Source organism: Labrus bergylta, chromosome 11 (assembly GCF_963930695.1).
Source record: "Labrus bergylta chromosome 11, fLabBer1.1, whole genome shotgun sequence".
Classification (NCBI taxonomy): Eukaryota; Metazoa; Chordata; class Actinopteri; order Labriformes; family Labridae; genus Labrus; species Labrus bergylta.
This window is the reverse complement of record NC_089205.1, coordinates 12,821,860-13,110,217: the sequence shown is the minus strand read 5'-3', so window position 1 is coordinate 13,110,217 and position 288,358 is coordinate 12,821,860. Positions and strand designations below refer to the sequence as shown.

General features: G+C 40.3%; 11 protein-coding genes and 1 long non-coding RNA gene across 27 annotated transcripts in view; 6 read left to right on the top strand and 6 right to left on the bottom strand.

Annotated features, from left to right (window-relative positions):
- baz1b (bromodomain adjacent to zinc finger domain, 1B) overlaps positions 1-6,114 on the top strand; it is a 15,236-nt gene extending 9,122 nt beyond the window's left edge. The window contains exons 15-21 of the mRNA XM_020641735.3: positions 1-129; positions 293-440; positions 1,011-1,158; positions 1,427-1,542; positions 2,217-2,356; positions 2,519-2,625; positions 3,220-6,114. The exon at positions 1-129 is cut by the window's left edge and continues 57 nt beyond it. Of these exons, the coding sequence (XP_020497391.2) occupies positions 1-129; positions 293-440; positions 1,011-1,158; positions 1,427-1,542; positions 2,217-2,356; positions 2,519-2,625; positions 3,220-3,892 (1,461 nt within the window). The 3' untranslated portion in view covers positions 3,893-6,114. The remainder of the gene's footprint in view (positions 130-292; positions 441-1,010; positions 1,159-1,426; positions 1,543-2,216; positions 2,357-2,518; positions 2,626-3,219) is intronic.
- Positions 6,115-26,032: 19,918 nt separating this feature from the next.
- fzd9b (frizzled class receptor 9b) lies at positions 26,033-29,654 on the bottom strand. The gene has a single exon (XM_020641725.3). The coding sequence runs from the start codon at positions 29,183-29,185 to the stop codon at positions 27,428-27,430; it is 1,758 nt and encodes a 585-aa protein (XP_020497381.1). The 5' UTR covers positions 29,186-29,654; the 3' UTR covers positions 26,033-27,427.
- Positions 29,655-69,457: 39,803 nt separating this feature from the next.
- Positions 69,458-76,996, bottom strand: grk7b (G protein-coupled receptor kinase 7b). The gene is made up of 4 exons (XM_020641742.2): positions 76,258-76,996; positions 75,431-75,868; positions 73,655-73,926; positions 69,458-72,524 (listed from the first exon to the last, which is right to left on the bottom strand). The coding sequence occupies exons 1-4, from the start codon at positions 76,897-76,899 to the stop codon at positions 72,194-72,196; spliced, it is 1,683 nt and encodes a 560-aa protein (XP_020497398.2). The 5' UTR covers positions 76,900-76,996; the 3' UTR covers positions 69,458-72,193.
- Positions 76,997-78,811: 1,815 nt separating this feature from the next.
- rnf7 (ring finger protein 7) lies at positions 78,812-81,049 on the bottom strand. The gene is made up of 3 exons (XM_020641719.3): positions 80,806-81,049; positions 80,612-80,659; positions 78,812-79,300 (listed from the first exon to the last, which is right to left on the bottom strand). The coding sequence occupies exons 1-3, from the start codon at positions 80,972-80,974 to the stop codon at positions 79,182-79,184; spliced, it is 336 nt and encodes a 111-aa protein (XP_020497375.1). The 5' UTR covers positions 80,975-81,049; the 3' UTR covers positions 78,812-79,181.
- Positions 81,050-84,683: 3,634 nt separating this feature from the next.
- On the top strand, positions 84,684-99,149 carry LOC109989867 (transmembrane protein 255B). 2 transcript variants are annotated; one of them, XM_020641771.3, is made up of 9 exons: positions 84,688-84,941; positions 85,882-86,021; positions 86,642-86,704; positions 90,155-90,244; positions 93,121-93,201; positions 93,381-93,466; positions 93,655-93,814; positions 96,750-96,854; positions 97,856-99,149. In XM_020641771.3, the coding sequence occupies exons 1-9, from the start codon at positions 84,878-84,880 to the stop codon at positions 98,003-98,005; spliced, it is 939 nt and encodes a 312-aa protein (XP_020497427.1). In that variant the 5' UTR covers positions 84,688-84,877; the 3' UTR covers positions 98,006-99,149. The 2 variants fall into 2 exon arrangements, with proteins under 2 accessions (XP_065816772.1, XP_020497427.1); XM_065960700.1 differs by lacking the exon at positions 96,750-96,854 and having other exon boundaries at positions 84,684-84,941.
- Positions 99,150-105,363: 6,214 nt separating this feature from the next.
- rasa2 (RAS p21 protein activator 2) lies at positions 105,364-136,338 on the bottom strand. The gene is made up of 24 exons (XM_020641739.3): positions 136,134-136,338; positions 133,477-133,600; positions 127,370-127,473; positions 127,179-127,273; positions 124,968-125,044; positions 120,693-120,776; positions 119,954-120,026; positions 119,756-119,832; positions 119,166-119,267; positions 116,994-117,147; positions 116,580-116,728; positions 115,864-115,978; positions 115,417-115,491; positions 115,141-115,264; positions 114,837-114,943; positions 114,649-114,732; positions 114,397-114,474; positions 114,235-114,308; positions 113,634-113,740; positions 112,728-112,810; positions 112,286-112,494; positions 111,071-111,174; positions 108,701-108,881; positions 105,364-108,616 (listed from the first exon to the last, which is right to left on the bottom strand). The coding sequence occupies exons 1-24, from the start codon at positions 136,189-136,191 to the stop codon at positions 108,586-108,588; spliced, it is 2,469 nt and encodes an 822-aa protein (XP_020497395.1). The 5' UTR covers positions 136,192-136,338; the 3' UTR covers positions 105,364-108,585.
- Positions 136,339-136,352: 14 nt separating this feature from the next.
- Positions 136,353-147,772, top strand: LOC109989840 (uncharacterized). Its single transcript, XR_002278212.3, has 3 exons — positions 136,353-136,487; positions 137,142-137,207; positions 145,617-147,772. It is a non-coding gene; the product is annotated as an uncharacterized lncRNA (long non-coding RNA).
- On the bottom strand, positions 138,129-148,955 carry zbtb38 (zinc finger and BTB domain containing 38). 5 transcript variants are annotated; one of them, XM_020641738.3, is made up of 2 exons: positions 148,932-148,955; positions 138,129-142,478 (listed from the first exon to the last, which is right to left on the bottom strand). In XM_020641738.3, exons 1-2 carry the CDS (start codon positions 148,938-148,940, stop codon positions 138,834-138,836), a joined length of 3,654 nt encoding a protein of 1,217 aa, XP_020497394.2. In that variant the 5' UTR covers positions 148,941-148,955; the 3' UTR covers positions 138,129-138,833. The 5 variants fall into 5 exon arrangements, with proteins under 5 accessions (XP_020497394.2, XP_065816392.1, XP_065816390.1 ...); XM_065960320.1 differs by lacking the exon at positions 148,932-148,955 and adding an exon at positions 148,083-148,513; XM_065960318.1 differs by lacking the exon at positions 148,932-148,955 and adding an exon at positions 148,099-148,513.
- Positions 148,956-149,770: 815 nt separating this feature from the next.
- Positions 149,771-151,274, bottom strand: fbxo36a (F-box protein 36a). The gene is made up of 4 exons (XM_029278859.2): positions 150,910-151,274; positions 150,451-150,559; positions 150,069-150,241; positions 149,771-149,917 (listed from the first exon to the last, which is right to left on the bottom strand). Exons 1-4 carry the CDS (start codon positions 151,045-151,047, stop codon positions 149,771-149,773), a joined length of 567 nt encoding a protein of 188 aa, XP_029134692.2. The 5' UTR covers positions 151,048-151,274.
- Positions 151,275-151,418: 144 nt separating this feature from the next.
- Positions 151,419-181,027, top strand: trip12 (thyroid hormone receptor interactor 12). 10 transcript variants are annotated; one of them, XM_020641777.3, is made up of 42 exons: positions 151,419-151,495; positions 154,694-154,840; positions 155,199-155,324; positions 155,547-156,334; positions 160,356-160,461; positions 163,809-163,945; positions 164,647-164,730; positions 164,897-164,992; positions 165,068-165,219; positions 165,392-165,427; positions 165,530-165,625; positions 165,715-165,807; positions 165,909-166,070; positions 166,953-167,021; positions 167,156-167,321; positions 169,051-169,168; positions 169,479-169,635; positions 169,910-170,063; positions 170,273-170,501; positions 170,644-170,762; positions 171,170-171,377; positions 171,666-171,766; positions 172,004-172,178; positions 172,298-172,439; positions 172,682-172,873; positions 172,995-173,146; positions 173,242-173,399; positions 173,543-173,616; positions 173,746-173,945; positions 175,223-175,350; positions 175,531-175,682; positions 175,948-176,090; positions 176,229-176,385; positions 176,579-176,677; positions 176,816-176,930; positions 177,117-177,271; positions 177,418-177,618; positions 178,108-178,272; positions 178,363-178,476; positions 178,754-178,848; positions 179,147-179,250; positions 179,520-181,027. In XM_020641777.3, exons 2-42 carry the CDS (start codon positions 154,743-154,745, stop codon positions 179,714-179,716), a joined length of 6,213 nt encoding a protein of 2,070 aa, XP_020497433.2. In that variant the 5' UTR covers positions 151,419-151,495; positions 154,694-154,742; the 3' UTR covers positions 179,717-181,027. The 10 variants fall into 10 exon arrangements, with proteins under 10 accessions (XP_020497433.2, XP_065816384.1, XP_020497444.2 ...); XM_065960312.1 differs by lacking the exon at positions 151,419-151,495 and adding an exon at positions 151,519-151,659 and having other exon boundaries at positions 169,994-170,063; XM_020641788.3 differs by lacking the exon at positions 151,419-151,495 and adding an exon at positions 151,519-151,659 and having other exon boundaries at positions 169,991-170,063; positions 177,418-177,582.
- Positions 181,028-183,128: 2,101 nt separating this feature from the next.
- dner (delta/notch-like EGF repeat containing) lies at positions 183,129-240,653 on the top strand. Its single transcript, XM_020641773.2, has 13 exons — positions 183,129-183,644; positions 214,652-214,996; positions 215,092-215,189; positions 219,493-219,656; positions 223,949-224,097; positions 224,838-224,991; positions 225,655-225,768; positions 232,957-233,190; positions 237,930-238,052; positions 238,218-238,331; positions 238,557-238,688; positions 238,846-239,092; positions 239,273-240,653. Exons 1-13 carry the CDS (start codon positions 183,312-183,314, stop codon positions 239,382-239,384), a joined length of 2,319 nt encoding a protein of 772 aa, XP_020497429.2. The 5' UTR covers positions 183,129-183,311; the 3' UTR covers positions 239,385-240,653.
- A 4,951-nt stretch (positions 240,654-245,604) lies between these two features.
- Positions 245,605-275,708, top strand: pid1 (phosphotyrosine interaction domain containing 1). 2 transcript variants are annotated; one of them, XM_065960405.1, is made up of 4 exons: positions 245,628-245,783; positions 256,924-257,050; positions 257,488-257,634; positions 273,064-275,708. In XM_065960405.1, the coding sequence occupies exons 3-4, from the start codon at positions 257,500-257,502 to the stop codon at positions 273,562-273,564; spliced, it is 636 nt and encodes a 211-aa protein (XP_065816477.1). In that variant the 5' UTR covers positions 245,628-245,783; positions 256,924-257,050; positions 257,488-257,499; the 3' UTR covers positions 273,565-275,708. The 2 variants fall into 2 exon arrangements, with proteins under 2 accessions (XP_020497445.1, XP_065816477.1); XM_020641789.3 differs by lacking the exon at positions 256,924-257,050 and having other exon boundaries at positions 245,605-245,783.
- Positions 275,709-288,358: the final 12,650 nt, after the last annotated feature.

Below are 288,358 nucleotides of genomic sequence, written 5' to 3'. Positions count from 1 at the left end.
TGCGTGATCAAAAAGTTCCTTCAGGGATTCATGGCCCCAAAGCAGAAAAAGAAGAGAAAGCAAGGAGGGGAAGAAAGCAGCAAGGCCGAGGAGGTCGACGAGGAGAAGAGACTTGCAGAGGAGGCCAGAGTAAGAGTCAATGTGTTTGTTTTATCTCTAAGGTCAAAACTGAACCGATTACAATGTCACTCTGTTCTGTACTGTAACATTTTACTTACAAAACATGAGCTATGTTGAAAAAAAACAATTTAGTGTTGTTTAGTCTTAAACAAATCTGACTGTTCCTCTCTAGGTAGCGACAGCAGTGGAGAAGTGGAAGACAGCTATCCGCGAGGCCCAGACCTTTTCCCGCATGCACGTGCTGCTGGGAATGCTGGATGCTTGCATAAAGTGGGACATGTCTGCCGAGAACGCTCGCTGCAAAGTCTGCCGCAGGAAAGGTAAGCACTGCTTGCACTACTGCCATTATGTTTCAAATAAATAAGTTGGCTGTAAATTTGTGCATCAATTGACGCTTTTATGAGCATTACACTTACAATTATAAATCTATAACAGGACAATTTACCTTAGTTCAACATTCAGCCCTGAATAAAAGGTGTGCTGGATTGCTCAAACAGTGATGTATCAGTTTGAGTGCAGCAGTGCTGCAATTCTTATAAACAGTGTTTGCTCCCTGTCCAGCGCTCAGACAGAGCCCATGTGTGTTGAAGCTGATGGAGTCTAGGACCAGACCCACACAGGGCAGCAGGGCCAGGCTCAGGGCAGAACAGACTAGTAGTGTCAGGCAGGTCTACATACAGAGATCGCAGACCTGCAGGCCAACAGGTGAACCTGTAGTTATAAGCTGACTGTGTAAGATACAGTAAAAGATAAGGAAAATGTGCACAAAGTTTGTTGGTTTTTATAGAGTGAAGCACAGAAAATGTAAGACTGGAAGAAAAACAGAATAGAGTTTGAGTTTATTTTTGCTTTTAAAGAAACTCAGTTTTATATATGTTAATCTTTCTTAGGTGATGATGAGAAACTTATCCTCTGTGATGAGTGCAACAAGGCCTTCCACTTGTTCTGTCTGCGACCGGCTCTGTACCGCATCCCTGCAGGGGAGTGGCTGTGCCCGGCCTGCCAACCCACTGTGGCCAGACGAGGATCCCGCTCAAGGTAACAGTCTGCCTCATGCTGTTTAGTGAACCACTGTTTCAACTGGCTTACTTTTAATGATACTTCTAAATATCTGAGAAAGCTCACACTAACTTTTTTATAAAGTTTAGTTATAAACTAACTTCACCTTCCTCCTTCACTGACTCGTTATTCCAAATAGTGTGTGATGTGAAATTATTTTCCCTAACTAAACCAAACCTCTACAGTAAATCCTGCCTGTGTTAAGAAAGACTGTGTTCTGTTTTTATCATCAACCTTTCTATTGTAGAAACTACAACCAAGACACTGATGAAGAAGAGGATGAGGAGGACTCTGAAGAGGAGGACTCAGAGGAAGAGGAAGAGGATGAAGAAGAGAATGACTACAAAGCCATGGGCCACAGTTGTAAGTGCCAGAAAGAGAACTTTAACTCCCCTTAAGGACAGTCACCACGGTTGCTTTAGCACATCAACCGATGGTGATAACAATGAGCATATCCAGGTTATTAAGCTTTTGTGTGTTACAACTCAAAGTTGGAGACTTTTTGTTGTCAGTAGCTTCCCCACATTTTGCCTAAAAATGGGAATGAGAGGAATGCTTACGGGTACTGTCGTCTCCTTTGTCTGAGTGTTGTCATGTTGTGAGTATAGTGAGCTCAGGACTGGACCTTAAGCTTTGAAGCCAGGTCTCACTCTGGTTTCACTCGGAGTATGTGGCAGGATGATCCCCCTCTGTCAGTTCAAGCTGCATGCCAAGGATAACAATCTAACAAGTTTTCTGCATCAACACTGCACAGCTCCAGAGGAGAACACGGTTCACAAAGTCAACTTCCCTCAGGGGACACATAGTGCAGTTTTTCAATCAGTGCACTTCTTTTCACAAAGTGCAATCATCACAACAGGTTCAAGCAATAACTTCAATACGATGATTTTCTAACCGCAGGTTTTGTGACATGAAAAATGATAAGATATTTTTATGTGCCTTTTTAGTGCTGGCACTGCTTTTTACCGGGGCTACCTTTTAGACTTGCCTTCTTTGACATCTTGTATTCCTTATCACCTCTCATTATTTCTTTACAGTGAGACCAAGGAAGAAAAACAAGCAGTCTTCATCCCGACAGAAAAGTTCAAAAAGCAAATCCAAGAAGCGCTCATCCTCGAGTAGTCAGAGCAGCAAACTGAGGAGCGGCCCCAACAGCCCTGCAGACATCGATGAACTGGTAGGAAATCACTGTAACACTCAGGGCCTCTCGTTTCTCAGAAGAGTCAATCTCAAAAAGTAACAGTTTAGAAAAGTTCAGACTTTCTCTGCAGCAAAAACGACATCATCTCTGACTTTGTGTTTGTTGTTGTTATCCTGCTTGTGTGCGGGATTTCTGCAGGTCCGACAGAGTTCACAAACAGGAGTGCGCAGGCAAGTGCTGGAGCTGGAAAGGTGTGAGGAAATCCTCAAGAAACTGATGAAATTCCGCTTCAGCTGGCCTTTCAGGTAAGAATGGACATGGACATGCACTTTTTATTGGATTTAAAAGAGGGAATTACAAAGTCTTAACATGTATATCGTTTTAAGTATGGATACAAGGTAAGAGAAATGGGAATCAACAAACTAAAGTTAAACTATGATAATGATAATGCACACACTGTTTGTTCCCAGGTGAAAGAGTGTCCAATATTAAAATAAATCAAATTACTAAATGATCCTCTTAAGTTACAGACACTGATAGTTTAGCACTAGAAGGGCTCCGTGTAAGCATGTATTGATCTAGCTCGTCCAATATATATAGAATATATTGCTCTCTCATTAGCAGCTACCTAACGCTGGTTTAGCCCCAGTTTTGGCCCATTCTTCTTGAACTATTCATGAAAGTGTTTCCTTGAACAAACACCATGTTTGCATTTTTCTGTTTTTATCTGTACATGATTACCATCTAAACTTGATAAACAAGTGGATGATCTGCATCACTCTCTACCATTCCAGTTTAGTGGCTTCTGACACATGCTCTGTCCTGTTTTTTTTTTTTTTTTTTGCTGATACATCCCTGTTTAATGCATGTGGGTCTCCTCTGCTCTGCTCCCTCTACAGGGAGCCTGTGTCCGTGGACGAGGCCGAGGACTACCTGGACATCATTTCCCAGCCTATGGATTTCCAGACAATGCTGGGAAAGTTCAGTCAGAGCTCGTATCGTAATGCTCAGGATTTTCTGGAAGACATAAAACTTGTTTTCGCCAACGCAGAGGAGTACAACCAGCAGGGCAGCTCAGTGCTCTCCTGCATGGTCAAGACGGAGCAGACGTTCACCGAGCTGCTCCAGAAGCTGCTGCCCAGCCTCAGCTACCTCCGCCGGCGTTCACGCAAACGCATCAGCCAGCAACCTGTAACATCTGAGGAGGAGGAGGATGACGACGAAGAAGCAGAGGAAGAGGAGGAGGAGGAGGAGGAGGAAGAAGAGGAACCGAAGAAGAAAATGCAGAATGGGAAATCAAACAGGAAATCCAGAAACAGTCGGGGGCGGAGGGAAGAGGAAAGCGAGAGTGAGGAGGCGGAAGAGGATGACGAGGAGGATGATGGCAGGAGGAGAAGTAAGCGCGCCACCGCCACCTCAGGAAAAAAGGATTACAGGGAGCAGAATAGCGATGGCGAGCGGGACACACGCAGAACTCGTCAACGGGGGGGCAGGGGCGAAGCCGGAGGGACGAGCAGCGACGAGGAGCGGTCCAACCAGCAGCGACATTCCAAGAGACAGAAACGCTCATAAAGTCCAGGATGCTTTTTTTGTTTTGTTTTGTCGTTTCTCTTGCTTTAAAACTTCTGTCCTGCTCTTCAAAATGATCAAGGGGCCTCCTCCTCCTCCTCCTTCAGCCAGCAGGAATGAATCCTTAGAAGGACTCTTTTGTGTTATTGAACTTTTCTGTTCATATTTTGAAAAATGACAAAAGAAAACTGATTTATATTTGTAACATGTTTAATATTGATGGGGTTTTTTTTTCAACCACAAAAAAAATAGAGAATGGAGAGGTCCTCGTAGCTCTTAAGACTCTTCAATTTGAATTTAATTTCCAAGTTGACAACCGCACATTCTTACACACACACACACACACCTACACACACAACTGTAATTTGACTTAAAATGTCCTGTGACCTGCTTTGTACTCTTAAAACACCAGTGCTGTGTAGTCAGAGGCATGTCCTCGCCCTTGAAACACAGCCGTGTGTGTCAGGATCAGGAAGTCTAAAGAGGTTTTCAAAATGTAAAGGTTCCAAACCTCTGTTTCTTGTCATGGTGTTTTAACACACTTGAAGTACTTCTGGTGTCCATATAGCCAATCCCCCTTGGAAGTCTGTCTTGGCATAAAAACAGCACTGTTAGCTGAACGTTTCTGTCTTACTTCTACATATCTTGACACCAAAATGATCTCAAATGCAAGTTTATAGATAAATATGATAGGATTTGACTAGTCTTAGTTGTTTTTTTCTGTGTCATTTTTACAGTGCAGGATCAGATTTACTGTGAAAATCTGTGTGTGACTAAAGGATCACAAGTGTAGTCTTCTGACTTTAGTCCTGAAACACAAGTTTCATCTCAGCTCTTAGTGCCAAGATGTTTTTAAAAACTGGGACCCTGACATTGGAGTCTGCTTCTTGGCATGAGGAGCTGACCAGCCTTTCCTCCTCTGTAGTGCCCAGCCACTCAAAAGAACCGGTACCTCAATGCTCCGTCAGTTTGCACTCCTCCAGTGTAAGGTGCACCTATTATGCCAGCAGCTACAGGACCATACTTTATAAAAAAAAAAAAATTATGTGCATTTGTAAACAGTGTTTAAAACAACAGATGTGACGTTTGTTAACAAAATGGGCATTTTTGAATATTTGATATTTTTTGCACATTTTATTTGGTTATTGTAAATGACAACTTGTTAGTCGCATCCAATAAATTGATAAGGTTCAACCAGGGCTCTCTCTTCTAATCACTGCAGAAAAAAAAGTTTAAAATTTTGTCACAGTTGAAATAATTGAAGTAGCCACCTGTACATTTTATAACAAACACCAAAAAGCCTCTGTCATTCATCAAATCATTTGAAGGTCGGCCCTGCATTTCCTGGTTCAGACACCAGGTGGTGCTGTCCTCCTGCACTTCTTTCCTGTCAGCAGTTGCCAAGTAATTCATTCACAGCGCTGTTAGCGGGACCGATCTGCATCAAGAAGAACAGGGGAGCTTAATAGAGGAGCTTTTTGGGGTCTTTTGTAAGAAGGTTGTGTTAGAAAACTTCTGCAAGAAATTGACATTTTTGGATTCAGGGGCTTTCCACATTCAACCAAAAGTTTTTGTACGAGCAGAGAAATGTCTTGTAGTGTGTGGCAGGTTGCTATCAGTGTATATCTGTCTTTATATTCTAAAGATGCAGTGGTTGTTCCCCCCCTGTTGTCTGTACTGTCCTTGTCTGCTTCTCCAGTGCTTTTGTCATCAAACCTTTAACTGACTTGATTTTTCCGCTGATTAATTTCATCCCTTTTCTTCTTTCTGTTTGAATTCGGCTTCGTTCCTGACATGATTACCAATTGATTAAAAAAACATTTGAATAATTGTTTGACATTTCGACGAACAAACAAAAAGTGACTGCCCTAATTCTCGAGTTGAGATCTGACTGTAAATGCTTTCTTTGTTCATGAAGGAACTGCAAAAGTCTTTTACACTTCCTTTTTTTTATATATATATACATATATATTTATAGTCTAAAAATGGGTTTGGGCAGGTTCAGAGGATTCCCATGTAAAGAATTTCAAATAAAGGTTATGGACAAAGACTGTAGTTGTCCATATTCTGTTGTTGAGATGATGAGTGTCCCCAGGTCGGACAGACAGACATCACTGCCATCTGTAAAACTTTGTGACAAGACAATGAACGAGGAGGAAAACGGGTCAGCCGTGACCACCAGCTGATGTCCTATTCTGCTTTTTTTAATAAAATATCAAACAGTTTTCTTACTCTCTTGTGTTTACTTTTTCCCCCCTGAAAAACCTGCATCTCCAAATGGAGGCCAAGTAAACATCAAATGTGTTTATTTTGAAGACAAAGATGACATTGCAGAGGTTTAATAGATTCATAAATATCTAAGAAGGATAAGCATAGTGGACATCTATTCCATTCAAAAAAAAATTAGAGCTGATTGGGTTGATGTTGAAGTTAGTTACACAGCTTTGACATGTGAGGTTAAGTATTTCTTTTAATGGCTGACAAAATCTATAAAACCAAAGAACTATTCCTTTTCAGTCAGAAGAAAGCGACAGACAAGAAACATGAAGTGTGAACTCGTCAGTTTATGTGTCTAGACTTCCACTTCATTTGACGTCTCAGGTTATAAAAGAAAAATCCTTCAGTCAGCACAGACCCAGGCAGCTCTCCACAACAATCTGTCCATTCAAGAACCAGCGGAGGAGTCTCACAGTCCGATATATCCAAACTGAGGAGTTTATCCGAGAGAGGACAGCAGGCTCTAATGAAATATCTGGTGTGGCGCTGACAGCCTCTGAGCCATCTGTAAGTTGGCGACAGGTGTAAGGGTTAGACGGATCAGAGGAAAGGTCAGAGATGTGAAAAGTCAGTGGAAACGTAGCACTTGATTAGAGGCTGTTTGGAGCTCGGTGACAGCTGCACCAAGCTCTAGTCAACCAAAGTTATGTTTCACTTTGGTACGTTTTATTGACATTTACTAAATTTAAGGTTTCCCCTTTGACAAAAAGATCCAGGTCCATGATCTGTACCAGATGAAAAGAAGTCAATGGCAGATTGAGGACATTATGAGCTACAAGCCCCGAGGCGTTGGAGGGAAATTGCAGCTTTTTGTCTGTTTTTATTTTTTCTTCTTGGGACTTGATGCTGACTGAATCTTTGTGACAGCCAGATTTGGTGACTGACTGTTTTGGGAAATGGAGCCAAAAGCAACTGAACCTTGCTTTACCTACCAATATGATCTGTGCATGATTTGAGTGAACTTCTTATGAACCTGTTCCTGGGAGGATTAGCCTCTTCAGCATTCAAGAATTTGTTTTTAACCCAAAATAAAACACAATACAGTCATGATGTATTACTTTTCCAGACTCATGACATGTGAAGTATTGTTCATTCCTCGAACGGTGCATCCTACGCAGGGAAACACAGCAGAGACATACATTCATCAAGCAGCTTTTACTCCCCGTTCAGGTAAAGGAACTCGTTGGCTGTTCATGCTGCTCACGGGAGCTCCTGAGTTTTTGCAGGTAGCCAGACAAAGAGGTTCATAAAAACACAAGGTTAGAATCCAGACTGTGAAGAATCCTGTATGATGAATTATTATGCTATATATTATTTATTTCCTTGGCTCCTTATACATTTCTAGATGTGCAGCGCTGTGATTTTAGGGTATAATGTTTGTTTGATCTGTTGAATCGTCTGTTTCAGAAAACAAAAACTAGCTTAGGCTATCGGTGCTTTTTTTTTGGCATTAGTTCACTTGTGTCAATTCAATTCAATTCAATTCAATTTATTTGTATAGCGTCAACTCATAACAAGTGTTATCTCAAGACACTTTACAAAAAGCAGGTAAAATACCTTACTCTTTGTCTGTTAACATTACAAAAGAGCAGGTAAAAAGACCTTACTCATTGTTATGTTACAAAAAGCAGGTAAAAGACCTTACTTATTGCTATGTTACAAAGACCCGGCCTATCCATCATGAGCACTTTAGCAAAGCAGCAAAAGTTACAGTGGTAAGAAAAAAACTGCCTTATTAAAAGGCAGAAATCTTCGGCCGGATCCCCGGCTCATGACGAAACAGCCTTCACAGGCCTAGACTGCGCCGGGCTTGGAAAGGGATAGGGGGAGAGATGGGATAAGATGCAGGAAGAGGGATATGGAGCAAGGGGGTGGGGGGAGGCAGACTGTCCATCAACAATCCGGTGGGGAGGGGGGGGGGGGGTTGTTCTGGCAGGCCGTCATAGGGTCCGTCATACATACATTTTATACAACATGTATACTGAACAGATGATGAGTCTTCTGACTACTCAAAGCATTTTTACACTGCACATCCACACCTAGCCATTCACAAACTGATGACAGAAACTGCTATGTAAAGTCACCATCAGAAAAAAAACAAATCCCATTCATACGCTGCCGACGAAGCAGCAGGAGCAATTCAGGGTTAAGTGTCTTGCCCAAGGACACATCGGACATGTGGCTGCAGGAGCCGGGAATCGAACCCTCGACTTTCAGGTGAGAGACGATGCCGACTCTACCAACTGAGCCACAGTATGTATCTGTCTGACTCTGGTTAACACTTGACTTTTAGTGGAACAGTATCAGGAGTAAATGTCCTAACAATCACTGGCAATGTTGTCATAAAATGTGGTATGAACATTCATGTGCCTGTTAACTTTCCTCTAACTCCATCATCAGGGAAAAACATGTCCATGCAGGACAAAGTTATCTATCAGCCCCATCTGTAAATTGCAGATGGAAAAAAGCACACTGTAAATAAAAGGACTTTATTGGGGGGCTGACTCCATAAAAAGCTTTAGCTTTTTGATTTCTAAATGTGTTGCTATTGAAGTGTATGAATCAGCTCAAATGATAGCTGAGCTCAAAAGGAAAGCAGATACCATAGTTGTACACTCTTTGTTGAATTATGTCATTTGGGTCGTCCTTGTTTGTGGTGTTTTATTTTTCCATTTAGGTTGCTGTGCTCAAGGATGAGAATGATTTCACATGATCTACAAATAAATGTGAGAAGAGCACTATTAACATATCACACACAAGTTATGTTTGTACATTTTGTATTCTATAAAAAAAACATGTATTGTGTAATGTGAAATAAGTATTTAGTTTGGGCTGATGTGGATGGATGGTCTTGACCTGAAGTTCCCCTTGACTTTCAGAAAGTTTTTAGTGATTTTTAACTCATTGTTTAGCTGTCAAAGTCTGTAATTTATTGTTTTGGTTCCCTGTAATCTTTCTCATGACTTCATTTCAGCTACAGCAGGCAGATTTTTTTTCACAGATAAAGCTCTCAAAACCGACCTACATTTAGTGTGTGAATAGGTGCTGAGGAGTCAGATATTTCCTGCAGATGTAGGTGTAGACCAAACACAGAACTAAAAGGGAGTGAGGAGATTCAGCTGCTGAACACAAATAAACGATAAGTTTTCACTGTAACTGCTGGATGTGTAAATAAGCAAGTGTTTTCTCACACATTCACATAAAAGGTGATAATATGCTAATGTTGTCTTCATAACGTGTCTCAGCTGATCATTAGGGTTTGACACAAAATTCAGCTCATGTCATTTCATGTGTCACCATACATTAACCTGAAGCGAATTATGGAGAAATATGACACAGTTATTACAGGTCTCAAGCTGCATCCACAAATCTGACCTGACAGGCTAAAACAACAGCAGGTGCTCTCTCTCTAACAAGCAAACAGCAAACACTGTCCATGCGCACACTAATCTTTGAACCCAGGACAAACTGACAGCAGCAGAGGATGACCAGGCCATCTCCTCAGTGCGTGCATGTGTATAAGCAGAGCAGAGAAACCCATCCAGCAAATATTGACCTCAGGTCCAAGGCTGTGCACAGAGCTAGTGCAAAAAAAAGTGAGTTTGAACTCTCATTCCAGCAGACGTGATGTACTACATGTGAGGGGAATCTGTCAGTACTGTGACACAATAAAGGATTTTAAAGCGGTGTAATCATAGAAGCTTTGGTTTGAAACATCTGAAAAATGTGCACTTAGAAAAACTACGTTTTTCTCGCATCCTTATTGTGGAGTGCTTATGTGCTTTACACCTACGGACCTGTGATCAACGTGCTGATCCCATGTTTCTTTCCTTCCCGTAAGAAGAATGCAAAAAGAGGAGGTGTTCTTGGAAATACACAGTGCCAGTTGCTTTGTGCAACTCAGGTTGAAATGCTTCATGGCTGATTTTGTCATGTTTCCTGCATTTGTTTACAACTTATCGATATTGAAATTAAATTTCGGGACGTGAGTGAGGGGGGGGGGGGGCACATGTCGGGCTGCCAGTTGCTCACCTCTGCCCTAGGGTATTACTGTAAGAAAGTATGACTACTTCTACCTCCAGTGACTGTTTAGGACTAAGTTAATTGGTATTAAATGAACATCACAATATAAATGGTGCCAGTATGGTAAATGTATGGGTAGATGTATACTGCTTACCTTTGTCTTTATAAAGTTGCTTTAATAGTTGTTGTTGCAGCTGAATATCCCTTTTGCTGATCTCCATTGGTTTTACTTCTTATCTTGATACAGTGATGTAGAGGTGCACAGAAAGGGTTCCCAAGCTTTGCCACGCCAAGGACCCCCATAGCGTTAGCCATCTTAATATATGTCCTTATTTCATTTTATGAACTCTGGATAATCTTACTTATCCATTTCAATGAATGTCCTCTTTTGCAAACAGTCATTTATCATTTCTGTCTTAACAATAAACATTAAATATTCTGTAGAAAATTTGACATATGAAGAGGAGGCAGGGAGCTAGTTTTTAGTGGTAAAGCAACTTTCTTATAAATCAGTGTCACTCATAACCAGTGCTCAATTCTGATTGGCTAGAGTGGTGCAATATTTTTTATAAATTGAAAGATTTGCGTGGAAAAATAACTTATAGATTTTGATGTGTAGTCATTAATAACATCTATAAAAAGACATACAGTCTATTCAAATGTCACTGAGATAAGGTAAACCAAAAAAACCTCAAAGGATAGATTGGAGAGGTGGGAAAAAGACAAATAAATTGTATAGAGACAAAACAACCTTCTAAACCAGTGATACTCAACCCGAGGCTCTCGAACCACATGTTGCTCTTTTGGGACTAGTTGTGGCTCTTTTAGGTCCTACTTGAAAAAAGAAAATCCAAAATAATTCTTTAAAAAAGGGAAACATTATCAGCAGAAGTTATTCTTTGCAAGTCATGTGACTGTGTTTCCCAAACATATTTTAGGAAAGAAAGAGGTTTTTTGATTGTGGATCTTGAAGAAATATTTTTTAGTCAATGTGGCTCTTAAGTCTAACAAGGCTGAGTACCACTGCTCTAAACTACATAATGCATCAAAAATGATGAACTAAACCACTGCTGCCAAGCAGCTGACTCAAAACCAAATTGTCCAGGAGACCCAGAAAACACTTAGGAAAAACAAAGACTGCCAGGGAGACCTTCACAGTCCAAACTACCCAGCACCTGAACTTCTTCACTGAGAGACTAGCAATGGAAAACAAATACACAGAAAGTTCTTTGTTTGTTTGTTTATGTACACACAGACAACAAGCAAAGACAGCCAAAGAAGAACCTCTGAAGGTGAGATAATGAGTCAGCACAGATCACTAGAGTCCAAGTGTATATATCAGCTCACCACACCTGCTCTTAATCAAGGCCAATCAGCCACAAACACACCTGACTCTGAACTGAGTTGATTCCTTCACCAACCTCCGTGAGAAGCTAGAGACAGTGCCCTCACACAGCGTGTGTCAGTACTCTGGGACATCAGAATTAGGTTTGTTTATGGGTGCAAAAAAGAACCCTGCTATACTGGCTAGATAGGGGTGAAACAAAATAATCACCAAAAGAGGTAGCTGAAAATCTATGGACCTTGACATTAATAAGTTTTAACACATCATTATTTGTTTTAAATGTAGTTAGGGTAACATATAAAGATATAATCTAAGTCATTAAGAGGATCACTTTAAAAGGAGCAGATTCATGAATACATGGCAGAGAGGTTACAAAAGCTTTGATGATATAAAAAGGAATCATGTGCTGTTGATAATAGGCTTTTATTGTGGTTATGTAAGAGATGGGATTAAATCTCACCTGACATCCTCTAAGATGGTCTTCAAAGTCACCTGATCTTAAACTGGACCAGCAGTGCTCCCTCACCGTCATCAAAACACCAACTGAGAGGATAACTTTTCAGAGACAAGAACAGTTTAAGTCCAAACACACTAAGTCTGCTCTGTAAGCTTGTTGAGGTCTGACACCTTACAGAGACAACCCCTCTGTACCTTTAATAGCTTCACCTTTGAATGACTCCAGAGATCAAACATTTATAAATATCTTCCTACATGTTGAGCAGGTCTTTATCTTGAGATGCGGTTAAACCGAGACTCTCTTGCTGTGTTTTTGACACCTGTCCCACGGCTGCCTTCACACAGAATGACACAGCGAGTCAAACTCTCCTGCTGGAGTCGGTATTAGGATGCATGAAGGAGGTTTTGAGCTGTTAGCGTAAACTGGATTTGTGTCATATCATGGCACACTTCAGAATGAGCTCAGTCAATAGTCTATCAGGCTGGCAGCTGTAGGAACACACAGAGAAATGAGGACAAGAGGGAGAGAGACTGAAAATCCCTGACAGTCTGCCAGAACAGAGAGAAGTGAAGTAACACAATCATTCACTGAGCATAAAGGTGTCCTGAAAATGGAGTGCCAAAACCAACTTATATGGCCGCAGTGATGACATGCCCTCAATTTCTCTTTCCCATCTGCTTTAAGTGCAAAGTACAAATGATTATTAATGCATTATTCACAAAACAGAACCTTCTCCCCCAATTTTCTCCACTCATGTGCATCCTCTGCCTTTGATGATATAACCAAAGTAAGAGTGGGGAAAAGCGAGGGAGTGCTGAAACGGAGGAGTTCAGAGGATGGCTTTTCTCTTGGGAACACAGAGCTCTCATCCCAGAGGGGATCCTGCTCTCTTCTGAAATCTTCCTGTAGACCAGGCTCCAAACAGCAGCATTAACATATCAGTCATATATCCTCTCTGCCTTGACTGCAACCAGACACATTCAGTGCCAAGTTACACACTTGGCCTGCTTACTCAGCCTGGCTTTTCATCAAACAGGTACATGTAGGTTATACCTATACCAGTTGTTTCGTCTTCATGAATAACATTTTCATTTGAGATTTACATGATGGAACAAATCTTAGAAATGTTAAAGGCAATCTGAAAAACGACAAGAGAAAAATAACCTCAGAATCACCCGGGGATTTCTTTGAACTCCGGGATCCAGATATGGCAGCAGCAACAATTGGATGAGCACGCTGCGGGGAAGATGAAAGGCAGTCAAACTTGTAGTCGTAATAAGTGGGCTGAGGCCTTTCATGATTCATATGGAGGCTTCATTTTACCGTTCAGTCAAGCTAGTGATCCTAAATGTTGAATAGGCTTGCATATATTTGGATTCTTTGTTAAAGCTCAGCTGTGGATGATAGAAAGCCATTTAACTTCCTCCTACAGGTCTATGCACAAACAGGGATGGTTCTCACGCACTAAACACAACACTGTTGTGTTAAAAGAGTATTTCAGCAAATTAATAATTAGGCCCATTAATTATCTCGCTGACCATTACAAGATTGGCCATGCTCTCATTTCTGTGTGCAATAAACTCCAGTAAGGAGACTTTTTTTATTTTTTTCAATTGGAAATAATGGGTCACAGCTCACAAAAAAGATAAAATGTTGCCTAAATTCAGTAAAGAGGACATATTATACCTCGTTTCCACCTTTTACTATAGTCCCCTGTGGTCTAAATGAAACATCTGTGCTGTGCTTTGGTCAAAATATAACATGAATCAAGCACCAGAGGAGGTTTGTGACCCTGTATAAACCAGCTCTCTCAGAACGCTCTGTTTTGGTGTGTGTGTCTCTTTAAATGCAATGAGCCCCCGCTAGACATCACTCCTACACTAGCAAGAATAAAAATGGCAGACCTGTGCTAAAGTTTTGCTCTAGTCTGGGGGTGGAGTCCATGGGTGGAGATACCCGGGGAGGGGAGGGTATTTCTTATCCAGAATCCCACTGTGACGTCACAAAGAGAGCAAATTTGAAACTGAGAATTTGTCTCTGTGTTATAAGACTTATGCAGACCACAAACAAAGGACTGGATGGTTTATTTCACATTTGGTGGGTCGGTAGACACTCAGGTTACCCAAATATATGTTCAAAAACACTGTAAAAGTGGATTTTTCATAATATGTCCCCTTTAAGATTTTCTATGCGTTCCATGGATTAGGACAGAGTCAAGCTTAGCTAACTGTCTGCAGGCTGTAGTTTGTTATCCTACTTACTTTCCTACTCACAGTTACATGAGAAGTTTGATTCAACTCTTACGTGTGTGTTATGAAGCTAAAGCCAGAAGGCCGCTATGTCAAAGGAAACTATTCAGCTATTCTCTCACAAAAAATGACAAACCATGGCCTTCATGAGTCAAGGTTTTTCTGTTTTTCTATGGAAAGTAAACTAAAATAATTTGTTATTCACAAGAGCTTGCATGTAATTTAAGTTGTGACTTTGGACATGCATCTTCTTTTGAGTTCGTGAAGAATTAAGATACAATTTATTTGTCGCCATTATCTTGTGTCTTTAAAAGCAGATAAGATTAGTGGAGATAGAAACAGTAAATACATGACATTCATACCTGTGTATGTGTGTGTGTGTGTGTGTGTGTGTGTGCACAGACTTAATGCCACCCATGCATTAGTCAGTGCCCCAGTTGTGCCACCCCAGTCAAAACAGTCTGGACACGCCCCTATGGATACTGCAATTTTCAACAAAGCAAAACTGGTGACCATCTACATTTCATTACTTTCTGTGAAGAAGTACGAGTATAATAGTATGGACCTAGCTAGAATGGATTCTATTTTACAGAAACTTACGAACACAGCGCACTAATTAAGGTTCATGTCATAAATATTTGGCCTTTTCCCTCCAAAGTTACATGACGGCCTTGCTGTGTCCTTGCTCTTGTTTCAGAGTGTGCATATGCCAAGTGAGGGGGATGTGAGCAATAAATAGATTAAAGTGTGTAATGGTCCAATAACTACCCCTGCACTGCCCCATGATGCACGGGTGATTCACTTAAAAGAATGGAGAAGGTTGCAGCTGTTAGGTATGACTTAAGTTCAGCTTTTTCGTTTAGTCATAAACTCTAGGTGAGTGTGTACATATGTATGAGTGTGTGGGTGTTTATATGTGCAATAATGTGATTATAAAGTCAATGACTAATAGCAGAGAAGGAGTAAGAGAGTCAGAGAAGAACAAAACAACACTTTCAGAAATACCTTTGCAAATGTAGGCATGAGAGTAAATGTGTGCAAAAGGACAAACCTGTGTGCACTTTTTGTGTCTGTGTGTGTATGTTTGCCAAGGTGTGCTTGTGTCTTAATAGGAAGCAGTCACTGGGCTGCTGACGGCTCCATAAAGGAGCCTTTGAATGGCTTGGCTCTGGTAAATTCATAGCAGATGTGAGGAAAGAATATCCACCCAGGTTGAGTGGCCCTTCACTGCGAAGGCGACAGGAGTCCAATCCAGGGGAGGCAGACGGACGTCAGACAGGAGCCAGGAGGGACACACACACCCACACACACACCCACACACACACGCACACGCACACACACACACACACACACGCACACGCTTTCACGTTGGGTGAACTCCAATTAGCCAGGAGGGGAACTCTGCATGGCACTAAACAGGGGACAGGAGTTTTTCTTTAAAAGAGAAACTTGGAGTTCCCTGTGTTTCTCTGTGTGCAGGTTTTCCATTCAAGTGTACAAGTTCAGGCCAGGTGTACGCTTCAGGGATGGCCTCCACATACTGGATCTTGCGTTCTGGTTCCCTCTGGACCCACGGAGTTTGGAGGGCTCAGAGGCCAGGCTTTATGCCACCTTTCCTGGCTGAGGGGTGGGGAGAGACTGGCGCCTCACTGCCAATTAACATCCTCTCACACTGAGAGCACGGCCAGGTAACACATGATAGGCCTGTCTCTCTCTAGCAAAAGGGTCTGGCTGACAGTCACGTTGGGGGAGACACATTAACTTATCCATGCGCTGGACATCTGTCAGTGATACTACAGAGGCAAGAGATTTTTTTTAAGGGTGAGAACAAATAGTAGAGTTAGCCTGGAGACAAAGGGAGACAGTTAGAGTGGCTTCGTCCAAAGGAAATAAAATCTGGCCACCAGCATCTCTAAAGGGCGATTACTTAACGTGTTCTATGTCAATTGTCTTTTCAGTACAATAACAGCAATGACATCAGGACTCAAGGGAGTCAATGCACATTATAGGCTTGTTTTTATTGTTTGATTTCATAGGGACTTAACAAACAAGTTTGTGTTACAAGTGAGGAAATCTGCTGCTAGAGACAGAACAGGTGGCTGTTTCTCTCCCCCATTTTATGCAAAGCTATACTTAAGTTAACCTTTAGTATTACTTTGGAATAAGGAACGCTTACAAGTTCGGATAAGTTCACAATGTTCAGACAGGAGTGTGGTCTGAAATAAACAATATGACATGAGACATCAAGTCTGAGGATTCTGACAGAGTATAAGAAGAGGAAACAATAAGCTAGTTATTGAAAGTCAAAAATTACTCAAAGATAAGAAAAGAAAACATGTTCTTCAATAATGAGCTATAAGGTTAGTGCAAAAGTTTTATGTTCATTGTGTGGTAAGAACTGAGTGTAGCAGAAAAGAGGATTGCACAGCATTTAGTCACACTGTCTTCAAACATGTGGATTAGCATTATCCCTACGTAACATTTGAACTCATGTACTGACTGTAAACGGGCTAGGTGTTTGTGTTTCCAGTCACTAAGCTAAGCTAAGCTAAGTTAAACTCTGCAAAGCTAATCAGCTGCATGTAGCTTCATATTTAATATCCTGGTTCCAATGTAGTATCCATCTTTTCATCTAAACAACAAGACAGAGAATAAGGATTTTCCCGAGATATCCATCCTGTCCTTTTAGTTCAGAAAAGAAAGCCATAAAATAGAAGTCAAATTTCATCTGGACTACATGTAGACATTAGTGTTTGTTGTAAAAACTGTCTCTGCCTTTTTGTTAAAAGTGTCTGGCTTTTTTTTTTTTTTTTAACAATTGGGCCCCAGGGCTCATTCACACACTCCCTGCCCCCTCAAGGCAATTACAACTGATAGATGGAGTTTAGCTTTATTACCTGTGTTGCTATAAACAAGGTGTAGATACAATGAGAGCTTTTTTTAGTTTTAAAGTGATGAGGGACTTCATGTGCCAGCTCATAAATGAGGCCCCAGCACTTTGTATCCGGAGGCGATTGGTAAACACAACATGAGCTCAGTCTCACTCGTAAACTTGCTGCTCCTACTGTGACCATAATGCAAGAGCTGCAGCAGTGTCAGGATTTTACTTCAGTAACAATGTCTTGCAAAAATCTTTTGCAATCTGACAAAAACCTGAAAACCACATAATAAGAATAAGATGGATGAATTTAGTTGAATGTCGTTATCCGGGTTCTCGGACTTAAATTTGTGCTCTGAGCCAGTTGACAGAGGTGATCTTGCATGCAAGGGTGCTTCTGGAAAACCAGACTCTGGAGAGTAAGCTGAATTTTCTGTAAGCAATATGCCCTGCTCTCTGTGTGTGTGTGTGTGTGTGTGTGTGTGTGTGTGTGTGTGTGTGTGTGTGTGTGTATGTGTGTGTGTGTGTTTGGGGGGGTACGGGCCCTTTGTCTGTAACTCAGGCTGTTCCATCTGACTGCAACTGAAAACAAACAGGAAGAAGGGAAATTTCACACCCTGGGCACCTCCTGAGCAGATAAATCGCTCAGTCTGTATCTCCTATCCTACATCTCGCTGCATGTTTAGTCGATTTGTTTGGGTGCTTTTTTTCTGCCATCAGTCTGTCTTGTCTCTCCTCCTGCCTTTCTCCTTTCATTCCATATAAGCTCAGGGGATAGACAAAGCCTGGGGGGTTGTCCAGCGGGCATCGCTTTCACTTTTAATTAAAACTTCACACCCAAATAAATGTTGCTTAGTATCACACCCACTCATATCGCCCTATGAAAAGAGCCCGCCGGGGCCAGATGTTTGCCTTAGCAAGGATAAATATCTAAGTGGCAGCTTTCTCTGTAAGGGAATCTGCTCCCTCTGTCGTTTCGTCGGATTAGCCAGGGTAAGGAAAACATGGGGATCGTGTTCTGCGCGTATCCAACTCTCTGGCTGTTCAGCATAAACACTATGAGTTCTTGGCCTCCCTCACATCCGCAGCCTCAGCTCCTCTACCACATCTCCTCGGCTCCTGGGGTTCCCGCGCAAGGTTTGTTTTAGTAGCATAGCCCCCAGAAGAGTGTTTGGTTGTGTTGTGTGTCACACTCAGTGACTGTTTGATTATGTTGAGTGTTACATGGTGCGAGTGTGCATGAGCAGAAAGGCGGGGGACGCTAATCCCTCTCTGCTTTTTCCTCTGCTGCATGGCTTTTGTCTTCGCAGGACACTTCACACTGGAGCTGTGGAGCAATTCATTGAGCTGCTGCTGAGAGGGGTGGGCCGATAGGATGTGAGGGTCTGCACACACCAAAAATACACAAGGAAGGGCTATTTGTACATGCACAGCTAGAAAGAAAGGATGATTCAAGGACACTTCAGTTCAGCTCGGTTATATATCTGGCTTGGTCTGCATTTGTAAGTGTTCAGATTCGAATTTGATTTATAAAAACTGCAGGTATTTGCATTGAAACAACTTTGTTGTGCAAGAAAGAAACATATGTTGACTAATCTGGACTGGGGTGTTTCTGATCGCAAGTTAAAAGGTCCAGGTTGTAACAGCACTGAATTTGTTTGCAAAGATTTTGTTGTCAGTTGTCAACAAAGGACGAAACAAACCCTGACTCAAAAGAGTCTTTTTATGAATTTGCAGCCTCTGTAGGTTCTCTTATACATGCTTGGCAAGTGATGGTGGGGGGGAGTTGTTCTTATTTGGAGCGGTTAATGAAGCAATCTACGACTCCTGTGAATCTAAACGAAAATAAGCATTCTAATGTGGCAGAATGCAATTGGACTGTTTGATTGATATTCAGCTTATAATGAATCTAAGCACTGTAGTTTGAATCATCTTTATAGATGTTTTGTGCAAAATTAGACAGACTGTGTTCTCATCAAAACTAATATAATTTGACCTTTGGGCCTCAAACACATAAATCTGTCTCAGAGGTTTAAAGGGTAAACATCTCTTTGGTGGACCTACTGAAAGGTCAGATTTTTGTTTAGTGTAAGACAAGGAGCTTGATCAACACTACTATATTTAGTAAAGGTTCACAAACCAAAAAAAGCTGAGGAGCAAAAGGCTTTCTCTTGGACAATAAACTGTAACAATATAATCAAAAGCAAACTTTAAGTTTCAGTACTTCAGTCAGATTATTACATTGGCAAATTACAATATATCCTCTGAACTGGATAGAGCAGAGGTATAATGCTACATAGAATTCAAGTAAAGGTGAATTCATATGATTTGCTACTTTGTTTGATTTGGGTATTTGTATTGCATGTGCTGACATTCATCTTGCACATATTATCCACTCTGAGAAACCCTCATTGATGAATAAGCATGTGGCGTCTGCGAGGAGGAGTATCTGGGGAAACTTAACGATGCACACTTTTATCATGAGTAAGCTCTGTTTAGCCCTGCTTGGCTGTGTTTTGGAAATCAGCCTGTAGCATGGCGCACCTGGCCCAGTTGGGTTCTGGTTTGGGGCTACAGGCCGGCCCCACTAATAGGCACTTGAGCCCCCCCCCCCCGCACACACATCCGCCCAATACCATGTTCTACTTAATGAGGCTCTACACTGGCCTGTAAACAAGCCCAGATGCAACCCCAAAACACACACAGGAAATGTCTCATGACCATAACAACACCGGGCTCCTGCCAGCTCATGCATGATGGGGTGTGAACAGGAAGGCTGATCCTTGCAGGTTTTCTCCCTCTCTGCTCCACCAGCACTTATTATCCTCAAGCTAAGAGAGTGCATGTGGTACCGCTGCTCCAGCTCTCGCTCTCCATGCCAAATCCCCACTGGCCGCCAAGATCATCACAAACCGCTGCCTAGCTCCTTTTCCACAGCCTACAGTTACAGTATGTACACAAACCACAGTTTATTCAGCACCGTGTTGGACCTGACATGTCAGCCTTGACACGCCACAATAGGAACAATGTCTGCTTCTGCACAAAGAATATCTCTCATGCAACAAGGTTTTTATTTTACTTGTAGGGGGGCTAAGGGCCTTGACAAAAGGTCCAGTGTTAGAGTGAGTGTGGCCCCAGCTGGTTCCCTTTACTACATAGACCTATACAGTGATCAGCCTGAGTCAACAGTCCTGGCCGGAAAAAGGGTTTAATTGATGATAGGAAACTTTTTGGCCAAATGGGTTCGAACTGCCCCTAAATGTCCCAGTGAATTTTACCTTTGATTTTGGTCACAAAATACACAGAGCACTGGAAAGCATCAGCAAAGATTAAGACACTGTATAAAGAACAGACCCCCCCCCCCCACACACACACACACACCCCTAACTGCTTCACCTTAATTAGCCAATTGCATTCCTCCATACAAACCTCTGAGCTGGTTCACAAAGGACTTTTATACCTTTAGACAGTCTGGTTGTGTAAAAACAGTCCTCTGTTTCAGACATGGGTCACTCCCTCTGCCACTTGTCTATTAAACGTCTGCTAATTTTACAAGAATAGTTGGACATTATGGGGAAATATCCTTAATGGAGTTGGATACAAAGATTTATACCAGTATACAATTGTTAGTTTAGCAAGTAGTGAAATTAAGAAACTGTTAGTCTGGCGCTGTTAAAAGGTAACAAAAGTCAAATCAATCAATCTTTGATTGTATTCACTAATAAACAGAAACGGCCTGCAGAGTTGTTCTTACCAAAAGACTTTTGTGAGAAATTATTCAATAAGTGTTTTATCTTGATTTTAGTTAATGTGCAAATTAAATTTGGACAACTTCTGAGCAGAGAAAGCCTCAAACCCCCCCCCCCCCCCCCCCCCCCTGACATCTTTGGCGCCCCCCATCCCCCTGGGGTCTTGGGCCCCAGGTTAACAAAATGCATATACGACCCAAAATCACATAGTCTGAGTCAAAATTGACTTTCAGTGGCTATAATTCTAATAAAGGCTAACCAGCTGCTAGCTGTGGCTTCACATTTACTGACCAGACATGACAGTGGTATTAAACTTTTAAGTAGGAAAGAACATTTTCTTACAGTTCAAACTCGTTTCTCTGTCAACATTGGCAAAGACACATACGTACTAATTTCATCAAATTGTATAAGCTTATTCTGTCTTTGTAAAAGCAAGTTTGTGAGAAGTGATTAAGGCATCTTTAGAGCCAGCAGGTCCACAGTGCCAAGTCTACAGAGCTCACATCATCTAAAAACTTTGAGAATCAAGACAGTCAATATGAAACACAAGCGAGTCTTAAAAAGAGGAGAGAAAAAAGGCTAGACAAGAACAAACTTCAAAACTCCAAATCAAAGAGTGTGAAATGCAACAGAGAATAGCAGATCCTTACCGAGCCTGGGGCTGGGGTGGGAGGGGTGTGTGTGTGTGTGTGTGTGTGTGTGTGTGTGTGTGTGTGTGTGTGTGTGTGGGGGGGGGATCATTGAGTGTGTGTGTGGGGGTGTGTGCCTCGTCTCTCAGAACACAGAGCCAAGGGGTGAGCCTTTGATGGCGGAGCGTGACATGAGCACATTTAGGATGAGGGTGAAGCGGCGGTGTGACAGCAGACACACTTGCCAGACGACCCAGACATGAATCCGAGCTGTTCTGATCCATTTTTGGTTCCTGTTCACAAACAACCTGTCTCATATCAATTTCTCCTTGTTTCTTGAAAGCTGGACTGAAGACCTGTCAAGTTTTGTACCATAACGCTGGAATCATTTCTCTTCAAAGTGGCACAGATTTAAGTTGCATCTTTTGGAGTTCTGTGATTAGTTGTTGGTTCTTTGGTCGTTCAGTCAACGGCACAACCAAAACACAGGGGGTTCAAGATGTTCAGGAGGGCCGGAGTAAGTTTCAGGGCCAAGCTTAGACTCCCACATCCTGTCCTTTTACACCCCCTCCCTTTGGAGTGCTTCTAAAAGCAGTCATTGCATGGGTTTGTGTTCTTTGTTGATGCTGTTTTCACATTTTTTTTGGTCCTTTGTAACTCCTGCTCCCTCTCTCTTTCTCTGGGGAGAGACTCTTTGGTACAAGAGATTAGAGCGGGTGCTGCCTAGCAACTGAATAAAAATGGCAGCTACAAAGGGGGCTCTCTCACTCTCCAACGTCTGACCTACATAATCCCAAGCCTCTGATCGTGCAACATAACAACATGATGAAAGGCCTGCTGTGATTTAACGCTCAAACAAATACTTGCCATCACTGACCCCTTGGCTCAAAGAGCAATCTCGCCTGCCGCAGAGCACCAAAGGGTGACTTCGGAAATCTTGACGGTGCCTAATTAGAAAGGAAGAAGAGGCTGTGAACACTACTGGAAATGAGATGAATGTGTTTGAGGAGATGGTTGCAGAGTGGCAAAGGAGATTAACAGTGATCACAGCAATGCTGTTGGCTTCAGAGAGCGAGCGCGAGCGGCGGAACCTCCCTCTGTTCACTGATTCATCTCTCCTTCAGCCACAGGCAGACGCAGCGCAGGAATGAGTACAGAGGGATGAGAGAGCTTTACTTCTCTGTCTTCTGCTTATTGATCAAAGAACATGAAAACAAAACACTGGAAAAAAGAAGATACAGCTAAAAGCAGGAAACTTTTTTCTGGAAACTTTCTCCTCCTGCGCTGTGTTCTTAATATAGTCTGGCCATAACTCTTCCATGATACCTCTATGTTCTTTAGCATTCACTGATTCATTTGATCTGCATGGTTCACAGCAGATTGCATTCATTTGACAGGTGTGTTTTCTGAAGCCCTGCGAGAACGACAGGTGAATGACATCAAACATTCTGAGTGCATCTATTCTTGATAAACAACCAACAAAGGTGACAGGAGGACGTATCCATTTATTCTGATATATGGGTTGTGTGGCGCTGATGTCCTGATATGATGATGATGTAATGAAATCTGAAATCTTTGCTACAACTATATGAACATTATAACTCGTTCACTTTTACTATCTTTGTTGTGGAAACATCAGCCTCCTGAGCTCGTTTCTTATGCATTCTAATCTGAAGTATATGCATCATTTTTCATAGCAAGGCCTTTGTTGTTGTTTGGGAAGAGATATCCCTGCACTTTCATCTTCCTTTAACCCCATAAAAGGTATCTGATTTCCCAGAAGGAGTCCTTATTCAGCATTTGGCTTGTGGAGGGTCCACAGTTATATCTATGTAAATACTGTATGGCTATATCTCAAATTCATTCAATTTAATTTGTTAATTTAAGTTCAAATTGTGCTTTGGGTCCTGTATTTTGAAATTAAAAGTTGAATTGAAACCTAAAAGTACGGTCCTTCAGGTCAGATGAAGTAACCTCAAGTAGACCCTTAATTTCCGTATGCAGCAGTTTGCCTTTATCATCCAGTCTGGCTTAAAACTGTAGAAAAAATGGATGTTTTCTTCCTTTAACAGTTGGAATAATTCAAACCCAAGAAAGAACTTTAACAACATCCAGAGAGAACATGAAGTGAGATCGGATTGATTTCAATTGTAGATAGACTTCTGTTGATTAGATAACAACATAATGTATTGAATAGAATAAACTGAATGTATGTCTCCCTCTGCAGTTCTTCTGAAATGAAAAAAAAAAGACACTGAACAACACAGAGATCCTCTGTGCTCTCAAACAGACTTCTAATCTCTCTCTGCTTGCGTGCTTTCATTTCACAGGCGTGTTAGATGCTGCAGAAATATCTCAGCTGCTGCTTCTCCTCACGCACTTAACAAACTGAATCCTCATTTCAACCAAAAAAAAACTCACCAAATACTCAAACTGGCCTGTGCAGGTTTTTTTTTACCTCCCCATGTAAATGTTTATGTCTGCGTAGCGATGTGAGTCAGCATGCGTCTGTGCTATTGTGTGTGTGTGTGTGTGTGTGTGTGTGTGTGTGTGTGTGTGATCTTGTATGTGTTTGAGGAGCAGCAGCAGCGTACTGTGTGTCTGATTGGGGTCTGGTTGCGAGGAGTGGCGAGCTGTGTGAACTCTGGTGCTCTCTGACTGCCGCATTTTCATGGAAAGCATCTCTTTGGGGGCCCTGCAGGTTTTCAATGCGCTCATTTACACATCAAAACAGCACAGGAAAGGGATAGTGCTCAAGGGGGAGAGGGACTGCAGAAGGGAGGGAGGGCAGCGTAATGAAGGATGCTTTATTTTCTCTTTTCCCCCCTCAGGGGTGGGCAGAGGTTTAGGTCTATGAGGGAGGCACATTGATGCCATAATGATCGCCTTTAATCAGAGCCACAACCAGATGGAGGGATTTCTCCTCAGCAGACAAAAACATGGAGTCAGCAGCTAAAGCGGGATAACCTCTGAGGTGTTTTTACACCTTTTCATAGAAAACAAATTGTGCAAATCCTGAGTAAACAGACCGGCTTTGTGTTGAATAAGAGTCAATGAATACACTTTAAGGCGCACAGTCCACACAATGAAATATTGCTGAGAAGCCAAAAGAAAAAAGTGTTGCCTTTAGAGGGAGTAGGCTCACTTTTGGCCTAGACAAAGTCAGTCAGCGACTAACTCTGACACTATTTAACCTCCTGAGCCAGCGGAGAAGAAAAACAGAGTGGAGACCCAGCCAAGCTAAATCTTTCGAGCGAGGTCGAGCTTACTAACTCCTGAAACTGCAACTTACTGGAAGACGGGGTGGGGTCTTCTTCAGAGAAAGCCCGGTGTCAATTGGCTGCTTCTTCAGACCTCAGGTGTGTGTGCGTGTATGTGTGAAGGGAAGGTGTTCCCGCCAGCCACATCTCTGGCGCCAAAGGAACCACAGCTCAAACAAACTCTGATTTTTGGAATGAGTCTTTCTTTCTGCCTCTATATCTGAAGCTGTGTGAGCTGTGTGTTATTCCTTTCCTCTGCAAAAAAGAGAGGAGCTAAAAATAGCTGCCAGTGACCTGGAAATGTAGTGATAGAATTCTTACTTTTGGAAAAAAAAGAAGCAGAGCAAAAGACGCCCTGTTGCTGCTATAATAAGTCATTTCTGTACACCTTCATATTTTTAAAACCTGTCTTAGCCACATTTGGCAATACATGGAAAAAAACAAGAAATGCATAAAGGGCAGGAAAATGGAAAACATAACTGCTGAGAAGGGAAATTAAAGTTTAAACAAAGCATTGCCCTCTATATAACCTCCATGTATTTTACCCTATGTGGCTCCCTCCTTCCTATCTAATCAGCTCAGGTGGGACAGGCTGGTCTGTGTCTCACACAGCAAGTGTTTGGCCTCACTGGGTCATGTCACTGGTGTGTAAACTGGGGAGGAAGCACGCGCCCCTGATCAGATCAGACCCATGAACTGGAACATGTGGCAGAAACACCAGCGGCCAGCGCGCTCCAAGAAAAACAGCCCTATTTAATAGTTAAATGCGATCCACACAGTGTCAGAGTCCAGGAGTCGCTGCGCTCGCCTGCCAAGCCATGGACAAGGTCTACAATGGCTGTATAATGAAAACAAAAAGGGGAGGATGTTGGTAGTTAACACACATCTCGTTCTGCGGGAGGAAGGAATCTGTAATTGAAGTTAACTGAAGCGTTGCACAGATCCCCACATGCACAGGGTAGAAATGTGGTTAATCCACTACATGTTTGATTACTGCTGTTACGTGTTTAGTAAATGAACACCAGAATCATGTGAAACAAGCCGGAGAACATTATCGTATTACATCTGTAGCTGGGATTACAAATGGGGGGAAAAAATAAAGAAAACAAAACAACTTTTAACATCTGGAGATGTCTGCGAGCACACGCCTGCCTCACTGCCGAGACTTCAGTAATGTAATGAAAACAAGCTCCTGGTCATCACATTTTTTCCATGCTATCACTCCCATGTGCTGCTGCTGCTGCAGAAGGTGACCCAGCACACAATAACACAAGCATACACAATCAATCCTACTGCTGTCAAACACTCATTTCCACCATGTTGGGCTTCAATGTGCGAGTGCACTTTAATTGCAAAGTCCTGTAACATCCAAGATATTTATTTTCACATTTTTATGAACCACCTTGTGCATCATGAAATGGACTTTATTAGTGAAATTTTAGTTGCATAATAGTAATTTTGTTTTTTATATGGCAGTGCAATCAAATTCAAACATTTAACCATGTAAAGTGGTTCTTTTGCTTATCCTGTCATTTATATCAGAAATGCAGCTTCCAGCATCAACAAACCACAAATTTAAATAAGAAGATAATAATCCTTCTACTCAATGAACAACCACAGCTTTGAGTGCCTGTGCTTAACTTAAATCTGCCAATGAAGCCATGCAATAAGGCTGAAATCCACTTCAGATTTCGTCCTCTCAGATCAAAGTGCTGAGTGTTTGCCCAGGGATCAAATGGAGCTGCGAGAGAGGGCAACAACAGTGATTCTGCAGAGGGATTAAAACGGTCATTAATTAAATATATTCCTCCGCAAACTGCTCCTGCATTTTTAAGACGATGATGCAAACATTAAGGCTTGCTAGGATCGTCACTCTATTCATCAGCTATTCTCTTTGAGGATTATTGTCAGGGACGCCTCTGGGATGTGAAGCATGCTCTTGGAAGACAACACATTTGGAGGGGAGTCCCACTTAAAAAAAAACCCGCCTGATATCCTAGGAGAAGAATGACAGGAAAAATCAGGGGAACAAAAACAAAATGAGAACTAGTTTGGATTTGAAACTGTTTAAGGTCAATTATTCATCATGAGCTTCTCTGAGACAGACAACAAAATGACGACATTAACACAAGATTGCTGAACATGAATTCCACAAATTTATTTTCCTCAAAAAAAAAAAAAAAAAAAAGCCAGAACCAGAATTCTTATAAAAGGCACTTAAATTTCCCTTTACCTTCAATAAATGCATCTAAACAACAAATCTGATAAGGTGACCTTTAAATTAAATATATTTACAATAAATAAAACATTTATACACATTTTTACAAATCCATGCCACTTTATAGCAGGAGAAAAAACTCAAATTTCCCAAAGATACCACCCATAACAGTCTTTTTTTTTTGCTTTGAAACACTGGGCACTTCTACTGCACAGACGACTATGTAACAGACAAAATATAGGTTACAATACTGAGCATTTCCCTTTATGCATTGAATACTGTTTATAGATAGTTTCTCATAGTTACGCGTCCCTTGGCAGCAGCACAGCAGTACCTGATAGTTCATTTCATCTGCTCATTTTCTCACAAAGTCTTCAGCAGCTCCTTTCTCAGGTCGTGTGTGTGTTTGCATTTGGCAGTGTGTATGTTTATGTCCGTGTGTCACGCTCTGTCTCAGACATGTGTGGGGTTGTCTGAGTGCAGGTCAGTCTTGGCCATGTGCAGAACCACAGCGGGGGATTTGTAGTGGCAGTGTGTGCTGCCGCAGCTGACGCCACTGCATGGCTTTCTGCTCCTAGTCCTGTCTGCGAGCTTCCTGCTGCACAGGCCCTGCCAGGTCTGCAGGGTCTTAGAGCTCCACACCCACACCCCACTGGTGATGCCCACTACCAGCGACATGAAGATCTTCAGCATGAAAACGGCCACGGTCGGCACGGAAGCCTGCAGCGAGCAGTCCCCGCTGAGGCCGTTGAACGAGCCGCACTTCATCTGCAGCCCCCTCAGCTTCCAGTAGTCCATGTTGAGCCGCTCGTAGAAGTAGCAGACGATGACACAGGTGGCTGGCACCGTGTAGAGGATGGAGTAGATGCCGATTTTCACCATGAGCTTCTCCAGCTTCTCTGTGTTGGTGCCCTCGGTCTTCATCACTTTGCGGATGTGGAAGAGAGCCACAAAGCCGGTGAGGATGAAGGAGGTGCCGATGATCAGGTAGCAGGACAGAGGGATGAGGACAAAGCCGGTGAGCGCCCCAGAGTCCATGCTGCCCACATAGCATAGCCCCGTCAGCTCATCCCCTGCCACCTTCCTCATCGTGAGGATGACAATGGTCTTCAGAGCGGGGATGCCCCAAGCCGCCATGTGGAAGTAGTTGCTGTGGGCTTCGATAGCCTCATGGCCCCATTTCTTCCCCGCAGCCAGGAACCAGGTGAGGGTGAGGATGACCCACCAGATAGAAGAGGCCATGCCGAAGTAGTAGAGGATGAGGAAGACGATGGTGCAGCCAGTTGACTCCAGTCCCTCCTGGATGATGTAGAGCTCGCCATGCTCCCTGTCACAGGCGATGTTCTCAGCTCCAGCCACGGAGCGGATGACAAAGGCCACAGAATACACATTGTAGCACATAGAGAGGAAGATGATGGGGCGTTCAGGGTACTGGAAGCGGTGAGGCTCCAGGAGGAAGGTGAGGACAGTGAAGGCAGTGGAGATGAAGCACAGGATCGACCATACAGTCATCCATATGAAGGCGAAGTCTTTGTCTTGCCTGGACCAGAACACGTCGACAGCAGGGGAGCACCGAGGCGCACAGGACTGGCTCTTCTCCACAAACTGGAACTTGTCTGGGTTCTCGCAGGTGCCCACACTTCCCGGGGAGCGCCCGCTACTGGTGCCTGGCTGCCTGGGCCGAGGGGGCACAGGAAGCATGCCCTCACCTTTCTTGCCCTCCGTCCTGGTTTCATTCTCGGGGGCCTCCATGCACAGAGCGTTGGGGTCGTTCCTCGTGGGCAGCTTGGAGCAGTCAAGCGAGTCGGGCCAGGTGTAGCTGAACTTCTTCATGATGGGGGCACACCTCTCCCTGGCCTGCTCACACATGGGTCTGCATGCGGGGATGGAGGTCGACACTTTGTCCGTGCACATGGGGGCGTAGAGGGAGCAGAGGAAGAAGCGGAGGTGCACATCACAGCCGTAAGCCACCAGAGGAGCAAACTCGTTCAGCTTGATAGCGGCTTCCTTCTGGTCGTCGTGGTCCATGAAGTTGGGCATCCGGGTCAGGTTGTAGCCGATCCCCTGGCACATGGGGATCACGATGGCCTCGCACTTCGCTGGTCTGCCTCGCTCCAGGTCGTAGGAGCCTATCTCAAAGCTGGAGCCAGAAATCACTAGTGTGCACCACAGAAAAATCGCCACCTTCAGCGGACAACCATCCATGCTCATAGCTGAAGTAAAAAACTGAGCCGAGTCTTTTAAAAAGGCGCATGAAAGAGTCGCAATACGGGGGTCGGTTTGAGAGAGCCCCGCTATTTCCCCATGGCGAAAGCAGGTCTAGTGGCTGCCAATACCGATAGCTGCGGGCTACGTTATAATAACAGTCTAAAAACAGCCCAACACCAAGTGTAGCTCAGTGTTTAATTGTAAAGTCTTACATGAAAACGATAAATCCCACATATGTGACAGAAAAGTGTCCGTAACTAAGACGTGACAGTCGAAAACTTCGACCAACAGTGGAGGGAAAAAAAAATCATCAAAATCACACACCGAGAGCTGAGCTTAAATCCTCAAAGCGACCGTCAGCAGCTGCGCGTAAAAAGAAGATAATTCAAAACGCCGTTTAGCTGCGACTCTTGTCTGTCTGTCGGCTCTTGCTCTTCGTCCTCCGCTTTCAGGCTCGACACTGACTTGAAGTTTGAGAGCCGCTCAGTGGGACTCCAGTCAGGGGGGGGGGGGGGGGGGGGGAGAGATGGGGGGGGGGGGGAGGAGGAGGAGGAGGGGGTGGGCGCTCCGTGACGCTCACGTTTCAGCCAGCAGCACCACACAAGGAAAATTATCAGACAGATGCTGGGGGACGGTCAAATACCGCTGACATTATGGCTTTGAAGGGCATTAAGACTATTAGCAAGAGTAAATCAATACGAAATACAAATCTACAAGTAAAAGTGCTGCATTCAATCATACAATCTTTTAAAACCTGACGAAAAACGGAAATTTGGCCGTCATCCTAAACTTTTTCTCATTTTTTTTTTCTTTTCAGTGTAGGCTTACATATAGCCTAGTATATATAGCCTACTTGGGCTTTACTCTAATACTACAAAAAGATAAAATATAGCCCAAGTTACTTTATTATAGGCTTCCCAATAAACATGGCTTTAAATAGGGTGCAGAACAGATCGGTAGGACAATATTAAATGAGCTTTGTGTAGTACTTTGATAACAAGACTCCTTCCTTTATTAAGCCTATTTGAAGTTTCTTCAAGCGCACCTCCAGTGCAGTAGGTTTTTTCATTTTCACACTTCGCTCTTAAAAAATTGATTAATAAATATTTGATATTGGTGCATTAGTCTCACAGCTGCATTAACATAAGCAACATTTGAGACTTGTATCTAACTAGTTAAGATGTAATGTTTTATACTTAAGAGGGAAAATAGTAACGAAGTAAAGTATTCTGCTAATGAGTTAACATTTAAGCAGCATTTTTTACCGGTATAGTATGCAAATAAGTAGTTTGATTTAATGACTTGTAATCCATATAGACTCAGTACATTTTAAACAAGTCAAGTACATAAAAAGCACTATTATTGTCACTGAAATGCAGCAAAAAGTGGTACATCAACATCTGCAGAATGAAATTATTATAATCCCCAGAATTATGGAAACTGCTGAAGAAATTTAAAAATGTCCCCTCTGAATTCCTATTAAGAAATCTGCCTCCACTGCTGTGAGTCAAACACTCAATAGTTTATTTTCCCAGAGCATTAGAAAAAGCCCGCTCCTCTTGTAAAATGATAGTCCCTGTGGCGTTTTACTGTTGCTGACTCATAATTACTCTGTCACCATTTTCTGCTAATGTTTTCATGTAGTATAATGTGAAACTTTATTGAGCCCGGCAGGTCAGTTCTCGTCTGTTAAACAAAGCTGGTGTGCGGTTCGCTGTTTTGCTTATAGCAGTTCAGTGAGGGTGATTGCTTCAAGGGTGGACTGGTTTAAAGGATGGCTTTTGTTAAAACAAAAATATGCATGTACAGTCAAAGCAGGAGGATTTGAATGGATATGATGGAGAAAGACAAACAAAATCAGACATAACATGCTGCAAATGAGATTGTGTGGAGTAGAGGGCTATTGTTTCCATCTAGTGGCTGAATGGGGAGAGTCTGCAGCTCCACAGCTGTTGCACTGAGCATTTGATCTTTTCTCAAACAGGGGAGGAACTCAAGGATTTTGGCCTCTCGCCCTGCAGGACTGAATTGACTGTCAACTGCATACTGTCTCTATTAGCCCCTGTGATGAAACACTATTGAAGGCAGTTTTACACTTAGGCCCTTCTGCTGCTGACTGAGAAATAAAGCATGATGCTATCTTCCACTTTTAAAAGCTAGCCAATAGGCTGCTAAATCAAGCTGTACATACATAGTGTACATGTATGAATCTGGTATCAACAAAAAATATTTTTATTCGAATAGGTTAAGACTTCTTAAGAAGTCGGTATCCTGCAATATTTTCATCTTGTCCAATGAGGTGTAAAATACTTATGCCTAAATACTGCACTTTGTGTTATCGGGCTATACATTTACCTCAGCCTTATGAAAGGAAATCTTTCCTAGCTCTTTCTTGATGACAAATTGAGCCAGATGAAGGTGGAGTATGCTGCAGTGCTTTATCAGATTTGGCTTCAGGTAGAAAAAAAAAATCCTTAAACTTCAAATTAAGCCTGATCGAGCAGGGGAGGAAATACATTCCAGACTCTAAGATGATATCTTAATGTACGTCAATGCTCCAGCTTTTGCTGAATAAAATAGAAATGCTTTGACTGAAGTTCCATTACTGCTAAGCAGCCTTTCCACTAAAACGTTTTCTTGTTCTCACTTCAAAGACGAGGGGTCATTGGAGAGGGTCTGGTGAAGACTGAGTGTGCCCTTAGAAGGCCAAAGATTAGAATCACACAGGCATCGTTCCCCAAGGCAAGCAGCACATATCAGAAAGCATAAGTACCCAAGTCAAAAGCAACGCTTGATCAAGTATTGACCCACACAGCAGCTTGGTTTGTCTTCGAACTTGACCCTCATTTTGTATCAGTGAGGGTTGAACCAAAATCAGTGGCCATCATACAGCAAACATATTGATGGTTATATTAAGATTTGTATTGTTTTTTAAACCTCAGTATCAAAACAAAAATTAAGTTACACAATGATTTATCTTGTGAACCGCTGATGATGCATCATTCCAAGGTAAAATCACAAGCAGCATGCCTTTAAGTGTCACTTTTGCATTTACCAATACCTATTTGTAACGGTGAAAGGTAACAGGTGCTGTTAACGTTGCCTTTATGTTCAATAATAAAGTAAAATGATAAGAAAATTAAGCCCAATGAAACTTTTATAAATATCAATATTTATTCAGTAAGTCTTGTACAGACCATCCTGGCAGTAAGCTATCCCTGATTTCTTTCTTGGTATCCTGGTGACCTCTTGTTGATGGCATGGCACTGGTGTAAACTAGGCCTATAACTAACTGATTTCACATTATGCAACACTTACTGCCTATTGCCATAGATACAGCTAGATAAAACTGAGAGATCTTAGATTTAGTTAGTTCCTATATCTCCATAGCAACCAGCATCACTTTTGTTGCGTTTTTACTATAATGTAATGTGTTGTTCTGTCAGACAGAGCAATGCTTGCCTTTTCTAGACTGTCTGTTTTTGATATGCTTAGCTAAGCTAACTACATGACTAATATATGGACTTTTTAAGTAAAAAATGTATCAATCTTCTCATCCCTTCCCCTTTCAGAGAGGAAATACATGCATTTCAAAAGATACATTTACATACATCATTTGAATAAGGCTATAGTATCTTTTGAAATTGCAGCATAGGGTCAAGAAAGCCTAACTCATTAAAACTGTACATTTTGTAAATTTGTCTACCTTTGTCAGAACTAGCCCAGCTCTTTTCCCTTGTTTCCACATGCTAACTTAAGCTAAGCCTTGCTTAGCTATAGACACGGTTGGTATGGATTTTGTCATCTCTTGGTAAAAAAATGAAATCAGCATAGCTTCCAAACTATTCTTAAAATATTTTAATATCACAACAGTAACCGTCTCTAATTACTGGTTACGTTGAATTTGGTGATTTCAGATTCTCCAACCAGTTAAGGAGACACACTGTCTGACCACACAACCGATCTGTGTCCTGGGCCCTACATTAGGTTACTATTGTGCTTTCTGTGTGTTTTTATTTCTCCTAATTGTGTTATTTCTTCTGGACTTGAGTGGAAAGTGAGGAAATAATAGAAAATATGTGCAGCTGCATTTAGATTCTTAACATTTGCTGGTTTGCAGCGGATTTGTTTTAAGAGGGTCAATGGTATTTACTTTGCCATTTGGAGGAGGAAATGGATAGGCTAAATGCTATTTATTTCTCCCCCTGCTAGCTTTCCCCCGCTCATGACACTGCTGTATGTCAAACCTCTGCATGTCTTTGTAATAACTAGCCTCCGCAAAGAACCCCCCCATCTTTTATTTCACACATTCTTCAGGCGATCCGCTGGAGTGTGGGCCTTGTAATTACTACCTCTTTCTTATTGGTTATCATATATCAGGCACAAAGCTATAAACATCCCGTGGAGAACAATGGGAGAGCCTTGCCACAGCCCGGCATGACATTACTATCCTGTCTGAGATTGTTATGGCTGTAATAAGAGACACCTCAAATTTAAAGCAGTACATCTGGACCAGTGTTCTGCCTTTGACAGCGAGTATAATGGCAAACTGTTGAGGCTTGGATCATGTAATTATCTCTTTGTTCATATTGTGTAGTAATTTGTACCAGAGGAGTGAGCAGACACCGGAGACGAGTGAAAGTTAACATCAGTTTGGATTTGTAGTTTTCTTGTTTTATCATCATGACTAAAGAGTTATGATGTCTCTTCAAGCGACATTTTTCATGATTCAAAGTTGTTATTTTTCTGTAATGAGAGGACAGTGTGCACAAAATGTCTAAGTTTCACTGTTATGCAATTTTATGTAGCGCTATTAGGTGACTGAGTGAAAGGGTCTGATTCACCGCCTTTTATACATCTGTGTTCCTCATACTTCCCTGTTTTGAACAAGGTAATGTCCTTTGCAGCCGGTGGCAGGTAGCGGGAATAATGCTGCTGTCATATCCTGAAAATGTCACCAGATCTGTAGCTAAATAATTTAATCATTTGGTTGTTTTTAACACCTGAAGGTTTCAACATGTTTCTTTTGAAACATTTACAAACATCCTTTCAAACCTGCAGCCATAATCACACAGACCTTTTTTAGTTGTTAGATAAAGTACACTTTAAAATGCTGTTATAATTATATGATCACTTGATTTATAATGGCGCTGGTCATGACTTCATATTGCAATACAAGCGGAAATGAAGGAGCCACACACAGCTGGAAAATAAATCTACGCAATTGTGAATGGTGCTGAGATGGGGTATAAAGACAAAACAAACTGAACTTTTTTACTGCTTTTTGAGAAGTTGTCAGATTTTAAACTGGTGGTGGTCTTCATTGCAAAATATTAGTTTGGTGCAGTTATAACTGGTTTCTGAAGCTCCAAACAGTGCAGTGTAAACCTGCCATTAATGTATACAGCGTATGGTGAATTGCATAAACACGTTATACAAATAGGGTAATTTAAGTTACTGCTTCCTGCAGCTGTGTGAACTTAACATCCATCCTATAATGGTATATTTAGAAAACTGGCATTCAACACTTCAGTGTGGAATACATACAATATAAACGTATAGTGGAGGCAAAGCTGGTTGAATTCAGAAGTTATCTGCTACCAGATGGCTAAGGCAACATTTTAGCAGCTCTCTTTAAGGACAGTAGTTACTTGATAATCAAAAGGTTTCAACATTTTCCCAGATGACATATGAATATGATATAATCATGTTTTAGTATCCCCTGTTCAGAGTGTTAGCAATAGAATGTGAAGTGGTTAGCAATTTCGTTCCTATACCTTAGGAACCGTAAAGGTATGATATCATTAGTCAAGATATTATGTTTTGGCTTAAAGCTCCTGTATGGGGTTTTAAGCTAGTTATGAAACAGACTGAAATTAATAGTAAAGCCTCTCTATGACCTAAAAAAGCAAAAGAGATAATAAGCAAGATGATTTCTAATTTTGAAAACTGAGTTGTAATGCCTGTAAGTGCTGCAGCAGGGTGTCAGACGCAACCTGCCAAAAAAAACCTTTTTATTAAAACTTTCCAGGGCAAAGATGCACACTGAGTGAAATATGTGACAGAAGGCAGGATGAGATTTTATTGTCAGGGAACAGTTCTGCATGAACAGGACATGATGGGCAAAGAGATACAATGTACCGTTTGGCCACAGGAGGTGCCAAAATCTACACAAACCAAAAGTTCCTCCCAGGAGCTTTAAGTTGAGAGATTTGAATCTGTAGTCCATAATGAAAGTATTTGTTAATAGTTGTTTGTACAATGTGCAGCAGCAGGCCTTTACCACAGGTATTTGGACTTTTTATAGCAGCATAAACAATAGGTAAACTTTGTCCTTTTCAAAGTCTCAGTGAGCCACAACAGGGTGACAGTGAGCCAACACGCTCTACAGCAGAACCCTGAAACTAAAGCCGCAAAATATTAGTTCTGATAGTATTTATGGACATCCAAGTGTGACTGTTCTCGCTGGTTGTAATCTTATTTTTCTAACAAAATCTTATTTTTACTTTAAAAAGAAAATATAGTTACAAATAATCCCTTCTACATGGATTCACCATGGATAAAAAAAAACTATTATAGGATAATTATAATAGTTTATCCAGAACTGATGGTTCAACAGTTGGTACACAACAGCTGGCTTTACTCTGAACTATCCCACCACGACTGTGACATAAGTTTAAAATTGCTCTTGTGGGAAAGAAGTCTGCAGTGTTTCAATCCTGCAGCTGAATCATCAACTAAAAACAAACAGAGAAATACAAAAATAGAGTTACTGATGTTTACACTGAATTGTACTCAATGGGAAGAAGAAGAAAGATTTTGTGTTGAAGTTTTCTCAAAATTCCCTCGGACCAACGTGATGTGTCCATGTTTAATTTCTTTGAGTGTAACTGTGTGAACTTCAGGATGTTTATTCATACTTTTCATTAAGTCAACACACTTTGTGGTGCTGATGTGCACACCCAGTGACTCTAAGTATGTCCAGAATGTGAGGTACCATCAAGAGGAAACATTTTTGAAGGATTTCCTATAATACATTGTTCCTGTAAGAGGGATTTATGAGGGATCAACAGTGTACAAAGTGTTTGTATAAAGAGATAATTCTGTGGAAAACGAAGAGTTCAGCAAATATGAAATATTTTGAGGAACATTATAATCTTAAGACCTTCAACTGTGTAAAAGAAAATGAAACAAACTAATGATGTGTGTCTGTTTATGTATGTCTTGCGTGCGATATGTGGGTATTTGCACTGGAAGGGGTGATGCTGAATGGCTCAGATTGGAACAGTAAAATGTCTCTGCTTTGTTTTTAAAGGCTGAAGTTTCTGGGCACGCTCAGGTCCACTCTCGGATTGTCCTTGGGGAGCAATGCAGTTGAAAGCAATACTACTGCGGGGTCATACAGCCAGAGCAAAGAGGGGTGGGAGTGTTTTAAATGGCTGAGGCTTTGCACAGAGGGAAAGTGGGGTCAGAGGATTTAGAAATATTTAGAGATAACGTTTTTTCAGGAGGGAACGCCAAAACAATGATATTTTATTGTTTGAATAGTTTAAATTTCTGTGGGAGGATTTAAGAAGGATCAATGCCTGTTCAAGCCAAGGTTGTATAACTAGAGAAGAGTTTATGTTCTTATTTCCATGAATATGGTTTGTCTGTGTTTTGAATCTGAAGTGCTAGGACTGATTTTATTTCCCTTTGAGTCAGAGTGCAACCAGTAAATGACTTCAGAGTGTCGGCCAGGCAGGACTGGAAGGACTAAAAATGGACTGAGGGGGGTTGGTTCAGCGAGCAAGGTTAAAGGAACAAGTAGCATATCTGACTTGAAATAACACTTGCAGTTGCCGTTTATTTTGCCAAGGCCTGTCAATCAGCTTTAGAGTCTGCACTTACAGAATGGAAAAACATACAAAGGTTTACTTTTATGTCAAATATGCACAGTAAATGCTTTGCATTCTTGGTATTTGAAATCATACAGCTAAGGGGGTGAAGATTTGGACTTTTGAGACTCAGTTTAACAGTTCAACATTTTTGACAAGAGTTAGATGAGGAGATCGATACCACTGTAATGGCTCGATACTAAATGTAAAGCTGGAGACAGCGGCCAATTAGTTAAGCTTAAAAACTTGAACCAATGAGAACTAGCCAGTCGGGTTCTCTTCAAAAGTAACAAAATATGTTCAAAGATGTCTTTGAAGATGCTTCACTTTGGTTTCTGAACTAATCAGACATCTCTGTATAACAAGTTAGTTCAACAGCATCAGAGGTGCTCAAAGGCAAATTTGTTTTGCCACCCTAAAAGTGGTTTTAGGATTTAGTTACTCTTTAAGACAGTTTCCAGTCCTGAAGCTAAGCTAAACTAACAGAGGTCTTTCTTACCACACAGCTTAACACACTCATAAAATATAACATGTTGATAAAAGAGTTTTGGAGCTGCTCATAGGTCGATTCCATTATACTTTGGACAGAAGCACGATGTGTCCTGTCCTAATGCTAAGCTAAAGGTATACTTGCCAGCTAAAAAATTAAGGTTGATCTTATTAAGCCCATAAAATACAAGAATTTAACTTGGAAGCTTTGGAGATGCTTGTACTTGGATTAAGTTTCACTTTGGACATACTCAGAATGTTTCCAGTCTTTAAGATAAGCTAACTGACTGGCTGCTTGCTAGCTGAATCTTTAAGCTACTTTCTTCTCAGTCTCCAAAGATCTTTTATTTTCCTTTGTCTCCATGAACAGAAATCGAATAGAAAACTGAAGGAAGGCAAATTGCCTCTTCCTTGAAAGAAGCAGGAGGGAGAGGATTATTCCGCACAGCTGTGCAGTACTGAAGCCATATCTAAGGAGCCGCCACCAGAGAGGTCATCCCTGTCGCAGTCTCACACTAGCCTTTAAATCAATCACATGTCAAGGCTGTGAATAGCAGGCCAATAAGCTCAATTAACACCAAAATACTCTGAATCCATGCCCTTCTGCCGCCCGTCACCACCTCCTGGGAGAGGCCTCTCAGATCTCAGGACATGAGAAGACACCGACAGTCCGACCCACCATAGCTGCCCGTTGCGGCCTTGCAGCTACGAACAGCCCCCTATCAAGCTATAGTCACATAACTTGAGCACACACAAACAGCTCTGTGCCTATTTATACATCACATCCTGGCAACGCACATGGGAAAACAAGACCCCCGCACTATCAGTGTATCCAGTGTTGTCTGCCTTTCACCGTTCTGTCCTCGTCTGATGTCGGAGGGGACAGAGACATAAGATAGCTGCTTGGGATTGCTAAAAGATGGCTGCTTTAGATACCTGGAGATACCAAAACAACTTGATAATGCATTTGGCAGCAGGGAGCAGTTGTTGATATTCCAGACGTTGCGTTCCCTTCTGACATTCCTGCGCGTGTAATTGTCTGCAGTGTCGTGTTATCAAGTCATTATCAACATGAGTTAGCTGCAATAAAACAGCAAGACGGCATCATTTAACTGTGCCAGCGGTGCTTTGTACTGCACTGTGAAATAAAAAGACACAAATGACTCTTTAACCGCCGTTCTTTATTTGATTAGAGATTCAAATGATACCTTGATCGGAAAAAGACTCCACGGCACGAATAGGTAGAGCAATGTGATAAACATCATGTATTCAAATATTAGAACCAACTCAAAGAAAAAGCAATACAAAATAAATTAATAAATATATATAATAAGCTCATTTTTAGATGGTTTTGCATTTATTTGTTTTGACAAAATTGTGTTTGAGGTTGATCTTCACCTTAAAAGCCATGAAAGTCAAGGGAAGTTTGACATATCACAATCACGTTCAAAAAACTTTGTTGAAAACTAACATAACAAGATAGAAATACTCAGAAATCAATCAAAAACAAGCCAATGCAACACTGACTGGAATGCACACGCGGTTACAAATCAAATGACAAAATACTACAGTTGCAACACAGAAACTATGGCTTGTTCAGAAATCAGATCTTCGATTGCATGTTATTTATTCGGTTTTGGATCCCGACAGAAATAATAACACATGAAGATTGCACAAGTGGTTTAGCAGTGGCACCAGAAACATCTAAAATTCAAAGTTGAACATCAAGGTTCACTCTTCTCCTTTGAAGTAACATTTAATTACAGGGATATTGAAGAAATAGTTGGGAAATTAAGCAAATGCATGTTCACTTTCTTGTCTTTAGTAAGATAAGAAGATTGACATTGCTCCCAGTAAGTTTAACCAACAAAGACTGGAACAAGCCTGACTGTTTCTGAGGCAACATAATTATTGAGCATGTCTTAAGCACACTTACCAAAATGTATAACAAATTCTTCTTACTTAACCCCAAATAACTAACTTAACTATCTTAACGCTGATGCAGACTGTGTAGTCTGTTAAAGGTTTGATGTTTCATATATAGTAAGAACAACACATGAGATAAGAGTGACTTGTAATCGATAAAGGAATCTATTTTTAGTCATTTCCGCTTATCTCCTCTGTAAATAAACATCATGTCCAAAAGGTTTGTGGCTCTTAGTGACACCAAGTGACCCAACCAACCAGACAATCAGTGTGTTGTGTTAACTGTAAGGAGTGACAGTTGATGATCAAATGCAGGCCCGCACCCCAGCATGGTTCTTCCTGTCTTATCTTGATTACGGGTTTATCTCTGTTTTCTTACTAAAAGAAAGCCTCCGACATGGCACCAGGAAGTCCTCCAGGCTTGTTTAGTTTCAGAGGTGGATCAGCAGCGATCACACAATGAAAGCCAAAAATTACACACTCTGACTTAAGACGGGGATTATAATCAATTTGTTGTTCTCCACTAACTTAGACTCCGCACTGAATGCAGTTGATCTTCTTTGATCTTGTTAATCTGTGTATCCCGTTTCTCAGGGACTCTCTGTTGGGAAATATGTCAGCCAAAGAATCATAATTCATATATTAACACGTGTTGACTCTTCTTTGCAGCAGCCAAGTACGTATATAAGTCGGGGGGGGGGGGGAGTTGAGGTTCGTAATAATTATGATGATGAAGCACAAATATCTCGTACCATATGCCATGTGTCGAAGCAGTTCGATTTCAAGCTGTCAACCGAGCTCCAGCTGAAGGGAGGGGGGAGGGGGGAGAGATGGAGAGAGACTCTGCAATGATGATGATGAAGCGCAAATACCTCTTGCCATTTGTCATGTTTTCATGTGTTTGACCATTTCAATTACATGCTGTCAGCTGGAGAGAGAGCGAGATAGAGGGTGAGAGAGTCCATGAGAGAGAGAGAGAGAGAGTGCATGCCGGAGGGAGTGCGAGTGACACATGTTGCACAGAGTGAGTGAGGGGAGACACATGGTAGGCCGACACAAAAAGAAAGAAAGAAGAAAGCGAGGGCAGAATTTCATGCGAGAGAAAGCTGGCAGCAGAGAGACAGAGGGGTTTATAGAGAGTGAGAGCAGTTAGGGGACAAGCACAGGGGTATCAACTATCTTTGACCCTCCATCGCCTCCTAAAAACCCACCCTGCCCCCAAACAGCCCACCCTGTGAGCCTCAGCACTGGCGCGTCAAACAAGTCCTATTTATAACCTGTGGATGGATGAGGGAATCAGGTGGACTCCTCTCTAGAAACAGACAACACCAGACGTGTGTGTGTATGTGTCAATGTAGAGATGTGTTGGGAGGGGTGGGATGGTACTATTAGTGCAACTGCAACCATGGGAACGCGGCGCTTTCACTGATCTGCTGTGTTAATGTGTAAATGTGAGTAAAGAGTCTGGCATTTTACTTTACAGTCGTTTCTCTTTCATGTCTAAATTGAAAACCCCCTTAAAGGATATTAATCTTATCTAAATAAGACTGCTTTAACTTTTTGTTCTATATACTTTCTATCATTGGAAGTACACAGACACAATGGACAAGTCTGTAAATAAAATGCAAAGACGTTTAGAGTTGGGTTTCATTTCTTTTTTCTTTTTTTTTGTTAACAACATTAACACTGATCTATAGCATGACATGTTCCCTGATGATAAGAGAGATCATTTAAAGTACAATTGGTTTAGGCATCAAACCTCATGGGACTCTGTGGCTAACTTTAGCATGCAGAAAGGACTTTTTGTTTGATTTTATTTGGTAACATGCATAATATAAAACTGCCTCCTTTTTTCCCCAGCATGCAATTGTATTTCTCTTTGTCAAAACCTATTCCAATGCTGTATAAATGCACTCTCAGAAACCATACAGCATTACATGAAAATATTTATTCAAAAATATTTGGAAACATTCACATGCAAAATCAAATGGATGTACAGTACACTTGCATTTTCTTCTTTTTTTAAATGCAACAAACATATATTTGAAAAAGTAGGAAATCCAGATACTTTACGTATAGGCTATACAAAGGTAGACTATGATCTATGTGAGTAGAAATCTTTAATTGAAGAAACCATCTAAGTGGTATAGAGTTTTACCTAACTGTGTCAAAATCAGATTCCATATAGAGTAATAATTGTCAGTACAAAAAACTCAGAGAGACAGAACATCAGTGGGTGAAAAACACATTTACAATCAAATACCTTAAACGTCTTCTTTGGAATCAAACTTGATGATATGATCCAGATACTGATGGTAAAAAATCTTCAGGTTTATATATTTGGTTGTCTTCATAAGGTCATTAAGCGCCAACAGTATTTGAGACTGGAGGGATTTATTCAGTGGAGTGACATGTGCTGTTTGGGGTTGGTTGAAGACCAGTGTTGCTGCGTTTTTGATCATCTGCAGAGGTTTGAGTGTGCATGCAGGAAGACCTGCTAGTAAGAAGTTTCAGTAATCAATGTGTGATATGACAAGAGCTACACGATCAGGCAATAGCGAAAATTTAGCTGGTCATCAGTGACACCAGGGTTTCAGGCAGACTTGGTTTCATTGATGGTCCAAGCTGGATATTGATCTGTAGTTGCATAGATAATATGTAAACAGACTTTCTAGTCCTCTGAATACTCAACACGTTTTTTACACCACAGGTCACACTTACTTATTCATACACTATGGCAGAGGCTGCGATGTTAAGCATTTATTAATCATTCATACTCTTTCACATGCTGCTTACACAGCAGCGAGAGCAATTGGAGGTTAAGTGTCTTGCCCAAGGACACTTAGACATGTTGCTGCAGGAGCTGGGGATTGAAACCCCAAACTTCTAGAAGAGAGTCGATCGACTCTACCACTCAGACACAGCCACTCCATGACAAGGAGATTAGTCTTCATTGATAGGTTGAGTTGGCAAACATTAATCCGTTCATATTTTAAAACTGATCACATCATCTCCAGTTCCTCTTTCCCTGTCTCCTTGGTTTCCATAATTATCAGTGTGTGTGTGTGTGTGTGTCTGTGTGTGTGTCAAGGGGCCGAGGTGAAAGGCTAAACCTGTGCTAACACTGGACGGCTAATAGGCTCATCCATCATGCAGGAAATGAGACAGGCTGTGCCCCGCTCCCTCTCTCCTTCCTATGCTATGTCTCCCTCAGCCAACTTTTTAGCCCAGACAGTCACACACTTACTGGCAAAATAACTGCAAAGTTCTCCACCAGGGTATCCTTTCTTTATTATTCTAAGTGAACAAGGGACCCCTTCATAGTCAACGTAATTTATCCAGCATCTCATTTCGGATAAAAAAGTTCAGAAATGAAGCAATAAGAAGTGAGAAGGTCGTTGTGGTTAGAAACCTCCAAACCTCAGACCTTCCTGAGTGTCCTGAACGTGTAAGAGAGGCCAGAGGGTCATGAGGAGGCCCATTCAGTTCTGGCTTTATTTTGACATGGGTAAAAACATAGATCCATCAGTAAGACCATTCACAAACTCTTGTATTCTTACATTTTGTTCCCTTCTTAATATGCTGGCTTGTAGGTTTAGAAAATGTTATGATCTGAAGAAGTTGTGGCACAAAAAACATCTTAACAAACATCGTTTTTGTTCCAAGAGATACCAGATGTTTTCAATCATATGAAGAGCTTATCAATGTTCAGAAATATAGCGTTTATTTCATATACTTCATATATAAGCTGTATAACATAATTTACATTTGATACATATTAACTTTTTAAAGCTCCAGTAGTCTTCAGCTGGTTATGATACAGACTAAAATAAATACACATGTTGCAGAGAAGATTTACCTTTTCTATAAGATTATATTTATATTTAGTTTTGGTTTGATCTCTGTACACGCTGAGGCAGGGTAGCTGTCAGGCTAGGCAATAAACAGATTGCAGCCAAAACACCTTGTGTTGTACTGGACAAAGCAAGTAGACCCACAGTGCCCTCTTTTCCCCAGGAAGCGCCAAAATTGACACAAACCAAAGGTTCCTCAGGAGCTTTGATGCTGCTCTTTTATGTTGTTATGTCCTACAGGTAGCTCAGTATCATGGTTTGACCTACGTTAAAGTGTCTATGTTGTTCCACTTTTCGACCAGGACGGTGCTTAACATCTACTGTATGTAAAAGCCTACACTGTGTATTGTAGAGAAGGGTACCTCATACTAGCCACCCAAAAAAATAAAAATATATAAATATACAACATATTCTTAGGATGGCATCTTAACGTTTGTTTTCAAATCACATTTTGATTGATGACCTTGACTCAGCGAGTGTTGAAACGCTGCAAAGGAAAAGTTGTAAATAGTGGCGAGCATTAGCAAGCTGTCATGTCCAGCTCTGTGTCTTAGGTTATGTTTTAATTTCTACTTGTATTACTTCCTATTTTGGGTCACTAACCTCTCATTTCAGATCCTTCACTTCCTGCCCTCATGTGTTTCCCACCTGTGTGATTGTCTGCCCCGCCCTGATTGTTCCCAGCTGCATCTTGTTGTCTCTCCCTCCCTCATGATTTATTAGTGGACTCTGGGGCTGATGGGAATTTCATGGACTTTCATTTGGCTAAGAGACTGGGTTTAATTCCTATTCCCCTTTCTGCTGGAATAATCCGCCCTTCCTCTTCCCCTGCTGGTGCCGGATTGTTCTTTGTTGACAAGAAGGACAAGACCCTCCATCCTTGCATTGATTATCGTGGCCTCAACGACATAACCATCAAAAACAGGTACCCCCTTCCTCTTAGTTCATCTGCATTTGAACTATTACAAGGAGATCTTTTTTTTTATTACAAAGATCTTTTCCAAGCTAGATCTAAGAAATGCCTACCATTTGATAAGAATAATGGAATACGAATATTTGGTAATGCCTTTTGGACTTACAAATGCCCCAGCTGTGTTCCAGGCACTGGTCAATGATGTCCTCCGAGACATGTTCAACGACTATGTCTTCGTCTATCTGGACGATATCCTCATCTTCTCTCCAGATGAGGAGACTCACATTCAGCACGTACGTTAGGTCCTACAGCGCCTACTAGACAACTGGCTCTTCGTGAAAGCTGAAAAGTGTGAGCTCCATGTTTCCTCTGTGCCGTTCCTGGGGTTTGTGGTCTCACAAGACAACATCCAAATGGACCCTTCCAAGGTCAGTGCAGTCTCAGAATGGCCCACACCCACTAATCGCAAACAAGTGCAACGTTTTCTGGGATTTGCAAACTTTTATAGAAGATTCATCAGAAATTTCAGTTCTATTGCTGCACCTCTGCACACCCTAACCTCCCCCCTTGTGAAGTTTCAGTGGTCCCCTCAAGCTGACGAGTCCTTCAAGAAGCTGAGAGTTAGTTTTGTGTCTGCCCCAATCCTGAGACTCCCCGATCCCCACCTTTAGTTCATTGTTGAGGTGGCTGCTTCTGAAGTGGGCATTGGGGCTGTGCTCTCCCAGCGGTCTCCTACGGACAACAAACTCCACCCCTGTGCTTACCTGTCGCGGAAATTGTCCTCAGCCGAGGTCAACTACGATGTTGGTAACAGAGAGTTGTTGGCTGTCAAAGTGGCTCTGGAGGAGTGGCGTCATTGGTTGGAAGGGGCGGAACATCCTTTCCTCGTCTGGACAGATCACAAGAACTTGCAGTACCTCAGGAGTGCTAAACGACTCAACGCAAGACAAGCCAGGTGGGCTCTCTTTTTTTAATAGATTTCACTTTTGTCTCACTTACTGCCCTGGTTCAAAGAACAAGAAGCCTGATGCTCTGTCCCGCCTGTTTGACCAAAACACTGCCACAAAACATCCCTATAACATCCTGCCTTCTTCATGTGTAGTGGAAGCAGTTACCTGGGGCATTGAAGAGAGGGTTAAACAGGCCAATGCTAACACCCAAGTGCCTAACAACTGCCTTTCTAACAGGTTGTTTGTCCCAGTGTCACTCCGTTCTCAGGTTATTCATTGGGCTCACACCTCCCGTTTCTCCTGCCATCCTAGGATTCTACGGACATCATTCATCGTTAGACAACGATTCTGGTGGCCCTGTTTGGAGAAGGATATCAAGGAGTATGTGGCAGCTTGTCCTGTGTGTTCCCAGTGTAAATCATCTCGGCGTCCTCCTCCTGGTCTCCTGCTACCTCTGCCTATGCCCCATCGTTCATGGTCCGATATCTCACCAGACTTTGTCACAGGACTGCCACCTTCAGAAGGTAAGACCACTGTTCTAACAGTGGTTGACAGGTTTTCCAAAATGGTGCATTTCATTCCCTTACCGAAATTGCCATCTGCCAAAGAAACTGCAGATGTGTTTCGTCTCCATGGTTTCCCTAAAGATGTTGTTTCAGACCGAGGTCCCCAGTTCATCGCAAAGTTTTGGTAAGCTTTCTGCTCCCTGCTGGGTGCCACTGTCAGCCTCTCTTTTGGTTATCACCCTGAGTCGAATGGTCAAACCGAATGGATGAATCAGGAGTTGGAGACCTGCCTTCGCTGCCTGGTCTCCCATAACCCATCTTCCTGGAGCAAACACCTGATATGGGCTGAGTATGCGCATAATACCTTACCATGCTCTTCTACTGGTTTTAGCCCTTTTCAGTGTGCCTATGGCTACCAGCCACCTCTGTTCCCTGAGCTAGAGTCGGAAGTCAGTGTCCCATCAGCTCATTCGACGTTGTTGGCGGATATGGAGACAGGCCTGGCTGGTGCTCCTCAGGACATCTGCAAGGTATAAAAGGGGAGCAGATTGTCGTCGAGTTCCAGCTCCCTCGTACCAGCCGGGGCAGAGAGTCTGGTTGTCCACCAAGGATCTCCCTCTGGAATCTCGTAAGTTGGTCCCTGGATTCGTTGGACCATTCCCAGTGTCAAAAGTTGTCAATCCTGTTGCTGTTCGTTTAAAGCTCCCAAGACCCTGGCGGAGCACACTCGAGAGCCCCCCCCCCCCCCCCCCGGATTATTGATGGCGGACCGGCTTACTCCGTTAAGCGCCTCATGGCTGTTCGACGTCGAGGTCGTCAATATCTGGTTGACTGGAAAGTGTATGGTCCAGAAGAGAGATCTTGGGTGCCGTCAAGCAACATACTGGACCCTAGTCTCATTCGGGGCTCATTTCAGATCCTTCACTTCCTGCCCGCATGTGTTTCCCACATGATTGTCTGCCCCGCCCTGATTGTTCCCAGCTGCATCTCGTTGTCTTCCCCCTCCCCTTAGTATTTAGTCTGTGGCTTCCCTTCCTTCTATGCCAGTTCGTCTTTGACCCCTGTGTGAAGCGTACAAGCCTTTTGTTTCCTCTTGGATCACTTTTTTGGATTCTGTCTGCTTGTAAGAAGTAAAGTGTTTTTTTTTTTTTCCCCCTAACTAAAGACTGTGTTTTGAGTCATGCTTTTGAGTTCAATTACCTGTGGTTTTGTCACACAAGCTAGTTAACACTTTTGGAACATTAGCCAGCTAGCCTAGCTTACACTTGTCCTGTGCTGCTAATGTGCCGAGTAGGCTATAACCGATGCCTAATTGGCAAAAACTGAAGTCAACATGGCTTAGAATTACTCGAAGTCAGTCACGCCATATGGAATTTAACATAAAGTCTATTAGCCACAATCAGCATTCAAATGTAAGTCAATAGTGTTTAGGAAACACTCAGTGGGCCTCATTCACCAAAATCGTCTTTAGAAGAGACGTTCTTCTTAAGAAGACTCTCCATCAGATTCATCAACGTGTTCTTAAAGGTCCCATATTATACTTTTTCTGGTTTTATATGCTCTTTCGTGTGTTTTCCAAGTGTCCTGTGCATGTTTAGGCACATCTATGTGCAAAAATTCAAAGTCCGCGGAAACGCGCCTTCTCCTATGTCCTTCTCTTAGCTGTAGCATTAGCCACATGTAACGCTCGGTTCTAGCCCCCCTCAATAAAAAATTTGTCAGTCCGACGTCATTGTCAGTGTGAGATCACTGATCTAAGCCCATTGGCTTGTTGTGGCAAGCCCTGCAGCTCATGTCGCACACCTGTTAACTTCTATAGCACGCCCACGATATGCCGTAGCCTGCGGTAGCATAGTAGTGCTAAGCTGCTAATGTTTGTGCTCCCCTCGGACGGAGCCAGTGGCTGCATTCCCAATATGGTAAAAGAGGCGGGACATTTCCGAGAACCGAGCTGAGCAACTGACCAATAACGACAGAGTGGATCGGCAGACCAATCAGAGCAGACTTGGCCCACGTGGGGTCTAACAGTGTGGGCACAGCAGAGCGTAGCTGACAGACTCAGAGCGGAGAGGGAGCAAGGAGGAGCAGTACATGAAAACAGACACTTTTTTCGGACTTTACTTATTGTGAACATACAAAAGTAGGAACATTAAATTAAACATTAAATATACAAACCCCAAAAAGGGCATAATATGGGCTCTTTAAATGACCAAATTACTCGCAGCTGTGTTTTTATCTCCTTGTGTTCGTAAATTGAAAGAGCATGCATGTTGTTCCTAATTGGCATAGGTAACTCCCCACTAATGCCCATAAAAGGGCATGAGTGCAGGGCCTTGCAGACACACATGCTGGCAGCAAAAAAAACCAAGGTTTTGGAGATGCCTGACGGAGCACTGAAAACGACGTTGGCAGAGCACCGAACACCTAACGGAGAAGAAACTTTATCAGTTGTGAAATGCAGGTAACAAAATAGTGTAATGTAACCCTATTCTATTATACAACTGTGGTGTTAAATGAAATGCAATAACCAGTCATTCTGCTCGGGTAGGTCAGCACTCAAATGTTCTTTCAAAGAGTTTTCTTGAGTGTTTGTAAATTCTGTTCTAAGAACAAATCACACATAAGAAAACATTGGTGAATCCCAGAATCTTCTTAAAAAGTTTGTAGTAGGATTTAAGAACAAAATTGTTCTTAAGAACGGTTGGTGAATGAGGCCCAGTGTCCCAAAGCTACAACAGCTAACCAAGTTTTTATCCACCTGCTGAGGGAACAAGTTTGCATATTGAAAAGGAATGGAGAGGAAATTAAGAAAAAGAGCTAAAGTTTGTAACCCGTGACTCAGAAAGTTATGTATCCATAAAAGATAAATGCACTGAAACTGATTTGGCGGATTAAAACATCATATACACTCAAGAGACAGCAACATTAGATCTAACTGGATTCATGAGGAAACAGTAACCTTTTTTTAGAGCCTCTTACTGGGCTCTCTTTCTCTGCTATATGAAACTCTACTGGACAATATATGCCATCCCTTTCTGAATTTAACTGAACATGAACACTGATCCACTTTGACATGGGAGAAAATGTAAACAGACTTTAATACCACTTTAAAACTGTATTTACACATACAATAAGGAGAATTTACTGCTTACATTAAGCTTGATTAGTCACTAGTCTAATTTATATTTGTGTTTCACAAGCAAACATGTGCAGGAAACCTAGTTTACAGATAGACAGACATGCAAACAAAATATCACACACTCTCAAACACATACTCACACACACACATTAACACACCTTTTGATGGTAAAAGGCGTCTTTGATTTTGTCCCAAGTGCTTTACTCAGAAGTCTGTATGTTTTCCTAAAAGCAGGAAAATCATAAAAAGTCTCAGTTCCTAAATTACTGTCACTCAAAGACTTTCTTTCTCCTTCTCTCTCTCTCTCCTCCCGTCTCCGTTCACCTCTCCTCCTCCTTGCCAGCCCCACAGTCTCCGACCCTTTCCTGCTTCCACCAGCAGCAATGGGGGCTTTCTCTTGTTTCCTGGTGCTGGCGCTGCTGGATAAACACACAACCTCCCCCTTGTATAAAGGCTCAATTCTTCTCCATCATGTTTAAATATGGATACAAAGAGAAACTTGTATGATAATTTTTGGCATATGGTGGTGGTTGGGGTCAGGGGTGGTGGTGTGTGTGAGTGTGTGTGGTAGTGCGTGTGTGTGTGTGTGTGTATAAGAAGGGTGGAGGGGAGGGGGTGCAGGCTAGACAGAGTTCTGCCTTGTTCTGATACTTGTCTAAGATTTCAAGGTTTTTTGTTTTGTTTTATGCAAGACCAGACCGATGCCATCTGATGGAGTGGGTGAGTCTGTGTTCGAGCGTGCCTGAAAATGTGAGCTTCAACAAACGGCTGGCTCCCTCCAGTCGAACACGCTGATATGATAAGTGTTGGCGGGGTGTGTTGCAGCATAAAGCAGCACTGTTATGGAATTTGGGTGGCATGTGGAAACACACAGAGAGGCCACAGATAAAACAAAGGCTTAATTGCAAAAAGCTCGAATGAAGGAGATCTCCTCTCCGATGGTGGGCTGTCTGGTCCCTTGAGCACGCAGCCATCTTTCATCTTTGATTCTGCGATGCAGTAATGGAAATGGAGACAGATTCTGGCTCCTGGGTTGGAACATGCCGGAGATGACAGAGATACCCTGGATGATACTGATGGCCTGCTGATAGCCTGTAGATCACCTTACTGCCCCGTTGCCAGCAGCAGTGCAGCCGGTTAATACAGGCCCCTGAGGAGCGTGATGTTACCCTCTGTGGATGCTTCAGAGGCCACAGCTTACAAAAAAGTAGCTTAAAAATACAGTTGTATGCAGGAGATGTTTGCTATAAAATGTTCTTTCTTTAAAGTATAAAAAGCATTACTTTAACAAGACATATTTATAAAGAATATATAGGGAAAGTTATAACTAGCCCTTAATTGGACAGCTTTTGCAATGCTGTGAATACATAGTAAGATTTTAGATAATAAATCCACTTCCCCGTCTCTCGTTGTTGTTTTATTATAGTTTAAAAACGGTGCGCGTCCTGTTTGACTACGGGGAGGACCATCGGCTACATGGTGCCGGGTTTCTCCAGGGGTACCGGGGCTGCTCTCATTGAATCCCCGCTGAGGTCGGGATGCGGGGAGAGAGACGGGGAGGTGGATTTAATTAAACACCACCGGAGCAGCGTTTCGCCGGGGCTCTGCCCCACTTTCTATTGTGCACAAACACAACTTTATAACATGTAGTGGGGAAAAAACACACAACTTTGTGAAATGAGGTCTCATTGACCGGTAGCTTTGTTAAGTTGATTGCCCAGCTACCGACACCTTTGCCCGGCTTTAGTACGGGACCTCCGTTCACCAGGATTTTGAACTTGTCAGGCCCGGGGCAGAGGGCTCTTTATGGGTGAAGTGTCAGTGTTTGATGACAGGGAATAATGTTAAACTGTAGCAAAGAGATGAGTAGCGAGTTCAACACAGACTCCGGGGATGGTGAAAGCACGAGTGTCAGTCTGGGAAAGATGGTGCAGAGGGATGAGTAGGAGCTGGAGCTCATAGCCCCATAGCTAGCACTAGCGCTCCGGGCATCCCGGGGCTGCAGCCACAGACCCACACTCGGCTCTCGTCCCCGACATCAAAATCCTGTTCGGACTCACTTTATCTCCGCGTTTCAGTAACAACACTAATCAACACTAATCTATTCATACACTGCCACCGAAGCAGTGGGAGCAATGAGGGGTTAAGTGTCTTGCCCAAGGACACATCGGACATGTTGCTCAGCTGGGGATCGAACCCTCGACCTGTCGGTTGAAAGGCGATAACCAACTGAGCCACAGCCGGCCAGTAGTCTGGCTAATGAAAGTAATGAAACGATATGCTTTATGTTGAGGGAACTATATCGTTTTTTAAGTTAAGAAATGCTAAGTTTAGCATCTCTAGAGCATGTTACACTGCAGTTGTGTCATTGGTCAAAAGTTGGTGGGCTGAGTGAATGTAGGCCGAAGGATCAGCAAATCAAGGGGGTGTGCGCCCTGACAGCTGTCACTCATTTACTCTTTGGAAGTGAATCTAAGGGGATGCTGCAGTGCTTTGGCTGCTACCAAAATTTACAACCTGTTGAAAGTAATTTGAAGATTAATTTTTTCATCTTTTTAAGAAATGGAGGGCTTAGCCCTGCTAGCCCGTTTATACCAGCCATCCCTGTTAGACTTTATTCATGACTAACACAAATACCGTGTAATGTGATAATATGTGATAATATGGTTCTAGTATGTCAGCAAATCTATTTTGCTTCAAAGGTTTAAGGACAATATATAATTTGATGCGTATGACCTCTGGGAATGCAACCAATCATCCACCAGATAGGAGTCAGCTCCAGGATTCCTCCGGTGCGCTTCTAGTGATGAACGGGATGAGGTGTGATTTAAGTTGGATTTGAAGAGTGACACTGGGAGTAGGTGGAGTGTTTAGGTAGCTGAAAATAAACGGTCTGATGTGGATTATTCTTTAGAGTCATAATGACGGCAATGCACGGTGAAAACGGTGGAGAAAACAAAGTCCTCTTTGTGAGAAGAGGGACTATTTGAATCATCACAGCGTCACTTTATGATTTGTACATTATTATATTAGGGGGATAATGAATATTTGTGCACATGGAATTATATATCTGAACTGGTTCGGGGTGTTTTTGCACCACTGTGAGGTATACCTGTGATGATTGGCAGACCTGCACCGCGGTAATAAAGCAGCTCATTCTTCTGTCCGTCAGAACATAGAGGGTACATTCACCAGCCGCCAACCGACACAGCTTACTCTGAGGAGGACATATAAAAGTTCTGTTTCTTTTGTAATTGCCCCAAAAGCCTGTTTGATCTTTTAATCCAATCACCTTGTACCCCCTGTCTCTTTAAATGAAAACCACATATTTCAGGTAGGCCTTATTCCAATGAGAAAGTTTATGTTTCTGTGGAATAAGAAAGAAGTCCAAATCAAATCGAGGATAGTTACTCTTGTTGGTTTCAAGGGGAACTATTGACCATCACAGCTACACTTGGATCATTTTACAAGATTTCCAACCAGATAAAACTTTCCAAACTCAACAAAGCAGACTTTATTCATGCATTTACAGAGCATGGATTGTTGATTTTTTTCCCCCCACACAAACTATAATCTACCTGCTAGCGGCCTTGCTACGTTAATCTTTGTGCTTGTTTAATAAATAACACCCAGCAATTCTCCTCTCTCCACTTGTCTTTCTCTTGGGTGGCTTGTCTGAGCAATGACCTTTTATAACATTTTGAACTCATTCACATTTAATCAGGTGTAATTACATCCATACAGCACAATGCAGAGACAGGATGTATTTTTCACTTCTATATGTGTTGTGCACAGTATGTGTTGGGTCACCTCATGCCCTCATCTAACACAAAGGCAGGGGGGATTAACAGACGTACTGCAGGGAGGATGATGTGAGATAAAGCGCCCCCATGCCAAAATGTACACCACAAACTGATCTCAGAGATAATAAAGATCTTACACTCTGATGGTCAGGTTTCCAGTCGGTAACTCTGACTCATAACAAACTCCTCGGTGCAGCGGGCATGAAAGAAATACTCTGAATGATTCTGACATGTGGAGGAGTGAGAGATATGGTCGGAGTAAAAAGGCAGGAAGAAAACAGACAAGGCTCGTAGTGTTTCCAGCAAGGCGCATTTGACATTTTTTGTTGATTGTTCGGTATGGCGGGATGTGTACATAAACACAAGTCATGACTCTGTAACTTGATTCACCCCTTCCCTGTCTTCCCCTGCACATTATACTAGGAGAGCTGCAAAAAAAAAGAAAGATCAAAAAGTAAAATAAACACACTTTACAAACATCAGTTTGATTTTCTTTTGCTAATATTACTTAATTATTTCAATATGTGTGGTTAAAAACTAAATCATTGTAACCTGGAAAGTATCATCTTTCAATCATTAATTTGTTTAGAAGAAAAGATGTTTGAATTTTAATGGTGATGCACTTTTAAATATGATGCTGTGTGTGGAGATAAACTATCAATAAAAACTTTGAAAAACAAAATACATAACTAAAAAATGTGTCCTTTTGAACAACAGGCAGGCTGTTACAGATCTATGGCCTAAATGAATAATACAATAAGTGTGTCTGCAAGGCTCTGTCTGCTCTGAAGTTGTCAAACTGTATTGCACATGTTAGCTAAAAATAATGATCACACATTGACAGTATAGTTTATTTAAATGTATGTGGATAAAACAAAATAAAATAAAAATGTTTCCTCACTTGAATATATCAGGCTACTTCTGTTGATTCAGTTTATAATGAAATCCCTTAAAAGAGAGATTGTTTTTTGTGTTGCCTGTTATTTCACCCTCTACACATGAAATAAAGCTACGTGAAACTTCACCGGAATATGACTGCTTTTTAAGGCATCCTTACTGATATCCTTAGTGATATCTGATGCTGGCTCTTCCAACTCGTTTCCAGTTAAAAGTCAGTGCAACCTTTCTTATTTTAGAAGAAGTGTTGCATCAGAAATTGTATTTAGTTACAGAAGCTAGTAGACCTGCATCTGGCTTGGATGTGACAATTTAACTTTGGCTATTGTTCAAGTCAGGCCTCAGACTCTTGAACTGCAAGTTTGTCATTTGCAATAAGTTCATTATCAGCACTGTAACGGGCATCTATACTTTATGTTACTAACTTGGGAAGAGGCATGCGAAATCACTCATAAGTTAACATTAACAGTTAGCATTACATCATAAAACCAGTAATCGTATCATTCATGCAGAACCCAACTTCACCCATGAACATGACTTAGTCTGCTGTCCTGTTGCATGCTTGGAGGCCTCTCTACTTGGCTTGTTGCTACATTTCATTGTATCCTCCTCATCTATATTGTATGTATTTTATAGATTTTCTGACTTTTGACTTTAAAAGGAAGTTAATATTCATTAAACCTGGTTTAACTGAGGTCAAAGCAGTACACTTTATACACTGCATGAGATCTCCTTTTTTAAGCATATGGATGAACACATTCTGCTCCCTCACAGTGCACATGTTGTCTCAGCATGTCAGTGCAGTGATATGATTTTGGGAAAGCAGCCACTGCGTAGCACATAAATCAGCCAGAGCTTAGCCTGTCAACATTTAATAATGTACTTTACTGTGTTCTTGATCCTGTAAATCTGCAGCCAGCATTGCACACTCTCCCAGCCTGAATGAGGATGAGCTGAAATATTGATTGCTCGTACTTCTCTACATAAATCCTGTTAACAAGAATGCTTCATCTGTCACAGCTGTTGGAGAACTTTGGGTCTGCAGGAATGAGAAAAACATTAATATTGTATGTGAATCTCTAAAAGCCATGTTCTCTGAAAGAGATATTTTCTACATTGAGAGATGGAGGGGAATGAAAGACAGTTAGTGCATATAAGGCATTATAACTTTTCGGCTTGGCTTCAGATTTGAGTTAAAAGTTGAGAGCGCTCACTCCCCTTCAGATTAAAGAGTCTTTCTCTCCAGGTTAAGCAGACGTGAGCTATGATACGTGTTCACCAACCAGAGAGTTTAAGCTTCCTTGGGTGTCATTGTTCTGGCCTGTTGATTTACAGCACGTGTCTGAACCGTTTCCTGTGGCCTGAAGAGCCCAGACTACGTGGTTTAGGGGTGCTTTTGACCAATCAGAACCCAGAGCAGTCCAGGTCAAGCTGGCGACGTGGTTCCAAAGGGAGGCATACTGAAGTCTAATAAAGATTGCGCGTGTTGGAGAGCAGAGAGGCCCCGATCCATTGGGGGGACTCAATCTGTCATGACCCATCAGTGAAGCCTTAAAGCACAGCAATAGCTCTATTCGTCACTGGAGAAGTGTTTGTTGCTGAACAGGCCTGAGCTGCTGCTTCCTGTATACTGCAAAAACACTACATGCATGCAATGAGCCAACACGCCTGTTCTGTTCTGACAAGTGAAGTTGACTGACAAACGCGGTGCATTACAGATTGTATGTTTCACTCTACTTCACCTGGTGAAGAACATCCCTTAGCCTGCATTTATGTAAAAATGTTTTAAAAGATAAAGCTGGAAGTATATTCACAACTATCACTACTATAACTGTAAGTAATTATATTTGAAAAAAATTATAAAATAGTCCAAAGAAATTGATTTATTGAGTCATTCATGAAACAATAACTGTGGTCACATCTGAAGGAGATGGCTCACTATTCTTTCCCTCCACACTAAAATATCAATGATCAATTAAAAGTTTGTCAGCAAATTGCTTCCTCACCTAAGCTGTTAATATTTTAAATGTTACAAAACAGTGAACATATCATCACAACTAATCAAGAGTAACTAGTAATCGGGCACCACTTGAGATTCTTGTGGTGTAAAGGGGACTCAATAGCAGAGCCTCTGGTAATCCCAGACAACTTTTTGGGGGTTTCTAGTGTAGCCAACGATTCACACTCATTTTTGTTTCCAGGCTGAACAGCAAACTGAGAGGGGAAAAATGGATGTGGAATTAAGAGAGGATGTAAGACAGAATTGTTCTTTGCACTTGTTTGCAAATATCATTGCTTAAGTTGCCTGTTGTAAGATCATTGCTGACAGGACTTGGGTCTGCATTACAACTGATGCGATCGGCCTCTTTTGAGTTCCACACAGTCTGTTTTCTTCTGTGTACAACCCAACTGTACTAAGGGAACATGGGCACCCCGTCATGCATGACGAATACCTCTGAGTCGAGAAAAAAGGCAACCACACACGGCAGTATCCACAAACTGAACCAACCCAATGCAAACTGCTATTAAACAACAATAGAAGAAGCAGACACAACAAAACATGTGAAGAATAACAGTAATCTACGATAGCAAGATGACATGTCGGAGGAAGAAGACCTGCCTTCTTTAAATCAGTTGTGTGTGGGGAAACCTTTGGTACACATTGGCCATGTCCCAAATAAAGGGCTGCATCCTTTCTAGTGCGCATTTGAAGGCTGATTTCGTCACAGTGGTGTGGTGGAGACTGTCACATTGCGCAGGCTCCTTCAAATGTGGCCGACAAATGCAACAAAATCAAACTTCTTTCCTTGATCAAAGAAGACTCCAACCGATGCATCCTCTCGTTCTTGAAGTTGACAACAGTGGTCTGGTCTTCATAAATCTATATTTATGGATGAATCGTTTAGTGATAGTAATCAGGGCATTTTGCTTAAGTCCATTCAGGTGCTGCTGTTGAAGTTGCTAGGCGACATGGGGTGGTGCTTAACAGGGTAAGGGGGACAGTTGGTGAAGCAAATGGGAAATCCTCCATAGACAAGACTTGACCCGACTCATTTCAGTTCGGCCTGAGTGGTCTACACAGCCTACGAATGCCACCATTCGTCTGTGTAGACCTTCGTGTCCTTCTTGGGTTGGGTCCTTAGAAGGATGCTACCTCCGAAATGAGACATCGCTACTGTGGTTTTTCATTGGAAACACGTCAAACATGCTAATTGATATTCTACAGCCTCACCCAGATGTGTCAATCAACGGAGCTCAGCAAAAGAAAACAGGAGTCCCAAAAACGAATACTAGCTCTTTACAAAAAAACCTGTGGACTTGAGAGCAGAGAGGGTTGAAGACATGAAGCTAATACATTTTTAAGGTTAAGCAGACATTAGCAGTGGAGGACCCCAGTGTGTGTGTATTAAAAGTGCTATGCCAGTGTGTGGTCCTTCACAGGCGCGCAGATTGAAAAAAAAAAAAAACGTTGCATCCGCTGTTCACCAGTATACTGGTTTTACTGTTTAGGACTTTTTACAGACAGCTGTTTATCAGCTGCCTGGCAAAGAATCACCAGCCATTAAATTCTTAAGGACCTCAATAGATAACGCCACTCCAACAAATCCCTGAACTATATCCTGAACTACATATATATATATCCCTCTTAGTTAATTTGTTGTTATGAATCAGTTTATTTCATTTACACTCGACCAAGATAGTGTTTGTCTATGTTTACCTTAAAGAGCTCATGGTTCAGTTGGGTTTAATTTATTGTAAAATAGGTTATTGTGTTTGTATTGTTTGTCATTTAATTATATGTATTGAATTTCTTTTAATTTCACCCGATGAATTTTTTTTTTTATTGAATTCAACATTTCAAATGTAAATAGTTGTAAATAAATATATGAATTATATTTGTGTTGATTCCATTTGTTTAGAAGCAGTTTGTGTAGTGCTGCCATTTTAACAGAAAAATATAATTACATAAATAACCCTATGCTGGGTGAAAATAAGCATATATAATAATAACCCCATGAAAAGGTCAAAAGGAACCAACGTTGGGTCATTCTGACCCAATTTAAGAATAAGAAAAATAACCCAACATGCTGGGTCATTCTTTGCAACCCAGCACAGCTGGGTCAAAATGACCCAGTGCTGCGTAGGTGCTAGATTGACCCAGCGCTGGGTTACGAGTTAACCCGTATTGGGTCAATTTTGACCCAGCATTTTTTAGTGTGTAACAGATGGATGGACCTCTTGTTTTACTTAAAGCTTTGTGACCGCACACTTCATAAATCCTAAATAAAGTATGTTACTCCTAAAGGCACATACTTGTCTTATATTTTAAGTTGTCCTTATTGTATATTTTCAAATCAGGGGATGTCATTCATTTCTGTGTTGCTTTTTTATTTTGCACAATTATTTTGTTTAACCTCTCTTTTTTGTTAAATGTTGAACCAACTATTACAGGTGGTTCTAAAAGACACTTGATAATAAAAACTCTAACTTGCACTACTGCCTGTTCAAAATAAATACATAGAGGTACGAACCGAACCATGACCTCTGTGAACTGTTAGCACTAACCCTTAGTGTTTTGACATCGGAGCATGGTGAAAGAGCTGCACAAAGGTTCACTTCAGATGTGATTTGTATTTTCCTCGGCCAGGTTGTCTGGGGTCGTCTCTACAGATCTGAGTTAAAATGGCATTTTGTTTGGCTTAAGTGGTTTCTAAAATGGATTAGTTCACATTTAGAGGCATGTTGTCAGATTCGGGCTAAACGTAGAAGACAGACTCAGGCTAGCGCTGCTCTCCCCACAGCGGGACGATTCGAGCCTCCAGGAGCTGACAGGTAGTGTTTGTGCTCCAGCCGCTCAGCCGAGCCAAATCAAACTCAGTCACTGTGCCGCAGTTTCAGAGGGGCCAACAGAAACAAGAGAGCAATGAGGTGAGTCAGTGTTTCTTTGGACTGAAGGTCGGTATCTGATACATTAATCTTTTATTTTTTTATTTTGATTATCTAAATGTATCTGAGTTGAATTTTAATGTTGCTGCACAACATACACATTTACAGTTTTACTGTCTTCTAGTCACTCTACAGTCACTGTTCAGTTATGTGTAAATGCAGTGCCTGTTGTGTTTGCAGACTGGTCAAGAGGACAGAAAGACTGTCAGAGAGTGAGATAAGGGACTTGGGCTAAATTCAGATAAACAAGTGAGACTTTGGACCATAGTCTGGCAACATCATACACCTACTAGTACCTAGAGCTACACTGAGTACAGGATTTTAACAAGCCTTGATCCAATGTCCCTTTAATGGTTGTCGAGAATCTTTCTAGATAAATATGTATCCACTTACCAGCTTTTCAACATGCAGTATCTTCCATTAGTTTTTTTTCATGACATGACCACTAGCTTAAAGTATTTAAACTTTAACTGAACTTTAAGGTCACATTTTATTTTCACAATTTTCAGCTAACATTCAAATGATATCACAGCTTAAAGTTCACTAGAATCTTCATTACCTTTCACATTGACTGCACTTTAACTCAGCACTTACTCATGAAAGGACACTCCAGCTTCACCAAGATCTTCACCTAAGCTTCAAGTGAAATCTTCATCTTTCCTCCCTTCAAGGCAAGGCAAGCCAAGTTTATTTATATAGCACATTTCAACAACAAGGTAATTCAAAGTGCTTCACACAAGACATCAAAAGCATCATGACAGAGGAAAGAAAAGAAACATTAAAAATTATTAAATCTGAAAATATGTTCAAATAAAAATAATGCAAATGAAATTAATTGAAATAAATAAAGTACAAATATAAAAAGAGTTAAAAGTTACAGTGCAGATTTAAAGTTTAAAATCTTTATCATCATTAAAATTGTTTTATGAAAGACAGCTGTAAACAGGTGTGTCTTCAACCTCGATTTAAAAGTGCTAAGAGTTTCAGCAGACCTGCAGTTTTCTGGGAGTTTGTTCCAGATATAGGGAGCATGAACTGAACGCTGCTTCTCCGTGTTTGGTTCTGACTCTGGGGACAGAGAGCAGACCTGTCCCAGACAATCTAAGCGGTCTGGATGGTTCGTAATTAATCAGGAGGTCACTAATGTATTTTGGCTCTAAACCATTAAGCGCTTTATAAACCAGCAGCAGGATTTTAAAGTCTATTCTCTGACAGACTGGGAGCCAGTGTAAAGACCTCAGAACTGGACTGATGTGATCCATTTTCAACTGCAGTTGTCTGACTGATTTTTTAGGTAGACCTGTAAAGACACTGTTACAGTAATAACGACAACTTAAGATAAAAGCATGGACAAGCTTTTCCAGGTCCTGCTGGGACATAAGTCCTCTAATTCAGGTGATAGTAGGCTGATTTTATAATTGTCTTAATGTGGCTTTTAAAATTGAGGTCTGAGTCCATCACTACGCCCAGATTTCTTGCCTGGTCTGTGGTTTTCAGTCTTACTGACTGAAGCTGATTGCTGATTCTTAGTCGCTCCTCCTTTGCTCCAAAAACAACAACCTCAGTTTTGTCTTTGTTTAGCTGGAGAAAAGTTTTGCACATCCACTCGTTGATTTTCTCTATGCATTTACCCAGTGCTTTTATGGGACCATGGTTGGCAATGCCTGGCGACATTGTAATATATATTTGTGTGTTGTCTGCGTAGTTATGATAACTTATTTTATTGTTTTTTATAATCTGAGCTAGTGGGAGCATGTAGACGTTAAACAGAAGAGGCCCCAGGATGGAACCTTGGGGAACTCCACAAGTAATTTTTGTTTGCTAAGAGTTTAAGTTACCTATAGACACGAAGAAGTCCATGTCCTTTAAGTAGGATTCAAACCAGTTTAGTGCTGTGCCAGAAACTCTCACTATCTGTGTTTAAACGGATGTCATTAAACACTTTAACTAGAGCTATCTCAGTGCTGTGATTTTGTCTAAAACTTGACTGGAAGACATCAAAACAGTCGCTCAAACCTTCCTAACCTTCCCTTTCGCAGCTGTCCACGACTGTGTCCCTCTAGATACAGGGGTTGAAAAGGCACTTTGCAGGAGAGGTAATGCAGGCCGGCCGGTCTCATCACATGTCTCAGCTCGCTGTGCTCTGCCTGTTATCCGTCCTCCCATTTCCCAGAGAAATTATTTCTTCTTTGGCATAGCACCAAGACAGTTCCAAGGAGGACTACCATTCGTAGACTTATTAGACAATACAGAGCCCACCTTTGTCTTTGTAGAGGTCTCTGTGCTCCTTAGCCGTGTGTTAGCTTGCCCTAGTCCACTATTCTGAGTTAGTGGTAATGTGGTGTCATTCCCGCACAGTCCGTTCAGTTCCACATTCACTTCTAGGCGATTCATATTTGTCTCCAGAACTGCAATTTTCTGAAGAAGTTTGTGGTAATCGTTCTTGGAGAAGGGAGGCATCTTGTTGCTGATTAGCTTTAGCTGTGTACAGCATTTCAAAGTACTAGGATAGTACTTTATTGATCCCCAGAGGGGAAATTTGGGCAACAGAAAAGAGAGTGGATGACAAGACAGACTAGAGTTCAAGAGAGCAATGAGGTGAGTCAGTGTTTCTTTGGCACAGGCTTGTGCTCTTGTCAGGCCACAGTCATAAAAATAAAATTAAAAATATGGCTAAAGACCTCCTGTATCTATCAGAAAATACAATCCTGAGGATTTGGAAATGTCCAGGACTGGCTGTCGATTAAATTAGATTTAGAAAAAGGAAGATATCAGCAAAAGAATGTAAGCAAAGCAGAGAGCAAGAAGAAAAGCGTCTGCACTGTAAGAAAGCAGGAAGCAATAACAACTGAATATGAGAATCCACTTTTTAAATTTTTTCAAATGTCACTCAAATAAAAAACCCTAACATTTAAATTTACTGCAGCAGCTTTCAATAGTAGTCCCTACCTTCTTAAGCAGCCGTCTTTGATGTAACATCTGGGGTTTCCATGGCAACGATAAACATGTCGTGTCTGTCATGGCAGCCGCCACGCAAGACAGGGGCTGTATCCGAAATGCCAAGTACACACTCAATCTTTCAGTAGGCAGTAGGCAGTATGCAGTACGTACTATCCGTGCTGTATACTGTTAGTACCTACTATTCAGTAGGCGCGCACAGTAGGCAGATATTTGTGCCTACTTCTACTGATTCATTCAGTATGGAAGTACGTTTCCCGAACTGGCCACATTCACCCGTTTTTTTGTTTTTTTTGTTTAGCTTTATTCAAGAAGAGTAATGCGCATATACAGTCAGGTAAACAAAAAACAATATCACAATGTAAATCAAGTCAAAGGCAGATTAAATAACTAAATAACATACAGTAGTCTTCATAAAGAAAAGTACAAATGAAAGACAGTAATATACAGAATATAAAATAAACCAATAAAGACGCTTTTAAATAGTGAACTCATTATTTAAATAGAGGGGGAAAGGTTTTATAATAATTCAGACATTTCTTATATTTTCTGTTGTTAATTAAAAGTAGCAATTTCAGTCGGGACTTTAACTCTAGATTAAAAATTAATTCAATTAATCCATGTTCGTACATACAATTCATTTCCTGAAAGTACGCATCCGATCCGTACGCATCCGATCCGACGACAATTCGGAAAGGGCCAGAGCCTGTTACAACTGTAAAATTAAGGATTTCCCTGGCTTCGATAACTGTTGATAAAATATTAGAGGTAATGTAAGTACTCAACAACAAAAAGAATATAACATAGGTTTAGTCCATTTTTTAAATTAGTTTAGATATTTTCGTGTAAACATTCTACGTCTTATACCTTTAACTAAAGCGTAAAGTTCATTTTCCTGTCTTATACACGAGCTGAAGAAATGTAAAACCAACTCTTAAGAATGTTGTTTTCCATTTAAAGTGTTGCTGATACCGGGCGTAAAGACATGCCTTTCCTCTCTGCAACTCACCCTGCCACTCAATACTGTCCACCATCATACAGCTGTGTGACCCAGACTGTGGAAATGTCAAACCAGTGCAGCTTACGGCCTCTGTAAGGGACACACACCTCTCTGTTACACACTCTCTACCACAGATGCCAGTCAAGGATGAGCGAGCCTCACTAATACATGCTAATAAATTCAGAGTGGAACATATGCCACCAACTGCACATTTCTCCACAGCTTCATTCATACTGTACATTGATGCTTATATTTGAAACATTTGACCTTTTAGTCTTGATATCAGTGTGAAGTAAAATGAGTTAAATCTGGCCTCCCTCGTTGTGATTGGTCCAATGGCCACACCTCTGAAGCACATGAACGCCCTCATAAAGCATATTTACAAAGGATTACCTCAATGATCAGCGATAAAGTGCTCAACTGTTTTCCACGCAGTGCTCTCATGGCCACAAGGGCATTAGAGACGTATGAAAACGGGGAGAGAAAGAGAGGGAGGGGGACAGAAATAGTAAGCGTGCAAGATGGACACAGACATTGAGAAGGAAAAAAAAAGAGGTGGAAATACGGCCTGGCAGAAGGAGAAATGAGCGATGTCAAAAGCGACAGACTGCGAGTGTGAGATGGCCGAGAGGGAAAGTGAGAGAAGGAGGGGAACAAAGAGCATATTGTCAGTGCTGGGTGCTAATCGTCCCCTCTTAGGCTGCCAGAGACAACAGGTGAGAGCAGTTTGACTCCCTGCAAGCTCCACAAGGCTTTCAGGGCTGTGTGTGTGTGTGTGTGTGTGTGTGTGTGTGTGTGCGTGCGTGCGTGCGTGCGTGCGTGCGGTTGTGTGTGTGTGTGAGCGAGCGCACAGAGGCCAGAGGACCTCGGGAGAACTCTGCCAATGCCAACGCAAACAGCAAATGAAGAGTGAGGGCCGCACCATCAAAGGGGTCTTTCAAACATGCAATGGGCTGTATATAAATATGTGTGTGTGTGTGTGTGTGTGTGTGTGTGTGTGTGTGTGTGTGTGTGTGTGTGTGTGTGTGTGTGTGTGTGTGTGTGTGTGTGTGTGTGTGTGTGTGTGTGTGTGTGTGTGTTATATGTAAGTGCAGAAGTGTATTGTGCATGCGCCTATTTGTCCGTGTATTCTGTCTATACACCATCTTCCAAGAAATTCTTCATGTCCTCACCTCAAAGGTAATAACAGTTCCTGTTCAAAGCAACTAAGGGGACGCTGCATCCAACATGGAAAAGAAAGAGACACTTTGATGTTTACAACAGTGTGTCTGCTCATTATGTGTTAACAATCTGACAAAGCATGTGACCCAAAGCAGCTGTTTGCAGCGGTCACCTGTAGAAGGCTTGAAGTGGCTGCAGGATTTCAAGCAGGAGACACTTTGATGGAAAAGCAAGGTGGGTTGTTATTGTTCATGTTTTAACTATCTGAAGAGGTACATAAAGTCATCTTCTCATAGACCACATTGTAATGGTAACATGCCATGTTGCCAGAACATGAGCTTTTACTTGGTGAGTGTATACTATTGGTGGTGCAGATCTGGAACTGTGTATGCAGTTACAGACAGAAGACTAAGATACAAATTAACACATGGTTAGTCTGTAATACGACCGTTAGTGTATAGAGGTTTTTTTTATTTGTCTGTAATAATTTTAAATCCAAAATGTATTTAAAACCAACATTTTCCTTGAAAATCTGATTTTTAGGATTAAATCCCAGACATTTCCTTGACTCATTAGTGATGGTATCTATCAAAGTACATGATGTGCTACTGTATGACACAGCACTGCATGTAAGGACATAGAAAGAAATATATTAATTTCTATAGTGACTCTGTAAAGGAAGTCATTGTGCATAACAAGTACTTTTATTTTTCATACTTGTAAATACTTGTAAACACATTGAAGGGACATGTTAAATACGTGTAAAAGAGTATTTTTAGATAGTGGTATTCATACTCTTACTAAAGCCACCCACACAGGTGTTCCCACTCATGCTTCCTGATCACCTGTAGTATGCAGTATGACTCAGTCAGTGATTATTTTGCAGTTTGCAAACAACAGCCCAGCTGACGGTAAAAGCCGCTACAGTTCAGCATCCACTTACAGTCTGAAAAAAAGCTGGTTTTATTTGATTTGAATGTTTTTTAGAATCAAAAGACATTATTGGTTGTATCTTTGTGTGGTTCTGTTTGGTCTGATTGGCATTATTTCCCCTGTTACGATGGCCATTGCCGTCTGAAAACTAATCTCTGACCTTGCCCTTTAAATTGTGGGAAACAGTACTAGAGGAACACTGGTCTGATGCATACTGTACATTTTTTCCGAATCAGTATGACATCCGAGTATTTTTGGCACACAGCAGATCTTACATTAGTTCTCAAACTGCATACTGTATTACTCCATTTTGGCCAAATCAGTATGTACTAGTAGTATAGTCGGTGGTTTTGGATACAGCCCCTGTTATCATTCTTCTTCAAACCCAGAGTGTACTGACATCAGGTAAATCCAAGCACAGCAGCATCCAGCTTCCTGTCTGGAGGTTTAATTAGCCATAGTTATTGAAAACGCCTATGAGAGTGTGCAGTACAGGTGTTAGATTGATTGAAGGCGGTCGGAAGAACCATCATAATTTCATGAAGATTCATTTGAATTAAAATAAATATTCCTTTCACAGCAGAATTAGTCAGCGCTCAGTTGGAAGGCACATTTAGGACACAGGCTTTGCACCTCTGAAAATGCAGGAATATGTGTTGGTTTGTAGGTGATGCTTCATAACGATGATGATTGACAGGCACAGACAGTGACCAGTTTTGGCAGAGTGTTTTTTGCCTGTGATTTCAGTCCAATTCTTATGTTAGTTCACCATTAAAAACAAAGGTTTAAAATTTAAAACTGAACCCTATCATTTTAGGAGCATTAATGAACATTTTCTATTGTGTCTGTGGTGGGTTTAAAGACTTATGGATGTGTGAGTGGAAAAGAGTTACAGTGGAAAAGTGTGCAGAGCTCTGTTGTGCAGAGCATGCAGAGTTAACTCTGCATGCAGGGATAAACAAATGTACCGGAGCCACAGCAGACCATGTCAAGAAACATCTGGGGGCAGTGTGTGTGTGTGTGTGTGTGTGTGTGTGTGTGTGTGTGTGTGTGTGTGTGTGTGTGTGTGTGTGTGTGTGTGTGTGTGTGTGTGTGTGTGTGTGTGTGTGTGTGTGTGTGTGTGTGTGTGTGTGTGTGTGTGTGTGTGTGTGTGTTATGCTGGTATTCTTGCATTAGTGAGTGGGAGACCACATCCTCATGATGATCACAAGATTAGGCCCATTAATTCATCATGCTTTACATGTGAGTATAAAACGTCATTTACTGCAGATAAAAATAAGGGTGATAAGGTTACAGTGTGGAGTTTTTAGATATGTGCCGCGGAAGTATTCGCAACTGAAGTTATGGCCGTCAGTTTACTGGTCAGGCAACTTGAGCTCAGTTGAGTTTTAAATGCCAAGAGAAAAAAAATACCCTTAAATTAGTACTGCCTGTCAAAACAAGATGTAGAACCTCAGAGGAGGACGTACTGTCCACTTACTGTCTATAATAAACTCTATTTTCCATCTTGGAATTGACATTATCAATCCCTTTTTGCGATAAAGCACACAATATTGAAGTATAAGAAAGGTTTATTTTTGGTTTTGGCCTTTGGAACAAAATAATGACGTAACAACACTTAGAGGGAACATAAAAGGAAAATCCTTTCACAGATGTTTGCTAAGCTGAAATATATCACCAGCAGCCAATGTTTTGAGATGAGCTTTAATAGGCTATGTTAATCTGTTTCATATATATACCTCTATATTCCTCTTCCTCTAGTGGGAAGAACAGTTGGGTTTTGGTACTGCAGGGAAGCGTCTGCAGTGCTTTGCTTTTTTCAAAAGCCACGCTTTTCTGTTTGTTGCCCTTGATTTCTTAACTTTAGATAGATAATTTCTTAATTTGCTCAATCAATGCTTGAGACATCTTGAGAGAGTCGAAATAAAAATATATGTAGACATGTTTTGTTATCTGACATTTTGGGTGATTGTGTGTCCTCTTTAGTTATTGCAAATCAAAAAAAATGTATTCAATGATTGGTTGATTTTAAGTGTCTTGCATCAACTGGCGCCATACTTACACTAAAGAGCAACAACACCTATCTGATCACTATGCAGCTCTACAATTTCAGCACATTTTAAAAAGGTTACATATCAGTAGAATTGTGTTATGCAGATGATGCTGTGTTCTCTGTGTTTACTGCTGTGCAAGTCAAAAATCAACTCATCACCCATAAAACAAAATATCTAATAGCTATTTTAAGATATTCTTCACATCTATTGCGAAAAGAAATGTTTACATTTGTGCCTCACCATTTTTTTCAACCGATTTACCAAACTGAAACTCAGTCCCACAAGCTTCTAACCCAACTATCCACGGAAATACTGTACCTAAACTCTTCCATCTGAACCAGCTCCTTCTCATTCACCTGGGACAATTCAGAAACCCAGAAAAGTTACATCATCTCAAAACAGCAGAGAAGCCAGGCTTTGACGCCAGATGCTAAACTGACTTTTCTAATTATAATCAATTAAACAAGGGAACAAGTTGCATCCTTGGATGAGTCTTAATGTTTTCCATAAATACACCTCTTCCTCTTTGCTCTGCTGGGACAAATTGAGTCATGGAGCGAGGGGTACCTGTGAGGAAATAGTACGTATTGGACATTGTATAAAGAGTAGTTAGGTTGTCTCTTTCAGTGTTGAAGACACCTGACCCTTGTCTCTCAACAAAAAACAGCAGGTTCAGACACATCTTAAAGTGTATTATCCATTAGCATCTGTGCATCAACACACCCCAGATGTCCAGGGATGGAGGGATAGGAGCAAATTAAGTCCCACAACTTCACACAGACAGTGATATTGAGAGTATGAAATGCAGCGACAGACTAGCATAGGCAGGGTTCAGACTCTCAGATCATACACACTAACAGCAGAGATGGTCTTGGATTCTAGCCAGACGTCCTGCCACGCCAACTGTCAGTCATATTACACCGCTAACAAAGAATGCAATAAGTACCAGCTAATTAAATCAAACTGGATACACTCTTAGAAACCAATACCTCCTTACAGCTTAGATTTCTGTTTTTGTGTCACAGACAGCCAACGCTGTGGAAAAGATTGCTATTATACCTGCTGCTGCGCACTTCACTCATTTACTGAAAACACACACACACACCCACACACACACACATACAAACAAACCCAGATGGTGAAACCTGTTCGGTCAGTGACCCTGAGGCAGCATGTTGTACTGTAATCAAAGTACATTAACACATGCACCACAACTTTCCTCCAAAGTTCAGGATGAGGGGCTGTAAAGTGTTTCCCTGATAGTATTCTGTATCATCATATCCCTCTGCCTTCGTTTGATGTGCTGATCTTCAATCAGCCTGCAGTTGGAGGGCTGAGAAACATCAGAAAGCTTTACACTGCAGCCAACTCGGGTTTCAGGATGCTGTAACTTTTTGAACTTTAAGCTGTTTCCTTGGGACTGTCTACCGAGGGAAAATAACTTTATTCCTTCTGACAGGTGACCGGAATGATGTGGCATCGAGCTGATCTTGGAAATGGGTAAACTCTGAACATTAATGGGAGAGATTGCACTTTGGTGTAGTTCTAGACTAATAAACGGATTGAATTGCATCCATTCAGACGTCTGGAAAAGGGCAAGCTTATAGGCCTTTTGTCTGTATACTGCAGTCTCAAAAATCTGTAGAAAGTACTCAACACATTATGTGAATAAAATACACAATTGATTTTAAACTTATGAAAAGATAGTTGACAAAAAATCAGTTAATGAATTGATTAAAAAAGAAAGTATAGGCCATCGTATGAATGACTATGACTTTAAAATAACAATCAGTATTTGGTTCAATTAAACTTTATGTAGAAATACGCATCATGAGAGATTAACTTGTTGTGACATTTAAAGTCTTGAAGCATAATTTGAAATCATGTTCTTTCTGTAAAGCCAAAAAGATCATAAACTGAAGGAAACATCTTAGTTGATATTGTTCATATTGTAGATTCCTCTGGAAATCTGCATTTAATCAAGTCATCAACATCCAAATGATGTATACTCACTGGCAGTGGAAGGGGTCTAAGGTCTGGGTGCCATGGAAACTGCCCATTGGACCTCAGTGGGAAGGAACATCATGCACACACACGCTCTGTTTCTGTTGGACCGCCCGACAGGAATTTACTTATTTGTGGAAATGTTAAGAATTCAAGCAATGAAGCTTAGAAATTTGAACGTTACCCAAAAAACACACACTTCCCCAGGAGTAGTGCGATCACTCTGGCAGCTCGGTATGATGACAGTCGGATCCTAAACTGAAACATAATTTGAATGAGCTATTTTATTAGTTAAAATGGGATGAAAGATGTCCAGGGGAAAAAAATCAAACATTATAACAGATTTTGGCACTTCAAAATAAAAGCCTCTAAGTATATAATATAATGTGCAACGGTCCTCGTCCTCCTTCAATCTCTCTCCCACATGGCTGCTCTCACTTTCTCTCAGTAGACAATGGCCTCTCTGTCTCCACTGTTTAACCACTCTCTCACCTATCTTAAACACTCACACACACTTCTGCAGGCACACCTTTGTGCACACATAAAGGCTTACATTGACACAAATCAGCATTTTTGTAATGTTTAGATCCATGGAAACAAATGCAGACACACATCTATGCACACACAGATAAATGCAGGCACTCACAGCTAAAGAAGTGAAAAAGCTGGGATATCGCCGGTGTGGTACCGTCCTGAGGATGCCGGGGCAGAGCTGAAGTGTGACACATGTCTTTGATGTGAATCCAGAGCATGGGCATGTAACAAACGCAGATACCAAATTACACCCTAGCCTGCTTTGATCTCTAAAACCCCCATACTTCTACAGCAGTAATAAGATTGTATGTGTGTGTGTGTGTGTGTGTGTGTGTGTGCGTGTGCGTGTGCGTGTACATGTGCTTGTGCGTGTGTGCATAAAACAAACTTCTTTAAAGTGTCTGAAGCTTGTCTTCACTCATAAAAATAACACAAATCTACACTTCTTCTAAATGCATGCATATCTGTATATCTGCATGCAAAAGTGCAAATGTGCAGTGATTTTTGCAGTCTGTTTGTGTATGCGTGTTTGGTTGCTGAGTGGCTGCAGTGTGTGTATCAGAGGACAGAAGTTGAAGCGTTGGGCCATGGGGGAACTAGACCCTGGCAGAGGCTTGTAGGCGCCTGGTAAAAACATGTTCTTGGAGACCTTGTCTTGTCGTCACGTCATCCACAGTGGACTCCCCACTCTGCCTTCACAGCCGACGATGATCGAGTTGCGTCTTGGATTTCCGTCTGAACTAGCCTCTAATCTCATGATAGTCAAGCGTGAACGGAACCACTTCTCAGCCCTGTAAGGTTGGCCTCTCACAGGAATTAGCACAACACATGTTTATGTGTCCCTCATTACCTAAAAGTGTTTGAGGTTTTGGAGTGAGACACCAAGTGAAGGATGATACACTCTGAATCAAATATTGAGGTTACATAATGCAGTAGCAATAAATGTAGTGCGGTTACAGCACAGTTTTTAAGAGAGAAGCTCCTTCCTACTCACGCTGTTTGTATATTTTTTGATGGATGATACATCTGCGGAGAGATGAGCAACAAGAGGATAATCAAAGTAACTGCATCACTGCTATGCTTTAACTTTGATTGTCATCACCATGATGACTTATTTGTTAAAAATTATCACCACAACAGTGAAGCACAAGGCATTGCTTTAAAGTTTAATAGAAAAGAGCAAAAACACATGAAAAGATCTGAATGAGGCAACAAAGTATCACAAAGTATGGACGCCTAGAGAGGACATGCATCCATTCATTATATTTACACTATTTTGGTAACAAGTAATTAAAGCCTCCTGGGGACAGCCGGTATGCTAAAACACTAATTGGTGCTTGTTTTCTTGAGGATCTCGACTTATTTATCTTGAGTTGCAAAAGCTTACCATATTAATGTGGCCAATGGCAGTATGGTATGATGTGGCCTGCCCTATCACAGTGAGCAGCCACTCTTTTTGTTATCTGGACTCTCAGAAAAATATCCTTTTATCAGGAGACAATAATCTCATCTATCTTTAAAAAGATAAAAAAGATAAAAATCTGTTACAGTGAGTAAACCAGTGAGTTAATGAAATAACTAAGTTGAGATCTTGAGAAAACAACCAAAAAGTGCTTCTTATCACGTGAAAACAGAGTAAACAGAATGTTTGGATACATGTCTGCTTGGAGCTAAGTAGCAAACCATATAAAAACATCCTTACAGTGCAAAACTGTCACATTATACATAATGTTAAGTCATCATAACAAAACAACCCTGAATGTTAAAATGATCTTTGGCACTGACAATGCAGCTTTGTATGTACAGTAAGATTTGAGTAAAATATGACACATATGGATAACTTAAGAATAGCAGGCTGGAGGAAAATGAAGGTTAAAAATGACAAATACACATAAGACACATTTGGCATTACAGATTTTAGATTTGTGTTTGCAAAGTTCCTGGTTTGAGTCTGACAAGAGGTCATGTTACCAACCTTATATCTCCTACTCATGACCTCTCTACCTCACCCCATCAAAAGAAAACTTAAAAAAAAAGAACATAATGAAAGTGAAAATAAATTAAATCTCCTTGGTTTCTTTAGGTAGAGTTCAAATATCTCTAATCACTGTCATCAACTACTGTATAAGAATAATAAATTATACAGAATTCATTCACAACAGTATGGATATTGCGCAATAACAAACATTGATGTTGTTTTTTTGTTGCCATGTTTTAAGTTGACAACTTGTCTTTCTGAGACTGGCTTGTAAACACAGGGTGATGGGGGGGGGGGTGTTAAAAGGGGGGTTAGTTTTGCATTGCTTAAGCTGAAAATTCAATGGGTGACTTTTTTTAATTTAGTGGAAAAACAATGTGTGTACGACAAACAGTCTCCCTGCATCCCCTTGTTAAACCTGAACGAGTCATCCAGTGCTTATAAATACCAGAGGAGCTGCACAGCCAAGTTGACGGGGAGGATGAAGAGCGCTGCAGGAGGCTCAATGCACTTCATGGGTGTCTGGCGGCACTTAGTGGTGAAAGTCTGCCACTGATAGACATTCAGTGTGCAGCACAGAGGTCATAGAAGCAGAAGGCATTCATGGCATTACTGTAAAGAGTTCAACCTATCTAACCAATGTGGCACGTTGGTGCAAATATTGAAGATAATCCTGCTGCTGTTTAAAGACATGCAGCCATTGGGGAGCTTACTTACAAACACATGTAAACACTTTGGCCTGCCAAAATGGCTGAGTGATGTAATGGAAACTATGAATGTGCTATCTCACCAGGAGTAGAGGGAAAAGTATATAGCAGCAGTTGCAGAACATTATCAATGTTTTACCAGCCATTACCATTTTGAGACTGAAAACATAAAAGTGAAGATGTATTTTAACATTGAGGCAGATGTCTCATTTAGTTTTGCTGTAGCACCAAAAACAATATGATAATTTTTTAAGAGATAGACACGTATAATTCCTGTTTGGTCACACAAAACATTCAGATGACTGAAAAGGTAGTAGCAGTTTAAAAGACTTACTTGAGGCACTTGTTTTAGTATTTGGAAGTAATTAGGAATGTGACTGCTCACAAAATGATGCACATCCTTGATTTCCAGTCGCTCCCATAACCATGACCATTTAGTTCCTGGTTGTTCAGTTCATCAAACACTCCAGTGTCAATCATCTCCTTCTGCCACTGGATGGCGACGGCGCCCGTGTTGAACTCCTTGAAGAATTTCATGTCCTTGGAATCAAACAAAATGTCCTCGATGTCAGAGGTTTCCCTGAGCTTGTGTGCATCCTTGGCATAGACGATGTTGGGTTTTGGCATCCATGGGGCTTCCAGTAGCCCGGCCTCCAGACGGTGGAGATTGATGCTCTTGAAAAATGAGTGGTTTCGTGGGTCATCACCACTTCTAGATGGAAACAAACAGATACACAATGATTAAACAAAGATTTAGAATGATGGTTTCTTTCAAGGGAGAAAACATTGTTTTCAACTTCCCAACACTGGAGGTCATTAAACTCATAAAAACTAACAGGGAAATATTATTTTCCTAAAACATATGCAAGAATGAAAAGAATCACCTTAAACTGCAGGTCCAGCAATCAGTTTTACAAGTGCTCACTGACTACATCATCAACTTCACAAAATCTATTAAAAAACAGATGACTAAAAAAGAAGATCCAATATATTCAATATCCAATTATTACCTCAACTTCAACATGAGTAAAATTCTGATCATGGAATATCACACATGAGGAACTGAATTTCCCTTGAATTTGAATTTCCCTCGGGATCAATAAAGTATCTATCTATCTATCTATCTATCTACCTACATGAGACTGTATGCTATTGTCAGCATGGCTGTGTTTATGTCATGAGCACAAGGCTACAGGCCAAGTGCTGAAGGTGCAGAACAGCTGATATTCAGCTGCATATTCTTGAGTGTTCTTTTACAGAACATTTTTTTATTTAACATCTGAAAAAAGAGTATTTCTTTATTCAATTTACTTTTGAATAACACACCGAATTAATTAAGACACACCTGTTTAAGCGCAAAGGGCAGTGAAAATGTGCAAGAAAAAATGATTTAGTGTTACAGTGAGCGTTAGAAGGTCTTGAAGAGGTCAGCAAACAAGTTTCCTGAGAGGAACACTTAACAGCGGTAGATTGTCCCTCAGATGAAGAGCCCTGTTAGAAAGGGTATGGTACGATGCAACATCTTGTATCTTATTGTTTTGATCGTATTGCATTGTATCACATTGTGCATCGTATCATGTCCCATCAAAACGTATTGCATCACACAGTATTACTCTGTACCGGTCTGTAATGTACCGTATCGTATTGTACTGAAACGCTGCGGTTGGTTTGGTTTCATTCAATACCGTATTGTAATCTTGGGCCTGTACCATACTTAGTTTGTGTATTACAGAACAGGCGCCAAGGAGGATTCAATTGTTCTGAAGGACTAGTTTCAAGACATATAAACCAACTTGTCCCTTCTTACAAAAGCATACTTGAGGAAAATACTGTTTTACTTACCGGCACCCCAGACGATGTGCCACCTTCTTCTTAAGAAAGCGACTGATGATATCCTTTGTGGTATCGTCAAAGAGTTTTTGTTCAAACTTGCACTCATCATCAAGTGTGCGACGGGTCACCTCCTCTTTCTGCACCTTTTCTCTAAAGTCTTTGAAAGGCAAACGGGCGGCAACCATCTCATACATGCTGCAGCCGAGGGCCCACCAGTCCACAGACATGCGGTAGTTCTCCTGCCTCAGAATCTCAGGAGCCATGTAACCAGTTGTACCAGCCTGTTGACACACAAGGGGGAGACAGTAAGAGGAGTGAGGGGCAGTTCACAGAGACATAAGCCCTCTCCTGTGGTGCACGAGTTGCATCATTTGTACAATTAAAACGTATAGGTCTGGCTATAGGTCAAAGCTTGACATCCATACATATTCAATGTGCCATGTTTTACTTCACAGGGACTTTTAAAAAGTTTTTAGGGAATAATAGACTTCTGGCTATGTAATGAGGGCTCTTATTTACAGAATAGCATGCATCTTAAATGTATTCGAAATTTTCATTCAGTTTGTATTAACAATCCTGATTATGGGTTGGGTTGGACAAGGGTATGATATGATAATTATTATGAAATGAATTCAACAGTCAAACAATGAAAGTTAGCTATTCTTACACTCAGCATGACTATCTAGTCTAGGGTCCAGTGTCTTACTGCTGTGATGACTGTGGCTGTCTATTTCCAGAGTTTAGTGAGGGCCTTTGTCGAACTCTTTCCAAAGCCAGGGGAGTCCAGCTTTGCAATAGTGCAGCACTAGCTAACACTAAAATGCCATCGTTTAGTTTAGCATTCATATTTTCGGGAGCAAATTGTGGCATCTTAGCTATTGCTGTATGTGTATGCTAACTGCTAACAATGATGTCGATGGAAAAGGATTTTGACACTGTTCAATGAGAAAACTAATCACCATCAGATGTTATTGCTTGTGTTACCTTTGAATCTATAAGAAAACAGTTTCTCGCAGATCTGTGCAACCCTAACCCATTATTTTATAAAATAGAAAGAAATGTGAATTTCAAAATACTCATGACCCTCCTAAGAAAGAGAGTTAAAAATGAATAAATTAACGTTTCATTTCTTCTCTTTTCTCAAAAACCAAACAGTCATCTAGTCTGGTAAATAAATCTGTTATTGATTTTTATGTAATTTCAGTTATCTAGAACAGACTGTCTGGACCAACAATCAACATCACAGGAAACAAAATTACATAATGAAACATGAAGATAAAAATAGAGAAGTAGAAATTTGGTCTACACAATAAGACACTGTTACAGAAAATAATACTGCATTTACTGCCCTCAACCAGGGCCGTCATCTGACAAATGAGACATCGTTGTTCACTTTGTTGGGGGTCAGGCACCTTTTAATAAGATTTATTTCGGTCCCACAGGTTTTTGCTTAGCCATCTTATCTATTCCTGGTAAGCTACTTGTAGAGGTGGGTCTCCCAGAGATAATGCAATTGTACAGGGTCCAGAATTGTGTCCAATGTCTAATGGTGGATGAACATTATGCACGGTGTAGTTGCATTAAATACAGAGCAAATCTTGCCTCTTGAGGGTAACAACCAAGCTATGTTCCCAAAACTTAAGGTACGATCAGGTGTACCAAAAAATATCTAGAGATTGCGTAAGGTCGAACAAACCACAAAGAGGCTTTGCAGAGTGCAAGACTGTACAAAAGTCTGACAGTGAGAATTGTAGGCTAATCTAAGGTCACGGCCACAACACTAACCTTCTGGCAGATCGTCTTGCTCTTTGGCAGCTCCACAGCCAATCCGAGATCTGACAGCCGACACTGTCCTTTGGCATCAAGCAGCACGTTCTCGGGCTTCATATCCCTGTACACGATGTTCATCGCGTGCAGGTGGAGAATCCCAGTGGTTATTTGGGCTGAGTAGTAAATGACACGCTCAAGGCGAATACCCCGCTCCCCAAGCTCATAGATATGGAACTTGAGGTCTCCTCCATTCATGAGATCCATGACCAGGCACAGGTGGTTCTTGCTGTCGTAAGCGTAGGCCAAGTTAACGATGAAGAGACTGTTGACCTTCTCCAGGATGTGCTTCTCCAGGAGAGCAAACCTCTCGCCGCTTTTCTTCTTCAGGCGCCTCTTGTCAAGCTTCTTGCAGGCATACATCTGGCCTGTGTGTTTCACCTGCATTGCACAAACCTGCAAGACAGAGCTACGTTACTTTAGAGTTTCAATCTGTGGCATGCTTTTTCCTCTGTCAGTACTGGTAGTTAATGGTTCATTTAGCAGTTGAACGAGAAATGTACAAGTCAGTCATATACTCATCTACAGTGTGTACATTTCACAGAGCTTAAGATTCAACATGAGCCTCCAATATCTCAGAAAGTTTCAACTAAGGCTATAGCAGCAAGACCCTTGCATTACACTTAGCAAAGATGCTTTGAGTGCCCTTGAATTTAGCCCTTCCATTCATGTCAGAGAAAGTGTGTTATTTTAAATTTTAAAGTTTCTGATGAACAATGACTTGTAAGTCCATTGAGAAATCTGAAATTTTTATTCCCATCACAAGCTGAGTTTATATTACCTACCTCACCGAAGCCTCCTCTTCCCAAAGTCCGAAACTCGTAAAAATATTTGTCACTTATTTTCTGCTTCTCATGCTCCTTCCACTGCAAGAACCTGTAAAAATAGGGGCTTTTCAGATACTCTGAGAAAGGTCTCCCCTTCAGAAAGTCCCTTGTGGCTTCTCTAATCTGGCCCATCACCACCTCATTGAAGTTCTTGTCTGATAACTTCTTTTGTTTCTCAGCTGCCTCTCCTGTGAGGTAGGAGAGAAAACTTTTCGACTCTGGTTGACAGAACTTAGCGAGGATGCTCTGTTTGACCTTCTCTCTGGCTTCATCTTCAGTAAAGCTCCAGTTATTGAGCTCCTCCAGAAACTCAATGGCGGCCAAATACTGCGGGTTAGTGGCCCGGATGAACTGCCGGAACAAATTTCTTCCGATTGGCTGTTGCTCACACAGAGATTCGTACTTCCGTCCCACTTCCACTCGCAGAGCAGAGGTACTCTTTGGCTTTGGCAGCGTCATTGAGAGTCTCAGCTTCCTCAGCTCATTGCTGTCTACATGCTGAGCATTCAGGTAAGCTGTGCTGGCCACAAGGTTGTCCAGTCTCATCAGGTCATCCACATTGGATGAATCCTGAGAAACAGCCAACATTAAGGCAGTCATATCTGCTACTGACCACCTACAGCACCTGCATCCTGAACATCTTCTACCTTTTGTTCCGCATCTCTCTGAGCATTACAAGTCCCTCCGTTCTTAGGGATTTGTGGTTAACCAAGTGTCTGTGCACGCTTATTCGTAGACAGGACTAAGGGAAAGCAACTTATGTGGTTTGAACTTAAGAGGCTTTCGGCTCATCTATTTATAGGAGACGCAAAGTGCCTGTGTGCAGTACTGTAACTGTGCAGCCAACATTACATGATGAGGTGGCAGATCATGACCTTAACAAGGTATGGTTGATTGTAGCCTGTTGTGAGATAAGAGGAACCTGAAAGAGTGTGTTCTAAGTATGTGCAGGATGCAGATAAGTAGGCATGTTCACATTGTAAGGCTTATTACAGGGGAGATAAAGGTTCAGTAAGAATTTCTTAATTTTGCAAACTAAAATTAAAAAAATTCTGAGCCTTTCTACTTAGTATACGGCTGCTCACCACAACATATTTTATATTTGGAGCCATATTTGTTTTAAAACTTCATCTTGATTCACTTGAACATCACAGTTGGCATTGAATGCACCCTCCTCCCAATATATTTATATTGTAAAAAGCAAAGCTGTGACTGACGAACCAAAGTTGTATCATTTATGCCGCAGTTTGAAGTGTTGATGGTAACCTCACCTAGAACAATTCTTCTAAAGGTAAAAAGTACCCAATCAGCCTTACAGTTACCATTAACTGAAATCAACCGCTCTGACATAACGAGTAATCATCGCTGAATGAGTGGCTACCCATGAGTCAACAAACAGAAGTATTTATGTTTCATGAGCAGCTAACTGTAAAGACCAATGAAAGCTGAAGTGATAAGTAGGTTAATCTTTTGATCCGTCATCAGGACACTGTGTGAAAAGTTATCAAACATTTGATAAAAACAAATTATCCGGTGACATCACCTTGCTTACAGGTACTGAAACTGGTATTTTTTTTTTTTTCAGTTTTCATTTGCCTCTTAGGTGCAGCTGTGAAATCTGTTATGTAGGCTCCACACATCGTCTGATAAAATTGGTAGCTGAGAAATCTACAGGCTATTTCATGTTGGACTTAAAGTCTCTGTCTTCACTTGCATTGAAAACTAACAGAAATGGAATCCAAACATGAGTGCAGATGATTTTATGAACAGATGGTTTTTGTGAACAAGGACACATTGGATAGTGTTTTGGATGAGTAGTTGTCAAATGTGCATTTATTTTTTCACCTTGTTACATTTATCAACAATTTTGATTTGAAATCCTCAAAAAAGTGGCAAAACTTTCCTTTGAATGCAAAAACCGGATCATTTTAAATAGATAGCTTATTGTATGCTGTGATAGACATTAATGTCCAGTTAATGTTGGAATCACAGAAACCAGACAAAGGGACTGATTCTTGTTCACTTCCCCCACGATAGGAAGTAGTTTGAAGCTGCGACCTTCCAGTCATTAGCCTCATGACTAAGTGAATTATCCCGATCAGTCTTTACCACTTACACTATTCCCTGACAAGAAAACAGTGCTCAGCAGTTTTCTGGAGAGGACACTGAGCTCTCCTGTAAAGATTCTGAAACATACCCATCACAGTTAACACTCAGGAAAGACAAACAATATGAACTTAAAAAATGTGGTTTCAATTCAGGCGGGACTTGATCATTTCAGAAAGTGGCTTTCTAAACCAGGCAAAGTCTTGTTTTCTGAGATTTCTGAAGTAAAAAAATAGTAAAATAACTCACCCTGTAAAATGGCCTACATTAACATATATATTATAGATATTTATATATTCAAATTTCAATCCTAATTTATTCCATTCAAAGCAGCTTTGGAAGTTTTTCATGGGAGAGGACAGAACAGTATAATTTCCACAAATTATTAGAAGAAAAAAATAACCTGTTTGCCACTATACACATTTCTTTATTTTTAAAAAGACAGCCACATATTCAATATGTGTTTAACAGCACCACAGATAATTATGTGAAGCTAACGAGACCAAACACTGAAACAAAGTTCATCCTTCTCTTTGAGACTCTCGAACCCTTCCAGCCTCCTCAAACTATCCGTAACAACTGGTCTGCACTGCTTTCATTTTTAGTCCATTGTCCTCCTTTGACAACCAGGACTACTGGAACATGCAATCATAAATAGGAGGACTGTTGTCAATGGCCAAGTTGCTCTGCACACTGTAGTGATCACTGTCCAGTCCGTCATCACTTTTAGGTGAATACAGGTGCGGTCTGAGAATCAGGCAGCCTGGAGTCGATGTTTATTTGCCGATTCTCTGAACCACCCAGTCCTGCTGGCAGAGGGGGCAGCGATTGTTCTGCTTCACCCAAAGGGACATGCAGCAGTTATGGAAGGAGTGGTTGCATTCTCCCCAAACAACTGAGAAAAGATGCAGATAAAGAAACACGGTGAGACAACCAATTAATTCCTGCAGGGATGAGATAAGGTTACTGCAATATGAGAGTATGTATAAATAGTTTCAATGATGATTATTTCCTCTCAACAGATCAATTGCTTCCGAATGTCCCAAGGACTACATTTAAGCTAAGTGGCGACCGAGCATTTTCAGTTGCAGCGCCAAAGCTCTGGAACGATTTGCCTCCTCATATTCAGCTGTCCCCAAAACTGCCTGTTTTTAAATCGAACCTGAAAACGCATTTTATGCATTTGCTTTTGGCTGTGCTTGAGAGTTGGCTATTATCCCTTTTTCCTTCCTATTTGTCTTAATAATAATAATAATAATAATAATAATAATTCCTCAAAGACAAGGAATAACAACAAAAACAGTTGAAAGTTGAGATTGATATGGTTGTAGGCAATGTTGAAGAGGTGAGTTTTTAGGGATTTCTTGAAGGAAGTCAGTGTGACTCTAATGATTTTTGGGAGTGAGGTCCAGAGGGTGGGAGCGGCAATGGAGAAGGCCATGTCCCCCCAGGACTGATGGTTTGCATCAGCAGACCTGAGAGCGCGGGTGGGAGTGTACCGGTGGAGGAGCTCAGGTAGGGGGAAGCCAGGCTATGGAGGGCTTTGTAGGTGAGGATGAGGAGTTGGAAGCGGAGATACGCTGGAGGATGGGGAGCCAGTGGAGGTCATGAAGGACGGGGGTGATGTGGTCATGGGTGCGGGAATGTGTGAGAAGATAAGCGGCGGAGTTTTGGATATCTTGCCTTTTCCTGAGTGTTTTGGATGATGAACACTTTTTTACTTTTCATGTCCTGCTGTTTCTGCATTGGTGTGTTTTTTTTAAATTATTTTTTAAGTGTGATTGTACAGGACTTTGTTCAACTTTCTGTTGTTTTTAAAATGTGCATCTATGACATGCTTTCATACAGTCAAACTTTACGCTTAATAGTTTTCAGACATGATAAATAAGCAGGCTCATACAAGCCTACATTTTTTACTTTTTAATAATTGTTTATGAACACAGTAAACAAATAAATGTAAATGTAAACAAGTGTCATTATTCTACAGAAATCCCTTACACATTTAAACAGAAGAGACATGTTATTTATGACTTTAAATAATGGAGCTAAGACGATTTCCACCTCCTTCCAGTGTGATAAGCTGACTGTGACGGTGTTAATGTGTTTGACAGCTTCAACTAACAAGCTTACTAATGTTAGCTTGTAGGATAAACATGATGTGTGATATACTGGTCTAACTGGTCAAACTGGGCTTGTTTCTTCTCACCAACACAGTCCTCTTGTTTGTTTTCCGCCTGACATCGGAGGCAAGCGTCTGCAAATAAAAACAAAAACCAATACGTTACAGAAGCACCGTGCAGGAGATTTAGGCCAGCGATGGTCTTATTAGCCACGTTAGCTACATTAGCCCGGTGTCTGAGCGAAGCTAGCCGACTATCGCCGTCTGTTCCCCGGACTCACCCATGACTTGTACCCGGCAGATGGCACAAGTGTCACACTCGACGTCCCAGCTCCACATGGCGACAGCGTTCCACTTCTTCAGGGAGAACATTTTGTCCCCGCCGGACTTTGAGCCTGAGGAAGTGTTGTGAGAGAGAGAGACTAAACCCGGCTCGTCACCGTCATCCATCTCTGCTGCACGGGTCGGAGGTAAACTTAGCCACACAAGCTAAGCTAAACAAAATGGATGAACCGGGCTAGGCGATGCTAAATGCTAAAGTGGTTTACGTCTCCATGACGACAATGGAGGGCGCTGTTTCCCAGCGTTTGTCTGTGGGAAATCATACACCAGGGATGGGCAACTTTGTGTCACAGCAAGGGCCACACTCATTTAATTCTCACTGCCAAAGGGCCAAATTGTAGGATACAAAAACGATCAATTATGAATCAATTATAAAAATTATCAATTATCAATTATGTCTCAAATTTAACTTAACATATACTAGTGATCAAATATTATTATAGACGTATTTCTGGTTTTCATGATTTCATGGCAGATTTTGTCACATTTTCTTCATGTTTCCAATTCATTGATATGTAAAAATTGACCTGAGGGCCACAATGAGGGTTGATGGGGGCCGCATTTATAAAAGAATGAAGGTTACACGCTTCATAATAAAGAACACAGTCATGCACTAACATGGACGGCAGTGGCTCAGTTGGGACTTTGTTTGGGAACCGGGTAAAAGTATGCTTCATCTTTAAAATGATGAAGTTGATGTTGAAACCCCCTCCTGTTTGCCACTGAGAACTCTGGACTAATAACTCTGAAGCTAACTTTTCAAAAGTACAATCAGTTTACTGCACATTGCACATATTGCACAAGTTTACTTTTTCTTTACATTTTCTTTAATTTTCTTTACCATTTTGTACCTTTTGCACAATTTAGAATTTATTACTGTAAATATTATTTATCTTTTTTTACCTCATTTTATTTTATCTATTTTACCTTATCTTATTTTACCTTATTTTGGTTGTATTGCACCGTGGGACGGAGACAAACGCAATTTCGATTCCACTGTATGTCTGGCATATTTTGGAATTGACAATAAAGTTGACTTTGACTTTGACTTTGAAGTTGGCCTAGGCTAAATAAACAATCAGAAATATATAGGCATATATATATCCATATTTTTTAATTATTGTAAAATTATAGAAAATTACTACACACATGTTTGTTTCCATGTATATTTTATGCAAGGTTTTCTTGCCAAATTAAGCCAAAACATATGGTCAAATTAAGCCAAAGGGTTCAAAATGAAAGTCTAACAATTTTTATTTTTAAAAATGACATAAAGGAATTACAAACAAGCGATTAAAAATGTGATTAACCATTGAAGGGTAAATATTACTGATTGGCAGCCCTTACATAATAATATAGGCATATTAAAGCATTAAGTTCAAAAGGTGTAAAGTACTGAAGAAGTTAGCGTTGCTCAAGAAGTGCAGAGTTGAGGAAATAAAGCAATGTGTACAAACAGCACAATACTGAACAGTATAGATGTTGCACATGCAGAGTATTGCACAGTAAGCTCATCAGAAAACAATTTGATTTGATGTCAGTTTTAATTTATGTCAAATCCTCAATAATGTGGTGTTCAGCTGTGTTTGCTCCGATACATTTACATTCTCCATAAGTCAAACAAGTAAGCCTCCAGCTGGATAACTGGATGTGCCGCAATGATACACAAATCACGCATCTGCAAAAATGTATCACAAAGGAGATAACGTTCATATTTCATATGATTTATGAGCATATAAGGATTGTTAGCCAATAAATGTGCTGACCTTCCAGTGTCTTGATGCATGTCAGACTCAGGATCAGATAAGAGTGAGTGTACTTGGAGGTGCTAAGAGTATGTTTTGCAGCTTCCAGGAAGATTTCTTAGTGTTTGTATGCATGTTTTATGGTTAGGCCTACAGGCTCATTTAAGGAGAAAGATGGTTGCTCCAAAGTAGTTTTTTAAAAAAAACAAAGAAACATAAGACTTTAATGTCTACATGTCTAATGTCATGTCTAATACAAACAGCCATATCAGAGAGATGAAAAGAAAAAATGTAATCGATTATTTTATTCACATTTCCTTCTACTGATTTTTACAAATATTTTAATCATATATAAGTTTCAAGCTTGCAGGTATGCTCACTGAAGGGATACATGGATACCACTCTTTCAACAGGGTGGATTAAAGATTTCTCTTATCTCAGTTTGTCCACCGATCTTCCTGCTCCATAAAAATAACTTGGATAGTACATTTTCATTGGCTCTTAAAATGGTATAATATATAGACTTTCCTGTTGATGTCCAGCTGTGTGTTGAGAAATGAATGATACCAGTGGTTAGGGGTGGTTACAGGGAACAAGACGCACTCATTCTTATGACTTTGAGCTGCCCCACTTCTCAAGCAAACCCGTGCTCTTTTGAATAATTTCAGATTTAAAATCAGCTGCAAATACTATCCTACAGTTAAGACAGTATGCTCTTCTAAAAATGCCATATGATACAAGAGAGATTAAACAAAACAGAAACGTTATGTCAAAGTTTAAAAAACACAGAGTTAAAAATAGGGCATTTTGAATATTTGCTTGCATGAAACTGTCATGTCATTTCAGACCTATACACAGCATCCTAATCAACTTTGACGTTGCTCTTGACATGATACTGGATGTCTGCTCCACCATGCTATCGCCCTTGATTGTCGTCTTGGTTATTTGCTCTGTCCTCAAATGAGCGTACACTGTCTGATCTACACATTCTACACGTTCATGTGCGACACACTGGCAGCAGACATCCTCTAGCCTTCCTCTTCTTCTCCTCTGTCAAAATCATGAGCCTTCTTCCACTCTTCACCCCATAGAGTCACTGTCTTCTTGCACGCCCCCTCACTGTCTACTTGTCAGATTGGCTTGTGTGTTCAGCCTAGTTAATGCCCTTCTTGCTGTGCCTGTGTTTGATCCAATCTATCTGTTTCCCAGAAACACACATTTCAGATTTTGAATGATGTTGTGATATTCTGACCCCTGCCTTCCTTTCCAGTAAACTAAACATGATTGCATAATGACTTTTTCAGTGTCTGTCAGAGACACTAAAGTAGAATCTGGTCACAAAACAAAAAATAAAATAAACCTTTTTAGCTTCCTGTTTCTGAAATGTTAATTAAGTTTAAATTAAATTAAATTGAATATTAATTTGTGAACTAGGATGGACTAGAAAATACAACAATTGACAGGATAATGGCCTTCTGCTTCTGCTTTGTTACCAAATAGTGAGGCCCTGTGTAGAAGGTCTCCTACAGGCTGTTTATGCCAAATTAACATGTTTAGGGCGCTGCCACTGCTGGGAGCAAGTATAGAAAAATACATTTCACAGGTAACTGGGGGAACTTGGGTGTAGAGGATCCCAGCAAACAGCTCACTTCAATAACCTTTGAAATCAAAACTTGCAGATATGTGCCTTTAAATTGTATTTATTTATTTTTATTTATTTCAATAAATGTGCCTTTGTCCTGTTTCATTCAGTTCTATCCAGGTATTTTTTATATAGCCTAATCATTTTCAAAAATTGCACAACACAGGTGGTGCAGGTAGCTTTCTTCTAAAGTGCTTAAAAGACATAAGGGATTGGAAATGTCTTGTGCTATTGGTCTGATGTGTAAAATAGATATACGAATAAAGCATAGACAAACACGTATTTGTGACTTCTTGATTTACGAATTAAGTGTCAAATGTTTATAATTTGAAAAAAAGAAAAAAAAAGAAAAAACCGCTAATTTTTTCCACATCCTGAAACGTCAGGAGTGTTTTGACAGTAGTAGACACTTTTCCGACCGTCCTTGAACGCAGCAGCCTTGAACGTAGCATAGGATCTTCACGCACTTTACTGAAGTGCGCCTCCATCCACACGCGCACATGCAGTAGTAGTAGAAACCTGTGATACAGCTCCTAGGAAAACTTTGTAAGCCTGATCAGAAAGTAGAACTGGTTGCAGACTTGAAGCTGTCGGACTCGTGGAAATTGGTGTTTTGGATTTGCCATGACTGCAAGGATTCAGGGAGCAGCCGGCCGGGACAAACCCGGACCAAAGAGCCGTGAAACAGGTAAGTTATAAACTGGAAGCAGGGACATGTCTTTTTAAAAAAAATTTTTTTTATTAAAGACAGTGTTGCTGGATTAATCTTACAAATGCAGACAAGATCGTTTTATTATTCAAAGCATACTTCTTAAGTTTATGAGGCCTACTTATAAATTACGTTTGTTTGTATTTATGTCTATCTCATTAGATGTAGCAGAGTTCTTACATTTCACTGAAGGCTAAATGTTTTCCCATGATGGTGACATCGCCTATTAGTGTTGTTCATGACTGAATGATAGTTTGGAGAATGGAATAATGCATTTATTTTCTTCTAATTTATAGAAACATTATAATTAAGTAAGGCATCCGTTAGAGGGTCATGTGACTGAAAGGTGTCTATGTGTCTGATGCTCTGTTTAGATGTTTTAGATGAAGAATTTAACCTCAGTCTCAGGGAATGTGAGGGCTGCATTCACAGAAACTTTCTTCCTGAATGTCATGGAAATAATACATGAATTTACTTCAGTCAACAACAATTTGTAAGGAATAAATGTGTCATGGGACATGTGTTGTGTACACGTTTTTATCTCCAAACTTTACAACTACAAACTTTTCTTGACATATATTGTGGGTTTATATTTAAAATTAGTAAATGATGGTTTAAAAGGTAAAGTTTATTTACATTGAATACACAGAAGCAATGGAACCAATTCAATTTGTTAGAGTTGATCTGAACAAGATGGCGACATTGAGTTGGGATCATTGTTTTTTTTTAAATGAAGTTAAGCACAGTTAGATTATATCAGTTTAAATTAGGTTTATTTTTTTGACCCTGAGATCAGACTAGAAATATTCAGGCAGGCAGGGAGGCGGCTGCTAAGGAGCTCCAATCCGGCAAGCATCTGGTCTTGTGTTTTTCTTTGTCCTGCTCTGTGTCATATAACACTCTTCTCTTTTTGCTGCAGAGATGATGGTGCGAGCCAGGAGAGCTCTGTGTTTGGTATTGGGAATGCTAAGTCTGTCCCTGCTGCTGGTGGTGCTGGGAGTCTACACAACGACCAGAACAGAGAGCCTGAATGTGACTGGCTACACCTCTGGAGTTATTGTGAGTTGTTTATTTGACCCATATTGATCATCTTCTGAGTAAGAAAAAGCTAAATGACATACATGAGATTAGAAAAACAAGACTTGTTGTTTGAAACCAAATCAAATCATCCTCCAGCATGTGATAGCCATCATGAAGATGATATCCTTTAGTTGCACTCCTCCGGCCAAACATTTTGCTTTACCTAAAAGATATCGGACGTGCAGGACTTTAAATTGATGACTGGCAGTTCTTTGCAGCAGTCATGATCATTTCATACATTGATTAGACTGAAAACTGGAGTCAGAGAGAAGATAATGGTTCTTCTGGAAGTACTGTCAAATTGCATGGAATGCATGGAAATCAGTACTGGAAGCATCAGCTGTGAGATCTTGGTCATGCATTCATGACTCACTTTATAGCCATCAATCACCTTTAATAACACTATACAACATAACACTGTGTGCTTTAACATTTTCCACCAAGAGATCTTCTTTAAAAACCGTCAAATGCTATTATTATTTGTTCTTTTCTTGGAAACAAACCATATCATAACAAAGCCTCACAGCTCTTGTGTAAATTGACCACAGGTTTTGTTTTGTCGAACACTTATCGTGTTTCTTTTGTGATGCTCTCTTCAGCTAACCCTTGGATCATTCCTGGGACTTCTTGGACTCCGGCTGGAAGAAAACCGCAAACAGCTGGTATTATCTTCTGCTCTGCTTGTATCTCTTTATCTCACACAGTCATACACACGCATACACCTACAGTATATCCCAGATCATAATTTTTCCTCATGTTTTCTCTGTGCACACCCAGTCCCCAATCCGCCAAGATATGGGTGTACTTTGGCAAAGAGAGCGATACAGAATATAAGAGTGTCTGTGACATGAAGCTACAGCAGACATCTTGTGGCTTCCTGAACTCCAAACATCCTCGACACATAATAGTCGATTCAATTCTTTAAATTGAGTTTACAAACACAAACGATAACCTCATCATTTTGCATCATCAATGAAAGCTATTAAGTGACTCAACTGTAATTTCAGACTTGGGTATGTACATTCTGACACATCATGAGGAATTGTTAGCTGAATGTATTTTGAATGCGATGGCCATTTTTGTTAAATTCATTTATAGGGCATCATACAGGTTAGTACAGACTTGAAAAACATTGCTGACAGTTTATGTAGAGAGATTTTGGACACAGCCTGCATGTCGAAACAATAGGCAGGCAGCTTTATGAAGAGTAATACTCAACATTTAAAGAGTGTGAAGCCTGGTGTCTTTAAAAACCTAAAGGAATGATTAAGCAGTGTGCTCACCTGTCAGCAGCCATGTTTATTATCACTAGCTAACAAGCTACCTAGCACACTACCTCAGGTAGTAATCAAAACTTCACTTTTTACACAACAATCCTTACAATGTTTTGTTGGGTGACATCATTTTAAAAAGCCTAGAGAGCAACTGGCATGTTAACATGATTTGCTAATTGTATTAAAGCTCAAATCTATTGCAGACGTGTTTATTTTTGTACTCATGTCCATGATTATTGGGTTGGGAACTTCCCCAGTCAACATAATCTGAGTTAGCAGAATAATTGCTAATCACACTGGTTAGTCCTCTTCTTTTTAAAAACATATTAAACTAAAGAGATAAAGTCATTATATATAAAGTAGTTATTCGGTGTAGTGAGATGTTGGGTGCCTAATGATCATTGACCTAAACGTAACTGAGCTAAAAGACTGAATCTTTTTGCTCAATGTCAGAATGCCACCATTTCAAAATGTATAAAACTTTCACAGGATCTTCTTTTGAAACGAGTCAGTCAAAAACACTGAATTTTTTCAGCCAACTTTAGTAACGTTTGCCAAATTAGCTAAGTAGCCACAGCTGATAATCTCTTCCTAGGAAAGTTTTCATTTCAAGCATAGTATAAAGTATCAACAACATATCGTAGTGTTCTGTCTGAAGACCAGGAACAATAAAAAGAAGTTAGAACAAAAAGCTTGACAAATATAGAGTAACTTGGCTAGGTTCATCAGTAGAAGAGTAACTTTGGTTTCATCAGTAGAAGAGTAACTTTGGTTTCATCAGTAGATGAGTAACTTGTTGCTCATCAGTATACACAGTTTTTAAAATGCAGAAGACTTGACATCTGCCACATAAAGGAGCCAATGTATGAACATTTAACATGTAGTAATGTTAGACTCAAGTAAACAAGATTTGTGTGTTTTTGTCATTTTGATTTCAATTTAGCAGCAGGTTCACTGTTTTAGATCATCTAGACACGACAGTAAGCCTCGGCAGTATCAATACTTTTCATTTCAATCTGCTGCCCTGTCCTTTAACATACATTCTTTTGTCTGAAGTATCACTCTATGACTCATCCCAACTCATCCCAATGTTATTTCAGCTTTGTAAAGCAGATATTTTCCTCTGAGAGAAGTACAACAAACAGCTATAAAAAATAAGTATGTTAGCCAGATGTAACTTATAGTATGACTGTTCACATAATGAGAACAGGAAATTAAGTATATCTGATCCACTCAGGTTATTGTTGACACAATCCCTCATTCCCACTGATATCATGATAATCAAAAACATTACTCAACAAACTGTCCGACAGCTAATGAGTCATTTGTATCAGATGTCATGTCTGGGGTTAATATTTAGGGTTCTGATAGAGATGTTCTATCTTTCCTTTTCTTTTTACTACAATGCCTATTGGCCAGGTATTTCCTCTTCAACAAATGAAATAACAAAATCCAAGAGATGTCAAGATGCCAAAGCAGCTTCAAGCTAATGAATATTATCTGAAGGTGCAGTTCATATTGGAATACTCATGCCTATTACCTCATCCTTAAGTGATATGCTATCAAAATATTCCCAGTAAACGTTAAATACATCAGATAATCCCAATAATGAGGAGCATACGACTTCCCATTTATGGAGTTCTTAGATAGAGCAAGTTTTGCTTGGAGGTTGTGTTGTGTTTTTATTGATTTCATTTGTGAGATAGCCAGCTGATAGAGACATTGTTTAAAATAAAAGAAACATATCATATTACTGTTCTGAGACTGATATCAAGCATTCAGAGAATTCTTTTACCTGACCTTACCTGAACTACAGAACCCTGAATGCTCATGAATTGGGATATTTCCTTTATTTTGTCAGCACTGTGAACATTTTCAACTATTAAAGTAAGATGACATGAACACAATTGAATACACATGCATTTAAAAATGCAAAATTGAAATTATAAAGTCTACATAAGTGAAAAGCAAACAAAATCCTGTGCAGGAGCGGTAGTACGGCTATACCAACATACTGGAAATACTGGGACAAAAGAATGAATACTAGGTAACATTTTCATTACACTTTCATTTTATAGTAGTATTACTTAATATTCAAATATGTCCCACATGTATCATAAATAAAAGAAATAGAAAAATTCAAACATTATTCTCTTTAGTTCAAAAGGCCACATATAATGCAAAATGCTCTTTACCATGTTTTTCTAAGACTTAAACGTGTATAACAATTATGACAAAAGCCCATCCTCTCCGTCTTCTGCCTGCTCCACGTTTCAGAAAATGTGTAATCAAACAGGCCGTTTGGAGATTTCCCTTCATGACATCACAAAGGGCAGTAACCCCTCCGCCAGGTGGGTGACACTCCCACAGCTAGGTCTTTGTTCTACCATCTGAGTCTGCCTTTCCACTGTAAACTATTGGGCATGGAACAAGAAAGCCCAAACCACATGCATTTCCAGAGGGGCGTGGTCAGACACAGCTCTTTTGCATTTAAAGGTACAGACACAGAAACTGCCTGTTCTGAGCAGGGCTGAAATAGAGGGATTTATAGGCATGAATACAGGATCAGAGTGGATTTTTAGAAAAAAAAGCTTAACAGACATGTTTGGTTGTGCTCTGAGACTTATTGAAACTTGTTGAAAAGAAGAATAACATGTGATCATTAAGATTTAATTTATGTTGATTTGTGAACAGACCTAATAACTTCACATGTTTGAGACAGTACCAGTTCAAAACAATCTCTGCTCAGGGCCTTAACTGACTGGCAAAACTTTGAATATCGCTGTCATTTCTGTATGTAAATTCAGTCATTTATACTTTTTTTTTGTCTTCCTCCAGCTGACGGCTGCAATTGTATTCTTGAGCTTTGGGATCATCGCCTCATTTCTGTGTCTTTTGATTGATGGCGTCTGTATTGCCATTAATATGGTGAGTTCCCTGAACTTTATGCACATCAACACTAAAAACGATTGTAAATAAATCAAAGCAGTAACAGTAAAAATAAAGCACTATGTGGGTTGATTGATCCACTATGACAGCCTCTGGGACTGCCATTTGTGCCAAGAGCAATCTGTTTTGCACCCCATTTAAAGTTCACTGTTTATACCTGTTTGAATTTTTTAACCACATGAATAGTCATAAGTAAAATGAGCAATATGTAATGAACAAAAATTGGTGCTGCAGTCCAAATTCAAAACATTGGGGAGAGCTAAACCTGACCTGACCTTACAGTTTTTGTTTTGCAATTGTTCAACATATTGATTTTCTGAGGAAAGCAAGGTCAGTCTGGGCCAGCACTGACCATCGTCTCTGGAAGGAATTTGTTCTTCTCCCTTCTAGTAGGAGGTACAGGCTGCTCAGGGCTATAAGCAACAGATGCACATTTTAGTATGTTTTAGTGTAATTCATTCACTTAATCTTCCTTCAACCTTGGCTGCACTTTCCAGCAGCACTATAGCACTAGTGGAATTTTTAACTAAGAGTTACATTTACTTATCTTGGTTGGATTCCATCAGGTTGTGTTGCACTGTCCTACGTCTTTTTATACGTTGTGTTTGTGTTTTTACCAACTGCTATAAAAACCACATTTCCCTTCCAGGGACCATAAAGGTATGAACTGAAGGAGGTTTCTGTGCCTGGCCAATAACTAAAACCACAATTTATTTTTTAAATTTTTAATACAAATTTTAAAAAACACTGTTAATTTCTGAACTTAAGATCTTTTAGATCTTCACCGAACTACATTTTATCCATTAAATGATATTGTTCTGTTAGGGTTAACCATTTACATGTATCAGCTTTCTATACAATAGGAGCAGACAAGTGAGCCATCTGTATATTCATGCCAGGAGTTAATTAGCAGGGAATGACTCTGCGTCTGATTCCATGCATACAGAGAGAATGATGAAATAAGAAAATAAGGTGAAGGAATCATACTGTCACCTTAAACCGTGGGCCTGTCAACAGAGTTTTCATAATGTGCTAAGGAAGAAGGAAGTATCTTTAATAAAGAGGGTTTGGAAACTTGAGCTTTTATGGCACCAAGCCTCTCCTTTGACAGATTAGATGATTTAATGTATAATGATAACGACTTTGTACTAATCGTATACAAAGTTATGGATGAAGGCCTGCCTTTATTAATAAATCCTCAAAGAGATTGTGTAGTGTTAAACCTTTAATTCTTCCTCTGAGTCTATTCATTGTCGTAATTTATGATGAAAGGTTAAAGCTACATCTCTTCTTTCCTCAGTTCAATTAAACCCAGATAAGGAAACATAAATCACTTTTTATACGACACTGAACTGGTTTGTACCATATAACATATTTTATAGCCCTTCATGAGCCTGAAATAAAAATGTATTTCTTATTTCACTTTTGTCTCTAAGTTATAAATGCAATAAGATATTTAGAATTGTCTGAATAAATAAACAAACATTCAGAATTCCTCTCTGGAAAAAATGTGAAGTCTCTCTAAAAGGCCCTCTCCCCTACTTCTGAATGCGCAGAATGGTTTAGTCCTCCCACCACCGCTCGACTGGATTGAGCTGTCGGCGGTCAGTTGAGTCAAGAGTGAGAGATGTGGCAGGCTGTAGATTAAACCAGTCGTTAGAGGAATTCAGCCAAGAATATCGTTTGGATCATATCTGTGTTTTATGTATAGATATATCTTATTAAACCCCTTCATAGATACGATTTCATACGACCTTATTTTTATAAAATATTACATCGCGGTCAAAAAGAGTCCACTTTGGAGCGATATTTGATATCAACAGATTCAGAGTAGTTCAAAACTGAGACCGCTACTTCTGCCCAAAAAACAACATTTTGAACGTCAGGTGAGACAAATGATAATGCAGTCTAAGAAGAATTAAAGTGAAGTCAGAACTGAGAAGAACTATTACAGCCTCATTTTAAAGTCATGCTGACAAGTGTGGTAGAATCTAATTCAGATGTATTGTATGTTTACAGTTTATCATTAATGCCAGTAGAATTTTCAATTAAATAATCTTACCAATAAGATCACTTTATACAATAAAAGCCTTTAGAACATTAACAATAGCAAGTTAATAAGTAAAATGATGTTGCAAGGAATGTTTCAACTGTCTGAAAGGTGTGTATATTACAAAGTTGAAATTATGTTTAAACGATGAGGAAACATTACAGTGGTTATTTATCTCCCATTTTCAGGGTGTAAAACAAAGCATAGTTGTTTAAAGTTTGTATTGGTCATTTGTGTGATGGAGGTGTTGTTGTAGAAATTCTCTGGGTTTAGTTTGGGCCGTGGTAGGGGCCCTATGTGAGATCTTTTCATGGGGCCCTGAGTTCCTGGCGACACCCCTGGACCAGGGTGTACCCTCTCACCCAATGACAGCTGGGATCTGCTCCAGCCCCCCGCCACCCCGAACGGGAAAAGCAGCATACTGTAGATAACAGATGGATGAATTTCTTTATATTTGCCAGCTCATTTAAAAGGGGTCGCTTTTCACAAAGATGTAATACAGAGCGTAACATCTTTACCAGTGTTCTTTGACATTTACCACAGAACAGAAAATTTAAAGTTATTTTTACAAATTTAAAGGAGCCATTAACAACCCTATGTTCAAAGTTTGCGGCTCATCACTAAAAACAAACCCAACACTCACATCAATGTGATTTATTATCCTTCTCCACATGTGGCCATCTGGAATATCTTCAGTAATAAATAACAAGTCACTGTGACATTTTTAAAACTCTACTCTTGATTGAAGGTTTTCTACCATTAAAGCCTATAGGCTGATATTTCTTCATGTTTTAACTTTATCCAGGACATGCGTCCTCTGACAGCAGGCAGATGCCAGTATTACAGCAGTGGTGGAGGCTACATCTATGAGAACTTCTACACCTCAGTGAGTAACAATGTACTTGTGTGTGCAAGGAAACAATACAGTCCAGCTTTTTTAAAATTCAAGTCGGCTATAATCCTATTTTGTCTTTAAAGAAACACACCTTTTATGATACTTTTCTACCTCAGCTAAAGTTATTGTTGTAGAACTTGTTCAGGTTGTGATTTGGACTTTTGTTTTAGGTGTCGTGTTGGAATTTAAAGGATTCTTGTACCATGACGGTACGGAGTGGGACCTGCTACTGCTGTGATCTGTATAACTGTGCCAAGTGAGACAAAAACCAATATCCTATGAATTCCTCTAATCATAATGTGACCCCACCATGTCCAAAACCAACTCACACCTGTTAAAAAAACCTAATTATCACTTCAGACTTTTTCTGTTCATTGATTCGTTTTCCTAATTAACAAATGATGTTTGATTCTAAAGAAATGCTGCTGTCGTTTTGTCCTGCAGTGGAGGCTACCTCAGCAACTTCTATGAGTTTGTTGGAGTTGAAAGCTGTGAGGAAGTTTTCACTTTGTACATTTTGATTTGGACTCTGGCCGGCCTGAACCTCCTGGCCTTCTTCACTGGAATCCTCACCACAGCAGTGTTGGGCAGCATCAAAGGCATGGTAAGACACGCATAACCACACACAAACACATGGTGATAAAGGTCCATATTGTATATGGATGTGCTACATCAGATTAATTCCCTCTGCAGTTTGCTTAAATGCAGGGACTCTTTTGGTAAATACATGATCTGTATGAGGATGTAATGTGAACTGACTCTACAGGTCTGTTAGGTTAAGATCTTTCCTACATAATCAGATGATAACATCAAAAGTCCAAAAGAGAGGCTTTGTGTTTTTCTCTACCAAATAAACCTGATGTAGTATTTGATGAACATAAGAAGCTGGATTTAGTGACAGAATTCTTTGACTCACCAATATGCAGGTTGCTGTATATTTCACAATGTATTACGTGTCACGCTCAGTTTCCCAGAGATGTTGCTGATTCGGCTGGTAATTTAAAACACAAAGTGACGTATAAAGCAATTTTCTTTCCCTCAAAAGGGACTCAGTGATCTTCGGTTGCGTCCTGGTATTTTATTAAATTTGATCCATTTACTAGAAAGCCTTGTCAGAACACCATAAATAGTTGGTCTTTAGTTAACGTGATTATCACACATGCTTTTGGTTGGATGTCTGAAAAAATCAGTCATGCCATAATCAGGAACACTCAGGTTCTCATGTTCGTTTTAGTCCATTAATATTATTCATGTGGTTTAAGCATTTTTTTACATTGTGTCTCAAGTGAAAACGATAAACACAACAACAAAAATTTGTATTTTTAGAATAACATTTTATTGGTGAAAATACATGAAAACAATAGTGACACTAAAAACAAAACCGTAAGTAGGAAAACAAAACAGAACATAAAAGACACCAAGAAATGTGTGCCACTAAAAATGTTCACTTGATTTATTCTGTTCCCTTCTGACCTTTAAATCCATTATTTGTTTTGTCCAGGACATTTTTATACCCTTATCATTCTACTCAGACAAAAGGTTTTTTTTGCAGGAAAGCAGAACATATAACACGATCTGAGTGGATTATGCAGGACGCTGGTTTAGCTCAGAGCATGTGCCCCCTGTACCGAGGCTACAGACTCCAAACATAGATCACTCTAAACCTCTTTCGCTTTACATAACCTAACTCCAATGTAAAGACTGCTTTACATGCTAGTGTTGAGATGTTACAACCAACAGCTGATCTTGTCCGACCCCCAGAGCAGCTTGAAGTGTCTCATTTAGTTGATAAGAAAACTTCTTCATTACCAATGTGTAATTTTTTTGTTGTTGTCTCTTTAGAGTCCATAGAGCGTTATGCTGCCAGACATCCAGCTAACTTAAACGCTGCAGTGAGGCTGCCAGCAGACCACACAGCTTCCTGAATCTCTCTGCATGCTGCCAGAATGACTCTATTTCATCTCATGCAGAGAGTCTCCTTTCTGTAAATAATCTGCAACAATTAAGAGACTTCTTGAAACATTACACTTCTCCTTACATCGTGAGTTTAACTGTAGGAGTATATTCAGATTTTTCTCTCACAGTCTTACATTGAATAAGATTTAACTCTACCAGTCAGTTACAGTCTCTCCTGTGTAAGACTTTTAATAAAGGAGTCCCCGGAGATTACAGATCTGTAGAAGTTGGAAACTGTGTGTAAATTGTTACTCTCATATTAACAAAATACCTATTAAGTTGTAATTTGTCACATGTGGGTTTTTCTTAAAGATTTATTTTTGGGCTTTTTGTGCCTTTAATGGAGAGATAGGACGGTGGATAGAGTCGGGAATCAGGGAGAGAAAGAGAGGGGAATGACATGCGGGAAAGGAGCCACAGGTGGGATTTTGATCCTGGGCTGCCCGCTTAGAGACCTCTATGACCTTTATGACCTCCATACATGGGGCGCGCGCACCCCACATAACAACATAATGTGTGTTTATCCCCCTGCCCCCATCCGACTGCAGTCAATTACATAAAAAATTGAAGTTACCAGGTTGTAAAATTGATAGATTTGTATCCAACTTTTTTTTCTGAATCAGACAAAGGCATGCTGTAGTCAGACCACACAAACTGAGACATAAACAACACTGAAGCCCACATTTATCAAAGCTTAGTGTGCTGGATTAGAGATGGAAGGCTTAAAGGTGAAAGGACATTTCTCACATCTGGTCAGTTCTGCTGTCACCTTTACTTCACATCTGTCTTTTTTTTCAGTCTCCTTCATCTTCTTTCATCTCAAAATGGAAAAACGGTTTTCTTACACATGTCCATACAAAACTCCAGTTATCATAAAGCAAAATTTGATATAGTGTGTAATCAAAGTAAAGTGAGACGTGAGCTTTATGTTGCATGACTAAAAACAATCAAATCTGTCAAACTGTCTTGATGAAGCAGGTTTTTCCCGACTCCCTCTTCTGAAATCACAACTACATACGTTATTTAAACAAACTCAAGTTTTGATTATTTAATCTGGACATTTACAGTCTAACATTTAAATATCCATGTTTGTTTTAGAAGTATCGTTCTATCATTATTCTTTGGAGAGCTTTAAACAGCAGAGCCTTCTCTGTTAAACTAACTGTAGAAATGTGTGTTTTTGTTTCCCTTCCCTGACTGAACTGCAAATGTTAGTCGCTCTGTGCAGTTTTCAGTTATCCAAACACACGTTCAGATTTGTTTGGATCACAGCTATACATGGAAGTTGTTATTAGAGGGATTCCAAAGAGCTCAATCCTACTTTTTGACAATCTGTAATAAAGATTTTCCATTTTCATGGCCAAAAGAGGTTGTAATCAGTCCTCTGATAGTTTAAGACCTTCTTAATCATCAATGTAAACATTTGTATTGGCAGTGTTTTATTAGTGTGAGCACTTTAATCATCAGAGCATCGTACTCATAGTGATGTGTGTGTGTGTGTGTGTGTGTGTGTGCGCGCGTGTGTGTGTGTGCGTGTGCATGCGTGCGTGTGTGTGTCTGTTTGTGTGTACTGTCTGTTTCAGAGGAGTAGCAGCCCTGTGACCGATCCTTCTGAGAGCACAACATCTTCCCCTACAGCTCCCCTGCTGACTGACGCCAACACACACACAGCCTACCAGCTCCACCCAGTGAGTGTGCGATGAACACATCGCACACACACACGCACACTCACACACACACACACACACACACTCACACACACTCGCACGCACGCACACACACACATACCTCTACATCTGGTTTCTCTCTCTGTCTTCAACTCTGCACTTAAGGCTTTCCATCTCACTGTCATACAAACAAAAACACACACCTCTTCCCCACAGACTTTCATTCATGAAACACCCATTAATATTCACACTGTTGATGAATGAAAACCATGTAAAGCGGTAAATAAGTTACATCTACTCATTTAACTGTACATTTTAATTCAGCGTCCCTTTGCTCACCATGGCCTGGTATTCATTTCTGCTGAGTCTGAACTAAAGAGTTTCTAAAACATCTTACAGAGACTAATCAGTAAGTCAAACACATATGAAGGAAAATGAAGTAATGCTAAATAAGATAACATAGGCTTTTTTTTTGTTTCTTCACTTGTCCATGTAGTTACTGTTATCCAAAGATAAGAACGTACAACAAGAAATACCGAAGCAGCTTAAATTATAAACATAAAGGTTTGGACAAAATGTAGATAAGTTGATTACATACAGTTCAGTCTGGTTTTAGCTGATTCAAATCAAAGCTAATTCTTTTCCACAGGAGGTTTCTGTCACTTTGTTGTATTTCAAAAAGGTTCCCGGGATTTTAGGTTCCTCCTAATGCACAGGGGACTGAGAGGAAATGTTGCTGCCTATTATTCAATGTTATTTACTCTCCTATAAGCCTTTTAATGCGTTCAGAAGTTATTGCTAATGATTACCTAACATTCCATAATTTTGCTGCTGCATTAAATGTTAAACTGGCAAATAACACATACACCTTTCCTTTTCTACAAAACAGTGGTTTCAGTTTTATGTGAGAACAAACACTCTTGTTATTTGTTATAAATTGTTACAGATTGCAGTGTTAGGAATGCACACACCAACATTTCTGCCATCAACTTTTTTTTCTTCTTCTGTGTTTTATTGTCCAGGAAGCCATGATGTATTTCCCTCCAGCAGAAGAGACGGCTGCAACACAAAGTAATACTTCATCATCACTGCTCCACACACAGTCCCACACGTTTCCCTCCGCCCCGCTTACCAGCCTGCTGCCTCACAAAGTCCAGGGTCTCGCAGCCTGAGTCCCCCCACCATCAGCCACCAAAACAACATGCACAAGAAACATCAGAACGGGATAAACAGATGCTTCCCTAATGTCATCATCCGTAATGTTGTTGTAAGGAAAGGGTAGAGAACACCGTGGACCACTAAAAGAAAAATACATTGGTCTGAATATTTTGCAGAAATCTACATTATTTTTAATCCAAAAGCAGAAGTTTGAAGCTTCACAGAAAGTGCTTCTTGCTACTTTTTATTGTATGAAAAGATTATAACAAACAACATGAAGGTCTTGTGTTGTAAAATATTTGTAAGTTAAATGTTCTGTAGTATAAAAGTATGGACTGTATATAAGAGGACTTGTAGGCTGTAACATTTGAGAAACATTACACAAGAGTTAACACCACATGTGAACATGAATGAAATGCACCATAAAATGTTGTGCTCTCAGAAGGATCGGTCACAGGGCTGCTACTCCTCTGAAACAGACAGTACACACAAACAGACGCATGCACGCACACGCACACACACACACACACACACACACACACACACACACACACACACACATTACTATGAGTACAGCAAAACTGTTGTTGTGGTTCTTCTGAAATGTTCTATATATATAGAACAATATGCCCAACGAGTCCCCTTAAACATGTGATTAACATCCATATATGTAGTGTATATTTGTAGTAACTGATGTCTTGTGAGATTTATTTGACACGTATGACTGTCATTCACTGTTATCATCCAGAAACAGAGTAAGGAAAGTGACAGGAGGATTAACGTGATGAATTAGTAACGGAAAGATAAGACACAAGTCTTTTTTTTATTACAATCATTAAACAGGTTTGTTTAATAAATGACAAATCAAACCACATTTGTACAAATGATTATTTTATTTTTTTAAATTTATTTTTTACTTTATTTAGATAGGACAGAATTCTTGAAGTCATCATATATGGGAGGTAAAATGAGTTAAGAATGTTTCTCATTTTGCAAAAGGATTGGTTGAATGTATTGTCAGTAAATTTAGACCACTAACAAGAAAGTTAACTCAATATAACGACATCTATTAATGTAGGCCTTGATTCCTGTAATGTAATCTCTCTGGCTTCAACTATAAAATATTAACAACATCAAATGGTTTAAAGTTTGTATTTCTTGATTTTATTTCAGCATTCATGCAGAGTTTGGTTAATGTAGATGTGCCATCTTTCAGAATATATGAGATTATATGAGATACTCTAGTTTTAGATGGAAAAATATCCATTTAAGTTGTTTTCTGCAGCATAGTTCACTTCAAGTTTATGTGGAAGTATATGAGGCAGAAAGCAGCTCATGGCAAAGCTTGCAGAGTGTGAGGAGGGTCTGGCAACGTAAATGTTGGCGAAAACAAGAAGGACTGACAAAACGCCAGCTCTGTGGGTATTACAGGGAATATTTCCTCTGTATAACAACTCAGACCAAAGTCCTCCAGTTAAAGATTATGATGCTGCATTTAGATTCATCCATAAACATGTTGACTTCAAAATACAAGTTGTAATATTTTGAAGCAGTCAGAAAAAAGGAATCACTTAGTTAAAAACATACACGTAAAAATATCTGTATTTTAAAAGCTGCTTTGATGAAGCGCAGGCTGCTTATAGCGGTTAGGTCACGCCCCATGTATGGAGACTTTAGTCCTCCAAGTGGGCGGTGCGGGTTCAAGTCCAACTAGTGGTTCTTTTCCTGAATGTCTTAACTCACTCTCTCCCCCTAATTTCCTACTCTACCCAGTGTCCCATCAAGGCTAAAGGCTCAAAACAAATCTTCAAATAAAAAAGCTACTTTAATGCCTTTTTAGGAATACAAATTTTAGAACTGCAGTGTTATAAAGATCTGAAGATATAGCAAAATGTTAGCTTTCCTAGCAGCTCTGTTAGGCTGTATCATAGGAATTATTTCAGTCGATGATCTGTTAACATTGTGTTACTTTGATCTAGAAGTTAAAAGGACAGCATGCTAAGATAATGTTGTCATGCTAATGTTTAGCAGGTAATATGTTCAACTTTAGTTTTGATTTTTGTTCCTGTCATTTGGCACTAAATGCAAGGCAGCTGAGTTTGATACAAACATTAATTGTTCTGAGATTAAGTCATAACCCAAGTCACCAAAAAAAAAAAACGTTTACATGATTGTGTTGCTAGTCTGCTATGGAGCTACCAAAGTTATTAGGCTACTTTTCATCCTGCGGGGAGTTCACTGTCAGTATTAAATGCATCCTATAGTTGTTTAGACAGCTTACTTAAAAACTTGATCGTCAGATTGCAGGTGGCCCTAATGGAAAAGTCAGGGAACCATAAAGTATTTAGGAGCCTGACTCTTTGGACCATGAAAAACCCAGGACAAAATGTCAGCCACCAATGATATCCTGTCGATAAAGAAATCTATACGGTAACTAGCTTTAGCATGAAGATCCCACCATGGAAACAAAGAGCACAACAAAGCAAGAAAACAAAGAGGCCACAAGACTAAACATCTTTTACATGTCCTGGGGTTAAAACTGACCACAGAAAAGGAGCTACATAGTTTAAACTCAAGCAGCTGGCTATATTCAATCAACTGCCAGGAAAACATAAAGCTATGGTCAAATGACAACAGAAAAATCCAGTGGTCTCAGATGAAGAACAGCAACATTTCTCTCTGGAGGGAGGCTATTGACTGCAGACAGTCACAGCAGTCCTATAATATAAATTAAAGAGGGTTAGACGGCCTCACAGTTCTATAGATTAAAGTCAAAATATGCCTGTGGTTTGACTGAAATGTGATGACTGTGTTTCCAGACCTATAAAATGTTCCAGAAATGGCCAGGACCCTGAGGTTCAGATACAAGTCATGTCTGAAGAAGGTGTGTGGAATTTATATGACTGGATAGAAAAGTAAACAAATTACGTTAGCTATAGGCTTGACTACATCTTCCTGATCAAGGACACCTTTATGTAATCTATTGGAGGGTTTCTTTTCTTAAACTGGGGAAACTGAATCAGTTTGCTGGCTGACATTTTACTTCAGTTCAATACATATACATATTCATTCCAGGGTCCAAATCAGCACATCCACGTGTGATACGAATGGGGTACCCAATTTGGTACGAAAATGTTGGTTTCGTAAAGGCTCCACATGGCATCAAAAGTAGGGCTTATAAACTTGATGTCCAGGAGGAATAAAAAGCCTATTTTACACAGCCTGTTCAAAACTGTAACACTACCTATACAGAGACTGAAAGGTGGGAGAAAGTCATTCCACCACTGAGCCACCAGCAGAGGTCAAAGAACATGAGTTGAAGAGCCAAACAATAGAGCAACGCTCTCCTTAAATGTCTCCCTTTTTATTTCACTTATCCTGGGAATACCAGTTGCTGTATTTTGTGTCACTTCTAATGTTTCAGTATGAAACAGTACATTTTGCTCCTGTTATTTGAGTTTCCATCTGTATTAAAAAGGAAATAATCTTCAGAAAAGGTAAAGGGGTAATAATGGATTTGAAGTGTCTAAAAATGTAAATTCTGGTTGGTGTTATTTGTTTTGGATTTTGAAAATTTCAAAAAATCAGGGAATTGAAAAAGACCAAGTACTTTGAGTTTTCTGTTGTATCTTTCATCACTAGAAGTACACTGATTTAAACAAGTCTGCGTGTTTATAGCCCTGTTTACACCAAGCAGTCCAGTGTGGCTCAGTACAGTTTGGCAACTAAGTGTAGCCCGAAGAAGAATGCGACACAGTAAACAAAGGGCAGCACTGGAGGACGTCCAGCAGAGATCTGCACCTCTGAGGTCGCCCATAGGGCAGTGCTACAGTAAGCACTGACATTATTAGCAGAAGAAACAACAGCCTTGAAATTACTCTTGAGAAATCCATGAGATATTTGAACATACCACGTTTTTTCTTATAATTGTAAGCTTGCCCTCAACCTCATATACTACTCTTGGGATCTTAGGATACCGTAAGCATTCTAGGAGCACAATGTTCTAGAGATGTAATGGAGCTATGATCTTTATAACATATGATAGTAGTGTATGTATGATCTGTGTGAGAAGAAGGATTTTATATTATATTCTAGGTTTTATAGGAAGCCAGTTCAGATAAACTTATAGCAGAGATATGATCTCTTTTACAAGTTCTTCTCAATACTCAAGCTGCTGCCTTTTACAATCGCTGTCTCTGTGTTACGGTAGACTCTAAATCATGACGGATGGATTTTTAACAGATATCAGATTTACCAGGGAACATTTCTGGAAAAACGAGAAGCTGTTGGGCTTTAGAACAAATTTTTGGACATGTTAGGAGCTCAAACATGATCCTACTGTATGGGGCCAGGGGACATACATTTAAAAAAAAAAAATCTCTGATAGAAGAACATTCCTCAGTACACAGTATGGACTTTAAACACGCCATGTGACCAAAAAGCAGCACACATTCAACTTTTAAAAATAATTTTTGAGTGTCTGTTTTCCTTCATAGATCAAGCTTTGTAGTTCTGAAAAATAAAGACATCTCATGCTGTGGTATTTCTGACCCTCGAAACACAAATACTTTTCCATTACATAATCTTTAAAAGCTGTTAACCTCCTAAAAGAAGAAAAGACAGCTTCCTTGGACTAGGTTTTGACATATATTGATGACATATAACAGATGAAAAAAATTGCATGGCACTAAGCTAATGCCAGAGGAGGCTACAGGAGGTTAGCCTACTTGCGCAAAGCTTAGAAATAGTTGGCACAATCACCTGTCAATTGTAGAAATTATGTTTATTTCACTTTTTTTGTACAGTTCAAAAAGTAGAAAATTCTATTTCAATTTGTGAGCCTTAAATTAGCTTGTAGACGGATTTGGCTACTTTTCGACAGAGCTAGCTGTTTTCCTGTTTCCAGTGTTTGAGCTAAAGCTTAGCTCACTGGCTGCTACCAAACTAGAGAGTGCTCTCATCTAGCCTACCTCATGGCAGGAAAGTCAAGAGTTTATTTCCCAGAAATATATTTTTTAAATAGTACAAAGAAACCCCATGTAGGGGAAAGAGGCCCAGTGTGCTAACATTATATATTTTTTAAATAGTACAAAGAAACCCCATGTAGGGGAAAGAGGCCCAGTGTGCTAACATCATAGTGACCCTCAGTGATCACAGTAAGAGTGTTTTCCTTCTCACAGAAGGTAATGGCTGAGAGGTCACGGTCGGGAGCCAGACAATACCCTGCGGCTCCTAGAGATCTTGTTCTCTGCATGCTAAAAGACAGGCCCTGGAAGAGTTTCTCGAGGGCCAGGCGGGTTTATTTGTTTCAATTCAATTCAATTCAATTCAATTCAATGCAAAAAACTTTATTTGTCCCCGGGGGGCAATTCAAAGGCGCACAGAGCAGTAAATTAACAACAGTGCAAGTAAACGAAACATTTTAACCTAAATAGAAAGTGTCAATTTAAATACAACTTAAAACTTAAACTTAACTTAAAAATACAGAATATAAAAGAGTGGATATAAGTGGACAGTGATCGGACTAACAGATGTAAACAGATGTAAACAGAACTATGTGCAATAAACGAGAAATAAATATATATATATACAGAACTATGTGCAGTAGTGACCAGATGTAAACAGAACTATATGCAGTAAATGAGAAATAAATATATATATATACAGAACTATGTGCAGTAGTGACCAGATGTAAACAGAACTATATGCAGTAAATGAGAAATAAATATATATATATACAGAACTATGTGCAGTAAACGAGAAATACATATATATATATATATACAGAACTATGTGCAGTAAACGAGAAATACATATATATATACAGAACTATGTGCAGTAGTGACCAGATGTAAACAGAACTACATGCAGTAAACGAGAAATAAATATATTTATACAGAGCTATGTGCAAGTAGGCAAATACTAAATGATAAGTTATTAAGGTGCATGGTGAATAATGGAACAACAGAACTAATATAAACAATATAACTGTAAAGGTAAAAATGAGATAAATAAAGTGACCGTAGTGGAATGATGGATAAGAACAACAGGAATAAATTAACCAGAACTGTATGAATACTGATATAAAATGGATAGAATAAAGTGATGTAGTGCATGAGACCAGATAAAGCAGAGGCAGTTAAGGTGCATGTCAATATAAAGGAGTTCACAGCTGAGAGTCTGCATTGGGTGAGAGGTGTTGGTGTCTGTTGGGGGGGGGGGGGGGGGGGGGGGGGGGAGTTGAGGAGCTGGACAGCCCTGGGAACAAAGGTTGCTCTTCTCCTCTGTGTCCTGCAGCAGAGACAGCGAAGCCGGCGTCCTGAGGGGAGCCACTCAAACGCTGGGAAGAGAGCGTGTGAGGGGTTCTGCATGATCCGATCTGCTAGCCTGATTGTCTGCCTGTTGCTCATAGATCGATGTCAAAGTCCTTACAGATAGTCCAATGATCTTAGAGCAGACTGTGACCGTGCTCTGCAGGCGGTTTCTGTTCTGGAGGGTGGTGGAGTGGAACCAGCAGGTTATAGAAAAAGTAATAATGCTCTCAATGAAGGAGTAGTAGAAGGTCAGAAGAATGTTCTTACTGACTCCAAAGGATTTGAGCTTCCTTAGGAAGTATTTTCGCTTTTTGTTTAACAAATTTGGAATTTGGAATTTGGAACAGAAAATAGACTTCAAATCAGTGCATAAAGCATAAAAATGCATTAAAACATGTGGGTATTAAATTGAAACTGAATATAAAGGAAATCATGTCAAATACCAAGAGACAAATGAGGTGAGAGTTAATGTTCTTTGCACAAGAACAAAACACTCTCTAAGGTCTTTGACGCTTTCATTCCAAAACTTACTCTATAGATGTAAAAACAAGCATTACCGCATATAGTGCACTGTTCTACCCAATGGTTTACCACTAATCCAACATCAACAAACCTAATTCTCTCCTGCTGCAGTGTTACTCCTTGTGAAAATATCAATCAATAAAAAAGTACTTTAAAACCATGTTTCACATTTCACTGGTTGAGTACACTTGACAAAGTCAGCAGCTTGCTTTGAGAACAGAATTACCACCCGTGATGGTAGGCCTATGACAACCTGTCAGAACGCAGTTTGAATCCATGAATGTTCTTATTGTGCATCTTTTATGTAACATATCATTCATCACTTTATCGACATAAGACTATTTTTACTGGCGCTCTGTTTGGTGATATTATTGTACACCATTGTCCTGAATCTATTCCTATTTGTGTTTTAAATTAAACAAATTAAACAATTAAACAACAAGAGATACTTTTTGTTTTATTAAAAAAAAAAAAAACTTTGTCTGGAGAAATTTGACCTATCAATGCTAGCACAGATACTGCACATATAGGAGAGGCACTGTTTAAGAGTTTATTGTAGAATGTTTCTGATGGACACAAAAAAGACCATGTATGAAAAATAAAATATTTAATGTATATAAAAAACAGACATTGTACTCGAGCAGTAGAGACATTCAGAAGAGTTGAATTGGAGATGTGTCGTTACCATGCACCGTCTGCATTTAACATCCAATGAAGTACAAACAGACTGTTTTAAGTCCTCATGCTCTGTCCTAAAACTCTTACAGAACAGATTGAAGATGATTGGCAGCAAGAAGAAAAGATTGTTTTGCAATATAGTGTACCTCAAATTAATTTACAGAAGCTTATGGTTCTTTGAATTTTGGGTTACAGACTCTGGAAATCAACTTTTTTCCCTCCTGCATCAAAATGCAATTTTCTTGTTTCCGTCTTTTATTTGATGTGCTCAGGAAACACACATCAGGTATCTTGTGTACTACCATGATTGTTGTTCATCTCAAATTTCAAAGCAGAAGTCAACATGTCCCTTTAGGTTTAGTAAAATTATGATTGGAAACTGGCCACAGTCCATTATTCATAGTGAAGCAGACTGCTGTCCTAAATAGCATGACAACTGATACACTTTCCACATGTGCCTCATCCACATCCTGCCCAGAGATGTTTTTGTTTTAGTGCAGTCATGGGAAAGCAAATGGAAAATTCCCTTATAACAAATAGAGAAAACCTCAATTTATTGACAAGTGAACCAAAATAAAAAAATCCAAAACATGTTCACTTTCTTACAAAAATGTGCACACTAAAAAAATGAAATCAACCACAAGTGTACTGGCCCTTTTTAAATCTAGCAATGGAGTTGACATGCAAGCTGACAGTGTATATTAAACAATAACTGCACGCTGTGATCCCTTAAGAATTACATCGGTGTATTGTTGAAACTTGGTCCAGAGTAATTTAGTTATCAACCTAGTCCAACGGACAACTTTTGACAAGCGTTAACAAAGTTCCTTGAATAATGCTCGCCTGTGAATCAACATTTTACAGTTTGTATTTTGGCTCCGATTGGACAGTTCATTCACTGCATGTGCAAGTGGACATGTGCCAGCCGCAGCTCATCACACAAAATATTAATGTCTGTAACACAGCGTTTTCAGATTTCAACAAGTGGAGATTTGGCAGCAGCTACAACCATGTACAAAAGAGGAAACCACTAGCGGACAAAAAAACACAAGCAGCCAGAAACCAAAAAATCAACAAAGTACCGTACCAGTATAGCAACACATTGAAACAGTGTTAAAAAAAAAAACAAAGATACAAAAATGGGTTTCCTCAAAAAACATTTCGTTAAATAAACAGGACATGCATGTTAGAAATAGAGATGGACCAAGAACAAAACTTCTGAAAACAACTTATTTCCACAAGCAAAGGAGAATACACGGTTAACCCTGCACATTATTAGCATCACAAGTTCAACGTTTGCTTTTAAATTAAATTCAAGTTTCTTTTGAGTCTTTGCAACACTTCATTGTTCAGAGGGGGGGGTAAGGGAACATAAAAGGAGACTGAACCTACATCTGATCGGTAATTGGATTCCTTTAGAGCATAATAAAAAAATACAGTCTACTGATTTATCTTAAAATCAACTAACTGACAATTTATCTGAATTTGCTGGTTGGAACTCCATAAACTGGAAAAAAAAGAATTTTCTTTTGGAAACTAATTAAAGACATGAGGTATGGACATGTTATAAAGTCTTTTGTGTTCCAGAGCTGATCAGCTTCTGTCAGATCTGACTGTAGGGATCATGTGTTTCTTTAAGAGCGGGGCATAATGAGAGATTCTTTTATTGTTAATTTAAAATACAGACTTTCCTGACAGTGCTGGCAGTGGAGAGCTGCATCCGTGGAAACGTTTAAAAATATTTATCTTTTAAACTCACTGCCCCATATGAAACTGATTCTTTAAAACCATAAAGTACAACAGCTTGAGCTGCTGAGTGCTGCTGGTTTCATAATAAAAGCAAAACAAAAGGACATACTGTGTTTGTCGGGGGCCGTGATTGTCTGGACTAAATCAGAGATGAGGAGGTGTTCATTTGTTATTCAAATTGATTCCTGTCAACGTTCCCTTCATCATTTTTTTTATTTTTTTATTTTTACAAAAGCCACTATAGATATGTTGTGATGCTCTCAACATAACAGCACAGATCAGAAGTACACCGTACCATACGATTCACAATCAAAGGGAAATACGACTCCACACCACAATCATGTGCTATCAGGACTCCAAACCTGACACATGCAGTCTGCTTGCCTTAAGTCACTAAAAATTAAAGGATATGTTAGCAAAAACATCAACAGAAACCAAATATATATATATCATTTGTCTCCATTTTTAAAACATTTGTATTCAAAATACATGTATTTTTTTTTCAAGTCATATCTATGAAAATGTCTTTGGTTGAGAAAAATATCTTAAAATCTACAGGCTATAAATGTTATTGTACAGGATCTGAACAAAACATGTACTTACGATCATGTAACTGATCGAAATGGGGAAAGCTGATACCACGTATCTATTCATTTCTATTTGGAGTGTTCCAAATATTTAAAGTGCTTCTGCATTATTCCCTCAGCATTTCATGTGAAAGAAACATCCATCAAAGTAAGGCAGATTGGTTTTTATCTACTTAAGTGTCCCCTGAAAATATATCTACATTTTTGTTCAGAAGAGGGGGGACACTTCAATAGTAGAGAGAGATAAAAGGGGCACAAGTGGAGGGCGATCCTCTAGAGAGATGATGATTATTATTAATCAACTTGAAGGACAGACATCGGAGCAAAAAAGCCGTTAGAGAGAGATTTGGGAGAGCGTCATCACAGCTGTCGATATAAAACTGGGTGAATTAAAAACAATAGCAGCCTATTCACACACCATCTAATGATGCCTTCATAACACAGCTGGAGACATAAGGAGGACATAAGTTAGGACAAGGAAAGAGTGTCTTTATACAAAAGGGAGAGGGGGGGCAAAGAAAACAACAAATACCAAGAGTTTCTTCACGAACAGCGATACTAGATAAGATCACAAGCCCTGTTTTTAGGCCGTCACTGCTGTAGTGGACTGGTGATGTCTGGAGGTCAGGGTGTATTGTTTGTTTTTTGATTGGGGCACCTATTGGGTGTTCCAGCTGGTGGGCCCAGGGCTCCTTTAGGTCAGCTTCTGGTATGTCCAATTCAGGCCACACCTTCCTGTCCTGGTTAGGAGGTTTTCCCTACAATGGGATTGTCCCTGAAACAGAAAAGATGACAAAGATGAGCCCCTGTGAGTGAGAGCTTGGTCTGAGTGCTACATGTTAATGTCACATGGACTTACAGACTCCCGTATTTCGCTGTTGTGTCACTTCTGATGATATGCTGCCTCTGAAGTTCCTCCATGACGTTTCGGAGCTGTTTGAGTGTCTGAAAGGTTTCTTTGGGTTCCTGAATAGTGAACTTGGAGTAGTCATCCTGATCCCGCTGAGGGCCCTGGTACACTGCCATGCTGGCACATGCATCTGCAGAAAGGAAACACAACATTACGACTTAAGGTCAGGTTATATTGGAGCTGAACTCAACATGTCTGGTAAACTTTCTGCTTCTGAGTACGTTCTGCTTAGAGCTGAAACTTCTAACCAACTGAAAGTTACACCCTGTGCACCAGTAGCACCATTTGTGTTTCAACTGGGTGAAACTTTTGCACCTAGACTGGAGCAGGCGCAAGTTAGAAAATCAGACTACAAACACGGGTAACAAAAACAGAAATAAGACACAGCATGATTATCGAAAAAGCATTATGACGAGGAGATAGTCACCCATGATCAGACAAACTCTGGAAATGTACTCAGTGAGCCGATCCAAAGGTTTTGTTTTAGCCGAACAAGCCCTGTTCAAATTAAAGAGCCCTCCTCTTAACTACAGCATGCGTCTGTAAGGGTTTGGGGAAAGTGGGAAAATTATCCCAGAGGGATAACCACAAACCAACAACAAATAAAACAAACAACAAGGCTCTCTTTTCTAAATAAAAACAAGACTAGAAGCAAAACCACCGCTGCCAAGCAGCTGACAAGAAACCAGATTAAAGGGGAGACCTCTGAAACAGCTGAGACACAAAGACCATCAGGTGTTTACAAAGAAACAAAAAGGCAGGAAGGGTCAGAAATTCCCAGCACCAACAAACTACACTTGTAGATCTGCTAGAAACTGAAGTAAACACACAGAGGAAAGTCAAGTGGTGCTTATGCAAAAGCACACACTTCTAGACAACACATGAAACACAGAGATAACCTCTCACTATCTCTGATGGTGAGACAATGAGCCAGCAAGGAGCGCTGCAACTCAAGAAAATATAACCTTAACACACATGGACCAAATCAGGACCACACACACACATCTGACACTGCACTGAGATGATCACCTCCCCACATTCAGCGGGTGACCAGAGTGATCTCACAGCGTCGGACAGAAACACAGCACTGTCCTCGCCCTGTAGGTGCTCAATGTGACTCAGACAACTTTTCTCTATCATTATGTCATGATCATTATTTTAAAGAAAACCGTGATGCAGGTTATTATTCGTATCCTAAACACTAGAGCTACTCGTTTGTGATTGACAACACTCAGAAATTCAAGACAGTGCAGCAAAGCGGACATGAAGGGCATCACAAAGTAATAGGGGAGAGATGATGTTCATTGGACAACAACATGTCAGGTCATAAGAAGCGTTTCTTTAGCTCAACACAGCATCTTTACTTCATCCACCTTAAAAACACATGAGCTCATGTGTTGGTGTTCAGTTTTGCACTCGGATCATTACATTCTGCATACAACTCTATCGCTATCAGTAAAAATGACCTTTCATGTCCGTGTTTGTTTTATCAACATAAACCACTAACTAATGACGTTATCTGGACAGGAGATTTTAGACAGGATGGAAATGTGTTACATGGCAACCCTCACCGCTCCGTGAACCTTCATGTGGACGCGCATGATAAGTTGAGGTGCAGCTACAACGGTTCTCAGTTAGACTGTAGATTTAAGTCATGAAGTCGGCGGTAGCTTTGTCGGGACGGAAGGGAAAAGACCTATTTTTTTTATGCCCAGCTGGTGCACCCGGCTCCTGTTGTTCACATAACAATAGACTAGTTGAGAGGAAAATAAGTAAAACAACAGAGCTGAGAGAGCAGTTCAAACTCCGGCTGGTTTTTCACCTCCACACAGCGGGCCTAGCGCTGCGTGAAGAGGGTGGGAAGTTGGCTTGTCTGAAAGTTACAGAAATTGTTGGAGGTTGAGGAGGAGGCGAGAGGGTTTCTAAGGCTAATCAGAGGACCCACTAACACGGCCCCTGAAATCTGCTGTGCTCTGTGACTTCTTGCTCCAAGTCTGTTTTTCTACTGAACCCTAAACCTGATATTGGTCCATACAAACATACATGAATTAAGGAACTACCTCAAATTAAGGGACTACCTCAAAAGTGCTTGTAGTCTTAAACATGTACACAACATTGTTTGACAAATGTAGGCAGTTGTTGTTTTAACTTGGAATCCAACATGCTGTATACTCATGCATCATTGTTAATGGTCATGATCTCCTAAAATGATGTTACGCTCAAGGAATCCACAAATAGTGCTGGGAACATTTAGTGACAAGAAGAGCTGCCAGCATGTCTTTACCCTCTAATAAACAGACTTCATAAATAAACACTGACCCTCCATGTTCTGTAGTTTGGTATCATTTGACGAAAGGAGGGAGAAAACTCTCTCAGTTTCCCGGTCACAGTCGATGTCCAGCTGCAGGTTGGCCAGCACGGTGCTGAAAGAGAAGAGAGGTAAAGTGTTACTCAGGAGGGAAGTCAGGATGTTATAATTCATTTTGTTCTGAATGAAAACACAGATCTAGCAGAGCCACGAGTGTATTTTCTGACATTCTATGTATTCTAAAAAAAAATAACAAAAAGAGTAAAAATGATACGTAAAACAATCATCACACTGGAGCTTTTTAACATATAGAGTAAAACAGTGACTACAAATGAACTCAATAGTTCTCTCCAGATGTGGGATTAAATGAATACAACTAACCACACAAACAAGTCTGGGTTTTCCGATCAATCAAAGTGTTTTATAAAATATGCTGCGTTTTAAGCACGTCTGGCTAAGCAACAGTGTCTCCTGCTGCTCTGCTGTCTGCATGCCGGAGACACACACGGGAACGCCAGCTATGAAATATACCTGTTTGACTTTATTGCAATGGAACACAGTCTGTGATCCGCACAGGCCACGTCTTTGTGAACGTTTCACGTGCGTTTTCATACATAGAGCCGCATCAAATTTTCTTAATTCACTCTCATCATTTCAGCATTTAACAACAATCAGTAAATTAACAATAGTAACATTATCCCACGGCCTGCTGTCATCTGTGAACTTATTCACACAGACTCTGTTAAACAGTGCTGCATTATATCCAAACACTGAAGATACAGTGCAGCTAAATGCACGCTCCACTTTTCACTTATATGTGGGCGGGTCCAGAGGGGAGCAGGCACGGCCTGGTAACTATTACCTTTAAAAAAATATAAAAGGGGGGAAAATATATTTTTGGTAAGTTCTCCATTTCCTGATGTAATAAAATGTTCCATGACTTCTATCCGCGATTTGATCCGATGGAACGCGTCGTAAAACACAGAATTCAGAAAAAATCAAATAAAACGTAATTTGGGAAAAAATAAAACAGATTTCATCGGGCTCTAATCATTATGGTTGGAAAAAATTACCCTGCTGGCAGGATTTCAAAAAGCGGTTAACAGTTTTATTAAGTGTTTATAATGTGGGCTTATTTCTCACAAAACAGCAGAACCACAATTGAACACTCTAGAGATGGCATATTCATAATCCTGGTGATGACGATGGTGTGGGCTGAGACTCACGTTGTGCAGGGCTTACAGCCTGCTGCATTGTTACTCTGGTTTTTGCAGCACTGCCAGGCTCCGCTGCTGTAGTTTGATGGGTGGAAGGTGGCCAGGCGTCCCTCGTTGCAGCGGCTGACCTGGCCCAGGACCTCCAACCACTCACTGGCCTCCACACAGTTTCCTGCTTGTACGTACAGAGGCTTCTCAGAGTGGACCACCTGAAACATCTGGCAACAAGAAGAACACGAGCATCTTAAGAGCCAAGCCATCAGCACTCATTATTTACAAGGTTATTTCCAGGACACTCCCAGTTTGATTACACTTTCATTAAATAGGATGTGATGCTATTGAATCATTCGTTTACTTCTACTTGGGAGTCCGGCTCTTGGACTAAAGTTATTATTAGAAAAAGGCTCCACTCTAAAAGGTGATAACTGGGTGTCTCAGAGAACTGGCTTACATTTTTGCGGTTAAAGGCACTTTCATCCAGTTTCTCCACTGCCTGGATATTCTTGACATTGATGGTGCAGAGGGCATCTTTCCCTAGAAAGCAGAGGTGAAATATATCATGAGAAGACCCATACGCAGTGACAGAAGAACAAACAGCCTGCATGTTATTCTGTGTGTTAGTATTAATATTGTGTTTCTTGTAAAGTTATAAATATAGGGAGGTGTGAGGGAGAAACTAAATACATGTTGAATAATGTAAGCAACACATACTGATGACAAGCCAAAATGTAATCCTAATGCATCACTCAGGTAGATACCGTACATTTGATGGTGATAAAGAGATTGAAACTATTAAGATCAAACCTTTATTGATTATAGAATAAGTGTTAATAAGTGTTATAGAATAAGTGTTTCTGGAAGTCATCAGATAGTGACACAACTGACTGACTACAGACAGACTGTTACACTAAGTTAAGTTCATTTTATACTTTATTAAATCCCTCTCACATAACAGTCTGTCACCTTTTCCTGAGGAGATGGTGCTAGTATTAAAGCTTTGAGAAATGTGTGATGATATATGTGGTCTAAGTAAACCTACTTGTGACACATTACTTTATAAGTTTGGATAAAATAGCCCATAACTCCTAAAAGTCACATGTGCAGTTTGAAGAAACTCCTTGCCTTGATTTTTCTCCACATATTAAATATTTCGTTTAACAACTTTGGACAAATAATTCCAATTCAACCAATAACTTGGCACCTTCACTGTGTGGGAAAATGTCTTAACTCTGGTGCCATCTAGTGACGGGGAATGGTACTTTATAGTAATTTCATTGAGCCCTCTTCTGTTGGCTTTGGGCGACAGATTCTGGATGAGAGTATTTACGTTTGGAGTGTATGATGGTATCAGTCTCACCTTTGTGTTTGTGGTAGGAGAGCTCCCTGTTGGTCACTCGGAGCCACCTCTTCTTAAAGTTTTTCTTTCCAAGGCGTTTCCTCCCCTGGGCACGTTTCTGTACTTCCCTAAAAAGGACACCAACAAGCATGCGTGATTGCGACCATGCTATTTCGAACTTCACTAGATAGATAAGGCTCCAAAGAATCTATCTACACTGATTCTTTATCTGTCAATGTTCAAGTTGTATACACGTCCTTCAGGTGTGCGGGCCCAGGTTTTAGTCCGACCCATGAATTCTTTCCCGCATGTCATTCCCCAATCTCTTTTTCTTCCCGATATCCAACTCTATCCACTATCCTCTCACATAAAGACAAGCACAATAGTACAAAAAAGTATTCCTAAGTTGCAGAAGCTTTCGCTCTGGTTCACTGATCTTACTGAATATTTGTTCAATAAAGCGATAAGTTTCTCTACAAAAAGACAAAAAAAGACTTTTTTGCTGCTACTTCCTTTAACACTATTCCCTGCAGCTTCTCTTAGAATGTATCCTAAAACATTTTTTATTTATATATAATATAATTGTTCACTCATCCTGGTTAGACTCTTAATGGTCCCTCACCCCTCCTTTAGAACCACAGCGTCCTCCAGCCGGCTGGATTCCTTGCTGACGTTGGAGGAGATCTCATCGAGAAACTGGAAACAAAAGTGACAGTTATTACTGTGTATACATTTGACATGATAAAGAAACATTGTGTGGATGTTTGGGTATAACAAGGAGTACCTTTTTAACTTTCTCAATGCACTTGTCTTCTTGGAATGATTTGAAAAAGTCATACATGTAGCTTTCTTTGAAACTTGACTGCAAAGAGAGGAAAAAAAGTTTGACAATTTTTGTCACTGTAGACTTTGAAGAAGAACATTAGGTATGTTACATCAAAGTATTGAGTATGGCTTTGTTTGTACGGTAATGATGATTCTTCAGAATAAGTGACACACTAATCTTCTTGTACTAAATAGTCACCATAAATCTTACCAGTTTTTTGGACAAACTACCCCAGCTGCCCAGAGTCTGGATTGTTTTTGAGATGAGCGTGAGTGTTCGGGATATGTCAGGATCCTAGAGTTCAAAGAAAAGGGACGATGACGACAAAGTGTGAGTTAGCCTTGCACTGTACTGTATCTATGAAATGGTGGATTTCAGAGCTGGGGAATAACACTTACGGGATGGTGGGGACGGAGCTGGAACGAATGTGGAGTAAGGACAGCAACAGCAAACAACCGCAGGAACACAAAGCTGCTAACAGCTGAGTATTGAACATGTGGGTCAGCTGTTCAGAGAAGAAAAAAACACATACCAACAAATGAGTATGGCTTTCTAAACCTGACATATTCAATCAGCAACACGACTTAATAATCAAACTGAAAGATGAAACTCTTTTAATCACGTAGGCAACTAAGCTTCTGTAATGAAGAAGGGAACTTGTCTCACTAATTGGCAGCCCTTTGAACCGGCTCCAGCATTTACCTGGGAAACGTTTACAGGCCAAGTGTCTCAGTGACCTGAAGACATCACACATAAGTGGGGGACAGCTGGAGCTGGACTGGGTGATGGAGGAAAACACTTTCTGCACATAACCCTGAAGGTTCTCCTGCAGGGGTACCCCAAGAAACAGGTGTAATATATTACATACATTTGATCAAGAGAAGGAATTACGATCACTGAAACCAAAAAATGAAACAAATGATGTGCTTAAAAGTCAGGTCTGTAAACGGCGGGTTAAAATGAGGTGAGAACATTTACCTTGTTGACCTCCACGTTGTCCCCTTCCTTTAGTTTAATAGGGTCTATCTCACATGTCTTGTTGGATTCACAAATCTATGAAAAACATTCAGAAGGGAAAGGGACAAAAAATAAGGGTCAGGCCAAACATTTAAATACGAAATAAGCAAAGACGTAAGGAGTGAAACAAAGACAACAAGTAAGTCCAATTATTCAATAAGAAATTTAATCAAGAGCAGAAGGACATTGTTTCACACTGTTTGGAAAGTAAATCCTGTCAGAACTCCAGACCTATATACAGTGTGACATCTGCACACCCACACCTTGCTTGCTGTTAAGGTGAATTTTTCCATTCGGACTTCAGTGATTCATGAACACTTTGGCATTTGCACTGCATGTCTGTGTGTGTGTGTGTGTGTGTGTGTGTGTGTGTGTGTGTGTGTGTGTGTGTGTCCTTGTTACTCATACCTCATCTATTACAGGCTTGAGTGTAACCGCCAGGTAATTCTTTCCCACAATCTTCATCATGTCGTCAATGCAGCGTGTCGCCAGTGAGTTGCCACGGAATATAGTGTTAGCCTCCCTGTATGGACAAAGAAATAAAACCAACACAACAATTTCACTGTTTTGAACACATTTCCATACGATCATTTCAGAGTTTGACAGTCCCGCCCGATTATTGAAGAAAAAGAACATCTGTATTTTATGGCCTACATCTTATTTTTGTAATGCTTTCCATCATTCCTTCTCCTGTTTCAGCATCTGGATATGACATTAAACACAATCCTAGTTTCAGACGCAGGAGGGAGAAGTGACACTGTTAGACTGCGTTTTAACTTTATCATAATGCTAATAAACTTCATATGAGCATTCTTGATAAGCACTCTTTGAATATGAATTGTATTTAGGAGGAGGATTTGCTGTTTCATATTTAAAAGGTCAGAAGTGATGACTGAAAGGGATTCTTTTAGTATGAGCCTATGCCAAGTCTTTCATGTAAACCCTTTTCATTATGGCTGAACTTTCATTCCATTATCATAGGATCAAGGTATTATGTCAGGAGTACAACATCAAATAAAGAGAAGCAACATTGTGGGTCATGACATTTCTCTGGAGGCATTTTCACATCTACTTCCTCCTGTGTACCTTCGCTGCACTGTTTGGGTGCACGTGTGAGTACTCACTGAGTGTTGTCCAGCTCCAGCGCTGCCACAGCAGAGACAAAAGGCACAAAGCGATTGTGGTGAAGCAGCAGTCGAACCATGGGCAGAACAGCCTCGTATCGCTCTCTGTTGATGTCCCCCAAGATGTGTGCTGCTGATGCTGAGATAGGCTGCAAAGGCAAAGACGAGAGAAGCAGGAGGAGCGGAAGTGAGAGGAGTACATGAAAAAAAGAAGACGGCATGCAGCTGCTCAATTCCGTGATCCAAAAATGTAGGAAAAGATCGCACCAGAATATATTTTTTTTATTCTGGGTATTTGGTTCCCTGATGCCCCAGCATGATTGAACTTGGATTTTGTAATTTCCTAGTTTCCTAGTTAAAACCTAAGATAGGCTTTCCCTCTAGGATTTCTTTCTACCTGAGCTGCTGTCATACCTTCACATCTGGGGATTTGAGCAGCAGGTTGCAGAGTGGTGTGTAGCAGGCAGATGGCAGCACTGTGTCTTCTATGTAGGTCAGCTTCAAACGCAAGGATCCCAAATCATCAGACTTGGACTTGCTGCCATTCCCTTTGGGCTGGAGGAGATACCTGTTTGACCACAGATGGATAGACACTCTATAAATGTGCTGTTGAAAGACCTGCAAAACATCCTAAAGGCATTAATAATCACTGTTTACTTGTTGCTTACTTGTATTTATATTAGTAGAACATTAAGTCATTATCAATCTTTTTATGCCTATAAATTATTTATTTTGCACGACAAGCCTATTATGAAAATAATACATTTTTTCAATTACTGACTTTCTATCCATATACAGTAGAGTGTTGAAGTATAAATATAATTAATTTATGCTTTATAAGTCCAACAATAAGCCATTATGCCATCAATAAACATGCTAATAAGTACCTACCAGTTTTTATTTTTTAAAGAGATTTTTGGACATTTTGGATAGGACAGCTGAAGAGAGACAGGTAATGTTTGGAGAGGAGAGTAGGGGATGACATGCAGCAAAGGGCCGAGGTTGGATTTCAACCCACGGCCAATGCAATGAGGACTGTAGCCTCTGTACATGAGACGTGCAACATAACCGCTAGGCTACCCGGTTCCGATGAGCACTTTATGTAGTGAATAAATCAGAGAAATACAAGCTTATAAATAGATGTCTATAAAATACAGCAGTGTTTACTGTTTGTAATTAATCATTTGCATAAAAACACCTAAAGGATGTTTCCCTGCTCTCAAATGTCAGATAAAGCCACACAAACAGCTCTAGAGAACTTAATAACTCTCACTTCAAACTGAAGTTTTTTAATAATTCACTTTGCTTTTTAGAAAATATCTTCTATTTCTGCTGCATGCATGTCTCACTTACAGCCAACAGGTGGAGCAAAACACACACTGACTAAATGCAGTGCTTTGAGAGCTGCAGGTGAATGCTGCAGGCCTGTGCGTCGTACACTGATCTGTAATCATGGTACACAAGTACTGTGATGCTTCTCTGAAGATGACAACAGATCACCTGTGCTGATTGCATGAAGCTGAACAGTTTTTTTTTTTTAACGTGTGTAACATGGATAATTTCCAGCATAAACACAGGACATGAGGTACTGCCACCATGCAAAAAGCCACCCACGCACTGTGCTCACAGCCCTCATGTACTAACAGATTGCTATCTGGCGTAATCCCACATCACCTACACTGACGCAGAACGAGGAGAAACCCACACAAGGGAAAAACTGCTCCTACCTGCTGAATAGGAAGATTTCTCAAATCTATGCTGCACAAAAAAAGACTTCTTAATTACAGGCTTCATTAGGTAACACCTGAGTTCAAGACAGAGATGCATCACAGAGGACTCCAGAGCAACGAGCTCTACCTAATCATGCAGCTAAGAGGAAGACATCACAGTGACAATGTCTGTCTTAGTATTGTTTACTGCAAACAGCATTCATCGATTTAAAGTCTGTCAGAAAACAACAAGAAAGGCCAGGATGTCATCATTATTCCTTACAGTATGTTTTTATGTTTTCTACAGTTAAATAAGCTCTACTTCTGTTTTGACAAAAGAACAGGGATGCATCTTCTTATTTGATCTTAAAGTCACATTTCTCTAAACGGGCACATTGCACTGCTGCCAGCTTGTATTGAATTCAAAATATGGTCAAAATGATGGTTCGGGCATAAATGACTGAAATGTACCACTCTACTTCAACAATGTTTTACTTTGATGTTAGAAAGTGTATCATTCACATTTTGAAACACTACAGGCTTGGTTGTTGGATAAGAAAAATAATTACATACACATTTATACAAACAATAAGGACTCATTAAACACTGAAACATGTATGTTAACGCTTGATACCTACTGCTAACACAGCTACAACAAAGTGTATACAGCAGACTGTAGGTGTGTGTTAATGTCTGTGTTTTGAGTTGACTGAGGTAGGCCTGAGGAAGAAGTGGTGCAAATTATGAAAATCATGTGACAGGAGAAGAAACAAATGACCTGTTTGTATTTGTTTGAAGCAAATGATTTGACTACACCCAAATAATGTCCCTTTTTTCATTTGAACCTCCTTGTGGACGGTAATATGGGATTCCTTACCAGGCTTTGTGGATGTGGTCGTTTCGCAGGATCTTGACGTGGACCCGTGTCTCTCCCAGAAACACATCCTGAGCCAGATTCTCATTGTTCCATAAATCCACTCTGCAAATGTAGAAGAGGGGAAACTGATTTTAAGTGTCTCATCTGTAAATAAACATCATCATCTTACATCAAACCACATGTGTATGCTCGGCACAAACACATACACAATCAATTACTTTTTGGTAAAAGGAGGAAACATACATTTTATTTCTAAGTGGTGCTTACCTGCTCCGTGTGTAAAAGCCAATACAATAACCGTGCACTGAAACCACCTCAAATCCAAACCTCAAAACCATGCAGGAGTGTTTACCTTAGACTCTGTCTAGTCTTACCCAGTGAGCTATCAGTCCACTCTGACGGAAGCCCCACATATCCTTAACCAAAAAGCAGGGCTCTCTATCAGCAGTCAGAACACACCAGATCTAAATTCACTTATTTATCCTCAAAATTAGTCATTATTCATCTTCTCTCAAAACTATATTTAGGAAAGCAGGGACGGTGGTCACAGAAAGTGAAACACATAGATGAGGGAGAAAATAAAAACTCACTTGATCTCAAGTTTCTCGATGTCCTCTTCCTCCACTTGGAAATGAGACTTTTTAGAGTAGCTGCTGGACCGTGTGACCTGAGCATGAACATGACGAGACTTGTTAAGGCACCAAGTTATTCAACTGTGAGTTAACTTAAAGCCCATTTTATTTTAAATCATGTGACACGACAGCCAAATGTGCAGGTGCAGAATTTACCTCAAAGAAGAAAGTCTCTTCAAAATGAGGGTTGCTGGTTTTCTTCTTTACCTTTGTCTTCTTCTGGTCCGACCTGAGGAGACACATTACAAACACTCTCAAACTCTTGTTTACTATTGATTTATAACCCTGCTTCTTTCATACAGGTGGTGAAATTCTCTGTTGATTCATCACTACAAACAACATTGTCATTAGATATAATGTGATTACAGCTTATTTTACAGCTGCTTTAAAGAACCGGTTGGTTTGTCTGTTGCTTTCGAATTTGAATTCTTGATACACTTTGTGCCTTGATGTGTAACTTATGATCCATGTCATTCCTAACTCTCTCTCTCCCTGATTTCTGACTCCGTCCTATCTCTACAATAAAAGGCACAAAACGCCCAAAAATACATCTTAAAAAGAAGAAAAAAAACGCTTATTGTTCAGTTCAAATGATGGATTTTATTTACAACTTGTTCTTATTTCCGCACATCTAAACAATAAGTTAATACTAAATAACGCTTATTAAAATAAGGAGGTTGGGAAAACTGCATAATGCTTTTCCAAAATAGGAGTCTCCATTTCATGTTGAAATATCAATGAAGAAAAGTCATGCTAAAAAGTAGCAAACAAGCCATTTCTACACCAAAACCAAGAGTATAACAGTTGTATTGTTGTGTGTGTGTGTGTGTGTGTGTGTGTGTATGTGTGTGTGTGTGTGTGTGTGTGTGTGTGTGTGTGTGGCTCTCATAGTTACCTGGCAGGTCCAACGAGTGACACAGTGGCATATGGGTCACAGTTCTGTCCACTGATCAAAGGCAGTCCCTGGCACTCGATTATCCTAGAAGACACAAAGACAGAGGGAGAACCACGATTTATACAAACAACGTGTTGGTACACAAAATGGAAGATTGAGAAATTAACTTTTAAAGTTGTGATATTTTTAAGAATTATTAGAGGTTGAACATATTTCGTATTAACATAGTTATCACAATCCACCATTCAAAATGAGTGTGTAAAGCCCATCATCTAAAAAAGTGATATCGCTGTGCTATTAATCCTCTTTTTACTTAGGATATCACATCTCTGTATTACAATGGGAAAATAGAATTTCAGAAACAATTCAGGTTTCTGAACAACACATTTTAAGACCTCAATGAGTCAAATTCCCACACAGCCAAATACACACAACTACAGACATACACATAAAATGCACTTTAATGTTGCAATAATTCTTAACTACTGCTGTACTTTAATCACTTTTACCCAAATCTGAAATTGGATTTAGAAGGTTAACATACAACACTTTTAAACAGTGGCGGTGGTGTGTCTACGTATATATAGTAAAACAGTAAAAGTGGTGCTTGCAGACTTCATGTAGAAGAAGTGCTTTGCCCTTATGTTTGGCTCGTTGCATACAGGGAACACTGCTTTTTTCACAGGTGTTTCAGGTGACAACAAACAGACCCTGTTGGCACCCTAAACAGGATGTGGCTGCTAAGAAGAAGTCACCAGAGACTAAGAATGAATTTGGGCTGTCACTAAGTGAGGCCAGAGGGAGAAACCAAGCAGAGCCAATGTCAGAATGTTTATGTATCATCTTCCAGGCCGTCATGACGATATTCCCTACAGTCTCCTTTGTATCTCTTAACTCAGCTCCATCTCACTCATCTCATCACTGAACAACAGGGGGCCGTTTCAGAAAGAAGCTTCAACAAACTCTCAGTCTACCCCCGATCTCTGAGTTGATTTACCCTTAGATGGGAAAATTAGTTTCCAGTTCCAGAACAGCTGATTTGAGTTTGTTCATTTAACTCTCAGTAGGTTCACTAAGTATTCAGCATGACTATAAAAAGTCAACATTAATGGAGCCTTGATTCTACAATGCACCATGGAAACAGGTGACAAAAAAAGACATCCTCATACTTTAATCATCTTGAAATATATGTTCTAATGAGGACACACATCAAGTATGAACATAAAACAAAAAAAAAGTGGTGTTGGAGAAAACTTCTACTATGTATAATGTTTCAGGTAAAAAACTGGTGAAATGATGTTGATCCTAAAATGTGTTTTCATTTAGGTGCAATCCAGCGTGAGAAAAGTGAACTAGAACAAACTAGGCTAATGGTAGTACCTTACTTTTATCATATCTGACATATTAAACAAAGTAAATATCATTGAGTGGCTACTTCAATGTGTGTTAGCTTTATGCCCAACATAATTCTGTATTCACACAAATAAATGTCTCCTCCCTTATGTCCTGTTAACTTCATTAATTAGACCTCATCTGACGTGAATGTAACTCCCTGATTAGTAAAGCAGCCCGTTCATCCCGAGGCTTCTCGACTAATGGACATGCAATGTTCAACAAGAAAAGTACATTTTATATGCCTCACAGATACTATTATGACAACCTGGATTTTAAACACAAGTGTGTGATACGGACTCAATGGATGAATGAATGAAATGAAACAGCGTTTCTGGTTCTGTAAGTTGAAGGAGACGGAGAGAAACTCTGGCTTCGTTGAAGTAAACCTGCTCCCGACCAGGTTAGGGTTACAGACTCAGTTACCATAGTAACAGACTAAGGGCCTGATTTACTAAGCTCCCAAGTAAAGAGTACGACACAAGGCGCGACACTCTGCACATTGTTGCGCACCAGACAGCTGGCCAACGCTGTGTCTGATCGGACATAAATGCACAGTAAAGAGGTATCGAAGATGGGGGTACAAGCAGTGGTTAGGTACCCCCATCCAAGCGTCCCAGGGAGTAGCAGCAGGGGGCTATAGAGGGGGGAGACGAGTGCATTATGGAGAGGAGCGCACCGGAGGGGACGAGCTAGGGGAGAGACGCGCAACCCGAGAAAAAGGAAATCCCAGTTTAAGATGAAATGTTGGTGAAAAGAGGGAAACAGGAAGACATTGATGTCAATGCTGAAAGTCTTTAGAATGCAGATCTATGGATGTTCAGTTTTGTTTACATAGGCAACAATAGCCTATAGTGTAATCATGCTGTTTCATGCTGTCATATACATGTGTGGGGAATAAAGAGATCTTTATGCCTTCTTTTGTTGTGCCTATGTCTCCTCCTACAATAACAGCAGCCTGTTGTGCGTAACACTGGTATCCTGGGTGAGCACGTTCTTTTCAAAGTTGTTAAATTCAGACACCGTCACAATCACCGCAATTTTTGCCATGCTTGGTAAATCTCAATGCGTGTACTAACTTAACGTCTTTGCATTTTCTCCTCCCAGTATTTTGCATGCTAGGGCAGAAACGCCCCATACTGCATATTCATTAAGGCAAACATACTAAACGGACAATGCGTTTTGTTTTGCTCGTATGAAAGACGCAATCTTCACTGCGTGCCGTTAGTAGATCAGATAACACTTTTTTTGCTGGTGGTATCAAGTTTGCACATGTTTTAAGACACGCAAACCTTTAGTAAATCAGTCCCTAAGAGCTAAAGTTACCTCTCTTCCTGGTATGGGCTTTAGTTTACCCTCTTTCTCAGGTTTGAGTTCCTTCCTGAAACGGAAAGCCCAGAGTTTCCCTCATTTCAGGGTCAACAGACTCTCTGTTTGTACTAAACCTGCTTTCTGAAACGGGCCTCAGGATGACTAGAGGTGTGCAACAATAAGCTTGACAGCCTTGATTTAAAATGTGCTTCTTCCTCTGGTCAGGATCATATAGGAAAAACAAAAACAAAAGAGCCTGTAGTGTTCATCATCTATGCATGTTGAGAGAGCTGAACACAACATCTAAGTGACAGTGAATGACGGCAGCAGAAAACCACAGTAGTTGCAGTGTGAGAAGCAAAGGCTTCCTGCTCAGATGCCATCACTTCCTCCTCATCACGCTGCTGTCCAAGTATGAATGGGGAGATGCAAAACAGCTTGCGCTCTGACAAACATGTTTACTTGAATGTGCACTCTGTGTGACCAACCTCTACCCTAAATGAACAGCACATCCTCCTAATCTGAAAAAAGAAAAAGGCCACGTTTGTTAAAAATCTTTTCTTTGCAATATTATGAAAATATTACATCAAGTGGTTGGGGTTGATCATTGACTGGAACTCCATAAATAGCTGTCCAAATAAATGCTGGCTGCAAGTTACTGCGTGTTGTGGGAATTATTATCTTTCTAAGCAGCAGGTAGATAGATAAGTGCAGGTAAAGTGTATTAACTCTACCATGACAAAAAAAAAAAAGATTTTTTTAAGGATAGTATTTGTACTTGGACCCCAAAGGCTAAGGTAAGAAAAAAAAAAAAGCAGTTTGCAAATCCGTTCCCACAGTTTATAAATGTGTGCGCACAGATTTGACATCTGTGGCCACAGTTTCGAGCACACAGATTAAGTCATCTTGGTAGAGGTTTCAGGTTTAGCTTGCGGTAGCAATGGAAGTTAACTTTCTAACAAGCTTTACGTTATGCCTTTCTTTGAACAATTAACTATTTAAATATAGTACTAAGTACTAGTACAAGAAATGTGTTTTAAAAAAAGAAAAAGAAAATCATACATACAACTATTTTTTCTCAGTCATTGCACTTTAAACTAAAAATAACAGTATAAAGATATTGTTATTATACGTGAAATAAAACTTGTGAAACATTTGTCCTGTTCTGTGATTTTTAAGGACGACAACTCTCCTGTTTCAGACAGGAAGGTGTGATGTTTCAACAAACCACACAAATGACAGAAAAGAGATCTGATTGATACATGTCCTTAATTAATCTTTATTTATTTTATTCCTGCTGGTATATATAGTTTTTAAGAGTGAAATATAATTGAGGGTGAATGAGGATTCAATATTTTAGATCAGGCTCATTCCTTAGAGAAGTAGTTTGTTTTTTTCTACTCATGAGGTATACGGGAAAATATTTATACCTGATCCTTTAATTTAAAGGACTTTGGTTTCAACTTGTTTGCTTTAAATGGACTGATTTATTAATAAATATTCCCTGGCTCAAAAGACAATCTTTATTATCAGGCCTCACTGGACTGAAAGCCAGATTATGTTGGTACTCACCGGACCAGTAAGTGTTGTCCCACTGAGCCGTTTTCTGTGATCACTTCATTCAATCGCATCTCCAAATGAACCTTCCCCTAGTCAACACAAAAAAGAGAAGATTCAAATCACAAGACGATGAACCACGCCACAGCCCAAATACAACGTTTGTAGTGGAACCTTAAGTTAATAAAGAAACAACAACATACAAATCTGTACTGTATCACATGTTTGTGAGAAATGTAACCCTTCTCTACATTATTAAAGGGACATATTCTGTTTTAATACATTTATGTTAAACAATTTTGTGCTTTTTTTCTCAGTGACTTCATTTCTCTTCATGTCATTTTCAAAGTTCTGTCTCTTTATTCTTTAGTTAAGATTGATCTGTGGCCCAGCTAAATCTCAAGTAACATGTCGTTTTATGTTAATGGAGGCAATATGGGTGACAGGAGCCACAAGCAGCTGTGAATTCTGTCATCACTGAAAGAGATCTTTGGGGTTCGGATGTGGTGAAGGCTGCAGGTCTCGCCTTCGGATGCGTTAGAAAAAATAAAATGGGAGAGAGAGAGAGAGAGAGAAAGAGAGATAGAGAGACATAGAGAGCAAGAAAGAGAGAGCTAAACAAAACGCCCACATACTTGCACTCTGTCTCTGCAATTCAGCACTTGGCTGAGCTGGTGAGGAGATCTTTCTGATGCAAGATAGGCCTTTGAGCCAATACAATCCTCATACATTGCAAGGATCCAAATAAGCAAACATCCACAGCAAATTAACACTCACATTAAAACTAGATGTCCTCACCTTTGGGTAATACAACTGTTCAAGAGATATATTGTTTCTAAGGACATTGCATGTTAACTGGAATGTGAGCTAACACTATTTACAGGCTACACACACATCCTGTTTGACTGCCAACCAAGCAAGAGAGGCTGTACTATAACACCTCCATCACTTACAGTAGTGATGTAGCTCTGCAGCTGAAAGTGTCTACTTGTGAGTGAATCAGTGTAGCAGCAAATACCCAGAATAGTCTGGCGTGGGCTAATGGCAGCTAAAGTCAACATGTTAGCTACAGCAGCAGAGAAGTGATAGCACGCCATGCTTTCTACTGGAAAAAGCAAACAACAAAACTATCCGATCAAAGAAATGTACAGTTTTTAGAACAACGCATACATATGTTTGGTAGAAAATAGATTGGCATGGTTCACCATCAGACCATTTTCTTCATTTTAACTGCAAATTCATCTATCAAATAATTCACAATAACTCAATGACATAAGTTGTGCAAACCGCGAGGAGTATTGTTCTCTTATCAGAATATGTCCTCTTCGGACTTTGGACGGGCGAAGTGGTTTAAAAAAACAATGACAAACTAGATTAAGGCAGTATGCAAAATCTAAGTTACCATCTTGTGTGCAGTCATAACAATCAGCAGCATAAGCAGTTAGATAAACCTGGACTCGTTTTTTTATTTAGAAGTTTAAAAATCTTAGTGACTGTGATGAAGCTGCATCATTTCAATAACAGTATTTGTTACCCTTCATCAGGGACATCAACTTCAGAAATACTGGACTGAACACAGCACTCTGTATAGGAGTTTGTTTGTCAAAGTTTGCAGCTACAGACTACAGCAGGCTGTTACTTTACGGGCAACACATTTCTAATTGTTGTCATTCATAACCACCAACTAATACCCGCATGATAAACGAGACTTGTCTCTGTGAGAAAGCGAAAAAACTTGCTTAGAAATATATTTTAATAGACTGAATATACCTCCATCTGTATAGTGAATGATAAGCGGATCCCGTGCTACCTGAACAATGAGGGGTGATCTGAAGGGAGCATTCAACAACATCCGGAGCTGCTGTTGGATCTTACAAACAGACGCAGGAGGATTTTAATCAATTTGGTTGTTTTTTTACAACCGCATTGAAGAGGGAGGGCGTGTGTTGTTCAGATGGCCGCTTTAACTATAAAGTGGTGCAGGAAACACTGAAGATGTCTCAGAAATACTTTTATGTCTTGGTGTCAAAAGAAAAAAAAAAAAAAATCAACTAAGTTCCTGCATATTGAATTTCATGTGCCTGTGACTACAGTGCTGCACACCGACATCCAGTTTTCAATGGGGGGCTAACAGATGCAGCCAATCAATAAAATTGATTGTATAAGTTATACATAATTATCACTATGAAAATCATATATAAACATTGAACTTTCAAAAGGACTTACCTGGACTTCTGAGTTAGGATCTACTGGATGAAGGCTTAACCAGTGCTCTTTTCCACTGTAATTACACAGGTCATCCTTTCGTATTGACACCTTGCCTGTAGAGAAACAAACACAAAAATATATAGAACACAACTCCTCTACTCAGATGGAAAAAATGCTTGTGCAACACTTTTGTACTTAATGCAACTTACCGACGGGGAGGTCCCGTTGGAAAACGCTCTTGGCGTAAACGTAGAAGGATAAACACTGAAAAGGGCGTGGGATCTCAAAGTAGAAGTCCTCTCCATAGAAAGGGCTGTAAACAAAGGCAAAGATTTCAAGGTTGCATTTTTTGAGGGTGGGGGGGACAGTGTGTGGAAATATGTGTCTTGTCCCTTCTAGTGTTTTGTGATAACAGTGACCAGATTAGTGGTGTTAGCCTGACGACCAACTTCTCTTTGATTCGTCTGTGAAAAATTCTATTCTGGAAAACAGCAATCTGCTAAAAATCATCATATTTATTTTATTTTGTATGACTGAGTTTGAAATTATGAATCAAGGTCAATGGATTTTAATGAACAGCATATTTGGATGAGTTTTAAGCTCAAGATTACTCCTTTTCGAACACGTACAGTCAACATGTAAATACACATTTCTGTTGCATTATGCATTATTCTCTTGTGGGTTTGTTTCTTTTGCTTGTTGTTTGTCTTGGAAAAAAAAAATGTTCAAAATAAAGACTTCAATCAATCAATACCCTGATCTAATATCAAATGACTATACACATTTTGATAGTTACTGAAGAGTGAACACTCTCTGCATCACTATAACCTCTATACACGAAACAGGGCCTGAACAAGGTGTAAGCCCTTTCCAAAAAGCTGTGATCCATTAAGACAAGCTGTGATGGGAGAATGTGCTCACTAGTGAGCAAACTCTGACCCATTTGTACAACAATCATGGGAGAAAGGGATGATGCATAATGTTAAGGTGGTGAATGGAAGCCAGGTTGTATATTGCTACTTCGCACACATTTTAATGTAACTACCGGTAATGCAACTTTGAGGAACTTTTGGTTTGAGTGAATCTTCTAGGACCCTGTAGAAAAAGGCCTTTGGTCATATGTCTTTGCTGATCATGTCCTCTGTACATGTGTAAAAACTGTTTTCTGATGAAAGAGTTTCACCATGCATACTTTTAAAAGTCAAACTTATCCCTCATCAGGAAACTTTGCCTCAACTGACACTGACCCAATGGCAGAGGTTTACAGGCAAAAAAAGAAATAGTCTTTCAGTATATCAGTATTTTTTTCAGTCAGCTTATTCAAGACTCCTCACAGAAGCTTCAATATATAATGTTTATGATAGATCTTAGTCATTACAAACATTTAAGCCAAAAGTGTTGTTTAAAAAAAAAAAATACCCCATTACTATTCCATCAAGAACAATGTCATTTTCAAAAAGATCTAGAGTGTGAAATGGCTGCACACTTGTACCACCTGCATGCACAGATTGTGTAAATGAGCAAAGTCTTGAAATAAAGCCAGTGACAGCTCTTGCACAACTGTGCATATGCTTATTGTCTGTGACAGTTACAGAGCAGGCCAAGTTTGCATTAAAAAAAAAAAAAATGCGCGTTGACCTATCATCACCTATTGTGCTTAGATCACCCCAGGGTGAGTGTACCACTGAGCTGACCATTCTGGCACAATGTGCAGTAATCATTGTGATTCCTGTTAAGACATAAGTACTGCAGTGACACTTGGGTGTATTGCTGTTGGTATTGCAAGAGAACAACGCCAACGCAGCATGAAGACACTTGCAGATTTTTGTTTTGTTTGTGACCTCCTGCTGTGACCTTCTATTTGCTTTCTAATCGCCACCTGGCCAACAAGCTCCTAGATTTTCATGTAAAGATAAAAAAATAAATATTCTGTGTATCTCGTATGGTTTTTAAAGAGTTACTGTAAACGGCAATATTTCAGCTGCATAATTTATGCATTGACATTCATGACGTGTTTTGCATCGAGCATTTGTTGTTGTTTGTGGGTTCACAGTCACAAATTTCAAGGCCGACTATGATTGCTTAAGGGAACTTAACAAGCCATATTTCAGCTCTTTTGACAAAACAGTGTTTACACTTTAAAGCTTCTATGAGGAACTTTAATTTGTGTCAATTTTGGCGCCTCCTGTGGCCAAACCAGTATGCCTTTTCGTTTTGCTAATCTTGTACTATGAATCTGATCTGAAAATGAAAACAAAAGCTGTTTTCACATATGCACTCCTGAATGCTCCGGAGATTCTGCTGATCTGGCTTTTCACATATGCTCCTCACAGCTGGAGACTATCCCTGTCATACAGGAGGGGCGGGGGGTGTCTCCTGAGGTAAGACGTGACGAAAAAGACGCAGAAGTAGTGCACAAAGCAACAGAGTCCGTTATACAATGTTATATAATGAGAGTATTTGCCTTTATATCAATGCTACGTGCAGTTCAACGGAATCACACTTTCAACAAAAGAGCGAAGAACAACATACTGACGAACAGAAAACGTAATATAGCTGTTAATTAGGTTCAAGGAGATCGTAGCGGTCTCATGCATACACTCTATGCACTGACTTCAGTCACAGTATATAAACGTCACTCCCCATTCCCATTGGCTCAAACTGAATTCGTCAGAGAACATCCAGCTGGTTTCTCATATTAGCTCACTAGAAGTAGAAATAGGTCTGGCAGGAGAAACTCCTGGTGAAGTCTGAATGAATGTAGCTGTTTGCATTCAATCATACAGTTCCTCCGGCAAATAGCAGGAGTTTTTCCAAGAGTCTTCTGCAAGTAGGAAAGCCCTAACAGTATGCTTTCACTAACTTTGTATGACACCCACCAGGCAGAAGCGGTTTCAAACTGTTCTGTATAGAAATTATCAGTCTTGTTCTGGTGGTCTTGTTTGCTATCGTAGGTCACATAGAAGCATCAATATTAATTTCAGTCAGTTTTATAACCAGCTAAAATCTCCCCACAGGAGCTATAAATATGGATCATACACATTAACAGCTTGTTCCTCCAACACCAATTTCTGCTGCTCTATCAGATCTATATATTATTTTATTTATGTACACCTCAGGTATGCATGTATTACTTACAGTGACTCACAGCTGATCACAGCCTTTGAAAGTCGATACAGTCTATTGTTTTTTTCATTTATTAACTTATTTTATACAGTCTTTGAATGCTGCCAATAGATGAAAAAGTCATGTAAGTAATGCCCTCAGTTTCATGAAGTAGATCTAATATAGCCGATATTATTGGGTCAATATGGGTCCATGATATCAGGTTTTTCCCCCCAATGTATACCAAAATGGTTAAAGGTTATTAAAAAAACAAAATGTGGAATACAAAAAAACACTGCTCTGGGTAATTTAAAAAGGTGTCTTCAAGTAGTTTGTCAAACAGAGTGTACTCGAACATGTGGGTTTAAAATACTGTCCACACTGTCAGCAGCAAATGTAACAGAGTATCACTTCTGGCCAGACATTTGTCCACAATATAATTGGTTGATGATGATTACCATTGTTAAATGTTCTCTAAAATTTGGTGCACAACCCACATAGAAAAGGTTTACTTTTCATTCCAGCACAGAAATTCAACACATACAAATATTAAGGTCTAAGGGTCACTGAATGTATTTTACAACCTTGATCTCTGCTGTCCACCCGACCTAACTACACACTATGAAATCCTAAACACTTAACCCTTCATCTTTTTGGTCTATAACAATGTTAATACTGCAGTGCAAAACTGCATTAATGGCTTTGTTTTATTTAAGACAACAACTGTTGAATCGGGTGTTGTGCTAACAAACATGTTTAAAATTATCATATTTGAGCACAACTACCACAAGAGAAGACGCTGTTAATTTACCAGCAAATTGAACTGTACAAGCAGACGGTGGACATCACAGGGTGTCCTTATTACTCATCGGGGCTGTGGGAAATGTTCTTGTTATGTGTGTCACCTCTACCATCCATGCTCTAAAACCTCTCTTTTCATTTCCTAAGTACGCAGTTAATTAGAAAATCATAGAAATGGCTTGAAACAGAAATAAAAAAAAGAAACTGTACATGAATTGTGAGCTTGGAATACTAAAAGCTAGCGTGACAAAAATATCTGAGAAAAAGAAATAGATCTGCAGATTTATTTCTACTGGCAACCTCATACTTTACATTGTCTGGTAATTTCCAACCAGACAAGAGAGAATGGCATGAATGAAAGGTGATCAATGATTTAAAAAAATATCTGATCTGTTCAATTTCTTAAATGAACTAAATGAGTTATTTAAATGAATATTCAAGTCATATTTCTTCATGTACAGGGTTTTGTTAAATGTGTAATATCACTGCATTAAACATCAGTTTGATTATACTTTAACAATATTAATCAAAAATGTGTTCAGGGATATAACCCAACCCTTTACAGGTAACATACAGATAACACAGTCACTATTATAATCACACCTGTTGGCACTGAGAAGGGTTTAAATTCACATAACTGTGTCATATTACTGTTGGAAGAAACCTAAGTGTCAGGAAGAACATTCACATGGCTGACATGCAGCTTTCAATCAATGAACAGCACGTGCCAGAGCCCTATAACTGGCTGGTTTTCAGCACAGAACTGGCTGCCCTTTAGGATCTAGTGCATTGACAGAGAGCCCAAGCATCTGTGCCCCAAAGCCCTGCCAACCTAACTCCTCACAAGCAAGACAGTGAGCTAGACTGCTTGATCTGACATAGCTGAATGTAGGTTAAGCACTACTTCAATGTACTTGCTGCCTGCAGATGACCCACCTGTACCCAAACAAACTAAACAGCGCTTGGACAGTTGTGGTAGATTAACTGTTTTTATGCTCAAGAAAAACTGCAACCATTCTCTTTTAATGTCTTTGGGGACAGAATAAATGTAGCACCAAAACCACTGGACAGCTGGTACATTTATACAATTTTGACTTATGCAGTTGTAACCTCCTTATTAACACTTACATACAGTATATGTCCTCTAGACGACCTTTGTTTCTATTGTTACCTTTATTTTTTAATAATTTTACACTGTGAGACGGAGACAATTGACCACAAACTGTTTCAACATGCCTGCTTAATCCTAGGGATTATTTGTAATTAGAGGTTGCATACATCCTGTAAACCATTGAAAAAAGAAGCATGTACAACAGGCATGAGTCAAGCACTGTGAAAAAAAACATAGCGGTCCGATTATGAGTGATTATTAAGATGTGTTAAACCGAAGCTAAGGCAGATGAGAGTGACACAGAGAGAAAGGCAGGGGAGAGCGTAGGAGGACTCACTTCCTCACAAACTGTAAAATCCTTTTGAACAGCATCGAAATCAAGAGAGAAAAAAAAAACAGCTATTATGAAATACCTGGAGAAGGCAGGCCTATGTTTACAGTAAGATGTCCAATGATGTAAACAGAATACTAAAGCTTTCCTGGTGCCCACATCTTTCTCTGGATTGCTTGAGAACATAAAGTTACCATAAAAAAAGCGCGTTACAGTCTGAATGATGTGCCCCTGCACACAAACAGTTCTGAGTCACATATTAGCAGTTTATAAAATGTAATCAAAGGAATACATTTAGCCAAAACAAAAATAATTAATCAAAATCAAAAATAATAATTGTCTGTGACAAAGTAAGGTTTAAATATAAGACTTTAAGTACATCCAAATTCAACCCACTTTGTGTCCTAACAAGGAATTTTGCATAAGCACAAAACTAGCAACTTGAACAGCCATCGCTCTATTAGACAGGTTACATTTACAGGAGAATTTCAGTGCTGCATGTTGTGTTGCTGCTTTTTCAGCTTCCCTCGCCTTTTATCGTTCTAACTTTGTGGCAATATAGGCAGAGTTTGACGAATAGCACAATCGTTCTACTAATTCTAATGTACAGAATTATACAACTTTTTTATTTATTTGGTATACTTCCAATACTTAACTAACAAACCTGTTAGTGTACAACCAAAATCAAATATTGTCTGAATAAACTGAGCTATAATAAAACATAAAGTCCCTTCTTGAGACAGCTGCACCAACCTATTGTTAGATCATCCACCACCTTCAAAAAGGACTTTTGAACATCTTCATTATTATTGAGACTAATGGGAGTTCATGTAGCTAAAGAATACTTTGTGTGATTGTTGTCTGTTCAATGCAACAACAAAATTATGATGTTTGGAAATGAAAGCAACATGAAAATGGACTCCATGCATGTGATGATGTGATGCAAGTTACGTGAGTAACATGCCTACCTGACGCTCTTGTCAAACACTTTTGTGCGAAACACCTCCTCCTGATCCAGACTTATGGTGCAAAAGGTGCAGAGATCCCTTTGTCGATTCGGACCTGAGACTGGACCCAGGTTCTTTGCTTCACCTGCAGCACAGAGAGAAAAACATCATCAAATAATAATCGACTTTCCTGAGTAAAATATTTCTATAATCAATTTATTGTAATAACTTGAAAATGTGTTGAATGTACAAAAATCTTTGACTCACAGATGACACATTTGAAACAAGTTATTACAATATCTATAAAGATTTGACTGATAAAGAAATAAAGAAATAACACGGGTTCATCGAAACATCTGATCTCCTAGAAGTTTTGACAACTTGTATATTTAATCGTCAGATTTTGAAGTACGCTTCAATTGGAGTTACACATCTCCTAAAAGCTTCAAATGTACGCGTTTGAATCAGTAGCAAGATGTTTAATATTAAGTAATGTATATTACAGTCAACGCACAGAACTCTTGACAATCTGCAGAGCGGATGTAGCGGAAGAAGACTTGAGCCTCATATGTGGGTAAAAACATGAAACACTGACTTCCTCTGCGATGACAGTAGCGCTGATTCACAAATGACAAACACCTTTGTAACACACACACACACACACAACACTTGCACACACTACCATTGCATCCATGGCAGACCCAGATTACACGCCATATAATTTTGTGCAACATGTACATTCTCAACCACTGAATCAAAGCCAGGTAAATTTAACTGGAATCTCCAGAATGGCTCAAGGCAGTCACTGCAAATACAAGACTATCAATAACTTCACAAGTCTTGTGGATTAGAAAGTCAAAGATAGCAGTCTAAATTGATCCTCTAGCTCCAGTACCCTAAGCCCAGGTAGGGACCTAATTAAGAAAAGCCAAGTATGAGATCAGCTTTTAAACAGACTATTAATAAAGGGTGTAAATTTAGCACTGCCAGTGAAAACAACCAGGTTGTCACTAAGCTTGGACTAGGATGACCCGGTGGGAGTAGAGCCACTATATGCACTTTGGCAGACCAACCCTACTGCAATCTCTTCTCTTTTTCCACTAAAAACAGAAGCTTGTCACCCTGTGATAACCATGACATAAAGATCAGAGAACAGTCATAAACAATACCTGTTTTAGCTAATGGATTGAGTTTAAAAACTGGACATCTTGAAGGTGCTCCAAGAACACATCTTCAAAGTTCGCAGAGTGCCACATTCACTGATGTAGGCTAGGAAAACAGACTAAGTGTGAAGAAGGAAGAATGGAGTTTCGTAAGACTGCAAAGGGAGTAACATGCCATTAGAGTTCCTCTATTTTGTTCTGCTTGCCATTTTCTCATTAATTCATAGTAGTGAAACGGCTGTCTCCCTATTGTGTTCCTATGAATACAAGATAGTTGCCCTTACAGTAAGCCACATTTATAGCTTGTTATTATGGTCTACACTTTGTAAGAATAAATAATATCTCTTTATGTACACATTTGATTCATCAAACACGATCAGAAAATTACTTCATAGTATTATTAATAATACTGGTTAAAGACAACTTTGGTGCAAGCTTATTTTATGCATTTTCTCAGAATAAACTCCACTGAATTTTACCTTTCCAGCGTAGGTATATAACAAGACCCCTGGGTCAAATGAGAGCCCAACCATAATAAACCATCTCAAACACCAAAAAGAGAGGGCGATGCAGCAGCAGTGTACACTTCTGAAACATGATCCTTAAAATGCATGTATTGTATTGGCTTAAATTCTGAAAGGAGAGCAGCCACTCGTATCTTGAAAACAAATCAAAACAGCTGATAAGCACAGGGTGTGAATGAGGACGAGGATGCTGGCTTGTTTGGTATTTGTCTTTAATGCCAATGTTTCCGTTTGTAACATAATAGCTGAAGTGATTTGCTTTGCAGATTAAATTACGAAGAAAAAAAATGTACCTGTAAATGATGATGTGTTAGAGAGCACAGACATGCACGACCAAAAATCCACTTGTTATTGTAGATATTTTTATTTTATGTGTTTAACTAAAAGCCTTGAGAAGCTACCTTAAAAAGGGCTTGTAAGATTTCCTTTGTGGCTTGATTAGATATATGCGTATCGATAAAAAATGTAGGACTATAGTCCAACATTAGAGATAAGATACCTGACTGTCAGATACCTGCAGTGAGTAATGTTAAAGCTGAATAGATAGACTGAAACGCCTGGTTGTAGCTAGCTTACTTTCTCATCAACGTTGTAATGACTATATTGCAGCAGAAATTCCTTAAAAAAAAAACAAACACGCATTTTGAGAGGGTTATCATTTCTAGTCAACATGGGGCATGTCGGCTGACGTTCAATGATCCATGCTCTATGGACACAATAATCCACAACAAGCTAGTAGCAACATCTAGCATGCTAGGCTAACTTGACGTTCAGCAGCTGCAGCAAGCAGGCAGAGAGGAGCCGACCACATGAACTGGCTGCTGCCTCTCTGCCTCTCTGCCTCTCCGCTGTCGACCTGCTTGAAGGCACGCCGCGCCCCTCCGGCTTCACAGTCGCTGCTCGCCCGCTCACCTCTCTTTCCACCCCCACCCCCAACCCCCCCAACCCCCCAAAAAAAAAAAAAAAAAAGTCTGCCCCAGTCAAAACTTACATATTTTACCCCGCAGACTCTGTAAAATCCGAATTCTCGCGTCGTCCTCTTCCGCCATTGTCAGAGCCGAGCTGACTGCATTCAGCGCTGGTTTATCATATCCGTTTGTGAATGCAGGCAGAGTGAAGAAGAGAAAGCCAGTCCCACTGCCGCGTCACGCCAGGTCCCGTACACACACACACACACACACACACACACACACACACACACACACACACACACACACACACACACACACACACACACACACACACACACACACACTGCTGCCTTCAAGCCTTTTGGAGAAATGTGAAGCTTCCACCACAAGTCAAGTGCCTCGGTTTAGCTAGAAGCTACTCCATTCTGCAGATGGTATGAGTTGGGTTTTTTTTTTTAGAGGATTTCAAGTCTCTCCGCGGTTGCTTATTATGCAACAAACAAAGCTGGCGCAGAGATAATACTTTAACTTGTGAGGTTAGGTTAGCTTAGCTCAGCTAATCTTGGATACCATAGTAGGGCTTTAGGTTAACCCTGTCCGTTTAAGACATGCTTGTTTGAGGGTGAGGCAGAGGTAAATCTTTCACCACCTGTGTGAATGAAGTACCACGGTTAAAAACAAAAACAAGTGAGCCCATCTGAGGCTGAACAGGTTTATAAATGGGGGAAAGAAATGCAGAATTCAGTAAAAAAAAAAAAAAACAACCTCTAAACAAGGCTGTTTATATGACCAGGCTGGCCAGACTAATTTACTAGTTTTAGTTTATAGTTAAAGTAAGACATTGGAGTGTCTCTTAAACTGAGGAAAAATCTAAAATGTTATGAATCTACTCTTTTTCGACTTGCACAGTTTAGGTTTAGGGAATTTACATGACTACATGTAGGCTCTCAGTTAAATTGAGTTGAGTTCAGTTAAACATACACAGTTTTTATAACCTTTTAATATTTACTTGGAATACAATCCCATTCCAATATCTACTTCAGATAAAAGTGTGACTCACATCCTGTGTTCTCTCCCTCTCTTTCAAGGTGAAGCTGCTTTTGGCTGGGTCTGATCTTCATAGCTGATAGCAGGGAGCCTGAAAGGCCGGTGAGGTATGCATTTTAACTTCCTTGAGCATTTTCTATTGGATATCTTAGTCTCCTATTAACACCTTGCACACACTAGATTACAAGACGTCTGGGCTGATTATATTGAATCTAGACATTTTACATGGTTATTCATTTAACTCAGAGGTGTGTGCATGTGTAACCAATTTAAAATAGATTAGTCTATAACAAATACTTTGCTACGCATGTTAAACACAAATAAAAAAAAATGTTTTATTGTAAAACAAAATGAATCCTTGTCAGACCAGGTTACTTTTAGAAATTTTAATCATTCTCTATGGCCATCTAAGGCATATATCTATATTTTTAATTAGTTGTTGAACCAGGCCTAAACATACATGTAATTTATCACTACCAAATCAAGTTTATGATCTGTGTGCATCTTATTTTGAAAAGAAGTACAAAATCAGCTATAGTAAAGTCCAGCATTAAATCTGGAGTAGCCTGAATAATATCACATGAATTGCTGCTATCTATCTTAAATGACACACTACATTACAGTAGGGTAAAATCCATCCTACATTATCAGTGTATAGAGCAGTACCTTTTCCAAAAATGTTATGATCCATCTGTTACAACACAAGGCCAGTCTTAGAAAAAAGCAAGATATTAAACATCTGGAAATGTTGTCTTGAGGCCCAACTCTAAATAGAGATGCAGTTTGTGTGGAAGAATGAGGTAATTGACTTCTCAGATGGGCTGTAGGAGGAGTAAGTAAACTCCATGTGCCTTATGTGTGAGGTTTCTTTGGAGCAGGTTTTGTACCAATATGGCCCTTCAAATATTTAAATGCAAAGTTTACCGCTTTAAAAAAAAAATCAATGTGTGTTGGTAAGTGATCATTCAGTGCTGCGTTAATACACAAACATTTTCTGTATTGAAGATAGACTTAAAAAGGACACAATGTAACTGTTAGGATTATCAACATTTATTTAAATAGTTTGACATGTTTCATACGTAAACATAAAAATAAGTAACTGAAATTGCAATGATGCTATGTGTTAATAGGAAATTAGAATAGTATCAATGGTGCTTAAAATTTAAATGGAATTATCAAAGTATTAAACCAACAGATCAGCATAGTCTTACTATAAAGTGCAAGTCAACATCTACTGTTAGTGACAGATTCAGAAATATGACCTTTTTAGAACTTGTTGTTTCTCCCAGACAAATTAAAAAAAAAAGTGAAGATGTTACTAAAGAAGATAACTTTCAGTTGTCCTTCACATCTTACCCATGTCCGGAAATTGCACATCGTACGAAGAAACATTTGTAACAAACATGTATCTTCTTGAGGTTACAGTCCTGTCATGAGACTGTGACTTATGCATAGACAATGGACAAAATTACAGTCTGTGTCAGAAGGTCTTATAATGTCATCCCCAAAAATTACACAAAGATGAAAAATCCCTCAGTAGTTGTGTTAAAGAGAAAAGAAATTAGTCTAAACCGATATAAGATTTTCACAAGTGTTGTCCTTTAAAAACATCTTGCTAAGCTCAGCTTTAAAGACAACATTACTGCTTGTATATTTCCTCACCAAAGCATTGGCCTGAAGTCAACTTTCATTCACATTTTTGGCCCATCGTTGCCCACAGTCTTCAACAATCTTTAAAAAAAGGGCTCTTCTTTGCACACCCATTTCTCTGGCTTCTGTAAAGACATGTGGGCAGCTTTAGTTTCAGAGTCATTTGTTTTAAATAATTTACAAGACTTTTCATTTTGAAGATTTTTTCCCAGCGCGTTAAAAACATCTTCGTTGCTTTCTCTGTCAGAGGCTTGTTTCTTTGACATGGGATGCATAGGATGCGGTGCATTGATCTTTTTTTTCTGCATTTTATGTGCCGCTTTCAAGGGTGTCAGGGAAAACACTTGGGCAATGTGAGGTGATTGTGGACTTTTAATGGTGGAATATGACATTTCTTGGTAGGCAGTCAAAGGCATAAAGCCAGTTGAGTCCTCAATTTTAGACTTAAAACTGTCAATCGAAAAATGGTCTCCCTCCACTCTTTCAGATTTGATGTCAGCGCCCCCTTGATTGTCTTCGACTTCTGTTTTTATGGTGTCTTCCTCATTTTCTTCGCTCTTGTATTTAGAACATGGTGTTGTATTGTCAAAATTATATCCCTCCTTATTTGTCACCTGGTGTTTTTTTTCATGACTCCTCTTGGTGGCAAGGTAGAGGAAACGCTGAGGACAGAAGGAGCAGCGATACTTCTTCTCTGGGTTTGGGCTCCGTGGTGCATTGTCAAAGCAGGAGCCATTTTCCATACAGCTGTTGCAAATGTAATCACCACCGGCAGGTGCCTCACCAGGGGGACCTTGTTTACCGCAGGTCCGGCAGAAGCATGGGTGGGAACCAATGACATGAGCCCTTAGACCAGTCTCTGTGATAAAAGAGCTGTCACAGATGTCACAGTTGTAGGCGGCCCTTGGGCTGGAGTTTCTGCTAAGGCTACGTTTCACTTCTCCATTACCACCTGAGACACTCTCTTCTGACAGTCTAATACTTCCACCAAGAGGGGCCTCACTCACAGTACTTCTATCCACAGATGTTTCGGGGTACCGATGAAACAAAGGTTTTCTGTGCTTTAATCTTAACTTCTTTCTCTTTTTTTTGGCTTTGTAAGAATAATATGGACGCCAAAGCATATCAGCTGTGTCAAGGTCATTGGGGTCATCGTATGTCTCTCGCTCTGTGGCGGCAGTGGCTCCAGGTCTGAGGCGCAGTCTGGGGCTCTCAGAGTTTTCCCGTATTTGAGTACACTGATTTGAGCTCTCCCCCTCATTTACTTCCCGAATTCTCCTTTTCTTTCTGGGAAAGAGCTTAGATCCTTTGATTCTACGACGGATGATAGCTTCATTGCCTATTTTCACTGTAATTTGACAGAGTGGCATGGAAGAACCATCAGCAGATGGACCTGGGCATACAGGTTTGGCAATATAGGTTTCTATCTTCCCTTCCACCGCTTTATCAAGCCCTAGATTCTCAGTACTTGATTTCAGTATTTCTTTCGTCATATCCTCAACTCTTTTGGCAGAAGCTGATAGCTCAGCTAACTTTTTAACAGTGTTCAAAGAGTTTAAGAATGGCGCATTATGATCGATGTGCTCTGAAGTGTCTCTGTAACCAATTGCAGAAGGCTCTGTATCTGGTTGCAAAGAAAAGGTATTGTCAATATTCATGAAGGCTGCTCCTATGCTCCCACATTCTTTTCTCTTGCCTTTCTGAATTTCCAATTCACTGTTCAGACTTTGTTCAACGTTTTGGTCACATGGCTTGTCAAAGCTGATTCGTGGCATGACTGGTGCCACCATCGTTGTGGTTGCCATGAAGGTAAGAGGGAATGAAACAGAATCAGGGGGGCTGATCAGACCATTTTCTTCAAATGGAGGGATAAGAGAGCTACTCTCTAGTGGGGCTTGGTGCTCTTTTTCCTGACCCTCTGAGTATGTCTGACTGTATGTTTTGTATTGTCTCTTTCTGAACTTCATAGGCAGAAGCCTGTAGAGTTTGATTGGATAAACACTGGCTTTCAGCCCTCCATTTGCAGATTTCTTCTTAACAGCTAGACTGGGATCGATGCCGTGGAAAGACTTCTGATGGTTCTTGAGGATATAATATGTCATGAAAGTCTCTAGGCAAAAAATGCACTGATATCGGCGTTCACCTGTGTGCCAGATTTCATGCTTGGTACGGTACTCTGCCAAGGCAAACACTTTATTACAATAATGGCAGGGATAGGCCCTCTGCCAGGAATGCACATTTTCATGCCGCTTCAGACTGGATAGGGTGATGTAGACCCGTTTACACACACTGCAGTTGTATCTCCTTTGACCACTTCCTGGTCTTGCTATCTTCTCGTCCTGTGGGGGCTCTGATTGGTCGAGCTGAAGGGGCTCTGGGGGCTCTGGGGTGGAGGAGTCAGCAGATGGCAGTTGTGTCATGATGCTCTCTATGTTTGGCATGTCTTCTGAAGGGAGGTCCAACTCTTTGGTAGGCATGTCAGTTGCTTGTAGTTTAGGTGGCCCTTTTACAGCTTTTGGACAGGCCTGCTCATGGTTGCGCAAACGTTTGAGGTGTATAAATTTTCTGTGACAAAACTTGCAAAACAAATGACTGACGAAACGCTTTTTGTGAACCTCTGAGTGAATAGTCAGAAGAGCCTTATTTGTAAATATCTCTGGACAGTGCTCGCATCCGTATATTGAAACGCTGTCCTCTGTGTGAGGGGACAGGGGTGGTGGACCCAACTCCATTTGAGTATTGTCAATTGCTTTATTTAGCACTGTATCAACATGTTTTTCTGACTCTGAAAAAAGTGGAGGTGGTGTTGAAACTGCAACAGGTGCTGCAGAAACACCATCAGCTAATTGTGGGGGTATTGCATCAGGTTTATCTGTTTGTGGGTCAGCTGGTGCTGGGAATAGACTTCTACCCAAATTGCCTCTCAGCCTGTGGCGCTTTTTAAGGGGGCCTGTGTTCCTGTACATGAGTTGCTTTGGCTGTGATATTGCTGGCTTGCAGACCTTTTTGCTGTCACACTGATTGCTATCCTTGCTTTCAGTAGATTTGCTGACTGCGTATGAGTGCTCTGAGAGGGCATGTGTTGTTTCACTTGTCTGGCTTTGGAAGGACATGGTAGGACAAGGTGATGGGAGATGTCCCACATCTGGTGACTCCCTCTCCCCATTGTTTTGGACCAGTGGAGGGAAAAGATTGTTTCCAGGACACACCTCATTGATAGAGAAGGCATTGGTGATGCGTGGCCCTGTGGCACTGTCGATCTCCTCAGGCCTGGGAACTTCCCTCTTTGTTTTCTTGGACACTGTGGCTGTGCTGTGATCTGTGGATTTAAGGATTTCATTCTGCCTTACTTGTTCTGAAAGCTTTTCTAAAAAAGGAATTCCGAGTCTTTTGCCAGCTGCCACTAGCCCCACTGTGTCCTCTGCGCCTTGTGGTATCACCTTAGAGCAGTAGATAAAGTTAAGGATACTGGCGAACACCTCAGACTTCAGGTCCATCAGCTCCAGCACTTGGTTTGAGCTCCATGTCTCAGGAGTTGTCAGAGCATTCCTGAAGTACCCGCTGCAGGCTGCCAGGATGTTCTTGTGAGCCCGAAACTTCACGTCCTCCACCACAATCGTAACATCACAGAAAAGACCCTGTGAGCGCTGCTCATTGAGTTTGCTGAGCACATTTTGAGGGTGAACGCTATCCATCAGGTTCTGAGTGCATGGGGACACCACTGTCATCTAAAAAAAAAAGTAAGAAAAGAAACATTTACATCAGGTTGTTATAAAATGTGTTAATTCCTCAGTAGTATTGTTAAAAAGATGACGATTGGTGTACATTTTGTATTGGAAAATACTTGATCTATTCCAGTGTTTTAACACTAGATGGCAGTAATATCCTAACAGTTGAGCTCCAATACCAACAGTCTGGTCAACAGTTGTCCATCCTGCTTCATAAAAAACCCCTATGAAGAGTATAAAACTCATCTTTTTCTCTTTGGAGTAGAAATATGACAGGACATGCAGTATTGTAATAAAAAAATGTATTGATTAATGTTATTTTATTGATATTCCCCAACAGTGAGCTATTACTATTTTTTGTCAACATGTGGGCCAATTTAATGATTTGAGTTTTACCTACTTTTGTAAAGTGTTTCAAGATAACATTTGTTATGAATTGGCACTATACAAATAAAGACTGATTCATCAAGACTAACATTTGAAATCTGAGTTTTGAGAAAATAGGTATAGGAAAGCATTTTAGATACTATTATATAAATACATCTGAGGAATTTAGTTAAAAAAATAAAAAATAAAATTACTTGCGTGTCTAAAAGGTTACTATTCAGCTCCACTTGTAGTGTGAAGGTTGTCATTTAAAGGTCTTGGATAAGGGGTCATAATGTACTGTGTGCTGGTTTTAAATCACATCCTTTTCATCTGCCCAATCATTTTCTCTGTGTTCAGTTACTGTCTGTTGGCAATTTTGTTTTTCATTTTATACATGGGATAGTCAACAACAAAAAAAAGGTAATTGTAAGAGAAACAACGGCAGATCTCTAAATGCAATAGGAATATTGTCGATATTATTAACTCCAAAATTTAGGTTTGATGGTCATTCATTGAGTGTGCTACACAGATAAGCGCTTGGCGTGGTTAAGTTTTCAGGACAGTCTCATTCTGCCTAAGGCCAAGGTTAATGTGATAATGACATGCAGATGCACTGATGACTCATCAGCTTCCTTCATCAGTCGTCAGTTGGCTTAGGAAAAGTTGTTTCTTTTGTCTCATACAGTTTTTGCCATCACTAACTACAGTGTGCCAACTGCCCGAGAAGGGTAGCAAAAAAACATTAGTCTGCTTATGTAAAGTAATGGACTTGCTTATAATATTGTGTACACTATCTCAATGGGACATGTCTTAGCCTTTAGTTGTTACAAACACACTGCTGGCACTTTTTGTTGATTTCTGTCAAATCTGTACAGTGCTGTGAAGAAGAATGTCCCATTTGTGAATAAAGTCTTAAGTCAAAGCAGATTTGCAGTCAGACATGGAACAACATCACATCACTTTTTGAACTGATGAAGCAACATTTTTAAATTTGTTTGATTTTGACAATAAACTAAAATAATCTGCAATGTGCAACTGTTCCAGGCAGTTTAAGTTCATTCATTTCTCCTTTGACAGAGGATGTATCACCGAACATGATATTCTAACTGTGGCCTTCTCATACCACAGTGAGAGTGGTTAGAGTCTAAACTGAGTCATTTAGTTTGCCTCATGTAACACGCTGTTTGTACCTGCTAGCTAAAACACTTAACTGCTCTTATCACTGATAGCATATCCCATGCATCAATGTTTTTTTTAGCAGTTTAACTTTGGCTCTTCAAGAGTTTAGAACTACATATTTATTATTTTTTTCTGTCATCGTTTACAGTGACTCTAGCACTGGCTTATAATTCCCTTTCCCTATAGATGTTTAGGCTAAACTGGAGGCAACAACACTGCTGTTTCGTTTCTCTCTCCTGTAAAAATCTTCCGTGTTCGACGTGCTGACTTCACACAAGTTTAATTTCACATGGTCAACATCAGAAATACTCTGTGGAAGTTATACACTTAACACTCAAGTTATATTAAATCAGCATTAGATTAAATAATGAATAATTTATCATTTTGACACCTCAATTTGTTTTGGTTTTGGCTAATTGTTGTCATTGCCATGAGGCAGTCTTTTGGAATTTCGTTTGATATTTTTCATATCAAAAGCAATGCATTTGTGTTGGGTTTTTAGCTGTGAAGTTGTTTCGGTAATTAATCAGTGAGGGCATTTTATGTCAATTTGTACGCATATTTCTAGTTTTCCATTCATGCAACAAATACAACATGGCTGCCGATCTTGAAAGCCCCTCACACTGTTGAAAACACAACCAGCCTCCTGCCTTCTTTCTCAGACAGGCCTCCGTTGTCATGGCAACATGCTATGGCGCAGCACTTATTGGGATTCAGCTGGATGGCAAGTGACTGTATTAGCTGTCCGGGTATTCGGTTCCCTCTCTCCCGCAAGCATCCTGCCCTCTCGGAGAACCTGCAACATGCTGCAGTCTGCAGCGCAATCAAGATTCGCCTTTGTCTCCGCTTGTACATACTTTGTGTATGTTAGTGGTCCGTGCATCTTTGTCTGCAGTAGAAATGCTACTCAAAGGACTTTTCCATCTGATAACAGCGAGTGATGTGCTACTGCTTTTAGACTCATTTCTCAATGTGTGATTGTTAGCGGAAACAGTTTTACACTTTTATCTAAAACACTTTCGTTTTTCAAAATGTACATCGACTGTTGTGGATCAGTGCCACCACATGCTGAGCGGAAATGTTGACTTTGTCATCAGTGTGCTTGATTTTGCCACACCCAACCTTACTTTACCTTGAAAGATCATGTGAAACATTCTTTTATGAATCAACGTCTAACATATAACCCCCCCACCCTATACCACAAACCATGAAATGAGTAAAGCAAACAGACAATCTTCAAACAATCAGTCAAACAAAGAGCGAAATGTCAAAGCAAAGCCACACCATGCACCCTTGAAAGGTGTACTTCCGCAAAAAAATAAATAAAGGATTATAAATTGAGGGAAACCATGCAAAACGTACCTTAGTAAATCAGAGAAAGTGATGCAGGGCGAACGGGAAAAGGAGTCATGCAGTATCTCTTCTCTATGGCACTCAATTTTTTCCAACTATACATGAAATACAGTTTCGTGAGAGCAAGGCGAAAGTATCTTTTTTTTTTTTTTCTGTGATGGTCGCTGAAGAGCAGTGTTGTCAAAAGCAGAGCTTATTCTGACGTCTTTCTTCTTCTCCCTCCCTCTCTGTGTGCAGATGACTCCGGCTCCAACGTCCTTCGCCTCTATCCATGCAGCCCGGGTCCTGAGCTAGATCTGCCCTTCCCTCCTCTGACTGTCCCTTTTCTGTCCTGCTACCCCTATAGGAATAACTCACTGTTTAAGCAGCGTGGAGCTAAACCTGAGCATAGGTCTGCCTTTGTGCTAGCTATGCAACTGAAGCATTCGCTCTGGAGCCACTCACAAGGAAACGACAACTTTTATTAAGCATGGCAGAGGGGCTGTGGGGAGAGCAGAGAGATGCTGGGTGCTACATCACACATCAGCTCTGCACTCGATGCCCCAGCCAGAGGAAACGCTCAGCTGTAACGCTCAGAGCAGTGTAGAGTGAGGGGTACAAAAAGAAACGCTGTATTTAATCTCCTTATCATAACAACAAGCAGATCCCGATGAATTCATACTGACCGAAGGAAAAATACATAAAATTCTCTAGGTGAAATAACACCTTGAATGCTTAAACCATCTGTTTTTAATTCTCGTGAACACGCATTCTGTCTGTGCAGCGATATAAAACACCAAAGCTCCTCTTCCGTGCTCATGCAGTCACTGTGGTTAGGTAATGCAGAACCCGAGAGAAGATGGCAGTGGCTACTGTCCTAATGTGTATTGCAGTAGAAGACAGGATAAATGTTCATGGGTGCTTTTTCTCGCCATCGCAGTAAGCGTGCAGACTGCATGCGAGACTGAGGGGGAGAAAAGAGAGTCCTGCTATCAGTGGAGACTCTCTGTGTACCTATATGCAGGCTGCTGATTGATGCAAAAGCAGCAGATGCGTCAGCACTGCAGACTGCAGGGGGAGGGGAGGAAGCTGAACCCGACATAGCACTGTGAGCCTCTCACCAGCCTCTGAGGACGGAAGCCGCTCTTTTATTTACACAACCGAGTAAAGTCATGTGACCGTGTCTGTGCTATCGTCACACAGGCTGAATCCCACTTTAAACCATTTTCAAAGCCATTTCATTTAATGTATTGTTGACTTCAAAAGACAAAGCAGCAGGTGCTACAGTTTATCATTATGCATGCACTGACTCTTTGCCCTGAAGGGAGGAAACAGGCTATTCGTGGAGCGTTTTGGCTTTTGTCTCTTTAAAAATGAACTCAATGAACCTTTGAATCTGAGCTGTAGCTGTGTCGTTCTGTTCCCATTTTTGTGCTCAGAACATCACATAATGTTGTGGTTATGAATACACAATTGACCACAGGGTCCGTCTTATATTCTTGGTTCTCAAATCAAGAACTGCTCACTCACAGACCACTACATTAGCAAGCGGAGCAGTCAGTGTGTTAGTTCGTCGAGTAGTTAAATCTTACAGCTTATGAGTGCCCATAGTGTGACAATCAAAAGTAACAGAAAAAATGGTATAATAAAAGTGATGAGGAAACTGTAGCTTTGATGTGTTTTGCCTCAACTGTGGCAAAAAAAAAATCTACATTGGGAAAATTAGGGTTTGAGCTAGCCTGGAGGTGAAAAAGGGGATAAATATGCAGCAACCTGCACAACTGACAGAGACGTAAAAAGAAAAAAATACCCTATCTCCATATGGACAACACATGTTGCAGTTGTATTTCAAGAAATACTTTGGTTGAAATATGTTAGGTTTTCTTTACTGACATCTGAAACCTGAACAACAAGGTTTTGTTTAAAAAGAATTAAAACAGTCTTTTAGTTTAAATCTCCATGATGATGTTGATAGTGGAACGACTTTTAAATCACAACATTCTTACTCATGGCTTCTTTGTACTGCCTAGGTACAAATCTTACCTTTGTCAATCCCTTGTTTTTTTTACAGCATGTAATGTAAACCTTTTACACTAGGGGGCTTAAATGTATCTCTGGTAAAATGTCTCATAGCTTTAGATCATTTTTAACTTCCCTGTTGCATTCCATTAGCAGTCCATTTGTATCAGTGTTCTTTGTGTTGTACATTCTAGACTTGGAAACCATTATAAATGATAATAGATAGAGCTGTTCTGTTTTTATATGTTGACATCACGAAACGATATCTGATCTGTCCAATGACAGTTAGGATTAGCTCCAGACTCCCTGGAACACCCCAAGGTTAAGCGTTACAGATATTAGATTGATTGATAAAACAGATATCCGGCTAACATTAAAAGAGCAAATGGAAAATATTACTTGGCTTTTATATTACTTCCTTAAATGGATTATATAAGGTATGTTAGAGGAAGCATTTTGTCCCCTACCTTTGATATCACAGCTAGAATGCATTCTTAACTGCAGGACAAAGTTTACGAGCCTCTGTGCCTCTGATGCTCCGTAAGCGCAGCTGCGGCCTGAAGAGACACTGATCATCAGGGAGGCACAAACCGCAGTACAAGGCTGAGTAGGCCTCATCCTCATTCTCAAAGCATTTTACACTGCAAGCATACAAAGACACTCATCCCTGGTAGCACTTATGTTTCTGCCTCCACAAGCACTCACACTTTGAGTTGCCTACCAAAACGTCTCTGTCAGGAAGGTCTTGCTGTGCTCGTCTCCGCCGCTATAGAAGTCTCTGTGGTGTTTGTTTAGGAGGAGGTAGGGAGACACAGCTCCCTTTCTTCCTTTGGCCTAGATTAGGCCTTTACCATCTTCCCTCTTCACTGCTGTCTGGAAGTTGCCTGTGGACTATGGTTCTGGCAAGAGGTTCCCTGTTCCTGCTGTGCTGCCACTGCTGCGTCACTCCCGCTGCATCACTGACCCACAAAAGAGAGCTGGGAAGGAGGGGTGGTGCGGTGAATTTGTGGAGGCAAGGGATAAGCAGACAACAAACCGGCACCTCTTTGCTCTGCTCCGGCCAACAATCGGACGAGGCTTTCGCTCTGCCTCAGTTTGGGGCCTAGTTGCTACTGTGGTATTCAGGAAGTGGGTCGGGAGACAGATCCTTTATTGTTACGTAATGAATATTTTTCCTCCCAGACAAGACTCAGCTGAGAAGGCGGTATCCAGTGTTCAGAGGCTAATAATAGGCCACAACACTGACCAGTCAGATCTGCTGGCTCTCATGTCAGATCTTTCCCACACCCAGAAATCCTTTTGACAGGAGTGTTTTTTAAATAATGAAGGGAGTTTTGCTGTGTATGTAGAGGGACCTGCTGGAAAACTTATTTTACCCTGTGCCACTGAACACAGCATAGCTGAATGATTTATGTTGGTGTTTGTTTTGATGCCCTTTGATGAATTTAAAACATTAGAACAGCACTTTAGTACGTAGCTGTTAACTGTTACTGACATTCACTGCTCCCCTAAGAAACCTTTTAAAAACAGAAAAAAAAAAAAAATAGTGCATACCTTTATCATACGCTACTGTATCTTGCTTGTGCAGTTTTCAGGTGAGGTAGGACCGGTGTGGAAGTTGCCCTTACAGATGTATTTGTATTAGGTTTCTATCCCGAGTCCTGTGCTACACTTTTTCAGCCTGGCTATGGTAACCAGGATTACAACACTTGTTTTGCACACGTTACCCTATAGGGTTTTTATTTGCTCCATCCTCCTCCTCCCAGCATCTGACTTTGGTTTTCATTGCCATGTTGCTCCCTCTGGTGGCAACAGCAGAGAGAATGCAGCAGTAGAGAGCATAAACAAACCCATGTTGGCTTTGCGCAGAGACACCATTGAGTGCCCAGAGCCTTCAGCCGATGGCACAAAACAGGGCACCGGCTAATGTAAACCGGAAGTAAAAGTTAAGATGGAGCCCTTGTCCTAATATATCAGAGGGACTTGAGTGCTGCTAACTGTTCATTATTTTATTATGAGCATTTAAAACGGTTTTCAGGAAGCACAAGAAGAAACAACATATTGTTTCACATGGTGTGCTTACAGTTTGATGATAATACCAATTTAACTATTTTCTACATTTAGAAATTACAAGTAGCCATATCTATCAATTGAATACTGCTGGTAATAATTGTGCAAAATCTTAACACACAGACGGTGAATGTATTTGTTCAGAGTAATATGAGCCATTTTTAAACAAATAGGATATTCTTTTGAAGACCACATAACACTCAGTCTAAACCTTACTGAAGCAAGAGTCCTTTTTTTCACACGGTGCAATTAAAAAAAATGGGGAACCATCCACATTGCATGCAGCTGCATCGTAGTTTGTTTAATGAAATGGTTTTGTTGCTTCACTTTTTCTGACTTCCAGTGGTGTGGAAAAAGGTAAAATAGATCTCCCTCCAGCCCATGACATTTGCTAAGCCCTCCATGTCACTGGTGAACTCAGCACAGCGATTCCTCACAGTCTGCTCCCAAAACCTCTCAGAATTGCAGAGCTGGTTCAGTCCAATTAGAGCACAAGACAATAAAAATGACACTTGAGATTTACAGGTATATTTATCAGTGTGCAAAATGCATTTCTGAATAATTTTATAGGCTACAAGCAATTCTACTCTTTTTAAACTCAGCATATTGAGGGTCTCTTACCTTTCTGAATCTTTGTGAAGCTTGTGCCAGCATTGTTGTATCTTTTAGCTCGATGTGGGAAAGGATTCTCAGCAATATGCCATCAGATAAACGCTCAAGGTAATCAACATTTCCTTGACAAAGTAACATTGCGTGTTCCAGTATCCTCTGTCCAAAAACTATACCAACTTGTTCTATAGATTAGGAGTGGAAACACAGCCTTGGATGTCAAATATGAAAACCCAACTAAAGTTTTGGTTTGTCAGACAAACTTGGTACTATAAGACTCAAGCAATATGTTTTTTTTTATAGGTTTTCAGTGTAACATAATGTAAACTGTAACGTGCAACTAAGCCATCACAGAAAAATAATCTAGCAATAAATGAAATTGAGGACATCTTACGCTGTATCTTTTTGTCATGTAGGAAATCTTGGTGGGGTGTCTTCAGCTCTTTGGGTGCAGCGCCTCTGGATCCAAGCCTCAAAGAAATCGTCCATGTTGTCAATATCACCTAATAAAGGAGAAAAATAAAGCCATAATGATTAAGATAATTGGTGAACACATTGACATACATTTGAATCCATGTTGCTATTTGAAAACAGTGATGAAGTAACATACCTTTCTGTTTCATTTTACAATCAATTAATATTATTATTTTTTTAAATCAATTTACTTTTACCGTATTAGTTAATTCAGTACAACATTCACTGAATGGTAAAGTCATATAATGTTAGGAACACAAGGAACCACTTAAAACCCAGTTGGCTAGCTAACTTTGTCCTAAAAAAAACTAAGCTACCTTCAGTAAGGGTAAATAATGATTTAATCTACATCAATAGAAACTCATACAAAATACTCAACCTTATTTTTGGTAACAACAAGTTGGAAAAAATCTTTCAGAGGAGGTGGACCCCGGTCACTGATTTCAAATAGTTGCTCCCCGAGCAAGGACGCCATTTTGGACGCAAAAACAATGTAACCATGACAACAATAGAGCATCTTAAATGAGTATTTACGAAACGGCAGGGATGTTATTTTGATTCGTTACCTTGGTGACAGCGATGAGAGGAAAAGGTAATTCAGAATATCTAAATAAAATGTACAATATATAATTAAAAATGATAAATAGTTTAGATGAAGGGGGAGGGGGGGGGGGCACGAACCAGCGAGTTGATACAATATCTGTGAGATAATTTAGTCTTGATTTTAGAGAATGAAGCTAGACTACATATTTGTCTAGTTTAGATTAACACCCAGCACCTGCAGCGGTATTGTGGGTTACAAACAAGCAGATGACGAATTATCATATCACAAGTAAATAATCCCTCCGCGGATGAATCACGCGGATGTATATTGCAGTTGTAGGCCCTCAGCTGATGTGAAAGTAGCAGAGAGAAAAGAGGAGCTGGTGCACTGTCTGTTACAACTACAACACTGGAACAAATAGGTAACAACATTATACAAAGGTAGAATTTTTGTGACATCTCAGACAACAGTCTCTTGGACCTCGGAGACTATTAAATGTCGAAATACATCGGAGGAATTATGAATCAGTGTTTCGAAAATACCTCGAATCCCGTTCCTGCTTTCCTGTTTTTTTGTGTCTAAAAGGTATCAGAGGCCATTTCTTTTTTTGCTAGCTAGCGCTTACTTGCTAGCTGATAACTGGATAACTTGTAAAAAAAAATATACAGAATTTGACAAAGTCGTTCCTAAAGAGGGTTTTTTTTAGTTACAATGTAGTTGTTATATGTCTAAAAAAAAAAAAAAAAAAGCTCATAACAATTCTGTCGAGCTGGCAAAACCTTAGCCAGCGACAACAAGGCTTGCTAATGTTAAGTAGCTTGCATGCTAGTGTTAGCTGGTGAAGCTACAACGCTCTTGTTTGATTTGTCAACGCTTCACGTCAGATACGTGACTTCCCTGCAGTATTTAACTCGGTATTCATAAGGTCAGTGGTTTTACTGTTAAATCCGACAACTACATTAACTTGAATTGTAACAACATCTTGTTTATCTCTCAGTCAGGTGTTTATTTTTTTGTCAGCTTGCTGTTTGCGACTGAATGGTCATTGAAGGATCAAGTCGCTGTCTTATTTTGCTAAGCTAGCTTTAGCTTGTCTTTGTGGACAAGATGTGTGATATAGTGGGGGAGAGAAAAAAAAAACAAAAAAAAACATCTTAATGTTATTTATAATTTAATAAAGGTTGAAAATGAAGTTTACACTTGTTGTTTTAAGTGTTTTGTTCTGCCTGGCTTTTAATTATCTTAACATGTTAAGTCAGTGTTGTAGTTAAGAGGCAGGCATTGGCCTTGAGTCAGAAAAACATTTGTGATCTTACAGCTAACCTGAGCTACTCTTGTATACTTTAACACTTTGGTTGACAGTTTCTAAAAGTGTGATTGTGGATCTCCCGGGATTCACATCGATGTGACAGCTATCTGTCTTTGACTTGATCACATCAGCTGACTGTATATATGATGAGCCAACTTGCGGGCAAGATATGAATTTTTTTGTAACATAAACTTGGTCGTCAGTCAGACACAGTGTGTCATGGCAGTCGGGATACCAGGTTAGCTCACTGGTTACTGAAGCGAGCTAACTATTAAACCACTTTCGACGCTCCTGTCGCTGCTGCCATTTTCTATGTGTGGCTAACATCAGGTGAATGTAATCACTGTTTGTCAAGAAATCTGCTGTTCATCTCAACTCATTTTCACCGTGTTTTTCTGTTGTTGCGTTAGCTGCTTGAATTTGTCAGTGCGTTGTTCAGGGGGAGCTAGGTTGACACACCGGTACGCTAACTACGCATTTCCATGTAATCACTGTTACGTTAGCCAGTTGACCGTATACTACCGTCCCCCCTTGGTGTGAGATAAATAGCCTTTAAGTGTTAAAATATTCATCATATTTAGTGGTTACCAGCCTCGCTTGAGGGATTGGAGTTTTTTTGTGTGGATATGTATTCGCCTAAGCTGCTGTCAATATGTTTGGGTCTTGCTAGGATGTGAGTAGCTAAACATGCTAGTCGGTGGTGGTAGAGAAGTACGTCAGAAATATAGGCCTCTGTAAATCATAGGTCTCAAAATTGGATACTGACGTGGTTTGGTAAGTTATATAGTCATTTAAAAAAACAACACCGGGGATTTATTTAAGGTGAGAATGATTTGCTGTGTTAAACTAATCTGGTATACGCGAGTGTGTTGCACCAGTTGTCAGAATGAACGAATAAACAAAGACTAGGATGCACTGTCAGAGAAGGCCTAAAATGGCCCTGTGAGCTTGCCAAGTGTGGCGTATTTTAATGATCAATTATATCATGTGTGAAACTTCTACCAAACGAGTCGTCGAGTTATCCATCGTTTTTAAAAAGGCAAAATAGTGATAAGGTTGTTTCAGTGGGGTTGGTGCATGAGATTATGAAATCACCCTGTTCTGTGTGTCTGATGAAAAATATGTCAATCATTCCTCTCATCATTATCATCTCTTATTGTCATTGCCTCACTAGTGTTTTGTAAAGATTATACTTTATAATATTGACATTTTCGTCCATGTGACTACTTAAACAACATAACTACCAGAACTGCAAGCCCTGTTGCTCAGGACTTGCCATATTTTTTTTAATATATATATATATATATATATATTTTTTTTTTTAAAGAGTGAAATGGAAGTTCATATGGTTTGTTAGTAATGCAGTCTACACATATTTTAGATTTATTTTGGTTTGTATGTGATATTGCTTGTTTCTAAATTAATTATTTGTGTTGATACAGTCTTAGAGATATTATAATGTTGTTTAGGAAGACAAAAATCTTTGTTATTGGATTAAGAAATGCCAGTTGCCATTAGTGTCAAATAGTTCAAAGTAAAAGTAGTATATTTAAATTTTTTCCAGCCTATGGTTTTGGTTGGATGGTTCATAATAGCTTTGCAGTATTAGCACATTTTTGCCAGAACAATACAACATTCATGCTTATTGAACTTCTGTATGAAATGCTATCTTTCACATCCCTTGAAATTATAAATTGGTACACGTAGTAAAAGCTAATAATATAAAGGTCATGCAGTGTTAAACTGTTAGTGTACTGCACATGAGTAAACATTTCATTTTGTTCATTATTTGAAAGCAGCTTGCAGCCTTGATAAACCTATTATACTCTGGAAACATGGGAGGAAGTAATGACTAATCTAATGATTTCTTTTGATTATAGAAATCTACTGTGTGTATATATATAAAGTTTATAAAATGACTGGGATTTATAGCCCATTGTATTTGACTGTATCTTCAGAGATGTCTGGTTCAAGCTCACGCTCGTCCTGGCAGAGAGTTTTGTCCTTAAACAGATTGTAGTGTTGGCAATAGACCTAGTCAGTGGTTTTCTGTTGAGAGTTTTTGATTTGATAAAGTACAGTTGTATATTAAATATTAAGAACTTCACGACCCAGATTATCCCAAACGTGCATGAAGGATGAGCTTACGTTTTATCGGACGACAGCTGTCACATGCAGCACTGAAACCTTTTATTTAGACATTGACAGCCCAGTTGTTAATAGATCATCAATAAAAAGTTCACTATTTTATTTTGTCAATATTCTAATGTGGCTTTTTTGATTTTTTTTTTTTTTTTTTTTTTATTTTAGTGAATGGTAGTGTCTAGAAAGGGTATGTCCCTTCAGGAGAGAGGTGCCAATGTCCAACCGGCCTAATTCCAATCCAGGGGGGTCACTGCGCCGTTCACAGAGGAACACTGCTGCGGCCCAGCCACAAGACCAAACTGTCGCGGGAAGGTGAGTCTACTTTCACACTTCCTGTCCAGTATTAGCAGAAAGGTCTCAATCTAATGTAGAGACATTAATCATAGTTTGCTGGTATCACTTGTAAATCTGAATTTGAACTGAAACCGGAATGGTTATACTGAACACTTTGATCAAAGGGAAAGCTAATCCTGTCTTCTCTTATCATAGTCAAATGGTGATTAACTCTTTATTTTAAGCTGTTTTTCTTGCTACTCCTTAAGTGTTAATGATCACAGGGAATGCAAAGACTTTCAGCCAAAAATCATTTGGGGATTGATCAAGTCTCTTTTATGTGACTAAATTACAGAAACCAACACTGTCACTTGCTCTTTAATTTTCAACCTTACAGGTTGCAGTCAGAGCAGGTAAAACATAAAGCAAATTCCCCTCCTGAAAGTAGAAGACCTAATTCTAAGGCTTCCAAAGCCACTGCCAGCACAGCCACTGGCCAGTCCAGAGGGCACAGCTCAAGAAGGTACCCCTCCTCTCTACTTGGTGCTTATTGTGTGTGCTTATGTGTATGAAGGGTTTATAATTATTAAGAACAATTCACACCTAACAATATACACATATATATTATTTGGGTTTTGTTCTGACTGAATGTGTACAATTAATATGGCGTTTATTATTCATCCGTTTTTCGCACTTTGAGTAGTTTTCTAAGATGGTGTTTGTTTTCCTTCTTTCGCCTGGGCAGAAGCGGCCTCTCTCTATCTGTGGCTTCAGTTGTGTTACAAGACGAGCCAGAGGCAGCAGGGACATCCGAACAAGAGCGACCAGGCCAACAGTCAAAGAGTGAAGGCACCCGAGGACTGAAGAGAAGTGAAGCTCCTGACCAAATTAGTACCTTTAGACCGACCCCTGCCAAGAAGCCCAAATCGCTCCCACCACCCAGAGACAATACCTCAGAGACCAAGAAAGGCCCAACCAAGTCTAAGAAGAAATCATTTGCTGCAGAACCGCCTGCTTTGTCAGGTCGAAGTCAGAGCAAGAAGAGCGGGGCCAGTGGGGCCTCACCAATCCAGAAACGGAAGAAAGCGGACTCTCTCCCCGGTCTAAGTAGCACCGCTGGGTCCCTCCCAAATCGTACCGAGGGCAAAACAGCAAAACCCACCAAGCTGGCGTCTAAATCGGCCGCCTCAGCCAAAGCTGGGTGTAGCAACGTGACAGACTCCTCCTCCTCTGCCTCCACCTCTTCCTCTTCCTCCACAACAGGCACCAACAGTGCCACTACGCAGGGTGCCCGAGTCAAACAGGGAAAAGATCAGACCAAGGCACGACGCTCTCGCTCAGCCTCAAGTCCCTCCCCACGTCGCAGTACCCGTGACAAGGAGCAGGCAAAAACTACCAGCTCTTCAAAATTTGAGTGGGCAGCACGCTTCAACCCCAAAGTCAATCTGCCAAAACCCAAACTGTCCTTACCTGGATCCTCCAAAACTGAGACATCCAAGCCTGGGCCGTCAGGATTACAAGCTAAACTAGCAAGTGAGTATCTTTTAGTTTTTGGATCTTCTCAATTCATAGATATTAGAAATAGAAATAGAAAGCCTTAATCTAACCCAAAATCTGAGCTCCAACATTTCCCTTTTGCCGCCTAGGTAACATTTTAGTACTGATAAGTAATACGTGATTTATTTATAAAGTATTTTATGTGATTCATATTCTAGTGCATATTATCTTGTTTCAGTTATGGTAACTGTTGAGTTTGGCAAGGCAAGCATCTTCAGTTGCATTTTCTCTAGGTTTGTAATTGTGTGAACCAGGATATAGTCCCTATTAAAGCTTCACTACATTATTTTCATGTTTGGATGGAGGTTACTCCTCTGGTGCGAAATGTCACTGGACCCATGATCTGAGCAGTGTCCCAGAATAAGTTACAAAACCTCACTCTTCTCTAGCACTGAACATTTTTGCTTGGACCAAATTTAATGGAGGCTCAATTGTTTACTCATGACCAGTTTAGATACGCTGAGTGGATGTTTTAGCTTTCATAAAATGAAAAATATTGAGATGAGGAATTGTTAGCAGAAGGTAGCAAGCATGCAGCTTACAAACTTTTTATACTTAACTTTAGAGGTTTTAAGGGCACTATTTTACTAAATACCTCAGAGACAAATGGTGCAAATGAAAGGCTGGTAAATAAGGATAATTTTACAGTAAATATAGGGAGGAATTTTGGAATTTTGTTATGCAGTCTTCTGAGTTACTCATTTGATGTTCATTTATTGAGTATAAATACGTTTGAAGACACACTGCATGCAATAAAGCGAGTATGTCTTGACAAGCTTATCTGGTTCACATGAGAGGGTGGCCTTCACCGAACTGGTGAACTGGCTCAGATGTCAGACTAAGCACTAGCCTGAAACTGGAGAATAGCAAAATGCTGGTTGCTCCGTTGTCAGTATGAAGCAAACTACTGGGTTGTAGTTGTTATGATTCCATTATTTTAAACTTTGATACATAACAAGTAAATATAAGATGGTCAAACCTCTTCTTATACCTAGTGCTGGGCGATATATCGTGAAGCTTGATTCGATCGATATTTAATTAATGCTTGATATGGAAAAGGGAACATCGATTTTATTTTTTAAACTACTTCAAAGTTTTCTCACAATATTTCGTTGCTCTGCGAGATTTCCGCAGCAGTGCTTATTGCGCGGAGACGAAAGGGCGGCGGAGACTCCACTCCTGCCACTGAGTAGCCTCGCTCTTGTAAGCGACCAACATGGAGGAAAAAAAGAAAGATGCGAGCGAGGCCGAATTACTTCCAAATAAAGGGCACATAATGCAGGGCTCGACATTATAACTGGCCCGCTGGCCGGATGAATGATTGACAGAGTCCGGGCCAGCTGATTGCACGTTCAGCTGGCGGCTTCACTGCTGTCCTTCCCGCGAGCGTGCTCGCTACACTCGAATTGTACTCTCGCACAACGATTTTAGCGCAGGTTTTACGTTTGGTAAAACGGTTTTAAAACCAACAGATCCCGACAAAAGCCGGGCTTAAATCAGCATTCAAAGGAAAACAATCACCGGAAGAGTTGAGAGTGACAGTGGGGCATGACGAAAAAAGTTAAAGACTAGTTCCTGGTAAAGATAGCAGTTATTCACAAAGCATCGTAGCCCTTAAGAGAGCTCCTAAAGTAAAGATCTAAGGATGAAGAGTTTCTCACAGAGAAGAAAGGAGAGAAGGGTGATCATAACAAATCCAGCTCTATCACAGCCTCATATTAATATCAGTCAGATTAAGTAGACTCTTACAGTTACCAGCATGGTGAATAAACATGAGCACGTAGATATAAGAAAAATACGAAATATTTTTATAATTAGAGCTCAATTAATTAAATAAAAGTTGTAATTTAATCTTGCATCAGAATGGTTCAAGAGTAAATTGGTGACTGTTATTCTTAGAATAAAAATTAATGTTCCTGGGCCAGCAGTTACAATGGTTGGGCCAGTGATCTTTATTTTTTATACAGTGGAGATTTAGTTTTATTGGCTACATTTATAAACTTTAATACGATAAATATCAAGTCATATCAAATATCGACATTAGGTAAAAAATATATTTTGATATCAAATTTAGGCCATATCGCCCAGCACTACTTATACCAGTGCAAATTAAAGCAAAACTGCTATTCACACAAAATAGCCGGTTTTTGTTGTAGCAAACCTGCACAGTGCTGGTCTGACAAATTTTCTTATCCAATTAGTATCACCAATTAGTCCTAATCCACAATAAATCTTTAATACCAGCCGTGCTGCCGTCAGTGTACATTAAGTTATGACATTAAAGGAAAGACCTAAGAGACATAATAAAAGCTGATCCTTCATCACAGCATTGCATGGAAGAATTAAGCATCCAATCATACTATGTGATGTTGGGTGCACAAAGTTGATTGTAGTCTTGGTGTCATGATTTTTGACTCCCAATTTCCACATACTCCTTATGTTACACGGTTTTGCTCTGTCAAAAGGTGCACGCCCTGCCCCACTAGGTACGTTTTCTGAAACGTGAGCACGTCATTCTATGCTGTCCAGCTTGATGCGCAATCCGCCCAAATAGACTTGCAGCGTGTTTGAAATTTAGCAGATCGTAGTCTCGCTGCTGGCACGCCCCGGACACAGACCTGGGCGCTCGCTGTGGAAACACAATCATTGACTAGAGTGGCAGCAAATGGCGGCGTAGCACTACTAATATGGTGTTGGTTACCTCAAGGAGTTCCAGTGACTGTTGTCTAGATCATATAAGGATGTCAGGTCATGCCAGGATGATTGATCCCAAGTTTGGAGGAAGGCAATATATTACATACACATTGACAAACAGAGGAAGGAAGGTAAAGAAGATAGGGAAATGCAAGTTCAAGGAAAGTTGGCTTTGAGTTGAAACAAAAACTATGATTTTAAATTTGGCAAACCACACAAGAACCAAATCTAGCTCTATTTACCTTAGGATCAGAAAAATGCAAGTTTTTCAGTTCTTGTATACAATTGAGGGTTGACTGTCCTGTAGTGACAGAAAAGGAACCTTGTCAGGACAACAGACCAGCTACACAGATAAGACATTAGAAGTTTAGTGTGTGTGGCCAAGTGAAAAGTGAACGTGAGCTGTTAAGGTCAATGTTGGGTCAGCCAGCTCTGGGTAGGTGGTGGGGGGGACGAGGACTGGTGGGCTCTCTGCCATGGGTCTCAGGCCTAAATGGAGAGACCCCTCCTAAGTTGGCTTAGCTTGTAGGCCCACCAGCTGACCGGGGGTATGTTTGAGGGCAGGGAAGGACTCGTAAGCTGCTTCTGTCCAAAGGGAAGAACTGTACCTCTCCTTCTATTTCTTTTTTTCAGTTAGCCTCTTGATATCTTTCAATACACATAGGATTGGCTATTTTCCGTTATAATGGTGAGTTTGCATATACAGCTTTTGTTCCAGTGATCGTTTGGCTTTGCATTTGATTACATGTAATCAAAAATGTAACTGCAATCTTGATAAAGGAAAATGTTTTCAAATGCACAGACTGGTTGTAGATAATTGGAGATAATTAATCTCTCTAATTTGTTCTTTGCTTTTAAAAAGTTTATTTTAGTGCTACATAGACATAGACATGAGTCACAGATCAAACATGAAGGTTGTTCTGTCATAGGGCCATGGTTTGGTTACTATTAATACCCATCCAGTCAGTGGTGGCAACACTAGAGCCTTTAGTAAATTTGAAATGTATCACAGGGTAACACTCGGCATTAATATGATAAATACTTCACCAACTATAAGATATTCAACACATGAAACAGCACTAATCTTTTATGGGTGATATCTTTTTTTGTGCTACCATAATCAAAAAGATACTTATGAAGTTTGCTCTCTGTCAGATCTCTGAAACTTGCTGTTGATGCATATAGTAGGAATAGCTTGGTGATGCCAGTGTCTTGTCATCTGGCCTTTAAGTCAAACAGAATTGATTTCCAGTGTCAGTGCCTTGTCCACTGTTGGTTTATATGTCACTTTATTTCCACCTAGGTTTGAGGAAATCCACTAAGAAGCGCAGCGAGTCTCCTCCAGCAGAGCTCCCCAGCTTTCGGCGGAGCACACGCCAGAAGACCACGGGCTCCTGTGCCAGCACCAGGTACAAAACACATTCATGACTGTAGTGTAAATAATAACGGCTTGGAAAAGAACATGAAACTATGTACTCTTAAGTTTTTATAATTTCTTCACATCAACAAGAGTTGATTTACCGTAAAATCCGGTGTATAAGGCGCACTTTTAATACCTATTTTTTTGTCTTAAAAGTTGGCTGCGTCTTATACACCGGTGCGACCAATATACCAGTACAAAATACTGAAACATGCGCCTTCATTGCAGCAGCCCCTATCACTGCGACCTGACGTGACTAAAAACCAATTCCCATTCATTGTGTATTGAAAGCTGAGTGCACGCTGTGCTGGGAAAGACGGCGACACAGACCAGTCTAGCTGTAAAACGTTTATCACATCTTTTCTTCCTCACGAGGTCATAATCATGCATTTACAGAAAACAGTGTAATTGTTCCGTAAATAAACCTTGTGGAGTGTTCTTTTGATTGAAAGAGTCTGATATTAAAGTTGAAGAGTGACCAGTGGAGTCGGGCAGCATGACTTGCAAGCTAGGAGTCTGTGCCTCATAACTTTCCCTGCAGCAGGCTGAGAGCTCAACTACCGTACTGTAGCTAGTAGGAGCGCAAACTCCCGAAAGTGAAAAAAGACGGGACTTTTAAGAACGACACAGCTGTACAGAAACTGCACGATGTAGACATCGCTGAACACAATATAAATCGTCACGTCACGAACAGTTTAAAAAATAATAATTCTCTCAAAGAAACCTTAAAAACAGGGTGCGTCTTACATACCGGTGCGACTTATATTCCAGATTTTACGGTAAATTAAGAAATGCCTCTAAGTAATTGAGCATTTAGCAGCCCCACTTTCTATTGCCTCTAAAACTGAACAATAGTTACAGTAGAAGTGGTTGTTGAGCTGTAGTTTTAGACCACGTTAACACAACAATGATGTCATACAAAAACTGCAAACCTTTTGTTGCGTTTTGGCTCTGAGTGTACACAACAATGGCGTTTTGGTAGCCTGAAAATGAAAGGTTGTAAAAACGAGTCTCAGAGTGTAAACTTTTGAAGACAGCACCAAATTCCTCAATGTGTAAATTGCTTAAACGCCATTCTTTATGAAAACGGAGACCTCACATGCCAATTACGGGCCATGTGTGAGTACGCTCTTTGAACACGCGATATGATACACTTTATTGTCCCTTGGGGAAATTTGTCTTGGACTCAGAGTGCTGCACACATTGAGCTGTTCCTCAGTAGTATTAATTAATTAAACCATCCACATGTAAAAAGAGCAGCACAAACCAAAAAAACACAAAAACATGCAGAACTAACACATTTGCACATGACCCATATTGCACAAGAGGAAAGATAAAAAGGATAACAAAATACAAGAACACATAGCAACATATAAGAACACCATGATACTATTGCACAACCTATACAGCATTAAGAAACATTATTACTTATTAATTTAATGGAGGTGGGTACAAAAGACGTTTTTAAACAATGTAGTTTGCAATGGGGGACCTTGTGTCACCTGTCAGATGGTAAAAGCTCATTCTCAAAGTGGAGGACGTGAGAAGGGTCAGACAACACTCTCTGTGTTTGCCTGAGAACAGACGGCTCAGATATTAACTGTAGGCTGAGGTTTTCAGTCTCTCACTCTCCATAACCTTCATGGCATCCTGCACCAGACAAGCAAGCTTAGATTGAATTGAACAGAGAGATTACTGTATCACACACGCTGACATCCCGTACCTAAGGATGTCTCCAACACAGCCTGATGAAACGAAAACATGATCTGATGGTCAGCACCATAAACCCTGATTCTACGTAAATAATCTCCTCTTTGCTGTAAACATGAACACAAATGATCAACATGGGTTTTCCAGCAGAACAGGTTAAATAAGACTATACTAAGATATGTGTAGGCGCTGACCTGGTTTATTTTATTTTATTTTTTGGTGTGTGTCATGAATTAATTGTTGTTTTTTTTGTCATATGCATTAAATTTCCATTCAGTAGTTAAAAGCGAGTAGGTGGACTACGATAACAATGGCATGGAAAAATGTCGACTGTTATGACTCCCAGTCAACATTTTCTTGAAGTTGACTCGCTTCATGTTAAGGTTCACTTGGAGTAACAACCCCACATCATTGTTGGTCCACACAAATGTTCATTCTTCAGCCATTTTGTTTGTTTACACCTCTCCACTCTGGAAGGACGAGTATGTGCGAATGCGTGTGTTCTTCCATTAGGAAGTAACAGCGCCAACTACTGGCCTGGCACATGTATTACAGCTTTTTTTTTTTGTTTATGCGGAGCCTTGTGCACGGCCGTTGTTCTGAAAACACTATCATCTTATCATTGAACTTTTTTCATAGACTGCTTTTGTTTTAGCTTGATGTTCTAGATAAACTGGTGGGTCGGTGGTGAATTGACTTTTTGAGGTTTTCATTACTTCTGCTAAAATGTCCTTTAAATAATTTGCCAAGCTGATACAGAAGTTTAGAACCCTGCACAGCTGCCTTCCACTTCAGTAGCTTGCTGTCTTTGCTTGTACATTATTGTGAAAGTGGGGGAAAAAAACTAATAGAAATCTTCACAGGGAACGTCCAACCTTTGTTTGGTCCCTTTGGTCAAGGTGAAGAGCAAGTGAAGGCTGCAAGCTCTACATACTGGCCTTTTATGTGTTTTCTATATGATGAAAGAATTTTGACCTTTGGCTTTTTTAGTGCAACAATGCTTCAGGATGAGTTTCCATGCAAAACAAAAAATATGCTTCACTTTGATCTCCTCTGGACGGATCTAATAATGTGCTACCTAATCTGATGAGGCTATCTTACACAACAAGATATGGGTACACACACAAACATCCTTTATCATTGTTATTGGCCCTGAGTTGATGTGGTTGTCATAACCATTGTTTAATAAGTATATTCCATCATTCAACATATTAGCTGTATGGGCAGTAATCTGAAATCCACAGTTGAATCTGAATAAAGCTATAAAGGGAGACTATCTGGACAGTATTAATCAGAACGGGTTAAAACGTTCATGTTGATGGTGGCAGGAAAACTGCTGTCACCAATTGTCTACTTTTTGATCCCCTTCTGTCCACCTGATCATGAGAGCGTTAACAACCCTTACCTACATGGCTAACAGTTTACCCCCCTGGCGACAAACCTTTTAGAGCTGAAAGTTTCTCAGTGCAACAAAGAATTCATAAATTTGTTTCTAGCATGGATAAATATCCAGAGCAGCCACTGCTGTCTAGTCATTTAACTTGTAAGTAAAAATGTAGAATGCTCTGAACTTTTGTGCTGTGATTACTCAGCTCTCACTCTGTTGATCTGTTTTTCGTCTAACAGTCGGCGGGGCTCAGGCCTGGGCAAGCGCGGGGCAGCCGACGCTCGCCGACAGGAGAAAATGGCCGACTCTGACAACAACCAGGATGGGGCCAACTCATCTGCCGCTCGCACTGATGAGGCATCACAAGGAGCTTCAGGTACCAGTCAAGCCAGTTTTTCAAATTCTTGATTGACAGTAGAACATCTGTCATTTGCAGCCAGTCTCGTCCACACTTGTCTAACCTGCAGCAGTGAGGAGGGATTGCTGGTGAAAACTTGATGAAAAACACAGAATGGGTCATTTTGGTGACAGTGATAAACTTCACGCTAATATAGGAGAAATAGTGTTTCCCTTTATTCAGTCTGTATCCTGCTCAGCTACTCTGATGAACTACTTCCACAAAGGATGCAACAGACTCTCTGTGTGTTTCACATGTTGATATCTGATTTGAGTTCCAAGAGCAACCAAACTGAGTCATCATTATAACTGAGATTGGAATTGCCTTTCAAACCATCTCAAAATTTCCTTTGAGGAGGTTTAGTAGTTAGATTGCGCTGAATGAACGTAGGCAATAGTCCTCAAAGCAGGTAGCCCTGGTTCAAGTCTTACCTGCATGTCCATGTCCAGCATGTCATTCCCCCTCTCTCCCCTATTTCCTACTCTATTCATGGTCCGGTCTATAAAAACCCTCTAATAAATCTTGTAAAAATAATTACTTAACTAACTTTCCTTAATATGATGTCATGATTGAACTAACTTCTGTAAATGGATTTTTAGGGATTTCCCAGCAACATTATTTCTTTCTTCAGTGTTTAACTTTTACTTTCAATGTTGACCTAACTCTGTTTCTGTCTCCAGCTTCAAGCTCAGTTGCTGGAGCAGTGGGCATGACCACCTCTGGAGAGAGTGAGTCTGATGACTCTGAAATGGGAAGACTTCAAGGTATACTCATACCCCCCCCCCCAATTCAAAGTTAATTATTTGTATTTCTCTGAATAATGTATAAAAAAAAAAAAAAGATTCCCTTTACTTTATCTGAATGTATTGAGAGTTCATAAGCAGTTTCTCTTTTGCTTTCTCTGAATTTTCTTTTTTTCTTTTCCTCAAGCCTTACTGGAGGCCAGGGGTCTCCCCCCACATCTTTTTGGGCCCCTAGGACCCCGCATGTCGCAGCTGTTCCACAGGACCATTGGAAGTGGAGCCAGTAAGTACAGCCTTCTTACCCTTGCATCCACAGTCTTAGAGCTCAAGTTCTAAACATTTTTCTCCTTTTTTCAAGGCTCCAAGGCTCAGCAGCTGCTGCAGGGTCTGCAGGCCACAGGCGACGAGTCTCAGCAACTCCAAGCTGCCATTGAGATGTGCCAGCTGCTGGTGATGGGCAACGAGGAAACACTCGGGGGATTCCCTGTGAAGAGTGTGGTGCCTGCTTTGGTCAGTCTCATGTTGTTTAATGAGGAACTTCAAACATTATACTCTGTATGTGTATTAGTTTCTGCTCTCCTACACATGAGGTGTAGGCATCAAGTGTAAACCACATTTTGTTCTTACTTCATTTCTCAAGTCAATTTGATTCTATAATTGTGCTCTCACCTTTCTTCCACAGATTACACTGTTACAAATGGAGCATAATTTTGATATTGTGAGTATTATGAACTGTTTCTTATTGTCAGTGTAATAGCATTTTTTTTTTATTATCCATTATTGTTTTTATGATAACACTGCTTTTGTTCTCTGCATTCAGATGAATCATGCCTCTCGGGCTCTCACATATATGATGGAGGCGCTTCCTCGATCCTCTGCTGTGGTGGTCGATGCTATTCCTGTCTTCCTGGAGAAGGTAAGGCACAGTGACCCTAATCACTTGTTTATTCGAGAGACCAGCCTTTTGATGTGCTGATGCCATGTTTTGAACCTTCTCCTCTGCAGCTTCAGGTGATCCAGTTCATTGACGTAGCAGAGCAGGCCCTGACTGCCCTTGAGATGCTGTCAAGGCGACACAGCAAAGCCATTTTGCAGGCTGTAAGTGTTCCCAATGTCTTTTTGTCTTATCCTGTAATTGCTTCATCTCTGTTTGCCGCAATCAATAACTTACAAGAACTTTTCCATTTCATCCCTCACAGGGTGGGCTCGCCGACTGCCTCCTCTATCTAGAGTTCTTCAGCATCAATGCTCAGAGGAATGCCTTGGCCATTGCAGCCAACTGCTGCCAGAGCATAACTCCAGACGAGTTCCACTTTGTTGCTGATTCTCTGCCACTGTTGACTCAGAGACTCACACATCAGGTTTGTTCTGCCACGTTAGTTCAACACGTTCGACTTACTAAATTTCCTCTGAGACTGATACACATTGCAGTTATGAAGTAAATCATAAATATATGGATAAAATTAAGGACAAAATGTCAAATTTCTTACAAATTTGCTAGGTTTCACTTTTTTTTTTCTTTTTTTTTTTAAAGTCAATGACTCATTTATGAATTAGACTTATTTACGGGTGTTTTATGCTGTATTTGGAGAGGACAATGGATAGAGTAGAAAACCAGGGCGAGAGAGGGGGGATCAATGATGTGGGAAACATCCCACTGGTAGGACTTGATCCTGGCCCACCTGCTTAGTGGACTATATCCTCTGTACATGGGACGGAACGCAACCACTAGGCCAATGGCGCCCCATAAATCGTCAATGATGAGGGGAAGACCTTTGTTGGATGTGAACTGGAAAAAAAAACAACTAGCCATAAAAGCATTCTTAATATAAAAATGATACAATCAAACTGAATTACAGTTCTCAAACAATAGTGCATATTTTGAACTTCATGATATCTGTCGAAGGGGGAACATTTTTTTTCTTTAAGGCCCTCTGTCTGAACACATTCATACATCTGTAGGAATGAAAGAGGTGACAGTAGTAGATCAGTGGTTACCTTTAGGTGGGCTCCCACTCAGGGAAACATGGTTTTAAGCAAAGAACAAACCTTTCAGGAGAAATGGATCCTCCTCTTGCCAGATGATCAATGTTTCACTTTGAACTTGTCAACTATGTCAATAGATGTGTCTGGTAGATGTTACATGTTTACCTCTCTCAATGTCTGCATTACTTTTATTGACCTTTATGCTTTAAATACTATTTGGTTAACTAACTCACATATGTTATGTAACTTTCTTTCAGGATAAAAAATCTGTTGAAAGCACTTGTCTCTGTTTCGCCCGACTGGTGGACAACTTTCAACATGAAGAGGTTTGTAGCACAAGTTTTAATTCAAGCTACAACACATATTCTCTGTTGTATTTTCTGTTTCTGCATTGTTTGTTCTTCCTTTGACATCCAACTGCATATCTGATGTGGAGGTATGTGTCTATTTGAATCTCCAGAATCTGCTGCAGGAGGTTGCATCACGGGACCTGTTGACCAACATTCAGCAGCTGCTTGTAGTAACGCCTCCTGTTCTCAGCTCGGGGATGTTTATCATGGTTGTGCGCATGTTTTCTCTTATGTGCTCTAACTGCCCCTGCCTGGCAGTCCAGCTTATGAAGCAGAGTAAGTAACCGACACAAACACACACACACACACACACACACACACACACACACACACACACACACACACACACACACACACACACACACACACACACACACACACACACACACACACACACACAGGGCGCACACCGTGCCACTCCGTTATTACTTGTCCTCCCATACTGTTAAAAAAACGTGAATGCTTTTATACTTCATGTCTTTATTGTAAATGGTGTTGTTTTAATTCTGTAGAATAAAAAACCCTCCTAGGTGCAGCCAGATGATTATTAGAATTGCTTTGCTGCTGAATATTTAGCAGAAAATCTGTTTATTGATGTAATTGTACCAAATTCCCCTCTCAGCTTGATAACAACAACTATCATCTGTTTGTATTTTTGTGAAGGTTCACATTTTTAAATATAACTCATGGCCTAATTCACATCAAAACCTTTTTTACTGCCAAATCTTCACTGCAGTGTTGACCATCTAAACCGGCTCTTATCCAGACCTAGGGGTAATTTCATGAGAGTTCCAGATACAGAGCTCAGCTTTTCTGGCCTTTTCAGTAGTGAGCTCAGTGGCCAGGAAGGTCACAGACCTATGAATTAGTCAGAAATCGTCACACATGATGCTACTGGCTACTCTACTAGCCAATCACATACTTTCCATAGGCCAGGCATTGCTGATTGTGATATTACAGAGACCCACAGATGAGTCAGCAGACAGAAACGTTTCAGAAACACAGTGGGAGAACGGAAGTACCGTAAAATCCAAAATTTAAGTCGCACTGGTATATACTGTTGGTTCTGTCTGTTTTAGCTGTGTGGAGTTTGCACTCCGACTAGCTAAAGTACAGTAGTTGTGCTGTCAGCCTAAGGTGAAAGTTGTGATGTGCAGACGCACAACCCCAGAATCATATTGCCCACCTCCGCCGTCACTTGTTTATACTAGTATATTGGTTGCACCCGTGTATAAGAGGCAGCACACTTTTTCGATGAAAAATAGGTATTAATGTGTGTCTTATACACCTGGGTTTTACAGTGAGTCGGGGAAAAGCAGACATGATGAGCTTTAAAATTAGAAAAGTTGACAGAGAAAGAAAAGAGCTTTTTAATTGAGAATTGACACTCTCATTTGTTCTTTCTTTCTAAAACCACTATGCCTATTTTGTGCCAAAACACTCATGATTATTGAATGCAGTGATGTCAAGCATCACTACGAAACCAACCACACTGTAAGCAATCATACCAACTCATAACCGATCTGATGACACAGAAAATGAATAAATGAATATGATCGATCCACCAGAATCCTGACTCTGAATCCATTCACTGACCAACAACGTGCAAACAATGGTCCCTTAAAGTTTCTTTAATTTGGGTCAACATAAAAACTGACAGATATTTAAAATGCAGGCTGAGTGAAAGCTCAGTCACCTCACTAAACAAGAGAAAGTGTGATATAAGAGTGATGGAAAGAGAGAAACAGGTGTACAAAGCTGTTCAATTAGAATTTGAGCTGTGATAATAAACATTGCTGTTATTGAATGTTTCTTAAGAACTGGACTGAATCACATCATAAGTTAGATGTTAAGAAGTTCATGGTCTGATTTTATGATTTCCATACTTCTATTAAAAATGTACTTTAGTCTTATGGAATGCTTCAGCAGTTTTGATGTAACACTTTGTGTTGAAACAGAGAAACTAACACAAATCTTTTGTTTCTTCTTGACCTCTTCTAAACAGATATAGCAGAAACTCTGCGGTTCCTCCTGTGTGGTGCATCAAATGGAAGTTGCCAGGAGCAGATTGATCTGGTACCCCGCAGCCCCCAGGAGCTCTATGAACTCACCTCTCTCATATGGTAACATCTCTTAGGATCCTCTCTGTTCTGTAACAATTAGGTGAACATCACAAGATCAACATCACAAGATCAACTTATTTATGGCCAGACTTGGATACCTGGGGGAAAAAAAAGAAATTGTCCTCTGAACATTGTACATGCAACTCTTCTTAAACATATTCTGCCACTCTGAACACACAACACATTTTATGGCTCTTAAACAATGACTCAGATGTTACTGCTTCATTCTGACCTTGAGGATGGAATACATGTCAATAGAATATGGATTAAAGATGACATTGTAGTTTACACCATGCTCTTCTCCTTCCAGTGAGCTGATGCCCTGCCTGCCCAGAGAGGGCATCTTTGCAGTTGACGTGATGCTGAAGAAGGGCAGTGCCCAGACGACAGAGGGAGCGATCTGGCAGTGGAGGGATGACCGCGGACTGTGGCATCCTTACAACCGCATCGACAGCCGAATTATTGAGGTACAAAGGCATCACAATACAATATACTACAATACATATCAACTGCAAACTGTTAAGTTAGATCCAGCTATGACTTCTTGTCACAATACACAATGACTGTTTAAAGGATGAGTGATGGACTAAATCTGTAAAAATATTGCGATGCATTTTTTTTGACAACATTCAGTCTATCTACAGTGTGTCAGCATCTCCCCAAACACTTAGACACAGTCATACATGGCTTATCTATATGACTCTGACGTTATGTGTATTTGGTGATTATCCTGCCCTGCAGACAGCCCACCAGAATGGGGAGGATGAGATTAGTTTGTCAACCCTTGGCCGTGTGTACACAATTGACTTCAACTCTATGCAGCAGATCAATGAAGACACAGGAACAGCACGCGGTATCCAGAGGAAACCAAATCCTCTTGCCAACCCCAATCCAGGTAATACAAGTATAAGACTAGAAGGGGAACCAGAAACATTGCTTTTTTTCCCCCTTTAATGCAGAGATAACGGCTTAACATGACGAGAAGCACTTTGTCTGTCACGGCATCTTTTCTAATCAAATCCATTTTTACACCTTATGTGTTCAATACAGCCTCTCTTTTCACCGACTGCTGTACACCTGATCTCTCCCTCTGTCTGTCTGCAGGGAGTCACCAAGAGGTTCGTCGAGAAGATGCACGAGCCCAGTTGATGAAGGAGGACCCCGAGCTGGCAAAGTGCTTTATCAAAACTCTCTTTGGGGTCTTGTATGAGGTGTACAGCTCATCCGCCGGCCCTGCTGTCAGACACAAGTGCCTTAGAGCCATCCTCAGGATCATCTACTTTGCTGACGCAGAGCTGCTGAAGGATGTACTGAGGAATCATGCTGTGTCGAGGTAACAGTGCCTCGCCTGACAGATACTTCTAACCTTACTAAGAGTTATCAGAAGGTTAATTTAGAGGAAGCCATTACTGTTAAGTGTCTGTTTCTGAGTTCCAGTAAATTGATTGTTACTTTTGTTTTGATTCCTTCTGCAGTCACATTGCCTCCATGCTATCCAGCCAGGACCTGAAGATTGTAGTGGGTTCTCTACAGATGGCTGAGATCCTTATGCAGAAGCTGCCGGATGTCTTCAGTGTCTATTTCAGAAGAGAAGGTAGCATATAAACTCAGGAAGAACATGTGCCTGCTCATCAGAGTAGATCACTTGAAGTTATTTCAAGTTTGAACATGAGCATGCTAGAGTGCAGGACAAACACGCTTGGAAGATGACTCGTGTTGTAGAGCTTTAATGGGTCTGTAATTCTATGAGCTAGGCCATCTTCTAAGGGTCATTTCCTTACACTCTCCATATTAAACAGCAACTATTTGAATATATGATGGCGAAAACCATTAGGTTATTGCTGAAGGAAAATAGATATTTCTACTAAACTTTTTGGCACAGTTTTTGTGCTTTTAAACATTTGTGACTTTTTATTTTATTTTTGGAGCGTTTATTTTTCCTGCATTTTTGTCAATCACATCCCTTTAATTTGCGATGTCTGTTTCCGCCCTGTTTTCAAGGTGTGATGCACCAGGTGAAGAACCTCTCTGAGGCTGAGAGCTTTCTGGTCACTAGTCCCCCAAAGGCTTGCCCTAGTGGTACAGCCAGTCTTTGCACCACCACCATCAGCACTGCATCCACCACATCTGCTAATAATGCAACTCCTGATCTGGGCTCACCTAGCTTCCAGCACAGCATGGATGACTCCCTGGACCTCAGCCCACAGGGGTAAGTGTGGGGCCTTGTAATGCTGGGCAAAATGTCATGCTGAAACTGTGCTAAGAAAGCAAACCACGGTCGCATCTCTGTGTTGAACCATCTAAAAACTGATGGAGCTAATTCTGACCTTCTGACAGTTTGCTTCACAAACTATATAGAAACTAGAAACTGAAGAGCAAAACATACTAGACATTTTTGACTGCTCATTTAGGTACTTTGATTTATGTATGTTAATTGTTTTTATGTTGTATTTCTTTGCCAAGCAGCATATTAATTATTATTTCTTACTCCAACAAGGCGGTTGAGTGATGTCCTAAAGAGGAAGCGGCTACCTAAAAGAGGGCCCAGAAGGCCCAAATACTCTCCCCCAAGAGATGATGATAAAGGAGACAATCAGGGTGAGTTACAGTGTTACAATCAAAAGTATTATCTCCAGTGTTCACACAAGTCTAGCAGCAGATCCAATGTTGCATTCTGTTATATTTGGTAAAGGGAATTGTTCAGCATTAATATCTCTCTTCTTCTTAGCTTGAAGCACTTCTGTACTGTCATGAGTTGAAATTGCTCTTTGTGGTCTTGGATCTGTTCTAAGCTCACAGGTTATCGTACTAACCTACCTCTTTTGTTCTTTATAGCCAAGAGCCCTACCAGTACCCAGTCACCAAAATCTTCCTTCTTGGCCAGTCTTAATCCCAAAACTTGGGGCAAACTGGGTGCCCAGACAAACAACGCCAACTCAGAACCCTCACGCACAGCCGGGGTGAGCGGCCTGGCGAGGGCACCTCCCAAGGACTCAATATCAAATAACAGGTACAGTGTTATTGATGTTGAGAGTCAGAAACACACTGGTCAGTTACTCGCTGTGGTGTGAATGTAGTAGCTACTGTTTGTGATCAGTGGTACCTTTTTTTTCTGTTACTCATTTTTAGAGACAAAATTAAGGCCTGGATCAAAGAACAGGCAAGTAAGTTTGTGGAGCGCTACTTCAACTCTGAAACTGTGGATGGAAGCAACCCTGCACTGAATGTACTCCAGAGACTTTGCACAGCCACTGAGCAGCTGAACCTGCAGGTAAAACATACCATTCAATATTACTGAACACCTATCTACAAATTAAAAACTTCTGGACTCATTTAAGAGGTGTTCCTTAAAGTTGAGTTTGTAATTGATAAGAGTTACAGTTTGGAAAATAAAAGAGAGACAAATAGAGAAAACAAATAAGTTAGATAAGCTGGGTTCAGCAAACATTTTGGTAATGTAACTCCCAGCACTGAGACCTTTCTCTGATGGTTTATCTTGTTCCAATATCCCAGGTGGACGGTGGTATGGAGTGCTTGGTGGAGATCTCCAGTATTGTATCAGAATCTGATGTGTCGTCGTTTGAGATACAGCACAGTGGGCTGGTCAAGCAGCTGCTGTTATACCTGACGTCCCACAGCGACCGGGACTTGCTCAGCCGGGATGTGCGGCTCAAGAGGTTCCTCCACGTGTTTGCTGGCTGTCCGGTGAGGGACTCAAACATGTTATTTTACATGACATTTTCAAATAGTTACAATCTTTGGAAGTTGAGCATTTTCAGAATTTAACCTTCTTTTTTTTTTTTATACCCTCCTGTTTGGTCTGAAGGTTCCAGGAGTGGAGCCCGTGGGGCGTCTGGACCCAGCAGAGAATGGACCTTACCTGGCACTGGTGCACAAAATGAACAGCTGTCTCAGCCAAATGGAGCAGTTTCCTGTCAAAGTGCATGATTTCCCCAGTGGTAATGGCAATGGCAGCAGGTCAGTAGGTTCATATTGATAAAAATGACCATAGACATGTTTTCTTTTTATATATATATTTCCTAACACTTAACTGAACCAATTTGTCTCTTCAGGGGCTCTCAGGCACTGAAGTTCTTCAACACGCACCAGCTCAAGTGTCAGCTGCAGAGACACCCAGATTGCACTAATGTTAAACAGTGGAAAGGCGGCCCTGTGAAGATAGACCCCCTGGCCCTCGTGCAAGCCATCGAGAGATATCTTGTTGTCAGAGGTGAGGGACTGTTAAACAAACGATGGGCCTCTTTTAATAAAGATGGGACCACTAGCAGCTCCTGTTAAATGAAGATTTACATCAGGGCTGTTCAGTGTTTCTCTATTTTGCTGTGACATTAACATTAAATCTTGACTTTCAAGGGTACGGCCGAATCCGAGAGGAGGATGAAGACAGTGACGATGATGGTTCAGATGATGAAATAGATGAATCACTGGTATGTAATTTCGATCATGCCAGATAATCCTCATCTTTGAATCTGTACATACTTCTGCCCCGTTGTCATTTAATATCAATAAACTGTACATGTAATACTCATACTGTATGTTATGTTTTGTTTACCCAGGCGGCACAGTTCTTGAATTCTGGCAGTGTGCGTCACAGACTACAGTTCTACATAGGTGACCACCTGCTACCGTACAACATGACGGTATACCAGGCTGTGCGGCAGTACAGCCTTCAGGCAGAAGAGGAAAGGGAGTCGACAGATGATGAAGCAAACCCACTTGGGCGAGCTGGCATCTGGACCAAAACGCACACAATTTGGTAAAAATCCACATCTTTTTCTAAACCTTATGTACACAGAATAGTTCTCTTTTTTTATGTTCTGCTTTCACCTTCACTGACTTTTTCATTGTTGAATCTTATAAGTCCATCTCTGAAGGGTTAAAAAACTTTATCCACATTTAAAAGTTCACTTTGTCACGAGGGAAAAGAAGCATTGCTCCTGGTTTACCAGGTGATGGACATCAAGCACTCTTACAGAGACAATATGATGTAGGGGTGTTGAAAATAATCATTTAATTGCATCGCAATGCAGACTTGAAGATTAATGCATCGATGCAGGGACAGGATGTAATCCATGCTAAAGAGGGTTGGAAAAAAGCATCTGCCAACCGATAAATGCGGTTGTTTAGCGCAGCTTTGAGTGAGTTTGTTTTGCCTATCGGTCACAGTGGGGATTAAACGAAAGTAATGTACGCTAACAGAGGGATTTGTGACAGAAAACAACGCAAATTGAGTCCCACTCCTGTGCTTGTTGACTTCATGAGCAGTGTCAGTTGGTCCTGTACGCTGAGACCACAGTGCTCCGCTGCAGGCTGAAACGGCTTCACTCGGTGTCTCTTCAGCCGACCGCAGCATAGGTTAGCATCTTCATAACAGCTTAAGGTGTGTTTAAACTGATGCCTCGCTGTCTTAAGTCCAGGATAACTAAAAGAAGGGGGCTGTGGCTATGGTTCATGATCAAGAGCGGCTGTAAACACAGTTGACTTCTCATCGAGAATCACCACTAATAAGTACACCTCTGCTAAAGTTGTGTTCGATACACGATAAACACGTTCTATTTCCGACAAGTTCTTTGCAATAAAAGCCCCTGGCCTATCTGTAGTTGTAGTTCTTTTAATGTGAAACATTCATATATGGAAATTGAGTGTCTACAGCTGTAGCAACTTTTCGTCTAAAATAAAAAGGACAGAAAAGAAACTAACCCTGAACAAAACTCACAGCCAAAGGCTACAACGTCCTGAGAAGGGAACACACAGTGACTCTCTAGTATAATAAACTAAACACACAGAAACGTAAACTTATTACCTATACTGTACCTCCATAATTTATTTATTTTAACTTATATTGAGAAGGACATTGCGGTCTAAAGCACTTTTTAAATCATACAAAATGAGTTCATATTTCTGACTGTTTGTGTCTGCTTAAGAAAAAGTAGCTATGTGCAGTAATATAGGAAATTGAGGATGCATCGTGATATCAAATCGTGAGACCAGTGAGGATGCGCAACTCTAATGTGGTGTCTTGTTTTCTGGCAGGTATAAGCCTGTGAGAGAGGACGAAGAAGGCAGCAAAGACGCTGTGGGAGGAAAGAGGGGCAGAGCCCAGACCGCTCCCACCAAAACCTCACCTCGCAACGCCAAGAAGCAGGACGAGCTGTGGCATGGTGGGAATTTTTTTTAAATTCCTTAGAACGAATGCTTCCTCAAACTTTAATGAGTTGTACGCATGTAATCTGTTACACAGCAGCTGTTGCAGTAAGGGTACAAGTTGTCCTCGTGTGGCTATTTTACCATCGGAATCTGTTCAGTCCTCCTCATTACACCCCCTGTTCACTCCCTTCCAGATGGTGTGTGTCCCAGTGTCCTCAATCCCTTAGAGACATACCTCACTTCGGAGCCACCGGAGACTATAACCTTTGATGACCCCTCTTTGGAGGTCAACCTGCTGCTGAGAGTCATGCACTCCATCAGTAGATACTGGTTCTACTTGTACGAAGTAAGTGTCATTCCTAAAGAGTAACACGAGAGAGAAAGTTTGTTTCTGTCCAAGATTTATATATCTCTCACTTGACAGCTAAAGTTATGGACTCTCATGAAAACTCAAATCATGAACTTTAAAATGGCTTCAGTAATTGTATGAAAAAAGTCATCCTGATCTAAAGCTTCCTCTCAATGCATTGTTCAAGGCCTACATGCAATCAGTTTAGTTTATAGTTTCATGACATTAACTAAAGAATGAACATCTTTTGTCTGTTTTGCAGAATGCTGTGTGTAAGGAAATAATCCCCAACAGTGAGTTTATAAACAGTAAGCTGACAGCCAAAGCTAATCGTCAGCTACAAGACCCGCTGGTCATCATGACAGGGAACATTCCCACTTGGCTCATTGAGCTTGGAAAGACCTGGTAAGTGTTTCATACTTTTAACTTACAGAGGAACGAGAATCCAACCTGTATACTAAAACAGCCATACTGCGGTTGGTATCTTTGAAAAGTATGGTTTGGTTCTCACATGTGATTTTCTCTCTCTCTCTCTCTCTGCAGCCCCTTCTTCTTCCCCTTTGACACCCGGCAAATGTTATTTTATGTAACTGCCTTTGATCGCGATAGAGCCATGCAACGCCTGTTGGACACAAACCCAGAGATCAACCAATCAGATTCTCAGGACAGCAGAGTTGCACCACGTCTCGACAGGAAGAAGGTGCAGCATGTTGCCATGTTAAACTAGAGTATACATAGTCGTCAGTAAATCTGTCATCAGCTTCAGTTTGACTGGAATTTGAAACGATATTTAATCTTCTCTTTCTTTTTGTGTTTACATTCAGATAACATTTAATCTCGATTAAACCTATTTTTTTTTATCCTTTATTTTCTTTCCTTTCTTCTTCTTTCAGAGGACGATAAACCGCGATGAGCTGCTAAAACAGGCCGAGTCTGTTATGCAAGACCTCGGCAGCTCCAGGGCAATGTTGGAGATTCAGTACGAGAACGAGGTACTTTGAGCTTTTTAATGCATCTTCATCTGCAATCAATCAATCTTCAATCAATCTTTATTTGTTTATTAGTGCAGGTCATGATCTTAAAACATAACCATGCTACAAATCTATTGTTCTTTTTTTACCTTTCATCAGGTGGGCACGGGTCTTGGCCCCACTCTTGAGTTTTACGCTCTGGTGTCTCAGGAGCTCCAGCGGGCCGACCTCGGCCTGTGGAGGGGTGAAGAGGTCACACTGGCCAACCCTAAAGGTACCACATTTGTCTCCTCAGCTTTAAACCCCCCGATTAACGTAGCACGTCATGTTGGCTTTTCGTGCTCATATCCCTTTTCCTTAATTAATGAGGTTTTGATGGTGGTTGGAATTCATTAATGTTTGATGGTGTAGCAAATGTATCTGACTTGCTCTCACGGTACTTGTGTCTCTGCCCAAACAGGAAGCCAAGAGGCAACTAAGTACATGTTCAGCTCCAGAGGACTGTTTGCTGTTCCCTTCGGCAGGACAACCAAACCAGCACACATAGCCAAAATCAAAATGAAGTTCCGTTTCTTAGGAAAGCTTATGGCCAAAGCCATTATGGACTTCAGACTGGTAACAGCATTATCTCTGTTTATACACTTGTATGTTCAACTGAGCATTAATGCTCTTCTGCCAGGAGGAAAATAATGTTATTAAGAGAAAACATTTTCATTTCCTGTTTTTTTTTTTTTAACCACTTTCTCCTGCTCCTTTCCCAGCTGGACCTGCCCCTGGGCCTACCATTTTATAAGTGGATGCTACGGCATGAGATGTCTATAAGCTCCCACGACCTGGTGAACATTGACCCCGGTGTGGCCAAGTCCATCCAGCACCTGGAAGACATAATCCGCCAGAAGAAGAGGCTGGAACAGGACCGATCACAGGTGAAGCACAGCACAGGGGACATCCATGTTCCTGGGGTAATTTGTCACTTGAATAGCACGTCTCCTTCACTGTTTCTCCACTTGTCTCTATTGCTCTTTTCACAATGTTTCCATACAAGTGCTGTGATTAAGCTCAGCTGTCATTACGTCTTTGTACATTCATATTGATTCCAGGATGGTGTTTTATTCCCATCCCAGTCTGTAAATTCACATTGCATTGCGGAAGCACGGCACAGCGGGAGCTCCATGCACACACACACACACACACACACACACACACACACACACACACACACACACACACACACACACACACACACACACACACACACACACAGCGCTGTGCTCCCCTGCTGATCCAATGATTTCTCTGTTACTACCTCCGTAGATAGTACATAGGGGGATCACTTTGTCCCCTCAATTTGCTGTTGCAACATTCAGATTGAAGTAGAAACATAAATATCACGCTTTGAAACGGCTGTCTGGATAGGGCTTATGATATCAATTGTTTTTTTTCTGTAACAGACGAGGGAAACTCTACAGCAGGCATTAGAGAGCCTGAACATGAACGGCTGCTCAGTGGAGGACCTGGGCTTGGACTTCACCCTCCCAGGATTCCCAAACATTGAGCTGAAAAAGGGCGGCAAAGACGTCCCAGTCACAATCTACAACCTGGAGGAGTACCTCAGGGTATGTAAAACCTGTTCTCTGTTTCATAACATACGTCTGTGTATGTGGGGTTGCTCTTAAGGTGAACTTTTTCTTTTTGTCTTCCTCCAGCTGGTGGTCTACTGGACTCTGAATGAAGGAGTATCCAGACAGTTTGAGTCCTTTAGGGAAGGCTTCGAGTCAGTCTTCCCCCTGCATCACCTGCAGTATTTCTATCCAGAGGAGGTAAGCCCATTTCCTGATTCTTTTCACTCAATTCTGTCTTTTTACAGTACGATGCATTCAATAAAAGTATCAGCAGCTACATTAACTCTGAATCAGTCATTCTAAATTAAAATAAATGTGTCTACAAATCAGTAGAATTCAACCACATCAATTTTTTTAAGTTTGCCTGTTCCTTTAAATGTCTGATTATGTATTCGTCCAACTCGTAGACAATGAATTATGAGTGTCCCTTTTGTTCTCTTTCTGAATCTTGTTTCATCTGTCCTCCCTGCTGCAGCTGGATCAGTTGCTGTGTGGCAGTAAATCAGAGACGTGGGACGTCAAGACGCTGATGGAGTGCTGTCGACCGGACCACGGCTACACACATGACAGGTGAGTAGGTCAGGCCATGACAGAAAGGGAAAGATCATCTTACTAATTACTACAAAGACGCTCATAGCCTCTAAAGCCATGTAGCTTTAGTCAAGCGGTGACCTGCACTGAGTCTTAATGACCATCTAGTTACCTTCTGATAAGTGCTGGGGCTTGAAGGCTTCATTTCACCACCAACTTACCCACCATCAAAAATTCAATTTCATTCAGTGTGCAGTTAAATGAAATACATGACACTATGTAGATGTAAGTGAAATTTGAACACATTTGATGCTCATTCTGTCTTGTGTCTTCGCAGCCGTGCCGTGCGGTTCCTGTTTGAGGTGTTGAGCAGCTTCGATGCTGAGCAGCAGAGACTCTTCCTTCAGTTTGTCACAGGGAGCCCCAGACTGCCTGTTGGAGGTGAGTCATCTCATTTAGACGACCCATCAAAGACGGTCATATGGAAACATTACTAAAAAGCAGGAGACACACAGAAGATCCTTGACTTATGATCATCTATGAACCAAGTTAGAGATTTAATGGATGTGACTTTTATGAATATTAAACAGATGAACTTAGGATGCAGGTGTTGTTACAATTAAATTAGTTATTTGTTTGTGGAGTTAAAATGTTGATATAACAAAAATAGTGTTCTACATGTCTGCCTGACACCTTGTGTTTTCTCTCAGGTTTCCGGAGCCTCAATCCCCCTCTGACTATTGTGAGGAAGACCTTCGAGTCAACAGAGAACCCGGACGACTTTCTCCCCTCAGTCATGACCTGTGTTAACTACCTGAAGCTGCCTGACTACTCCAGCATAGAGACCATGCGAGAGAAACTGTTGATTGCGGCCCGCGAGGGCCAGCAGTCCTTCCACCTTTCCTGATCTCTCCACATCTCACATTAAAATGCCTTCTACAGCGACTGATGAAATCATGACTTCCTTCTTAGTTTTTTTGTAATCACATACATTAAGGCTCATGTACAGCCTTCTTGTTAGAGAAAGCAGCTTGCAGAAAAATTAAGACTTTAAATATATATTTGCTGCCCCTGTCTCTCAAAAAAGTATAAAAAAATACAAAAAATGGAAGGGTGTTCCATGACTCACAGAACTTAAAATATTAAAAAAAAGAGAGTCAAACTTATATCAGTAGTTGAGTAATGTTAAAAAAAGATGAAAACATCTGGGTGACATTTTAAATTGCATTGCTATGTGATATTTAAAAAAGGGACGTCTCCTCTCCAGAGTGGTGGACAGCGTCACTGGGTGTAGGGGAGGACTGGGCTGGGAGGGAGGGAGGGAGGGGGGTGGGGTCCATCGAGCAAGCTAGGTTTACTTTAGCTCCAAAGATCATTTGTACAGACAAATTTGCAGACTTTGCTCATTCTACACATTTGATAGAATAGCTCTTAGTTCTCATGTCTCTGCCCCTCAGTTTGTCTGTTTGCATTTTCTTCTGTATTATATTGGCCCCAGTTTGTGTGTTGCATTTTGGTTCGGCTTTTCTTCCCCCCTGTGTGTCTTTTTGCTTCAAGTTGTGGAAACGAGAGTTGCAGTTGGTTGAATGCGGGTAGTGATGAGCGCATATTATCTTCTTTTCTTTTTTTTTCCACCCCTCTACCCGAGTTGAGATTGTGTTCTGGCCTCCTTTATTCTAGAGAGCTTCAGCTCAAACGAAGAGTTGTAACCAATGTGTTGATCAGGTAAATTTGTTTTGCTCTTCTTTTGATAGAGTTTAGTGTCTTTCTGTTGGGCCCTACCTGATGTGTAGGGTTATCTTGGTAGACCAAGCTCTGAGCAACCCTCAACACATAATGTAGCTGGGCACAAAATATGGCTGGTCGCATTTTATCGTTTCATGGCCAGATAGCATTTCAAGTTCATTTATGGAATAAAGTTTATATGCAGTTTCACACCCTGTTTGAGGTGAGAATGTCTGCTTTACTTTTTTTTTTTTTTTTTTTAATTTTCTATATTGTCTTTATTTCTTGCTGTAGTTGATTATTATTATTTTTTCTTTGCACTGCTGGCTTGGAACAAACCGTGGTGTGCACCTGCAGTCTAAGGCCAGGGGAGGGCGCCACTGTATGTTCTCCTGGCCCAATCGTTCATGTGCTGGTTTCTAAGATCTGCAATAATTTACTGCATCAGGTTCATGTTTTTACCTGAACATAAATAAAGTAACTGTTTGACTCATCTTTGTTCATTGTTTTATTTACCCATCCTTCCATCTATTTGCCATGTGTTTCTCATGCTGTCACTAACTATTAATATGCTATGAACGTATGTCCTCTGTGAGAGTGGCTGAATCATTCGTTACCCTCTCATTGTAAATAACAGAAAACCTGCCGAGTTTAGCGGATGCACCAAATGTCTCCCTACATGTTGTGTTCCTCTGCTTTAAGCTGACTTCAGGGGAGTCGACTGACGGATTCACTGCACCACAGAAGGAGTCATTATGGAAATGAGGAAAGTTGAGGCAGGAGTTCAAAGCCGATATCTCACTGACAACCTCCAGGGGTTTGATAAAGATCAAACTGAAGAACAGCCCTCTTTGAATCTTGCAGTTACATCATCAGATAATTAGAGGTTGTGCAATTTACACAACATGAGGATTCTCAAACTGTAGGTCAAAGGAGGGCCAAAGTCTCAGCTCCTTCATAGGAAGGATATGGATTTTTGTCTGAGTTTGCTTTTCTCAGTGGAAACAATTCATGTATCAGTTATTAAATTTGAGTTATACACTAAGCAAACAGACATGCATCCATAAAATATATTTACTCCTTTTCCTTGAAGTCATTTCTTGTTGTTTTCTAGAGATCTCATCTTATGTGTCTGTCCGCAGAGTCATAAAAACACAAAACAAACACTGATATCGACTTAACTTACCTCACAAGTGTGGGCAATGGCAGCATGGTATGCCGTTATCGGCCCATCACAGTGACCAGCTTATTGTTTTGATTTCTAGATCGCCTGAAAATGATCTGACCATCACAAGAAAACAAGCTTTTAAATGAATCAGTGAGATAAGTCGAAATCTAGAAAAAGCAATTTGAAAATCTCTCGTTAACAGGGGAAAAGGCAGTGAGTAAAATGTATGCATGTCCTCTCAGGATGTCAATGATACACTATGTCATAATCAAAGGGAATTACAGTTCAGATCCCACCTTTAAGTAAAACTTTGGAGCTTTTCAGAGACAATGTCCTGATTTTCAGTGCCTGGTCTTAATGATAGGCCATGACATTTTGAAGTTCCTTTTAATAGAACGATCAGGTTTATAAGATCAGCTTCAAACATGCCACAAATGTAAGAGGTTAGAGACAAAGTCCGCCATTCTTGTGTTTCCCTAAAATAAAATAATCCCATGTTTTATTGAAGCTTGAATGACCTTAAGGCAGCCCACATGAAAGAACGTACAGTATGTTTCCTCCACTGAAAGAGTGTTTCATGTTTATTTCAGGTCAAATTTGTGCAGAAAAAGGGACTCCTAATTAATCCCTCATCTCATGCGTTGGGGGCTTCTGTGTTCCAGTTCTTTATTTAAAGGTGTAATCACGAGGCCTTTTCCTAAATATGTGAAGTTACCAGTGCTAGTGACCAGTTCATGTAAAATGTAAAATCAGTGTACTGCCCCTTTTTTAGGTTGAGTGTCCTCAATAAACCACTGAGCTGTGATTTGTTGAAAAGCGAAATAAATACTCCATGGCTACCCACTGCAGGATTTCTAAGAAGATCTAAGATGTTTTTACCCAAACATCCCACATCAACGACAGCCGCAGCCATGTACTTACTGTGTTAAGTATTCTGACTCATTTTGTACACCAGCATGAGTCTGCTGTTTTCCAGACTTGGGAGTGCATCACCTCCCCTGTGGTAACAGCGCCTGTTATCATTGGGAAACAGCTAATCTTATAGCAAAGCTGATGAGGATATTCTCCACCAAACACCTCCCCAACACCTCCTATTCCTCCTCTTTCTTCACAGACGTCACCCCCCCCCCCCCTCTTCCCACCCTCCTGTAAAGCTTGGCTCCAAGGAGAGGTTATTGATGATGAGACTCCTAATGAGGAGGGTGGAGAGGTGCTCTCCTTCTCCGCACTATGTGTGCGTGTGTGTGTGAGTGAGAAAAGCCGGGGAAAGAGAATGGGAGTGTGTGTGAGAAGGTGCCTGTTGGAGGGTGTGTTTATGGGAGGGGGGGGGGGGGGGGGGGGGGGGGGGAGAGAGAGAATGTCGTCAGCATTCACCGTCACTGTGACTCGGAGACATTAGAGCACCCTCCCCTTCTCCAGCATCCTTACCTTCGGCCAGTCTGCTCTCAGTCGTTCTGCCTGCATACAGCTCTCCTTCTCTCTCTCTCTCTCTCTCTCTCTCTCTCTCTCTCTCAAACACACACACACACACTCACCTCAGCTGCTGTACGAGCGGCGGCTCCCTGAGCTCTGAGGAAAGAAGAGAAAGACTCGCACATTAACAATAAGTATGAGGGTCAGGATGAGGTTGAGTGCGTGTAATCCCACACAGACTGTCGCACGGAGCTTCACACCGTCCCTGCTTCTCCTTCTCCTGCTGTTCCTCAGCAGCAGCAGCAGCAGCAGTATTGGGGCCGTCCCCTCTCCCTTCCAGCTGGCACCGGACACCCCAGCCCCAGCTGAGCCCACCCCGACCCAGACCAACCCTCGTCAGGACCCCTGTGAAGGGAGACCCTGCCTTAACGGGGGCTTCTGCCTGGCCCTCCCCTCTGCCGGCAGGCCAGAGGACACCTGGGAGTACACCTGCACCTGCAGCCAGGGCTTCACCGGACAGAACTGTGAGGTAAGGACATGTTTTGCTACTTCATCTTCTGGGTTTTTTTTTTAACGTTTTTGTGTGAGAAGCCTGTGCTCGTATCTGATCTTATTCCTTAGATTTTGCTTGAGTGAGCAGAAGACTGAGAGTAGATAAAATGGTTGTTTGCATTTTCCTCTGTTGTTCAGGTTCATCAGGCATAACTGCAGCACACAGAGGAATCTGGTTTTTGTTGTGTTCTTTAATATTCAAGTCAGAAAACGAGTAACAGTTTTTGATTCTGAAAGGACTGTTTGAGGTGTTTCTTTTTGTCTTTTGACGAGCGTTTAAGAGTATGTTGTTCAGATGAGATGTCACTCCTATCTGTCATCTTCATGATGTTTAAACAAACAGCTCGCTCTGGATGATGTGTGTGAGAAACCATGCATCTTATCTGTTTCCATACAGTAGCTGATGGTGTGTGTGTGTGTGTGTGTGTGTGTGTTTGCTCCCTACTGTTGGATGTGATTCTTCTTAAAGGGAGCATGTGCTGTCAATGAGACATCGGAGACAAGTGCTGCGTTGCTGTGGCAACAGGAGGGGAGAGCGGCAGCAGTGAGATGTGAGCGAAGACTATGGATGTGTACTTGTGTGGTTTTTATGTCTTTGTGTGTGTGTGTGTGTGTGTGTGTGTGTGTGTGTGTGTGTGTGTGTGTGTGTGTGTGTGTATTTTTGACACATCACTTTTCATGTGATATGATGACATGTTCTCAAGTTAAGAATTACACATCTGAAGAATCCAAGAGGAGTGCGAACTGTTCAATATTTATATCTGTGATTGTGAGTCCTTCCTCTAGTCTTCTGAGACAAAAAAAAAACTCAATTGTGTGAGAATCTGATAACGTCTGAGATTCTGATGATTGGGCCAAAGGAAATCTGCATTCATTAGTGGGAACATCTGGACAGTCATGAATAAGAAACATGTTGTTCTGTTGGAGGCTCCGCATCTCTTATTCTTAAAGTAACTAGTCTCCATCATGGTGAAGAAACTTCCTGATCAATGTTACCTGTCTCTTTGAACATCAAAATATTTACAGGCACATTTCTGTACTTATGCTTTGATAAGCCCCTGATCTATCCAGTCCTAAATCAAGTGAATTGTTATGGCTTTCGACTACTTCTCATGATCTTCTACTTTGCGAAATTTAGATTGGACTGCAGATTTTAAATTTTCCTCTCAACTCATTCTGTCTCCCAGGTGTGTCTGTGCTCTTCACAGCCAAATTTAAGATCAAGAGCCCCTAAATTTCCAGCGCAGTGCCTAGAAAAGTGCCTGAATACTGCAGTCATTATCTCATAAGACGTGAACATATTTGACCAGTTGTATTAAATCTTTAGATTGGGTTTTATACTTCTTTGGGAGATTATTTAAATTATTGATTGCGTTCAAGAAAGGTCAATGATGATGTCTCATAGAGATAAACGTCCCTGAACTTGACCTCTACACATTTCTTCGTCCTCCTTTTTACACTTCTATCCCTCCAAGGACATTTGAAGCTGTGAAGCGGCCCTCTTTTCTTTTAATTTAGCACTTTATTGATCTCCACATAAACCTGCTCTTCTGCTAGATTGCATAGAATTCATTTGAGCTTTACGATAAATGAACTGTGGCAGAGCCTCTTTAGCAATAGGCTCACTGTGTAGCTAGGCCTGTGAGTCATGCAGGGGTGAGAGAGAGCATCCGGCAGCAGCACAGAGGATAAATGAGTCTGCTGCAGCATCACAGAGGGAAACAACGGCAAGGTGACTGTGTGAGTTTTAGCAGAATCACCAACAGGTGGCAGCCATGCCTCCTCTTATGTTTACATGATATGCATACACTGTGTTTGCTTATCTTGTGTTTGCACACAGGGTATATATGACAGTGGATGGTTTCTACAGGACTGGAGAAATTTAGCGGAGCATGTAGCCACAGCTAGGATAACTGTCTCCTTGGCTGTCCTGGTTTCATGTCTCAGAATAGAAAGCAGCTGCAGTTTGTTTCCTCTGCAGCCTGCTTCACTGCACACAAACCACAGAGGACTGTGTTGTCGCACAGCTCTGAGCTGAGGCCGGACAATACACGTGCAGGGAAAATGTTCTGTTTTTCACGCTATAGGAGGAGAATAAAAACATTTCTCCTTGAGCACACTGCAAAGATTTTCTTCAACTGAGACACCCTGATAAAAACAACATCCATTCACTCGGCTCTAACCCTTTTTATGTGCCAAATTTCAGGTCCAGCACGGACCCAGTGCAGAGCCTGAGGGGGGAATCATTGATTTCTGACACGCTCCGCTCTCACTGGCTGTTTCTTCTCCATGGAAACTGTAGCATCAGTCAATTGAGATTTGGTAAATGACCTGATTGGCTGAGCATATTGCTGGTTTGCTTCCTCTGTCCTCTGCATGCGTCACAACATTGTCCAGCAAGGAGGAGAGACAGGAGGAAGGATATCGGTGGAAGGAAGTATGAGTTGGGGAAGAAAAGACAAGATGAAAGAGAGAGAGATGGGGAGAAAGCACAATGAGGTTGAGTAGAGGAAAAAACGATTTCTATAAATCAAGTAAAGACCTGGTTTTGGAGCTTAGAAAAGAAGAACTGTTATACACCAGTGTCATGTTCTCACCCTCTCTCCCTCACTCTTCTTTTATCTCAAAGTCTGTGTCAAACCTGCAGAGCCTTTTCTCAAAGCAGGATTAGCACAAAACCCAAGCTGTGTCTTTAAAAGTAAACTTGAACAGTAGGTTTAGGATTAAAACGTGGCCATGCCTGTTGATTTCGGGATATTTCACAACATTTCTTAAATTATCTGACAAGGTTGCTAATCCTGCTTTGTGACTCACCCCCCTGTGGCTGTGTTTCACTCTGCAAGAATCAAAGCAGCCTAATTCGAACCACAGCCGCGGGCACCAGGAGGAAAAACAAACCCTGAATACTCTTCTAACTGGATGAGTTTTATTATAAGCCTGCACCTTTTCCTGGATGGCAGCCTGTAAGCTGTCCTGTTGGAATTCACTGGCCTTTCTCTGAGTTATTAGTTTCTCAGCCTCTTGCTTATTCATTATTAAAAGGCCTGTTGTGTGCCCTGATGGATTTGGTAACTTGCTGTACAACACAATGGGGCTGTGGTAGCACAAAACAGCCGTCCATCATGAAGTCCTCTGAGCCTTTGCTGCGTTACTCAGCCATTCAGTGATATGAAAGCACTGGTTTATGACTGCATTTCCAGACTGGAGCTTACAGCCCCAACTTTATGAACACAGGAAGTTTTTTTTTTTTAATATTTTGCAGTTATTTGGAGAGCTGGTGTGGGACCGGAGGTGGTGAAAGATGGGATATCTCTAAGAAGCACAGAAATAATTTAGCTGTTTCTGCAGATAGTTCTGCCTGGATTTAATAAGCTCACACAGAGCAGGTCAGAGCTGTTCAGGCTTTCAGGCTTCTTTTTTAAAAAAAAATCTTTGTTATGATGTTTTTAGATCTCATCACCTTTCCTTCTTCAAACATGTAAAGCTGCTTTCACACCCTCAAGGTCTCCTGTTTCCCTGATTTTTTGCACATTATTTAAATGTTTCGGCTTGACTGGGATTTAAAAAAACGTCCCTCTTGTTTTGTAATTATTCACATTACATTTCTTCACTTGTGGAAATTAAGATAAGACGATTGATAACACTCTTGTGTCTTTAGGGTAAGACTTAAGCAGCTTATGAACTTCACACAATCGGTTAAAAGGAAATAATGAGTCTGGCTTAGCCCAAGGGTTACCATTCTGTCCATTGGCTCCTCTAAATGTAGTTGTTGTTTTGAAAAATGTTTCAAGTCTAAACGTTAACAGTAGTATTTTTGAAAAAGGCTTTTTAATATTTGAAAGCTCCTTTGAGGAGTTTTTAACAGGTTATGAAACAGACTGAAATGAATACTTACACCTTTTTAAGATCAACGAAAACAACGAGACCATCAGCATTAAGATTAGGAGTGGGAATCTTTGGGTGTCCCACGATTCGATTTGATTTCAATTCTTTGGGTCATGATTCGATTTAGAATCTATTTCTGATTCAAAACTATTCTAGATTCATGGATCCATGGATTCAAAGTCTAATTTTTAATTAGTTCATACTTCAGGATCTACTCCAGTCATCTGGAACTGCCTGAATTTCTTGCTGCTCCATTTATTCTACTGAGTGAAATAGCTAGCTTTAGCACTTAGCAGGGAGGGACTGATTAGCCAAAAAATACAAATATTTTTTGTAATTTATGAATTAATTCAAAATCTCAGAAGATAAGAATCTCGATTTTTACATAAAATGATTTTTTTTCCCCATATATAATTAAGATCCATCTAATCTTTAGGTAGGCTATTTGAAATGCCTGAAACCTCAGCTGCTTTAGATGTCAGAAGAGGCAATTCACAGAAGGCTGACACATCTTTTTTTGACATTTCCCACAGAAAAGATACTCAAAGAGTTATACATCTGACTGTTAAAGTAAATAAGGATGCCATTTTTTTGTAAGAAAGAAAAACGTAATTCAGGTAAGAGATAAGAGGCACTGCTTTGTCCACAGGGGGCACTAACGTCAACACAAGACACAAGTTAGCCATAGGAGCTTTAAGGGAATTATGTGTAGGACTATGTCTGGACCAGATATAATGATGTCCTGACATCTCCACTGGTTTGTTGACAACTCAGTAAAAGTAACATCAGACTGAAGGAAGTCAACAATTTCAGCTTCCAGTTAGCATATTAGCATTCTGAGATTTTTACCTCTTGGACTAGCTGCCAGTTTTACGCTGCTCTCAGTCTTAGCTAGGCTTAGTTAAAATAAGCAAACTGGCACATGGCTTAAGCTTCATATTTGACGTGTTTCGAGATTCATATCTTGTTTGTAGTAAAAGGTATACACATTTTCTGTTGTGCTTTTGCTCAGTCATGAGTCCTGATTACTGCAGTCAATGTAATGAGTTAGTACTTTGGCCACTTTCTTTCCATATCTGCTGTTTAAGGTCTACATGATATTCTCAGCTAACCTTAGTGACCTTAGCTTCATACTGTGCAAACATGCCAGAAATATGAATCTTCTCATCTATAGAAAAACAGCTTTTAATGTCATCTGAAGAATCAATGTCTATGTTAGAAGATGTGTGTTTACTCATTCAGTTTAATTTCGCATTTTATTTTACTTCTAGAGAGCGATCATTCGTTTCACATGCTGTTTCAATGTTTTATGTATTCGGCCAAAGTGATAACTTGTTGTAAAATGATGCAGATTCACGGCCGCTTCATTCTTGACATAGCTGATTTGTAGCTAAAGGAACAAGATTTTTCAAACCTGACAGATTATTTTTATGTTCACAAGACTCTGTGACATCCTTACGGATGTTAATTAGATGTCAGGTTGGGAATGTAGTGAGAAAATAAAATGTATTTATATCTTCGACTTTTGCACTTGTAATAAGAAACAGTTCGTAGAACGGTGGAGAAACAAGTGATGAGTCATTCATTAAAGGCCAAATGTGTTTTCTTTTCCAGTTTGTCTGCATAGCAGTAGCAATAAAAGAAACATACACTTCCTGACAGGACTCAAAGCCGAGTCCTATAGCTGTTTCATTATCATTGTGAAAAGGGTTAGTCTCTCTCTCTCTCTCTCTCTCTCTCTCTCTCTCTCTCTCTCTCTGTGTTTGTGTGATGGAGGGCAGCCCTTGTCTCCCATGGCCATTCACTTTGCTGCAGCAAATACAGCCTGAGCCGCATCCAATTAGGCCTAGCTCAAAGCTCATCACCAGCCTTTGGTGTCTTTTGATATCCCATGCTTGTTAGTCAGAGGGAAGATCCAAGCTAAGAGGAATATGTTTTTTATGCACCGTGTGTGTGTGTGTGTGTGTGTGTGTGTGTGTGTGTGTGTGTGTGTGTGTGTGTGCATGTGTTTGAATGGACCCCCCCCATCATCTCCTTCCAGAGGGACTTTGTTTTATTGCTCTATTTGCTGAAGCACTTCTGTAGAACTCAGCGGTCAGTGAATTGTGTGGATCGTCCTTACTGCTCAGCATGATGACAAGCAAATTCAGCTCTTTCCTTTAGGTAGGCTTGTTGTGGAATCTAGTATGGCAGTAACCAAGGTTTGTTTTTCTTTATTATCAGCTATTATTATTATTTTTTTAAATATCTGATTTAAAACAATATAAAGCAGAGGAAAAAAAGGCAAAATGTTCTTTTAGACACAAAGAAGACATAAATGATCCTCTCTTGGAGTGCTGCTGATTACAGCAGGAAGAGACAGAGAATGAAGAAAAACTGTGAGCAGACTAATTGTGAAATCCAATTACTTAGCACAATGACCACTAATTTGCAATTACTCTGTCAGTACAGTGTTGGATCCTGTTGGGTTGGTTTAGCACAAAGTGAATCAGAGGATAATTTTAAGTCTTCTTGTAGGATTTACCGGCGGAGGGTAAATGATTTTTAACAAAAGCAAGTCTCGTGATATCTGCTGTACCGTGGCTCGTTGTAACTGCAGGACTGGCACAGAGATAAAATATGACGGGACAGCTTAAGCAGCACTTAAGATGGTCTTAAACTTGGCCTTGTCTATTCACTTACAGTATATGATTGCTTTTGCATTGAATAATCAGGATAGGGAAAAAGGCAGATTTTTGTGTGCAAAATTAGATTCCACGAACAGTCAATATGCTACAGTACAACATCATGGTCACATCATGTTCTCTCTGTGAAATTACAATCCCTCTATTTAGTCCACACTTACCGGTATGTGTATGGACAAATATGAGTAATAATACACATAACTTTGCTTTATGGCTCCTTGCTTTGTCTTTCAGTGGCTCCACTTTTCTTTTTCTAAATAAAGAGATCAAAGTGTTTTGGTCACAGCTGCAATGAAACCATTTCTCTCAATGTTGCACTAAAATTAAGTCACAGTACAGTCACTGGCAAGGATAATGAAAACAATATAGAGCTACACCAGCAGCCCCTAGAGGCTGCATAATGTGAATTTAAAGAGAATGCTGACATTCCGATGTGAGATCATTTTACTAAAAGAAAATCGCTCTGAAATATTCTGAAGTTGTGTTGGATTAAAATCATACATTTTGGTCTGATAGTGATAAAAGAGAAAGCTCAACCAATGAACAAAATAGAGAGAGTTGGTCAATTGGTGCACTTTCCCAAGTCATCTTTAAAAACACACAGTAGCAGCAATCAGCAGTAAAATGTTGAATCTTCTGCTAAAGAAACATTTAAATCCTCCGTTAATCAGTTACTTGATGCTTTGACGTAAGCAGGGATGTTACTTTGGTTACACGCTGCTCAGAACACTGCTGCATCCTTTGATACGGCAGCTATCCATCAGCTAAAAAGATATACTCTTCCGAGCTATTATCACTGAGCGTTCACTGCTACTCATGTTGATGTCCTTAGATGTTTTGAAGCAGAGCATTCTGCCTTTGAACAGAAGGGCTTGAGGCCAATCCCTTTTGGTCATTTCCATATCACACATCACCTGGCCTTTTGATGTGTGTGCAGTGTGAAGAGGAGCTGGCATTGTGGTGGGATAAAGCATGGGAGATGGTCTGGAAGAGAATGAGCGACTAAACATGCGGGTGATGCCTGTTATCATCTATGAACCAGCTAAAAGTCATAAATTGGTTTTCGTATCCGTTGATGACCTTGCCCACGTTAATTGGTCGGTATAGCAATTGCAATTTGATCTTTATGTGTAATGGATATTTGCATTTCTTTAGCACCATGAGCAGTAAAGTTTTGGAGCTGTCAAAAGAGGTCAATACTTTTGGTTTAGTTTTTATGAAATAGCTCAAAAAGATTTTTGTAAAAGATGAAAAAAAAAAAAGTCCCCAGAAAAAGAATCCTACACGCTATGGGGATCATTTTGAATATCCCCTTAGGGTTACCATGAGGTTAACATGCTAACACAATAAACTGTAAGCATCATAAACATTTTACCTGCTAACAGTAGCATCCTAGCTATGCCAAAATGTGAACAAGCTAGCTTGCTGAAATTAGCATATAGCTCAATTTAAGCACCACTCAGCTATAGCTCAGATAGCTACTATGTATCAATATTATTGAACTCATGTCCAACTAGTAAAGTCCACTGTATTATAAATGTGTATTAAATCACATTTACCCACTACCACACCTGAAATATAAATGTTCTCAGCATTAATTAACAACGGGTCAGCTAGCTGAAGTCAAAAGTACAAAACAGCAGAGAATGCTAGCAAGAGTTTTAAAACCGTTTTAATGTCTGGCTAATGTTTCATCTCTGCTTCCATCTGTTTCTCGTGTTTCCTTAAATAGTCTAATCACTTGCCACATTTTTCATGCCCTCCTGACTGCTCACATATCTGCAGCCCATATTTCTTCTTTTATCACCACCACTCATCATGAAAAGGGCTCTTAGCTCCGTGTCATTGGATTTCTTAATTTTCCTGGAGTCTGGTTGTGAAACTTCCCTCTGGATAGAGAAGAAGTCATTACATTTCCTCCGATGGTTTAGTTCAGGTGGGTTTTTGTTTTATTGCTTTTCGTCCGCCCTCGTTGTTATTTATATCTTTAATGGAGTAGAGTTGTGTCACCATCAGCGGTGTAATGTCAGAAAGGGCAGAGTAGCTCTTACTCAGCAGCAATTCACCCGAATAATAACCCTCTACACCTTCATTGTACGGTCGCTTCTAATGACTTCTCCTGTTGTTGCAGCTGTCAACATAATGAGCGTGTGTGGCAGGAGGGAGCTCTGTGTGTGTTAGAGGTCGAAATTATGAATCACTTTGCTTATTTGCGTAACATTCACCTTTACACGTTACAGATTTCATGTTTGTTTGTTTTTTCGGGACAAGCTCCACAACTGCATCACAGTACCAAGTGCACTTTAATATGTACAAACAGTAAATGAACCCATCACCATTCATTCAATGCAACACTCAGCACTGATTCGGACCGTATTCTGCTTAATTAGATGTTCAGTATGTCCAAGCTCATTCATTTCAGTAAAAAACAAACCAAAAACAAGCAGTGCACATAAGGTTAATAACTCAGCAGCCTAATTATACCTGACTTCACAGAATATGATTGATTCTGTGGCTCATTGTTGTCTTGGAGTAACTGTCCACTGACTTGAAATTATTTTGTTCATTTGTACTTACATTAACTAAACTATTTGTTTGTGTGTGTGTGTTTATGTCCGTCAATGCTTCAGCATTCTGTGTCCTGTGTGTGTGTGTGTGTGTGTGTTGGTTATCTGTGCATGTTTGAGTATACCTGAGGGGTTTGTACTGTATAGAAATGTCTTTTTTTGTCAAATTTGGTGAGTGTGAATGTTTTTTGTCATGTCAGCCCTGTGATTGAGTACTGCAGGTCTCACCTAATGACAGCTGTAGCCTGTGAATGGCTCCAGCCTACTGTGACCCTGAACGGGGTAAGCAGTATGGATAATAGATGGATAGATGGTTAGGTTAAAGGCCTAAGTTAGGTCATGACATATATTCGAAAGATAAAAGAGGGCACAAAAATTTAATGGAAAAATATGCAAGCTATTTGGGCTCAACACACTGTAACTTAAAATAAACGGACAAATAGTGAAAATGCAAGAACGTGTCTTTATCTGTATGACAGCATATGCACAGAAATGAGTTAAAATGCTGCTGTGTAAAAAACAACAACAACAACAACAACAACAACAACAACAATCAAAACACAACCAAAATTAATAACACACTGCAAGAGGCATGAATGACAATTATGACACAAAGTGTACATTGAGCTTGCAGGGCCACTGCAGGGAACAGACTTCAACACAACACGCAGCAGAGTCAGCTTGTGTATCATCCTCGGCTCTGTTGCCCACCTTAATAATAATAATAATAATAATAATAATAATAATAATAATAACTTTATTTATATAGCACCTTTTAAAAACACAGGTTTACAAAGTGCTTTGACAAACAGCAAAAACAAGAACAAACTAAACCAAACACAGAAGAACATCAACAACAGCAAGAACAAACAAATGCAAAATACTAAGAATAATTAAATACAATTCAACAGAAAAGAACCCATAGTGCACGATACACAACCAGACATATATAACCCGACCATCATAAGAACCCAGGCAACACAAGAACCCAACAACACGAGCTGAGACTTCCTTCATTCCAGAAGACGGTGACTCAGTAACAGATGCTGCACTGACTCCTGCTGTCTCCTCCTCAGTCCAACACAACTTGTCAGTTAAGTTGTTCTGACAATATTGTATTTAATAACGGCAACTGGGAGACAAGCCAGTGTGCTGCGGAGTGTGTGTGTGTGTGTGTGTGTGTGTGTGTGTGTGTGTGGGAGAACATCATCTCACCATTAAAATGGCAGCTTAATAAAAAAAATCCCTTTAGGACCGGTAGAACACCTCCAACAGAGAGTGAAGCAGGGTGCAGGCAGCAGCCTCGGGCATCAGACACACAGATTAGCTGGTATTAACAGCAGGGCCTGTCTGCTGCTTGATAGGAGAGGCGATGTGGAAAATTTGGCAGTCTGTTGGGGATTGTGCTGGAAGTGATTTATTTGTAAAATAAATATTCAACTTGAAAAGATAAAAATGGTAAAAGTGTAAGTGTACTTGAAACTGGGGTTTGTAAAATAAATTAAAACTGTAGTATTACAAGGGAGGGATCAACAGGAACACACGCAAAATGGTTCAAAATGGTTCAGAATTTTAAGTACATAAAAACTTAATTGCATAAATCTATTAAAAAACATTTGTATAAATTGTATGCGTATGCCTACCACTAAACAAGAAATTGGTCTTTACAGAATTTGCATTATATATAAAGCATTATGTCACATGGTGTATTATTAATTGTATTATACAAACAAATGTTGGCCTATATAAACACTAGAGCAGATGCTTTCTTCCATGTTCCACTATTTCACATCGTTTTGATCATTTTATTCAATATTCCAGATCAGTATATCAAGTTGAAGATTTGTATAATAAAGGTTCTCTTTTTGCGCGGCTGTGGCTCAGAGTGGGCTGCCTCTCAACTGTAAGGTTGAGGGTTCGATCCCCAGCTCCTGCAGCCACATATCTGATGTGTCCTTGTGCAAGACACTGAACCCCAAGTTGCTACCGCTGCTTCTGCTATCGTGGTGGATGTGTATGAATAGGTTTATGGCCTCACTACATAGCAGCCTCTGCCATCAGGGTGTGAATGGGTAGGTGTGACATGCGGTGTGAAAGCGCTTTGAGTAGTCAGAAGACTAGAAAAGTCCATTTACCATTTTTAAATGACATTACATTGACCTCCATTTGTCTCCCTAGTGTTGTCACAGGAGGCATTCTGATTTAAGGGAATATATAAAGTGTTTTTTCTTGACAAAAGCGTTGAGTATGTACAATGAGGTTTAACACTTCACATTGTTTCTCTGTTGAGAAGTGAAGTCATTGATCTTAAGTATGCGCTGTAGTGGAACAGCTGAGCTCTCAGCGGGAAGGAATGGATTGTGTCTGCTCCGTCTCCTGCTGATTCATCTGCCTCCGACACAGCTCACCTCTGATACATCCATCATCGGTGATCAGCAGTCAATCCCTGTTTAGCAGTGGGAGGTTTTACACATTTGTGAGATATTATTTACTTTAGAAATGTCCACAACATTTTACAGGAGTATTGAAAATTTAAAAAAAGCACATCAATACTTCTTGTTGTGTGTGTTTGGCAAATATTAGAATATAGGTGAAACATGTGTGCTTGTGCATGTTTGAGTGACTCAACCATGAAGACTCAACAGATCTAACCAGGTCTTTTGACTTATTTCCATGTACACTGTGCCTTACATGTCCCTCAAAGAAGCGGATAAGAGCTTGGGGAAACAGAGACAAGGATGAACTATTAATAGTGTTGAATTTTTAAAAAAAAAATTACGATATCTACAATGATAACAAAACATTTACATGTTGAAACATTCACCTAAAACTGCCCACAATGAGGCTACTTGTAAAAAATTATTTAAGGCAGTTAAAATTAATTAGGATCCAGATCTGCTCTCCTGAATGGTCCCTTATCATGACCATGGCCACTGTAGATTACTTTGAGTCAACCCAACATCCTGCACATGGAAATACTTACAAGACCACCGAATGTGTTTCAACACCCAATGAATGCATTATGAACCCTTGTTTAAATAACTTTACAAAAAAAGGCTCGTATTTTCAGGAAAATATGAGGCCTCTGTTAAGAAAATAAAATGTATCATTGTGATGTGTTTTCGGAGAACACGTTCAGAAGGTACCACTAGGGCTCGGGCTGAGTGCCTCAGATAGAGCTGGAAATAAAGTACATGTTTTGACACTTTTCTTCCTTTATAATGTTACCACATCTCTGTTCTGGGTCACATTTGTTATTGTTGTTTACAATCATCCTTCCTGTCCTCCTCTTGTCACTGTTGAACATGGTGTGTAGGCGGTGTAACAGATCGCTCTCAGCTGGTCAAAAGCGCCTCAAACAGAGAGAGAAGCTGCGTCTGAGCCGTCCGGGCTTTTAAAAGCACGTTCTTCCTCTCGGCGATAAAACAGCAGGAGGAGTAGGAGAGTGATGATACATGTCCGGTGTCATCTCCCACTGTAGGACCTAGTTTTCATTGCTTTGCCCCCTTTCCTCTTCTAAGGTCTCCATGGCAACAGAGCGATGACGATGGGAGCCAAAAGATCAACAGGTGAAGAGAACATAACGCAGAGGAGAAAATGTCAGAGCTGCTTCCTGTGTGCCTCATGAGGGCTGGGTTGTTTTTTTTTTAAATCCAGAAAGGGAACAGAACAAACCATGTGGCCTTCATTATGCTCTCTGAGCAGTCAGAAGGAGTAATGACATACTTCCAATGTTTTTCCTCTGTATGAAACAGGTCAACACAGTTTGTCCTGTGCTCAATAACCCTCCCACTGTTGGCTGACTTCCTGGGATGCAGGTGAAGCATGTGGTGATAACACACACATCTGATTTTTATGCGACAAAGAGAACAGCATGTTCCACCGTTTCCGTGACTAATTCCCAGAGGCAGCAGGACCAGCTATAGACCCATTTATAGCCCGACAGTAGGCAGAGAGGGATTTTGGGTTAAATTTGACCTAAAAATCACGCGCTCAGATTTCAAAGGTTGAAAATGAAAACCTCAAGACACATCAGGTCTTCTGTCATTCCAGCAACCGTTTAATCATGTCAGCAGTCGGTGTCACTTTTTTTTTTATCAAACTATTCTTATCTTGTTTTGAAGGAACCCTTTTTGTAAGTAGGTCACAGCAAACAGCGAGCTCGTAGATCGGAGCACAGAACGACAACCATCTCCGCCAGCTGAGGCCTGAGTGAGAGACGGAGCTTTACATTTTAGAGTTTTTCCCCAGCAGTGACATTTATACCAGAATTCATCCTTTGGACACACACACATGTTGCACATTTAAAGCATCTAAACCGGTGACAGTTATTTGCTATTATGTATGTATGTATGTATGTAATGTTCCTGCTTCTCTGTAAGTCAGAGCACAGTGGGAAGCAACTTTCTATGCAGAAAGTAATGATGAAACAGCGTGTCACACAGAGAGACAGCTTAAAAATCAGGAGGAGGGCTTCCATTGAAACCATTAAGTCCTCTGTTTCCCACAGGGAGACTGCATCTGATTTAATGGTTTACAGAAGGCGGCAGACAGGTACTACACAACACACCTGCTGCTGAACCACTGGTTTCATGTTTCATAAAAGTGCTGTTTGCACACACCAGTGCACTGTAGGACTGTAAGACATATGATATTCTGTCAGTTTCTATAAACTACTGTGGTTGATAAACTCCTGTCACTGTCTAATAAACATACAAACATTATACATAGAAGCCATAAGTTGGAACATTCTAAGATTTAAATGCTACCCTTAGCTATAATTTCTTAATAAAGCCTTTCCGCCATCTGTTAATGTAAATGTTTAGGTTCTACCAAGTGGCAACCTCCGGTGTTGAAGGATGAACATGCAGTCCATCAATTGTCCACTTGAGCCATGGCTCCAAGAGACTTGAAGCCACACACGTCCATTTGAAAATGCCAGTTTTTACAGCAGAAATAAACATGTTTACAGCCTGGTTAAAAAAACAGAATTGGTCTGAAATGCTCATGTCTTCATTGGCACACGTTGTACAAGCGGTAGATTTGTTTAAATTGCTCATCTGTTTTGATTTCATGAAGGATAAGAGTTTTGATAATAAGGCGTGTGGCTGACCTGACTAATGGGCCCCTGCTCCAGCTCTTAGCCTGGTGTTGGGTTGACTGAAAGTTAGGTTGAGACAGCATTACCAGCATGGCGACAGCCATTGACGGTCTTCCAAAGCCCCCTTCAGTAACTAATTGGCGACGTCACTTAAGCTTTGTCTATATTTATTTACAATCCACCATACGTCATGACAATTAAAACCACAAATAACAGAGCATCTTTGGACAAGACCCCTGTACATTTTTGTGTTTTCAGTGTAATCTTGTTGAGTTTGTTGTTTGTTAAGTGGAGCTGCTGTCAAATCATGTCGGTGTGTTAGTCGCCTGGTTGAGAAGCTTGACTGAGGGAAGAAAACATGATTGGAAAATTGTAAACTTGTGCCCAAAAGACTCAAGTTCTGTTCCTACATTTTCCTTGTATAACAACCAGGCAGACATGTTAAAGTTATTGACATACTGTCATGTGATCAGACATGTAAGTTCAGTCAAAGATCATTGGATGACAAGGTTTATGTGTTGCAGTGACACCTTCAGTATGGATCTTTATAGATTTAAAAACCGCTTCATTATAGTGCTGGATTGAAAGAAAGTACGAAAGTACAGCTAACAATATACATGCCAAGCAATCATGATAGATACATATTTGAAAGTGTTTTGTTATATATGTTACATTCAATAGAGTAAAGATTATATAGACCTAATTTCTGTTAAAAACATGAACTTGTTGCAGGATGTCTCAGTTTGTTACTTTCATGTTTACATTTCCAGTGAGACAGAAAAGATCATTGGAATATAAATGATATAGTATGATAGTATCGAACTAGGAAACAAATACAGAAAATGACATTGTTTTAACAATAGTGTTCTTTTCTCTCATTGTCAGTCCTTTTCTTAAAATTACCAATTTTACTGGGGTAAACATGAGGACTTCATCTTTGTTTTTGCAGTGTGTGTTTGAGTCATATATTCTCATATCCTGATAGCTTCCCAAGAGGATAACTCATCTATAGTCAATGCTTTAAGATTGCTGGTCCATTGTCACATTGCATGTCCTGTGTATGCAACAATGTTGCTTTGAGCTAAAAGAACGAGGAGAAATATGCTGAATACAGATGAAATCTTTCACTCTTCTCAAAAGTACCAAATATTTCAAACCATGTAGTCAGTTTTACACTGACTCAAGGCCAATGAAGGACTGTACAGTTTTGGATCGTCCTCACTGGAGAAATGATTCATCAAGCAGACAGTCGATCTGTCATTTTGGTGAGAGAAAGCTGCATACAGAAGAAGTAGTACCAAACAAAAAACACTTTATCTGTCAGTGCATCTGCTGCAAGAGCAGCTTCTGATGAATTCACAAAGAGCCTGAGAGCTCCAGATTGGTTTAAGTGCCTGTCTGATAGGATAAGAAGACAGACAACTGTGTCCCAGCCCTCAAGATGAGACACTTGTGTCCCCTGCAGCCCCATAGGTAAAAATAGAGACATGAAGCACCTCCTCCTCTCACTTAGTATTCTCCTTACTTCTCTCCTTCTCCTCCTACACCTCAACGTCTCCGTATATTTTAGCCATTGGCAGAGTGAAGAGGTATTGGTCTTGTGAAGGACGGTATGTGGCAATCATGGGAGGTAATTTAATGTAATGTGTTTGATGACAGCACAGGGACCCTTGTGGGAGCGACGGCTTTTGAGTGGCAGATTTCAGTGCCAAAAAGACTGAAGCTCCAATAAAATATGTAAAGATGTCCTCTGATGTAAAATATATGATTTGGATGGAAACTGATCTGCGTAAAGGGCAGTTTCACCTCATTAGCATGTACCCCCCCCCCCTCTCTTTCCCCTGCTCCTACATTTACATCTATTTATGCATCAAAGCCAGATTGAAATTTATCAAGGTGCTACGGCGTGTTTGTCGGGCTTCATGGATCCAAAATTTGAAAGAGGAGTTGCTCTTTGATGCCACGGGGCCAGGAAGTGATGAGGAAGTTTGAGAGAGAGAGGGGGGGAGGGAGGGATGGAAGACGCTTTGATGTGCAGAAATAGAAAACATTAAAGGCTCTCCGTCTAAAACACTTTCTAGCTACCACACAAGCTTAGTCCTGCTGGATGCTAAAACTGACTACAACTGGATGACCATCAAGCAGATGGTTTCGATTGCAGATTATTCATCCCAGAATTGTTGTGATGTGATTTTTGGAAAACGTGAGGCCTACTTTGCCTAAGAGGACATTCAAATCTATGCAGCTAATTTTTTGGAGTAAGAATAAATATCTGCACCATTCCCTTTTTTTCCCCAGATAGTGGATGAGTATCCTGTATTTGCCCGTTTTCTGTCCTGCTTGCAGACAAAAAGACATCAGCTCATCATATCAGTACTCATAAAGAGGCTTCATATGGCTCAATCTGATTCAATAATGTGGACAGCAACAGCAATATTGAATAAATGCTAGAGGAGAGTTTGTTTTGTTGACATAAATTATTCCTCTAAATGCTTTTACAGTGTGCTTAAAGTACCCTCGAGCAGGGCTGTTTAGCTGTATCAGCAGGCGACTCTTTAGGAGTCAGCCAACAAGGGTAGCACATCTTTCCCTTCCTGCACTCCCTCAGCCGCGTGTGCTTTAATGAGGCTGCACGAAAGGCTGCACAAACTTTAAAGGGAGATGATCATCTGAAACATGGTAAAATGTTTCTCGCCTGTGTCCAGTCGTCTCAAAGTATCTTCAATAAATATCATAATATCAACCATACGTACATGACTACTTATATGTGCAAGGAGTTCCTCTTAAGTCGTGTACATATGCATGCAATACCCTGGAAATTACTGTCCTCACAACTGTTGCACACATGCTGGCACCCCGAGGACAGAGTGCACTACAACTACATGTTGATGGCAACAAAGTAATCAATACTTGTATCAGGGACTGGGGGGTTGAGTCTGTTTAATGTACTTTTCATCTGATTCAGACATTTGTGTTCTCACATCTATCCAGGTAAAAGTCGTACAATTTCAGGGGTGCAGTTCTAAAAAAAAAAAAAGGGCCAGTGATAATCAGTGCTGCCAGTTCCTCAAATTTTCCCAGAGCATTGAAATGCATTTAGTTCATGATACTGAAACTTTGACCCGCTCCGGTCCTTCTGCTCTTTTTTTCTTCTCTTTTCCTTTTAAGATTGCGAGTCTCTGCTGTCACTATGCATTTGGACTTTTACATTGATTACACATTTTGAATAATGTTACGGCATTGAGGCATGATGCGTATACAAGCAGCAGGAACTTTACAAACACACACTCAGACATGCACACACACACACACACACACAACATTTTTCTCCACTGCTGGCTCCAGTGCCTTACAGTGATCCTGTCTCCCCCTGTAACACTCTCTGTTATACCTACAGTATGATGCCAGCGGTGACAGCGATGGGATGACTTGCTCCCACCATTAAACCTCTGTGACATTCACTCTGAATGTAAGAAGTTACAGCAGCGGTCAAATACTGCCTTGAACTGGCAAAATAAATGAGGCCTCTGTTTGCTTGACAGAAAATGAACACTTGACATTTCACAAAGTGAATCCCTCATACAGTCAGAAGATGATAAAGGTTGTGCAAATACACACTGATCGTTTTGTTTTTACAATTTGTCTTAGTTTCCTGCCAAGTTTGTTTGTGTTTGCTGGTTTTGTAGCTAAAATGATAAAAAAATATATAATTATTAATGATAATAATAATAATAATAATAATAATAACGCCTTTCACGAAACCCAAATCACATAAATTACCTTTCCTTATCTAACTTTTCTCACAATTGGTATTCATCAACAATTATTTTTTTTTTTTTAAAAGTTATTTAGGCCTTTTTACCTTTATTGGATGGGACAGCTGGAGAGGAAATGTTGGGTGGAGAGAGTGGGGGATGACACTGGCCAAGGTCAGATTTGAACCCACAGCCGCTGCTGCGACGATGACTACAGCCGCTGTATATTGGGCGTGCGACATATTCGTTAGGCTACTGGCGCTCCCAACAATTCTGTGTAATCAATTAATTAAATTGACTTTGATTCGGGCAAATGCATATGGTACCTCCCAATGATTCTTAATGCGTTGTCTGTATTTCCTGACGATACTGTTAAAATCATGGGAATCATTTTTAAAGTTTATGATCTCTACAAAGATTGTGAGTCACATAATCAGAAGGCAGTTAGCTTAAAATATGATGTTGACCTATAGTCACCTCATTAAGATGTTTCAATTCCAACTTACTGAAGAACTGGACGTTTACATACCAAGCAGGCTCTTCATTTGGAGTTGTGTTGCATTATAGTGGGCTAGAATAAACAAATCAATAATCAAAGAGATGGAAAAAAGCCTTCATCAAGCCGAAGGAGAAAATAGACCCATGAGAAGATTTTCTGTGGGATTGTTATAAAAACGACCTAAAGTAGCAATACAATCCATTGAAAAGCTGGTAACTGCAGCTTTCAGATGTTTTTATTTCTAGCAGCTGTTTGTGGTGTCTGTGAGATTTGCACCTCTTCCTGCTTTAGATCTTCCTCACAATCATCTCTGAGGTTTCAGGTCTGACAGCTGACAACTCTTTAAAGAGCTGAACTTCACGCTCAAACTGGTTCAAAACAAGCGTGTGAAGACTTCTGTCTTTAAACGACATTAAAGAGATGCTAACTGAGTGGAAACCGACTTTATTTTTTTATTGAAGAGAGGAAAACATGGCGTGTTTACTGAAGGAGATCAATGCAGTGAAGAGCCGTTGTATTGACAGCATGGTGTTAAGAATGGAAGAATCCATTTCTCCTGGTGCACTGAAGAAACCAGTCCAAAATATTGAATTAGTTGAAAAAAAAACAATCTGGGCAATGAAGATATTTTCTCTGTCATTTTCTAACTGTATCCTTTTCAAATTTAACTTTTATTACAGTATAATGGATGACACTAACAAATTAACAATGACTTCTCATTCTTAGTTTCCAAATGGGAATCATTAAAGATTCTACTGATCTCACTTGTTACATGTTGTATGACGAAAGGGTCACTAAAAAAAAATCTATATTTGTTCAGGTTCTTTGTCTTTGCTATTTCTTAAAGAAGATTTTTTATAAAAAAAAAAAAAACGTTTTAGATGTGAAGAGCTGTGTGTGTACCTCAGCTCTGGTGTCACTCGACAGCTGTCACTCTCTTCTCGGTTGATGTTTTGATTTATATCTGTTTGCTTTGTACCAGACACAGGACTGAGGAGTGTTTATTTCACACTGCTGAGTTTTGTTTTCTTTAAACTATCACTAGTCTTCTTCTGTTGGTTTCCCCATAACTAAATCATTCATATCATCGACTAAGTTTCATTATGAAACACAATTAATCAATTTCGCTCCCAGATTAAGATGTTGTCGAGTGGAAGCAGCAGAATGTTTGGCAGCACTTTTCCACACAAATTTCCCCAATGGGCATATAAAATGTATGGTATTAGAAAGATGAGGGATTTCTGTGTCCAAAAAACCTGTTTTTAAATAACTGTAAAAAGTGTATGTGGCAAGAAAGCTGCAAGAAAAATAATTAAGCTTTTAAGTTATAATACAATTTTTTTACAATCATCCTCCGATGGAAAAAGTCTGCAGCTGAGTGTCTAAAACGTTGAAGTTGTGACTGTGCTGACAGCAAACATGACAAGGCTGGATCATGAGTATTTTCATGCTGGATGGTTTTCTGACTGATGGGAGCAATAAATCATAACAACAATGATGTCTTGCTGACAGACTGGCTAGACTGGATATTGCTGAAATGCTTAACCAGAAGCTAGAAACACTGCATTAGAAGGTGTCTGAAAAATATCGAGTCGATGCGGTTGACTGCATAAGACAATGAATGTGAAGGTAATACCTTAAAAAAAAACTTGAAATGTTTGACGTTCATGACGTTCAATTATTTCTACACAGGGCAAACACCTCAAACATCCGCTTTTCCTGTTCAGTGGTGTTGAACCGAGCCAATCCAAGTGGAAAATCTGAACTTTGAGTTCTAGCCAGACAATCAATTAGTTTATGCAGACAAACCTTTTTTTTTTTTTAAACTTACCTGAACTTTTTTAAGTATAGCTGGCTTATGATTTGATTTGAGTGAAGAAATGCAAAGAATTGGAGGACATCATACAAACAAACATTTCTGTTTCAATCATTTCAGCATACAGGGAACCATCACACTGTACTCATGTGATCTCATACATAAAAAAAAAATCATATTAAATTACGTCTAATCATTGTAAACTTCCAATGAAAAAAAATCTAAATTAATTATTCATACTGTAATGCAGATTAGCTAAAGCTAGCCTTCATGTTACACATTTATTTATACCAGAAAATGTTCTTCCAAATTTTGTCTTTGATAAATTACAATAGCCAATCTTAAAAAAAAAAAAAAAAACATAAAAAACATTTGAAAATATTTAGTGATAGTCAGTTTAAGAAGGTCAAATCATTATGGCTGAAACAAAGCCAGTACGGCTCGTCGCTAATGAGCTAGCATAAACAGAGGGCCTCTTCTATACAAAAACACAGCTAGCTAGCTGCAACAAAGCTGTGTTAGCATTCAGTCGGAGTCAAGTTTATGTTCACAGGACTACATAAATCCAACATGAACTATTGGTCTTTTTTAGCTACCAACCCTTTGAATAATGTTTTAAGTGAATGTAACAATAACAAGACAGTCTTTGCTAGCTACAGAGCTTTTTTTATTCAACCCATGGGAATTGGAGGAGCCGTGACTGCTTTACGAGCTAATTTGTCGTAATGGTAAATATATCATGGTTCTTTTTGTTTGGATTTGTGTGAGCCATCGAACCATTACATTTGGAAAGGTTATTTTTTGGATATAAATTTGTTTTCTAACTCATGAAATTTTAAATGTGAAGCTTTTATGTTCAAGTGAAGGCTTTTCGTAAGGATGCAAACCTTACAGCCTGAAGTCAATCTATTAATCTTTCTCAAGAATTAAGCGTGGGTAAGTTAGCATTCAATGAGGGTTTGCTTGAACTTTCAGGTGGCTCCCTAAAGATGGAAATAGATTGTGACCTGTCATACAGGTATAGTACATCTGTAATAAAACTATAAATACCAAGATAGTGGAATACAGTTGGCTTTAACACCAACAATGTATTTCTTTAGAGTCTTGTACATTAGCCCACTGTTATTCACAGGGTATACAAAATTAATAACTTGCCACAAGATCCTAAAATAGTCAAAGAATCTGTGACTCATCAAGTCTTTCACTTTTATTTGACATTTAGGCAGTTACTCAGCTGGTTTTATACCAGACTTTTGTATTATGAAAATGAGCAGAGATTAGACTCCCCTGCAAAAATGTTGATCCTCTTGCTGGCAAGGCCTGAGAACAAAAGCATCACTTTCCTGCCAAGGATGGAAAAGCTCGACAGGGTCTTGCATCATGATGTGAGAATTACACAAAACGCATCAAAAGAAGCTTATTCCTTTGACAAGCTTGTAGTCATGTAACAGGAGGAGACATTTTGATGGTCTACAAGAACCAAATTAAAACAGACCAGTCTTTTTACGTTTTGATTTTGTCTTATTTTGGAGGTTTCAACTATTTCCTGGGACTAAATATCTGGACAAAACACCCTGTACTTACAAACCATATGATAGTGATATAAAAGTTGATGAATTTTCTACAGTAGTCATTCCGTTTATGATGTACCAGAAGCAATTTTCATGGTCTTTTCCAAGTATTTACACGATATCTGAATCTTTCTTGCTTCTTCTTCATATAATGAGTTCGCAACCCGGGGCTCAAACCTCATGAGAGCAGACTGTAGAGAGTTCTGCAGGGGGGAAATGGCTCTATTGAGGGATGATTTTCAAGTATTATTTTGTCACTATCATGAATTAAATATTTTGTTTGAGCCGAATTGCGGGTGCTCATTATGCACTGCACAGTTGAGATCAAAATTACTGCTGGCTATATGAAAGTTTAATTTAGTTCATCCAGTTAATTGCTGTGTGATTGATGATATAATTATACAGCATTTGTTCCCTGGTTGTATAGTCACATATAGTCCTAGTCGTGATTCCCAAACTGTGGTGATGCAGTGTGTTTCACAGCTGTCTGTGGAACGATAAAAGGTAAATGTATCTAGCGACACTTACCCATTCACACCACATTCACACACTGTGCTATGCTATGTAAAATTTATTAATTAATCCCATTTATACACATTCACCAGCACTGACACAGCAGCTGGAGCAATTTGGGGTTCAGGGTCTTGCAAAAGGATACTTTGACAGCAGCTGGGTATCCGACCTTCCGGTTGAGAGACAACTCACTCTTCCACTGAGCCACAGCCTTGGAGAATAATGGTGTATAGTTGTGAGTGTGTTGTAAGATGCATAGCCCGTGTGTTGTACAATTATCTCCAGCTTTACAATTCCTGATATTTGTTATTCTCCTCTGAGATTACGCAATGCAGAGACATGCTCTGTTTCTCTCTGTTGCCTTGAATTCAGCAAAAAAAAGGCAAAGGCTTGACTAATACATGCTCAGCCTTTAAAAGATGGATCTAGATCAGATGCATCAATTTTTAACCACTTCTCTCATTAATAAAACATGAACTATAAGACCCTGTTGAAGTTTCTGCTTATAGTCATTCTGCAGAGAGAGCTGCATATCATCATTGCCTGAAACATTGATAAAGCTCCCGTTTTATTTTCTTCATACTGGGTTTTCAGCCTTTAAAAAACTGAAATAGAACCCTGAATATACAAAAAATAATTTCAAGTGTATGTATATTTTCACTGGTGAAACTTTGTAATCAATTTGATCAATGTCTGTGTCGTCATAGTCAGTGCAACTTACTTTTTAAGAATGATGTCAGGTGATGCGTTCAAGTATTCAGATCAAAGTGTAATATATTTACAGTGTATCTACACATTGAGATGTTCAGGTTTTTAAAAAGCTTTACTTAAAAGCCCCACAAAATACAAAGTTATGTTGCAGGTTAGGCTGTTATGGTAAATGGACTTGAGCATGTATAGCGCTTTTCTAATCTTCTGACTACTCAAAGCGCTGTTTTACACCGCATGTCACACCTGCCCATTCACACACTGATGGTAGGGGCGGCTAAGGAAAGTGACCATCAGTATATTTACAAAAAATTAACAAACCTTTAATATTTATGAAATCTGTGATCAAATTAGATCAAACATGCATACTGAATATTTCCAAAGCTTAAATCTAATGTAAAGAAACAGGGCTGACAGAAGCAGCTTTGCAGCATCTCCACCTTTGTCCTGTCAATGGATCTGATACGATCTTTATGTTGACTAAAGTCTGAGCAGACTCTTTAGTCAACTTAATGAGGAGTGTTCTATGAGAAAAACTAAATCGGCTGTTATCAGTATAAGGAGGTGATGTCATTCCCTCCTATCAAGTATCTACATGTGTTATGGAGAAATTTTGAAAAAGTAAAATGATTATTTAAATGATACAATGTCAAAGAAGCTTAAACAAATATTCACATTAAAGTTGAAGGCACACCCAGCACCTACAGTTTAAATACTCATCATTCAACCTGACTGCTATGGAACCACCTGTGCTCTGCTTTAAGTCTCTTTGAGTGTTCAGTGATATCAAAGCTGCAGCTTGGATTCAAACAAAAAGAAATGACTGAAGATTTTGGTCAGAGTTCAGACACTGCGCGTGTACTGTGATCCGATCCAATCTGTGTCCCTACATCTCAGGAGGGATTTGTTTCCTCTCTGGACTCCCACAGAGATACTTTGTTTGTGAGTGGGTTTTTTTTGATGAAGGATGAATTAAGTGAATGTTATCTGCATGTACCCTCCCTCCACAGCGGGGAATGTTATCACTCTGACTGAGTGGAGGCAGAATGATAAACAGCCCTGAAGAGGAGTAAGTGCTTTTTAAGATGGATCATCTCTCCGCAGCAAGATGAGACTCTTTGGGTAAATATCGATACTGTGTGAGCGAGGAACAGGTGGGGTGGGGGCATGAAAACACACACACATGCAAAGTGTGTATGGTACGGTGTGGTTAATACTCTCATGTCACCTAGCTACTGTATCCATGGCAACACATATTGATCATCATAGGAGCTGTACCCTATACAATTTGAGACAAACACACACACTTACCTCTTTTTGTTCATTGCGTGTGTGTGTTTGTTTGTGTGCCTGTATGTCCGTTCTTGCACCTGTGAATATGTCATGTTTTCTACAGTGTTCACCCTAAAGCAAAGCTAAAGAAAACTGTTTAATTTGTTTAAAACGTTTTAAGGTTGTTACAAGATGATAAGAATATTATGAGGAGTATGCAATCAGATAAGGAGGAGGTCTGTCTATTTTATTTTGTATTTTTACTGAATGTTTTTTGATGTACTAATCCTTTACGGTCCTCTTAGGGTAACTTTGTTGTTTTTCTTCATGTGTTTGTTTCAGTTTTTCTTTTTGTGCAGCCTAAGTCATCACTGCCCTTCACACTAACTCTGTGTGTGTGTGATTAGCTGAATGATCTGGCTATTAAAGTGAACCCCTGCAGTACTGTGATGGACTGCTCAGATGAATCATAAATGAGCCATAAACAGTGAGTGGCCGATAAACTGGTGAAATGGAGCACTCAGTTAACTGCTGTTATCAAATGGCTGATGGCATAAGGTCCATCAGGTTTGGAGGATCACAGGAGCTCAATGGAGCAAGCTGCTGCCTCTTTATAGGAAACAGTCTTTAAGCAAAATTAACTTCTTAACATAAAATGTACAAAAGCAGTGACTGAAACAAAGAGCCAAATATTATACCAATCTTGTTGTTTTTTTAAATGTGGCCATGATTATGTAGCTAGAATCCAACAGGATCCACTCCTCTGGGAAGAATTCATCCAGGTGTCTACTGCTTCAGGGTATGCTAAGGAAAACATATAATACCCAAAGACTTCATTCAAAGCCTTGTCAATATTTTCTTTATTGTGCCTGATAAAGAGCTTTAAAGTGTCACTGAAAGACCTCTTTACGTTTTCATTTGATACATGATGAGTAAAAAGTGTCAACAGGCAGATGAACATTTTTTTTTGGTATGCAAAGACTCTTTATGACCTTTTAAAAAAAAAAAAATTCAAGACAACAGACAAAACACAAAACTCAAAACAACAGGAAAGATGCTGACAATGAGTAAAGGCCAGATAATAGACCATGTTCATGTTTAACATGCGTGCAGGCTCATGTTGCACATTAAAAATACATTAGTGTTACTGCATGTGTGATGGTATGATGTAGCTGTGTTCGTGTGTGTGTGTGTGTGTGTGTGTGTGTGTGTGTGTGTGTGTGTGGGTGTGTGTATGTGTGTGTGTGTGTGTGTAATTAGCTCTCTGGTGAAGGCTATGGGGGTAGGGGGTGAGAAGAGTGGAGAGAAAAAGTCAGAAAAAATGGGGGAAAAAGGCACAATAAAACATGTGATGTTTCATAATTAGCCCAAACTGTAAAATGATCCCAAACTGTTCAAAAGGTACCAAACATCTTTACGTTTGGCTATATATTACACTCGTGAAGATGATGTTAGAAAACTCAAAATTCACACAGCCACCTCTGTCAAATATAGCTGACCGGCTAAACCCAGCTTTAGTGCTGTTTGTGCACACAGAGCCGTGCACTTTTCTCCTTGGCTACACTGGAACAACCTAATACCTCCAGATATTGATCTTTCCTGATGGATCACACACTGCTCGGCCATGAAAAGGCAACAAACAATATGATTTCTTTTAGTTTTTTTTAGGTCTTATATACAGCTCATGCCTGTAGCATTTTTTTCTGAAGAATCACAAGTTGTTGAGTAGAAAAATCAGCGTCCTGCTGCTTTGTTTTTCCTCACTGCATCACTATCGAATAAAGCCCTCAGTTTATCATCACCTCCCACTTACGCCATAATATCAGGCTAATTTACCACTTTCACCTTCTGCAGGCTGCAATATTACCCAGCTCATCTTCGGGATAAAGTGATATAACTGAGCTAGCAGGCTGTTTGTAACAAGTTTTTTATCCGTGTGGAGAAATTATTCATTAAGAGAAGGCAGCTTCAGATCCGCTGAGCTGGATTTACTGTAATGACTTGCTCAAGGGTACTTCTGTCAGTCTTCCTATCTTAAGTTTCTCATTATAAGTTTTTGTTATTAATCACTTGCTCAAACCCAAACCGACTTCTTTTTAATGTTTCACACATATGATCACAACACTTAAACGTATGTTTATTTTCAATATATCTGTTAATGTGCAGGCTTTTTTCCTGCTTGATGAAATTGCCCAAACGCAGAAATAAAACAAAATTTGTTCTAAAAGAAAACAAAAATTTGCAATTTGCTTAGTGGCACTAAGGATGATCATTTTGTAAATGTTTTTGAGTTTAAATTAAGGTTTCACTGTACTTTTGCTGCATTGAAAGTTAGCTTAATTTCACAGAACAGAGAGCGTTTGCATTTTCTTGCATTCCTCTTTAAAATAATGTGCGACTTTTTGATCCAGTAGATGTCGCCCTTGAGCACCAAAACAAACGGCTGTTTGGCGACACCTCATCTATTCTGAAGCCTTCGCTCTCCTCCAGCAGCACACCTCTAACCCCTCTCCACTTACCTCCACACCATAATTTAACACAATTAAGCCCAAGCGGTGGACAAAATTGTTCTTTGTTTGAGCTGCAATTGCCTGTGGCCTGCATTCTTGTGTTAGAAGACTAATGTTAGCACACTCTAGTTAGCTCGTAGCTATTGCATCTAAACTGACACAGGATGACAGTGATCAAAACACACTTATGTGACATCCAAATAAGCAGTGAGTAGACTATTCTTCTTTTCTCTAGTCCTTGACTAAAACATCTTTATACGCAAGGCCGTCCGGTCCATGTAAACATGATGTAAACACAGTTCCTACAACAGTACAGCTGCTGGAACTCACGCTTTTCACTCATTGTAGCCAGTCATGACTCAGAGAGACATTTAAATAGGACATACTTGATTTCTGCTATATTTATGTGTAAAATGTTGCACTCTCTTCCTTTAACACTACAGTTCAGTGACATTAAACCTGTCGAATTGCAATAACATTTCCTTTCCTGCCAAGGTGCCAGTAAAATCCTTAAAAACATGACACCACATCTCTGTTAATTATCAGAGGATGTCAGGTTGTCAGCTGCACAGCCTATCTCACTTTGCTTGCTTGATGTTGCACAGAATTAATGGAAGGTGCATATGAACTCAACAAAAGACATGTACAGTAGATTCAATAAAAAAAGGACACGTCTTGCTCTAACTGTATGTTAGTGCTTACTTATCAGGCTAAGTAAGCCATTTGTGTGCATCTAACTTTTTTGCCTTTATTTATGTGTTACAATGTGGACAATAAATCAGCCCGAGCCTGATGTTCTAAATGGATAAACCATACAGCTGAGATTCAATACTCTGTTCTTTTTTTGTGAGTTTGTTTCTCTGTTATACATTTACTTTCAACTCCTTCATGAAATCAGTAAGGACACAATGTTCAGAGATGCATCAACGTATTCACCGACATTCATTTGTCTGCCTACATCAGTTAATGTACGTATGTGTGATATGTCTACAGTAACAGTCTCCTACAGGCCTACCACCAGGTTAAATTGATGATGCCAATAGATTAAGTGACATTGTTGCTTCCCTGCATCTGGCTGTATTGATCCTGCCTCCTCAGGGTGGCCATCCCAAATTAGCAAATGGATCACAGCACCTTGTGAAGCAATTCATCTGGCCCTGGAGGATATCTTCTTTCTGTTTGTTGGTCCATCTGGGAATAAAGATAAAGGGACTAATGTGGGTTATAATCAACTGCTTAGAAGACACTGATTCAAATGGTTTGCCAGAGCCCGGGGCAAATGAGCTGTTAAGTGCCAGGGGAATAACGAGCAACATCATACAGGAAAATTGGTCTAAATGAATGAATACAAATGACATTAAGAAACTGAAACGGTGATGTGCTCTGACATTGCATCAAGTTTTAAATTAGGGCAACACTATAAAACCAGATGTGAAATGCTCAGGGTAAACTGGGCTGGGCATTATGTGAAGACATCAATCTCAAGTTAGATTGACAACAATCATCATTCAAGCATTTCAGGTATAGATTAACTAATATGAGCCAAGTATTGTATTGTATGGAAGGGTTTCACATTGACAGTATTATATCATAAAATATTGTATCGTTCGGTGCTGTATCATATTGTATAATGTCAGGCTATGTTCTGTCATGCCGTGTTGTTTCATATCATCCGGTGCAACTGTATTGAATTACCGTATATTGTATTGTGTCATATCCGACTGTCTCTTATCGTATCGCATTGTATTTCATTGTATCGCATCATATTGCACCGTATCACTATCGAGGCTCAGTGGTAAATTCCATTGTCTCCCAACTGGAAGGTCAGGGGTTCCTTTCCCAGCTCCTAAAGCCACATGTCGATGTCTCCTTGGGCAAGACTCTTAAACCCATATTGCTGCTGCGTTAACAGCGTGTGGATATGTATGCAGCCCACGTGAGTGTGGTGTGAATGAGTGGAAGTGTGACTGGCTGCGTAAAAAGCACTTTGAGTAGTCAGAAGACTAGAAAAGCACTATGCAAGCTTACGTGAGTTTACCAACATGTCATAATGTGTCCCTCTTTGCACATGCTTCCACAGTAATTACAAAAGGCCTATTGACACACAGATGACCCACATTAGACCATGATTGTGCTAGGCCTGTAAAATTGCTTAACAACATAGTTTGAAGTTATAATTTATTTGAGAGAAGCCACCAAAACATGAAATCTTATTGGACAATGAAGCAATCAATTACATTGAGATTCAGAATTTGAGGATGCAACAAATCTTTTTTAACTTAATCATGACAAGGTCAATGAATTATAAGACTCCAAGGTGACCTCTCCAACAACCTATCCCAAACCTTATATAAATACATTTACAGTAATATACAGTAAGACAATATTTGACATTTTGTTCAACAAACGACCAAATTTATTAGTTGCAGTTAAACCAGAATCATTTTGTAATTAACCAAGGCAAATTAAAGCACTCCTTGAAAAGTGGTCAGGTAGAGTGAAAAGCAGGTCAGCAAAACACATAAAACATCAACAGCTAATTTACTTTTTAAAGAGTGTGACAATCATTGTTACAAGGATAAGTGTGCCAAATTGGTCTACTACAGATTTCAGATCAAATTGTTCTGTACTTCTTTAAAGGCTTTATATATTTTTCACACTTAAATGTAATAGAAATCAAGTATATCCTCTGAAAATAACTCATACCTGAGTCATGACTGTCTGCAATGGGTTTAACACCCGAGTTCCACTGTCTGTGATGCTTTCCGAGTTTTCCGAGTCCTATCTTCAGTTTGTTTACATCGCCGGGACGGCTGGCCGGCTGGCCGGCTCGTTCCCTCGCGTATAAAAGTTGTTTAATTGAGGGACTAGGGACTTGAGAGACTGTTGTGCTGTTCCTCTTTTTTTGTGAGCAGGCTCTGTGTGCAGCCTGGCTTGACAATGTTTGGATGAAGAGAAATCCGTACTGACAGAGAAAAAAGGTCATGGGCTGAACTTTAATGATATCTCTAATAGAGACAAGCACAAACATGTTGCTATTCTATCAAAAAAGGTTGATAAAAGCAATCCCTGGTGCTGTTCGAGTGGAGATTAGAGCAGCTGACTGTGTACGGGGTCTGCTGGGTACTGTTGGTAGTGCTCTCTCAGAGCAGAGAGAAAGTTTGATAGAGGCATCGCATGTAAAAACCTGAGAGAGATGAACACTAATGAGGTGTGACTCGGTTGTGGAGAGAGCGGACTGTTAATGATGCTCTGTTGTTCTGTCTCTCACTGTCTCTCTCTCCCCCTAACACACATATGAAGACTACATTTGTATGCACATGGGGGGGATACAATCCTTCTGTTCACCCATCCAGCTTGTTTTTTGTTTTTCTCTGGATTTCATTAAAACTATTATCCAAAACATTCGAATTGGACAGAGCTGGAGCTACAGATACATGAGAATGCTTCAGTGAACTTGCCAAAAAATGATAAGCAGCAAGATTAAAGTTGTTCTTTAGGCCTTGAAGGGTTCTGAAAGCCAAGCGAGAGCTAACATGGTGTCACGCAGTAAGCGCACAAGCTAGACTTTGTCCTCTTTCACCTTCAGCATCTGTACTGGAATGTTTGCCTGATAAGTTATTGATGGGGGAAGCCAGCATGAAGGAGGCTGTCAAGGTGCATTTTTCTTAGCTGGATGACAGGAGAATACCTTGTTCAAAAATATAAGTGTGTGTTTGGGAGCAGGTAAACTGTATGTATGTTCATTGTGCAGTGTGTGAGAGAGCCCTGCAACAGTTTATTAGGTGTCAAATGTAATGAAATAGAAAAGAGGTGGTGTAAAAAAGAGGAGGCTGAGTCAGAGAGCAATAAAAGAACAGCTGAGCAGAATAAAGTACAATGATCACTGAGAGTTGGGACTACTTTTATGTCTGTACGTTGCTTTGAGGGACTTTTTCTAGAGCCCATTTAAAACAAAGCTGAATCATACGTTAACACTTTGAGCTTTCACTGTAAAAATGATAAAAACTGGAGGAAAATAGGTGCTGATATTCCGGTTGTCATAAAATGTTTCTGCTTATTCTCGCCTTGTTTTTATTCTTGTCTCTCTCTCTATGTCTCAGTTTTTCACAGACCCATGTGCCAGCAGTCCCTGTCTCCATGGAAACTGCAGCCTGAGTGAGGATGGGAAGGAGGGGGAGCCGACATACACCTGCGAGTGCACTGAAGGCTACGAGGGGGAGAGGTGTGATCAAATCTTATTGGACCTGCCGGCCGCAGACTGGGACCCCGCCACCCCCTCCGCTCCCGAACTAGCCACCCCTGCCGCCTCCACCACCACGGCCGCCACTCAGCCGCCACAACCAACCACAGTCCCCTCCACCACCACGTCGGCACCTCCCACCCTGCAGCCATGGCAACCTAAAGCTGGGCAGAGGCTGCTGGTGGTGCAGTGGGAGGCAGACAGGGTGAGATAACTTACACTTCGAATTTAAGCTCCTCAAAGATTTTATCTTTAAAATGTGTAAAGAAAAACATTGGTGTGTGTGTGTTTGTGTTTCAGGTGACAGAGGGTCTGCACTGTGTGAGCCCTGAGCTGTGTGAGCTGACATCAGGCACTCTGACTTTATCTCTGGAGGTGCCTGAAGAGACGGCTGTTAAGTAAGAGTAACATTAAGTGCCTCTTGTGACTGACTGCCTGTAAAGCAGGGCCGGATTAACAAGATGGGAGGCCTGCGGTCAAGTTTAGCTGTGGGCCTCCATTCTGTTGCCGTTAACGACACATTAGTTTATGTTTTCACACCAGACCAAATCGAACAAATCCAGTGGTGTAGTACAGGGTATATGCAGTTTTAGAAATAGGGAAATGTCGCTGTTGTTCTGTTCTAACAGACAGTAACCTCAGGCGAGTTGTCTTGTGTATGCGTGAACGAGTGTTTGTGATGTGTTTCATTCAATCATCTCACTCCCTAGGTGCGCAACTAATTTAGCCAGCTAGCTAATTAGCAATACGGAATAATGCAATGAAAATTTAGCTTTTAATTTTAAAACATCAGAAGATCAGCTGCTATACACAGAGAGTGAAGTAACTATGGATCAAAGTTAGCTAGTAGCGTCAGCTGCAGTTAGCTCGCACGCTACATTTGTTCATTTAGCTTCTTGCAGAGCTCTTCTCAATGAGAACAGAGTGTAGTCAGCAGCATATGGGTATCTATAGAGAAATCTCTGTAACATGCGACTCATAGCGCTAGTTTATACACTATGGACACTACTCCTGAAACACCTCAGCAGTTGCTGTTTTATAGGGCTGCTAAGAGTACCAATCGAATATTAGATTGACAGGACTAGTCAACAAGGTATTCATGAAAATAGATGCCCATCAGATGATCATATCAGAGACACTAAAGCCTATTTCTGTGAACAGATTGCCTGTATGTTTCTGCGTAGAAAAAATAAATAGATGTTAAAAACGAGTGTACCTCACTGGTCATAGTGTGTGGCTCCATACCAGAACAGTTCCTTAGACCTGGCAGAGTTGGAAAAGTTGGGCACAATACGGTTGCTCATGCACGAGCAAAAGCACAGGTACACAACGTGAACATGATGTATAGCTTAATAAATGTGACCCTTCCTCCCCACAGTCATTTAAACAATAGCAGTACAGGGTTCTTATTGGTCCGATGCAGAAGTGAAGTGTTTACTCAAAGGTATGGGCAGATGTGATCCACGACTATCTTGTATAATGACGTGATGATGTATACATAAGAGGGAACCATGCTCAGTTGGGCCTGCAGCGATGTGAGTGAAGGCCAGCAGGGGGACTTTGGGAGGGGGGACAACCTTGCTTTGGCACAGTATGGGGCAACTGGGCCTAGTGTGAGTTTACTGAGTAGTACAAATCATGTATGCATATTACTGACTAGCTGAAATGATTCCGGTATTCAAAGTTCATCCATTTTAATGTGTGTTTATGGGTGCATGATCCCCGCAAATGTGCATTTAAAGAAATTTCCATAAACTGATTGCATCACAGTATGAACATGAGGGCCCCGAGGCTGTTGCTCGTTTTGTTCCTTTTGTTATTGAACTAGAACAATCCTTCAACAACATGCCTCATGCCTCATGCCATGGTTATACATTTCTACATTGGGTTAACACCAGTCAAGCGAAGTATCATGTAAGTACATTGACTCGGGTACTTCACTTTTTTTTCTTTTGAGGTAAATGTATTACAGTAATTCAACTTTTTACCGGTTTTAAACTTGACTGCAATTAATTTGAACTTGACTGCAATTAAATGTCAAATAACACAATGCTTATAACAAAATATAATCAATAGATACATTTTTGGGGAAAATTCAAACTTGCATTAAAAGAAGGAGAATCTGCTCTGATTCGTCCGATGTTTATTTTTCAATTCATACATGTGATGAAGATATTTTCCATTTTAGTGTTAAGTAAGGACACACATTGGGCACACACCCTGAATCTCATCTAAAAACCGCAGTAATTAACAAAATCCAGCCCGCTGTCTGTATGCTAATTAACATAAATAACAACAAAGCCTGCTCTACTGTATATTGTCTGCATAATCACCATAAAGAAGTAACTCAAACAGAACCTTCTTTGCGCAGCATTTTAAAACTGCTTACTTGACATAAAGTGACTTTTGTTCTTGATATTACACAGCTCGCAGCTTCTGTAACTAATAACCTTTTTAAATCTATTCATGCATAACACATTTTATTACCTGTGTTATAAAACTCCAGGTGTATCTTGTCGTTTATAAGCATGATTCTCATAAACAGCATTACAAAGGAAGTCTAAATAAGGGGTCAATGAATAATGCAGAAGCAGTGGTCAAGGTGATCTTATGATGCCCTTGATGTTGGCTCTCATTAAAGACGACAGGCACGACTCGAGGCCTTCATCACGATCACAGACTGCGAACTGCAAGTTAATCTACTGCTGCTGCTTTGTTTTCATACAGTATAATTACACCTGAACACACGCACAGATGAAGCCAGTAAAGGACACTTATTTAAAATGTACAATACATGCAGTGCTGTGAAATGAAGCAGTAATCGGAAAGTGACATAGATTTAGAGAGGCTGATGATGGAGTGATGAAGTCAAAACGATTTGGAAGCATCACATAAAGCCAAGCTTGTTTCTCTGCTAGTCTCACTCCAGTTTGGTGCAGAACTGCCGGTTCTAAAGTGTTGTATGTCTGTTTTCACACTTGCAGGTCCCACTGTGCAGTTATTTCTTATCTAGGTCTCCACAGTAACATGGGAAAGCTTTCAATATCAGGGCTGTCTTGGCAAACTCATATTACAAAAAGAAAGCAGTTACCCACATTTTGTTTGTGGAATTAGTATACCTCTATATCAATAAGTTATAAAGTATGGATCATATGCTATTAATCTGCCCATTCCTATCAAACACATGTCATGTTTCAGCTTGAATCAGAAATAGTTTGTTGCTTGGTCAGAGAAGAAAACCAATCCTGCTTGCAATAGTTGCCCTTCCACTTTCTTTCTATTGCAGTCACTAGATAGCTTTCACCTACAGGCTCAGCTCACCTTGAACATCAACATTTTAAGACAGCCATCAGGCAGATCCACCTGCACTCCCCCTCCCTTGTGAAAACGACCTAAAATATGTCATTTTCTATCCTTAACCATGCCCTGCAGCCTTTTCTAAAGTTGGCTCATCCAGTTTTCTCAATCATGGCTCTGAATGTTACCTTTTAAAAAAACTATTTGCAATTAACATAATTGAGTTAAATACACATGTGATGCATAATCAATTTTAAAACTTCTCGTTTAAAGGATTACCAATCACAGCCTTTACATGAAAAGATCCATAGAGGAAATTAAAATTATTATTCTTTTTTATTTGTACAAGCTTCCATTTCAACATATGCATGCAGGCCAAGGGCTGAGATGATTATGACTGGTTAGGTATTATTACTTTTTGTGCAAGAGTTGTTTTTTTTTCATGTGTAGGAGTGAGGGGAATAATAAGAAGCATTAACCCGTGAGGTGCCTTCCTGAAGCTGTTCAGCATCTCTCACACAGACTGAGCCTGATGCTGCAGGTTTCACTCCAGCCTTCTGTGTCTCTTTCTTGATGACTCAGCGTGGTAACTCAGCTAAGCTCTGATGTTTGCCGTCTTCTCAACAGGAAGGAAGCTTCTGGAGTTTAATGTCCCTGGCTGGAGACAGGGCTAAAAATGTGTTACTCATGTTCATTTGTGAAAAAATGAAGGGCATTACCTTTCAAAGTTATGAAAACTACTTGCTGGTTTTTAAAATGTTAATGTGTATAGGATTAACATGCATTTGGTGAAAGTTGAGAATAAACTGCTGTGCATACTTTTTATTCACACACCCTGCTTTTGCGTTCATACATTGCTCTGTTAAAACAGCCATTTTCTTAATTTCTTAGTCTTGTTTTTCTCTACTTTGTGTGATTTGTCTGAGCGTCTTGACCAAAAGTCTTGATCACACTGATTGAATTTCACATCTCTGACCACGAGGGTCACAGTGTTTTCACAGGAAGTGACATAACACTCTTGAGTCAGACCATCGGGCAGCCATTACTCACCAGACTATGATGATGCCGAAATGAAAACAGATGGGAGAAGTCTCTTCTTTAATAATCAATTCTGGGTTCAAACACTGGACAGGTCCTTCAATAAGACACTGCTGGCCACATGAGATGAGAGTAGGGAGATATCTTCAAAGCCATTTACACTAGTTAGTAGAGCTGTTGATATCATAATTTTGTTGCCTGTTAAGATACATCAAATATTGGATGTAAAAAAGTTAAAAAAGGGATCTTTCCAATTTGTGCAAACCTGTGGTTCAGGAGAGGACTGTAGACAACAATTAAACTCTTCATCCCTCTCTTTCTCCCCACCCTTCATCCCTTCCTCCTTCACTTTATCTCAACAATTAGGGTGGTGGTGAATGCCAGTGGAGCTCCAGTAATGTGGCGTGTGAACGAAGAGGGTTTCCTGCGTTCCTCCATTTTAAACGGCACTACGATGTGGTTCCTGCAGGCCCACGATGGACTGGTGGTGCCGGACCACTTGCTGCCCCTGGGACAGAACTACTTCCTCAGTAAGACGCCTCAAATCTCCTGATTTATTGTTTCCTTCTTAAGACTAAAATTGCCTCCACTGTCTGCGACAGAATTAAGTGCAACTCGTACATTTCATATAACACTTTAATTTAATATGTATGTATTTTACAAATGAGTTCTTTGAAGTGATATATTGTGCTATGAAGCTGCCTGTGTTTGTTTACTGTGCGCAAGTTCTTTTACCCAGGATGCTACTGTGCTTCTGAATATAAGTTAAGATAAAGCTCACTCACTTGTTGTCAGCTGGGTCACACACAGTAACGAGTAACTGCATTAAAATGTCAAAAAGTAACTGTAATGGAATATTTATTATTGGATCTAGAAAATAACTTACTAGTTACTCCAAATAGTTGTAGTTACAGTAACGCATAGTCCCAAAACTGACAGACACATAGCCATGCTGACATATTTGGTATTTAAGTGGAGCCGGTAAAGTAAAAAAAAAAAAAAAAAGTGTGATTTTGGATTATATTTAGGAAAAATGCTGTCCAGGTAAAATAAACACTGTACTGCATTGTCTATTGCATGTAACTCAGAGGTGTGTACTGACTCAATGTTTTGGACAATTGAAAATTTTATCATTTAATTGGATTTAAAGTCCACATAGAGAGAGAATACACAAAAAGGATTTACATTAAATTAAGACTGTGCGCTATTTTACACATCAATACAGCAGTGTAAATGTCTCTGTCATGACTGTCTACAAAGAGTGACAGGACTGAGTCCAGAGTCAAGACGTGCTTACATGGACAGGAAGGCCTTAAGCTGTTTTAGTCAAGGACTAGAGAAAAAAGAATAACATAGTCTACTCACTGCTTATTTGGATGTCACGTAACTGTCTTTAGATCTCGGTCATTCTGTGTCAATTTATGTGCAATGTGAAGCTACGAGCTAACTAGAGGGTGCTAACATTAGCCTGCAATTTTGTCAGCCACTTGCGCTAAATGGTGCTTAATTGTGGTGCATTGTAATTGATAACGCCTGTATGCGAACGCGAGTGGAGAGGGGGTAGAGGTGTGTCGCTGGAGGAGAGCGGAGGCTTCAGAATAGCTTCAAAACAGCAGTTTGTTTTGGTTTAATGCTGGTGCTCAAGGGCGACATCTACTGGATCAAAAAGTCGCACATTCTTCCTTTAAGTCTCTGTCAAAAGGAAGTTGGTTTGGTTTGACTTGGTAGCAACAACATCATAAAAACACCAAAACAATCAGTAGTGAAAAGTATAAAACTTTGATGGGCAGTACATCAGTATTGACCAGAGTGTAGCCTCAAACCGTGAATGAAAATTTAACAAAACACATTTTAAAGGTAAGTCACTTCATCATGTCTCATCTTAAATTTCTGTCTTCATCAGAACACGATTTTATGAGATTAAATATATCAATTTAGCTATGCTTTTAATATATCTGTATTTATCATTTTTGTTTTTGTTGATCCAACAAGCATAGAGAAGCTCAATAAGACACAAAAAAATCCCCCAATCCAAATAGCTCATTTAAATCCGAGCCAGAAACATCAGAGGATTAATGAGTTTAAATGCATTTTATTTATAGACTTTATCCCTGATGTGTCATTGGGGAGAATCGCATAATATTTGCATATTTGAGTAAGAAATTAGTATTTGCATATTGGGAAAAAAAAAGATATTTATGCGGCTACTCCATCTGTGCTAATACTGAGCTTCACACACATACATTTTTTGAAAGAGTGGGGGGTAATTGCGGTCTCACCCTTTGACTGAAGGGCTGTCTGACCTCTGTGTGTGCTCAACATACCTGATGCTGTTTCACCACGCTGTCGGTCGGTCTGATGACCTTGACGTGTCTGCTAACTCGGTGGCGATGCAGCCTCTGTTTCGTCTGAGAGAGGAAGAGAGACCGGGGAGTTGACATTGGGGAGTTAAGTCAGAGGGGAGGAAGCATAATGGAGGATGGGAGAGAGGAAGAGTTAGATAAGAAGGGAGGGACGCTGAAAAGAAGAGGTGCATGGTAGAAAAGGATTAGAGGAAGGACAGAGGATGCAGAAGAAGGAAAGAGTGAAGGTCAAACTGCAAGAGGATGATGAAGATACAGAGTGTCAGTAAAGGGGGAGGGATTAAAGGAGCGGTGACTCTGCAGGTCTAACATCTGATGTCATCGGCTGACGATCACCTGGTCAGGGGTGACAGAAAATCACGAGATGTTGCACAGACCCTCTGGTTGGAGGAGAAAAATGCATCGTCGATGGCTCGTCATAGATGTGCTCACAGCTCATTGGCCCAGATCAGACTCTAAAAAATGGCAGCTGATATACACAATGAAGCTATTTTTATCCAAGTGCTTCTGAACCTGTCAGCTTTGATTGAAGACATAATAAGAGGTGTACTGAACTTTCAGACCCCTGGAGACAAGACAGAGGCAAACACTTTATTTAAACCAATTGGAAGTGCTGCTTACGTCACATCGTTTCTCAGCACTTTTAGTTACATTGGGGCTAATTGTTTTTTGATTATATTTGATCGTATTTTTTTTCTGCTGTAAGGTAAGGAATCCTAAAGCATTCTGTCTGTACACATTTGTTAACAGGACTTAGATTCTATTGCCATGCTACAGGCTTTTGGTGCTGATATAAGGATGACTTTAGATAAATGCTAGATAAATGCCAACAGGACATGATGACACTGGGGTTATCCTCATCTTGAAATTTACTAGTTAGCACTAAACATCACTATTAATGGAATCGACACAAGGCGTAGACAATGATGGAATTGTTATCAGCCATTACCAACACTGTATTGAAAGTAAAGTCACAAAGAGTTCAAGTACAAATGTGTAGCAATGGCTTCATTCTGCTGTGAACTCATAATGTAAAAAGTGATCGAAGTGTAAAAATGTAGAAGGAAATGGAATGGGAGTCGGGCAGCTCTGGCTCAGTTGGTAGAGTCGGTCGTCTCACAACTGAAAGGTTGGGGGTTCGATCTCAAGCTCCTGCAGCAACATGTCCGATGTGTCCTTAGGGAAGACACTTAACCCTAAATTGATCTCGCTGCTTCATCTGTTGGAGGTGTGACATACGGTGCAAAAGCGCTTGAGTAGTCAGAAGACTGGAATAGCACTATACAAGCTCAAGTCCATTTACCATTTAGTTGGAAACCAGGTAAATTAGACTTTGTTGTAAGTAACCAGTCATTAGAAATGACTTGTAAAACATTAGACTCATAAAGTTGATATCAGAGTTATTTGTTGGTATGAACTGAATAGATCTTGAGTCATGTGCAGAGAGCAGTGGGGACTGCGGGGCTCTTAAATCACAATGTTACAATGTACAGTAGAGAGCTCTCTGGTAATGACTGATTGTAATTAGTAATAGATGATGGAAACTTCAATGAAACACATCTTACTTAACACAAAGAATAACTGTTGGGAATTGTATTTCATCAATAGGTGTCTAGTCATAAACCAAACTAGAGAACAAACTTAAAACATGGATAGATGAACTACATTCAACAAATGTTCCCCTTTACAGGGAGAATGTGCAATATGTCACACATTAAATCAGAAATCAAGTATATCCAATGTAAATATCTCTCTGAGTCATGTCTGTCTACAATGAAGGAGAAGCTCGAGTCCCGCTGCCTGTGTTGTTGTCGGAGCCATGTTTACATGGACGGGTTGACCGGCTCCTCCCCTTGTGTATAAAAGCAGTTTTAGTCAAGGATAGAGAAAAGAAGAAGAACATACTCACTGCTTATTTAGATGTCACATAAGCGTTTTAGATCAAGTGTCAATATTATGCAACGTGAAGCTACGAGCTAACTAAATTCTTCTAGCATTACCCCTCTAACACAATAATGCAGGCCACTGGCAATTGCAGCTCAAGCCAGGGATAATTTTGTCTCCCGCTTGGGGTTGACTCCTTAGCTCAAACATGAGTGGAGAGGGGCTGGAGGTGTGTCGATGGAGGATAGCGAAGGCTTCAGTATGGCAGAAATGTGGCCAAACAGCAGTTTGTTTTGGTTTCATGCTGGTGCTCAAGGGCGACATCTACTGGAAAAAGTTGCACATTTCTTTCTTTAAGGGTGTTATAAAGATACCCTGGATCTTAAATATACCCAAATATTGTTCCTTACAATAATTGTAAAAACAATTTCTCAAAATACGAATCTCATGTCGCGATAGAAAACTCATAGAGATTGTTAGGGTAGTGCTGAGCCATTCAATGACATCGTGTCTTTGAGTCTCTGAATACAAAAGCTTGTATATAAAAAAATCTCACCTCTCTTTTTCTGTGGTAGGTGTGCTGCACGTTGGCAACCCTACCGCCCCAGAGGTCACCATGCGTCTCAACCTGACAGTGAAGGCCAGCAGCTGTGTGGAGCCTGGCAGCAGCTTCAGTGACCCTCAGTGCTCTGGGAAAGGCAAATGCATCACACATCCCTCTGAGGTGATAAATATCACACATTTACTTTCTTCTTATCAAGACAGCGCTTAAACTTTGGGAAAGAAGGAGGAGAGAGATCCTGCAGTATTTTATGATGATGATGCTTCTTTTTGCTGTTTTTAACATTTTTCCAATTTAACAGCAATTTAAAAAAGGAAAACTAGACTAAAGTTTTTATTATTGTATCCAAATATTATCACTGCAGCTGCATTATTGCATCCACACCTGCAATCATCATTTGAATAATTTCCACAATTGTAGCAAGAGCTGCTCATTGTTGGCATGGTGTACATAGCACAATAGCAAACAAAGAACAATAGCCTGACCATTACAGAACAACACAATGCAATGTACAGCAGCTGACTGCAATGAACAAAAGCTAATATGTTTGAGTGGTATCGGGCAGACAGTGTTTTTCATTATGTGTTGCTGCAGCTGAAGTAAAAGGGGGCATTTGAGAGCTGCTGGTCCCTTTCACATTTGCAGAAACCATTGCATGGCTTCTCTTTTTAAACTCCATTTTTCATTATTCTTTTATCGCTCACTGTTTTCAGAAAACAAAACCATGCTCCCACTGCTTGTTACTGCATTGTTATGTTTCTGAATTAGTTTACAATCTTCTGTCTCATTATTTCTGTTTCACAAGTTTTTCTTCCTCTGCATTCTGGCTCCCATTGCTTCACCTTCAAGGCTCATTGATTTGATGTGTGGAGTTTGTGTGTGTGTGTTTTGTCTTCCTACAGAGCACTTTCTTTTGCGAGTGTGAGGACGGCTACACTGGAATCTTCTGTGAGGAATTCGATGCCTGCCACCACAGACCCTGTCACAACAATGGCACCTGCACAGATGTCAGACAGGGGGAGGGAGGACGCAACTTCACATGCGCCTGCCCTCCAGGTGTGTATGCTATGAGTGCATTGTGGTGATAACACTTTATGAGGCTCAGTCTGACTGTGTGGTTTGTTGGAGTTTGCACATCCAGAAAGTAGGATTCTTCCTCTTTGCTTTAGAAAATCTCTGAAAGAGAAGAAATGGCATGTTGAACTTAGATTTTGTCACATGTATTTAAGAACTGGGTTTTGAAGTGAGGGCCTCTGGTAGGAAGATAAATGTCGGAGGTGACCACCGATTGCCTGTCAAGTCTTATTAGGGTGCTAACAAGCCCTGTGTGTGCAGTTGATAAGCATTGAAAGCATTGAAAAAAATAGTTGATCAAGTTGACTTAAAGGGCAGTTTGTGTACATGGATGACTTGCTCCTATATTTCTGTGTTTCTCTATTACGATTCTTATTAGCTTTTCAAACCTGAAATGCTTTTTTCTTTTATGTGGTGCACAAAAAATAAATATATATTTATTTAAGAAATGCAAGTAATTAAAAATATGAATATTTTTCCTCCATAACTTCATAGTTTGATCAAATATTATCACAAAACTCTATCTTGACCCTTTATTGTCATGGAGATTATCTATTTTTCTTGCTTTGTGAAGCTTCAACAGATCACTTTAGTGGCAAATCAAAAACCAAAAATGTACTTGATTCCAAACTGCGTGTCTCTTAGGATATGAAGGGGAGCGCTGCCAGCTGCTGGTCGACCACTGCGTCTCTCAGCCCTGCAAGAACGGAGCTACCTGTTTCAGCAGCCTGGCCGGACCCAGGTGCTACTGCCCCGAAGGTAAGAACCCAGTCACTGCACACTGGAACCAATCTGCCTGTTTAGTTCATGTTCATGTGAATCTTTAGGAATAATTCAGACTACAATGAATGCATGGTTTTTGTGCCTGCAGTGGAATGGTCTCTTTTTTCACTTCTACCACAATAGGATGTTTAACCCAAGCAGCCCATCCTTTCCAGAAACAGTCCGTAAAAAAAAAAAAAGAACAAGAAGAACAAGTAAAAAAAAGTAACTTTTTCCTGCAATGATGTCTGGTTCCAGTTAAAATACTCTGTATTTCTGCTCGCTGTTTAACAGTATCTGTGCCACTGAGATGCTTAATTTAAACCTTCCTCCTCTGGTCTAATTAGTCTTCATAGCCTCAGCGACCTGCATCCGACTCCCAGGAGAAATCTGTGACTGCAAAACTTCTGCAGAAACAGCACTTCTCAATCAAAGCACCGAGTTTGGCAATAATGTATGCCATGTACCAACAATAGTGTTCACAGAGACTATGAACACACACACACACACACACACACACACACACACACACACACACACACACACACACTGAAATACAGGGTAAATAAAGGCTAACAGTGGACCTTAACCACATAAATAAACAGTGATGAATGTAAAATCTTAGAGGAAGCCTGTTTTCATGCTTCCAGGTCCCAGCAGTCAGCTCATTCTTGAACTGGAGGATGTGTCAATCACACTGACTCCTGTTAATCTGCAGCAGACAGAAAAAAACAGGTCTTCAATGAGGAAAGGAATTCATAATCCACTACTACTGTGTTTATTTTCATTAAAATAAGAGAGGAGAGGTGAGAGCGGCGGTGAGATCCGTGCCGCCACCTCTTAATTAGTGTGGAGAGATTTTGTGGAGAGGGTGCTTTTTAAAAAATTTAACAGCTTATTAGATAATCCTCAGTCTGGAGAACTTTGGTTTATGGACAAATTACCTCTGTGTGTTTATATAAGGGTTTCAGCAGAGTAATTCAATACACCAGGTCAGTTTTTATGTTTAATTAATTGTTGTTTATCTTATTTAAAAAATGATGTCAGACATCACACACATCGACCACTTAACCACAGATATTAGTCACAGATTACTTTTGGACACTTTAGAACTGGGCCAGGACAATAAAATGAATGATGAATGAATCCATTTAGCTGCTTCAATTTCAGGGTTATGGTGTTCTGTATATTGGCTCTCTTATCACACTGTTGTAAATAACATGGTCACTTGATAATAAGTTATTTTTAGGTCCACTTTTTCTATATTGGATAGGACAGCTGAAGAGAGATAGAAATAATAAGAGGAGAGAGTGCAGCAAAGAACCAAGTTTGGACTCAAACCCCATAAGCCGCTGCTACGAGGACTAGAGCCTCTGTACAGGGAGCTCACGTCATAACCGCTATGCTATCTGGAACCCATGGACACTCTTTTTCATTTTTTCAGTATAACCTTTAGTTTTGTAACCTTCATAAGTATAACTGTCCGCTGTGGTATCATTCAGAAAAGGAAACATTAGAAATGATTTCCCTAAAATACAATAATAGCATTAAAGTCAGCAGTGAGAAAATGATGCAATTAATGTGCAATATAAAGCAAATTTAATAATTTGTTTACCGGAGTAAAATTGGGAAATCCATAGAAGAAGATGTCTCAGTATCAGTCGCACTGTTGAACAAATTCATATTACTCCTTAACCATTGCACAATGCTGAATACTCACTCGCTCCTGCAAGAAAAAAAAGCACTGATTAAACAAGCTTTGCCCTTTTTCTTGACTTTTTTAGACCGACACATTTAGCACTATATTCGGTGACTAGGCCCAGGTGAAGATTTATATTATATTATTCTATTTAGGACAAACTCTGTGTTATTAATTAAGAAAAGGTTTGACCATGATGAGGTTTGTTAATTCAGTGATAAATCCTACTTAATGACAGAAACATTTTGTGTGTGGTGTGTTAGAGGAGCACAGAGAGATGAGCATCAATACTAAACATATCAGGGATGATTTCAATGAGTCTTTGTATACACGCCATATGGACGAATAATCAAAAAGAGAAAGTGTTTTCTTTTTTCCGTAACAAATGTCCAAGACAGCAAGTTTCAGAAAGATTTTATCTTGTAATAAAAAACACTTTATCGTTGGTAAAGGAACATCAGCACACTCCAACTGCTGGTGAAATACACATATTTACTGTTTTGCATACTGATAAGCGCTCAGCCAGCACCTACTCTCCTATCATCATAACATTTTTCTCAAGAAGCAAATAAGTGATGGATGCAGTGACAGCTTAAGCAGATGTTATCAGAGACGTGTGAAGTCTGTGATCACTCTGCCAACGATAAGAGCGAAGGCTGCCCGTGTTTGTGTTCCGTTATAATACACATATTCACCCTGAAGGGAAAGTAATATTTCTGCTCCTCTTCGTTTCCCTCTCAGCAGCATTTCTCAAAAACTGTTACATTTCCAGAGAGACATGAATATAACTTGATCCCAGGCAGACTTTTTTTTTTTCTTTTTTAGAAATAAGGGCCATATAAGCAAAATCAAAGAGTTAATTTTTCGACATTAAAAGGATTAATCATTTCCATAAAGCAATCATGGTAAAATTATGTCCTACATATGTTATCTCTATTTATAGATGTTGCATTAAAAATGCAGACTGAATGTCGGACAGGATTTCAATATTGGAGGAGTTCTACTTTCAGTCTGTAGTACAGACAATATATACTAGTATATGAGCAGACATCAGCTGTACACAGGAGAATAGTCCAGATGAGAGCAAAAGGGGCGTGATGCATCAGCTGTATGCCATCCACGAAGCCATCAGTAAAAAAAAAACATAGATTTAGCCATAATGAATGTTTATTTTTGATGACAACTCATTACATAACCTTAGCAAACAACTAGAATATCTCCCCATGTCCATGGTTATCAGTTGCAATACACTGTTGAGAGCTCTTTACTTCACTTAACTATGTTAACCATATAGGCTACTGTTGGTGGAATTTAAAACATATTATTAAAACTCTTGATAATAAAATCAGACATTTATAAAAGTGTCTGCTCTGACTGCTTACTAGTTTTTACCCTCACACTCTCAGTTCAACATAAGGTGATGAAGAAGTCAAATTCTCCATGAACACCATCAGAAATATAAATTTCACAGATGTGCTCAAGTTAATCTCACCCTCTGACTCCTCAACGGAGACGAACCAAAGTCATGCTAACTTTTTTCTAATGCATACGGACTCACTTTATCTTCCTCGCTCTCTCTCTCACACACACACACACACACACACTTCTATGCACTGACAGGAGACAAATTGTGAGTGTCGTTACTGCGACTGCCGCCAGTCAGTTCCAGCAGGGCGGGGGAGTGCCAGCGCTGGCTAAATTTAAACTGTGAACCGCCTTTAATGTTGGCAGGTTTGAATGCCAGCAAGCAGCAGGAGGGAACAGGCTCCTCTTTGTTAGCCGGGTCGTGTGTCATAACATTTGAACATCTTTAGATCAGTAATAAACAAATAAGCAGGTAACAGAGGAAGACAGTGAAATAAGTTGATATGAAGGTGTGAACGCTAAAACACAGAGCAAAAAAGTTCAACACAGTGGAAAGCAAAGGGATTTAACCATGACAGAACAAATAGAAATCACAACGTTAAATTCATGCAGGATGCTGTAGAAGTGTACGCGTGGGCTCGCATCTGTGTGTGCAAGCGTATAATTGCAAGGGGCAAGGGCAAAGGAGATGAGGGGGCTTGGAAGGAGGTAAGAAAGCAAAAAATGAATGAAGAATGAAGCAGATCACGGCATCAGAAAAAGAAGAGGAAGGAGAGAGCTTTGGGTGAGATTGTCCTCCTAATGGCTGCCGTTCTTCCTGCCTCTCTGCGGCTGAATGATAAATGCTCTGCTCACACGGCCACGTAAAGTCTTGCAGATCAATAGCTGCTTGTGAGGGATCTCTTCATTAGCTCAATGGAGTGTGCACTCTGGTGCAGTCAGCACATTGGATTTACTAAGGTGGTACTGTAAATCAAACGGATCCTGTACACATTTATACAGGGACGTATATGCATGTGCAGTCTTCTGCGGTACAATGTCTGCTCTCATGGGAGACCGGAGGAGAAGAGGTGGAGAAAAAGAGGGAGGAAGTTATTTTTAGATAAGGTGGATAGGTGAGAGAAGCAGAGACGAGCTAATGAGAGGAGGTGAAGCAGAAACCAGAGACTTAAACATTCAACTCCATGGGTCTACACAAAGAGCTCAGACACCAGGCATGAAAGAAGCAACAGCATGCTCCAACATAAATGCTGATATAACACAATAGTCACACTTACCTTTCAACAGCAACAGTTCATTAACTGTTATGCTGCTTTCAGCTTTTTTGTCTCCAATGAGGAGGAGTTAGAGGGGATAAAAGAACAAACAATTAAAGTCATGTACTGTATGTAGGGATATTATAGATTATGACAGAACCAAACCACTTGCTGTCTTCTTCTCTGAATTTTATCTTTGATTAATGCTGTCACTTAAAAAAGGCTTTAAAGCACAGTTCCTCAGTCTTGGAGAAATCCTTTTTTTTTTCAAAGCTGTTTTTCCTCAGAATTAGATATGATACAAAGTATCTTTGCATACTCTCTTGTGCACTTGCAATTTGGGATATTAATTAAAACAATGTTAAGTTACAGAGGCCCTCATCAGTTTAAGGTCCCTGTGTGAAGTACCAACGAGACAGTGTGCAGGCGTTTTTCGTTTTAAGATAGTTTAGGCCAGTGCATCTCAACTGGTGTGTCGGGACTCGGGACCCAAAAGCGAGTCGCAGAGCAAAAGTGTGCCTAGAAGAAAAATGCTGTGAAGAAGCACTTTTTTTTTAAACAAGTTTGTTTCATTCAGTTTCTTTGTTCGATCATTGTAAAATAGACATTTTTCATGAAGGAGTAGTTGGTGGGTCCTGAGGCCCGACCAGTTGAGAACCACTGGTTTAGGCCATGGTTTCCTGCCACACACCTGAGTGCTACACACGTAGGTCTTTAGGTTTGTAAAAGTTATGCTCTCTGAAGTCAGATTGAAAGGTCTATAATCCTCTTGTGTGTCTGTTTTAAGATCAAAGACGGTTCTTATTTTTATTTTAGCATGAAGACTTTGAGCATTACGAAACAGCTAGCCTAGTTGCACCTACAGTAACTCCCCCTAAAGGGACGTCTTTGTATTTTTATTTTGACATGAATTAAACAGAAGAAGGGATTGAATTTGTTATTTTCTAACAAAAAAAGACTTTTTTTTGCTGTCAACTGTTTCCAGTCTTTTTCTAAGCTAAGCTAATAGCCTCCTAGCTCTGGTCATATCTATAGCCTATTCGAGAAAATTAAAGAGTATTAATATTTTCATCTAATTGTGAGCAGCTTTGTGCTTTAGTGTTATTTCTATAATGTACAGCTCTTCCTTTCAGACCTTGATTGACCTCGGTTATAAACAATACCTACGGACTTTAGAAAAAAACAGTCAGCATGCCAGATTGCACACATCGGCAGATCTTTCATTTTGAAATAATTGCTTAAGAAAGATAATCTGTGTTGAATTCTTAAAAATCACTCAAAGGTTAACTCTTTCCCCCAGATAGTTTTGTGAAAACTATTTATCATATGTAATATGCCTTTATATATTTAATTAGAGACTGTTTTGCATATCTAGACAGAATTGTATCTAGACAGAATTTCCAAAACCTCTAATTATCCATGCTGCACAACTTTGAACTTGAGTGGAAACCATTAGCATACTGCAGCTAATTTTGTGTCAGAAATTTGTGTACGCATTTCAAGTCCCCGATGCTGTGTCACGAGATGTAATTAAGATACCGCACAAACAAAGCAAACCAAGAAATTCAATGAAAACAAAAACAATGGCTGCTTGGTATCAAGTACAAGTGCAAGGATGATGCATAAACACACACACTCTTCTAAAACGTAAAAGGAGTAGTCACAATGAGTAAGATAAGTTTTTATATTGATCCTTTAAAACTGATTTCAATTCCCCCATTAGCAGCTCGGAGACTTGAGTGCATTACTCTAGAAGCAACGGGAGTGTACCTTGTTCTGTTCTTACTGCTGAGAGAAACATCTGTGATATCAATATATTGAGAATGTGGGCTGTAACGTCGGACAGACACATTTAGGCCTACAAACCAAATTCCCCCAAAAGTTGCAGCATGGAAACCTTCACATTTGTGATGGAATTATAATGCTGAACCATATTAACAGGTTTTGCATCAACATGATGCTGCCAAATAAATGTGTTTTCTTTAAGGGAAGGCCTTGTTCCTTTCACCAAGACAATGCCAAACCATTTGCTAACATCAAATTCAAAATTGGCATAAAATACCCCTAAAACAATGACATTTATCAGTTTTAACATTTGATATGGTGTATTTGTGGTATTTTTAATCAAATAGGGTTTCAATGTTTTTCAAATCGTCACATTTTGCTCATTATTTACATTTTCCACTATGTACCAATATTTTAGGAATTGGAGAAACCAGCCATATTAGGGATTTCAGTATAAAATCCAACCATTAGGGAAATCTTCAGTCTTACAGAGAATGGCCAATGAGCAGCAGCATACAGACAACAGTGATATAGGAGACTGCAAAAGCCAGTAGTGCAGTGTATAGCACAAAGAGGTGTCGTATCCAACTTCTCTGGATACTGGACAGGTGCATTCTGGAAGGAAATGTACTCTCTGAAAATGATTTAAGTCATACTTTTATGTAGATGAAGCATGCATATCACCTTACATGTTTACAGGTTTTTTTTGTGTGCTCTAAATCCGAATACACTCAAATCCTACACCAGCCGATTTGCATTAAGAGAGGGTCCTAGTGGGCGGGAGATGAGGTGCAATTTCATGGTAAAATAGATGTCACACTCCGCATTGCACATCCTGATTTGTAATAAGAAATCAACCGCTGTATCACTCTGCTCAACTATAGTTGAAGGAAGGTTAATTTGAAGCGTGGAAATGGAAAGAAAACTGACTTTGCCTTCAGAATTGTCAGATTGCCTGCACTTGCACCTCAGCTTTGAGCTCTTAGTGTTTAATTTTTGTTTGTAGCCAGTGACTCTTGCACATGACGATCCTCCTCTCCTAACATTTACCATCCTTGTTTCTATCTCATCCTCTTGTAGGATACCAGGGTGCTACGTGTGAGCAAAAGGTGGACCCGTGTGCCTGCAGTCCCTGTCACAATAACGGGACGTGCTACGCCCAGGGCCCTGGCCCCCTGGGGTTCGGCTGCAGCTGCACAGCAGGTTTCACTGGTCCAACATGTGCCCAGCTGGTGGACTTCTGTGCTCTTAACCCATGCGCCCACGGGGTCTGCCGCAGTGTAGGCAACAGCTACAGGTGTCTGTGTGTCCCAGGTAAGCTGTCAGTGATTGATGTTGCTGCTGATGACATTATACTGTAGGCATCAAAGATAAAGTTTAGACAAAAACATTCAGTGCTGGGAAGGATCACCACGATTTAGTCAGTGTACAATAGTATCTAAACAATAAACAAGTGCATGTGTAATTTAAAATTAGTTTTACCAAATCCTCATATCTTTTGGAAAATTCCAAAAGTTTTCGTTAAGGATTTCGTTAAGGTTATGAACCCCCCTTTGCCACAACTAGCAACACAGAAGAGCCAGTCATCCCCTTTTTTTGTGTCACTTGCAGTCATCTTAGGGGCTTATTTAGAGACATGCTTCTCACACACATAACCCTCAATCACACACATGCACAAACAGGACCTCTGGACATGCATTAATGGCGAGATGTCAGAGTTGGGCTGCTACACACTGCTTTGCAGGGAGCATGCCAGAGCGGTTGGGGGTTCTGTACTTTGCTCAAGGGCACCTCGGCAGCACTGTGGAAGTGACCTGGCACCTCTCCAGAGGTGTGAGCCAGCGACTCTCCAGTTCCAAACCCGGGTCCCTACGGACTGGGCTACGGCCGTCTACAAATGACTCATTTTGTGCTTCAGAAGCTACTGACCCAGACAATGTTAAAGCCTCAGAGAGTGACGGCTTTCTGAGGCTTCCAGTGTAGCCATCAGTTAGAAATAAAGCACTAACAGCCAAGGCTTATATTTCCATATGTTGCTATTGTTTATTGTCTAAAGAGCAACTTGAGGATCCAGTATGAAATTTGTGTTTCAAAACAACATCTAAGAGAGCATTGCTAGCTGTACTCTCTGCTACATATTAAAAACCAAATCGTTGTACATGACTCTCAGTGGGTTCTGGTATCACAGACGATGACATTCTAACCATTATGCTCCCCACACTGTCTGCTTTCTTGCACACAACCAATGGCCACTAAATTGCAGTGGACGATACTACTCGTACTTCAAACAGAAACCAGAATGCCGACGATGCCAAAATCTCGTCCTGTGCCTACAGATGCTGCATATTTATGCAGAATCAGTCAGTGGAGGTTAGAGAGAAAATGATAAAAATAGACATTTTAAATAGACTCACTGTTTAAAGCTAATCAACACCTAATCAGGAGTCTAAAAAAATAACAGGAAATGACAAGGCTGCCTTTTTGTGTGTTGAAACTATTGAATTGGAGCAATGGGCCAATGGGCCAATGGGCTTTCCATTGCTGAAAGATACCTTCTACATATACAGTATTATTCTGCATCTTTCATCACTCTAGAGCTGACTTTTCACCAAGTACTTGAAACTCAATAATGACTTAAAGGACGGAGAGTTTAGCATTGGGTTGGACTCAGGGTAGCAGTAAAAATTGTCCGGCTGAATGATGAGTTATTTTTAGACTGCATGATGGTGCTGCTGGGGCTGATGCCTCAGTGATGAACCCAATTGAGTGGAATGATGACTTATCATTATCCTCTGTCTTGCAATCACCTTGCTAGGATGGTGAGAGAGATGAGTTTCTCACTGGCCCATAAACATAATTTAACACTTTGCCTCTTCTGCTTCCTACTTATACTGTCTGTCAGTCAGACGTATAAGCTGCTCGGCATCTTTAACTCTTATTGTGACTTCCATTAATACCTGGCTTTACCTCTGCAAGACCAAAAATATCAAAATATTTGGTCTTTATAGTTTTGCAGGTTGTGTTGCACTCATTGATGATGATTTGGAGTGATGTTTCAAGCCATGACAATAGTTACCAAAATGTTTGAACCATAGGGGGAATTGCTTGGAGTTGGTAATCCCACGATTTGTAATTTGCTTCATTTTTTATTTAAATTCATTCACTGCCACTGTGTCCAGGCAGGCAGAACAGCGAGTCGTCCGTTGGTTTTCAATTATTCAGATATCGACCTCTTTCTTTTCACCTTTCTTCTCTTTATTTTTTTTTTCTCATTTTGCATTCTCCTCATATGTTTCCTTCTGCTCCTTCCTTTGTCCTTCCTCGTCTTTATCTTGCTGCACTTAATTTTCCTCTCATGTTCAATTGTATGGTTGCCATGGTGAAGCAGTTGCCCTATAAGATTGTGTCTGTATGTGCCTCCTGATATATTCTCAATGTCTGTGGTTATGCTGGTATAGAGCAGATGCTGCCAGCCAATCAAGTGTCTCTACTCAGGCAGCCCTGTTTAATGAGATTGGGGAAATTGGCGCAATTAACATGGCAGACACATGTGTTTGTGAGAAACTGTGAACACACAGACGCAAGCACACACACACACACATGAATGTTCGTTGCCAAATTTGACCTTTTCTCCACCTCATTAGAATGCCAGCTGGTGTACAAGTGTGTGTATAAACGCTCTTCCAATACATTAGCTTGTTAGCTTGCCTGCTCTGTATGAGTGTGTAATGTGTGTAGGGGTTTGTTTAAATGCCTGCTGGCTACTTGAAAGAAGGCTGCTGGGGAGATGATATGTAGAAGGATCCCTCCTCCACATTCCTGTAATCCAGCTCACACCAGAGGCAGGAAGCCCACAGAAAACAGGCAGTCTTGGAAAGGCACTTGACATTTCACTGGCATTTCACAAAGGGGACCCCAGAGCCTCTAACTTGGCTCCTCATTAAATCCCCATCCCTTCTTCCTCAAACACACGTCATCCGTGGCCCAGGGAGGGTTTTTAAAAAACTTTCTCTGCACTGGGACACAATGTAGGGTGTGTGGAGCTAATGAAAACGGATTGCTCCTCGAGTCAGGAAAGACAGTGGTCCTCTGATGAGTTTGGATGTCAGTGGTAAATGCTGGCACATTTCGATGAAGAGCAGGGGTTCAGTAAGGAATTCAAGCAGGTTTTTTTCAGCCTAATTACTAAAGACTTAAATGGACAGTCAAGTATCAGACATATTAAGATGAATACGTTGAATTTTAAACATAAGATTACATCACTATATCTCGAAGACTTCATCTGTGTTTCTAAAGTAACTGTATCCATGCTAAAAAGCTTTATTCCCCGTATTATGCCTCAGTGCACAGCTGCCATCCTATGGAAGACCCAGGGTACTGCATGCTGTTTCAGTGCTTTCTTTGCCCAATCCCATTCAAACACTAATGCAGAATAGTGGATTTCCTTGTTTTCATACACTTATGTATCAGAAAATTAATCTGTTATAAGTGACTAATATTTTTATCTTATTGCTGTTGTGTATAGGCAATGCGATGTGTTGTTTTATTGTAAGATCCTGTGTGGACTACTGTTCTGAATCATTTCACTGGATCAGTTATAGGATGAATACCCATAATGTTAATGTCATATATATATATATATATGTGTAGTCTACTTTACAAGTTACTTGATTATATTTCCCCCTGCTTGACATCAGTATTATGGGGTTAGACCTGAAGTTTAAAAAAAAGTATGACTTGTAGTGTCTCACTATCATTTGCATCTACATTATGAATGAGGAAGACACTTGATGCTACACTCTCTGCTGATTTTTTTATTTATTTTGAAGCTGAATGACATTAAACCCATCAGGAGAGGCACAGTTTTAACTAGTATGTGATTTGTGATTATGACCAGCATTGAGATCAGCCAGTTCCGAAGGAAAATCCAGATCAGGTGCTGGCTAAACTTCTCATACAAGAACTTTCTGTTCACTAATTATCACATTCATCCAATACTCTTGCCAGAGTATTAATCCAAAATTCTTACCCCTAACTCTCTTGACACATAAACATGGCTACATACACATGCAGAGAGTAGGAGGAAGTTCAGATTTTGACATTTACTAATATTTATAATGCTTGAAGTATATTCCTCAGGTTCTTTTACAATCGTATATACACAACAAATGTTAGGTCAGATGCAGATTTTGGAAAAAGAGTGAGGCTGCAAAACAATGAAGTGGTAAAGTTTGTCATGGTAGTTGTTCATGTGAGTCCTTAGTCACGATTTTCCAAATAAATGCAATAAGTTGATCCAAATAAGACACTGAATGAAAAAGAAAGAAATTAAAATGTTGAAATTCATTACACAGAATTTATGGAAAAGACAAATGATTGTGTTGCTGGCTGAATGAAGCATTCGGTAAAGCTTTTTAAAGAGGACATATTATACCCCTTTTCCACCTTTTAAAATAGTCCCCTGTGGTCTAAATGAAACATCTGTGCTGTGCTTTGGTCAAAATACAACATGAATCAAGCACCAGAGGAGGTTTGTGACCCCGTATAAACCAGCTCACACAGAACGTTCCGTTTTGGTGTGTGTGTCTCTTTAAATGCAATGAGACCCCCCCCTGAGTTTTCCCTGTAGACATCACTCCTTCGCTAGCGAGAGAAAAAAAATGGCTGACCTGCACAAAAGTGTTGCTCTGCGCTTGGGGTGGAGTCCATGGGTGGAGATACCAGGGGAGGGGAGGATATTTCTTATCCAGAATCTCACTGTGACGTCAGAAGGAGAGCAGGAGATTTTAAACGGAGCATTTTTCTCTGTGTTGTAAGACTTATGCAGACCAAAGAAAAAGGACTGAATGGGTTTATTTCACTTATTTTTGTGGGTCGGTAGACACTCAGGTTACCCAAATATATGTTCAAACACACTGTAAAAGTGGATTTTTCATAATATGTCACCTTTAAAGGTTTTAACATATGTGTGAATTAATATTTGTTTTTAATGTAAATGTGAAATTCTTTGTTTACTCTAACCTTATTCTCTACTATGTGTTTGTCCCATAAAGGCTACCATGGCTTGTACTGTGAGGAGGAATATAATGAGTGTCTCTCAGCCCCCTGCCAAAACTACGCCACCTGCAGGGACCTCATCAATGCATATGAGTGTGTCTGCACTCCCCAGTTTGAAGGTACCTATATGTGTATGTGATTATATTCAAGTGATGCAGGAACATATCTGTAAAAAATCGTTCCCTCTACAGAGGGCACTTTATGTTACATTTTCACAGGACACATTTTGTGTGTGTGTGTGTGTGTGTGTGTGTGTGTGTGTGTGTGTGTGTGTGTGTGTGCAGGCAGACACTGTGAAATCTACAAGGATCCATGCCTTAAGCTGCACTGCCAGAATGGAGGCCGCTGTGAGAGTGCTGGACTCAACACTTCCTGTGCCTGCCCACCAGGATTCAAGGGTAAGCAGTGGAACCATGATAAGTGTAAACAGCAGTAGACAGCATGCATAATGGGTCATATGACAACACTGTGCGGCTGGGATATAAGATAATGCCAGTAATATACTGTATCATATGCAAATAGGCTAACTGCTGTTTATGCTGTGTAGTGTTTAAAACAGCTAAGAACTCCTGGTTTGCTGCATTTGTTCAAATTTTAAAAACCCTGATGATCTGTCCACTTAGGAGAGAAATGTGAGCTTGACATTAATGAGTGCGAATGCAACCCTTGTTACCATGGAGGCACCTGCGTTGACCAATCAAATGGCTACACCTGTCACTGTCAACCTGGGTGGGTTGGGCCCAGCTGTGAGATCCGTAAGTCAGCCTGTCAGAACACTTCTGTTCAGCTATTCATCTAAAAATCAGAAGGAAGGAAGCCTCATGCCTCTGTGTGTGTGTGTGTGTGTGTGTGTGTGTGTGTGTGTGTGTGTGTGTGTGTGTGTGTGTGTGTGTGTGTCCGTGTGTTTATCAGACCTGCAGTGGAAGCCAACACACACTGAGGACACCCTGACCAACATGCCCCGCCACTCCCTGTACATCATCATCGGAGCGCTGTGTGTGGCCTTTGTCCTCATGCTCATCATTCTTATCGTGGGAATCTGTCGCATCAGCCGCATCGAATACCAGGGTTCGTCCCGCCACGCCTACCAGGAGTTCTACAATTGCCGCAGCATCGACAGCGAGTTCAGCAACGCCATCGCCTCCATCAGGCATGCCAGGTCAGTGACAGGATTTAGTAATGATGAATGGAATGACATTGACAAAGAGCGTAAACACAAAGAGTGTTACAGAATTTTGCGGTCGGACTGGGCCAGCTGAAGTCTACTGACCCCTGAGGGCTCAGGTAATAATAATATAATAAAAAGCAAATCATTTTTTTGTGCAATCTTTTTCATCAGATTTGGCAAGAAGTCCAGGCCTGCCATGTATGACGCCACTCCCATTGCCTATGAAGACTACAGTCCTGATGACAAGCCGTTGGTGACCCTCATCAAGACGAAGGATTTGTAAAACACAACTATCCCAGCAAATCACAAGCTGAACACACATACACACACATACACACACACACACACAAACACGCATATATAAAGAAAGTAACTATAAATCTTAGTATTTCGTAAGAAAAAATAACAAATAGCAGCAAAACATAATTGAATGTAAAGAGGAGAAAAAAATCCAAAACATACTTTAAAAAAAAAAGAAAGAATTTGATACTCTTATTTTCCTGTCAGAGTCCACAATAAGGCTTTCTTGTAGCATAAGAGCTTTCTTTGCATCACTTAAGTTATTGATTTTGAGTAACACTACCAGTAACCTCTGCTGTTCCAGAGTGATGACTTTAGTCGTCAACAGACTGCCTGTTGACGGGGGTTAGCAACCCAGGAGCCCAAAATTGCTCACTGTATACTCAGCGAACAGTGCTGACAGCAGTCCTCACAGGTGTTGTAGAAATAGGTGCGCTCCTCTTGGTGCATACACTGTATCTTTTTCTATATATATAAAAAAAAGATTCTGCAGTAGGTTGCCTTACTCTGTGCATGGTTAGATTTGATGTTCTATCTGCGTTCATTTCAAATCCTTTGTAATTGGTTGTTGTTGTTTTTTTTTTAATTGCGGTCATATTTTTCTCTGTCAAGATTGTGCCAAATATTTTCATTTGGGTAATTTGTGATTATAGATCAGTTACATACATGTATAAAGTACTTGTCACTGATTTTTATTCCATTTCAAAACACATATTGTCCTGTTCTTTACATGCACGCTTCTCAATGGTGTATGAATAGAAAAGAAAGTTGGTTACCTGGAGTACTGTAACCCTACCATCCTACTGTCTGTATTTCAGTGATACTTAGGATAATAGGTGGGTATGTTTCTCAATGCACAGAAAAATAGTTGGTTTTACTCAGTGTACCTGTGTATGCCGGTGTACTAATTCACCTCTAGTATCGACAGTGTTGAGTAGTTTCTGGACGAGAGTTTCCTTGCTGAAGCGGCCTCCTGCCAGCTTTGTGTTGGAGTGGAAACAGGGTGGGAGGAAAATGCAAGGGATGATATCTCCTCCAGAATTCATGTGCTTCTGTGTCCTGCCAATGGAAAACTCTCTGTGCAGCTGTGTATTTCCTCTCAAGGTCAAGCGATGTTTTATCAATAGGCTCAGCTAACCTTCAGACTTTTTTTTCTCCTTCTCTCTTTTTAAACACAACAACCACTACGACCACATGATTACCTATTATCTATGTTGAATGATGTAAACAATAAAGATTGAAGTGAACACAACACAGACGTCGAGTTGTTCCTCATGTGATTTTAGGTTGTCTAAACATTGGCATTAAAAAAAGACTTCTGGTCAGACATTCCGAATTTGGCTAGTCATTGTAAAAAAAAAAAAAAACTTACTGGGTTTGATACCACACCGCAGACATACTAGGTAAAACACAAGTATCAAGTTCAGGCCACTGTTTATCCATGTACAGAGCTGTTTACTGTTTTTCAAATTCTAGTAGGCTGTGAAAAGCAGTTGCATGGATTTTACCAAATGACTTGCAACCTTAAAGGAGGATTTGAAATCTTAAAGCTCCTGTGAGGCGTTTTTTTTTACTGGTTATGAAACAGAATCAAATGTTTCGTTGTGACCTGCAAATGAGACCATCAGGGCCAAGATTTGTAAATTCTATATTGTAACTTATTTTAAGGCTCATATCAACTGTCGCTAGGTCAGTGTTAGACCGAGTGAGTTCCAGCTCTGCCAAAACAGTCTTTGTTGACATTTACCAATGAGATACAGAAAGGGATACGTTTGACTGTTAAAAGACAGCAGGATGGGATTTTTCATCATAAAACATTACTTTCGCATTTGCCAAAAGATGACCCAAACCCTGTCCACAGGAGTCGCTGCAATTGTTGCAAACCATAATTTTATCGGTTTTATCGTTATCTTCTGCAAAAAATACACATCAATTGGAACGCTATTGACCTCCTCAGTCATTAACAAATGATCTCCCAGATTTGGATCCCAGTTAGACATAATGGCCGGTACAGTCATCTTTGTTCTTGCATTGGTGCACAGACTCGGAAATATGTAATAAAAATGATTCAAGAAAATAGACCCCCTTATTCCACAATTTCTAATGTAACAACACCAAATATAGATTGATTTATTATCTAAAATATGTAGCGGACCAACACAAAATTACCCTTAATTTTGCAGTGCATGATGGATGTTGGAGAGATGATGGTTTTATGCATGGTTTTCTGTATTATTAATGAATCAAAAGCAGGGTTGGAGTCTGAGATATTCACCACCCATTGCTGTGAAAATCCTGCCGAGTGGCCGCTTGAAGCTGGCTGCATTCAATAAAGGCAGAAATTAACATGTTTACAGCCTGGTTAGCTTGCCTTGCTTGGAACACAATGTACAGGGGGGGGATTTTTTTCACAACTCGTTCATTTTGATTCGATGAAGGATAAGCATTATTCACAATATGGTGCGTAGCTGACCTGATTGACAGACGGGCGTGGTGTAACAGCATGTCAAGAGGCTTAGAGCTCAGCTCCAGCTCTTTGGCTGTCATTAGTGTTAACTGAAAGTTATGTTGAGACAGCATTTCCAGCATAGCAACAGCCATCGATGGGACTCCAAAGCCCCCTGCAGTAACAGATGGATGATGTCATTCAGGCTTAATATTTACAGTTTCTACGTGTGAAACCCATAGCTAGGATCAGGTGCAACAAATTAGCCTCAGAGGTCCCGTGATTTATTAAATAGAGTCTGTCTGTGTTCAATTTAACGTTTATATAAAAACACCTGCTCACTAAAGGCCTCAGAGACTGTTAAAAGAAGTACTAATCCCCCAGCAACATCAAGACTCAGGTGTCCTTCAAAAGGCCGTTGATAAACTTGACTGCCCTCCGTTCCAAGCTGACAGACCCAGCAAGGAGAGTGTTAGTCAGAAAAGCAACAGATGCTAATGATGACTTTGTAATGGACGGAATGATCAAAAGCTCAGGTGGGAGAATCTGGCCACAAACAAACTTCACAAATCAGGCCTTCGTGGAAAAGTGTCTAAGAGATTGATTTTAAAGTTTGCCATAAGCAATGTAGGAGAAAAAATGACTCTTGTCAGATGAGATGAATATTTAACTTTTTAGGACTCAAATTTAGTTTTTAACTTGTGCAAACAATTATGTGTGGAAGGAAACCGAACTCTGGATATTAGCCTGAGCACAACACATCGGTAACAACATCCCAGCAGCAAATGATTATAGCTGAAGCAAACTTAATTTGACTAGTGTGAGTGCTCCATACTGTGCTGAAGCATGGTCCACTTCTTTAGCCCTGGCACGGGTGGAAAAGGTGAGCTTCAGCACGGTACAGTTTCTCATGCACGAGCACAATCACGGGTACCCTAAGCGGCAAGCCTCAAGGATTATGGACAACATAGATGGAGCTAAAAAAGGGCAACTCTTGAATCATCAAGAATCTTGATACTCAAGTAGATGTTTAACTTCCAGCAGCACAATAACTCTAAGTATGACGACCTCCTCATGAGTGGCTTAAGTCAAAGAATGTTAATACTTCATAATGCCCAGTCAAAGCACAGACCTCAATCCATTTAAGAATCTGTGGCATGAGTTTTAACTTGCTGCTCATGAACTTACTCCATCCAATCTGATTGAGCCGATGCTATTTTACCAAGAACAATGGGGGAAAAAATGCATACAGACTTAACTGTTATGGGGTGAAATGTGATTTTACAAATAACCTAATTATTTTGGGAGTTACAACAAGTATGAAGCAACTTCAAAGCATGCTTGTTGTCTAAATGATATGGAAACAAAGCCTAATAAAATAAAACGTTAATTTGCAGTTTACAGTAATAATACAAATGTAAAAACAGTCAAAGGAAGGGACATACTTCTGCAGCTTTCCCAAATTCTCTATAACTGTTATGGCATTTTAAAGTTTGCATACGTCAAAACCCATAGAGACATAATTGTCACCTTCATAGGAATTATGCCTTATATTCCTTTACCGCCCTCCTAGAACTTGAAACAATAGCATGCCGCAGTAAGTCTTGGGTTAAAAATGGTTACATTGTTTTGAAAACAGAAACCCTCATGAAAACAAGTTTAAAATAGAAGACTTCTGTACAGTCAGTTTTTCCGCCATGTCCCAAGGTCCTACACCCTCCAGACAGACGCGTGAGCCGTGGGAAAGACCTTTTATGAAGTGTAAGTAGAGTGAACGCCCTCAGTGACCTCAGGCTTTGTCCAGATGTTCCTCATGTAAACATCTCTAAACGCACACTGCAACTGCCAAGCCATGTCGCTCAGCACACCTACAAATATTATGTTTGTACTCAAACATTACTCCCAATATATGGCAGGGGCACCAGCTGTTATTGATTGCTCTCCTTTGCTGATGGTCTGCTTTGGAGGTCCCGTGTCTGACCTTTGTCCTCTCTGGGCCCGGGAGGGTCAGAGTGGGTGAGGTTTGGTGTTAAACAAGTCCAAAAACTCAACATCCATAACAGAGTTTCTCTATCTCATTCAATGCCTTGATAAAATGAGCTTCTCATACTGAGATAGAAGCTGTTGTTTGGTTACAGTACAGAAAATGTATCACATTTCAGAGAAAACGGTACTGTTAGTACCCAATAGTTAAAAATATTCACAGTTTCCCCACCAATTGTATTCCAAAACCGTCACATGGACTGAATGCTTTTGGTACAACTTGCTTTCGGAAAGCTTAAAAGATCAAATGTTTAGGCACGACTGGAGCAATTCACCAGATAATTTGTCCTCAGCTGGCTTTGTGAAACTTGGAAACACATAAACACATTTTCATTTACTCTAGCCACATAACACATTGCAATGACATTTATATTTGGTTTTTAAACGATCATTTCCATTTTAACTGCATTCCCGAGCTGGCTGGCTACTCTTGTCTGGATGACTAATCTTGACTAAGACCTTGATTTTTTAAAGTGCTTTATATCATTACAGATGCCTTTTAGTGTCCAGATGTTAAGCTCATTCACTTTTATGTTAATATGAAATTAATACAAAAATTGGGTACTGATGTTTGACAAAAACAGACTAAGTAACTTCATTATTTTAGAATATTTTCAGTCCTTTTCTTAAAGCAAGAGTTGAGTTGAGAACATTACATTTTAAACCATTTCTGAGCAGAGGAACAAACTGTAAACACTGACATTACTTATACAGCTTTCACTTACGTGTTTCAAAAATAAACCTCCTTGTAAATCAAGCCAACACAGAGAATCCCACCAGTTATTTAGATTCATGTTTATGAACCCACAACTACAAAAATGTCAGCCCAGTACACCTTTACACATTATGTACACATCCGTACATAGACACATCCGTCTGTTTCCATCAACTAGTGGCCCTCATCTGATGTTTAGTCTTTTAATAAGAAATAGTTGAGATAGAAAACTAAAACTATTAAAGAAGATGCTTACTGACCTTGAAGCAAATGCTACTGCAGAGTCAGGTGACAACCCTTTCTGATGTATTAATTCAAGCATCTCTATTACAAATTATTGTCATTTGGTCTTTATATGATAATACTGATAAGTGGAGGGTTAACATACGTTGAAAAAAAGAGAATACAAAGTTTGTAATTAGAAAATATGATTCAACTATTGTGGGTGTTTGAATAACAGCATTTGCCTGGCTACTTAATACATCACACTTTACACACTTTACACACTGACACTTTACACTGTTTACATTATTCTATATTTTGTATATTCAAATATTTATTTTTAAATTTTACATTATATTTCCATTTTACTGTATATATGTGTATTAGCAATTTGAGTGTTATTGCATGGCCTTGCGGAACAGTCTTCACATTTCACTGCACATCTGTATGAGCATGTGACAAATAAAAATCTTGAATCTTGAACATGCACTAGCCTAAGTGTTATGTCTTTAGATGCTAAAGCAGCAAGCGTCATGCTCCTCTTCACGATACAAATAAAAGACTGTCTGATACAAATAAGTAAAACAAGTTCAATACTCCACAGGATCATGGAGACATCATGCTATTAAAAAAAGCTGCAGCTGTAGAGTTTCTAGAAGCAAAACACGCAGTTCAGTGGTAACCCGTTTTCATAAAGTCCGTGAACGCAGCACCAAGAGCCCTCCGGCCGCAGGGAGCAGGTAACTCCACCTGCTGGTGGCTCTAACAACTACAGCCAGGCAGGCGGAGCAAACACACCATTCATTACCGACCAGTCCAGATTGAAGGAGGACGGAGAGGCAAGCCGTGGAAACGAACAGATGTGAACTGGACTACGAATAGACAACAAGCAGCAGTCAAGACAGAAAACCTTCGAGCCTGCTAACATGTGGCAACCCGCGTCGGAGCGACTGCAGGTAAGAGACGGGCGGATGTGAGCCTTCATTGTCGACATGGCAGCAGTAAATAAAGGGTTCAGACGTGGTAACTGTTGGTGAAACCAGCCGTGCTGTGCAGAGCTGGAGCCTGGAGAGACTTGCAGATATTGTGTTAGCACCTTCGGATGTTATTAGCCGTCTGTTAAATGTGAGAAACCAACGCAAAACCAGCTCACAGCTGTTTCCAAATGATTCCCTTTGTGGTGATACGTTTAAATGCACCTCTTCACGGTACGCCAGCCCAGTGCAACAATTTGTTACCTCCACTGAATTCTTGTGTCAGTCAATCACTGGACATGTTCTTTATGTCAAAGGCACGCATTATTCAAGTTGTGTAAAACAGCTAATTTGGGCCACAGGCCTTTTTTCATTCTCATAATCACGCTAACGTAATGAGTGTATGTGCAGGCCCTTTCCTCCTGTTGTCACTTATGTTTTTTCTTCATTTTGTCACGCCACAATGAAATCTCCTGTGTGAAATCGTTAAAAAAAAAGAAAAAAGAAAAAAAAAAGCAGGTTAAGGTCCGTAACCTGCCTCCTGTGACCTGTTAAAAGACAGAGGAACAAACACCGTGAATGACACGTAGTTTGATATCTAAGGGGGCAAACCGTGCACCGAGCCTGGCTTCACGTCTCCTCCAGACGTAATGCTCTCCAGATGTCGGCCTGCGGATTGCCTGCCAAGTGAACTTGCACAATCCCTCTTTCTGCCCAGGCGTCAAGAAGATGGAATCACGAATTATTAAAACCGAGAGTTCCGGTGTAGCCTACAGCTCGTGAAGTGAGCCTGGGCCTCTGTAGCCTTTATGTTCCCATGATGCCTAGGCTACACATCTGCATGACTCTTTGATTTAGGCCCCATACACGTAACCACTATCAGACATAAACTATAACCAATATCCTTTTCTATATGAGCTATTGATCAAGGCTTGTTCACTGCACTAGGAGAGCTTTGGGCCACCCTGCTTCACATTCTTGCTCAACAAGTGTTCCAAAGTCACCAAATATCTGATTTCCCCCCCTGAATAAGAGAATTTGCAAATAGTGCACAGTGAGTAGACCTAAGTCTTTCCTGCACAGCACTTTGAAAACTAACCGACACTAAAGAGAATGACCTGGTTGACATTTTTTTTTTTTTGCCAAAGTAGTTTTCCATCAAAGCCGATGATAATTTGGTGCCCAAAACAGAACCAAATAACTTGTAAGTAATGTGGATCATTATGTCCATTTAAGCTTATGGGAGTGCATTCAGCTAATCCTTCAGTCTGTGTGTGGATGTACAGATTTTCCCTATGGCTGTCATACGAGGGAAACATGTCGCTTATTTTTTTTAAATTCTGAAAGTTTGGCAAATGGTGCATGGAATGAATCGGCCTAGATATGCAGGGAGTGATCTTAAAGACCAGCTTACTTACTGGAGAGAGTGACTTACTTGGGTCATGGTTTTTACTGAGGGGAGCTTTCCATAGTCGCAGAAGCAACAAAATAACATCAGTGTTCCCTCAGCTAGACCTTGGGGTCATGGAGTTAAAAATACATGGATACTTTTAATCTGTCAATGTAACGCAGAAGTTATCGCGATTGAAAAATTCTGACTTTCTGATAGAGTACATGTCGACTGCCAGGGATTGCAATGTGTTAGCTGACTAGCTAATTTATCCCTACATGACGTTGCACTGAGTGTTCTTTTTTAAAAAAATGTATCAAGGCTTGTCAGTCCAAATACTTTCTCGAGGTAAAATGTAACATTTGCACATTACATAATCAGCATTGTGCTCTACGCACACAATCAAACTATGAGTTGTTTTTTTCTGGAAAAATCATTACGTTTGAACACCTGTGAGTTGACGGAAGTTAGAAGGTAGAAGAAGAGAGTGTGCAAACTCTTCTGGAACCTGCAGTGTGTGACTGTGCAGGTTTATAGCTAGTGAGGAAAACAGTTAATTAGTCTCATCAAAACTGAACACTACCAGTTTTCCTTGATTTCGACATCACAATGGCCTGTCTTGATTGAAAGAAATTTATACCTGACAGGAATTCCCATATCATTGGTGAATGCTGGAATCACTTTCCATAGGAGTCGTATTTGACTCTGATCTTTTATAATGCAAAAGTCTGGAGTTGTCTTGAGAATTATTGCTCACACGTTTGAAACATGGAAACTTCATCCTTCCATAGGATTTGTAGGAGGAAAAAAAATCAGTTTTTTGTGTTGAGAGAAATCTTTATTTGTGATAACTGACACTTGGCACAGACAAGCTTACGACCGGCTGAGGCACAAAGGTAATAAAGAATCTGGCATGTTTCAGCCTTTCTTTTTGACTTTGAGGGGGGGGGGGGGGGGGGGGGAGGGGGTGCTGAACCTGGGGTTAATAGCAGAAACACTCATGTATCACCCATTGGTCAACATCATTTATCAGAGTAAAATAGTGTAAGAAGACTGCAAATCTTTTTTAATGAAACATGGTTACAGAACTATTGCAATACCAGCCAATTTTTCTGCTTTGTAACCATGGCAACGACCATCCTTTTGACTGGTATCCTCACCTCTTCTATTCAAGTCAGGGCTGGTCTGGTTTTCTAGAGGGTACGGTAGCTGATCTAGAACGTACTTGTGTTTGCTTCCATCTATTATGTATTTTTTGTTAGATATGGCAGCGGTTTATGTTATCCGCATTTGTGCTGTCCTCAGTTGCCATGGCAACACCTGATGTCTTGCTGCATTTTTGTCTCACACTCGAGCGGATAGAAGAGGGGGAGAAAAGATAGAAGGACGTGTGTGTGTGGGGGGGAGAATACAGGTCACTTCACAGAAGGAAAGCTGCATTACATTGACAGTCTGAAGTGTATTGTGATGCTGTGTGTCAGCTCTGCATCACGCTTATTTTTTTTTTCCTCTTCCTGTGCCTGCGTCTTTCCCGCTGTGTTTCCTCCATGCCTTCTTTCTCTCGCTGACCACATATACCTAAATCAGTTCTGGGTTGCCCCTCCTTCCCATGCAGAGGCCATGTGAGTTCAGCGACACATTACACAATGAGCAGCGTTCTGGGCCTGGATGCACATATATTTAGATAGGCTACCAGTTGTCAAGCATGAATACACACACACAACAACATGCTTCCTTTTGGCTACCAATCATGTTTTTTTTCTCCGCCAGCAGCTCTTTCTTTAGTCGCCGTTTCCCCTTATGACACTTATATGTATGTGACACTGACAAACCGGGCTGAGCCTTTAAGGAAATGTGGACCTAACAGTGTAGAAATAGCCATCTAAGGTCAAACCCGGTGAGAACCAGCTGCTGTCTTTGCATCTTTACTGTGTGAATGTCTGTCTTCATTTGTTTCCAGACTTTTGGCTTGTCTTTCTGTCTGAGGTTGCTTTGTGGCCACAGCTATATTGTTGGGACTGTGGCCCTGGTGGCAAAAGGGATCCAGCAGCAGACTGGCAGAAAAGTTCCCATGGTTCCCTTGGCCCATTGTCTTCTTTTTTTTTCTCAACCAGCACAGATCTGCCTCTTGTGAACAAATGGCTTTTGGCTCAGTGGTTTCAGGGTTTGTCTCTTAGTATTTGATGAATGGGCATAACTATCTGTTTGCAGAAGTTGTAATTTTTTTTTAAGGATTTGCATTTGACAGAGACAGTTATTCCTCCAATTCATCAATGTAAGTGTGTTTGTTTTTTGTATAACATTTTTGGGCATTTTATCCTAGGTAGATTATTTGATTCATTTTAGGTTATGAAGTCTAGGGCCAGTATCATGGCTTCCACCAGAATTGACATTAGGTTTCAAAAGTTCTCCAACATCTTCCAACCTTCAGCAGCATGTCATTAAACCTGAGACTTTATCGTACTACCGTGTGGTTGGGGGTCCATTGCTTGGCCATTATTGCTATTGAGTTCATATTGTACACATTTTTCTTCTTGAAAGTGGGGAAATAAAGTGACACATATAGAAACCAGCCATGTGCTTGACAGTGGACTGTGTTTTTTGTCAATAGGAGGTCGTTACCATGTGCTCTGGCTCCATGTACACTACTTAAAATGTCGCTGTGGGTTTATTGTTTACGTCAAAGTGCTGTTGATGTTTTTACTGTCAGACAGAGATTACCTCCCCCAGGCTCTGAGGTTAGGGTACTTTAATACCCACTTCCTCCTGTGTAGTAGTAACCCACCAATCACAACATCCGATCATGTGCCTTCTCCCTTCCACACGCCATAGTGCTCCAATCAGGGTTCAGAAAAACTGATTTTTCTCTGTGTAGGGACCTCCCACAGTCCACTCTTGGTTGAGCCCATTCAGACTTATTTCCTCTCGTAAACTGTCCCAGGAACAGAGGAGGAGGTTGTAAACACGTAGAGGGACAACTGATGTTGAAGTTAAGACTGCCCAGTTTTTACCATGCTGGGAATAAAAGGGGTTCATCCTACGAGTGGAGTGAAGAAGTTACTGCCACCACATGGCAGTAACCAACCTCCTCCTCCTCCTCCTCCTCCTCTACCTGGAGACCACATCATCATTATCATCAGTACGGATGCTGAAGGAAGGATGTTTGTATGAAAGGCATCTGACAAACAAACAGGGACAGGAGGGAGCTGGATGCTCGTCCTGAAAAGTGAAGACGTTGTTTGGACAGACATGGTATGTTGGTTGGAGACATTTTTAAGGGCAAATTCACTTGATGTGTATCTGTAGCCGATGTGCTGTTTACTCTCTGACAAACGGCACCAAAAAAAAAGAAAAAAGTTATTCAGTTCTCCGCCACTCATTCAAGAAAACGTCCTTGTTGTTTATGTGGTGATGTGGTTTGTTGCTTGTGGTTATAAGCTTTATATTAGTCTCCCACTTTGAACGTACCCTCTGGACTTTTTTGACCACTTAAACAGAATTTGACACTGTGTCTGTAAGTGAGTCACAGTTTGGTCAATGTTGGGCCAATTCATTCATGCTAATGGTTTTCTACCATTGCACTGCTCAAATAAATGCAGTAATGTATCAGATAAAGACCAGGAAGAAGACGGACAGTAAGCAAACATGAATGTGAACGACGCGGGCTCCTAGCTCAGAAAATACATTATTCTTAGTATTTAAACATACATAAACTTGTGTGGTTTAAATTAAATGGAAACAGAACTTCATAAAAAAGGAAAACTCATCAAGATATGTCCAAGTTTTCTAAAGTAGTCAGTTTTTGTTTTGTCCCTCCTGGAATGTAGACCCCAGTCTAAGAGAAAGTTGTACTAAGTTAGGTGCAGGAACCAAAACCACAGAACAGGTTAATTCCCAATATTATTAGGAGTTATTTTTTTTACAGCTAACTGTCACAATGATATCTTTCCTTTAGTTTTTTAGTAATGCACGGTTCAGTGAGCATGATCCTGAGACCGTTTCTGAGTGTACATTTAAACGTGGTTGGTGAATATTTGTCTTTTAAAACTGAAAAGCTTGATTTGCAGAACAGATGTCCTGATAGCACACAGTGATAGCACGCAGCCTACTGTATGACATCTGGTACAGGGCTCTGCACAGCCCTTCATGCTGGAGCCTGCTATATGTGTGTGTGGGGGGGGGGGTGTGTATGCAGATGTGCCAAATGTTGCTCACAAACTTTTTTTTTTGGTTTTTAACTCTGTGATTTTCAGTTTTTTACATCAATAACCACATTTTGAGTTCTCAAGATGAAGCAGTAGCCGTCTATGTATCCAAAGGTTGACTTTTTCTTTGTATTATCATGCGTTTTAGACACGGATCATCTGTCTGTGGTTTCTTAACAGTATTTCCAGCTGCTTTCTTCTGTTTCGTCACAAGCACATCCCTATAACCTCTATTTTGTGTGTGTGTTAGGAGGCGTGTCAGAAGGTCTGTTTTTACCCTGTTGTGCAGTTACTTACCATGAGATTGACCCGAGAACCTCTCTCCTGTAAGAATGCTCCCTCAGGGGGCTGAAAGTTTAACTTACCATCTGTGACCTGTTAAGCTCATCACTGCAGGAGGCAAACTGGTTCGAGACACTCTCGCTAGCCTGTCTGCTTGATTTCTCACGGACGTGATCGTTCAGGTGTTTACCTGGATTGATATACTGTAAATGTGGAAGTTAAAATATTTAAGAGTGGAGACCCATTTGAAATCTTGGCATGTGTGCTCATCTTGATGACACTTGTGTTTCCTGCAGTAATCAAAGACATACTTGGGAAGCAGCAGTTCAGAACTGACTGGGAGCAACTGTCTGTGGAACACGTCCTCGGTTTTTGAAGATTACCTTTCTCAAAAAAACAGCTACATTTTTTAAAAATAGCTTAGGACAAAGTGTCACCAAAAGAACTCATTTGAAGCAAAAACATATCTTGTGGGCATAGAGATCCATGAAACACAAATGTATGAATAGTCGTAAAAGTTATGTTGTACTTTAGGGGTTCTAAATGTTCAGCCAAGTTCTTCTTTCCTTTTTTTTTTGTAACTTATTTTCACTATAAATATGCTTTTCACTGGCAGCAATGACTCACTGCTGATGTTTTCGCATCTGTTCATGCTACTCAACATGTAGACCACTAAATGTTTTAGTTAAATTAATGTGATAAGGGGCTAAAAACAAGCAAATAGTTTGACTAAATTTACTGCAAAACTCACTTAATGAAGAATGTAGTTAAGTCATACTGAATTTTCGTGGAAACGATAAAACAGAAGTAATAAAAATACATGTTCACTGGAACAGAAAGAATGATAGTCGAGCTAAAGTATAAACATTTAACCCTAACCACCAGCCTAACATGTTAGTGCAGCCAACTAACAGACTGGGATCATTAAACAGCACTGGGATCGCTGTTTTGTTCCAGTGTAAGAGCAACAGAGCATAAATGCTGCATAATGATTGGCTCCACTAAAGGAACATTCAGTACAAACATATATAGACTCAACTTTGGGGTACCGTACTTACTAAAACATTCGCTCCCCTCAAACATGAAAAGAGCAATGCACAGCCACAATGTACATTACAGTAACTTTGTCAGTATATGATAAACTGCACTCAGTCACACAATGGTAAGGCTAGCATTAGCACTGAAATGCTAAAGTTTGTCTTCCATCTGCCAGTTAATGCTCCCCCTTGACCTTTTCAGCAAATACACCCAGGGATTGTGGGGTTGGGGTTGTATTATAGGAAACGGTAAGCAGTTACTTTAAATGTGAAACATGTCAGTTAGATTATCTAATTCGTGCAACGATGTTGGTTCAGGCAAGTCGAGAGCACAGGACTGTATTGAGGGCTTTTAGCCAGCCAGGGCATTGATCAGATCATCAGACATTCATAAATATTACACATGTTGCGGCTTTAACAAAACTCTAAAATTGACATCACGTGTGTCGAGATCAAGCCACTAAATGACAGCTCAATCTTATAACAAGGCTGCGTTTCACTCTTCTGAAAGGGTGGCATTGTTTGGAGATTTGAGGTTTTTCTTGTGACAGCAGCCATTGTTAAGCATTAAAGTCTGAAGTGTAGACAAAGCCCTTGGCTGAAACCAGCTCAATTCCGACCGAACCAGAAGTGCTCTGTGGTGGAGACAGAAAACCTACCTGGGTCTAAGTGAGAGTCAGAAATAGAATCAATAACAGCAGTTACTGAATGAGGAGACTCTTGGGATGTGAGAAATTCAAAAAAACATTGAAGTGCAGTGAAAATATTATGAATAGAATTCCAACGAAAGTCCAGTAGTGGCCTCCGCTGAGGCCTTTTGCTCCTGGTGGGGGGCGAAGGAGTCGGGGAGCCCCCCCCCCCCCCTTCGTACCAGGGCCAACCGCAGGAATGTGAGCTGCTGTCAGGAAGCAGTAAAGTGCTGACGCGGAGGTCAGCGAGCGTTTACACACATGTGGCTTTACTTTCACAACTCCATCTTCCTTTTTTCTTCTTTTTCTCCTTCATCTGCTCCTTGCTCTTTTCTCTTGCCTTATCTTTCTTTTTTGGAGACACCTCCTCCCCCTCATTTCTTCCATCTTTGCCTTCTTTTCCCTCTGAACATGAAGGCTCACTCTTGAAGGTGTGTCTGGGGTTTCAACGGTCCTCAGTCTGCAGGTCATTGGTTGTGTGTTGCAGGACCACATAATATGATTTGAACAAGATATATCTATATTTTAAGAGCTGCGTTGTATTTGTTTTTGGCATATTTCACAGATGCTATTAACACATATTTGTAAAAAGACCCAAAGAATTTCATATTTGTATGCAGAAGGTGAAGACAGCAATAAACAGGAAGCAATTTCAAACCCCAAAACTATCAAAAATGTACTTATCCAAGCCATCGTGTTATCATGAATAGGTTAGTGGCACTAAAGTTAAGCAGCTATTTTGAAGGCACATGACTGCTTTTTCAGTCGGATTATCAATGACATATAATCGGCTCTAAGAAGGCAAACTCACATTCTCAGGATCATAAAAACACTCAACAGTTTCTTAAATGGGAAACATTACCCGATGCAGTGGTGTTGAATTGTAGGAACAGAGACAGACCCTTTCTATTGTAGTTGATTGAGGTTGATCTACTTGGCTATACCAACAAACCAGCACTGAAGATAGATGATGCACAGTGTTGGCAGGATGTACTGTTCTCATTGCACTGAAAAATGTTGACCATCTGCTGCATAAAAAGAAGTTGACATTGTAGACGTCCAACATGGAAAACAGCTTAGCTGCTCAACAGAGAAAAGAAAAAACAGCAACTTAAAAATGATCTGAGACATATTCAAGACTTACATGAGACCAGATGATCAGGAGAGTTTAGTATAGAGCCTATAGACCTATAAAGATGCAGATACCGGGACAACACTCTCAGAGTAGGGGGGAAATGAAATTTTGAGTTAACATGAAATAGTAACTTCTCTATGTTAAACGGCCAGCTTTACTAACATCCCAATTAAAGAGTACTAAATTGCACGTTTGGTTGGTGGGCGTTTTGCAGGTGATCTACTAAGAAAATTTGCGTGAATGACACCAGGTGCAAACCTTGTGGAGGCGCTACTATTTAAGTTCGGTTTTTGCGTGTTCTACTGGTTTACATCATGGAGAGTTTGGACAGAAAGCAGGATGACTGCAAGCGCAAAATAGGTATCAGTGGGAGAGACATTAAACATACAGTATTTTCGAGTTATAGCAGATAGAACTGAATATTACAAAAATAAAATTTGGCCTATAAGAAAACCTCAGCATTAAACAGGGCCTCTCTTTTCTTCCCTCCATCTTTTGATGAATGAATTGTCATACATTGCGCAGAAGGTGCGAGCTGTGTCCTCTGTGGCGCTCAGGCGCAACACTCTGCACATTGTTGCGCAGAAGACAGGTGGCCAGGTCTGTGTCTGATCGGACATAAATGCTCTGGCAAGAGGTATCGAAGACGTGGGTACAAGCAGAGGTTTGGTCCCCCAATCCAAGCGTAGCGGCAGCGGGCTGTAGAGGGATGAGACGCGCTCACCATGGAGAGGAGCGCACCGGAGGGCACGAGCTGGGGGAGAGACGCGCAGCCCGAGAAAATGGAAATCCCCAGTTTAAAATATAATGCTGGCGAAAAGAGGGAAATAGGAAGAAATAAATGTCAGTGTTGAAATTCTTTAGAATACCGAGGCTGTGAATGTTTAATTTTGTTGAACAGGCAATGTTGTTGTTAGGCAACAATATAGTTTAATCATGGTGTTTCCTGCTGTCATTCCAAACATATTAACATGTGTGGGGGATAACACGATCTTTATGCCTTCTTTTGTTGTGCCTATGTCTCCTCCTACAATAACAGCAGCCTGTTGTGCGTAACACTGGTCTCCTGGGTGAGCACGTTCTTTTCAAAGTTGTTAAATTCAGACACCGTCACAATCACCGCAATTTTTGCCATGCTTGGTAAATCTCAATGCGTGTACTAACTTAACTTTCTTGCATTTTCTCCTCCCAGTATTTTGCACGTTAGGGCAGAAACGCCCCATACTGCATATTCATTAAGGCAAACGTACTAAACGGACAATGCGTTTTGTTTTGCTCGTATGAAAGACGCAATCTTCACTGCGTGCCGTTAGTAGATCAGATAACACTTTTTTTGCTGGTGGTATCAAGTTTGCTCATGTTTTAAGACACGCAAACCTTTAGTAAATATGGCCCAAAGTGTTTTCTTGGGGTGCCTGATAGCCTAGCCCCCCATGTGCAGAGGCTATAGTCCTCATAGCAGCGGCTGTGGGTTTGAATCCAACCTTGGCCCTTGGCTGCCTGTCATCCACTACTCTCTCCCCCAAATGTTTTCCTGTCTCTCTTCAGCTATCCTATCCAATTATAAAGGCACAAATGACCCAAAAAAGTAAATCTTAAAAAATGTTATTGTTAGAATATAACTTAATTGAACAATAATCAAAAATATAATATGAATTGTCAGGTAATATGAGTGTGGATCTGAGTCTGCTCAGCTGTGATTCTCTTTTTCATAGCTGCATAACATATGCACAACAATGTATGTTATGTGAATAATATGAACCTTTTCAGCCTGGTGGTATTGGTAGAAATATATATTAGTCAGGATCTAATATTTTAATACACTTTTTATATTAATGAAAAAGTGAGTCAGTTATGCATGGATATTGTTTAGACATTTTAGTTAAAAGCACAACCTGCTTGTGGTATAAGAGGAAAAAGTCTGGGCATCAATAAAGTCATTATTATTCAAACTTTGGGGAACAGGACTACACAAAAATGTGAGTTCATAAAGCAGTTTTTGTGGTCTTTCAGGCTGGACTCTACGAGTGTATTCAGCTGTCATCAGGACACACAACTGTAACGACTATTCATCATGAATGAAGACCTCTGTTCAAAGCTAGAAATTAAGAATTAAAACAGAGTCAGTCACATGTGATAGTTTTGTCCCATGATGCAACTGTAGCTATTTGCATATAGAATGGTCTGAAAAACTGCAATGAAACAAACAAACAAAAATCATATCATATTTCCCATGTATTAGAAATGACAGTGTTAGTGTGTTGTATGGTCTTTGATTATGAAGAAAGACTGCCCACACACACACACACTCACTCCCCAGCATGCTTGCCATATGCCCTGTGTTTTTTCATTTGTTGCGAAATTTTGTCTCGACTGTTTTTAAGAAGCCCAGAAATTCCAGAGGGCCAGATTCAGCATGTGGTTCTGCTCGGCGTCAGGAAACACTGGCGGTAGACTGGAGTGTGAGAGCAGGCGGCTCTACTCTCTTGTTTTGACGGAGGAGGCAGCGAGGTCAGAGCTCCGTTCATCTGCTGCTCACATTCCACCTTCAGCCGAATCAACCTCTCACACCGTCTCACTTTCGTTCGTCTTCAGTTTTCACCATCCATGTTTTTAGGTTGGACAGTTCTATTCATACTGATGGGATTTTACGCTCAAACAAGATTATAATGTGACTTCTATTGTTAGTGTTTTAAAATAGTGGGACCAATGAAAGTGGAGCAGCATTGTTTTCTACCAACATTAATAGTGATTATATGTTTCTAGAGGCACAAGCTTCATTTCTATAGACAATCCAAAGTGCTGATGTCGTGGAGGCGACGCTCTAAGCCTTCAGCAGAGTTACGAAGGAAACGGCAAATGCTAACTAGAAAGCTTAAGGTACAGTCTCTAACTGATGACATTTATCCTTAAGTCGTTTTTTTTTTTTTTCTTTTTCTTTCCATCAGCACTTCCAGACCATGCTGAAGACCAAGCTCAATGTGCTGACGCTGAGAAAGGAGCCTTTGCCCACGGTGATCTTCCACGAGCCCGAGGCCATCGAGCTGTGCTCCACCACACCGCTCACAAAGAACAGGCCCCATGCTGGATACAAGGTATGATCACATGAACTGAATAATCCATAAATCCAACCCAGTAATTTTATAATAGCATTAATAGATCCGTAATACAACACAGTTATTCATTCCCATTGTTCTTACCTCCAACACACACACAGAGTTTCTGGAGTCAGAATCCAATCCTTTAATAATTAGAATAAATCAGCGTATTTGGGCACATGATTCTTTTTGCATGTTTTCTGGCATTTAGTCTTCTATTCTCCCTCGGCTGCACTTAGGGTCAGATTAAAAGTTTGATCCAGTCTGTTTGACACGCAGCCTAATTCTCTCTTCTCTGTCCTCAAAACAGAAGAAAACAAACAGATTAAAATAGCAGCCAAGCTCTGTTATTACACATAACACTCCTCAACCAAGCCACCGAGTTTCTCTTTGTGTGTTTGCCTGCCTTGTGCGGCAGCATTGCAAGCATAACAAATAAACTAAAACAAATCTGGGCTCATGTGAGACAGCTCCAAGTGGCTGTGTCTGTATGAGGATTATGTCTTGTGTGTAAAGTGTTGTTTTTGGTCTCTTTCAATGCACCATTAACAAGCATTTTCGATAAATGAATTGAATCTTTTTCCAACCTCACCTGACTGAACATCAACATCTCCTTTCTGGCAGCGGACTGAACATTTGAGGAAAAAAAACTTGTCCTTCTTCAAATTTTTGCCAAGAAACACACATGTGGAACACACAGGCCCTGTGATTGTTGTTGATAACTGTGTTTGTTGGACCACTGTACAGAGGAGCTAAAGGAAAAACACACAGAAAAAGCCTTCAAGCACACACATCACATATACACACATACAGTATAGTTATATACTATGTATGTGTAAACATCCTCACAACATAAGGCGGCTAAGCGACCAAAAGTGCTGATTCCAAATCAGAACTTACCCCCCTTAAAAATTCCGAAAGCGAAAACATGAAGTGAAAGTCAGTGCGACGGCCTTTACTGGCGGAGCAGACTGGTTCAGTCTGGCTGAGAGAGAAACACACATGCAGAGAAACACGTCAGCCAGCAGGATTTCACTAACTCCAAACCACAAGTGTCACATAGTGTCTTGTGCAACTTCTCTGGACAAAAACACGTTTTGTTGTTATAATAATTCAATATTTTAAGAGTTCTTAATTGGTTACAAACAATCTCAAGTAAATATAAAATTCCTCCATATGACCTATTCAGGCAGTAAACTCAAATATTGACTGAATAGTTATTTTAATGGCATCATCCACTTGCTGGATAGAATTCAGTCAAAACGCTTTACAGCTTGCAGGCAGACAGAGCCTTTATTATCTTTTCCCCTACTAAGTTCCATATTGACAAGTACTTAAGTTAAAGGAAGAATGAAAAGATGTTTCTTTAAAGATTTCCTCATATACAGGTTACATGGCAGGATCCCTAAAGAGAAAAACACATCTCTGTGTCCGCAGAGATCAACTAAATCTACACAAAAGGATTATTCCCTCATGGCTGCTTTAACCCTTTAATGGTTTGTGTATCCTGGGGGATACAGATATTTGACAGGCTGTGGGTTGTAGGGGCATTAAGTGGGTGCACTAAATGAAACACTGGCTGGAGGGTTGGGTTAATTAATTTGCTCAAAATATGTTTTGAAACATTTTGGTCCATTTAAGGGTTAAAATACAGAATATGATGCGAGTCATAGATTAGGACATTATGCTGTGATCTTTTAGATGGGAAAGAAAATCAGTGATGGCTGCTGACAGATGATAGATTTGTTTAGAATAAGAAAAACATTCCTGATGATGTGGCATTGTCAAGCTGTTACATTATTTATTGTTGCACCTGTTACACGTCTCCTCCTGCTCATTTTTATGCCTCCTAGAAGCAGCTGTTATCCTGCCAGACACAATAAAATCCAGCACGATCCCTCCTGTCTTGTAAACGCCACAGTTAAATTGTCTTACTGTATCTATTTTCAGTGCTCGGACAATTAAATCTGTACAGACATTCAATTGTGCAGAGTTACAGCACAAGACGTCGAATCTTTCACATTCTTATCAGTACTGCAACAGTTCAATTACAACATGTCTGTTAAGAATTTCATGTCATGGTACCAACAAAATGCTCCTTCACTTTTCATTGTTTATGAATGGGATAAATGGATACTGATAGACACTTTACATGGCAGCCTCTGCTGTCGAGTCCATTTACCGACATTTGATGACTTTCGACCCACACTTTTCTCTCCCCCACCCACACTTTGTTGTTGAATGGGAGAAATTAAGAAATAGGCCGCTACTATATTGTCAAAAACAAAAAGCTTGATATCACTGTGGTAACTGCTGTAAACCATTAGCCGATATGTGGCTCATAGAAGATAGCTTGCTCGTTTTTATGGTTTTTTTTTTTTATAACATAAGACGTCTTTTGAAAGAGGGGAAAATCTAAAGTTGGCAGATTTTTTACTTCATATTTCACTTCATCACCAGCTTCTGACTCATGTGCATCCCAGTGTTCAGTGATTAACAACGTATTTCACATCTCACTATTAGTCTTCGATTTTCCAGTCATGCACTGGAAGCTTTTTTGGCCATGATAACCCCCCCTCCCCTAATATTGTTCTTATATTCCGACAGCAAAGACACGGCAAAGATCTAACCTGCTGCTTATCCAATAAAAACACTGTAATGATGTACAGTTGTTTATCAGGAATAGAAGTAGAAATGACATGCAGCCGTGTCTTGCTTCACGCTCTCACTGCCATGATAGAAAATAAATATTGATGTATCACTTGGGACCTAAGTGATACATCAATATTTATTTTCACGTCTTAGGTGCACTCTGCACACGGCTATACTTGGTATCCCTCTCTGTCTAGTGTGAATCCCAGCATCCTCTCTCCACCCGCTCCTCCTCTGTCCTCGCTGCTCTTTCCAGCAGTACTGAGGATGCCAAAGCCATGTTGCCATGGATACCACTACAGCTATTCAGCAGAATACCAGCCACACAAGACATTCATTTCCCTCGTCTGTCTGCAAACTCCCTATTTGCAAGTCTGTCTGCCTCGCCGCCTGCATCTGTTGGCTTGTGTAACTTTCTGTCTGAGTCACTACCTACCTGTCTGCATATCTGTCTGCCCACCTGTTTCAGCACCCAATACTAGACCGTGACATTATACTAGAAGTGACTTTATTTTCTTTTCAACGCAGAAAAACTGAACAAATGGTCTTTTTGAGCTCCTTCAAGCCTTCCTGCTTGGTTTTTATATTCCAAAATACAATACACTACCATTTATTATCCTCCTGGAAGGTTTTATATTCCCCGTCTTTCATTTCGCCTTCTCTGCGCTCTCTCCCAGCCCCCAGTTGTGCTCCCAGTTTACATGCAGGCAGGAAGGCTGGCTGCGGGCTGCTGTCTGTCTGCCAAAGCTAACAGCTAGCATGGATGAAAGGCCACCTCTCATTGCCCTGCCTGGCCTGGTGCTCTCAAAGCAGTCCACTTCACATCCATTGAGAAAATGTGTTTGATGCTCTATGCAGCAGCCCTGTCAGCTCCACAAGTCAAACTCCATGACAATGGTGAAATGACTCTGGGGGCTGCTCAAAATACAACTCAGCTTCTTACTCATGTTTTTGTGGGCGTTAAAATCAATACGTCTTTTTGTTTCCGAGAGTATAAAAAGAATTGAATCCACCTTTCTGTTAATTTCTTTCTGCTTTATAAATGAAGCTTCTTGGGTATGTAAACCTCCATACATTGAATGAGCACACAAGTGTCCGATTCAGGTCCTAGTTTTACGTTTGTAGCAGCGCAGAAGTGAGTCAGTGAGTAAACTTTAGACTTTAAAAAAGGGATTCACATGGATGTGGAGTGGAAACTGACTAATCTATACCAAGAAACTCCCTCCAACAAAATACTGTAAAAAATAACAATATTTCAAATAGTTGAGAGCTGTTTTACAACAATCATCTCTCCTTCGGAAAATGCAAAGGAAATGTTTTAATAGTAATAAATCTTTACATAACTATCTCCTATTTTCTATGGTTAAAGGCCAACACTTTCTTTGTTTAATGCCACACAGATACTTAGGAAACACAAGGCTACAGGTGGCGGTCAGCTAGCATCACAAAGACAGTTAGCCTGGCTAATCCCTCTCAAACAGCATCTGAGAAGCTCACTTACTAACATAACACTTCTTAATCTGCCCCAAAAAGATTAGAAATAAAATAAAAAAGTTATTGTTGTTGGATCGATTGGCAGTAACTTTCATTGATAACCTACGAAAACCAACTCCTAGCTGTAGCGTCATATTTAACATACAAATGTTAAGGTGGTATGATCCTTTTAATAAAAAGCAAGTATGTGTATTTCCTTAAATCTTTTTGTGTAACTTCAAAGGTGTATTTTTGGCTCTTAACTTAAATGTTGAGCTCACATTCCGATCACTTAGTTTCTGAATTTTACGCTTACGGATTTGTTTTGATCACGAGTGAATGAAAGGAGTGTAAAGAAAAATAATACTCTCAATTTGGGATTTGTGTCTGAAGTACAATTAGCAGGCGATAAGCTAATAAGCGTGACTGAACATGACTTAAAGTTATTTTTGTTCACAGTAGAATTCAAAGTAGGTAAAGTACAAGTTAAAATAACAAGTGATGACTAAGTAGCTTTTAGCTGCTTCAGTTTATTGAAAGATTTCTCTCCTACAATAAAAACCAAACCAGTGAGAACATGTGATTCTCCCTCTCTGACGTCATTCACAGCAGCCATGCTGGTCCTACCATGTCTGTCTTTATCTAATCTGTCAGCAGAGAGGCTTTGTGTCTCTCTGTACTTGGTATTCTGATGTAAGTCAGTGTGCTGGATGTACTCTCACGTGTTCTCCAGTGAACAGAGAACAAACCACACAGTGATGACACAAACAGTAACATAACAGCAACCTCCAGGCTGAGATGACCAGTGCTCCCAGTTCCCTTCTGGATGTATGACTGCTTTTGTCTAATGGAGCCTTTGTGTTTCTGCCTCTATATGTGTTTTTTATACAGTAAGCATGAGCTTGCTTTGTTTATTCTGACGATGAACAACCATTATTATCTTCCATAATTTAGAAAGAAACATAAGTGAGTTTACACATTACAATCAAATGAAAGTCTTTGGGAATACGACTGCATACGTGGAAAAAAAAAAAAAAGTTGTTGAAAGTCTTTTGTTGCTCTATACAGGGAGCAGTGCAAAGTAAGATTCCCTCATGTGATGTCACTTAAGCTCTATAAGTTTTTAAAATGAAAAAAGCTGAAGGTGTGAAGTAATTATAAGTGAGCAGTCCTCTCTAGCCCCCACATCATTTCTGGCCATTGCAACACACACAGTTCCCCATAAGAAACTATCACAGCTTATACTGCATTGTGGGTAATGTAGGGACAAACCTGTTCTTTTTTGAGAAGAAAGAAAACTCTTGGTTATGCTGCATCAAAACTCCCAACAGGCCATGTAATGAATCGATGAATTAAGTAAAGAATGTTTACGGTACTTTTCTTAAACAGTGTTTAGAGTTTTGCATGTGTTTGTTGTTTTGTTTTGTTTGTTTGAATGGGAACAGGAGAGGAGAGGTGTTGAGGCACAGTGTGGATTCTGGTGGAGGTTAAGTTGTGTGTTGTCTGTATTGGCACAGCTACTCGTCAGTGGAGGAGCCAGAGTGGGCAGCAGTTCAGGACTTCCCTCAGATCTGCTGATTGACCCAGGCTGTTCGGCATTACTCTCTGGAAAGTGAGATCAAATGCTGATTAAAGTGTAGGCCTTATCTTTCACATTCACATCTATATGTGTAATCTCTATAGAAGAATGCACTCTGCCTCTTAGACTTATTTTATATATTTGAACAAACCATTGAATGTGAATGGGATATAGATGAACCACAGCATTTTCTTCAGGCTGATCTTGATGGAGGTATTTGTATAATCCTTAACCAAATAGCATCTGATTCTATTCTATATCCTTTTGAATTTGCGTTGCAAATTTCACATGTTTAGACCATGCGGTAATTTGTGGCCAGATATTGTAAATATTACTAGCACCCGTGTCACTGGGGAGCAAATGTGTTAATGTGTTGCTCAGCTAATGCATATGTCTTTACCATTTTTGGAATTTGGACATTTTTGCCTATGGGAAGCTGAAGTGATGGGATTGGGGATGTAAAAGCTCCTTTCACATACACTGAGGTGCTACTGTTCTGACTAACGAAACACTCAGTCTCTGTTTAGTATTGACACACACACACACACACACACACACACACACACAAACAGGCATATACACACAGCCCTTGGGGGAAAAAAAGAAGGCATCCATCCCTGCATGTCGTGGCAAGCAAAGCCAGCTGTACTGTCCTGATTCAATAAGTTAAGAGGAATGTTAACAACCTCCTCAGGAATGCTGCATTCTCTAGAAGTGGATTCCCAGTAATGTTGGGGGATCCAGACACAGGGGCCCAGTGAGGGAGAAAGCCAGGACAGTCTCCGTCTCTGTTAGTGGGACGCTTATGTTTCATCTATGGGAGATGCTGGATCCTTTTCACACGGGACTCGTTAACTTTTTCAGAACTTCCATATTTGCCAGGTTAGAAAATCTGCCCCATATATTACTTTACATTTACTTTAGATTCAACTCTATATGATTTACTTAATGGAAGAGGTCAACATTATAAGAAATACTTACATTCACCTTTCTTGCAGAGAGGTAGATGAGATGCTCCTCTGATTCCTCAACACCAAATACAAACCTATTACTTGGAGACAGGCTGAGATTATCAGGCTTTTATTAACTTTGACAGCTTTTTTTTTTCTTCCAATTATTATGCTATGCTAAGGTCTCTAGCTGCTAGCTGTAGCAACATATTAGAGGCGCACTGATTGACCATCTGGTGACTGTAATCAGCGGATCATTAGATCACATGATTCGCTGATTGGCCGATCCTCTCAAATCGTACTAAGAATCACAAAAATGAGACACAAGTTTCAAGCATACCGCAGCCGCACACAAAGGCTCATATGTCGGCAATGTGGCTGCTATACTGTAGGTGCCCATCTGGGGGGGATCAACCCAATCACTGAACTTGATCATGACTAGTTCATATGAGACAGCTGTCACGCTTTGTGTCACTGTGAGAAGAGATAGCAAACAGATTTGTATTTAATAGACAATACATTAACAGTTTTATAAAAACTTTTATTATTAACATAAAATTGAATTTTCATTCAAAAAGTTACATTTTCTTTCCTTTTTTTTGCTGTTAGTCATAGTTTTTAATTAGTCAAGAAAATTGGAATCAGCAAAAATCAGAATCAGCAGTTGAACAATCAAAGTACCTCTAATATTTCCCAGACAGACATGGTAACAGTTTCATTCTTGTTATTTAAGTGTTGTTGAGCAGATGATGATGCAAGTAGACAAAAAAAACCTACATGGACAAAAACTTGCCATGATATGAACTTTGTGTCCATGTTTGATGTTTTATACTTTTTACACTTGTTTGTTACACATGATCACCACAGCCACATACTAATCAGATATATTCCACTACAGTCAGTGGAGATATAAGCAAACACAATGATGTTTTTATAAACCGAACACAAACAGTTGCTGTGTAACCACAGGGATGGCAAAAGAAAACAAGCACAGATAAAGATGTTTTTCGTCTGCACCACCACTTTGTCCTTGGACTGCTATCTGGGAAACTGTCCTGATGTTGAAACCCTGAGATCCAGAAGTGTTGGTGACTGTCTGCATCTTCACATCAGTTTATTCCCGGACTTGATCCAACAGGACAAAACATGACTCCCTCAAACACTGCGTCCTTGTTCTTCTCCCTCTTCCTGTCATTTTCTCTTTCTCCATGTTCCCAAGGCCTCTCCACAGGGACAGGTATCTAGTCTGCCCTCCTCCTCTTCTATGCATCCCCTCTGTTCCTTTCTCCGCTGATAGCTGAACCAGCTGTGGCTCCAGTGGTAGAAGCAGCTGCCCTAAGTCTACACCTCTCTCACACATATGCATGCCTGTGAGCTTACACACAAGTACAGGCTCCGTCTGCTACGGACAGACACACACAGAAAGTGTGTTTTGTGTGTTGGTGGACCAGGATGTTCCTGTCTCTCTTCCCAGCGGCTCACTTGCCGGGCTGCGGATGTTTTTTCTGTCTCCCTCTGTGTCCTGGCCATTTTTCTTCTGTCCTTTTTTGCATTCAATTACTTTCTTTCAGTTTTTCTCCCCCATCTGTTTACAACAATAAGCGTCTCCCCCTCCCTGCACCACTGTCTGTTTCTCCTTTTGTTATTCCATAATTGGGGTTCTTTCAGGCATTGTTGGTTTTAGGTCCAATGATTCATCAAAAAAAATGTTAAATGTTGAAATCTGTTTTCCTTATTTATCATTAAAAACAGGAAGCATTGTTACTGGAAAGTGCTGAAAAACGGTGGTTAAAGAGTGACTGGCAGAATGGAATCAGTACTGTAAGCCTTGAATGATGCTTTACATTTCTCTTAGCAACTATGCCACCTGTTACCACCTTTTTAAGGCCCTTTAGTAAGCTTATTGAGCTGACTGCTGTTGGTGGCCTTATACTTATACTTGTAGCATACAGATATTTGTGTAATCAGTCCCTTCATCAATAACACCATATTTTCCAAAAATGTAGTTTTTACTCAGACTTTTACAGATTAATGCTCAAGCTAGCAAGGCTAACAAAAACTAGCTTCCTCCAGCTGTCCCCAGCCGTCATGTGACCTTCACCTTGCAGGTTGTAGCAGTCTGTGAAAGGAGGATAGACTGGAAACAATATCCTCCACAAAACCAAGAGACAGTAATTGTGGCCACATGTCTCACCACACATGTGGATGTTTAACAATGCTACCCCCCCTCTCTTAGTCTTACTCACAAACACTTCCACTCCATTTCTTTGTTTTTAGCCCCATTACAAATCAGGTGTACTCACACTTTTAGTTTCAAGTATGCAGCAATAAAAGTGTTTGGATTTTTTACTTTTTCCAAATTCCATCAGCCCGTCTCCATTTTTCCATCTATCCTTGCTCTGTTTCTCCCTTTCAGCATTCCTTCTTTGGAACCCCCTGGGCTGTCTGTCATGCAACGGACTTTTATTTCTGTCTCCATATCACTTCATATGGAATCAATATTTTCGGTTTGACCATAAAGAATTGTAAAGGGGGCTGAAGAAGTGAGAGCAAGACGGTAAAGGGGATGTGAGGATAGAGGAGATGTGATAAAGGAGAGTGAAGTGAAGAGGAGACAAGAACGTTTCAGAGTAGAAGAGAAACACATGGAAAGTTGAGGCAAAAGGAGAGGGCTCTGAAGATCACTAGAATGATTTAGGCTGCCTGGCTGACCTGCCAGAACTGAGACGACTTGCGAGCAGGCTGCCAGAGTGGAGGACAGCAGATGTGTGTTCTGGTCTGGGGTAGATGGATGGATGTATCATTTCTATCCAGAAATACATTTAAAGAAAGTTAAAGTGATTTGCTGCACAAACACTGACTCATGCAGGCTGCTGAAGTTTGGCTTGGGAGATGAAGAAAACGTTCACTCCAAGATTTGCATGAGTTCCACCTGAGTCACGTTGCTTCTCCATCCAAAGAATTTGTACCTTTTGAGTCAGTGTGTCTTGTCGTTGTTCCAGTCAAAACCTGTGATTTGTACTAAGAAATACTGTCCTGACGTGCTGCTCACACACTCTGAAAAACAGACAGTATCTGGTAGAAGTGACCCCCTCTTTGTCTGATTTAAGACACCCTGATTGGAACAGAACGGCTCAGGCTTCTGTTAAAAATCAAATGCAGCTGGTTCAAGGCAGCATAATGAATTTACAGGCATTCAGCTGGTGTCAGATGTTAGACCAAATTCTTTTCATGATAATCCATATTGCTCCATGGCTTCATGAAGTCTCATCTGTCTGTCTGTATCTCTCAAACAAAAACAAGATTTACACACTGTGCCTCTCAACTGTGGCCTAAATTGCTTTTTTTTTAAACTATTATTGTACTTGTGGACTTTCATTTAAAATATGTGGCTTATTTTAAGAAAGGAAGAAAGGAACTTTATGAAGGAAAAGTAATTAATACATTATAAAATTCTCCTTTCCAAAAACAGTTGGAAGTCTGTTTCAATTCTGTTGATCATGTTTTCAGTTTAATCTTTGGCTGCTAAACATCTTTGCTTGATTTTGCATCGTCGAACTTTGAATAGTGAGGACTGTACAGTTGATGAGATGAACTCTACTAATCTTAATATTACTGTTCCACTACTTTAAGACAATCTAAATCATATTTTTCTATAAAGGACACCTCAGGTTTTACTTATTTAAAATATTGTGATTTTTAAATTGAAGGTGGAAGCCTGTCCAGGTGTATTTTGAAAGACTCCAGTAGTATTGAGGACAACTTCATTATCCTGAGTGTGACTGCTCTTTGGTTGTCAGGCATTCCCAAGTAAAAACAACATCTTATCAAAGAACCCTTTGAAAGGTGAATTCTCCTTTTCAATTCATAACTCTTAAGCACAGATTTAGGTGGTTTTATATGTATTCACACTATTAACACCAGGTTTTTGTCAGCTCTCTTCCTTAGTTGTTTTCCCTTATTGTATAGGCCGTATTCCCACCGTGACCATGTTGCTGTGACGTCACACTCATGGCGGGAAGCTCAGGAGTTGTTATTCGGTCCTACTGTGATGTTACAGCTTTAAGTCATGAAAGAGTCACAGATCTAAGCAACTGTTTTCACAGCTTCCTGATTGATAAGGAACTACACAGACAATGGATTCTGAAAATCCAGAGAGACATTGGGCCAGATTATGAGTTAAAAACAATTAATTAGCTACCATCAGATCATAGCTAACATTAGCATTCGGCCACTTCCTTCCTTCCTAATCCATTCTAGATATTAACGCTCATCGTGAACACATTTATATTAGCATGATGCAGTGTCTCTCTTCTAAGTCCACTCTTTTCAATTTTCGCGTTACTGTATCGTCAATGCAATGTATTGAAACAACACAGTTATATTATAAAGCTATCCTATTGTTACAAATGTGGACACAACAACACAATGTTAACAGAGCAACCAGTCAACTATTATTGTGTTCAATAACTCAGAGTTTACATGTATGTTAACTTATACAGTAAGTGAACTCCAGATTCTGTTTTGTATTAGGTATGTGTTTATGCTCAAACATTGATCTTTCCTAATGCAGACACTATATCCTTCCACAGACAACAGGTTAATACCAGGTGGAAAAGGTTGCTCTGCATTTGAATCGTGTTGTAGTAGAGTCACCTTTGTTTTTTTTTTCATCTGTCCTACTTTCATTTTTTTTTTTTTTTTTCCATTTATCCCTCTTCTTTCTGCTCAGCAATGTACCAGTTTCCTCTCCAGCTGCATGTTGTGTTTGGACTTAGAAGAAACGATCACTAATATTTGCTCATTCTGGTGACCTCCTAACTCTGCACTCTTGTCACTTATCTTTCTCTGTAACCTTCTACACACACACGAACACCCACACACTTGCCTGATGCATGTTTTTCTTTTCATCATTCTTCTTTTGGCATGCTTATTCCCTTCAGAGTTATTCACTATTAACAGGCCAGGTTAGTAATAATTTCCTTCTCCCTTAATAGATCCTGATTTTTCCTCCTTTTTTGTTATGTATGTATGGTTGAATACCAACCTACATATGTTGAAATGTGAATCACATATGACCAGTTGGAAAAAAAACAACTCAACGAAAGAAACATAAGACTTAAAGAGTCCATATTATGTCCTTTTTGGAGTTCGTATATTTAATCTATGTACCTACTTTTGTACGTTCACAATAGCTAAAGTCCGAAAAAAGTGTTTGTTTTCATGTACTGCTCCTCCTTGCTCCCTCTACGCTCTGAGTCTGATCTCACACTGACAATGACGCCGCTTTGACAAATTTTTATCGAGGGGGGCTAGAACCGAGCGTTACATGCGGCTAATGCTACAGCTAACAGGAGGACGTAGGAGAAGCCGCGTTTCCGCGGACTTTTGAACTTTTGCACATAGATGTGCCTAAACATGCACAGGACACTTGGAAAACACACTAAAGGGCATATAAAACCAGAAAAAGCATAATATGGGACCTTTAACAATTTCTTTTTATTATTCAGTGTAAATATTAAGCTGCTGCAACTCCTCACCATGCTGTCTTTGCCGACTCTTCGTCCCAAGCTGGTCACATGAATTAACCAGGAACATTAACTGGATTGCTTCCTGATTTTCTAACAGAGCAGAAGAACAGATAGATTGAGAGAAAATGCTATGTGTTTTGGCTGGCTCCCAGCTGCTGTTAGAGAATTCAAACCTGGCCGAGCAGTCTGGTCGAGTTTATTCAACAAGAAAAGAAAGCAATCAGTAGAGACAAACGTAGTTTGAACAAGTAACTCGATATCAAAATACAAGTCAGAGAAAAGAAGTCTACAATGACTCTTTATTGCTGTTTGACATACAAACGGAACACTGTGAATGGTTGATGTTTCTTGGCGCGGTCTTTGGATTTGTTGGCTGGCTGAGTGACTGACCGCCTTTTGGCTTTGAGAAGGTGTCACTGTGGTTAAATAGCAAACCGCCCTGCCTCCAGGCTGCTCCTGCAGACCTGTGCTACTCAGCTGAATGATGGATCGGGTGCAATGGCTGTACATCCCACCCCGCGGTCACCACTAATGAAAAGCAGACATGACAAGGCAGCTGCTTTCACTGCCTCAATCCTTTACTGTTGCCATTGAGAAGACTGGGAAAGTCATGTTACGCTGCAGTTGGGGACCAGATAGTACACGTGCTTCTTTACTGAAAATTCTGAATACCATTTTGTTGTTGTTCTTGGGATATCATTTGGCTGAAATATGCTGCTTCTTTTATGATTAAACATGGAAACAGCAATCCCACCCCTAAATCTTGGTATTTAATGTAGAACGTATCTGCAACTATGCCACAAGTAGTAACATGTTACTAATCCTAAAATATCAAGTTACCATTTTCACTTTGGTTTCATATTAAACTAGTTTTTTAGAGGTGTTGACATGTGTTTGGTTATTTTGGACAGCCAGGCTGACTGAGTCTTTATGCTAAATTAGGCTAACCATCTGGTGGCTCCAGCTCTGTACTTGACAGGGATACAAGTCTTTTGATCTCAGTTTTTGTCTCTCTATCACTGGACACATCTTTGAGTTCTACTGTTTATCTTTAACTCTTTAAAGGGTTTTTGTTTTTTTTGGGGTACAAGAAAAAAAAGGTAGTGAATTATTTGCGTCAGCTTGCATGCCATCAGTTTTTACATTGGTGGTAAATGATTCAGCCCTACATTAGACTTAAATTCCTGTATGACTGAATGTTGGTGGACTGATGGAATGACTGGACTACTGTTCTATATGTTTCCTCTGAAAGATTCCTTTCAGTCAAAAGAAATCATGTGAAGGAGGCCAGGTAGACTTGACGGCTGCAGACTAAACAAAACTTTCAAAGAAAGAGAGGCAGTCAGATCATGTGAAGAGTAAACGGGATCCACACCTCCACTTTGTGTCACCCTTCAGGTTTCTACCTCAGTCTTACAGCGTTATCTGCTGGTCTTCAGGGTGGACCTCTGCTGTTGTCAGAACGATGAACTACAAGTACTGGATGTGATTACATTCTCTTTAGGATAAAGAGTAATCGAGACCACGGACGAGGTTGACATTCGGAAGAAGGCAGTTAACTATGAAAGCAAGCCACATGTTCTAAGCAGTACATGATACATATCTCTTTAAAACTCACACTTATCTTTGCACTTGTGTTATCTCCCTCCATATGTGCCACACGTTAGCCAGCTGTAATGAACTCTTGAGAGCAGAGCGTATTCCCCCCCCCCCCCCCCACCCCATTATAAACACAGACAGGAGTGAAAACTCTTTGAGTGTTTGACTTGTAGCAGGCTCCTCCTCTGTGTATTTTTATAAAGCTATAAAGAACACCATGTTGAGAAAGTGCACAAGTCAACCATTATTCCCGGACTGCTCTCCAACTGGCCACGTTCCCATAGAAAACTCCAGCTTTGTTCACTTCTTAATTCTCTCTCTCTCTCTCTCTATCTCTGATCTTATCCCTTTCTATCCCCTCAGTCTATCGCTCTCTTGGTATGCACTGTCATTACTATGGTATTCTACAGTCCTTGTTGCAGCCTCGGCTCAACATAGTGTTTTTTCTCTTTTTCTTTGGGAAATAACTTATGCCCAGCCTCTCAGCTTGTCAGCACACTGAGAAAATGAGAAAAACAAAGCCTGAAATCAGCCCTTCAGAGAAAAACAAACACCTCCAGTTTTTCAGGTCCATTACCCTAAAGATGTGTGCTGAACATGGAATTAATTAGTTCTCAAAGAAATGTAATTTTTCAATTTGCTCCACATTCTTCAGCTCCCTGAACATTTAAAGCCAGGTTTTTTTTAAATGTAGAAAACTGCGTGAGATGATCACAAATGGAAACGTTGTTTTTCATTTTGAATTTTCTCAAAAAGGAAAAGACATTTTTGGCATTGATTTTTACATCTTTGACCAAGATTACTTCTGCCACACATAACGACTCAGCATTTCTAGTTTCTTCATGAAAAAGTTGACATGCAGACATCCGTTTTGTCCAAAGTCTTATTGTAGATTTTTTTTTCTATTAAAACTAAAATAAAATTAAAAAAACGCTCCACGACTCTTAAGTGGTGCAGAATGCTTCAGCTTGAATTATAATTGGCACAAAGAGAGATATTTGTCTTTCTCCTCCCCTAGCCAAACTGCACAGACTCTGTTTGTCTCTGCATTGATTTTAATTGTATTTCGCTGATTTTCATGCATTAAGAGGCAAAAAACAATCTCACTGATTTGCTGACTTCCTATATGCTTGTGCGTTCCCAACAGTGAGCTCTGCTGGTTGTTTCTAGGTCTCCATTGATGTCAGAAGGTGAACTAGCTTTGCAGTTTAGGTCATAAGGCTATATTTGCAACAACTTATTTTAGAAATCTTGTAGAAAAAAGCCTGATTAGATTTTCAAAGTACGAACCTGCCTATTATTTCAGCTTTTGTCTGTAAAATGTATTTTATAGTCCCTGCGTCGTCAACTGCATTTCTTGTTTCTACTTGATTTTCCTCTTTTTCATTCCTGGTAACTTCTTAAAGAAGAGTGATTTAGAGATCATTCTAATGTAAGTCTCTTTCACTATGGCAATGGGCAGATAAGTCCAACTCTATGTACAGATGTCTTTATTGTTTCCCGTTTAAAGCTGTCATTCTGCACATCTGGTGAAATTGTGGTTAATTTGTTGCCAGCTGCTTATGTGTATGTACATTTGTCATACGCTGCATTGTTGAAAAGTAAAGTCTAATAACACCTGTGTGTTTCTCGTTACCTACAGGTGGCCTACCTGGGTAAAGTGGCTATTTCTGGGACCCAGTTCCTGTCTGGCTGCACAGAGTCGGCAGTGGTGGGTTTGGTGGAGCGTCGTGCCCTTACCCAGCAACAAGGCACCTGCCCCGCAGGCAGCTCACTGCTGGAGATTCGGCCTTTCCAGGTGCGTCTTCACCACATGGATGGGCATGGCGAGGCCTCAGTAACTATGGACACCTACCAGGTGGCACGAATCGCCTACTGCACAGCCGACCACAGCGTCAGACCCAACGTCTTTGCCTGGATCTACCGGGAAATTAACGACGACCTGTCCTTCCAGATGGACTGCCACGCAGTGGAGTGTGAGAACAAGCTGGAGGCCAAGAAGCTTGCACACTCTATGATGGAGGCTTTCCGCAAGACTTTCCACAGTATGCGTAGCGATGGCCGCATCCACAAGAGCGGCTCGTCAGACGACTTTGCTGAGGACTCGTCCACCCCTGAAGACTCGACACCAGATGACGGTTGAACTGATACTCATCTAAACTCCTGATCCCCATCCTAAAGAGTCAGGGATGACGGGAAGGATGGACTGATTACCCCCTCTCTCTCATTCTCCCTTACTATCACTTTCTGTTATCAATTCAGAACTAAATTACCTGACCCTGTGATCCATCACACCCAGGAAAATGAAGTAGCTATTAGATACTGTTAAGAAAAGATAGATGAAAGAATGAGTTACAAAAGACTGACATTTCCATACAGGGATAGCAAAGTGGTGCCACTTTGTATTAAAGGCCCTCAACAACCCACAGAGGCCTTTCAAGCACCTCTGTAAACGCCCTCAAGAGATTGATTCAACATTTCTATTTTCAACCACTGTTCAAAACAGACACACTGTTTGTGGTTATTAAGCTTTTTTTAAATCCAGGAAACAACAAACTGTATCCCCTGTTCCTCTGACCCCAGCTCATGACAACCTGTTGCTTTTCTTGCCATATATAGGGATCCAGATGGAGTAGGCTTGTGACCTATCCGGGTTCCTAACCCAGAGTTTATGAGAATGTTGGAGCACATAAATTCTTTAAATGTTTAATTTCATGGATCTCTGTTAAAATGCCTTCGACCTCGGTAATAGCAAATGAGGATGTGAAAGAAAAGCAAAGCCTTTAAGCACTATTCATATCATCACTACCGTACCTAAGTCCAACCACCCAAAAGTGATTTGCCTGCATGGCTGGTACTCGTGTGGACTATGGAGCCAGAGCTTCTATCACTGTCTCTGTTTCATCGGTACTTACAGATTCTGAGTACGTGTAAGGCACCTGGGAGGTGCTACGTAGATTTTACATTTTAAAAGTTCTCACTGGGCTGAAAGCCTGGACCTCTCTGTGACACCTTAATCATCTACATCTGACTTCAGTTTTGAGTAAACCAAAATTCAGGCTTGATTCTGCCTGTCAGATAATGTGCCTCACTTTCCTCTCACATTAGTTTGGTCTTTTACCCAGGTCTTAGCGTGTATGTGCGGCCACGTGTGTGTGTGCGCCTACCTTCTTTGTTTGTTTTTTCTGTGTGTGTCTGTGTGTGTGTGTGTGTGTGTGTGTGTGTGTGTGTGTGTGTGTGTGTGTAGGTGTAATTGCTTTCTTCTGTACTTTGTGTATATGAGTGTACACGTGAGTGCTTGCATCCCTGTGTGTGAAAGGAAAAAGGAGGAGGATGACTGTGGAGGGAGTATTGTACGATTAGCTGAAGGGGAAGAATTCTCATCGGCCTGGAAGGATCCAATTTTTTTTTATGATTAAGGAAGCATTTTAAAAATCAGACATGGTACTGTGACCATTTGCCACGTTTTAACTTTAGCCTGGAATGTGCCAGTCGCTGAGGTTGTAGGACCCTAAGAGCACGGTCGTCCATGGCAACGGCTGATGCATCCTGAAGAACGTATGATGAGTCCACCGTGCTGTGAGCACCTTAAACCATGTCCATTCAGTCTCCCATGATCTCCTCACGCTGTCAGGGACAGTCAGTGGCCGGTTTCACTCTGCTCTGCTACTCCGCGTTGCCTCTTTTGGAGTAACTGAGACTGAGGCGGGGGGAAAAAACATGTCAGAGCTCCGCACTTCCATCTTTCCTGACTGGATTGAAAAGACTGGACGCTGTCAGTGTGATTCAAAGAGAACAATGAGGTGGCTCTGGTTACACACACACACATACACACACTCAAATATACACACGTAAAATTATACATATGTAAACACATATTGTATTTGATTCTTGCTCAATAAGCTTATGTAAATACATATGTATCACTTTCCAAATATTACAGCATTACTGTTGATAGCTATTTTAAATAAATACAAATGTTGAGAACATCATACGATACAGAATCAGTGTTATAAAGCCTACTGTGAATTATAAGATGAGAGCCTGATAGAGGTGGCTGTGTGTGTATGTGTGTGTGTGTGTGGAAAGGATTGTGTGTTGGTGATGAGGGGTGTGAATGGACAGGCCTGAGGGGGGGAATGTTTATAAAGCTGTAGATTACTGTGTCATGTCTGTCTGAAAGCTCAGACGCGCTTTAAATGTTCGAACAATGTTACCTTAAGTGTTTTCTATACAGTGTTTGCAAAGATCAAGAACTATTGCATATAAAGTATTTACCAAGACCAAGCGTGTAATGGTGTGGTCTGTTTTTTTTTTTCTCTCAAAGAATGTCTTGTTTGTACTTGATTTTAACTTTTCAGTGGATTTCCCACTGTGGTTGCGTGTGGGAGGATAAATACAAAGCATGTTGTGTTTCAGAACAAACAGAATGTGTAACCAGATGATGCTCTCTGACAGGGAGCCAGGACAGATGTAAAGCAGAACCACACATACCTCCATACACACGTTACAGCATGACATGCAACTTTCCCTCGAACGATTCAAGGCATCAAATCTGTTTGAATTGGACTTCAAGTCAAAAGCTTTTCATTCTGTTTTCTTGGATTATAAAAATCAAATGTAGGCCTATATATCGATGAGGAATCAATTATTTGACTCTTACATTGAGCTGCAGCCACAATGCTCTTAAACACAACTTTATTGTATTTCCAAGTGTGTTCCAGGTTGTAGTGTGACATCGCCTTTTGTCTGTGCTCTGAGGGAAGTTTTACTCTCCCATTCTTCACATTCCTCCGACTCCTCAGATCTTTCTTTTTATTGTGTTGTTATTCTCCAGCCTCCCGTGTGCCAGGACGCAGCAACCCCGTTTTTTTTTTCTCCTCTCTTCAAAGTCCCCACATCAGTAACGAGATAACTAGCTTCTCGCTCGCTTCTGTGGCTGGCGATCATTTTGCAGTTTAAGAGCTGCAAAGAATTGGAGGCAAAATGGATGCTGTGAAGAATGTTAATGTGGGTTGAATGTGAACACTGCCTCCCCCTGGAAAGACGAGCAACAGCTTTCTGTTTGAACATTTTTCAAAGACTTCTTTACATGTTGTCATGAACGGTCTGACTCTACATTATTACATGTATTACTTTGTGTCAGGCGTGAGACAAACAGATTTGATGAAGGTAAGGAATGGCAGACTTTTCAGATTTTTCTTCCAGCAAATGGACATAACTCTACATGACTGACATCCCTTTGTCATCCACAATCACTTGAGATAATTTGAGCACAATACTGATAATCGTCTCTGCACTAGAACTTTCATAACAGTGTCAACCTTCTGCCCTCGTCCCTCTCAGCTGGCTGCACTGTTTAGATGCCTCTTTGTCTTGTAGTTCCACAGTGTGCACCCCTCTCCGATTGCTCTTGTGTCCGTCTGACCCACTTCCATCAGAGCATCAGAACAGAGGGGCCCAGAAAGAGGCCACCTCCGACAGTCTGCATCTCTGCTCCGCGGAGGCGTCAGTCAGCCTCACAATACCAGTCTTTTACTGCTCCAGCTGGCCACTCTTCCTCCTCCAAACCCCAGAACTGCCGGTCTGTCCATCCCGCCAGTGGGCCCACATGCTCGGGGTTCTGCTTGGGAGGAGAGTTGTGCCAATACTGGCTTCTAATCAGACTTCTCTTATTCACTCCCTACAGTATCACTGCCTTTGCTCCCTTTCTCTCCTGGCTGCTGCTCCCAAGCAGGGGGCACAGGCCTCATGGAGAGAGAGAGAGAGAGAGAGAGAGAGAGTGTGTGGTGAAGTACTGTAAACATATCTGTGTAATATGTGTGAAATGGACTGGGCAATTGTACACATTCTTTCTGCCTCTGGCTCAAACAAAACACATTTCCGTGATCTAATGTGCAAAGAGTTGTGTCGTTCAACACATTAAACAACATAACGTGTTTTCTAATACTCAACACAGTTTGTGGACATAGTCAGATCTATAATCTGTTAATGCTGCAATTAAAGTGGTTGCCTAAATAAGACCATAAATTTGTATTAAATTACCAGTGTTTGTTCATATAAACGAACTTGAGCTTTTATTGTGCTTTTCTAGTCTTCTGACACTCAAAGCGCTTTTACGCCCCAGGTCACACTTTCACCCATTCACACACTGGTGTCAGAGATTGCTATGAAAAGTGTCCATCAGTATTAACAAATCCAAGACACATTCATTCCCACAGCGAGCACTCCAGAGCAGTATTTTTGGGGTTCAGTGCCTTGCTCAAGGGCACCTCGACAGTGCTCAGGAGGAGGGCTGGCACCTCTCCAGCTACCGAACCAATTCCGGACTTGGTCGGAATTGGTTGCTGCGACTTGAGCCAGAGACCCTCCAGTTCCCAACCCAAGTTCCTACAGATATACTGCCGTCCCAAAGACAAAAATACATTAAAAAGCACTTTCTGCAAAACTTCAGAGCAGTGTTACACCTCACAGGTAGAGACAGAGCTCCACTTCCTGACATCATACCCAAAATATCAGGCAGTGAGAGAGGAATATTTCCCCCTAATAACACATTTAAACTCTGAGTTTCACAACACAACAACACATAAACTCTCTTATCTGCTGGGAGGAAAACCAAATTGTGAGATTAAAGCAGCAACATTGATCACAGCATGTCAGAACCTGATGACAACCAGTGGAAACTAATCACACACACACACACACATTCTCTGTACAATGAAAATAAATGTATTTCAAACTCTAAAGCACTGATGATAATGTATCGTCCAGACCCGAGGATAAATAAATAAAAAGACAGCCTCAGTTAGATTCTTTCTTTGTGACACACAAAGCATTTCCTGTGATCAGGTCCAGATTGTCTCTGATCCCTCCAGTTGAACTGCTCCCCGAAGCCTTCTTATGATTTAAGATTCCTGTCGAAATGAAATGTTGACTTGTACAAAGGGGGGGGGGGCTTAAATTAACTGTCTGTTAACCTGAGCCAGGAGGATTCAGTGCACATTGCAATCCTAATACACTCACAGTCACATACAGAGGAGATGCTGCCCAGAACCCCTGGGGGACAGGAAACGTCTGGACTGAGATCCAGTAGGAGGGATAAAAGTCTGAGAGAACAAGCTTCAACTGATCCTGGAGGATGAAGGTCAGTGGCTCTGTCTGCACAGTACTGTGCACTGTTATTGCTTATAGTTTAACACAAGTGGTCACCACTGAAAGAGTAAAGTGTTTGAGATATTCTAGAGGTACTGACCTAACATGAAAATATCCATATTTTCAAGTGAAAATTCATGATTTTGATGAATTAATGGAAGAAGAAAAAACTTCTCGATGACACAATGAATTGTGGTTATTTCACAATTAGGCTACTCTACCTGCAAGAAGCTAGAGGGTTTTTTTTCTACATAAAAGTAATAGTTTTGCAATATAGGAAATAGGCTTACTGCCTTTATAGCTAAGATTGAGATGAAAGCATCTACACACCATGAACATGCCTCAGCGCTAAAAATGTAGTGACTGTAGCAGCAGCAGCAGGTTTGCTTAGCTCAGCACAAATTCTGGAAACTAAGGGGTCAAACGGCTAGTCCTGTATCTGTTCAAAATCAATGCTTTTCTGGCTCACAAAACAACATGTTACATCTCATTTCCTTAACATGCTGCTGTTTTACATTCTATTAATCATTTCTGGCTGGATGCAATCACTTGTTAGCTAAGCAGCTAAACTAAGCGTGGCTCTGACGCATTACTGTAAGTAAAGCAGTGGTTTATTTTCCTCGTGTCAAACTCCTCAAAAGTGAATAAGTGTGTTTCAAAAGTATGTTTTCTAAGTCCCCATGGAAGGCCTACTGTAGTTCTCCCACACAACACTTTGAATGTTCTTAGCTGTTATGTTATTTGTCTCTCTTTTTGTGTCATTGGCTCTTCTCTGCTCGTAAAATGATTCAGACTGTTAAGTGCCATAAAAGAAATGGAGGAAAGGATTAGGAGACATAGATGATAGCAGAGGAAAGTGTGAGGGAATGCATTTAGAGAGAGAGAGAGAGAGAGAGAGAGAGAAAAAAAGGATGAATAGCTGAAGTAAAGACACACAGCTCGTCTGGTCGGGCATCTTGCACCCAGATGTTAAGGGAAGAGTTGGGTAATCCAGCTCTGTCACATCCTGCTCTTTGAGCCAAATCAAAGTCCAGAAAATAAACAATGGACCAAACTGCCTCATAGCTTGTGCGTGAGGTCATAGACACAAATAGAGAAGCCTGAAAAGACAAGAAAGCACGAGAGCCTGATAGAACCAAATAACAAGTATCATGAAGCTGATGTTACATTCTCTGACCACTTGGTGTCGTCATAGCTCAGCGTTTAAAAGACAAGCGTCGTGCTTCATGTGAGAAGGAGGGCTTCACTTCAGAGATTGCATATAGTTGAACTGAACGATATAGCTGGCAACATAACCCTGACTTTGAGTAAAGATTTGTATTTATACTACTATAAGACAGAGTGGAAAAACTGGATTAAAGGGTTAATTTCTCTGCCTTTTTCCTCTGACATCATTACAACATGACCTCAACATGCTTCATCAAAGGTAGGCTTTAGGTTGAAAAAAAAAAAATTGTCAAGACAGATATGGCCTGTTTGAAAAACATGGCTGTGAGGTAAATGTTACAGGTGCTGAGAGGATATTTAGGATTTGTTTTTTCTCTCTTCTGAGTCTAACAGGGTTTCCTTATTGAAAATGTCAGGGATTCTGGATGGATGCTCCTTCACATTGCTTCCTTACCGTCATGTCAAAGCCTTTGAAAGGAGCACAAAGACAAGATCACTGAGCATTAAACACAGCTTTGTGGCAGATCACGATACCACAGATGATCCTGTTTGTTTGTTTTTTATCAAGATTTCAACAAACAATCACATCTGACCTACATAAAAAAGAAAGAAATAATATTCATTTCACACTCATGCTGTCAAGATTGAAAAATCTCTTATCTTAAAGGTTATTTCTTCCTTCGCTCTGCCTTTCTAAAGTAATGGGCCACCTGTGTGGCTCTGCGGATTTTGATCCTGAAACCCAAAAGGCTCTGCAGGGTGCAGATGGATCTTATAGCAAATCTTCAAAACATCGCTGAGCATAGTTCAGACCTCCCAGCGCCGTGTTATCATTTCATCCTATACTGTGTGTGAACGTGTTTGAGTGTGTGGAAGGGATTCATAACCTTGATCCAAGATGGGAAAATTGGTTTTGTGTTCGTCATCAGTGATAGGATCATCATTTATTTAAGACTTACAGTAGATATCAAAGCAGGATGTGACAGGCTTCATAGCAAAGTGGACTTAAAGCAGAGCAGGCCATATTGACCCAGGATTAACTGAAGAGCATATAGTAAGAATTTTCTAATATTCAGTTGAGCTGATGGAAATAATCCATTAAAAATCAACGTTGTCTCCCTTTGTATTATCTTAATTCAATTTTTAAGATGTCTTGCCTTTTGAGTGAGAAAAATGTTTTCTAAAATCACCTATAAGTCAGGTGGAGTTCTGCATTGTCACAAAAATGTCCAGCTTTTTTCTTGTTGTAGAGTTTGCCGCTTTCATGCAGCAAAATAAAATAAATAAAATAAATAAAATCCGGCTCATTTGAAAGCCTCAAAGAGAGTCATGACAGAAAACTCTGACAGGCGTAAACAGGACGGTGTTTGAAGAGTTGTGGAACAAAAATAAATAGCTTATTACTGATTACCATCATCAGGCCAGAAGACAAAACAGATTTGCGAATCGCCGGCACTCTGGTTGTTGTATCAACTGCCAAATGCTTTGTGTTTACTGTGAGTGTTCGATGCTGCATCTGGACAACACTGTCATTACTGTCTGTGAAAAAACAGAAATCTCTGAGGGACTGAACCATTGTATAGTCTGCTACAAGCATAAAAAAATATATATTTTATCTTGATTTAAATGATAAAATTCTTTATCGCATTGAGCACTATACCACACTATAAATACTACTTTAACTTGGAATATGAACTGTGATTCTGCTGTTCAGGAAAACCAATGATGAAAAAACCATGCACTGGAAGATATATTTATTTAAAGGTTTATAAGCTCATTTAGCAGAGCAGAAGATTATTTCCAAAAGTTCGGATCTTTATTAGCCAGTAATACATGTTTTTAGACAAAGATGGCAACTGTTCTTCCTCATGATTTTTGTCTCTTCTTGAGATATATTTTGTATATTGTAGCATTATTTTACCATACTTTTATCTCCAAGGCTCAAAAGAAGTGGTTACTACAACAGATGTCCCAAACTAGGGTTCATAGTCAAGTCTAAATAGCAACACCTGAGAGTCCCTCATTCTGCATCTCTCTGTTCTATTGACAAATATAGTAAAACAATAGCAAACGTGTAATAATGGTACATCTTTGCATATTCCCACACAAAGTTGCAGGCTATGCCAAGAGATGTCAGAAAAGAAGAAGACGAATGAGAGGGAGCTTGCTGGGGCATTTGACCCCAACAAGAACTTGTTAACAAACTTATTTCTGTCGGCTCCAAAGGCTGATGGGAGCCGAGCAGAGGGAGCTAATGTTAGCCAAGAGGCTAACACCAACCCTAATCAAATGCGCATATGTTGATACAATTAAATCATATCCTGGGAGGGCCCATTAACTGGGCCTCAGGCGCCAAGCCATTTCTGCGGACAGGCATGCTATTGCTGTCCCTACGGTTACCCTTATTATACATCCAAGCACAAGATCACACTTGACTACTAGAGTGTGTTCTCTTCAAATACTAATGAATTTTGAGCCGGCCACTGGTTGCAGGATCTACTCCCGGTCTAGACTTAATATGGTGCATGTCTCTCTCTGCACTTTTTCTCTCTCTCTATAGCTGTCTTATCGAATAAAGATGAAAAAGCCCAAATAATGATCTAAAAAGACCTGTTTCATTTCTAGTTTAAAATGATCTAATTCAGGGTCCAGTTCTGCAGGTAAGGTATCAACAATTCATACCCAGAACAGACAATCCAGTTTGTCAATTGAGGATTTAACAAAAGGTCACTTACAATGTTGGTGAGATGCTCCTCATGTGTTCGTTACTTTAAGAGGAACAACAGGTCACTCTGCACCTGAGGAGTCTGGACTTTAAATAATGTAAAAAGTACTTTTAGATACATAGTCATAACACTTTTCTGGCTATTAGTAGTGCCACTGAAAACATTTTATTTAATTGTATTAGAGCAACACATGTCGTGTCATTCCAATCAGGACTGTTGTCGACTTACACGTCTCATAGCAACACAGTGCCAAAAGCTGCAGTCAGGATCCAGTGTTGACAGAAGTGAGTGACACTGATGCTGCCTCTTTGTGACTGATCCTTTACTCTTCACCGTCTTCATTCGCTGTGACTGATGATTGTTTGACTGCCTTCAGAGTGTTTCTTTGACACTGAAAACAATTCAGATGATTGGTCCGTTTGTCTCGGCGTTTTCATTCAAGTCGGCCCTGAATACAGTGGACGCGTAAGGCCGGGCAGCTCGGCGAGGGAGCATCACGGCCGATCGTCTCACATCCATCTGTTCAGAGTGAGGCCAGAGTGCAACACACTGACTCCTCTGTGATCAGGTAAAGGACGTCTGCTGTCAGAACACACGGCCAAGCATCAGAGTTCTGTCACATGTGATTACATTTCCCACTGTAGGTCAGGACATTTCTGACTCTTCTCGTCACTGCAGAGGGACTAAAAAGGTCAGAGGTCACTGCTTCCAGATAAAGGCGACAACTCAAACGCTGAGCTATTAAAATACGAAGAAGCAGGCTGGATTTACAAATTGAGGACCTTCACTGCTGTCAGTCTCAATGTACTCGACAATCTGACCTCAGGCCTACTGTATTTGCTGGTTACATACTCATACATTAGTCTTATGCAATAAGGATGCTGTACAACATGTGATTCATAATGTACATGAAAGGAAAGCACTCAGTCATTGAAGGTTCAAGTGTCATTGTAGTTGTGGAAGATGTACACATTTGACTAAGAGTAAACCCAATTTGTGCATGTTTGTCTGCTCTGTATGCGGTAATAGTTTTTTTTTTTCAAAAGAATATCAAACACATCCAAATCGTAGAGTGACGGGTGCTGTACAAAAAACGCAAACGTAAAAGGAAGACTTTATCAGACAATATAAGATAAGATAAGGGGGGAAGGCCATTTGCAATAGTTACTTTGATTTACATCATTGTGCAATGGTTGTAGAGTTGGGTCACAATCTGTAGAATATTGATTCAGAAGAGCCCATTATCAAGAATTATCTAGCTTGAGTTTTCATATGTAAGTAAACATCTGTATAAGCTACAGATCATACAGGCTACTACATAGCATCATACAGCATCTGTTGCAACATCATTTTAGTGCGTGGACTTTTGACAATTAGGGCCCTAGTTTCAGGAATTGTGTTTATGCAATAGTGAATAAGTGTAACTTAACATGTGAACAATTACATCAAGATACAGTCAGTTTAATAAACTTAGTTAAAATGTTAATTAGCAATGTTAATTAGCCTGTAACATTTACTGTAACTTTTTTGTGATAAACACTTCTTCTTCTCTACCTTACCAACACTTGTATCCGTTACAACTTGATGTTTTACTATGCAGACATCACACAAGCTTTCCTTTATCTGTGCATGTCCTGTTTGGTCTGGTACAGTATGACAAGTTATACCAGGTAGGCTTTTATAATCCTGATTTTATTTATAATGGTCAGCTGATGCAGTCATTTTAAGGCATGAGAAATGAAGTTCTCTGGTGTCTGCCAAAGATCAACATCTCTGGTAAAACACATGACTATACAGAACAATCCAGCAGCCTGAAATATTCTTTGCTGCAGTCTTTCCAGCTTCAGGTCCTCAGGTGGTGGGAGCTCTTTGCGGGTGATCTGTCTTGTTAAAACTCTGCACATTGTGAAAATTCACAGCATCTCCTACCAGAGTGCTGCTGACTGAAAAATGAAGAGTGAAGAGAGAAAAGAGAGAAAAAAAAGCCTCAGAAAACGCTGGGAGCTGAGCTGAGGCTTGCATTACTGAAATCCATCTGGCTCGGAGGGATGCAGCTCACTACTTCAGCCTGTTTGGTTGGCTCTGACATGTCCAGGGATTCAGCCTTCAAATAAACAATAGAGGTCCACTTACAGTCAATAAAATCACCACCAGAGCTGGCTGTGTTTTTGAAAACCTGAGCTCTCTGTGATAACAGTGATTTGTTTGGATCAGAGGAACATGGTGCAGAGGTGTACACTCACTGTGAGAAGAGGGTCGAAGCATAAGTGTCCATCAGGCTGATCACTGATGAGGCGACATTGTGAAATTTCATCAGTCTGTTTCAACATTGTCTGAGATTATTTACATCATTTGGACAAATTTAGAGAATTTGAAAACATGTTGAGACCAAAATTTATTAGAAATGACAAACATGATCATGTTGATTTGGTCAAAACAATTTCTAACAATACTCCAGAACATTATAATTAATACTTGAAATGAATCATCACTAGTACACACACTATGAAGGGCTCAGTTGAAAGGTTTAACATCACCTCAGAATGGATTTATCTGTTCTCAATAATAAGAACATTATCATACATTTAATGGCATCCCTCCTTTTGCATACTGTTTGAACTGTATCATTTTAAATGGGGTTTAAGATATGGTTTTAGCCTAATATACACAAATATAAGATATTTTTAAAGGGGACAAACACAATCAAGTAATGACTCTGGTTAATTGTGTTAATTTGTTACTGGTCAAACTATTGATTGAGTTTTTTCATTAGCTCCGTCTCTATTTACCCTGGAGGAGCCTTTAAATTACATTGACTCTTTCTCAGGAGTGGAGCTTCTGTTCAGTAACCACCACTACTCCCTTAGAAAAAATGCTTTTAAATACTGTAACACATCATTTTACTGTAATGAGTAGATACCATAAGTGCACCTCCATCCATCTGTTTAGGTCAACATTGTAATCTTATAGTTTTGTATCTTATAGCCATATCTCTGTTTTTTTAGTTTTTAAACTTTGAATTCAACTCTAATTAGTCCTCCCATTAACCTGCTGTTCATGATTCATTCTGCTTGATGGCTGACAGATTAATTTACATTTTTATTTGATCATGTAAATACAATAAGAGTGGATTAATTCATAGAAAAAAGGATGAAAAGCTAAATTAACAACAGTTTCAATGCAAGATTTAACGCAAAGTAAAAAGTAAACGTACAACAAGGAATATGATAATACACTAAGAGATTCATATTTTAGTTATGGACAAAACATTTGTTTTAGAAATCTAATTATCGAACCAGTTTCAATTGCTAAGAAAATGTCTCTCAACCTTTGCTTTTATCTATACCTATCTTTTTTGTGCAACTTCTGCAATAAAATCAGTTTGAGTTTCACAATAAAACTGACTAAAAAGTCTTGGCGTGTCCACAGGAATCCACAACTGTACGGGTTGATGGTCATCCCAAACAAAACAAAGTCTACTTGACCTAAAAAAAATTGCAATATTTTTTATCATCCGTATACGTGCCCATGATAGTTTTAGGTCACTAAGTTAAATCCTTGCAGATCATTTCCAAAGTTTGACCACAACCGAATTCTCTATTCCGACTGTTTAACTGATTTTGGATTTTAACATTTTTTAAATCACAGAGGTGAATAGATTATTACAGTGAAGTCACTGAGGAGGTCATCAGAGACTATCTGCATATGTGTGAGACATTTAAATCTTAAAATATCCTTTACATTTTGTACATTTGCTAGTAACAACATGAAAAATGCACATTTCCAGGCCTATGGTGCTAAAGAAAGGTAAATAAAATAGCTCATTAGGATCAGTAAAAGAAGAAGCTGTTGCTTGAAATAAAAAATGACTCCAAATAGGCCAGGACACTTTATTGAGCCCATAACTGGTAGACGGACATGAGCTTTTAAAGCATTTTTCTAGTCTTCTGACTACTCAAAGCGCTTTAACACAGCAGGTCACACCTACACATTCACACACTGATTGCAGAGGCTGCTATGTAGGCATCATCATAAGTAACTAATCCCATTCATACACATTTATAAGCCGTTGACGAAGCAGTGGGAGCAACCTGGGGTTAAGTTTCTTGCCCGAGGACACATCGGACTTGAAGCTGCTGCAGGAGCTGGAGATTGAACCCACAACATTCCAGTTGAGAGACAACCGCCTCTACCAACCGAGCCACAACCGCCTCAAGCTTCTGACAGTTTTACATTCAAAAACCCAAATTCACATTTTCTCGTCCCTCGGTCAAGGATCAACAGGTTGTATTTTTAGACTTTTGTCCTGAAATGTTGGGCGTCCTTGCAGAGTTGCAGTCGTTCATCTTGACATTAAACATGACTATTTAATGAGACACTGTCCTTGGACACATCTCCAGGCGTAACAGCTTGCCCAACACATGAATAAATAAGGCCTGGAAACTGCTACAGGGGGGTAGACAATGGATGGGGGAAATATAGAGGTAGCACTTGATCCAAATGGACTTTTCTCATGAATAATAATGCGTCTATGTGGATCATTTAGGGTTTACAGGCAGAGACAAATCTCCCATCAAACAGGGGAGCCTTCTTCACCTCTGGAGGTAATGAAAGACTTCCACAGGCTTTAAGGCGGGCTAATCTAGGGCTTGTAGCTTGAAGTTTTAGAAGCAGAGGTTTTGTTTGTGCTGCAAACTAGACTTTGGCTGTGTGTGAAATTACATCACAAGGATTCTTTACTTAGACTACTGAATTTATCACAGAAGTGGATTTACTGTAGCCTGTGTAATATCATCTGTTGGTCTGTGGACTACTGACCTTGGAGCTTGATGTTTGGGAGTTTGCCCATCAGCATCCTGTTTGTTGGAGCCAAAGGTGACGCCAGAGGTGACGATTTCTGGTCAACAGGGTGGACGTGCATTGCCACCCTCCTACCAGGGTTAAGAAAAATAATCACAGGCATCCACACCTTTAAGGTCACCAGAAAGTGTTTGTCATGGTTAAAAATTATACTGAGAATTGTGATAATTTTCTAATTGATTACTGATAACAGTTTGACATGGGGAATAAATAGTTTATCTGCTACCCCAAACATCCTACAGCTCCCCACTGTGCCACAAGTCAGATAACTGGCTGCAGATTGTAGACATGATACTAGTGGTACAAACCAAGAAAGTAAATACAATACTTTAAAACATCAAACTATGTCTTTATTGTCTTTCTCTTTTGCTGTTTAAACACTCCCCACTTCAATGTCAGATGCACTAAACAGAAATATAAAAAATTAAGTATGGGAAGAAAAGATGAAGGCAAACCATTGCTATCCAAATAATTTTTTAAGGCCACAAAGATTTGTGCAATGTAAATTTATGAATTTACATAATAATGAGTTCTAATGTGTAAGGGCCACAGTTCACCGTTCATAAACTTAAACTAATATATCTGTGTGATTCCCGTCTTAGATTACAGCCAATCTACACTCCTCAGTCTCACTTTACTTATTTAATAATGTCATTCCTTCCCTGCTTCCTCCCCTCCTCCTGACCTTTTTCTCTGATTACATCACAATTCCCCATCAGGACTCTGACATTTTCTTTGCCTTCCCTCTGTGTTCATTACCGGCCTAGTGGGAGCAAACAACGACACAGGAGAGTTCAGAGGCCAAAGATGGCACTTGGCCTGTGTTATTGTTAAAGGAGTGAGGAAGCATTCGTTTTGCCCTCTGGGTCTGTGAATCTCTCTGATGTGTCTCCTGAGGGAACACAGGATGACAGCAAGACATATAGAATACAAATCAGTGTATGGGGAAACAGCATGTAAATATGACAGGTAGATGTGAGCAACCTTTTATTGTCAGAGTGAGTCTGGATAATACAGAGTGAAGAGAGATTA

Coding starts and splice junctions, on each gene's coding strand:
- fzd9b (XM_020641725.3), bottom strand. CDS start 29,185: ATGAGCATGGATGGTTGTCCGCTGAAGGTGGCGATTTTTCTGTGGTGC.
- grk7b (XM_020641742.2), bottom strand. CDS start 76,899: ATGACTGCCTTAATGTTGGCTGTTTCTCAGGATTCATCCAATGTGGAT. Junction 75,869..76,257: donor GAAGAGGAGGCTTCGGTGAG/GTAGGTAATATA, acceptor TCTGTCTTGCAG/GTTTGTGCAATGCAGGTGAA. Junction 72,525..73,654: donor GCACATCGTCTGGGGTGCCG/GTAAGTAAAACA, acceptor GTTTCCATCTAG/AAGTGGTGATGACCCACGAA.
- rnf7 (XM_020641719.3), bottom strand. CDS start 80,974: ATGGATGACGGTGACGAGCCGGGTTTAGTCTCTCTCTCTCACAACACT. Junction 80,660..80,805: donor CTGCCGGGTACAAGTCATGG/GTGAGTCCGGGG, acceptor TTTTATTTGCAG/ACGCTTGCCTCCGATGTCAG. Junction 79,301..80,611: donor CAAACAAGAGGACTGTGTTG/GTGAGAAGAAAC, acceptor ATCTTTTCTCAG/TTGTTTGGGGAGAATGCAAC.
- LOC109989867 (XM_020641771.3), top strand. CDS start 84,878: ATGACTGCAAGGATTCAGGGAGCAGCCGGCCGGGACAAACCCGGACCA. Junction 86,705..90,154: donor AAGAAAACCGCAAACAGCTG/GTATTATCTTCT, acceptor GTCTTCCTCCAG/CTGACGGCTGCAATTGTATT. Junction 93,202..93,380: donor ATGAGAACTTCTACACCTCA/GTGAGTAACAAT, acceptor CTTTTGTTTTAG/GTGTCGTGTTGGAATTTAAA.
- rasa2 (XM_020641739.3), bottom strand. CDS start 136,191: ATGGCGGAAGAGGACGACGCGAGAATTCGGATTTTACAGAGTCTGCGG. Junction 114,733..114,836: donor AGCTCCGTCCCCACCATCCC/GTAAGTGTTATT, acceptor TTTGAACTCTAG/GATCCTGACATATCCCGAAC. Junction 112,495..112,727: donor GTGCCTTTAACCGCAAAAAT/GTAAGCCAGTTC, acceptor TCTTGTTGCCAG/ATGTTTCAGGTGGTCCACTC.
- fbxo36a (XM_029278859.2), bottom strand. CDS start 151,047: ATGCTCTATTGTTGTCATGGTTACATTGTTTTTGCGTCCAAAATGGCG. Junction 150,560..150,909: donor TTGTTGTTACCAAAAATAAG/GTTGAGTATTTT, acceptor CTCCTTTATTAG/GTGATATTGACAACATGGAC. Junction 149,918..150,068: donor CTTCACAAAGATTCAGAAAG/GTAAGAGACCCT, acceptor GGACTGAACCAG/CTCTGCAATTCTGAGAGGTT.
- trip12 (XM_020641777.3), top strand. CDS start 154,743: ATGTCCAACCGGCCTAATTCCAATCCAGGGGGGTCACTGCGCCGTTCA. Junction 167,322..169,050: donor AGTCCAGCTTATGAAGCAGA/GTAAGTAACCGA, acceptor TCTTCTAAACAG/ATATAGCAGAAACTCTGCGG. Junction 178,273..178,362: donor ACCTGGAGGAGTACCTCAGG/GTATGTAAAACC, acceptor GTCTTCCTCCAG/CTGGTGGTCTACTGGACTCT.
- dner (XM_020641773.2), top strand. CDS start 183,312: ATGAGGGTCAGGATGAGGTTGAGTGCGTGTAATCCCACACAGACTGTC. Junction 214,997..215,091: donor TGCAGTGGGAGGCAGACAGG/GTGAGATAACTT, acceptor TTTGTGTTTCAG/GTGACAGAGGGTCTGCACTG. Junction 238,689..238,845: donor TGGGCCCAGCTGTGAGATCC/GTAAGTCAGCCT, acceptor TGTGTTTATCAG/ACCTGCAGTGGAAGCCAACA.
- pid1 (XM_020641789.3), top strand. CDS start 245,754: ATGTGGCAACCCGCGTCGGAGCGACTGCAG. Junction 245,784..257,487: donor CCGCGTCGGAGCGACTGCAG/GTAAGAGACGGG, acceptor TCTTTCCATCAG/CACTTCCAGACCATGCTGAA. Junction 257,635..273,063: donor GGCCCCATGCTGGATACAAG/GTATGATCACAT, acceptor CGTTACCTACAG/GTGGCCTACCTGGGTAAAGT.